At 62.9% G+C, this 203,124-nt stretch overlaps 21 protein-coding genes, 2 long non-coding RNA genes and 1 other non-coding gene across 54 annotated transcripts; 10 read left to right on the top strand and 14 right to left on the bottom strand.

Moving 5' to 3' along the window:
- The first annotated feature begins 31,845 nt into the window (after positions 1 to 31,845).
- On the top strand, positions 31,846 to 40,047 carry GNG13 (G protein subunit gamma 13). 5 transcript variants are annotated; one of them, XM_041750543.1, is made up of 4 exons: positions 31,846 to 32,327; positions 33,032 to 33,393; positions 39,586 to 39,717; positions 39,854 to 40,047. In XM_041750543.1, the coding sequence occupies exons 3-4, from the start codon at positions 39,620 to 39,622 to the stop codon at positions 39,957 to 39,959; spliced, it is 204 nt and encodes a 67-aa protein (XP_041606477.1). In that variant the 5' UTR covers positions 31,846 to 32,327; positions 33,032 to 33,393; positions 39,586 to 39,619; the 3' UTR covers positions 39,960 to 40,047. The 5 variants fall into 5 exon arrangements, with proteins under 5 accessions (XP_041606477.1, XP_041606479.1, XP_041606480.1 ...); XM_041750545.1 differs by having other exon boundaries at positions 33,032 to 33,363; XM_041750546.1 differs by lacking the exons at positions 31,846 to 32,327; positions 33,032 to 33,393 and adding an exon at positions 38,029 to 38,111.
- CHTF18 (chromosome transmission fidelity factor 18) lies at positions 40,033 to 48,147 on the bottom strand. Of its 3 annotated transcripts, XM_041750534.1 has the most exons (22): positions 47,980 to 48,147; positions 47,725 to 47,889; positions 47,455 to 47,614; positions 47,201 to 47,369; positions 46,805 to 46,897; positions 46,668 to 46,720; positions 46,430 to 46,574; positions 45,756 to 45,965; positions 45,167 to 45,264; positions 44,801 to 44,924; positions 44,566 to 44,717; positions 44,316 to 44,409; positions 43,932 to 44,030; positions 43,713 to 43,843; positions 43,388 to 43,559; positions 42,334 to 42,558; positions 42,101 to 42,250; positions 41,877 to 42,007; positions 41,101 to 41,245; positions 40,848 to 40,994; positions 40,455 to 40,512; positions 40,033 to 40,385 (listed from the first exon to the last, which is right to left on the bottom strand). In XM_041750534.1, the coding sequence occupies exons 1-22, from the start codon at positions 48,068 to 48,070 to the stop codon at positions 40,249 to 40,251; spliced, it is 2,949 nt and encodes a 982-aa protein (XP_041606468.1). In that variant the 5' UTR covers positions 48,071 to 48,147; the 3' UTR covers positions 40,033 to 40,248. The 3 variants fall into 3 exon arrangements, with proteins under 3 accessions (XP_041606468.1, XP_041606470.1, XP_041606469.1); XM_041750536.1 differs by lacking the exon at positions 42,334 to 42,558; XM_041750535.1 differs by lacking the exon at positions 40,455 to 40,512.
- Positions 48,148 to 48,314: 167 nt separating this feature from the next.
- On the top strand, positions 48,315 to 51,081 carry RPUSD1 (RNA pseudouridine synthase domain containing 1). Of its 4 annotated transcripts, XM_041746804.1 has the most exons (6): positions 48,315 to 48,439; positions 48,610 to 48,800; positions 48,873 to 48,996; positions 49,115 to 49,220; positions 49,349 to 49,450; positions 49,944 to 51,081. In XM_041746804.1, exons 2-6 carry the CDS (start codon positions 48,619 to 48,621, stop codon positions 50,339 to 50,341), a joined length of 912 nt encoding a protein of 303 aa, XP_041602738.1. In that variant the 5' UTR covers positions 48,315 to 48,439; positions 48,610 to 48,618; the 3' UTR covers positions 50,342 to 51,081. The 4 variants fall into 4 exon arrangements, with proteins under 4 accessions (XP_041602738.1, XP_041602740.1, XP_041602741.1 ...); XM_041746806.1 differs by having other exon boundaries at positions 48,326 to 48,800; positions 49,115 to 49,184; XM_041746807.1 differs by having other exon boundaries at positions 48,327 to 48,800; positions 49,118 to 49,184.
- Positions 51,082 to 51,194: 113 nt separating this feature from the next.
- Positions 51,195 to 60,432, top strand: LOC121487114 (mesothelin-like protein). The gene is made up of 16 exons (XM_041748557.1): positions 51,195 to 51,299; positions 53,749 to 53,833; positions 54,018 to 54,138; positions 54,950 to 55,073; positions 56,007 to 56,092; positions 56,219 to 56,345; positions 56,425 to 56,615; positions 56,795 to 56,885; positions 57,088 to 57,229; positions 57,536 to 57,723; positions 57,795 to 57,950; positions 58,036 to 58,163; positions 58,620 to 58,750; positions 59,140 to 59,234; positions 59,480 to 59,735; positions 60,116 to 60,432. The coding sequence occupies exons 1-16, from the start codon at positions 51,195 to 51,197 to the stop codon at positions 60,430 to 60,432; spliced, it is 2,343 nt and encodes a 780-aa protein (XP_041604491.1).
- Positions 60,433 to 60,883: 451 nt separating this feature from the next.
- Positions 60,884 to 65,051, bottom strand: LOC121487972 (mesothelin-like). Its single transcript, XM_041750120.1, has 11 exons — positions 64,898 to 65,051; positions 64,253 to 64,340; positions 63,462 to 63,505; positions 63,256 to 63,355; positions 62,819 to 62,997; positions 62,568 to 62,723; positions 62,324 to 62,466; positions 62,113 to 62,240; positions 61,692 to 61,786; positions 61,136 to 61,322; positions 60,884 to 61,062 (listed from the first exon to the last, which is right to left on the bottom strand). Exons 2-11 carry the CDS (start codon positions 64,335 to 64,337, stop codon positions 60,974 to 60,976), a joined length of 1,206 nt encoding a protein of 401 aa, XP_041606054.1. The 5' UTR covers positions 64,338 to 64,340; positions 64,898 to 65,051; the 3' UTR covers positions 60,884 to 60,973.
- Positions 65,052 to 79,977: 14,926 nt separating this feature from the next.
- Positions 79,978 to 86,983, top strand: CIAO3 (cytosolic iron-sulfur assembly component 3). Its single transcript, XM_041748248.1, has 11 exons — positions 79,978 to 80,121; positions 80,586 to 80,681; positions 82,041 to 82,184; positions 82,459 to 82,591; positions 83,040 to 83,174; positions 83,436 to 83,554; positions 83,758 to 83,887; positions 84,602 to 84,674; positions 85,128 to 85,265; positions 85,698 to 85,855; positions 86,079 to 86,983. The coding sequence occupies exons 1-11, from the start codon at positions 80,056 to 80,058 to the stop codon at positions 86,315 to 86,317; spliced, it is 1,431 nt and encodes a 476-aa protein (XP_041604182.1). The 5' UTR covers positions 79,978 to 80,055; the 3' UTR covers positions 86,318 to 86,983.
- Positions 81,895 to 85,121, bottom strand: LOC121486873. The gene is made up of 2 exons (XR_005986753.1): positions 84,375 to 85,121; positions 81,895 to 83,597 (listed from the first exon to the last, which is right to left on the bottom strand). It is a non-coding gene; the product is annotated as an uncharacterized LOC121486873 (long non-coding RNA).
- Positions 86,984 to 87,024: 41 nt separating the features above from the next.
- HAGHL (hydroxyacylglutathione hydrolase like) lies at positions 87,025 to 89,699 on the bottom strand. 2 transcript variants are annotated; one of them, XM_041748251.1, is made up of 8 exons: positions 89,293 to 89,699; positions 88,961 to 89,025; positions 88,755 to 88,872; positions 88,570 to 88,678; positions 88,392 to 88,495; positions 88,050 to 88,148; positions 87,679 to 87,758; positions 87,025 to 87,428 (listed from the first exon to the last, which is right to left on the bottom strand). In XM_041748251.1, the coding sequence occupies exons 1-8, from the start codon at positions 89,395 to 89,397 to the stop codon at positions 87,260 to 87,262; spliced, it is 849 nt and encodes a 282-aa protein (XP_041604185.1). In that variant the 5' UTR covers positions 89,398 to 89,699; the 3' UTR covers positions 87,025 to 87,259. The 2 variants fall into 2 exon arrangements, with proteins under 2 accessions (XP_041604185.1, XP_041604184.1); XM_041748250.1 differs by having other exon boundaries at positions 88,050 to 88,151.
- A 136-nt stretch (positions 89,700 to 89,835) lies between these two features.
- CCDC78 (coiled-coil domain containing 78) lies at positions 89,836 to 94,206 on the top strand. 4 transcript variants are annotated; one of them, XM_041748244.1, is made up of 12 exons: positions 89,836 to 90,642; positions 90,810 to 90,896; positions 90,971 to 91,057; positions 91,288 to 91,772; positions 91,905 to 91,983; positions 92,075 to 92,200; positions 92,369 to 92,556; positions 92,623 to 92,785; positions 92,905 to 92,948; positions 93,641 to 93,707; positions 93,783 to 93,883; positions 93,979 to 94,206. In XM_041748244.1, the coding sequence occupies exons 1-12, from the start codon at positions 90,589 to 90,591 to the stop codon at positions 94,031 to 94,033; spliced, it is 1,536 nt and encodes a 511-aa protein (XP_041604178.1). In that variant the 5' UTR covers positions 89,836 to 90,588; the 3' UTR covers positions 94,034 to 94,206. The 4 variants fall into 4 exon arrangements, with proteins under 4 accessions (XP_041604178.1, XP_041604180.1, XP_041604181.1 ...); XM_041748246.1 differs by having other exon boundaries at positions 93,787 to 93,883; XM_041748247.1 differs by lacking the exon at positions 92,905 to 92,948.
- ANTKMT (adenine nucleotide translocase lysine methyltransferase) lies at positions 94,205 to 95,525 on the bottom strand. Its single transcript, XM_041748252.1, has 5 exons — positions 95,298 to 95,525; positions 94,966 to 95,070; positions 94,746 to 94,886; positions 94,580 to 94,630; positions 94,205 to 94,458 (listed from the first exon to the last, which is right to left on the bottom strand). The coding sequence occupies exons 1-5, from the start codon at positions 95,457 to 95,459 to the stop codon at positions 94,237 to 94,239; spliced, it is 681 nt and encodes a 226-aa protein (XP_041604186.1). The 5' UTR covers positions 95,460 to 95,525; the 3' UTR covers positions 94,205 to 94,236.
- Positions 95,526 to 97,934: 2,409 nt separating this feature from the next.
- Positions 97,935 to 102,860, bottom strand: METRN (meteorin, glial cell differentiation regulator). Its single transcript, XM_041748558.1, is given in 9 exon segments — positions 97,935 to 98,392; positions 98,395 to 98,463; positions 99,122 to 99,141; positions 99,615 to 99,756; positions 99,759 to 99,779; positions 99,782 to 99,824; positions 100,000 to 100,221; positions 100,316 to 100,382; positions 102,823 to 102,860. Coding segments are annotated over 9 exon segments (834 nt in total). The 3' UTR covers positions 97,935 to 98,180.
- Positions 102,861 to 106,206: 3,346 nt separating this feature from the next.
- On the top strand, positions 106,207 to 117,251 carry FBXL16 (F-box and leucine rich repeat protein 16). The gene is made up of 6 exons (XM_041747041.1): positions 106,207 to 106,540; positions 112,742 to 113,400; positions 114,074 to 114,582; positions 114,882 to 114,966; positions 115,238 to 115,301; positions 115,419 to 117,251. The coding sequence occupies exons 2-6, from the start codon at positions 112,756 to 112,758 to the stop codon at positions 115,565 to 115,567; spliced, it is 1,452 nt and encodes a 483-aa protein (XP_041602975.1). The 5' UTR covers positions 106,207 to 106,540; positions 112,742 to 112,755; the 3' UTR covers positions 115,568 to 117,251.
- A 1,345-nt stretch (positions 117,252 to 118,596) lies between these two features.
- On the top strand, positions 118,597 to 123,252 carry WDR24 (WD repeat domain 24). Of its 3 annotated transcripts, none has more exons than XM_041749556.1 (9): positions 118,597 to 119,428; positions 120,283 to 120,460; positions 120,600 to 121,272; positions 121,523 to 121,729; positions 121,820 to 121,938; positions 122,016 to 122,137; positions 122,229 to 122,333; positions 122,670 to 122,752; positions 122,842 to 123,252. In XM_041749556.1, exons 1-9 carry the CDS (start codon positions 118,948 to 118,950, stop codon positions 123,193 to 123,195), a joined length of 2,322 nt encoding a protein of 773 aa, XP_041605490.1. In that variant the 5' UTR covers positions 118,597 to 118,947; the 3' UTR covers positions 123,196 to 123,252. The 3 variants fall into 3 exon arrangements, with proteins under 3 accessions (XP_041605490.1, XP_041605488.1, XP_041605489.1); XM_041749554.1 differs by having other exon boundaries at positions 118,610 to 119,428; positions 122,412 to 122,752; XM_041749555.1 differs by lacking the exon at positions 121,523 to 121,729 and having other exon boundaries at positions 118,616 to 119,428; positions 122,412 to 122,752.
- Positions 123,253 to 123,299: 47 nt separating this feature from the next.
- Positions 123,300 to 125,659, top strand: JMJD8 (jumonji domain containing 8). Of its 3 annotated transcripts, none has more exons than XM_041749557.1 (10): positions 123,300 to 123,551; positions 123,636 to 123,734; positions 123,855 to 123,872; positions 123,945 to 124,041; positions 124,127 to 124,195; positions 124,291 to 124,410; positions 124,496 to 124,563; positions 124,639 to 124,773; positions 124,848 to 124,928; positions 125,522 to 125,659. In XM_041749557.1, exons 1-9 carry the CDS (start codon positions 123,300 to 123,302, stop codon positions 124,926 to 124,928), a joined length of 939 nt encoding a protein of 312 aa, XP_041605491.1. In that variant the 3' UTR covers positions 125,522 to 125,659. The 3 variants fall into 3 exon arrangements, with proteins under 3 accessions (XP_041605491.1, XP_041605492.1, XP_041605493.1); XM_041749558.1 differs by having other exon boundaries at positions 124,848 to 124,944; positions 125,522 to 125,655; XM_041749559.1 differs by having other exon boundaries at positions 123,320 to 123,551; positions 123,824 to 123,872.
- On the bottom strand, positions 124,977 to 127,417 carry STUB1 (STIP1 homology and U-box containing protein 1). The gene is made up of 7 exons (XM_041749560.1): positions 127,128 to 127,417; positions 126,373 to 126,571; positions 126,116 to 126,281; positions 125,798 to 125,885; positions 125,623 to 125,679; positions 125,426 to 125,542; positions 124,977 to 125,348 (listed from the first exon to the last, which is right to left on the bottom strand). The coding sequence occupies exons 1-7, from the start codon at positions 127,284 to 127,286 to the stop codon at positions 125,223 to 125,225; spliced, it is 912 nt and encodes a 303-aa protein (XP_041605494.1). The 5' UTR covers positions 127,287 to 127,417; the 3' UTR covers positions 124,977 to 125,222.
- Positions 127,418 to 128,517: 1,100 nt separating this feature from the next.
- RHBDL1 (rhomboid like 1) lies at positions 128,518 to 132,188 on the bottom strand. Of its 2 annotated transcripts, none has more exons than XM_041747088.1 (8): positions 130,862 to 132,188; positions 130,381 to 130,539; positions 129,935 to 130,159; positions 129,711 to 129,859; positions 129,507 to 129,619; positions 129,332 to 129,432; positions 129,191 to 129,251; positions 128,518 to 129,104 (listed from the first exon to the last, which is right to left on the bottom strand). In XM_041747088.1, the coding sequence occupies exons 1-8, from the start codon at positions 130,898 to 130,900 to the stop codon at positions 128,833 to 128,835; spliced, it is 1,119 nt and encodes a 372-aa protein (XP_041603022.1). In that variant the 5' UTR covers positions 130,901 to 132,188; the 3' UTR covers positions 128,518 to 128,832. The 2 variants fall into 2 exon arrangements, with proteins under 2 accessions (XP_041603022.1, XP_041603021.1); XM_041747087.1 differs by having other exon boundaries at positions 128,519 to 129,104; positions 130,381 to 130,542.
- A 129-nt stretch (positions 132,189 to 132,317) lies between these two features.
- Positions 132,318 to 137,284, bottom strand: RHOT2 (ras homolog family member T2). 2 transcript variants are annotated; one of them, XM_041747083.1, is made up of 19 exons: positions 137,091 to 137,284; positions 136,687 to 136,745; positions 136,519 to 136,600; positions 136,406 to 136,449; positions 135,886 to 135,939; positions 135,538 to 135,590; positions 135,355 to 135,463; positions 135,132 to 135,233; positions 134,953 to 135,051; positions 134,746 to 134,854; positions 134,543 to 134,663; positions 134,314 to 134,398; positions 134,087 to 134,229; positions 133,910 to 134,010; positions 133,701 to 133,831; positions 133,543 to 133,623; positions 133,340 to 133,462; positions 133,049 to 133,251; positions 132,318 to 132,847 (listed from the first exon to the last, which is right to left on the bottom strand). In XM_041747083.1, exons 1-19 carry the CDS (start codon positions 137,125 to 137,127, stop codon positions 132,721 to 132,723), a joined length of 1,863 nt encoding a protein of 620 aa, XP_041603017.1. In that variant the 5' UTR covers positions 137,128 to 137,284; the 3' UTR covers positions 132,318 to 132,720. The 2 variants fall into 2 exon arrangements, with proteins under 2 accessions (XP_041603017.1, XP_041603020.1); XM_041747086.1 differs by lacking the exons at positions 135,355 to 135,463; positions 135,538 to 135,590; positions 135,886 to 135,939; ... (2 more) ...; positions 136,687 to 136,745; positions 137,091 to 137,284 and having other exon boundaries at positions 134,953 to 135,010; positions 135,132 to 135,207.
- Positions 137,285 to 137,627: 343 nt separating this feature from the next.
- WDR90 (WD repeat domain 90) lies at positions 137,628 to 153,178 on the bottom strand. Of its 8 annotated transcripts, none has more exons than XM_041747077.1 (42): positions 152,788 to 153,177; positions 152,361 to 152,452; positions 152,107 to 152,283; positions 151,912 to 152,029; positions 151,622 to 151,792; positions 151,345 to 151,459; positions 150,841 to 150,982; positions 150,565 to 150,762; positions 150,415 to 150,477; positions 150,121 to 150,189; positions 149,497 to 149,607; positions 149,273 to 149,418; positions 149,143 to 149,200; positions 148,621 to 148,739; positions 148,369 to 148,512; positions 148,155 to 148,285; positions 147,967 to 148,083; positions 147,504 to 147,739; positions 147,185 to 147,324; positions 146,848 to 146,978; positions 146,304 to 146,434; positions 145,813 to 145,974; positions 145,491 to 145,619; positions 145,121 to 145,251; positions 145,003 to 145,043; positions 144,729 to 144,860; positions 144,426 to 144,608; positions 143,992 to 144,089; positions 143,395 to 143,497; positions 143,111 to 143,232; positions 142,762 to 142,921; positions 142,482 to 142,666; positions 142,226 to 142,394; positions 142,000 to 142,111; positions 141,686 to 141,857; positions 139,500 to 139,622; positions 139,177 to 139,351; positions 138,955 to 139,085; positions 138,705 to 138,848; positions 138,512 to 138,631; positions 138,342 to 138,426; positions 137,628 to 138,002 (listed from the first exon to the last, which is right to left on the bottom strand). In XM_041747077.1, the coding sequence occupies exons 1-42, from the start codon at positions 152,795 to 152,797 to the stop codon at positions 137,803 to 137,805; spliced, it is 5,496 nt and encodes a 1,831-aa protein (XP_041603011.1). In that variant the 5' UTR covers positions 152,798 to 153,177; the 3' UTR covers positions 137,628 to 137,802. The 8 variants fall into 8 exon arrangements, with proteins under 8 accessions (XP_041603011.1, XP_041603014.1, XP_041603010.1 ...); XM_041747080.1 differs by lacking the exon at positions 150,841 to 150,982 and adding an exon at positions 151,198 to 151,261; XM_041747076.1 differs by having other exon boundaries at positions 150,565 to 150,982; positions 152,107 to 152,217; positions 152,788 to 153,178.
- Positions 153,179 to 153,312: 134 nt separating this feature from the next.
- Positions 153,313 to 158,256, bottom strand: MCRIP2 (MAPK regulated corepressor interacting protein 2). Of its 4 annotated transcripts, none has more exons than XM_041747091.1 (5): positions 158,096 to 158,256; positions 157,905 to 158,022; positions 154,255 to 154,382; positions 153,954 to 154,020; positions 153,313 to 153,690 (listed from the first exon to the last, which is right to left on the bottom strand). In XM_041747091.1, the coding sequence occupies exons 1-5, from the start codon at positions 158,145 to 158,147 to the stop codon at positions 153,675 to 153,677; spliced, it is 381 nt and encodes a 126-aa protein (XP_041603025.1). In that variant the 5' UTR covers positions 158,148 to 158,256; the 3' UTR covers positions 153,313 to 153,674. The 4 variants fall into 4 exon arrangements, with proteins under 4 accessions (XP_041603025.1, XP_041603024.1, XP_041603023.1 ...); XM_041747090.1 differs by having other exon boundaries at positions 153,919 to 154,020; XM_041747089.1 differs by having other exon boundaries at positions 153,313 to 153,783; positions 153,919 to 154,020.
- Positions 158,257 to 162,675: 4,419 nt separating this feature from the next.
- On the top strand, positions 162,676 to 162,746 carry TRNAG-CCC. Its single transcript has one exon. It is a non-coding gene; the product is annotated as a tRNA-Gly (tRNA).
- Positions 162,747 to 163,115: 369 nt separating this feature from the next.
- On the top strand, positions 163,116 to 164,743 carry METTL26 (methyltransferase like 26). The gene is made up of 6 exons (XM_041748201.1): positions 163,116 to 163,396; positions 163,474 to 163,636; positions 163,757 to 163,816; positions 164,192 to 164,259; positions 164,362 to 164,440; positions 164,519 to 164,743. Exons 1-6 carry the CDS (start codon positions 163,200 to 163,202, stop codon positions 164,564 to 164,566), a joined length of 615 nt encoding a protein of 204 aa, XP_041604135.1. The 5' UTR covers positions 163,116 to 163,199; the 3' UTR covers positions 164,567 to 164,743.
- WFIKKN1 (WAP, follistatin/kazal, immunoglobulin, kunitz and netrin domain containing 1) lies at positions 164,735 to 168,712 on the bottom strand. The gene is made up of 2 exons (XM_041748198.1): positions 167,297 to 168,712; positions 164,735 to 166,708 (listed from the first exon to the last, which is right to left on the bottom strand). The coding sequence occupies exons 1-2, from the start codon at positions 167,687 to 167,689 to the stop codon at positions 165,230 to 165,232; spliced, it is 1,872 nt and encodes a 623-aa protein (XP_041604132.1). The 5' UTR covers positions 167,690 to 168,712; the 3' UTR covers positions 164,735 to 165,229.
- A 140-nt stretch (positions 168,713 to 168,852) lies between these two features.
- Positions 168,853 to 196,696, bottom strand: RAB40C (RAB40C, member RAS oncogene family). Of its 2 annotated transcripts, none has more exons than XM_041748200.1 (7): positions 196,566 to 196,696; positions 195,609 to 195,832; positions 176,568 to 176,628; positions 176,066 to 176,126; positions 171,081 to 171,158; positions 170,623 to 170,845; positions 168,853 to 170,362 (listed from the first exon to the last, which is right to left on the bottom strand). In XM_041748200.1, exons 2-7 carry the CDS (start codon positions 195,748 to 195,750, stop codon positions 170,082 to 170,084), a joined length of 846 nt encoding a protein of 281 aa, XP_041604134.1. In that variant the 5' UTR covers positions 195,751 to 195,832; positions 196,566 to 196,696; the 3' UTR covers positions 168,853 to 170,081. The 2 variants fall into 2 exon arrangements, with proteins under 2 accessions (XP_041604134.1, XP_041604133.1); XM_041748199.1 differs by lacking the exon at positions 196,566 to 196,696 and adding an exon at positions 195,937 to 196,010.
- On the bottom strand, positions 182,195 to 192,989 carry LOC121486842. The gene is made up of 3 exons (XR_005986745.1): positions 188,681 to 192,989; positions 187,304 to 187,391; positions 182,195 to 186,595 (listed from the first exon to the last, which is right to left on the bottom strand). It is a non-coding gene; the product is annotated as an uncharacterized LOC121486842 (long non-coding RNA).
- Positions 196,697 to 203,124: the final 6,428 nt, after the last annotated feature.

Here is a 203,124-nt window from a genome sequence, read left to right on the forward strand (position 1 = left end):
GCTTCTCCCTCTGCCTGTGTCTCTACCTCTCTCTGTGTGTCTCTCATGGATAAATAAAATCTTAAAAATAATATAAATAAAAATAAAACAAAAACCAAGAAAAGCCTCTTAAGTGTCCCAAGACCTGGACCTCCCTGTCTCGAGGCCAGGAGACTTCACACTGCCAAGACCTACTGGGACTGCAGGGGAAGCCAAGCAGATAAAGCACTCATCCCTTTTGTGTGTTAAGTGCATAGGGCTAGATTCTCTTAAGGCCAATACATAAAGCGATGCTTAGCCAGTGGGATAGAAAGTATCCAGAGGCAGCATATGACCATACATGAACTCTCTTAACTGATGGTCTAGGAAAGACAGTTACAGATATGCAGCTACCAATTAGTCACAGAAAATCTGAGTAAATAAAGGCAGCCATGGTTACACAATACATAAAACTTTCGCCATCTAGGTGGCTTTCTGCCAAGGCTGTCTTCCCTGCCCTTACCTGGGATCAGCTCAATACCTAGCATAGATGGGGTGTATGGGCACCTTCCTCCACCGGGACTGACCTGGCTGGGTGGGTAGCAGGCTGCAGGAAAGCAGCACCTTGTCCTGATGACATGGGGACTCCCAACAAAGACCTTTGTATAAAACCAGAACCCTTTCAGAGCCAGAACATTTTAGAACAAAACCTGTGAAGCCCTACCTGGTTTTTTTAAAATACCAGTGAAATGGATAAACCTCTAGCTACAACAGTCAAGGAAAAAGAAGAGAAAACACAGATTATGAATATCAAGAATGAAAGCAGAGTCATCACTACGGATCCTACAGACTGTGAAAGGGAAATAATATTATCAACTGTATTCTAATGAATTTGGCATCATAGAGGAAATGAAAACAATTCTGTGGAACATATAAATTACTAAAACTGACTCACATAGAAAGAGAAAACCCAAGTAGCCCCATAACAACGAAAGAAATTGAATTCATGATTTAAAACCTCACAAAGAAAATTTCAGGCTGAAAAGACTTGACTGGTGTGTTCTAGCCAACATTTAATGGAGAAATATTATCCTACACAAACATTCATATGCTGCTGGTCAGAATATAAAAAAGTACAACTGCTCTGGATAAGTTTGGCAATTCTGAAAACACTAAACACATTCTACCCTACAACCCAGCCAAGGATCTACCCAAAAGAAATGAGAAAACAGACCTGTGAGCAATGCTTTTAGCAGATTCATTCAGACTAGCCAAAAATGAGGAAATAGCCCAGGGGCCCAGCAGCAGGAGGAATCCATGGTGTTGTACCCACACAACAAATAATCCTTGGCAATAGATGTTAATGATACACGTAACAACACACCTGAACCTCAAAAACATGCTAAGCTAATGAATCCAGACACAAAAGAATATACACCAAATGATGCCATTTGTACGGAACTCTAAAGAGCAAAAGAAGTCTCAACTGCAGTGACAGAAAACAGGTCAGTGGTTATGTTACCTGGGGCCGTGTTGGGGAGGGGTTGACTGAGACGTAGAACAAGGGAATATTTGGAGGGCCGGAAACACTCTATATCTCAATTGCATGGTAGGTACCCTGGTGTACACACTTGTCAAAAAACCATCAAGATATACACTTAAAGTAGCTGCATTTTATTTTTTATAAATTGCAACAGACTCTCCAAATAAAGCTCTGTTTTGTAGGTTGTTTTTTTTTTAACTTCCATGATCTAAATACTCCCACTGCATCTTATTTTAAAGCGGCCAACACATCATCACTCAGCAGAGTTGAAAAGGGAGGGATACACATGGTCAGCTCTTGCATGCTAGCATTAAGCCACCCCCCACATGCTACCACCTGTACCTCGATTGAGTTGATTTTGAAAACCAAAGATGACAAGGAAACCCTGAACTCTGCCTAGACTGGGCTAAAATAAAGAACGCGGGCAATGCCAGTGCTGAAGGCGTACAGCGACCAAAATGCTGGCACATCTGGGACCCAGCAGCCCCTCCCTCGGTGTGTACACAACAGACGCACGGACAGGCAGCCTCCAAGAGACCTACAGTTAAGGTGGGTCTGCTTGTAAGAGACAAAAATTGCCAAAACTCATCACCAAGAGTAGAACAGACAGGATACTTTACAGCAAAAAGAATTGACGATTTACAACCATGACAGATGGAGTGAATGTCACAGGTGTGCTGCTGAGCAAGAGGGGCACATGCGCTGGGGCACAGGCTGCGTGGCTAACTCTCACAGACGTGCGGGACAACACTGGGGGCTACGCTGGGCCAGGCTTATGATGCGGATGGACACCAGGAGCCACAAGGGTCTGGCAACGTTCCAGTTCTTGGCCTAATGGTCATTACACTGATAATCAGTTTGTGAAAAGTGTTTTGAGAGGACATATTTTGTGGACTTTTTTGTATAAGTTCCAATTCATGATTAAAATATTTCCAACAGAAAAACACATTTTCGTGGTCAAGCATGAGAGCCCACTTTGTTTCTGGTACGTTTATCATAAAGAGCACTGGGCTGCTTGTACTGCCACAGACCCAGAAGTGTAAGCAAAACGGACGGCATCCACCGTGCGTCCTGAGGTACTTATGTCCCCCCATCCTCATGTGTGTCTTAAAAAAAATTTTTTTAAGATTTTATTTATTCATGAGAGACACAGAGAGAGAGGGAGAGAGAGGCAGAGACACAGGCAGAGGGAGAAGTAGGTTCCCTGCGGGGAGCCCAACATGGGACTCGGGACTCTATCCCAGGACCCCGGGATCACAACCTGAGCTGAAGGCAGACACTCAACCACTGAGCCACCTAGGTGTCCCTTCTTGACTATGCTTTTCCTTTGCTTATCGCCATCTCTCTCCACCCTCCGTTTTCTACTCTTTCCAAGCGTTTTGTCTTTTTTTTTTTTTTTGTCTTCTTTTTAAGCTGTCATGGCACCTATCCCAGCCCAGGGAGGGACTGGGAAAGCCCCACAGGCCCCCTCTCTCCACACAGGGTACCCGGTTGGTGCCCTGGTTCTCCTGTGAGCGTGAACCTAAAGTCAGCCTGAAACCAGAGGGACACGTGCAAACTTGACAAAGCCTCACGCAACAGAGAAGACAGCAGGCAGCCCCATTCCCGCCCACGTCTACCTGTGAGGACACCCTGGTTTAGGGCTAAAAGCCAGGAAAGCTGTGATGGGCAAAGCCAATGAAACAAGATGATGCCTCCTGTCTAGGGGCAAACGATGCCTTTATCCTCAGGGAGGGTTGCTGGCTCTGGCAGGCGCTGCACCTGGGCCGTGGAGGGCACTCGGCGCCAGCCCTGCAGCTGCAGGCCTTTCTGTGGCGGGCACACATTTGCATCTCAATAACCCCTGATTAATATTTAAGGAGCCAGCTGTCTGTGCCACATGGAAAAGGGGGGGGGGGACCACCTTGTTCCTTTAAGGGGTGGGCTCAAGGCTCTTCATCAAGTGGCCTTCATCTCCCCACTGGGTCTTCACACTCGCACAATTCTTCTCCATGAAAAAATATGAAGCGCCATTAGCGAGTTATCAGGGGCCGACTGTGTCCCCATCAATGCCCCTCAGTCCATTGTGGCCGTCGTGCAGCTGCAGGGCTGGCGCAGAGCAAGCTGCCAGGCTGGGCTCTGTCCCTCTGTCTGTCCGTTGTCCCTGGGCACCACGTCCAGCGTGGCCTGTCACTACCCCATCAAACGGAAGTGGACAGCATGTTCAGAGCTCAGGCACTGACCGGGGGGTCGAGCCAGCCAACCCAGGGGCCCGCAGGCCCGACTGCTGTCCCCCGATGCCTGCGGTCACAGTGCAGAGTCCTCCTCTTGCTGGCTACTGCCCCAAGTAGGGTCTTGGCTCACAAGTCCGCCCCAGAGGCCTCTGCTGTGGGTCTCTGGGCAGGTGTCAGCTGTAGTGAGTTGATCAGGGTCCCCCAAAACACATGTCCACCCAGAACCTCAGAGTCTGCAGATGTAATTAGCTAAGAGGAGGTCATGCTGGAGGAGGGTGAGCCCTGAATCCAATGTCTGGTGTCCTTGTAGTAAGAGGAACTAGAGGCACACGGAGACCACGGGACTCCAGGCCCCCAGAAACCTACACACAGCAGTGGAGGCAGTGACTCGGTACAGGAGCCCCACATACCCAGAATGGCCCTCACAGCCGCCCTCCCAACCTATGGGGCAGGGGCCAGTTGCCTCCTGGGACAGCAGCCCCACCAAGGCCAGTGAGGCCAACAGTTGTCCGAAGACTGCCTCCCCAAGCCTCATCTGGCCCCTTGACCCCACCTGCCCCTGGGAGTCCTGGGTCCCCTCCAAGCCCTTAGCACCCAGCCAAGAACCACCTAAGACTCTTCACCCCCACCCTCAAAACACACAAATGCCAGGGGATCCCTGGGGGGCTCAGCGGTTTAGCACCGACCATGACCTGGGGGTCCTGGGATCGAGTCCCACATCGGTCTCCCTGCATGGAGCCTGCTTCTCCCTCTGCCTGCGTCTCTGCTTCTCTGTCTCTCTCATGAATAAATAAATAAAATCTAAAAAAAAAAAATGCCTGGATCACTGAGTTCCTGGGGGTCTCAGCTGGGCGTTCATAAGGCCTCCCCTGGGGAGGGCGAGGATCCCAGGCCCTCCACTCCCACTGCTTCCCCCACCTGGGAGCAGGTCTAGACAGAGTCACTCTTCCTCAGAGTTCTTCCACAGATTCCTCCCCAGACAGCATGGCTAGGTCCCCCAGACCCACACACAGCCCCAGGGGGGCTCACCTGGCACAAAGAGGAGGGGCCGTGGGCAGCACCCACATCCCTCATGGCAGGTCCAGGCTAAGGGGCACTGAGACTATCCGACTTGCTCTGCCCTGGCCAGAGGAAAGCATGCTCCAGGTCTGGCACTGCACACCCACCTGCCTGAGAGGGGACCTGCCCACCCCACCCCCAACACTGTTCCTGCCCCTTGATTCCTATAGGGTCCCTGACTTTCTGAAATTCCCCAGCTTCCACCTTTCACCTGCAAGGGGCAGAAGAGTTCACCTCATCTGGTCCCTTCCTTGCCACTGGGGTTCAGAGCAGGGCCTGGGCAGCCCTACTGTCACCAGCACTCAGGGTTTCCACAGGACAGGCTACACTGGCCGTGGATTCTTCCCAAACCTCCAAGAAAGCCTCTGGTTTCCAAGTGTGGGATTTGGCAGTGCTGATCAGAGTGGTGGGCTGACCTATTCATGGATTTTCCTGAGGACAGACACCCCACTCCCTAGGGACAGAAAGTGAGGAACAGGGGATCCCTGGGTAGCTCAGCAGTTTAGCAACTGCCTTTGGCCCAGGGCATGATCCTGGGGTCCCGGGGTCGAGTCCCACATCGAGCTCCCTGCATGGAGCCTGCTTCTCCCTCTGCCTGTGTCTCTGCCTCTCTCTCTCTCTCTCTCTCTGTGTCTCTTATGAGTGAATGAATGAATGAATAAATAAAGTCTCTTAAAAAAAAAAGAAAAAGTGAGGAACACTCAGAGAGGGCAAAGGCACTAACGAGTGCCCACATGCACACAGTGCACAGTCGTAGATGTGACACAACCACACACCCCCATGTGCACAGAAACACAAGTATGCAACAGCATGTACGACAGCACATGCCAGCATCACAGCTTTATAAATTACGTGAATGGCTAGATATTCCAGAACTAGGAGTGACCACCCAGACTGACCTTCCGCTCTGTGGGCCTGCCGGGGGTGGCCGTGCCCTGGCCTGCACAGAGCGCCCAGGCCCAAGGGCATTTGTCCCAACAGACAGCCTCTAAGCAGGAGCCGCGTGCCCAAGGCATCAGCTCCCCTTTCCTCCTACAGGAAGGAACATAAGCCCCCCACAAGCTTAGAACCTCAAGGGAGGAGCTCTCTCTGAGCTCAGATGCCCCTTCCAACATCCCAGGGGTGGGGTATCCACAGCCAGCCCACAGCCCCCACTGCACCCAGCCTACTGGCTCATTCCACATTCACTGGTGTCACAGGATCTTGGCTGGTGGGATACAAAGCAGGACACCCCGTATCGCCCCTGAGTGCTGGGGTGGGCAGCAGCTCTGGGGGCCTCCAGGCAGCTCTGCCCTCTGACCCCACAGAGCACCACATGGTAGGATTCCTTTCCTTTGCCGCTAGGCCCAGTGGAGGGTCCCTGGGGGGGCTCCATGCCTTCCTGGCACTGGCTCTTCCCCAACCCAGCCATCCCCTAAGGGCCAGGGCAAGAGCACTGCCAGAGAGGGTCAGCCCAGTGGAACACAGGAAGAGGGGGACGCCCGGGGGGCTCAGCGGTTTAGCACCGCCTTCGGCCCAGGGCATGACCCCAGGGTCGTGGGACTGAGTCCCACGTCGGGCTCCCTGCGTGGAGCCTGCTTCTCCCTCTGCCTGTGTCTCTGCCTCTCTCTCTCTCTCTCTCTCTCTCTGTCTCTTATGAATAAATAAATAAAACCTTTTAAAAAAATGACATAGGAAGATACCAGGTCCTTGGACTCAGGGGGACCCACCTTTCTGGGGAGAGAGTCAGTGGCTCGAGTTCCAAGAGCAGCTTCTCTCAGGAGTAAGACCTAATTGGGAGTGGTCTCCCAGGAACAAACTGGCAGGGAGGCAGGGCAGTGAGGAAACCCAGGACACAGCTGCCACTCCAGCTGTGAGGGGACAAGCCCAGGGGACAAGGGGAAAACCCCACGTAGAGGAGTGAGGCCCCAGAGCCTATCAGAGAGCAGGCACCCAGCTGGGCTGGCCACACGAGGCTGGACTCTGATCCCAGACAACAAAGTGCCCATGTCTGCTCTGTGGCTACTGGCAGGACGTGAGCCGGACCCCCAGGGCAGCATCTACCCCAGGCCCAGACCTGGACACCAGGGTGCTCAGGAGTCCCCACACAAGGTGGGAGCTCTGAGTTTGGGTCCCTCCCTGAGAGGCTCCCAGGGACCCCACCACCAAACCAGGCACAGCCCCCGCCACTCCCACAAGAATAAGAAAAGAGCCCTGAAGATGAGAGCTTGGCTGACACACATGCGCACACACGTGGTCCTCGCCTGCCTATGGGGCTGCGACACCCCTCCACACACGGTGAGGGTGGGAGCTGAGAAGACTACAGGAGTCTCCTGACTCGATGATCTGAAGGACGGGTGGGTCCAAGGATGGGTGATCCAAGGATGGGTGGGTCACTCTGTGGGCTTGGAGGCCTGTGTGCCCCACCTCCTCAGGGCCCATGGGTCCAGATCAGGGCCAGGGAGATGTACCCCTGCCCCGATGTCAGGGGCTATGCCAGGGAGCAGCCGGCGCTGCCAGTGACGCACCCTGGTAGGCTGAGTAGCGGACTCCAAAATGATGCATCCACACCTAAGCCCCAGAACCTAGGGATGTGACCTTACTTGGACAAAGGATCTTTGCTGTCACAATGAAATTAAACGTCTCAAGACTAGACTGACCTGGCTTACCAGGACAGGTGCTGAAACCAGTGACAAGCGTCCTTATAAGAGACACAGAGGAGAAGCCATGTGAAGATGGAGGCAGATTGGAGGGATGTGGCCACAACCCAAGGGACACCAGAGCCTCCAGCAGCAGGAAGGAGCCTGGAGCCTCTGGAGAGAGCACAGCTCTGATGACATCTTCATCTCAGACTTCCGGCCTCCAAAACTGTGAGAAAATAAGTTTCCATTGTTTTCAGCCACCAGTTTGTGGTAAATTGTTATGGAAGCCACAGGACAATGACACAGCCATGAGGTGGGTGTAACGGAGGCAGCCCCATCACCCCACACCTCCTGTGACTTCTCTGGTCAGCCCTGGGAGTATAGCTGTCCCTCAGCCTCATCAGGACTCACCCCTGACCTCAGGCTACACAAGACACACCCAAAGTAAGAAGCAGAAATGCCTCCCTTTGATTAATTTAGATGAAAGAGCCAATTCCTCAAATCCACAGAACACCAAACTCACTTAACGGATATTGGATGGTCCCATATCTATTAAAGACACTCAATTTGCAGTTAAAGTATGAAGGAGAAACGTCCAGGCCCAGATAGTTTAACTGGTGAAGTCTGCCTAACATTTAAAGAAGTAACACCAGGATCCCTGGGTGGCTCAGCAGTTGAGTGTCTGCCTTCAGCCCAGGGCATGATCATGGGGTCCCAGGATCGAATCCTGCATCGGGCCCCCCGCATGGAACCTGCTTCTCCCTCTGTGTCTCTCATGAACAAATAGATAAAATATTTTTTAAAAAATAAAATAGGGGATCCCTGGGTGGCTCAGCGGTTGAGCGTCTGCCTTCAGCCCAGGGTGTGATCCTAGAGTCCCGGGATCGAGTCCCACATCCAGCTCCCTGCAAGGAGCCTGCTTCTCCCTCTGCCTGTGTCTCTGCCTCTCTCTTTCTCTGTGCCTCTCGTGAAATAAATAAACAAATAAATAAATAAATAAATAAATAAAAAATAAAGAAATAACACCCATTCTAACTAACAGCTTCTAAAAAATACAAAAGGAGAGAACATTTCCCAATTCATTTTATCAAGTCAGCATTACTCTGAGATCCAAACCAGGAAAGACAACACAAGTAAACTACAGACTAACATCCCTCATGAACACAGAAACATCCTTAGCAACATTAGCACTAGCAAGTGCACCAGCCGCGTACACACGTACACAGAATCGGACACTGTGGGGCGCCTGGGTGGCACCATCCGTGTCTGACTTTTGGGTTTGGCTCAGGTCTGATCTCTGGGTCGTGATACTGTGCCCTATGTCAGACTCCACGCTCAGCTGGGCATCTGCCTGAGATCCTCTCTCCTTGCTGCCTCTCCCTATGCCCCTCCCCACCCCACACTCATCCACACTTTCTTTCTCTAAAATAAATAAACCAAAAAAAAAAAAAAAAAAGATCACACACTGTGACCAGTGACCAAGAGGGGTTCATCACTGAAACACATGGCTGGTTTGAAATTGGAAAATCAACTAAGAGACTAAGGAAGAAAAAATATATGATCCTATCAAGAGATGCAAAAAACACTAGACAAAATTCAGTACCTATTTACACTAAAAATTTTTTTCTCATCATATTAAGAGAAGTGAACCTGCAGCACACAGGAGGGAGAGATGGTGCTTCCCAGGGGTCTGGCCCAAGGCAAGGATGCCTGCCTGCCACTGCCCTCCAGGCGCAAGCGGGCAGGGAGGGGACAAAGGGGGCATTACAGTGAGTGAAATAAACCAGACCAATGAGGCCGTGTACTGACTGATGCCACTTGTGCAGTTTCAGGACAGGTGGGCCCCTCTGGATGGACAGACTGGCAAGAGCATGAGGGGCTTGCAGGGCGATGGGGTGGGGCACAGGTTACTGATAGGCCCTTCGTCAGAACCCACAAATTATAGTAAGATGTGTGCATCTTGTGATCACAATTTGATGGTTTCACCACCAGAAGAGTTGGGGACTTCAGCATGTCTGTGGCCTCAGTCTCCCCATCAGTACGTAAGCCACGGCCCAGGTACCTCTAAGCCCCTGAGGATCCGACACAGCCCAGCCCCTCACCCACGACTTTACATCTGCAAAAACCCCATTCCCAAACAAGATTGTGCTCAGAGGTTCTGGGGACACAACTCTGGCCCACAATGACCTGTGAACCCAGCCTGCCGCAGCCAGGCACCACCAGCCTCGGCACATTCACACAGCCTGATACGCACCTCCCAGGCCAGTCCCTGGCAACCCCGCTCCCACACCCCAGCATTCTTGACAGCCCACGCGGGGTGCTCACACAGGATTGGAGGGGAAGAGCCTCTGACCTCTGTTTCCGCACTCACAGATCCCCTGGTGGGCCTCCCCACCCCGAGTTTGCTAACACCCTGGTCCAGTGTCAGCCCGGCTGAGGCATGCCCACCTCTGCCCTCCTGGCAGCTCTCAGCCTGAGGGGCCCCAGGGGGACGACTCCACATCAGCAGGACTTGTAGGGACCATCAGTGACGGCTGGAGGGGCGGGAGGCTGCTGCTTGCCTTGCTGCTTTGTGGCTGAAAGGGTCTAGGCCAAGCTGCCTCCCCATGAGTCCACCAACACACACTGTGATGCCTCGTGGTAACTCTCGTCTCTGGGAAAAACGAGAATTTACCAGGCTTTGCCCCTCCCTCATAGGACTGACAGGCTCCGGGCGTGGCCTCACCAGGGACTGGCACCCAGGCCTGCAGGCAGCACAGAAGTCAGAGCTGGGGCCTGCGCTGGGTCCTCCTGCTGCTCCCAGCTCGGCTGACAGCCTTAAACACTCAGCAGGATCACAGTGGAGCCACCTGGGCCTGGGCTTTCCTCTGTGGGAAGTTGTTAAAGTATGAGTTTAGTCTCTGTGTTTCTTACAAATGTATTCAGAGTGTCTATTTCTTCTGGAAGCAGTTCTGGTGGTTTATGTCTTTCTAGGGATTAATTTATGCATCTCGCCAAGTAACATGTTGGTATATGGTTTTAACTTATTCCCTTGTGACCTTCTTCAGGTTGACAGTGACGCAGCCTCCAGGACTCACAGAGACTCACAGGAGCCGCTCCTTCGTAACCTTATAGCAGAAAGATCAGTATGTCCTCCCCGACACGTTACGTGGGCATTTCTGCTACATGCTCTCAAGTTAGACATGACGTGCCATTCCTGATTCCTGGATGCTTTTTATCATGAAGTGTTGAAAGTTAAATACTTTTTCAGCATTAACTCATAAATAAATTGAACGGATTTTCAGATATGAAATTACATTATTGAATCCCTGAAATAACAACCTAATAACGACATGCGTACTCATAAATACCTATTTCTAAATTATAAATATTCATAAATGCAAGTAAAATTCACTTTATTACCAACAATATTCTAATTTTCTGTAGCTTTGCTTACCTTTGCTCTACTTGTTCAGTGTCTTGGAAGAGCATATTCAAGTCCCCACAGACGTCCCCACCTCTGCCCCCAAAGTAACTTGTCACCTCCGGGGCCAGGTCGTACAACCAGAGCCAGCAGTGACAGCTGTTAGCATCTTGTCCAAGAGTCTCCAGACACTGCTTCAAATACCAGGGTGCTCGCCACTGGTGGCATCTCCCCTTGGGGCTGCCACTTCAAGAAAGCTGGCAACATGCTTTAAACCTACAAACTCGGATGAACTGGAGGGGATTATGCTGAGTGAAGTCAGTCAGTCGGAGAAGGACCATCATCACATGGTGTCACTCATACGGGGAATACAAGAAATAGCGAAAGGGATTATAAAGGAAAGAGGGGAACTGAGTGGGAAAAATTAGAGAGGAGGACAAACCACAGGAGACTGAGCTCTAGGAAACGAACAAGGAAGGGGTCGTGGAAGGGGAGGTGGGCGGGGGGTGGGGGCACCTGAGGGGATGAGCACCGACTGTTAGACTATATGTTGGCAAATCGAACTCCAATTTTAAAAAATGGAAAGAAAAAAAAACCACCCTACAAACTCTAAGTCATCTCCACAGGCTTTGCTTTGAACATATTTATTCATTTCCTTATTTGTAGTCGGCTTGTTTGGTTCAGGTTTTTGGTGTGGGGTCCTCCTTTGTTTTTAATCATCAAAATAGTCTGTGTTAGGGTGAGAATTTTGGGAAGCCGGGTAAAGGCAGAGGAATTACATCTGACTCTAAGCAAAAGCCACGGATATATTGTGTCCAGTTTGTGGGGCCAGAGCAGCCCCTGTCCTCAAACGCAACCGCAGCATTCTGGGCGGGGACAACCTGGCCCTGCGTCCCCACACAAGTGCATTTTCAAGGTGCCACTTAGCTTTTGACGCTGAGAAAAGACAAAGCGCAAAAACATGGAAAACCACACAGCTTGTCTTCCTGCTGCATCTCCTGGTGGGCTCAGCGGGCAGAGGAACCCGCCGGGTCGCGCCTCTGTTTTCCAACCATGACTCACACATCGTCCGCCCTGAAGCCAGGGCGCGCCCTCCCGAGGTGCGGGAAGCGGTGCACGCAGCCAGGACCCAGGGCCCACCCAGGGCCGTACCACTCACAGCAACAGGGACCTGGGTGCCCGGGGTCTGTGCCCGTCGAGCAGCTCCAAGACGGGAAGAGGACGAGGCCCAGCGCAACCACCGCCCTGCGGCCCCCATGGGGTCCCTGGGGACCACCGCGCCCACCTGGGCCGCCCGGCTCACCCCGCCCAGCTCCGCGCCCGCCCGGCCCCCAGCACACCCACCCGGCCGGCCAGCTCCCGTGCGCCGCCCCGCCCCCGCCCCCAGCCCTTGGGGCGGACCCAAACCTGCACGCAGGCAAGTCCCCCGCCCGTCCGGGTCCCGCCGCCCTCCCGCCGCCCCCCCCCTCACACTCGCCTTCTCCGGGGTCAGAGCCCGTGAATCCCCGCGGGCCCCGGCGTCTCCCGCTCCGGAGCCAGACGCCCCCCCTCCCCCAGGCCATCCCGCCGCGCCTGCGCACCGCCACCAGGAGCCGCGTGCACACGACGACGTGCGGCTGCGCGGGGCTGTCCCTCGGCGACGGCGACGACCCAGGGCGGCGGCCGCGCCTGCGCACCAACGCCTCCCCAAGCTCTGCCGTGGCCACCGCTCCCCCGGGCCGCACACGCGATGCCCAGCCGACAGCCAGCGAGCCCTGCGCTGGGCTCCCGCGGCCGCCAAGGCAGGACAGCCCTGCAGGCGGCGGTGGGCGCGGCCCTCCAGGAGCCGACGGGCAGGGAGACGGCAGGGCGACGGCAGGGCTCAGGTCGTCGTGCCGCCTTCCGAGGATGTTGTCAGTGTGAACGCCCAGGTGACGTGGCCGAACCGACGGCTCCACGGGAGAAGGAAGCCGCCCCACCAGGAGCCGCCCCCACAAGGGGCCGAGGCTCCGGAGAGCCGCAGAGCCTCCCGATGGGGACGCGCTGGACAGCGAGCGGGGCAGGGCCGCCCACCTCCGGCCACCCCCGGGAGGCCCGCAGATGGAGCCCATGCATGGAAGGAGGGTACCGGACCCCGCGGACCAGCTCCCAGGCACCCGGGCTGCTTCTCCACCGGGAAACCCAGGGATGCTACAGTGACCTTCCAGGAGAGATGGCGGCTTCTCCCCAGAGGTGCACATGGACCTCGGGCAGAATGATGCCCACTCCTGATGAACACGGAAACAGTGGGAGGCCTGGTGGCCCAGCGGTCGGTCGGCTGACTTCAGCCCAGGGCATGACCCCAGGGTCCCGGGATCGAGTCCCACATTGGGCTCCCTGCGTGGAGCCTGTGTCTCCCTCCTGTGTCTCTGCCTCACTCCCTGGGTGTCTCAGGAAACAATCGATAAATAAATCTTAAGAAATAATAATAAAACGGAAAGAGTAAAGACAGTAGGAATTGATTGCTGCTTTCTTGGCACAGTGACATGGATATGCCTTTTGGTACACCCACCGCCTAACTGAAGAAGCAGATGTGGGCGTCCCCGGGGGCAGGATGGCAGCCATGCCTGCTCCCCCCACTGCCCATGAACCTGGCACCAGAGGCCTCAACCACTGCGGTCCGACTGGGGAGCACACCGGGGCTACAAGAATGGAGCCCACAGGGGCTGACTCCATTTGCAGAGGTACACTTTTGTACCTGGAAACCCCATGGAGACTTTTCGTGATGATTGGACGTTCCAAATCCTCAGCATCTGCAACCAGCCCAGCACCTGTGGCCACTAAGCACTGGAAATGGGGTACACATGGCTGAGGAGTGAGCGTTTCATTTCATCTTCTCTACACTCAAACCCAGCCTCACGTCGTGCCTCCCAAATAGGCAGCACGCACAGCCCCAGACCATCGACAGGGAGATCACAGACTCAAATAATAACGGACCCCGGTAAGGCTAAATACAACGCACAGAAGCCAAGAGTCCTCATATCCGCACAAAATCCCCAGGGGGAGGATGGAATGGCCGAGAAACCGCATCAATGGACACCGAGATGGTAAAATGCCCAGCAGTGACCCGAGGGAGCAGTGTGCAGGGTCATTACCGGGCCAGGTAACAGATTGCAGAGTAGAGGCGGTACCTCACTGTGTCAGTGCTAACAGCCCCCCACAGGCGCAGCACAAGACCCTGGTTTTCGAGAACACGCCCTGAAATAGTCCGTTCTGCAGCTTTAGGTCTGAAGCAAACATGGTAAAATGTTCACGGTTGGGCAACCTGGCAGAAAAGGACACAGGGAATCGTATTGTTACTGCAACTTTTCTCTAAACATGAGATTATTTCAAAATAAAAAGAATTTAATTACAAATGCCCACCCTGGGACCAGGTGCTTCCCTGGCAGGAACTGACGTCATGCTTGGTCTGTGAGAGTGACTTCTGTGACAACAAGCTTTGCTCTTTCTGGCCTTGGTGATCACGTCCTGAAAGTCTCCCGACCGCTTCTCACACGCCCACGACGGAGAGCCAGGCAGCTCCAGACACCACGGATGCTGAGCGATCCCCAAGGGGTGAAAGAGGGGAGCAGATGGTGCATGTGGAGAGCACACCTGTGTGCACAGGCCTTTGCACGCACAGTGTCCTGGGGATGCCCAGCCTCGTGAGCCCTGAGGTTAGGAAAAGCCATGTTTCTGTGCATGTCTCTAAAAATTATTCTTAAAACTATAAATGGTTTTCAATACTGTCAAATACAAGAGGGTACAGCTGGGACCCTGCAGTAGGTTGAACTGTCCCACAAACTGATATGCCTCAGTCCTGAACCCCAGGATCAGAGAATGGGGCCTTATCTGGAAATAGGGCCATTGCAGGTGTGATTGATAAGAGGGGGGTCAGTTACCTGGAGTCAGTGAGTCTGACCCCAAGAAGAGTGTCCTTACCAGAAGAGAGATGCCATGTGACCCCGGAGTCAGAGATGGGGTGATGCATCCACCATCCAAGGGACGCCAAGGAATGCCAGCACCACCAGAGGCTAGGAGAGGCTGTGCCCAGAAGTGGCACGGCCCTGTGACACCTCAGTTTGAGCCCTGAGTTGGTGGCTTTGTTAGGGAAGCCCTAGGAAAGTAATAAGACCATGAAAACAAACAGAAGTGCCTGAGTCCAAGGTGGGCCCAGCATCCAGAATGTGCCACGGGCCGGGGACACCCCTCCTCCATCCTCTGTCCCCGTCCCTGTCACAGGATGCTGAATGGCTCCCACCTGCTGTATCTAGAAACCACCTCTGGCTCATTTGGTGCAAATGTGGATTCTTCCCCATGCTAATCAGAACACGCGGGAGGCCCTGGAAAGCTCAGAGACGCTACAGATGTGGATCTGCCACCTGCAGCAGCACCGGGGGCCGGGGGGAGGTCTGGTGACCTCCGGAGAGGACAGAGACAAGCACAGTGGCAGGCATTCCCATGGCCGCACTGGAGCTGGAGGAGCCATGTCAGCCTGAGGATCTCACAGGTGCCCAGCAGACCGCTGCTTCTGCTCCCTACACACGCACACATGCCACACCCATGAGCACACGCACACGCGCGCCCCAGCCGCAAGGCTCACCAGGCACCACTGCACCTTCACATGCATGACCTGACTCCAACAGGACAGTCAGTGTCCCCAGCATCCACCCTGAGGGGACATGGGGTGGATGCGCCCGTACCTAGAGGTAGTGGTGGAGCTGGGGTCCCTTCCGTCTCCCTGCCGGCCCTGAGCGGAAGCCAGGTGGCCTGGTTGTGCCCTGCCCAGAATGAGCAGCCCAGAGCCCTAGAGGGATGGGATGAGGCAGGCTCCTCCCTAGGGACTAGCAGCCCCACAGGCATGGCGTGTGGATTCGCGCGGGGGAGACAGGAACCACAGGCTCAGACAAAAAACCTGAAGGAGCCCATGAACATGGTGGAACTGGCGCGTCAGCAAACTCACAGCTCTGATGCGAGTGGTGGTACGGACATGCCCGCGTGCGGGTGTGCGCCCAGTCATTCTCAATCCTGCGTCCGCCAGAGACACCAGGACAGAGGGCAGGGGCAGAGGGTCTCAGCACCTGCGTCCCCGAGGGCAAGGAAGGACACCGAGCACCGGCCCCATACAGGCTCCCACCGGTCGCAGCCCCGGCAGCAGGAGCATGAAAACAAGAGGAAATCACATGAATCGAAGAGTTTGACAGGAAACAGGGCACTGACAGTTCCCGGGCTGCGAGGGAGACGGGTCTGGAGGACTGCCTGCTGACAGCCGCACATGGGAAGCAGGCCCTCCTCAGGGGACGCGCCCCTGCCACCTATAGCAAGGTGCTGTCGGACAGACTCAAGCTGGAGGACCCACCAGGCAGTCCAGCTCATGCACGTGTGTTGACCTGTTCCCTGAGAGCCCACCCCATGCTGTACCCCAGCTCGCACAGGCCCCCCGTGGTGGCTCGTGGGTGTTCCATAGCTAATCCCCTTCCCAACAGGCCTGGGCTGATGACCTGAGGTTCCAGGTGAGGGTCCTGACCCAGAGGAAAAGGCCCCCCAGTGACTTCCTTGCTCCGGGCAACAGCCTTGCCCTCGGAGAGATCTGCATGTGGCAGCAGGTGCGCCCGCCTGCGCGCGGCTCTGGCGGGTTACCCGCCCAGGGTGCACGGCTGCAGGGGGCTCCGGGCGGACACTGCCGCTCCCCCTCGCCCGCAGCACACCCTCCACTCCGCCAGCTAAGATGGGCACCGGGCACAGCGTGTGTCCGATGGCACCCGACAGGAGTCCCGAGTCTTGGCCCCTCCCTGCAGCCCGAGGGGTGGACAAGGAAGCTGGCCGCCATGAGGGGAGGCCTCCCCAAAGCCCGTCCTCCGGCACTGTGGCCCGAGCTGATGAGGGAACGTGACTCTGGGGCCCACATGTGCGGGCGCAGCCAGGCCGCCGCTCCGAGGGGACGCACCCCAGCCCCATCCTGCCCTCACCCCAGAGCCGCCTGGCGAGATCCACACTCGCTTCTTTTCTTTGTGTGTATTTTCTCTGGAGCCCGACCGGGGACTTTTCTGCATTCTCTTTGAGATAAAAATCAAAAGCAAATCTTTAAAGGCCGTCTCCAAAAACCACAGAATGGCTGGAATTAAATAAACATAAAGCTTGTGGTTTTCCTCTCAGGAATTTCCTGCTTATCTGAAACGCGGAGTCAGCAGCACTGGGAGCCCAGGTGGAGGCTCCTGGGGCTCCTCAGCCCGGGGGCCGGGGCCAGGCCTGCAGGTGACTGTCGCCCTGCCCTCGCGTGCACGGGGCGGGGGCACAGCCGGACCTGCGGGCCTAGCGCAGGTGCGTGCGTGTAGCTTCCCACTTGAGCCCAAGTTCGCCAAGGCGGGCCTGCCACCCACACGGTACGGGCTGCACAGTGTCCCCCACACGCTCCCGTCCACGGGTGAGAGGCCCTTACACCCGCGGGCGGAGACTGGGCCCCACGCACAGGGCACAGGAGGCAACAGGGCGGCCGGGCCACAGGCTTGGGCACGGGGACGTCCAGCACCGTCGGGCCCCTGGTGACACGGGGGTGAGAGGTGGATCAGGAGCGGTGAGGCCGTGCACTCGGGACCGGCCCATTGCACAAGAGGCCCCACACCTCCTCCTCCTCCCACCCAAGAACGCCCCCACGTCAGAAAGGCGGCCGCAACACTTCCCACGCGGCTTTTTCCTGACATTGACAGACTCTCCAGCTCTCTGGACGCCCCGCCTCGGGTCCTGCAAGTGAACTCAGTTCGGACACTTGCCGCTGGCTGCGGGGGCCCAGAGACATCCTCCACTTCAGGAGCCACAGTACTGGGTCTGCAGGTTACCCACACTGGGGCCCCAACTGGCTTCAAAGTTTGGGGGATGCTTGTAAAGGATACGACTCAGGAACAGCAGATGGGGGCAGCCCCGGTGGCACAGCGGTTTGGCGCCACCTGCAGCCTGGGGTGTGATCCTGGAGACCCAGGATCGAGTCCCACATCAGGCTCCCTGCATGGAGCCTGCTTCTCCCTCTGCTTGTGTCTCTGCTTCTCTCTATGAATAAATAAAATCTTAAAAAAAAAAAAAAAAAGGAACAGCAGATGGAAGAGACCCACAGGGCGAGGGGTGGGGAAGGGGCACGAGCTTCCAAGCCCTGCAGAGGAGCGCCCCCTCCCGCCCAGCAGCCTCCCAGGAGCGCACCCACCCCCCGCCCCGCCCCAGCACCTCTATGTGTTCACCTGCCCGGAGGCTCCCAAACCCAGGACTTCAGGGGCTTCTATGGCATATTGCTACAGAAGCAGATTGATTAAGTCGATGGCGGTTGGAGATTAATCCTCATCGCTTTGCTCCTCCACTGAAGTCAGGGGTTGGGACCAAAAGGTCCAGCCCTCTGATCAGTAGCGCCCATCTCAGCAGCACACAGAAGACACTCACCCTCCACGGTGCCAGCGCTGGGGGCATGAAGACCAGCAGTCTACTCTTTATTATCCCACGGACACCTTCTGACAAACCTCGTGCTGTTTTGAAAGCCGAGTACATGAACACCTCTTTTAATCTGTAAGTGGAGGGCTGCGCCCCCACGAGCCTGTGCACAGACATGCGTTCTGGCAGCTCGTGGACAGCAGGCACCGGCTCCCCCGCAGCCTCCTGGCCTCCTGGAGGGCAGACCACCCTTGTCCTACAGAGGGGCTCCCAGGACGAGACCCTGGGAACCACACACCCCCCACAGACCCTCACCCTCACTAAAGTGCCCCGTGGCCGGCAGTCCCACCCTTGGGCAGGCGCCCAGACACAGCATCCACTCCTGTCCACGTGACAACTTGTGCACAAATGTCTACCCACAGAGGACGGGTAAACAGGACATGGACCATCCACAGGGTGGAATACCACCCAGCCTCAAAAAGGAAGGAAATTCTGACATGAGCTCCAACATGGACGTCATGCTTGGGGCAAGAAGCCATCACGGGAAAATGCTGTGGCTCCTCTCAGGGAGGTCCCTGGATGAGTCAAATCCACAGACACAGGAGGTGGACAGTGCGCGCCATGGGCGTGGGACGCAGTGCCAAGCAATACGGAGTTCCATTTGGGGATGGCGATGTGTTGTGGGCCTACAGAGGTGGTGTGGGTGGTGAATGCCCCAAAAGCCACTAAGCTATTTCCCTTAGAGCCGTCATTTTGTGCCACGTGAATGTTAGCTGGATGAAGACGCCAGTGGCCCCTCTGCAAGGCTGAGCGGCCCTGTCCCCGGCGGCCAGGCAGCGCACTGTCCCTGCCCTCCTCCACCTGATTCCACGAAGCTCTCCCGCGCTTCCTCGGCTCAGACCGCACTGCACGGCTGGGTGGCCTCCGGCCTTCCCTCGGGCCCCCCATGGCACACTCATTCAACCCCCAACATGATCACCACCCACGTAAGGGGCCAAGAGGATGAGCCCAAGGTGGCCCAACACAGATGTGCCCACAGGCCCCCACTTACACCTGCCTCAGGTGAGCCCAGAGGATGGGGGGTGGGGGTTGGGAGTCACCAGCCACTTCAGGTGGAAACACAGGCCTCAGGGGTCCAAGTCCCGACAAGCCCCCCGGCCCCCACCCCCCCTGCAGGGGCCTGAGAAATGAGCTCTGGACCCATCTTACCATAAAAATCTTGGTGTTTAAATACACTTGTATACAAGCCTCTCTCAGCCGAGGCTCGAGCAAATGGTCAGCATCCGTTCCCTGATGCCTGTCGTGTGCATCTCAGCACAATGAACCAAACTGGCTGCTCCAGGGCCTGAAGCCTGGGGGCAGCCCCAAGAGGCTAGCTGGACATGGGGGCGAGCGGAGGACTGCGAGCACCGCAAGGACCTCAGGTGGGATGCAGCGCACTCGGGTCTGGAAACAACACAGGGATTTTTCCAAGCGACCGAAGGGGCTGTGCCAGAGGACTCAGAGTCCTTCCTGAAGGGTGGCCTCACCCCACCCTTGGCACAGACCCTGCAAAAGTAGAGGTGGATGCTCAGACTCAGCCCCACATCACAGCAGCATGACCGCAAAAGGCGGAGGCCAGCCACGCGTCCACCCACAGTGGAGTGAATACAGCACACCACCCGCACACGGGACTCCGCTCACGTGAGACACCCAGAGCACACAAGTCCACAGACACACAGAAACCACTGCTGGGTTCAGAGTCTCTTGTGGGGTGGGTGATGGGAAGGTTCTGGAACTAGATGGAGGTGGTGGTTGCACAACACTGCCAATGTGCTAAATGCCACTGAATTGCTGAATTTTAAGTGGTTAATTTTATGTACATTTCATCTCATTTAAAAAAAAAAAAGAAACTGTAAAGAAGCAATTCATCTTGAATCCTGGAAAAGTGGCAGCAGGGACAGTTGGGGGTGGAGAGGGGCTGGTATGTCTGACATCCATTCTGCAGGCACTGTCCGAAGCTCCCACAGAGATTTAACACCCTGCGGGGACAGCATTCTCAGGACTTGTGACTGATACAGACGTCAGGACAGGGAGCAACACCATTTCCCCCATTGTGACCGTGTCTGTCACTTCCCTGCCCCTCCAGCAGCCTACAGGGCCCCACTGCCCAGGGGTCAGCTGGAAACCAGCCTGTCCTGAGAGGATGTATGTGTGCGTGCATACACCGTGCACTGTTCCATTCCTGTCTGCATGCACATACAGATGTGTGTGTGCGTGTCTGCAGGTGTGTCTGTGTGATGGTGTGTGTGTATGTATGTACACCTGTCCCAAGAAGGTGGCCTGTGGCCTGGCTTCCTCCAAAAGAAGTATCATGTGAGCTACAGATTCAACTTTTTTTTTTTTTAAGATTTTATTTAAGTAATCTCTATGCCAGGGATGCCTAGGTGGCTCAGTGGTTAAGTCTGCCTTTGGCTCAGGTCATCATCTCAGGGTCCTGCGATCAAGTCCCGCATCTGGCTCCCTGTAGGGGAGCTTCTCCCTCTGCCTGTGTCTCTGCCTCTCTCTCTGTCTCTCATGAATAAATAAATAAAATCTTAAAAAAAAAAAAAGTAATCTCTATACCCAACAAGCAGTTGGCCCTCAGAACCCCTCAAGAGCCACATACTCCTCCAACTGAGCTAGACCAGTACCTTTCAATTTTAAGTTTCCTAGTAACTGCCCATATTTGAAAAGTAAAAGGAAACAAAATTAATGATAGATTTAACCAGACCTATCTAAACCATTGCCACTTCACCAGTAATGAGGATAGGAAGTTACTAATCCGCTGTCTTGTTATCTGTGCTAAGTCTTCCTGTTAGCGGTGTTTTACACTCAAAGGACCTCGCTCCAGGCCAGCCACACTCCCAGAGCACAGTGGCCATGGTGTCCAGCAGCACCACAGTGTGCAGCCCAGCTCCTTGTCACCCAGGAGCTTTGTCTGCCTCCTTCTTGAGTAGGCCAGAGATCCCATCTAAACAGCCATCCTACAGCAGCTCCCCACTCCAGGTGGCCCGACGGGAGTTCCAGACCAGTGTTGTCTCCCGGGACATTGACACAGCAGCCAAGGACTGCTGGAGCAGCCATTGACACAATGAACAAAACCACTGTGGCCACCCCCAGCCCAGTGGGCAGAAGAATGGCTGCTAGAATGGCCACTGTAACTGGACGTTGGTTCTTGGCTCTGGTCCAGAGCACAAGACGCAGTAGGAGGGCCATATCTCACCTGCCGAGTTCCCTGTTCCAGGCCCCTCTCCCCCTGGGTCTCCTCCAGGTCCTCTGAATCCACAGTCCCAAAAATGTTCCAAGGGATTTAGGTAATGTCGTCTTGAGATGGCATCAGGAAACCAATAAAACTGTCCATTGAACTGCTTTCAGCTGCCCAGGGAGACCATTGGGGCAGCAGTAAAATTCAGGGGAGGAGTAGAAGGAAATCCCTTCCAGGGAGTTGTAATGTGTGTCTGTAAGGCCGAGCTGGCACCACAGAAAGAAGAGGCCCAGAGAGACGGAGGAGGGTTTCATCCCTGGGAAAGCCACTTTGTGGATGACTGGCCCTCTGACCATGGCGTGACCTTGACCACAGGCTCCCGCCACACTCGTGGGGACCGACCGCGTCAGGCACCCTGGGGAAGGCGACTGTCACCAGCTGCATTCAAGGCGACTGTCACCAGCTGCATTCGGCGCCCAGGCTGTTCTGCCGCAGGCGGCTCCCCGCCCCCACACCCTGTAATGCCCTCTCCCACGTGCTCAGTTTAAGTCTGGGGACGTGTAGGCTGAGGCTGTCTGAAATGCACTCAAGGCTTCTGCTGAATTCCACAAAGAATTTAATAAGAAACCAACCCCCGGGGGCCAGCGCATCTGCAACCTGTGACCACCTCAGTGGTCTATCCCCGGATGTTTTCCGACCATGAGCTATCAGCTCCGCTGGACGGCGCAACATCCTCGTTTCCGTGCAGAATAATCTTTCCTTTCCTGCAGGCAAGAAACAATCGCTGTTCTTTTTTTTTTAATTTTTATTTGTTTATGATAGTCACAGAGAGAAAGAGGCAGAGACACAGGCGGAGGAAGAAGCAGGCTCCATGCACCGGGAGCCCGACGTGGGATTCGATCACGGGTCTCCAGGATCGCGCCCTGGGCCAAAGGCAGGCGCCAAACCACTGCGCCACCCAGGGATCCCACAATCGCTGTTCTTAAAATTCACTGTCCACGCATGGTAACAGATGATAGCGAACTATCAGAACCTGGTTTTGCTAAAAAGTGGCTGTTGGGAGACAAACCCAGTTCTATTTAGGTGGATGAGACAGCAGGTTAGCTTTGCCAAGAGCAAGGACTTGGAGAGAAGACACAAGACGTGAGGAACCAGATGAACTTCTTTGTGAGAAGAATACTCTCATCAGTTTGCAGCTATAAACTTCTAGCAAGCTTTACTGACGAGAAGAGAGAAACCACACACACGCACACCCAACGCAGAGCCCAAGGACCAAGCTGTTCCGGATCAGATGGAGCAGACGCAGAATCGCATTTAAACTAAAGCAGGGAGGCTCGATGGATGCCTGGGGGCTCAGGGCCTGACCCTGGACACCCGGGATCAAGTCCACATCGGGCTCCCTGTAGGGAGCCTGCTTTTCCCCCAGCCTGTGTCTCTGCCTCTCTCTCTCTCTCTCTCTCTCTCTCTCTCTCTCTCATGAATAAATAAAAAAAATATTTTTAATTTTTTTAAAATTTTTATTTTTATGATAGTCACAGAGAGAAAGAGGAGAAACGGGCGGGGGAAAAGCAGGCTCCAGCCCCGGGAGCCCGACGTGGGATTGATCCCGGTCTCCGGGACGCCCCTGGGCCAAAGGCACCCGCCAAACCTGCGCCCCCCAGGGACCCCAAAAATTTAAAAAAATACTGCTTCTCCCTCTCTCTCTGCCCTCCCTCTTTCTCCTCTCTCTCTCACTCATTCTCTCTCTCAAATAAATAAAATCTTAAAAAAATAAAAACATTTCACCCTCGTGCAAAGGGAAAAATGCTTTATGCTTCAGACAGTACGTAGCGATACCAGATGTCACCATTATGCTTAAAATAGCGACAAATACCAAACATCAAAGATGCCTTCTACCACTTGAAGGCTGTGCCACCAGCTCTACTCCCTGCACAGTGGGCTCTACGCTTTTTCAGTTCTCTGCCTATGATAAATACACAGTTTGGACTCATTTCCACAAAAGCAGGGTGCACATAACCCTCAACAGACATGCTCTCAGCACACGAGACTAGCAGAGCCACATTACAGCACTTTGCATTTTAAATTTCTGACATTCTAAAGTGTCTCTCCCTGAAACACCAGCATAACTTAAAAGGAGCTACCCAAAATAGAGAAACCACATTTTTCTGTATCTCCGTGAAAATATGGGCATGGCCATGCATACCTGTGAGTTCCAAATGATAAACATCCCAGCCATGTGAGCACACCTCTGCCCCGGCAGGTAAGAGAGCAGGGGTGAGGCCTCCCAAGGTACAAATGGCTGCTCCTACACAGCACTGCCCCACTTCCAGTCCTCCTGCTGCTGGAAGCTCGCTGGAGCTGGTGAGCCCCTGGAGTCTGTACTGGCCCAGGCAATGAGGGGCTCCCAATTTTCTCTGAGCACCAAGGAGTTGACAAGCGTGGGGTACAGTAGTGACATGTGTCAAATCTCCCTTTCATTTCTTACACAGGACATTTTGAATTTAAATTAAAACCGATTTAGGGATCCCTGGGTGGCGCAGTGGTTTGGCGCCTGCCTTTGGCCCAGGGCGCGATCCTGGAGACCCGGGATCAAATCCCACATCGGGCTCCCGGTGCATGGAGCCTGCTTCTCCCTCCGCCTGTGTCTCTGCCTCTCTCTCTCTCTGTGACTATCATAAATAAATAAAAAATTTAAAAAAAAAAATTAAAACCGATTTAAACCAAACACAAGGGCAGCCCTGGTGGTGCAGCGGTTTAGCGCCGCCTGCAGCCCGAGGTGTGATCCTGGAGACCCGGGATCGAGTCCCACGTCGGGTTCCCTGCATGGAGCCTGCTTCTCCCTCTGCCTGTGTCTCTGCCTCTCTGTGTGTGTGTGTGTCTCTGTGTCTCTATGAATAAATAAATAAAATCTTAAAAAAAAAAAAAAAAGGTAGTAAATCAAACACAAGAAAAAAACTAAAAAAAAATTTTTTTTTAATTTTCCAATAGCCAATAGCCACTCGAGGCCATGAAGAGCTGCCCACTCTGTGGAAGTGCACAACGTGGCCTGCTGCCCAGGCCCCCACCTGCCTTCAACTGGGGCCCCTTTTCTTATCTCCCCAACAGGGTGATGTCTGACTAGGAGATGATGAGCAGTCTTGATTTTTTTCACTCATTCTGCTGAGTTTTGTGAGCACAATGTCCCACATAAGGGGAAAACAGGCTGATGGAGGGTGGAGGGGTCCTTGGTCCCAGCACCCACCCCCACATCCCTTTCACCCCCATTCCCTCACCCCACCTGTATGTCTGGCCAAGTTAGGGAGCCTCTGTGAAGGCTACAAGAGTGCCTCTTATGTTCTGTGAGTGGGGCCTGTCAATTCACCTGACAAACAACAGATTAACAGAAGAAAAAAGTTTAGTTATGTGTACGTGGCTGCCAAGAAAAGTAGTTGGCCCAGCAGTTTCAATTAGATATTTATATACATAACTTAGTAGGGAAAAGGATGAGGAAAGAAAGATCTTTTTTTTAAGGTTTATTTATTTGAAAAAAAATTATTTATTTGAGATGGGGCAGAGGAAGAGGGAGAGGGACAAGAAGACCCCCTGCTAAGCATGGAGCCAGACACAGGGCCCAATCTTAGGACCCTGAGATCATGACCTGTGCCAAAATCAAGAGTCGCATGCTTAACCAACTGAGCCACTCAGGTGTCCTGAGAAAAATCCATTTTAAAAGAAAGACAAGGGATCCCTGGGTGGCGCAGCGGTTTGGCGCCTGCCTTTGGCCCAGGGCGCGATCCTGGAGACCCGGGATCGAATCCCACATCGGGCTCCCGGTGCATGGAGCCTGCTTCTCCCTCTGCCTGTGTCTCTGCCTCTCTCTCTCTCTCTCTGTGACTATCATAAATAAAAATTTAAAAAAATAAATAAATAAAATAAAATAAAAGAAAGACAAATCGCCTTCTTTAGGAAAGACAAATGTGTTACAGGAAAATAACTGAGATATAAGGAAGTATGTGATAATATTTGTCTACACAGGTAAAAGTGGCCTCTGTCTCTTTCAGGGCCATAAAGCCACCCCGGAGAAGGGATTTAGGATAGGTGTTATCTGTGCTACTCCCTTTGAGAGTAGACCCACCCTAAAGAAGGAATCTAAGGCAGCCTTACTTCCCAGAAGTTGCTTCCTGTATTCAGACAAGGAAACTCCACAAGAATTCCTTCTACATCTGCTGATTCTCAATTGTTTTCACCTCAGAATAATCATCATGCCAAACCGGTATATTCTGGAATGGCGCATCCTGCTCGCCTTCAAGTCCTTTAACCACGATGCAATCACCTCAGCACCCAGCTGTAACCAAGCCCTCCTGAGCCAATGGGAGTCACCATCGTGTGAGCTCCCTCTGTTCTTTCCTCTAAGACCAGGCCCAGCAGATCTTTTAAGAGCCACTTGATCTCCCAAGTGAGGGTGTTTAGAACACCCAGTGAAGGAGGAACCAGAAGAGTGTGGCCCCCAGGGCAGCAGACAAGAGGGACTATATTGGGTTCTTACCCGAGGAAGCCACTGACAGAGCTTGGGAAGGGCGTGGGCTGTATATGTCAAAGCCTCCCTGTTCCCCTGGCCAGGACACAGACTCACTGTCCAGGCTGTGTAAGGAAGTGAAGGTCAGAAGAACACCCTTGGGGGAGCCTGGGAGGCTCAGTCGTTTAAGCATCTGTCTTTGGCTCAGGTCTTGATATCGATACTCGGTTGGGCTCCCTGCTCAGTGAGGTATCTGCTTCTCCCTCTGCCTCTGCCCCTCCACCCTGCTCCTTCTCTCTCTCTCTCTCTCTCTCTCTCTCTCTCTCTCTCTCTCTCAAATAAATCACTAAAAATCTTTAAAAAGAAGCCGAATATCCTCTGATGGAAACCATTCAGCCAATTGCTTCCTGGAGCCCTGGTTACACAATGATCCCGAGCGGCTTACATAAGCAGCTGCTTATGCCTGCAGCCCTTCCCCTTCACCTGCAGCCCCCACCTCTCCACAGTTTATCCTTTCAGCAAAACCATGGTTGTGTTCAGGGCGCCTAATAAATTACTATGACAATAACAAAAGTCAAAGTGCCCATCCCAACACATCAGAGTTTCTTCCACTTGGAGTAAGAGGAATTCTTCTTCCCTTCCAAAAATAAAAACAAAAACAGGCACAAGTGTTCTTAACTGCCTTCAAGAGACATGTGCTTGGAAATATCTGCAACCTAAAGGTTTTGTCAATTCATAGAAAAATGCACTGGGGCACCAAAAAGGACCAAGTAGTGAGCCTTTTTATAATTTGCATCATCATTTAATTTACTTAAGTGTGCACACATCTTGTTGGTTTGTAAGTGAAGCCCATTACTGTATTCCTGATATGTGTTCCTTCTGTAATTTGAGAAAAATGACTCTAAGGAGATGAAATTCAAGGTTATTACACTACAGTCTGATGTGTGTTTCACAGCCAAAGTCAGGTGGTTGTAAAGAATGGAGCTAGAGGGCAGCCCTGGTTTAGCGCCGCCTGCAGCCCGGGGTGTGATCCTGGAGACCTGGGATCAAGTCCCATGTTGGGCTCCCTGCATGGAGCCTGCTTCTCCCTCTGCCTGTGTCTCTGCCCCCCGCCCCGCCTCTATGAATAAATAAAATTTTAAAATCTTAAAAAAAGGGGGGGAGGGGCAGCCCCAGTGGCATAGCAGTTTAGTGCCGCCTACAGCCCAGGGCGTGATCCTGGAGTCCCAGGATTGAGTCCTGCATCAGGCTCCCTGCATGGAGCCTACCTCTCCCTCTGCCTGTGTCTCTGCCTCTCTCTCTCTCTCTCCCTCTGTGTGTGTGTGTGTGTGTGTGTGTGTGCCTCTATGAATAAATAAATAAAATATTTTAAAAAAAAGAATGAAGCTAGAACTAGTTCTGAGAGATGGGCATCAGAATCCTCAGGCTGTGTCCTAGCAGCAGCAGCAGCTTCAGGACAAGGTACAGTCAAGGCTGTGAGGCTCACCACAACACCGTCACCACTATCCCCACCATCATGATCATCACTACCACCATTACTACCATCACCCCCACCAACACCATCCCCATCCCCACCACCATCAATCACCAGCCTCACTGTCATCATCACCATTGTCCCAGGCTCACAGTTACATGGTGCTAACCATCAGCCCTTCCCATCTATTAATTTATCTCATCCTTGCACCCTGTGGAGTAGAGACCATTAACCCCAGCTCACAAGTGAGGAAAGCAGGGCATAGAAAAATTAAAGCAATACAGCTAGGAAAGGACACCACCAGAGTGTGAACCCCAGCAGTCTTTCTCCACAATAAACACTAGACCGCTCCCTGAGACACCAGACCATGTGTGAGCCCATCTCCCAGAAGGCTCATGGGAGCAGGGCCAGCAGGGGCCATCCTGCCTTCCTTTCCCTTACTCCTCTCTTACACGGAGAGCTGTGGGCTCACAGGCAGTGAAATGGGGTGGCCTGGGTCATGCACGGCGGTTCTGTCAGCCCCCACTGGGGAGAAAGAAAGGAGACACGTGCATGTTAAAACGGGAAGCTCGGGCTATTCACCACAGCTGAAGCGGTCCACGTGAGCCCAACTCAACATTTGGTTTGTTTTTGTGAAGACAAGCCACAAACAACAACAACAAAAAAAGACAAACCACAAAAGTTCAATTTCTGGAGAGCAGGGTTGATTCAGTTTCTGCTTTAAACGTTAGAGGAAACCACACCTAGGAAGGCCACAGAGTGAGGGACATAGACGGGCAGAGGGTCTGGAAAAGGCTACGGGTAAATGGTCAAGAAAGGCTGTCCAGAGGCAGCTAGGACCACCGGCCACGTCCTGCTCGGTTGAGTCCTGCAGGCAGGTGTGTAAAGCTGTCCAGCAGCCCGTGTCTAGAGGCTCGCTGAGAACACTAGAAGCCAGGAGCCCCGATCATCGCTCAGTTAAAGTGTGCTAGTGCGGGGTGCGTGGGGGCCTCGCTGGTCGAGCATCTGTCTGCCTTCTGCTTAGGCCATGATCCTGGGTCCCAGGACGGCTCAGCAGGGAGTCTGCTTCGCCCTCTGCCTCTGCCCCCTGCCCCCAGCTCATGCTCTTTCTGTCAAGTGAATAGATAAAATCTTTATTTTTATTTATTTATTTTTTTTTATGATAGTCACAGAGAGAGAGAGAGGCAGAGACACAGGCAGAGGGAGAAGCAGGCTCCATGCACCGGGAGCCTGATATGGGATTCGATCCCGGGTCTCCAGGATCGCGCCCTGGGCCAAAGGCAAGCGCCAAACCGCTGTGCCACCCAGGGATCCCCTAGATAAGATCTTTAAAAAAAGACACGTCAGTAGAGAGTGAAACCAAATGCACGTTTTTAGAGCACAATGGGCTTTACGAAAAACCAGGTGTCACCAGGAGCAGCAAGGTGTGAGGCGGCCATGGGGCTTCAGGCTGCTCTCCCAACAATACGCTGGGAGGGTGAAGGTCATGTCCCAGAGTGGGGCCCCCAGGTTCCGGTCTTCCAGTGACTCCCCCACCCGGTCCAACGCAAGCCACTGGACCCAGAGTACCTGCCGAGCTGCTAAAGCACACCCCTCCGTCCGGTGTGCGCGTAAGCGTTCCCTTCCCACGGTCCCTGCGCAGCCCGATCCTCAGCAGAATAGGTCCCCCATGACCGGCGCTGGCCCGGGAGCAGAGCTGCCTTTCCCAGCCCAGCTGCTCCCACCTGTCCTCTGCACCAGCAGAAATGGGGTCCTCAAAGCCTCACCTGGGTCCTGAGGGATAAAGTAGGTAAAGGCGCACCTCAAGTGTCTGCACCTTGAGGCCCTAAGAGTCCCCCCACAGCCACGACGAAGCTTCCAGAAACGCCGAAGGGAGACTGCAGGGGACAGCGGCCTGAATGCATATTCCCGTTAGCTTCCCTGAAGAGCCAGCCCCATGGGGCGACAGCAGGCCGGCCAGGGTGCCCATGGGATCCCGGGACATGGGCTGAGGCAGGGAGATGCCCAGCCTCCAGCAACCGAAGAGCTGCCCCCCAAGAGGAGGCTGCAAGCGAGGAGGGCGGCAGTGCTCCCTGCCAGGTGCTCCCCACAGACGCTATCACCGGGTGCGCAAGGATATTGAGCCCCCGTCTCCCTCGGCCCTGCCTTGTGGGCCACTTCTGTGACACCAGTGCTCTGCCATCCAGGAGCTGCTGTGGGTCCTGCAGACACGTGTGTCACATGCTCATCCTCTGCCCTCTCCTTCCCTCTCCTCTGTTCCCCACCCCCCAGGTCCTCTCTGTCTCAGGGAGAGAAGGGGGACCTCCGGGAAGGTCACCGCACAAGAAGGGTCACCATCTCCCCACCTCAGCACAAGAGAAACTTCTCACAGACCCCAACTGAGAAGCATCCGGCCAGGTCCCTGAGCAGCACACCTCAGGCAGGCAAGGCCACCAAAACTAAGAAGAGCCTGAGACACTATCGCTAGTGTCCTAACCCAGAGGGGCCCCACAGGACAGGAGGATCACACACCACCGGGTCCCGAGACAGACAGAGGGCTCCAGGTGACAGCTCAGGACGTGCGCACAGCGCCAACTTCAGTGTGCAGCCCCGCACCCCAGCCAGCTCCCCAGCCGTGACAGGCGTGCTGCCCCGACGTGAGGCGTTAGCGGGGCGCCGTGCAGGGCACGGGAGCATGTGGGAGCTCGGTTTTCCCAGAAACCTAAAACTGCTCTAATTAAAACGGGAGACTGGGAGCGCCTGGCCAGCTCCACCCAGGACGCAGCCTACTCTTGATTTCTGCTCGGGTCATGACCTCGGGGCAGGGAGATAGAGCCGCAGCTTGCGTGTGGGGCAGGGAGCCCCCTTGAGGTTATCCTTCTCCTTCGAAGAGAAAGGAAAACACATTTAGGGGCACCTGGCTGGCTCACGGGTAGAGGGGGCAACTCCTGATCTTGGGTCGTGAGTTTGAGCCCCATGTTGGGTGTGGAGCCTTCTTTTTAAAAAAAGGAAGCCTACTATTTTCACAAAGTACCAAGACTCCAAGCTCAGTCTCTCCACAGACCCCAAAAGGCTCTTGCCTGCACGACTGACCTGCAAAGTCCCAGACACCGACATATGTGACATCCTGCAACTGAGTGTCTGCAGGATCTGGGGACCAGCCCCCACATTAGCCCCACTTAGCTGCAACTCCTCACAGGGTTTCTCCAGACGGTGTCTTCTGGGAACCCCAAATAACCTGGGGCCTCAGCTCCTTACCATCCAGTCACCTGGATTGCAAACTGAGTGTTGCAAGCTCATTCCTGCCCATGAAATCACAGTAAACGTTTGACGTCTAGCTCTCTTTGCTTTGACAAGAGTCAAAACAGCAAGTTAGTATAGATGGAATGCCAAAGGGCACAAGACCCCGTGCCTGCTTCTCAGGGTGGCTCACCAACATCTTGTTGGTTTGTAAGTGAAGCCCACTACTGTATTCCTGATATGTGTTCTTTCTGTAATTTGAGAAAAATGACTCTAAGGAGATGAAATTCAAGGTTATTACACTACAGTCTGACGTGTGTTTCACAGCCAAAGTCAGGTGGTTGTAAAGAATGGAGCTAGAGAGCAGCCCTGGTTTAGTGCCGCCTGCAGCCCGGGATGTGATCCTGGAGACCTGGATGTCGGGCTCCCTGCATGGAGCCTGCTTCTCCCTCTGCCTGTGTCTCTGCCCCCTGCCCGGCCTCTATGAATACATAAATTTTTAAAATCCTAAAAAAGGGGGGGGTGGGGCAGCCCCAGTGGCATGGCGGTTTAGCGCCACCTACAGCCCAGGGCTGGGCGTGGGGTCTGCAGGGCACACACGACTGTCACGGGACTGCTCACACCACTCTTCACACCCTTCTGCAGAACGGGCACAGGACGTGTCCCAGAGGCCACCCGATGCGAAGCAGAGACTAGGCGGCTCTCCCCTCAAGGGGTCGGTATGGGGGCCCCCCCACCCCCCGGGGGGGAGGAGGGCTCAGCGGGTGAGCCTCGGCCTCCGGCCTGGTGTGTGACAGCAGGGTTCCAGGATCGAGTCCCACCTCGGGCTCCCTGCAGGGAGCCTCCTTCTCCCTCCTCCTGTGTCTCTGCCTCTCTCTCTCTCTCTCTCTCGCTATCATAAATAAGTAACAAACAAATACATAAATAAATCTTTTAAAAAGTATATTAAAAAGGGGGGGACCGGGATCCCTGGGTGGCGCAGCGGTTTGGCGCCTGCCTTTGGCCCAGGGCGCGATCCTGGAGACCCGGAATCGAATCCCACGTCGGGCTCCCGGTGCATGGAGCCTGCTTCTCCCTCCGCCTGTGTCTCTGCCTCTCTCTCTCTCTGTGACTATCATAAATAAATAAAGATTTAAAAAAAAGGGGGGGGGGGACCATATAAGCGTAAGACGACGTATCGGGGTTGTTTGAACAGTGCCGCGTTTCCCTGAGAGGGTAAGAGGGACTGGTTAGGGCGCCGGGCCTGTCTTGTTGGGCTTAAGGGAAAACCTCCGGGGCACATACCTGTGTGTTTCCACTTCCGACACGGAAAATACCCTTCACCTCGGGCGCGACAGGAGGTCAAAGCCCGGGGAGCCGAGCCTGCGCCCGGGCGGCCTCACGTGCGCGTGGGGCTCCACCTAGCGGCGAGCAGGGCAAGGCACGCACGGGGGGGGGGGCGCCTCCGGGGCTCTGCGGGGCGTCTCCCCCTCAGCGTCTCCCCTCAGGTCCCCCATGTCTCCCCCTCAGGGCTCCGGGTCTCCTCAGTGCCTCTCCCGTCAGCCCCCCCGCCCCCCCCAGCGGTGTCCCCCCTGCGTGCCCTGGGCCTGAACGCTCGGGCCTCCCCACACCGCCGTGGAGACTGCGTCCCTACTAGAGGCCTGTTCCGCGTACCTCAGCAGGCCGCACGCCTGCTGGGGAGGAGTGTTTACGGTCTCGGCCCCGAGGTGAGCCAGCGTTCCAGGGGGGACCGAGGGGTAACAGGCGGCCGGCTTGTTTTCCAGCGTGACTCGGTGCAAGGACCCCAGGCGACGTCCCGGTGGCCGGGAGCTCTGGGCCGTGGTGGGGGAGCGCGTGGTGGCGGGAGCGCAGGTGAGGGGGCAGATGTGGCTTGAAGACCGAATGGGGCCTGGGGGGGGGGGGCAGGGAAGGAGCTGCGCTGTGCGCCCCCGACGCCTGGCGCCCCTGGTGAGCCCCGGGCGCCACCACCGTGTGGGGCACGTGTCGCCGCTGAGTCCACAGGCAGAGGCCATGGCGGCGCTGCCACCGTGCTAGCCCGCCGAGGCCCCACCTCTCGTGCCCTGACCCTGCTCTCGTGCATTCCTTCCTTGCGCGGCCCGGGAGGGCTGCGGGTGTGCAGGTGGCAGTCCGCGCGCCCTCGTGATCCTGGAGACCCGGGATCGAGTCCTGCATCGGGCTCCCTGCATGGAGCCTGCTTCTCCCTCTGCCTGTGTCTCTGCCTCTCTCTCTCTCTCTCTCTCTGTGTGTGTGTGTGTGTGTGTGTGTGTGCCTCTATGAATAAATAAATAAAATATTAAAAAAAAAAAAAAAAAAAGAATGGAGCTAGAACTAGTCCTGAGAGATGGGCATCAGAATCCTCAGGCTGTGTCCTAGCAGCAGCAGCAGCTTCAGGACAAGGAATTCCCGTTAGGGAGGCAGCGCCGGACGGCCACGCGACACCCCACTTCCCTCCGCCCGCGCCACCCGCGCACCCGCCGTGCGGACGCCACAGCCCGGCTCCGGGACCGCAAAGCCACCGCGACCTACCGCGAGACCCCGCCCAGTCGCTGCGGACACCCCGCCCCTTCCGGCGCTCATCCGGAAGTGGCCTCCTAAGACGGAAGTGTGCGAGCGGAGAGAGAGTCGGCTCCCCGGCGGGTTCCGTGCCCCGCGTCCCTCAGCGCCCTCGGGTGAGAGCCGGGGCCGCCGGGGCGTGTGCGGCCGCCGCGGCGACAGCCTCCAGCCTGCGGAACGTGCGCTCAGGTTCGTGGCCGGCGGTCCGAGCTGGGGCAGGTGAGGGTCGCGGGGAGCGACGCGGGGGGCGGGGGGAACGGACAGACAGACGCGGACGCGAGCCCGGCTCTCGGCCCCGCTGTAGCGAGCGTTTGCCTCCTGTGAAGGACCGCGCGGCGACTCGCGGGGACGGCGGCGTCCCGGGGGCTCCGCGCGGCCTCACCCGGGACGAGAAGCTGCGGAGCTGGACGGGCCGGAGGCTCCTGCTCCGGACACAGCGCCCCGGATGCTGGCGGCGCCCCCCGGCCCGGCCTGTGCTCCGAGACCAGGAGAGCGCCCGCACCACGTTCCCCAGCCCTGGGCCCGAGGGGGAGCAGCCTCCGCGGGGGCCTCGCTGGCCATGGTGGGTCTGCGGGCACCCTGGACGCGTCGCAGAGCACCAGGCGCCTGTGCCCCTTCCCCGCCATGGGGGCTGCGCACATGGCCAGCCCCTGCACGTCTGAGGGGCTTTGCCTGAGCTGCCCCCACGCGCCCCGGGACCCCCACGTGTGACCGCTCCTCTCAGCACACACACACCCCCGCACCAGCCTGTCTGGGCTCTAGCCCCATCGCCATCCCCAACACGTGGCGGCCTCGGCGCCTCAGGTGTGCTCAGCCCAACTTCCAGCGGGAGCACAAGGAAAGGCCTTGCTGCCCCCAGGCCCCCCTCCAGCGTGGACAGCTGCGTGGGGCGCTCCCCACCGCCCCCCCATGGACATCACTTCTGCCCCGTCTCTGTGTCCAGCCGCTCTCTACGTGCTGCTCACAGAGCTGCCCTGGCCCTCACACGTCCTCCTGGGGGAACACTCAGTGCCATCCCCCAGCAGAGGATGAGCTGTCCGCCGGGTCAGGGGCCACACACAACACAGGGGCCTTCCAACCACCCCAACCCAGTGTGCGTGTCCTGCATCCAAACGCCAGTGGTGCCGCCACCCCTGCCGATGGAACCGGGGTCAGCTCAGCAGGCACTGCAGGATGCCAAGCCCTCAGAGCAGCCTGTGCCCCTACGAGCCCGATGCCCAGACGGCCTCGTGGTCCAATGCTTACATCACCTCCCTTTGTGATGCGTGTGCCTTGGGGTGTGGTCCCGTAGACTCCCTACTGACGTGCTGGGACCCCCAAGTGGCATGAGGCTCATGAAGCAGCGACCCCACGCAGCCTGAGGGTGCAGCCAGACCAGAACTGGCTGTGTGCTGAAGTGTCCTGAGCTTGCACAGGTGGCAGACCTAGGCCCGACTATGTGTAGGCTGTGGTGCCCGTCCCCGCACTTGGGGACCACACGGACAGGCCACTGGCACCCTCCAGTCCTGTCTGGTAGCAGGAAGCCTAAGGCAATAAGTAGCACCTCCCACAGTTGTGCCTCACCAGAGATGAGACATTCAGCGCAGGATGACCCCTTCCAAGGACTTGTCCCCCTGGACTGGCCATGGCCACTGGTCTTGGGAGGGGGAAATGGGGGGGTGAGGGAGGCCAGCACTGAGTTATCCTTTCTTCACAGGTGACCAGGCAAAGTTGCTCTACCTTTTTTTTTTTTTTTTTTTTTTTTTAATATTTTATTTATTCCTGAGAAAGACAAAGTGGCAGAGACACAGGCAGAGGGAGAAGCAGGCTCCATGCAGGAGCCCGATGCGGGACTCGATCCCAGGTCTCCAGGATCACACCCTGGGCTGAGCCACCCAGGGATCCCTGCTCTACCTTTCTTGTCTCAAAGTAAGCATCTGCTTGAGGGAGGCAGCTCTGCCAGCCAGGGGGCTGCTGGGAAAGGGGACAGTAGGCAGCCTGCAAACAGGAGTCAGAGAGCCCATGACATGACTGGCCTCACCTGCACCTTCCATGCATCACAGGCTCCTTCCACAGACCTTCATGAGACGGGGCCCCTGTAACTTTGAAGGTTCATATGTTTTAGAAACCTCAAGTCCCTCTGGCTGGTGTTGGGAGCTGCTTTATGGGTCTCACTTTCCCTGAGACCTCAAGCCCCCAGGCCAGGTGCCCAGAGGGGCCTGGAATTGTTCACTGGCCACAGAGCTGCGACAAGGAGCGGAGTGGCCCAGTGCGGCCTCCCTGACATTGCCTCGAGAGGTCTTGCAGGCCGGAGCTGCCCTCCCGCCCAGGCTGCCCTAGAATCACGCCTTACGTTAATTGCACACGTCAGCCTAAGAGCGCTTGGGTTATTTTTGAGTCGTTTTCAACCTTCCAAAGATTATGTAAAAACACTCTCATTTTTTTATGAGCTCTGATTAACAAGAGAAATAAAAGATTTCTTTTCTGGTTTTCCAGGCCTGGTATTTGCCCGCCAGACCATGCAGGGGCAGGAAACGAATCAGTGTGTTCCCGTGGGGCTACCTGGCTGTGGTCACCATACCTGTTGAGAGCCCTCGGGATGTGTCTGTGGCCTGGGGGTGCAGTGGGTCTGACCCCCCAGCAGTCACGCAGAGCTGCAGTCTTGCCTCAGGCCTCCCTGGGCTGTGTCCTGCTCTCAGGTGGCCCTGGGTGGCCAGCATGCCATTCGGAAGCCTTTGCCAGCTCAGAGTGGTGGTGGAGGGCAGTGTGCTGGGGCCTTCCCCCCTCCTCCTGAGCCCTCTTCACGGCCCCACACACACACTGGGTGTTTATTCTCTTGAGCACTGAAATCAGCACTACTGGGGGAGGTCCTGCCACAGTCCCATTGTGCCCACCACGGCCCCCAGAGGCCTAGCCCGCACTGCCCGCCTGCCCACTTGGCAGGAGCCCAGCAGCGGGGCCCGGAGCGGCCATTTCTAGGCCACGACAAGCACGTTGGGTCCCACCAGCAGCCCAGTTAGTGGAGCTAATTTCAGCACAGCATCTAGTCTCTGTGGACTGGCTCTGGGCATTTGTAAGGTGGCATCCCCTGGAGGACACGCTGTCACTGCCCCCCACCCCATCCAGCGCCCAGGAAGGTGAGAAACCTGGGTCCTCAGGCCCTGGACAATAGTTGTGCACCAGCAGGGGTGCCACACAGCCTTGTGGCCTCCATCACGGGGGGATGTGATCAGCTCGGGGCCACTTCTGAGCCTGGAGAGGCCACGCAGTGGCAGGTGTGGCCGGCGCCCAGAGACCAGAGAGCACACAGCCACAGGAGACACGCAGGACCCCGCACCCCACGCAGCCACCACTGTCCTGACAGCGCACCCTGCCGCCCAGCTGCCTTTGTCGGTGCACGTCTACACTGGCCTCCCTGTGACAGCGGTGCAGCGTTCAAACCACTTGCAGGGCAGGGCCTGGGAGCAAACCCTAGTCACACCTGATGTGTAACCCAGGTCATGCCAGGGCCTCTTCTAGGGAGCCCTCCAGATGCTGTCAGACCAAAGCCTGGTCCCGGGGCCCAGTTCTGCCTGTGTGGTCTGAAGAGAGGGCCGCCGGGTCGGGCTGGCCCGGGTCTCAGCCCAAACCTTGGCCAGTCCCAAGGGCCAATGTGCGCCCTGCCCTAGGCTGCCGCCCTGTGTGCACAGCAGCCCCGGCAGCTAGAGTGACAGTGTTCCAGGCTGGAGTGAGGCCAGCACCGCTGGCCATCTGCCCCAGGGAGACGACGGCAGTGCCCTGGGCTCTAAGCCCCCCGCCCCCATAAATCCATAATAAAAATAATCCCTCACTTTCCTGATGTGCCCCAGTTCCAGAAGTGCCTCCTGATGCGTCATCGTGTCAACGCGTGAGATGGGCCAGGGAGGCACAGCTGACCCCATTTCACAGAATCGTATCAGGGAGGGCTCGGGGGCCCAAAGGGGCAGGGGGCACCCCGTCCTGCTTCCAAGATGAAGACAGATGACTGTTCGCAGGCCCCCAGCCCAGAGGAGGCGGCCAGAGCTCCTGCCAAAGGCCTGGTCCGGGCCTCTGCGGGGATCGAGGTTGAGTAGCTGGGCGCTGCTGCCCCCTGCGGCCGCCGTTGCTGCCCAGGGTCCCCCTGCCCAGGATGCAGCCTGGTGCCTGCGTCACCCGATGGCCCCAAGGGCACAGTTCCCCCGAGAGTCGGGCAGCGGGGCCTGCCACACACACCCAGGGCATCGTGTCTGAGGACAAGGGGATGTGGTCCCATCGCCGATGGCACCTACCCTAAGGGCTGCGAGGGCAGAGCGAGTGTCCCACGCTCGGTCCCATCACGGGCTGGCTGAGGAGCCAGGCAGAGATGTGACAGGCACGCACTGAGGGAGGACACCCCCCCACCCTAGAGCCCCCAGAGCTGCTCACCCTGGGCTTGGGCACCCCTGAGCCAGACACCCTGGGCCTGCACAGGTCAAGTCTGTTCCCTCGGGGTGAAGGGAACCGTGGATGTGCCCCCAGGGCAGCTGCCCGGTTGGCCTGCCGCTGGCCTGAGAGTGGGGGGCAGGCCCAGGTCACCTGGGGGTGACTCAGCTCCGGGGGAGGGCCGCCCGAGACCCGTCAGTGGGCACTGCCCATCCATGGGCACTGCCGAGGCCCGTGCCTGCCAGGGCCTGGAGGGCCAGGGTGCGATCCAAGGGCTGGAAGCCTTTGGTGCCCGGCCCGCGCAGCCCAGGGGCGCACCCGCCCGGCCACGGACTCTGCACTGTCCACCTGGCCCCCCAGCAGGCGCCGGCAGGTCCGGGGTAGGCCAGGCGGGGTGGGGCGGTGCCGGCGGCCCCAGGTGGCAGGAGTGGGCGGGGCCCCGCCGGGCTGTGCCGGGCACGGCCGCTCCTGCTCACTTGGCCCAGCCGCGCTCCCCATCACCGGTCCTCGTCCTTCGGCCCTCGGCGGCACCGTCCGAGGTAGGTCTGAGCGGGGCCCCTGCGCGGAGCGGGGCGGAGCAGGGCGCAGCAGGACGGCGGCGCCTCCCGGGGCGGGCCGGTGCCGCCGCGCTGAGCCGCTCGAGCGCCCCCGCCCGTCGGTCCTGCGGCCCCGAGCCCCGGCGGCCCCGAGCCCCGGCGGCCCCTCGCTCTGCGGGCGGGCGGAGGGAAGCCGCGTCCTGCCGTGCGCGCCGCCCGCAGTGCCGCCGAGCGCCGTGGCGTGGCCGGGGGCGTCGCGGGGCGCGCGGGACGGGCGGCCGGCTCGGCGGCGCGGCGCGCAGGTAGGGCGGGCGCCCCGGGAGAGACCAACCCGAGGCCGCCGGCTGGGAGGGGGGCGCCAGCCCGGGGGGGTGCGGGTGGGGACCACCGCCCGGCCCCTCCAGAGGCCGACTCTGCCCCCGCGGCTCCCCTGCCCCGACTCCGTGTGGCTGCTCCTCCCCAGCCGGCCAGGGCCGACCCCCATCGCCCCCAACACGGAGATCTTCCAGCCTGGAGGCTACTCCGCAGGCTGATGCAGGCAGGGCCACCGCCGTGACCCCCGCCCACCCTCCCAAGGGCCAGGAAGCCAATCCCCTGGCTCTCAGCTCCCAGAGATGGGAGCAGGGCCCCGGGGCCAGAGAGGGACCATCCCCCGGGCCCCTGGTCGACGGGGGGGGGGGGGGGGCGGGGCCGCACAGGAGGGAACCCGCTCTGCCGGGTTGGTACACGGTAGAAAGCGGAGCAGGCAGCGTGTGGACGGTGCCAGCGGTGCCAGCAGGCAGGATGCTGCAGCCAGAGTCCCAGACCCGCTGTGCAGCCTGTGACCCTCAGCACCCAAGACCCTCAGCACCAACCCCCCGCCCCCCAGCTCCTTGGCTCAAGATGCAAATCGCAGCCAAATCCTTCCAGCCCCAAAATGAACTTCCTTCGGGGAGGGGGGAGGCTTCCCCATGCAAAGCAGGGAAGGCAGGCGGAGACCTGCTCCACCCCTCACGTGAGGGTCTGGGTTGCTCCCTCTGCAACCAGGAGCGGGAAGTGGGCCTGGCAGTTGGAGGGTGGGCTCTGAGACCCCATCTGTGCTGGGTGCCTGGTCCCGCTATCGCCGAAACGCTGCCCCTTCTCTCCAAGAGACCAGGCGGAGGTAAGGGGGGCCGGGAGGTGAGGATGCTCGGCGAATAGAGGTGTGCTCAGAGTAGAAAGTTTTCTCTGCAGTTAATGAGCCCCATGGGGGTCCGGGAGCAGGCACATGGGGCCTCATTACCATGGCCTCAGCTTCAGGCCCTGCACCCTGTGGACAATGTGGGTGCCTACGTGGAGCCTGGGAAAGGGCTGGTACAGCCGTGGGGACCTCCCAAGCACTACACTGGGAGTCAGCATGCAAGGGTGGGCTCCTTCCCTTCCTGGTGGGGAGGGAGCACCGAGGGGATGACGGCAGGCTGGCAGCCCCCTGGCTGTTGCTCGCTCCTGTGTCCTGCAGCCCCAGGCTGGCCACTTCCGAAGCTCCCGACGCCATGGAGGAGTGGGACGTGCCCCAGATGAAAAAAGAGGTGGAGAGCCTCAAATACCAGCTGGCCTTCAAGAGGGAGATGTCGTCCAAGACCATCCCTGAGTAAGTCCCCAGGACCCCACCCGGCCCAGCACCCGCTGATCCTGATCTGCACTTCATTTCCCTGCCCCATACGTATTTGCATGCGTCAGCCCACACCCCTGCACCCACCTGCTCACCTCAGCCTCCCCAACCACAGGCTCCTCAAGTGGATAGAGGATGGGATCCCCAAGGACCCGTTCCTGAACCCCGACCTGATGAAGAACAACCCATGGGTGGAGAAGGGCAAGTGTGCCATCCTGTGAGGCCCCCACGCCTCGCCCCCAGATTCTCATTTCTGTAGGGAGGACAACTCTGTAAACGTGTGACTTTTATAAAGACTTTTTGAGAGTGTTCGTGATTTTGTACATCTTCTGATGGGAGAAAAAGTAACACAGCATCAGGTGTGGGCCCTGGGGCATCTCATGTGGATCTGCAGCCCCCTGCATGGGCTAAGGTGTCCAGCGTGGGCCCCCAGCTGTCCAGCAGGCGTCACGGAGCTAGGTGTAGACCCGGGCCATCCAGCAGGCCTTAAGGAGCTGGGTGCAGCCCCGGCTACAGCAGGTCCCTGATGGGCACTCTGCGCCGCACAGCATTGGAGACACCCTCCTTGAAGCGAAACCAGACGTCACTCCTGCCCACTGCTCTGCCTATGCGCCACTCAGCCACGTCTGTCTCGGGGGCCACAGCTCCTGCGGAAGCCACATCGTTGCTCCTCCACCTCGCCCTGGCCCCTCCAGCCCTTCCCGCACCCCACACACCTGCACTCAGGGGGGCCGCTCTCTTCGTGACCACACGACCGAAGAAATCCCTCTCGGGCTAAAGGAGGCAGGTGGGTCAGGCTCTCAGGGACAGACCCCTGGCGGACACTCCCGCTATGGCAGGAGGGCTGAGAGGCCACAACCCAGGGAGGAGCCAATGGCCCCAGGCCGTAGGAGCAGATGCCCACCTCCCCTTCCCGGGGGCCAGGATCCCTTTGATCCCCCACCACCCACAGCAGCAGCCTCCTACCATAGCCGGGCCCAGGGTGGAAGGTAGGAGCAGGCCCCCTTTTGACCAGATGAGAAATGGGCCCAGTGGGACCCCCACCCCTGGCTGAGCAGCAAGCACATGGCAGGCCCCCCAGGGCTGAGAACCAGCCCTGCCCCTCACACCTGTTCCTCCAGAGCCGCTTTCTTCAGGATGCGCTCCAGCCGCTGCTCCAGCCATTGCTCCTCTTGGCTGTGTGAAGTGGGTGGCTGTGCCTCTTTCTCCCCAGCACCACCCAGTGGAGCTGTGGCCCCTGGGGGGCCCCTGTCCACCTGAAGAAGCAAGGTGTGGTGAGGACATACCAGGCAGGGTCACTCCAGGGACAACAGCCCTGCCCTCCTAGGCCTGGCTCTGGCCCAGAGCCCAGGGTAGGCTTACCTGCGGGCCATCCCCAACCCGGGCCAAGGCCTCTGCCCGCCGCATTTTCTCCATTTCAATCTCGTGGGCAATGAGCTGCTTAGCCTGGTAGGTGAGGGGTTTGCGGGCGGGCAGCTCAGGAAAGCGACAAACCTCCTCCACGTTCCTAGTCTCAGAGTAAAGAGACATGTCCGATCAGCAGGCACAGGCAGGGGCTACCTCCCACACCACTCCCAGATGCCAAAAAGCAAGAGCTGCAGCGTGGGGCTCGTCCTGGCAATATGATGCCTCAGCCCCAGAACAGCAGGGTATCACCCACCCCAAGCCTCAGTTTCCCCAACTGCCTATAGACATTAGAAGGGAACCACCCCAGGGCTGCAAGATAAAGAAATGAGACAACATGGCAAGGTCTAGACTCAAGGCTGGAGTACCTGACACTGTCACCGTTACTGCCTCCTTGCAAATGGCCCAAGGGAGCTGAGTACTGGCCCTTGTTGGTTGGGCAGCATGGCCCCAGGGAACATCTCAGAATGGGCCAGCAGAGCCCTGAGGGCAGCTCCCGGGGGACATGGAAGCAGTGAAAGCCTGCTTGTGAGAGCCGTCCCACAATTGTATTGGGGCAAGAGTGGAGCTGAAACTGAGCAGAGCTGGAACCGCCCCCTACCACTGCCCCACAGATGGGAAAAGTGAGACTCACACCTCGCCGAGACTGCACCTTGAGATTCCTGCCCCAGTGACCGCCATAGCACCTGGCACCCAGACCCTGCTGGCACCCACCCCAGGTGCTACGGACTCACGGCTCGAGCCTGTAGATGTACTGCCCGTCGGGCAGGCGCTCCTGGCGGTAGGTTAGGCTGTAGGCAAGCATGGTGCCCACGAGGCTGGCCAGCTGCTGCTTCTCACGAGTGCTGTACAGCTGCGTGCTCACCTATGGGCAGGGGGCAGTGGGCAGGGACGCTGAGCGTGGTCAGGGCCCAGCCCCACCAGCAGCCACACCCCCCACTCTGGACGAAGCACTCACAGGGCGCAGCTTGGGCGCAAGGATGTCCAGAATCAGGCAAAGGGCATCCAGGACGAGAGCCTGAGGCGCGGCCCGGCTGCGGATGGCAGGTGCAATGCCCGCCACAAGTGTGTGGATGAGGTTCTGTGTCCGGCTCGTCCGGCTCTGGGCCTAGGATGCAGGGTGGATTGGGCCTCGGTAACCCAGGGTCCCTGGGCCAGACCCAAGGCCCCGGGCAGGGGGCAGGGGCACACCTCCTGCTGACTGCTGGGGTACGCAATCCTCGGCATGTGGCTAGAGGCAAAGAGCAGGTGGAAGGCTGCTGGCAGGAAGGGCAGGTAGCGCAGGAGCTGGAAGCTCTGGCCATGGTGGGCGGTGCAGGTCAGCAGGTCATCAAAGGCCAGCCAGTCGAGGGCCGTGCACACGGTCCCCAGGCTGGAATCCCGCAGCCGCAGGCGCAGGAAGTTGTCAAAAAGGCCCTGGGGATAAGCAGGTGGGTGGGCCTCTGACCCCCCGGCCTCAGTGCAGCCCACTGTATAAGCACCCCCCACGGGACCCTCCACCTCCCACCTGCCCTGCCAAGTCCAGGGTCTGGGGCAGCAGCGAACAGCAGCACGGGACCCTGAGGCCCCAAAAGAGGAGCCAGGAAGGCCCAGCCTGCCGCCCCCACTGTTGGCCACAACTCAGATGCAGGAAACACCCTCACGCCACCCCCACCACCTCAAGGAGCCCACAGGCTCCAGTACCCACCCCCTCCCCAAAGGAAGTCCTATGGGCTAGAGCTGAGGCCAGAGCCCCTGCTCCTGTGCCACGTGAGATTCCCTTGCCCTCGGGGCACAGCACACCCCTCCCCGTAGAGCTTTCCGGATTTATGCAGATCCCCAGCCACTAATCCAAAGCTGCTTAGTCAGAGACATGGCTTAGACCAGGCTTCCCGAGCGTGGGGGCATCTCTGCCACCTGCTCGGGCCAAAACCTCACCTTGCCAGCTCCACCCCACGTTCCCGTTCCCACAGCTCACGTCCAGAACGGGGACGCTCCCGGGCTCTGACTCGGGCCGTGCCGCCCACCCCCCATCGCTGCCAGCCCACCCCGGCCATCCCACCAGGCACCAGCTACTTCCTGTCCCCGGCCTCTCCTGGCTTGCCGTCACCTCTGACAGGTCTCAACGCACCGTGTCCGTCACCCTCACTCATCCCTCTCCTTGACATCACTGCAAGCGCCTCCTATTCTCTGGGACACACACACGGCCAGATGCTAGCCTACCAACACCCCCAAAAATGTCTCATTGGGCATGCAGCGAGATTACCTGCACCACCTTCTCGTGCTCGCCTGCGGATGCAGCCACGTGCAGGATGCGGTGGAGGCGCTGTGCAGCCGTGGTCAGAGGCGCCTCGGCAGCACGGGGCCCCGGGTCCAAGTGCCCATCGCCGAGCAGGAGCACGTGTGGGGTAGAAGAGGGGTCCTGGGCCCAGCGCTGCCTGCAGAGGGGTGCCAAGGCTGCAAGGGCGCCCCGCCTCTTCGTCGCCCTCGCTCCCCAGAGCGGCCCAGATGTTTGTACACCGATGAAGCTCTGTGGGTCCCCAGAAGGGGATGGAGGGGGAGGCCGAGCACCCCCAGGCCCATGTGATTACCTCTGGGCCCGGGGCAGCTGGAAGATCTCCTGCCACACGGAGAAAAGCCCCTTGCGCTGGTCCTTGAGCCCAACCCGCGTAGTCTGCACAGCCCGCACACTCAGCTCCCGCCGGCCCCGCCCATGAAGGAACTGGACACAGAGTGGTGGGAGCTGGTGAGAGGAGGCCTCCCCTGCCTCACCCGGTCGCGGCCCCCAGCCCACCTGCCCACTGGCCCACCTGCAGCGTGTTGATGCAGGCACGGATATCGTTATCAGTCTTCTCACACAGAGCTGCCAGCGCACCCGGGTCAGCCTGCATGCCCTGCCGTAGGGAGATCTGCAGGGAGGGGCAGGGGGTGAGCAGGTGCTCCCCGGGAAACCCACCCCGAGGCCCCCTCTTCCCTAGAACACGGGAGAACCGCAGCTACAGAACCCCGCGGACCAGCCTGGGTCCCTGCTGGAACCTCCTACTGCCAAAGAGCAAACCGGTGCAGTCATGTCCCGGGGCTGGCTGGAGGCTGCGGGAGGCAGAGGAGGCCAGGGCCAGGACAGGGGGCATGTCCCCCCAGCCTGTAGTCGGCCACGCAGCCCCTCGTCGTGTCCACCCCCAGCCCTCACCAACCTCCTGCAGCCGCTGCGTGAGTCTCGAGGACAGTATGGGTGGGAAGTGGAGCAGGAAGGCCTGCTGTCTCAGCTGTCTCAGGGACGGCATAAACCTGCAGATGTATGGGCGCGCACCAGGGTGGGTGCCACAGCCCAGCGGATGGAGGTGGCCAGGCAGAGCTGGCGGTACACCCTCCCAGGGCCCTCCATCCTCCTGGGAAGCCCCCCTGCACTCCGCCCTGTGCAAAGCCCTGCTCCACCCCACTCACTGGTCATTGCAGATGCAGATGATGGGCCTCATCAGGAGCCCCCTGTCGGCCCGGTGCCGCCGTCCCCCACTAGTGGGAACACCCGGACCCCCTGACTCTGCATCCTGTGGGCCCTTGCGGTCCAGGATGTTCAGAAGAACGTTGATGGCAGCCTAGGGAATGCCAGGAGGATGCAGTGAGCCCTAGCCCGTTGCCCACCCACCGGCCCACCCTCTGGGGCATCCAGGAGGCCCACCACGGGCGCTCCGTCAATCTCATCGATGACCAGACAGTTGGGCTTCCCGCCAGCACCCAGCACCGACTCCATCTGCGTGGCCGCCTCAATGCACGTGCGGAAGGCCTCAGGGCTGCGGTCATCACTGGAAGCAGTGAGGGGGTGGGGGGAGCCGTCAAGGCAGCGTGGCCTTGGCCACAGCTACAACCAGGGTCCCCGATGAGAGCCTCCCAGGGCAGAGTCGTTACGCCTACACCTAAAGGCTGCCCTGAGACACGGCGGCAGCCCCAGCCAACCCTGAGAAAACAACTCCGTTCCAACCACTGGGGTCTTACGGTGCAGTCAGGACAGATGGGGGCCCTGGAGACTGGCCTCCCCACCCCTCACCTTGCGTTCATCTCCACCACACTGTACCCAGCGTGCCGTGCAATCACGTGAGCCAGGGTGGTCTTGCCAAGCCCCGGGGGCCCACACAGCAGCGCCACCTGCAGCCACAACAAAGGAGACGCGGATGCGCTACCCCCTGTGCCCAGGGGAGCCCCCCCAGCCCAACCACCAGGCTGAGGCCTGCTACTCGGGGACGTACCCCCACCCACTGCAGTGACCGCACAAGAACAGACTCCAGCAGACTCGCACTCCACCGCCAATGCACCAGAGCGAAAGGAAGTCCCACGTGGGACAAGCAAATCGGCCATCACTGGGACGACGGAGCCCAAGAGACCACCGTCACCATGAGCATCCAAAGGAAAACTGGGGTCCTCCAGACAGCGCAGGCTTCACATAAGCCATTAAACAGACTCAGATTCCAACTTCCATCACCGACGGTCCACGCCAATGCCCTGATGCTACAACGCCCATGGGGGGCGCGGGGGATAAACGTGCCTCGTGGCCCCAGGAAGCTACAAAGGTGCCGGCGGCCGAGAAAGCATCGCCCCTGGGCTCACACATGTGTGGGGAGCAGCCAAGCAAGGCTCACCTTCTGTCGGGGCCGCCGGCTCGGGTCCAGGTCAGCCTCTAGCATGTCCTCCAGCACCTGCTCGTGGCTCTTCCATTTGCTGGAGATTGTGGCCTCCTTGCCACCTCGGGCCAGGTCCATGCTGGGCCTTGGCTTCCTAGCAGGCCTCTCTCGGCCAAACACCACTGGGTCCCACAGTTTTAGCCACTTGAGGAGGCAGCGGTTAGTGAACTGCAGAAAGGGAAGCACAGCCTGGAGGAACCACCAGCACCAGACACACCCTGCCCTTCACATCCACCCATCAGGAGCCCCGAAAACACATAAGGACGCTGAAGCCAAGTGACAGGTGACCAGTGCCTGGCCACCCAGCCCGTGACCGACAGAGTGAGGCTCACCCCTACAACTCTGACCCCCTTAGGAGCCCCCAGCACCCCCAGGAGCATCCCTGCACCAACTTCTATGACAGCAGGAAAGGAAAGAGAAGCTCCAGGCACGGGTGGGAGGATCCCCAGTCCAGGTCCCCGGCCACGCCATGCTGACCTCAGCTTCCCCATCCATGCCTCTAACAGGCTAATCAAAACCATCTCCCCTCACCCCAAAGCCCTGTGAGCTGACGACACAAGGATTAGCTGAATTCCACACTGTTCATCTTTGGAAACAAAAAACCCAGTCACGTTTGAACGACAAGGTCTCACATCGTCACTGAGCAGCTCCGTGTAGTACTGGGGTGCGAACTCATCCACCCAGAGGCAGTGCTGAGAGCCATCCGGGCTGTTGGCCAGCTCTTCCTTAGGCGGCCCCAGGAGCTGGACCTCTTCCTCCACCTCCTCCGACCTGAGGCTGGAGAACATCATGCCTGAGCCGCCGGGCCTCTGGAGGGACTGCACAGCCCCCTGATACAGGCCACAGGAGGGGAAGGGGTCACCGTGTCACCTGCGAAGTGTATCCGAGAGCTGATAGGCCTCCTGCAGCAGCTGCTGCCTCCGCTGTGCAAAACCAAAGGGTGGCGTCAGGAGGGCTCCAGCGTGCAGGCACCCTAGAGCCACCCTCCCACTCCCAGCAAACCCCACCTCGCTGTCGACCTGCTCCTTCAGGGATGCAAAGGATACACCCAACAGATCCAGCCGGCCCTGGCCTCGCCACCAGGTGTCACGGAAAGGTGTCTGCCGGGAAGGGAGAGCAGCAATCATCACCCGCCAGGATGTAACCCCCCACTGACCCCCTCCGGATGGCGCTGCAGGACCCAGAAGGGCATCCTCCAGCACAAACACACCAGCCGCAAAACTGGCCTGTCCCTAAGCAAGCATTCCAAGGAGAAAAGCCTTCTGGGTGGGAGCATCTAAAAGGAAGGAAGAAAAACAACAGAACGAAAGAGAAGAAGCCAGGGGGGAGGTGGGGGGGGGATGTGCTGGTGAGCGTCTGGAGGGTCCACAGGGTCCAGGCCTGCCCAGGCAGCACGCGCCCACCTGCACCCCCGTGCCCACAGGGTCCGCGCGCAGGACCAGAAAGGCCCGGGAGCCCGCCGTGGAGGTCACGCTGATGTAGTCCTCCAGGACAGGGGGCCGCCTCAGGACAGGATTTTGGGCCGCCCCGGGGGCCCATAGGAGGCTGCCGTCAGCAGCAGCATCCAAGGTCCTGGGAAGGGACATGAGAGGTCGTCTTGAGGGCCCAGACGCCTCCCAGCGCCCCGGCCCCCTCCGGAACCCGGCAAGCCACACACCCCTCGGGCCACAGCTCAGGGGGGACCTCGGGGCTCGGCGGGGGGGTGATGTCCCCGGCGGGGGAGTCAGGACCCTGCGGCTCCTCAGGCTCCTCTGGCTCCTCCAGCCTGAAGTTCAGCTCCCTGACGACCTGCAGCCGCGGCCGCTTGACCCTGGGGGCTGGGGAGGCAGACGTCAGGGGCCCAGGCCGAATGTCCCCACCCCGGTCGTGGTGGGTGGCCCTCCTCCGCAGCCGCGCCCCGCCCGCGCCCCAGGCCCCGCGCACGTACTGGGGGGCAGAGCCGCGTCCCCCGGCGAGGGCGCCGCCAGCCGCCTCCTCCCCGCGCCGCCGCGGCTCCCCGGGCGTCCACCTCCGGCCTCGGCGTCCTCCGGCGTCAGCCCGGCCCGGCCCGCCGCGGCCCAGCGCTCCCTGCGGGGTGACCCGGCCGCCGACCCTGCCAGGACAGACAGCCGCGGCTCAGCGCGGCCCGCGCACGGGGCCCCGCTCGCCCCCTCCTCCGGGTAGCCCCCCGGCCTGCGCCCACCTTCCAGCTCGGCCAGCACCTCCAGCTCGGCCGCGAACCGGTCGTGGAAGTCGTCCTCCGCCCCGCCCAGCCCCAGCTCGCGCTCTCCCATGGCGCCCGCTCCCGCCGCACCCGCAGCGCGCTCCGAACCTCCCGCGCCGCCGCCGCCGCCGCCGCGCCCGCCCCCGGCGTTCCGGCGCCGCCAACCCCCGGCCGGCGTCCCGGCGCCGCTCGCCATTGGCCCACGGGAGAGCGTGGCGGAGGCGGGGCTGCGCGCGCAGCTGGGGCGGGCCCGAGCCGTGGGCGCCGCGGACGCTCGCCATTGGTCCGTTCGGCCGGCCGGCCGGGGCGGGGGCGGGGCTGCGCGCTCAGGCCGGGCCCAGCGAGGCGCGGCTCCGGGGTCACGGGGGGCGCGGGGGCGGGTGCTGGAGCCAGGGCCGGGGGCTGCCTCGAGGGGCCCGGCGGCCCTGCCCAGCTGCAGGTCGGTCCCGGCGTGGGCCGGGCGCGGGGCCGCGTGTCCCGGATCCGGGGCGTGGGTGGGACGGCCGCTTGGGACGGGGGTGCAGCGGGGCGCGGGAGGTGCCCTGCGCCTGGCTGGCTTCCCACCCGCGCCCCGGAGACCCCCGTGCACACACGCGCTCCGCGTTGCAGGCCCCCACCATGGAGCCGGGCCGGATAGAGAACCTGTCCGTGGTGTACCAGAGCCGGGACTTCCTGGTGGTGAACAAGCACTGGGACTTGCGCATCGACAGCAGGATGTGGCGCGAGATTCCCACCCTCCAGAAGCAGCTGCGCCACCACTTCCCGGAGTTAGCGGATCCTGACACCTACTATGGCTTCAGGTACTGGGAGCTTCCGTGGGGGGCAGTGGACACCCCCAGGCGCGCCAGCCCTGATCGCCCACCCCGTGCCAGGTTCTGCCACCAGTTGGACTTCTCCACCAGCGGGGCACTCTGTGTGGCCTTGAACAAGGCGGCAGCGGGCAGCGCGTACAAGTGCTTCAAGGAGCGGCGTGTCACCAAGGCCTATCTGGCTCTGGTAAGGCCTGACCAGGCCCCGAGGCGGGGGATTCCAACTCTCAGCCACGCCGGCAGGCCGACTGTCCCCACCCCGGTCGTGGTGGGTGGCCCTGAGAGCAGCCTGTGACTCTGCCCAGCAGGTGCGGGGACACGTGCAGGAGAGCCGGATGACCATCAACTATGCCATCGGCAGGAACAGCACAGAGGGTCGGGCTCACACCATGTGCATTGAGGGCACAGAGGGTACGGAGGGCAGAAAGGTGGGATCGCCGGGCACACGGCACCCAGAGAGGACCCTGAGTGAGCTGGGCTGGGGTGGATTGGGCCCGGCGCTGGTCCAGCCACGCTCACGCTTTGTCTTTTGCTCGCAGGCTGTGAGAACCCCAAACCGAGCCTGACAGAGCTGGTAGTCCTGGAACACGGGCTGTATGCAGGCGATCCCGTCTCCAAAGTGCTGCTGCAGCCACTCACAGGTGCGCCAGGGGCAGGGCGGGAAGCTTTCCAGGCCCTCTTGTCGTCGGCTAATGGTGCCCCCCCACGTGGTGAACACCTTGTGCCGGCATCTCTTCACTCCGGGTACTGTGGCATCTTTGTCACACACGAGAGGAAGTGGTGGCACAGGGGCACAGCAGCCTGCTTGGGGCCACTCCACTGTTTGCACCCCATGTCCTGCAGCCTCTTGCTCCACACACGGCCTTGCTATCTTTGATGTGAGGGTAGCGGGACAGCTCGCAGGGCTTCTGCAGCATTCCCGGCTCTGCCTCTCCTGGCAGTGATCTTGGAGTTGACTCCTCTTTGTATCTCTGGCGTTCTTGTTTGTAACAGGGAACAGGAGGTCTGTTCTTTCTAAGGGTTTTGTGGAGCTTTGAGAGGGCAACAGAGAGTAGGGTTATGGGGTGATTTGAGTGGGTGAGGGTGGGCATGGGATGGCACTCCCACCCTACTGGTCCCCTATCCCCCCCACAGGCCGGACGCACCAGCTGCGTGTGCATTGCAGTGCTCTCAGCCATCCTGTCGTGGGGGACCTGACCTACGGGCAGGCGTTGGACCAAGAAGAGCAGCCCTTCCGCATGATGTTGCACGCCTTTTATCTGCGTATCCCCACCCGCAGCGAGTGTGTGGAGGCCTGCACACCAGATCCCTTCGTGCCGGCGCTCGATGCCTGCTGGAGCCCCCACACCCTAGTGCAGTCACTGGACCAGCTCGTCCAGGTCCTGAGGGCTGCTCCCGATCCTGATCCCACAGAAGGGTGCCCTGCGTCTTGCAGCACTCCCACACTCCCCAGCAAGTCCCCTGAGACAGAGGCGCAGCGGGCCTCCTGCCTGCAGTGGCTGTCAGAGTGGACACTGGAGCCTGACCACTGAGGGCAGCAGGCTGAGTGGGAGTGGCAGGCTGGGACCCCTATAGGGATGGGGGCTGCAGGGAAGAGCCCTAGGCCCATCCTGAGGCGGGGGTGGCCCTGTGTGTGTGACCTCCCGGTGGATGGGGCCTGAGGACCCGGCTACAGCAACCAGACTTGGAGAGAGGCGGACGAGGCCAGCAGGGGGAGCCAGGCCACCATGATGGTAGAGGATGGGACCTCCCCCTAAGCACACCTGCTCCCCCCTCTGGGGGAAACCGGGACCTGCCTTCCTGACTCCAAAGCTTCATCCCTAGGGGCTTGTTTTGTAGATTTGCCCAGGGTCACCCTGTAACAGACAGAGCCGACACTTGGGCCAGCATCAGGTTGGGGTCCTCCTGGCTCCTGGCTGGGCCTCAGAGCATCCTGCTCCTCATTGCTCTTCTTGGACCTTCTGTGTTGGTCAGCCTGCCCTGGCTGGGTCGTCTCCACCTGCAGACCCTGACCAATCCTGCCCAGCCGGTACTGCCTCGTGCCTTTGCTTTACCCGGCTCCGCTGTGGGCCTCCTCTCCATCCACACGCACCTGGGGAGGGTCTGAGCCACGCCCCTCAGTCCTCTCACAGTGCCTGGGCAGCCACGGTCCTCAGACTTCAGCTTGGGAGCTAGGCTGGCCAGCCCCCATTTCTTCCATCCCCAAACCACACCCACATCAGCCTAGGTGTAGCTGAGCTCTGAGGACCCCGAATAAATACTCAGTGACTGACATTTTGAGTGACTATGAATCCGTCTGACATGAAGCTTTGGGGGGCCCCAGAACCCTGCTCTCTTCCCTGCACAGGGGAGATCTCCACCCTAGGTCCCCCAGCAGGACCCAGGATGGACCCTGTGGTCCTGGCTGCTGACCTGTCCTTGCCTTGCCATGCAGCGAGCACCCTGCGGCCCTATGTGGATGTGGGGCTCTGTGTGAAGGATTGGCACTGGGTCAGCTCCTTCCTAGATCTCCAGTTCTCCTAGCCAGAGCCTTGCAGCACCCATCTGCTCTCAGCAGGGCTCTTCCCTAGGGCGGCTGACACCATATTCTCCTTAGGGCTCTCCAGCATGAGAACACCGGCTGCCCTGCAGAGTGGGCTCTCCTGGCTCGGGTGGGCACTGGGAGAGAGCAGAGGGCAGGCGTGGCCAGCCGTAGAACACTGGTCTGGACCCTTTGGCCTGGTGGGGCCCACGGGCTGGGCCAGCAGAGCACACAACGTAGGAGCTGGAGGGCTGGACAGACACACCGGTAGCCCTCAAGGCAGGGAGACAGGATGGGGAGGTGCACAAGGACGGGTCCCCCCCTGGGGAATGTGTGTTGCCCTTCCCCCAGCCCTGCTGCTTCCCCCTGGAAGGTCTCCTTGGCCCCTTGAGGCACCCAGGACCCAGAGAGTCACCCACAGGCCAGACCCAGACCTTGCTCCTACGGGTTGGCTGTCTCCCACGTGGTGGCCCCCAGGCTGAGGCTGCAGAGCCAGGATGCAACTATACAGACTGTCTGTCCGCCCCCAGCTGTGGGTGGGCCAGGTTTGGAGTGGGAATCAGGCAGGGCCTCCTGGACAGGGACAGCAAGGAGAGTTTCCTCAGGTGAGGGTGGCCAGACAGGTGCTGTGGGCAGGGGAAAGTGTGGGGCAGCCCCGCGACAGGCAAGCTCCTGGGGCCCATGTGCTGCTGGAAGGCCAGGAGAACGTGGAGCCCCACGCAGTGCAGCCGAACTTCTGTGGGGCTGTCCAGTCCCCAGCTGGTCCCTCCGGCTCAGCGCGTCTGCTTGGCCCTGAGGTGCAGCCCAAAGAGCCCGCCTGGCGGTGCTGGTGGCAGTCGTCCGGTAGCTAAGCCAGTATCATGGAGTTCCACGGCCCAGGCCCCCCAGCCCTGCAGAGCGGGAGTTGCATCCCCTCCAGGAGGGGATGAGTCCCGGGTCCCCCTCGGCACCCTGCCCCACCTACCCCAGATAGGGCACCTCCTACCAGGCCTCAGAGGCCCCACCTGGTGGAGCTGCCCCGCCCTGGGCCTCAGGGCATGTGTGGCAGTGCTCTTTGTCACTGAGGTCACCTGCTTGGGGCCAGCGAGTCCCCCCACACAGTACACACGTGTACAGACACACGTGCTCACAGGGCAGAAACTGCCACACGTGTCACTGCACCCAGGTCCCACGTCCCACACTGGATCCCCGTGCGCTGAACGTCCCTGCTGCAGGGAACGCATGCACCAGACATGCACATAGCCGTGGGTGCTCCTGGACACACACATGTGCACAAGAACACCAGCACGCATGCAAAGGCACATACAGTCCTCAGGGCGCAGACTCGCTCCCCGGTGGGAAGGGGTGTGCGCTGGGCAGCTGCCAAACGTGAGCTCAGCCTCCCACTCCCCCAGGGCTGGAGAGCAGGTGTGCTCTCTGCTGTGCTTGGGGCCCCCAGGGGTGCACATGGCAGCCTCACCTGACGCAGTGCTGGGCCCTCCCCTACACATCTGCCTGGCAGGCATCACTGCGGGAGCGGGTGCCCGGGCAGTCAGGGTGTTGGGTGAGGCATGGATGTGAGCAGGAAGCCAGGTGGCACCCCCCGGCACCACCACTGTGCCCCAGTGCTCAGCTGTAGGGGCTGACAGTCAGACTGGGGTCACTGGTGTCTGAAGCACCTGGCACCCAGCCTACACCCCCTGCATTCGACAGCCACCTTGGGGCACAGGGGCAGCCCTCCTACAGCAGATGGTCTCCACGCTCAGGTGAGAAGCGACGGCTGGGACAGGGCCACTGCCACCCGGACCCACAGGGCCTTGGCTCTGTGGCGGTCTCCCGGTGGCCCTGGGTGAGTAACTGAGCTTCTCCAAGCTTCCCCTTCATCCCCCACATAGGAGTGACGGTAACTGCCCGGGGCCAGGCAGCATCTAGAGGCCCCAGGACCCCACAGGATACCTTTCAGGTCACAGTTAAGGCCACCATCTGGAGACTGGCAGGGCTGCTTGCTACAGGGGAGAGGCTGTGGTGCAGCTTGTGGCTGAGAGCACCGTCTGGCTGGGTGTCCGAGGCCCCAGGAGGGAAAGAGAGCTTTGGGGACAGGTTTGAGAGCCCCCAAGCCTCTACCCGTACCCACCTGCAGAGACTTACTGAGACCCCCGCCCTCCCCTGTAGCTGTCGACAGATCTGTTTATTGGAGACACCTAAGCCTGCAGGTCCCAGGAGCCCGGCCTGGGATAAGACAGGCCCCTCCTCGTGCCACTCCCTCCAGTTCCAGAGACACACTCTTTGTGGGGTTTGCACCCCTCCCCAAAGACACAGACACGCGGTGGCAGGGCACCCATCCTATACGACCCTGGACTGCACCTCCCTGTCTATGCCCCATGCTAAAGAGGGCAGGGGAAGGTGAGGGGGTGGGTCTCATCACCTTCTCTTCTCCAGCTTGTCCTGGACCCACGGCCCGTGACCCCACACCTTCCTGCCAGGACAAGCAGTGCTCACCACACAGCCATGGGCCCCAGAGCAGGTGAGATGGCCCTCACGAGGGGGTACCTCGGACACTCCGGGGAGTGGTTCCCACGGCTAGACTCCCCTAGGGTGGCAAGACCATCTGTGGTCGTAGGCCTACCCTAGGACACAGGGGACCCCAGGCAGATCTTGAGGGATGGGCCTGGGGGGCCGGCAGCTGCTCACGGCCTGTTCCGTTGCAGGTGCCCAGGTGAGCCCAGGCCTCGCCGTCCTCGTGTGGCTCACCACGCACTGCTGTTGTCCCCAGGCCCAGGGCCTCTCCGAGCGAGGGCTGGATGCCAGCAGGGCCGACCCCTGGGCCATGTGAGTGCCAGCCCGTCCTGCCGCTCCAACAACCAGATCACGTTTCTGCAGCTGATCCTCTGGCAGGCAGGGGTGGGGGGTGCATCTCCAGGTTCTGCACTCCACGGCCCGGGCATAGTGGAGGCGGGGCTGCAGGCCCGAGATGGCCCAGGGCAACCAGTGTCCTGCATCAGAGTCACAGCCAGGGGGCCAGGAGCGGGTCCCCCAGGCCCTCGCAGCCCCTCACCACATGCACTGCTCCTGGCCTGGCAGGCGATTACTCCGCGTCCTGGGTCCTCTGGGCCTCCTTCCTCTGCCCAGGGCTTGGCTGTTCTTCCGGCCCCAACACTCAGGCATCTCCAAGCACCGTTCGGGTCCTGAATGTGGGCTCAGCCCCCCTTCCCTTCCCGGGGTTAGAGAGAGCTGACGAGCCGTCAATCTGTGGGTGATGGGTGTGGGCTGGGGAGGGCAGGGGCCCAGGCCGGCACGCACAGGACGCCCTCCCCGTGCACAGTGTGAGGAGCCCCAGGCTGGAAGCCAGCGCGGCTGTGGTGGCCCAGCATGTGCCCAGGCCATGTCGCCTACAAGCCCTCGGCCGTCGCTGGGACAGTGGAACCTGCCCAGCTCAGAGCCCGCCGGGACTAGGCCAGGGCCATGGTGAAGCGTGCCTGCAGCTTGGGACTGCGCCTGCCGCGTGAGGGCCCAGGCTGCCGTGGGCCGAGGTGCCGCTGGCCAGGCTTCCTGGGTCTCGCTCCCTCCGCGCTGGGGGTGCTGACGTCCCTACCGCATACCTTACTCTGCCGCCCCTCACCACCTGCCTCCTTCCTGCCAGCGCCAACACCTCCTCCCTCTTGCACAACTTCTGGTGCCAGCCGGCCAGCCAGCTGCCCCGGGACCAGCTTTCCGATCTCATCAGGGGGATGGCAACACAGCAGGCACTTCTCAGAGCCTGGCAGGTGTGTGGCTGTGGCTGGTGGGGGCAGGGGGGTGCTGAGGGCAGGGGCAGACAGGCAGGGGAGGAGACAGGTCGGAAGGAAGGGCGTCCCCAGCTACGGGCAGAGGGTCAGCCGGGGGCCCATGGGGCCAGGATGGGGAGCGAGCCCACCGGAGTGTCGGGGCCATGCCCGAGACCCTGGCAACCTCGCAAGCACCTGAGATGCGTCTCTTCGGGGGACCCCGACGTGCCAGGAGGTCTAGCCATCTTACATTGAGTTTTCCCTCCCATGGGTGACTCTCTGGTGCTGCCCACGTGGGGCCGTTTCCAGGACCTCTCAGCCAATTACCCACCTTCTGTCTGGTTCTAGTGAGGGCTTGTCCACCAGGCCTGAGCTGGGCACTTCCTGCCTCCCTGGGGCGGGCCCTCTGGGCCGTGTGTAGATCTTCCAGCCCACTGGCCTCTCCCTTGCCATCTGTGCCCACTTGACCCACAGCAGACCCAAGCACTGCCTGCCCCTGAGCTTAAAGCAGCAAAAACAAAAAAGCTACTATTTTGTCTCATCATAAAGTTAGTATGAAATTAGTAATAAATCTGGAACGACCCCAAAGTCAATCAAGTGAGACAAGAAGTCCAGGCGGGAGGTGGCATCAGGATAAAGGACTCTGGAAAAAAAAAAAAAAAAAAAAGGATAAAGGACTCTGAGCTGCTGTAGTGCAGTGGGGGCCGGGGTGGGGGCAGAAGGCCTGGAGACCTAGCGGGGGGTGTCAGGCTGCCCTTGACACTCCCCGAGACTGGTTCTGATGCGGAGGTTGACAGGGAGAGGAAACGTCGGGCGGGTGACAGAGCCCAGGCGGCGGGAAGGGCCCCACATGGGGTTCAAGGGGAATGGGGCAGAAAGGAGGGCCCGGAGCCCCAGGTGGGCAAGCGAGCGACACGCCTCTACCCTGCCCAGCTCAGCTGCCTGGCCAACCTGGTCACTCTGCGCGGCCTCCAGGACGACTTTGAGCTCCACCCCCCGGACCTGCTGCTCTTCTATGAGTGAGTGCCTGCCCCCTACCCCACCTCGAATTCAGGCAGCAGAGCCTGAGCTCCCCAGGGATACGTGGGCCATCCCAGAGGACCCTCAGGTGGCCTCCACCCTCCCACCCGCCAACCTGCCTGCAGCCTGACTCAGGTGAGGGAAGCCAGGTGCCGGGCCTTCATCCACCGCGCCACCCAGGGGGACACGGAGCTGCTAGCCAACCTGCCAGACCAGAGGGCCGCCCTGCGACACATGGCCTTGGCCTGCCTGGTAGGCACCGTGGGCACGCCGGGATAGGACAGGCGGACAGGTGGTGGGGCCAGGCCGGTGCTGACCCGCTGTCCGGCAGGGGGGGCCCCGGCTGCAGCTCAGCGCCTCTGACCTGCTGCTCCTCGGGGTCTTGGTGTGTGACATGGACGCGTCCAGCATCGAGGCCGCAGACCCCCGTGTGCTGGAGAACTTGCAGCGCTGCCGCGGGCTCACTACCACCCAGCAAGCCGCCCTCAACACGCTGCTAGCCAGTGGCACGACCGTGCTTGGGTAGGCCGGGCCCAGTACCCTCCGCTCAGACACCTGGGGTGGGAGGGCCTCGGCTGAGCAGGAGGTGTGTCCCCCACAGGGCAGGCTCTGGAAACCGGGTGCTCAGGGAGGGGCGGGCAGCCTCCAGAGGCTGGGCTCTGCTCTTGACCCCGTCGCGGTGCTCCCTTACCACACACCAGGCCTCCTGGTTCCTGGGACCTAGAGGGGCTGCAGGCTCTAGGACCCCTGGCCACCTACATCAGCCCCAGCCTGTGGATGCAGGTGCAGGAGGTAGGACAGTTTCCAGTGGGGGATGGTCGAGCTGGCTGTGGACAAGGGCAGGGGTATCCACCGACCCTCCACCAGCCTGTCCAGGCCTGGGGGTAGGACGTACCAGCGTCCCCGGGTTTCTGTCTGTGGGACAGGAGGAGGAACCAGGTGGCCCCTGGCAGCCCCTCCCCAGGGTATGGAGTCTCCATGCCTGCCTCGCCAGGCTGTGGGCCTGGACTTCTTCAGGGGCATGGTGGCCACGTACCGAGCTGGGCAGCTCAGCCAGTGCGATGCCAGGCGCTTCGTCACTGGCTTCCTCGAGGCCAAGGCTGAGTCGGTGTCCTCTCGGCCCAAGAGGGGCACAGGTGAGTGTGGCCACTGTGGCCTGGGGATGCTGTCCCTCCCCTTGATCTGGGCTCCCAACCCAACACACAGTCCCACTGCTGCTGGACCTCCTGGGTATAGCCCAGGGCTTCACATCCAGCCTGGGGTTGGGGGCGTGGTAGGAGGCCACTGAGCTGAACCACAGGTCAAGGTCAGGTTTGACTCTATATGGTCTAGGCCAAGTTCTTGGCTAGAGGTCAAGTTCAGAGAGAGTCAAAGGTAGATTAAGGTTGGAGGGGGGCAAAGTCAGCAAAGGTCAGCTGAAACCCCCAACCCCCCCACCACAGGGAGACCCTGCCTCCGTGGAGACATCACGGCGGCCACGCTGCATGACAACCTGTTTCTAGTGCGCTATGACTGCTTGCAGCTGGAGTCCTGCCTGGGCAGCCGCGTGCTCACAGCCAACCTGGACCCCCTGCTGCAGCACCCCCTGCCAGCCGAGTGCCAGCGCGTCGTCAAGGCCAAGCTGGCTCGGGTGCGCTGCTGACCAGCTGCGGGAGGAGGTGGGGGGCACGGGCAGCGTGGCCTGACCCTCACACCCCCCAGGTCTACCCACACGGTGTCCCCGAGGAGCAGCTGCGACTCATCACCTCGCTGGTCTACCTCTACTCCCGCTCGGAGATTGGCCAGTGGAACATCACGTCCAGGGACACGGTTGTGGCCCTGCTGGCCTCGGACGTGGCCCTGGAGAACCAGACTGAGGTGAGGGCCACGGCGGGGGGGGCGGGGCGCGGGGAGGGGAAGGGAGGCACCGCCCCAGCCCCACCAACCTGCGCCCTGCCTCCAGGCTGTCCTACAGAAGTACCTGGACCACAACGGCACCATCACCGGCGCCCTGCTCGTGGCCATCGGGGGCTGGCGCCTCTGCTGGATGAGTCCCCGGCAGATCCAGGCCATCAGGCCCTCGGAGTTCCGGTGAGCCGGCCGGGGAGGGGGTGCTCAGCCTCCGGTGGCTGCACAAGCGAGGATCACCAACCAGGTGGTTTACAATGAGAGAAACTTCCCTTGTGATATAGAGGTCCTAGGGCCAGCTCCGCCTGGAACCTGGGGCGGGTGTCCATCCTGCACGTGCCGCTGCTGAGCCCCTTGGCCTTCCTGGGCAGGTGGGCGCATCCCCTCAGCCTCTGCCTGCCTCTCGGCGCCTGCGTACTGGTTTCCTTGTCACATGGCCACTGGTTTGACTGGGATGGCTAATTCAGCGTGAGGCCGTTAGATCCTGTCCACAAGTAGTATGGCTCTGTTCTCCATCGAGGTCACGTTCTGAGGTCTTGGGGGACACTGTTCAGCACAGCAGACGGAGCCAGAGGAAAGCTGTGGTGGGGAAGGGGGGCACGGGGTCCCAGCCCGACCAGCAGCCTCTCTGTCCCACAGGCAGGCTGGGGCCTTGGACATCTCCTCCTGCCCTCAGAGCCGCAAAGACGTGCTCTACACCAAGGCCCGTGAGGCCTTTGGCGGCGCCAGGAGCACAGCGGCCTACTACCGCCTCATGCGTCCCTACCTGGGTGAGTCCCCAGCCTGGCCCAGCTCCTGCGAGGGTGCTGTGACCCTGGGAGCCCCCGGCCCCAAGTGAGAGTGCTGTGACCCTGGGAGCCCCCGGCCCCGAGTGAGGGTGCTGTGACCCCGGGAGCCCCCGGCCCCAAGTGAGAGTGCTGTGACCCCAGGAGCCCCCCAGCCCCGAGTGAGGGCGCTGTGACCCCGGGAGCCCTGGCCCAGCTCCTGCGAGGGTGCTGTGACCCCGAGAGCCCCGCCCCGAGTGAGGGCGCTATGACCCCGAGAGCCCCAGCTCAGCTCCTGCGAGGGCAGTGTGACCCCGAGAGCCCCCAGCCCTGAGTGAGGGTGCTGTGACCCCGGGAGCCCCCGCCCCTCTTGGCTCACCACGGCTGGCCCCCAGGCGGCGCCCCTGTGGAGGAGCTCCGGCACCTGGTCCAGGCGAACGTCTCCATGGACATCGACACCTTCACCACGCTGAACCCCCGAGTGCTGCAGGTGGGCCCTGCAGCTGCCCGGCCGGGGATGGGGCAGGGGAGGCCTCTGGCACAGTCTGCCTGCCCCGTGCACCCCCAGGGCGGAGGTGTGCAGACTGCAAGAACCCCAGGTCCCGTCTGCCAGGCTTCGCCCCTGCGCCCGCTCCTGAGTTAAGTACCACCCTACGGGGTCTGCCCTTGGTCCCAGAGCTGGCCTCTGCAGGCCCCTCTGGACCTGCCCCCATGGCCCCCTGCCTCCTCTCACAGAACCTGAGTGTGGGCAATGTGACGACACTGCTGGGCCAGAACGTGGGAGACCTGCGGAAGGCGCGCAGCCACCCGACCATCAGCTCCTGGCTCCGCAGCCTGAACACGTCGGCCCTAGGAGAGCTGGGCCTGGACACGGATCCCGCCAGCCCCCCCGGCCCCGCCCGCCCCACCACCGGGACCCCCAGCACCACACCTGGGGTGCCCTACCCAGCCCCCACCTCGGGCCAGCCTGGGAACGATGCCCCTGCCTCCGGTATGCCCCGCCCCACCCCTCCCTCCGCTCTGGTGGGCCTGCCCCATCTGTCCAGGGCCACGGAGGACCCCGGTTTCTCATCTCACAACCTCATACTTTTGCTTCCTTGGGTGACGTCTGGGGGACATTGGCCTCACTCTTCCCTGGTTGTTTAGTTACTGAAGGACAAAATCACCTCCCCCAATACCTGCTGAGCACCAGGGAGGGTGGAGAGCTGTGAGATCCGTGTCAGGGCCCAGAGGAGCAGCCTCCATGGCGGCCCCACTGGCCTTCCCTACCCAAGGGATGACGAGGGCGTGGAGCCCAGAGTGAGGGGCTGTGCAGGCCCCGGAGGCTGCCAGCTGGGACTGACCGGCACTCCATCCGTGTTCCACCTGCAGGCAGCCCACCAGCCCACCGGGGGTACCTGCTACTCGCCGTGGCCCTGCCCTTGGGCCTCCTGTGGCTGCTGCACTTGGGCTCCCCAGGCCCCAGCCAGGATTCCTTGTGGGGCTCCTGCACCAAGGCCTCCGAAGATGGCACTGCCCCAGCACCGCATGCAGGGAAACTGAGGCTGAGGCTGAGGGTGGAGCTGGACACCCGTCCAGTCCGAGCTGCAGGCTCCGGGCCCAGAGGACCTGGCCACAGCCCACATCCTAGGGATTTGTGGGGCTGGTCCCTACTCACACCCAGCTCCCAGGACACGGAGCTGGAATGAGGACCTGCCCATGAACTCACCAGCCCTGAACAGTTGACAGCGATGCTGCCCAGCCCCTGGCCTCCCTCAGGATAAAAAACTGGCATGGGGGGAGCCTTGCTGATTGATTTGAATAAAAGATGAGGTGATCTTCCAGCCTGGGTCCCTTTGCCCTGAGCCCAAGGAGGGGCAGAGACCCTCTTAGTGGGGAATAGGACTTCTGTCTGCCATCTCCTGGGCTCTGTCACCAGAAGCCACCCTGAGTGCTGGTTTGGCCTCGGAGGGAAGGCCCTGGGAATGGAAACAGTGGTAAGAGGGCCCCGAGGGCCACCCCCCTGCCCGGAGTCAGGCCCCTGGACCCTCATCTCCACATGCGGATAGGAGGGGCCACCGCTCAGGAAGCACATCCACCAGGTGACACAGTCGGGCCTTCCCACCCGCCCTCAGAACACCACAGGGTATCTCTGCGGGGAAGGATGGTGGCCTTTTATTGAACTCCAGTCCCCTTGGGGTGGCCAGGGAGCCTCGCAGCAGGAGAGGTCCAGCGTCCAGAGCAGTGGGCTCACTTTGGGGTCAAACCCAAGAGCAGAGCCAGGATGGCAGTGAACACTGGTCCCGGTCCGAGGAGGCGGGCGCCCCCTGAGAGGGCCTCTGTGCAGAGACAGTGACTCAGGCGCCATGCCTGGCTCTGCCCCAGCCCCACCCAGCCAGCCACCCAGCCAACCTCGGAAGCTGAGGTCCATGACCAGGTAGCCGTTGGGGATGCCACCGTGGAGCCCCAGGCCCAGACGGTCCAGGTCATCCTGTCGCTGCCGTAAGATCCAGTCTCGCACGGGGCTGTTCCCCTGCTCCGCCTTCAGGCCCGCCAGGTTTGCACCCAAAAGGTTTTGCACCTCGGCAACAGTCAGCGGCTGCCGGAGTCCCCACGTGGCCGTCAGGGCCGCCCATCCTCCCCCAGAAGGTCTGCCATGTCCACACCTCCCGGGGCTTCCCGGGCCCAAGCACCCTGCCTGAGCCCCCCCAGACTTTGTAGCTGACCCTGGCCGGGGCAACCCCGTGTGGCCCCGCCCCTTTACGACCGCACTGTCCTGCGGCCCCGCCCCCTGTGTGGCCCCGCCCCTGCGGCTCCGCCCTGTTTTTATGTGGCCCCGCCCCTTACGACCGCACTGCCTTGTGGCCCCGCCCCTTACGGTTGGGCGGTCCTGCGGCCCCCGCCTCTGGCCCCGCCCCTCTCTGTGTGGTCCCGCCCTGTTCTCTGTGGCCCCGCCCCGCAGCCGTACCAGCACCGCCTCCCTCCGCAGGATCTTGAATGTGGCTGTGTCCATGCTTACGTTCTGCCGACTGAGAGCCCGCAGGTCCTCGGTGCGGGCCCCACCTGCCCGCGGGGAGAGGGGCACCAAGCGTGACACCTCACAACAGGCCCCAGTCTAACCCTCTAAGCACAGGCTGCTGCAAAAAGCCCACTTTTTCGGAATTCCTGGGCCAGGGGAACCCAGGTGACCACCTGACCCTCTGGGTGGGTGGAGAGGTGTGGGTGGCGGAGGGAGTACCTGAGTGGGACTCAGAACTCATCGGGTGTCAACCTACACACACTTGTAAGGGCAGAGGCTGTGTGGAGCCCCTGTCATGGCGACAGCAGCTGCTGGGTGGGGTAAGAGCCAGGTCCCACCATCCTGCCCCCAGGTGTTCTCCCTGGCTCACCCAGGTAGGGCTTGATCCTCAAAAAGTATTCAGACCCGCTCAGGTTCTGGAAGGCAGTGCGGGCCTTGGGGTAGAGGACGTCCATCTGCGGTGGGCGGCATGCATCCAGGTCCTGGGCCCTGGCCACCCTGGAGGGCCAGCATGGGGCCAGGCAGTGAGCTTGGGCGGGCCACAGCACGCCCACCATGCCCAGCAGGCCCCTGGGACTCACCAAATAACACTGTGCTGCACAGAGCCCAGCTGCTCAGGACTGAGGACACACAGGTACATGGGACTGAAGGTGGCCAGTACGTCCAGGGTGGCCTTGTCCAGCTGGCCCCCTCCCGCCACGTAGCGGGCAATCAGGGCAGCCACCTGTGGAAGGAGGCCATGGAGGCGTCCTGGGCCAGGGAGAAACGCATCCCCTGGGGTCTGCACAACCCCACACCACCTGCTCCCTCCAGGTAGGTTGTCACCTGAGCATCCACTTTGTGCCCTTTGCTGACTTTAAGAAGAGATTTCACTGTTTCCAGGGATGTCACGTTCCACTTGTGGATGTCCTCAGGGGTGATCTCGAAGAAGAAGTACCCCAGGTGCTGGATCAGGGACTCAGGGTACCCCTGTGGGTAGAGCTGCCCCAGGAGGTGACTGTGAGGGCCGCAGCCACTCCCTGGGTACCTGGCGAAACTGTGGCCCAGCGGGCAGACATGAGCCCATCACCAACTACCTGGTCCAGTTTTCGCTTAAAAACATCAAGCTGCTGGTAGGTGAAGGGCACCATGTTCACCCGGTCCATCTGAGCCTCCAGCAGGGCCCCGTCCACACAAGCCTCCAGCTCCCACTCCTCATAGAAGACAAGGTTTTCATCCACCATGTGGGCCTTCTGCCCTGGGGGGCAGACCTTCTCTGCAGGAGCAGGCGGGGGGTTGTGGACTGGCCTTCTCTTGTCAACCTCCTCCTCCCAAACCTTGCCGAGACCCGGGATAATGCATGACTCCCTCCAGCCCTCAGTTCACATATCAGCAAAACGGGGTGATTCTGTGCACTCTCCGAGGTTGTCATGCAGCCAGAAAGGGCCAGAGATATACGAGCAGGTGGGACCCCATGCCACAATCCCCACGCCCAGGTGTCCTGACAGCCCAGGGGGCAGGGTGTCCTGCTTACTCTGTGTGTTCCGCCGGTCCCTCGAGAGGATGACAGTGAGCTCAGGCCGCTGCCAGGTCAGGTCTCGGGAGGTGCCTTGCAGCCATGGGGTCATGACACCCTGAGGGCAGAGTGGCGCTGTGGCTGAGCCATGCATGCATGAACCATGCATGCATGACCCCTCACCCAGGGTCAGACACCTTCCTCTGTCCCCAGAGGGACCTTACCAGTCTTGAGTCTGCAGCCTGGGCCCTGGAAGGTAACACCCACCCTGCAGGGGAAGGTGCACAGGCTTGAGGGGATGGCCAAGGACTCCTGGGTGTACCTGCCACAGGCCCCCATTCTGGGTAGGAAGGAGGCAAAGCTGCCCCCCCCACCCCGCCTCGACACCTCACAACCTACCCCAGGGAGCCCAAGCCACCTCCTAAGACCTCGCTGCTCAGGGCAATGGAAGCTCATTCCATGGACACTGTCCCTTGGGCCTGAGCCCCCATCACTGCCCTGGCTCAGCTTCCAGTACCACAGGGTATAGCGGCCCAGCAGGGACCGCTCTACCCACAGGGGTACCCTGAGTCCCTGATCCACCATGTGGGCCTTCTGCCCTGGGGGGCAGACCTTCTCTGCAGGAGCAGGCGGGGGGTTGTGGACTGGCCTTCTCTTGTCAACCTCCTCCTCCCAAACCTTGCCGAGACCCTGGATAATGCATGACTCCCTCCAGCCCTCAGTTCACATATCAGCAAAACGGGGTGATTCTGTGCACTCTCCGAGGTTGTCATGCAGCCAGGAAGGGCCAGAGATATACGAGCAGGTGGGACCCCATGCCACAATCCCCACGCCCAGGTGTCCTGGACAGGACACAGGCAGCTCTGGGGGCAGAGACACGGCTGACAGCCTACCGGGACTCAGGGCACCTACCGGGGGCGGGGGTATGAGGCAGGCAGTCTTTCTGAAGAACCTCAGCTGCCCTCTCATGCTCTCTGAACCCAAGCACTTTGCGGCAGCCCACCCCGTCACTCACCAAGGCTGAGGAGCAGGAGCAGGAGGCTGCCACGTGTGGAGGTCCAACGGGACCCCAGGGGAGGCTGAGCAGTCTGCAGGGCCATTGTCTGCGGGAAAGAGCCACTCTGATACCGCCACCGCTGGGGCAGGACCCCCACCCTAGCCCCCCACCCCCCTTGCCCTGGGCCAGTGCAGGGCCTTATGGGTCTGGAGGGGTCTCAGAGCCCCAGATCAAACCTCCTCAGGCCCCTGCGGGTGGCGTCTGTGCGGCCTCTGGCCCTGCTCCCAGGGCCAGGGCCAACCAGTCTGCCTGGCCGGCCTTCCCCCTCCAGGTCTGAGTCAGCCAGGCCCCCAGCTGTGAGAGGCCAACTGGTGGCTCATATCCCTCCCCTCTGGCTGCAGGGCAGGGCAGGGCAGGGTGAGGTGAGAGAGTTTAGGCCGAGAAGGCAGGGCCACCTCTGGCTCAGGCTGACCTCAGTTCCCCCATTTACACCAGGGCTGGGGACAGGGCCGGGTGACCCACCTGCCCCACTGCCTAGGGTGTGGCCGATCTCTCCTTCCCATCCTGCCCCACCCATGGCCCAGGTGGACTAGGCTGGCAGGACCCACCTGGCTCCCAGCCTCCTGGAACAGAGGCCTCAGCAGGTGCAACACCCCTTCCTACCTGCCAGGCCCTTGAGTGCAGCAGTGGGTGGGCAGCGTTCCGGGAAGACCCTCCCACCGTGCCTTTCTGGAGTGGAGCTGGGGAGGCCTTGCGGCCCCTGTAGGGTGGGAAAGTGGGTGGGGAGCCACTCGTGGGGAGCACTGATCGGGGCCTGCGGGAGACCAGGCCACCTCTCCACTCACCCCTCCCAGGGAGGCCCAGAAAGGGAGGCTGCCCCGGGCTGGGCAGAGCCCACGCACCCCTAAGCATCCACCCAAGCCTGCGTCAGCCCCACCCAGGCTCAGAAATGGGGGGGTGGGGCACGTTCATGCTTCAACAGCCCTTTTCAGCCTGGCCAAGAGCCTAGCCCCAGGGAGTGCCTGGGAAGCAGCCCTCCCCCTGCAGGCTCCAGAGCAGGTGGGAGAAAACCTGACCCCCAGACCAGGAAATGGGCAGCGGAGCGAGGCCACCAGCCCTTGGATGGATGAGGGTGGTGCCCCCACCACCGTTCACCTCAGGTGGGGGCGTCCTGGGAACCTCTGCAGGCCGCCACGGCCCCGGGATCTGCACCCTTCGCACCCTCACCCCCCAGGAAGGCCGGGTTGGGGCCACAGAGGTACGTCAGCCGTCAGGGCACAGCCCCCACAGTGACCTGCACTTGCCCTGCACCTTCAAGCCCGTTCCCGCCAGCCTGGAGCACGCATGTTTGCGTGTGAAATGCAAACAGTCCAAACCCGCGCTGTCTCCCAGGTCAAGCTGCGGTCATACTTCCTTTTCAGCTTCGTTTCTTAAGTGCCGGTTTAGTGGGTCCCAGCAGGGGCAGAGTAGGGGCGGTGTCCAGGACCCCACCCGCTCCCCGAGTCGTCCACGACCGGCATCCTCCTGGTCACCTGCTATTCAGGGACCGCCTGCACACGGGCTGAGCGTCTGCTGCGTGCTGGGCGCTCCTCAGATACCGGCACACGCTGGGCGGGGAAGATTCAGGCCCCGTCCAGGGCTCTGGGGGTGCGGCCTGGCCACAGAGACGCCGGCCTTGCCCTGCCCTTCAGTCCCTGTCCTGCTACCACCTGGGGTCTCGGCATGCAGTAGGAGGCAGAGGTGGCTGCGTCTACAACAGAGCAATGGCAGGTCCTTTCCACAGCCTGAGGGTCCTGAGCTCATCGCATCTGGCCAGCGGTGACCACGTGCTGCCCCATCCGTCCCTCCCCCCTGCAATTCTCCCACCCCAGCCCAACCTCCCAAGGTCTGGTCCTCAAGTGATGGAAAATGAAGTCAGACCACATTCACAAGCTCAGGCTCCTCCAAGAGAGTGGGCAGGGGAGCCGATTCCAGGCTTAGGGTCTTGGCTACACGGTCACTTAGCCTCAAGCACAGACGTGCTCTGCAGCCGGCCCAGAGCTGACCTCGAGGGCACTGCTGTCTGAGCAGAGCCGGGGTGACAGTGCGGGGCTGTCTCCACACTCCCCAGGTGCAATGAGGACCTGGATAGGGGGAATCTCAGGGGGTAGGGGAGGGGGTTTCTGGGGTGGCCAGGGTCCCTCCCAGGTGGCTCCCACTACCAGCCTTGGCTAATCCCTGCTCCCACTGAGACTCTGGCTAGGGGTGCTAGGAGTGCAGATGGACGTGACCCCACCCTCACCCCGCCCAGGCATGCCCACACAAGTGACGCAGACGCCAGCCGGGCCCTTGTCCCCAACCCACGCAGAGGTGGCAACCCGGGTGGCTCAGCGGTTTGGCGCTGCCTTCAACCCAGGGCATGATCCTGGAGACCGCGATCGAGTCCCACATCAGGCTCCCTGCATGGGGCCTGCTTATCCCTCTGCCTGTGTCTCTGCCTCTCTCTCTGTGTGTCTCTCATGAATAAATAAATAAAATTATTAAAAAAAAAAAACCCATGCAGAGGAGACCGTGGTCAGTCCCTTGTGACCTGGACACTGGACTGGGTCCCAGGAGATGCCTGGGAACTTCCCCTAGTGGCCCCAGCCTGGTGCCTGTTGATCCACCAAACCTGAGCCCGTGTGCTTGGTTTCCTCAGCTTAGCAGGGAGGTGGCCCCGAGGCCGGCAGCCCTCAGGTGGGCCAAGGGACACAAACGGGCCTCTGCAGTCTGCAGGAATGTGTGGGCGGCGGCTGTGCTCGGAGCCACCAAGAGGAGGGCCCCGGCGGTGGGCTGCCGCAGCCTGGCCTTCCCCGGGGCACAAGAGCAGGTGCGTCCGAGCTGGGGCCTGGCTCCTCAGGGTCTCCCTCCCCGTTTCCCAGGCCAGGGCTCGGTGAGGCGCGCAGCCAGTCGCAGAGTGGGGTGCGGTGTCCCAGCGAGGCGGGGCAGGCTCTCTGCAGGCCACCCAGCAGCCTGGGGTCAGGGGTCAGCGGGTGGGGGGCGCTCAGCCGGGGCTCCTGGAGCCCGGGCCAGGCTCAGGGCACCGTGGTCCCAGCCTCACGGCCCAGGGAAGGGTTTGCTGCGAGCCCGCGCTTGGCAGGAGGCAAATGCAGGCGAGAGCCAGCTCCGCGAGCTCAGGCACTGCCCGCCGATGTGGGGCCCGCGGGGACCTGGCCGCCCGCTGACAGGAGGCAGAGGCCACTCTGCCTGGGCTGTGGCCAGGGGCCCGGAGGTCAGATGATGCGCGCCTCTGGCCTGGCCGGCTGCCAGCGCCTGCACACCGACGCTGGCCTCGGCCCACAGCGCTCGTGGTCCAGCCAGAAGCCAGCATCCCCGGTGGCCCCCGTGTTCCCACCGACCAGCCCCTCCAATAATTTCGTGAACCCAAATTCCCTGTGGAGAGTCTGTGTTGGTGTCACATCCCTGCCAAGGCCCATTTGCTGATTTGTGGGTACACGGCTGCCTGTGTCTGATCCTCTTCTATGAGCTGGGCTTTCCGGTATATGCAACCAAACCCAATGCCGATTAAAACAGAACTCAGGGGGCCCCCAGGGGGCTCTATCGGTTAAGCACCTACCTTTGGCTCAGGTCATGATCCTGAGGTCCTAGGATTGAGTCTCACGTCGGGCTCCCTATTCCGCTGGGCGTCTGCTTCTCCCTCTCCCTCTGCTGATCCCTCTACTTGTGCTGTCTCTCTCTCTCTCTCTCTCTCTCTCTCTCTCTCTCTGTCAAACAAATAAATAATCTTTTAAAAATAAAACAATTCAGCAAGGCTGCCCAGTACAAGAAATCAACTTCCAGAAGTCAGTAGAGGAGTAAGTGCTTTAAAAAAAAGAAAGAAAGAAAGAAAGAAAGAAAGAAAGAAAGAAAGAAAGAAAGAAAGAAAGAAAAAGAAAGAAAGGCAGGCCAACCCACAGATAGCAACCAAAACAAAATGAAAAAATCCCCTGCAGGTTCTGAAGAACGAACGAAAGTACACAGATTTTCATGGGGAATTGACCCTCAGGGAGGAGGGCAGCAGGGAGATTTCCCTGTGTGTGTGGTACAGCTTTCCCCTGAAGACACGAGGCTGGCGAGGCTGCGGCGGTGCGTGTGCTGAGGCTCCAGCAGAGATCCCAGCTCCTCTCTGGCTGAAGGACGAAGGAGCCCAGGATAAGCAGACACCAGAGAATGAATAGACAATTCTGGAAGGGAGAGACCAGAGGAGGGGACCGCAAATTCTGTCTAAACTCTACCCAAGGCTCCTCAGACTCCTGAATCATGCATGTGTGGGGCATCCTGGAAACAGCTCGGCTGAAGAGGAAATATGGGCTGAGACTGGCGTCTGCCCACCTCAAGCTTTGCAGGGCCCCAGCTCCAGCCTGACCAGGTTCATTGGCACCAAAACGAAAGCACTCACAGTCTTCATAGGAATATAACATAATGTAGAGTCCCTACAACCTGATGGTCATGCGTTCACGATAAAATCCAAGATGGTGTCATCTATACTTCACTTAAGAAAAAAATCTAAACTACTTGTCAGAGAGAGAGCCAGGTAACGGTGACCCATCCTCACAGGAGAAGAATCCCCTGAAGCCAATGTCAAGATGAGTCAGTTATTAGAATTATCAGACAAGGTTTTTTCCTAAGATTTTAAGTACTGTCCACACCCAGTGTGGTGCTTGAACTCACAACCCCAAGATCAAGAGTCACACAACCTACCACCACCGACTGAAGCTACCTGGCGCCCCACAAGGGTTTTTAAGATTTATTTATTCACACACAGAGAGAGAGAGAGACAGAGAGAGAGAGAGAGAGATACAGGCAGAGGGAGAAGCAGGCTCCATGCAGGGAGCATGACGCGGGACTCGATCCCGGGTCCCCAGGATCATGCCCTGGGCTGAAGGCAGGCGCTAAACCACTGAGCAACCCAGGGATCCCCCCCCCCCAGACAAGGGTTTTTAAATGATGATTATAGCTGTACTCAACTGGGTAATGGAAAGTAGGCTCTCATGAATGGAGATGTAGGAAATACATGACCAAATTAGAAGTTTTAGAAATGAAAAGCACACAGTCTGGAATTTTTAAAGTCCACAGGATGGGCTTAATAACAAGATTCATGGGCAGCCCGGGTGGTGCAGCAGTTTAGTGCCGCCTGCAGCTCAGGGTATGATCCTGGAGACGGGCTCCCTACATGGAGCCTGCTTCTCCCTCTGCCTGTGTCTCTGCCTCTCTCTCTCTCTCTCTCTCTCTCTCTCTCTCTCTCTCTCTCTGTGTCTCTCATGAATAAATAAAATCTTTAAAAAAAATAACAGGATTCATTACTTCCAATTGAGAGTCAGGTGGGAGCTCCTCAACTGCATAGTTCAATGGATTCTGAGGTATGGAAATTTCTTTTGTGAGTGCATTGAGGAGCTGTGGTCTGAGCGCAAAGCATACACCCGTTGCAGATGTGCACGGGGAGCCCACGTCTTGCTTCGGCTCTGACAGCACAGGAGGGTATAAATCACGTCACTTGCAGGTCACGTAACAATTGCTGCTGAAATGATGGTGACACCTTATAGGTCTTAAATATAAGTGCTTCTCTCCCTTGTAATGTTTGGGTTGAAATCATTAGGAGACATCAAGTCTGAAGGAAAAGTAAAATCCTAGAGCAATTGGGTGTGTGAGCATCGAGGTGACAGGAGGAGCTTCACAGTGAGTATACCAGCAGATACGGGACCGTATGCCTCAGACAGGTACGCTGTGTGCTGTGGGCAGTACAGCTCAGGAAAGCTGGGTTTAAGACATACGCCCAAGGCAAGAATATGCAATGGGAAGAGGACGGGCTCTCCCGCCAACGGTGTCGGGAAAACTGGGCAGCCACATGCAGAAGAATGAAACTGGAGCACTTTCTTACACCATATGCAAAAATAAACTCAAAGTGGATGAAAGACCTAAATGTGAGACCTGAAACCATAAAAATCCTAGAGGCAGCAACTTACCTGGCATCAGCTGTAGCAGCATGTTTCTAGATATGTCTCCTAATGGAAAGAAAACAAAAGCAAAACTAAACTATTGGGACTACATCAGAATAAAAAGCTTCTGCACAGTGAAGGAAACAATCAACAAAACTAAAATGCAGCCCATGGGGATGAGAGAAGATATTTGCAAATTACATATTTGATAAAGGGTTACTATCCAAAATAGATAAATAACTTACCAAACTCAATACCCCCAAAATGAATAATCCAATTAAAAAGTAGGCACCTAGGCGGCTCAGTTGGCTAACCACCTGCCTTCAGCCCAGGTCATGATCCCGGGGTCCTGGTATCAAACTTTCAAACCCCATGTCGGGATTTCTGCTCAGCGGGGAGCCAGCTTCTCCCTCTCCTTTTCCTTATGCTCCCCTCTGCTTGTATTTTCTCTGTGTGTGTGTGTGTCAAATAAATAACAAATCTTGAAAAAACAAAACAGCAAACTAATTACCATTTTTAAAAAATTTTAAATAAAAAGTGGGATGAAGACTCCAACAGACAATATTCCAAAGACATACAAATGGCTAACAGACACCAGAAAAGATGCTCATCATGCCTCATCATCAGGGAAATACAAATCAAAACTACAATGAGATATCACCTCACACCTGTCAGAACTGCTAAAATCAACAATACAAGAAACAACAGGTTTGACGAGGAGGAGGAGGAAAAGGAACCCTCGCGCACTGTTGGTGGGGATGCAAACTGATGCGGCCACTCTGGGGGACGGTATGGAGGCTCCTCAAAAAGTTAAAAAAAATAACTGCCTTATGATTCAGCAAATTGCACTGCTGAGTATTCACCCAAAGAATACAAGAACACTAATTCAAAAGGATACATGCACGCCGATGTTTACTGCAGCATTATTTACAATAGTGAAACTAGGGAAGCAGCCCAAGTGTCCATCAGCAGAAGAGTGGGTAAGGAACAGGTGGGCTACGTCCATATTCAAGGGAATATTACTGAGCCATAATAACGAATGAGATCAGGGGATCCCTGGGTGGCTCAGCAGTTTAGTGCCTGCCTTTGGCCCAGGACGCGATCCTGGAGTCCCAGGATCAAGTCCCTCGTCGGGCTCCCGGCATGGAGCCTGCTTCTCCCTCCTCCTGCGTCTCTGCCTCTCTCTCTCTATCATCAATAAATAAATCTTAAAAAAAAAAAAAAAAAAAAAGAATGAGATCTTGCTGTTTGCTACAAACGGGTGGAGCTAGAGAGTATAATGTCAAGTGAAATATGTCAGAGAAAGACAAATACTACATGACTTCACTCCTACGTGGAATTTAAGAAACAAAGCAAATGAACAAAGGAAAAAAAGAGAGACAAGCCAAGAAACAGACTCTCGAGCAGAAGCAGATGGTCACCAGTGGGGAGGAGGGTGGGAGGAAGGGTTAGGTAGGTGATGGGGATTAAGGAGCGCACTTGTAATGAGCTCAGAGTGATGGATAGAATTGCTGACTCACTATATTGTGGGGCCCCCCCACGTGGCTCTGTCAGTTAAGCATCTGCCTTTGGCTCAGGTCATGATCCCAGGGTCCTGGGATTGAGCCCCACATTGGGCTCCCTGCTCAGCTCAGAGCCTGCCCCTCCCCCTGCTCATGCTCTCTTTCCCTCTGAAATAAAAAATAATTCTTTAAAAACTTATTTATTATTATATGCTTTATTATAAATAATAATTTAATTATTTATTTAACAAACCATAAGTAATTCCTTTAAGATTTTAAAGAAAGGGGGATCCCTGGGTGGCACAGCGGTTTGGCGCCTGCCTTTGGCCCAGGGCGCGATCCTGGAGACCCGGGATCGAATCCCACGTCGGGCTCCCGGTGCATGGAGCCTGCTTCTCCCTCTGCCTGTGTCTCTGCCTCTCTCTCTCTCTCTCTCTCTGTCTCTCTCTGTGACTATCAAAAATAAAAAAAAAAATTAAAGATTTTAAAGAAAGATAAAACAATGGGACTGACAACGTCAAGTGTTGGCAGAGACAACTGGAACTCTCGTACATCACTGGTACCTGTTAATACGGTCACTCTTGTTTGGCATTTTCTTAAGAAGTTAAACATACACCTGACTATGCAACTTAGTCATTTTTCCTCTTCCTCCTCCTTCCACTCTCCTCTCTCTCTTGAAAAAATAAATAAATAAATAAACAGCATAACCACTGTTGACAAGGATATGGAGAAATGGTTACCTGTGCATCGCCGGTGAGAACGTTCAATGGAGCAGCCACTGTGGAAACCGGCCTGGCAGCTCCTGAAAAACTTAAATACAGACTTACTACGTGACCCAGCAACTTAAGATACATCCATAAGATTTAAAAATGGACCTCAAGGGGATCCCTGGGTGGCTCAGCGGTTGAGCGTGTCTGCCTTTGACTTGGGGTGTGATCCTGGAGTCCCGGGATGGAGTCCCACATTGGGCTCCCTGCATGGAGCCTGCTTCTCCCTCTGCCTGTGTCTCTGCCTCTCTCTCTGTGTGTCTCTCATGAATAAATAAATAAAATCTTAAAAAAAAAATGGGACCTCAAGCAGATCCTTGTGCTCCCCACAGCACATTAGCCGCAGGAGCCAAACGGTGGACACAGCTCAAGGGCCCGCTGACAGAGGAATAGACCAACAAAAAAATGGGGTGTGTCCATGCCAGGAATGGGAGTCAGGCATGAGGGGAATGGGGCTACCGGCCACGATGTGGGCGAGCCTCAGGAACATGATGCTCAGCAAAAGCAGCCAGACGTGGGAGGATGCATTTTCCATGTTTTCCATGTCCAGTGACACCAGGTGACTTGGTCTGTTCAACATCTAACACCTGATTTGGGCTCAGGTCATGATCCGTGGGTCATGGGATCAAGCCCCACGTTGGGCCCTGCCCTGAGTGGGGAGTCTGTGTGTCTCTCTCCTCTGTCTCCCCACCCAGCTTGTGTACGTATTCATATCCATGCAGTGTCCAGGTTAGGGAAACCCACAGGCAGGAAGCATAATGGAGGCTACCGGGGGCTGCAGGTGGGAAGGGGAATTACTGTTTAAAGAGGGCAGAGTTGGGGCCCCCAGGGAGGCTCAGTGGCTGAGGTCTGCCCTTGGCTCAGGGTGTGATCCCGGGGTCCTGGGATCGAAGCTCACGTCGGGCTCCGTGCAGGGAACCTGCTTCTCCCTCTGCCTGTGTCTTTGCCTCTGTGTCTCAGGAATAAATAAAATCTTTGAAAAAAATTTCAAGAAAGGAAGAGAGAGAGAGAGAGAGAGAGAGAAAGAGAAAGGGTGTCTGGCTGGTTCAGTCAGAAGAACATGGGACTCTTGATTTTGGGATCCCGAGTCTGAGCCCCGTGTTGGGCATAGAGATTACTTAAATAAATAATAAAGAAAGAGAATAAATAAATCCATGACCTGAGAAGAGGAGGCAAGTGCCTGGACACTAAGAGCCGCAGCGCCTAAGTCAGGCAGAAAGACTGGGGCAAGTGCAGACTTCACAGGTGCACGGCGCTGGGGAACGAGGCGCATGCGTGAGGAAGAAAGTGGGAGGGGCCCCTGGGTGGCTCAGCCTCAGGCAGTTAAGCGTGTGCCTTACCAGGCTGATTTCTGGAGACTCTGGGGAGGCAGCCTTCCTTGCCTGGCCACAGCCCCCCCGCCCCTCACACCATCACTGAATGCTAGGCCACTAACCCCCCTCCTGGCCTCTGTGACTCCGGCCCCACCTCACTAACTGCCCCCAGCTGGAGCCCAAGTGCACCCCCCAAACACACAGCCCAACAGGGCCAGGGATGGGGCTGCTTCATTCAGGGGTGAGAAACACAGGCCAGTTCTGGGGGGGCCAGTGGCATGGGCCAGGTCAGGGGGTGTGGTGGGCCAGGTCCCGGGGTGGGGGTGGGGGGTGGGGCATGGTGGGTCAGGCCCCAAGGTGGGGGGGTAGTCAGGTCCCGGGGTCAGGATCAAGTTTGACCTGAGTGTACACCTGCCACTGCCACCCCAAGCCCTGGGCTCTGATGCCCAGTGGAGCCTGTGTGTCCCCCCATTGGCCTGCTCCTGCTGGGGTGGCCTGCTGGGCACCAGACCTTCCCCTTGACCATCATTGCTCCCCCAGCAGGACTATCCTGGGTGCTGCCTTCATGCCCTCTCAGAGGAGCAGAGGCAGCTCATGCACAGCTAGATGGGGGACCCAGCACACCCCCGACATGGCACAGATGCACCCTGGCTTATTTCCCCAGACACCTTGGTGTCTGTGAGCCGCTGTTCTGAGTTGGGGGCTGAAGGGGAGATGGCACTGCTGATTAGTGACCCCTGCTCCTCAAGCCTGGCTGCCAAGTGTTGCCCCAGCCATCTCCTGTGCCACCTGGGACCTGGCCTCCAGGGACAGCGCAGCCAGGACGTCACATTCTCATCCAGGCCCACCTGCCAGCCATGGCAGGTGCCATCCTAGCCCAGATTCCAGCGGGTGTCTCCTGCAACGCCTTCCAGCCACTACAGGAAGAGGTGGGGGTGGGCGGCCCTATGGCTGGACTGGGGAGGGGAGCCTGGCTGGTGACCCCACCCGTGTGGCCGACCCGGAGCAAGGGGCTGCAGCAGTGCCTCCCAGCTGCTCCTGGAGGCGGCACCCTACAGCCACCGCAGCATCTGCAGACCCCACACGATGTGCAAGGCATGCAGGAGGGAGAGCGAGCATGCGGGGCCGCCCTCACTGACTCCCCCCCAACATAGGCTGGGGTCCTGGGGCAGCAGCCAAGAGCTGCGGCTGGGCCGGCTTGCCTCCTCCACACGGATCTGAATCACCCCAGGCACCCTCTGCTCCTACGTGTCCCACGTGCCCCAGGACAAACTCCAGCTGTGGCTGGATGCGCACCTGGGAAATATCATTCCAACTCCACACCTGCTGTGTGAGGACTTGAGACAGTGGCATGAGCTTGAGGACAGTGCAGCACAGCCAGTCAGGGTGCTTTGGGGTGGGACAGGTAGCTCACTGAGGGCCAGGCTGACGGGCAGTGCCCAGGCCCGGGTCCGGGTCCTAGATAGGCTCTGGTCAGTGTGCCCAGCTAGCCGCCTTCTTCATGGCCTCAGGCACCACCACCCAGGAGTAGGACGTGGACTGGATCCTGGACCAGCTCTCCCGTGGAGCCCCCTTGGTGAGCTCAGGACTGGCCGGTGGCCCCCATGTGGCAGGTGTTCTGCGCATGGTCTGAAGCCTGCGCAGCCAGGGCCCCTGGGGTGACTTGCCCCTCCCACCCCCAGACTTGACCTGTGCCCTGCTTGGCACCACAACCCCTCACGGCTGGTCACTTCTCAAGAACCTGCCATACCTACAAGGACCTCACTGCACTTCAGGACAGCTTCCAGGGCTGGGTGACGAACCTTTGGTAGGGCTGGCCCACGTGGCCATCAGAGGGTGACACTGCTTCCTCACTGTTCCCTGGCTCTTAGCACATGCCCGCCTCCCAGCACCCCTGCAGTCAGGATGGCATCTGGGAGCAGTGGCCTAGATTGGGGTCCCAAAGGCCCCAGGGCGCGTGGGCAGTCAGGGCTGCCCAGGGTGGAGGTGGCCCCAGGTCAGAAGGGGAACCGACGCAGAGATGGAGAGACCAGCCTGGACCTCCGGGAATTGCGGCCTGCAGCTCTCCCGGGTCAGAGCCAGGGAGGCACGTCATCCCAGACGTGGGTGGAGTGAACCCCCGTGGGGTCTTCTGTTTTGCAGAGTGGCTCCCTGCTCCCCGTCTCTACCAAGGCAGCTGGCTCCTTCCTCCCAGGCCCCCAGCATGAGGAAGACCTCATGTCCTACAGAGCGTGGGGCACCCTGTCCCCTCACCTACTCCTGACTCTACAGCCCAAGGAAGGGGAGTTGGAGGCTGTCCTCCAAGGAGACTGTGGGGGCAGGAGGGAAGGGGGCCCGGTGGGAGGTGTCTTCTGAAGAGGGCCCATGACCTCACCAGCTGGAACCTCTCCAGGCTGGGCTCTGGGGCTCAGTGCTCAGGGTGACCCTCCCACAGGCGGCAGGCCAGGCTGGGTTCAGGGTCTTGTCTTGGGTGCTGCCCTGGGCGATCCCCGCCCCAGCTCCGTGGAGCACCTTGCAGGGTCCTTCCGGGGCCGCAGGGGCTGGCTGACAGGTGGCAGCATCAGAGGGGCCACACCCAGGGCCTCGGGGGTCCATGGAGCCCGGGAGGCGGGAGGCAGCTCAGACACGGCAGCAGGGCAGGGACGACACCGTGTCCCCGGAAAGGATTTGGGACATGGGCAGAGGATCACGTGCTGCTGGGCGTCAGTGGGCCAGACACGCACGTGGACACGTGGTGACCCTCAACCCCAGGGAGGTCTGGGGGAGCGACCCTTTCGGTGTCCTCGCAGGGCAGGGGTGGGGGGCAGCATCGGGGCCCCGCGAGCCCCCAGGGGCTCCTGGCCTGCCCCGCCTGCTGCGCGCCCTCCCTGCTGTGCCCTCCCCGGAACAACCCCCCCCCCCCGCCCCCCAGGAGCAGGTCGCAGGCCTCTCATTAGCGGCTAATTGCTGCCCGCCGCCTCCCGGGGCTGCCACAGGCTCACACCTGTTGACAAGCGGAGGGGCCACAGCGGGAGGCGCTAATGATGTGCTCATTGCCCGTGGTGGTTTTCTGCAGCAAATACAGGGCGGCCCGGCTCAGCCCAGGGAGCACTCGGCTTCCCGGGGAGTCAGGCTGCACCTGCACTGGCGGCGGGGCTCAGACGGGGCACCCGGATCCTGCACCGGAACCTGCTTGTTCTCCCTGGATGCTGAGAACAAGGGGCACGGGGGGCACCGCGCGTGGGCCCTTCCCCACCGTCCCTCCAGGGCCGCAGCCTCACAGAGTGGAAGGGGTGAGCGGCTGTGCCCACACTCCCCCAGACAGGGGAGGACCCCCATGACTCACAGGGACCTAGGCTGATTTACCCAGAAACTCCCGAGCGTGCAGACCCTCACCTGGCAGGGACACCCCCAGCTGGCCACCCACACTTTACAAAAAGACAGGAGCACATTCAGGAGGCTGGACATTCTTGTCGGGGCGTGAGGCCAGCCTTGACCTTCACGACTCACCCTGAATGGCCAACTACTGACCTCCCTCCCAGGCAGGGGCCCTGCTGCAGCCGGAAGCCCCTCCCGTGCCCGCCCATGGTCTGATACGTGGGCCCCTGGGCCTCTCCTGCACACATCCTTCCTCCTACACCCGGCGGGGCAGGGGGAGCAAGCCCCACTTCTACTTCCCAATGTTTTGCAGACGCCTTGGTATACAACACAGCAGCACTGGACGATGTAGTAAATGTTTTGAAATCACATGTTTAAGAATTTTTTTTTTTAATTTTTTATTGATTTAAGCAATTTCCACACCCAGCATGGGCTCAAACTCATGACTCCAAGATCAAGAATTGTAGGCTCTTCCACCGGAACCAGAACAGGAGCCCCCGAGCATTTTTTTGGAAGGACAAAACGCCTTTTACTTTTCCCGACCCTGGATCCTTGCTGCCTGCCTGCAAGACACCTCCTGGCCCAAGCCTGGCTGTCGGATAGCCTAGCCCGTGTGGTCCTTCCCAGCCCCGCACCTGGGCCAGCGCAGTCCACACAGTCCACAGACCTGGGGAGACGCATCCCATTACGCAGCAGATTCTGAGGATCCCACAAAAACTTGGACATGAGGGGGACGCCGGGGTGGCTCAGCAGCTGAGCGTCTGCCTTCGGCTCATGGCGTGATCCCAGGGTCCTGCGATCGAGTCCCCCAGCAGGCTCCCTGCAGGGAGCCTGCCTCTCCCTCTGTCTCCCATGAATAAAAAAATCTTAAAAAAAAAAAACCTTGCACATGAGGGCTGTGGTGGGTTGAATGGTGCTCTCCAAATAACGTGTCCCCCAAACCTGTAAATGAAACCTCATGTGGAAATAGGGTCCTTGCAGATGTCATCAAGGACGTCAGGACGAGATCATGCTGGTAGGAGTCTGGGCCCTGAATCCAGTGACAGGAGGGAGGAGGAGACACGCGGGAGCCCTGCGACGGAGCAGCGGAGGGCTGCCCGGGGCCACCAGCAGCCACACCAGGCAGGAAGGGGCCCCTGGAAGGGCCTGCGGACACCGTGGCCTCGGCCTCGTGGCCTCAGCAGCTCTGAGAGGATAAACCTCTGTGGTTGTAAACCTCAGCTGCTGTCCCCCGTTGCAGCAGCACTGGACACTGACACGGGGCCGGTCCCTCCCACGGCAACACTGACGGCCTCCTGCATGCGGGGGCAGCTGCGTGCACCTCGGTGGAACTGTGCCCGCGCCCACCTGGAGCTCCGGTGGCCAGCCTTGGGCAAAGGGGGTCCTGTGGGCACACCTGGAGCGGACGCCCAGGTCCGCGTCTGTCCCAGTGCAAGGAGCAGGGCGCCCACACCGCGTCGTGGCGTCCTGGCGGTGGCCCAGGTTGGCCAAGGGCCCCGTTTCCCCCAACGTGTAAACCCTGGCATTGCACACGGGAAACGTACGGTAAATACTCACTAATGATGATGATGAAACAACCTGCAGGTGTGAGAGCAGGTGCGTAGAGGAGGCAGGCACAGGGTTGTCTCCAGGGCCCTCGTGTGTGCGTGCGTGATGCCAGGACCTCCAGTCAGAGTTCCTGACCCAGACACTGTCTCCGGGGACGGGGGTCCTGAGGCTTCGAAACCGGGTGGACCTGGGCACACACACTGTCCCCACTCTTGGGGTCACCTTGGGGCAGTGGATTTATAGAGATTCAGACTCATGTACCATACCATCCACCCACTAAAATGTGCAATTCAGTAGTTTTTGATACACTATTAATTTATACGTTACATTATTATATACACAAAAGAATGTGCCATAGGACCTGTGTAAGCGCACGACTCGCAGGCATTCGTTGCGTTCAGTGTGGCGCAACCACTCCTGCTATTTCCAAAACTTTCTATCACAGCACAGCGAAGCCTCCTGCACGGCCCCTGGCAACCTTGAAGCTACTTAGCATCTCCGCGGAGTTCCAGGTTCTGCGCACCGCCTAGGAACGGAACCCTACAACATGTGGCTTCTCTCACTGAGCATCAGGTCCTCAGGGGTCAGCCCCATGGCAGCAGGTGTCAGTGCCTGGGCCTGCTCTGCAGCTGTGCGCTGATCGTTGTGTGCCTGGACCACAACTGGCCTACCCACCCGGCTGCTGACGACACTTGGGCCGTTCCCACCTGTCATCCACCTAGTTTGCTCCTACAGACTTGGGTTCCAGGGGAAGGAGAGTGAAGCCTGCCCTGCAGGGACGCGGCCCCGCACGGCCCCGCCAGCCTCCGCCAGAGCCCCTCCCGCCAGCCTCCGCCAGAGCCCCTCCCGGGGAAATCATCGCTGTCATTCCCATCCGAAAGGTCCTCATCCTGCCCCCATCTCCATGGCACCTGCTACTCTTCTCACTTTTATTTTGTAAACCTGCTCGGGGGCATTTCAGTGAAGCGGGTTGTTTCGTGCTCGCCTACTTCTAAGAACCGCTTGCGCCCGTTCAGACCTCGGGCATCCTGTCTGAGACCTCGGTCAGGCATCGTGAGGACGGGGATGGCTGGGGCCGGAAGGCCCCCACCCCAGGGCCGCTGCTGATCAGGCAAGGCCTGCGGGGCCGCACACCTGGCCGGCAGGTGAGCCCCGGGGCAGGACGCGTCACCGGTCCGCGCGGCGCGGGGAAGGCGGCCGACTTGTCCGCGGGGCTGCACCCGCCGGCAGGGGGCGCGCGCCCTGCTCCAGGAGCCCGGCCGAGGGGCCAGGTGCGCATGCGCCGCGTAGGGCGCTTTCCGGCAGCGTGGCGGAACAAGCCGGCCGTTTCGCGGCATTTGACGACCTCCGCGCTCCGCGCCCGGCGGCAGGCTTGGCGCCATGGCGTCGCCCTTCAGCGGGGCGCTGCAGCTGACGGATCTGGATGACTTCATCGGGCCGTCTCAGGTGCGCCTGGAGGGGGACCCAGGGAGCCCCGCCGCGTCCTCGGCGCTCCTGGGGGAGAGGGAGGCCGAGGCCGCCGGGGGGTCGGGCTCGTGACGCTGCCTGCGGGGCGCCCGCGCGGGGGACGTGCCGAGGCCGGGGGGCTGTGCGGGCGGGGGAGGGCGGAGGGGGTCGAGGAGGGGGGAGGGGGGAGGCGGGGGGGGAGGGAGGAGGGGGCACGGGGAGGGGGGTGGCAGCGGGGGCTCAGGTGCCGGCGCGGGCAGGCGCCGGCCTCCTGCCAGAGATGCGCACGCGGCCCCTGGGCGTCCTGAGAACGATGAGGTCCAGGTGAGGTCAGAGGTGAGGTCAGAGCCCGGGGCGCGCGGGGGGGGGCTGCTGTCCCCGCTGTCCCCGTCCCCGTCCCCGGGCGACTGAGCCGCGATGAGCGCTGCCCCCGGCGCCCCGACTGCCGTCTCCTCCCGGAGCAGGACTGCATCAAGCCCGTGAAGGTGGACAGGCGGCCCGGAAGCGGGGTGGCCAAGATCCACATCGAGGATGATGGGAGTTACTTCCAGGTCAGTCCGGTGAGTTCCAGCCCAGGTGACCAAAAGCGCAATTTTGCTGCTCTTTCCAGTGAGGAGCACGAGGATTGAGGATCGTGGGGCCTTCTGCAGTGGTCGGATTCCTTGTCATCAAGGCCAGGAGGATGTTGCTCATAGTGATGCTGCTCCTTAGGTGGTTACAGCGTAACTAGATCCCGGCCTAGTCGGCTAGGAGGACTCCCAAGAATGGCCATGCCATCCCAGGGACCACAGGCATGGGCGCACCTGGCACGGGAACTCCTCCAGGCAGGGGAGGAGCCTCCAGTGGCACATGGCAGGGCTGGGGGGGACAGGGATCAGGCATTCACAGGGAGCGAACAGGCCCCCTGCTCAGGCCAGGAGAGTGACCCTGAAGCACACCGCAGCCCCTGCCCAAGCCAGCCCAGCCCAGGGGAATGCCACCTTGGGGCATTGGGGTGCCCCAATGCCTTGGGGTGGGGTGGGGTCCACCTATGAAGGGGTCCAGGAGAGGTGCGGCCCTGCTGTCCCAAGCAGCAGTGGTTGATTTGGAAAGAAGTTGGGAAGCTTATTCTCTTGGCACGAGATCAAAGCCTGAGCCTTTATGCCCAACTAACTCGAAAGTTAGGGTACTTTCAGTCCTGAGCTCAAAATGGGGTTTTGGTGTGAAGCGTAGCCCTGATGAGCTGGGCTGGAAGGGAGACCCCGTCTCCTCAGCCCCCCAGGTCCCATTCTGGGCCCCTGGAGCTCGCCTGGCCCTGGCTCACACTCTTCTGAGCGTATAGGGAAGTACAGGGGCTCAGCTGGGTCGCTGGCACCTGGGGAAGTGGCAGGGGGTCAGCCAGGACACCGGCGCCCACACCAGGTTCTGCATCTGTTTGCCATCTGGCTGTTGCCGCCCGTGTGTCTGTCCCCTCCAGGGCTGCTGCTCTTCACTGAGCAGAGCGCCACCTCTCTCTGCCCTCTCTGCCTTCATCTCAGCCTTGCCTTTCTCATCCTGCTGTTGGCCTCCGGCCTTTGACGTTTTCCCGTCTTCACAGCTGCACGAGTGCAGACTAGGAACCTCTGTGCGTGAGTGCAGACAAGTCACCTGCTTCTCTGCAGCTTTAACACCCACATTCCACCCCTGACAGGCTACAGGCCTCATTAATACGATTCTGATGTGCCAGCTGATCCTGTACCAAAGATAGAATTTGATGGAGCTAATTAAGTCTAGAATACATATGGAACGTACATATTTCTGTAACAGATATTTAATCTTTAAAAATCCCGTGGCATTCAAAGCCAGCCAACTTCCGTGTTGGTTGTCAGAGTTGTGAGCCAGAGAATAAAGGTTTCCTGTAGGCTCTGTCATCGTGAGAGCTCATGTCCTTGTGGCTGCAGGACGGAGGGACCCAGAGGCTGGAGAAGGCAAAGATCTCGCTGGATGACTGCCTGGCGTGCAGTGGCTGTGTCACCTCGGCGGAGACCGTGCTCATCACTCAGCAAAGCCACGAGGAGCTGCGGAAGGTCTTAGATGCCAATAAGGTAAGTGGTGGGCGGTCTCGGAGACTTTAACTTGACATCAACCCCCGTATCCTTAGCTGTTGCCTTCAAGGGCAGCTAATCTCCATGTGACTCCCACATTTTTAAAGTGTCATCAGCGGGATCTCAATACTTCAGCGCTACGCTAAAGTGTTGGGCCCTCCACGTGCCTAAACATGACATGTCCTGACGGAGGTAGGGCACGCTGTCTCCAGCACCAGACCACGGGGACTCCGTGTGAAACACACCAAGTGAGCACGTGCCCCTTGCTTTGCAGATGGCAGCCCCGGGGCAGCAGAGGCTGGTTGTGGTTTCTGTCTCGCCCCAATCCAGAGCTTCGCTGGCTGCAAGATTTCAGCTGAGCCCTACGGACACTGCCAGAAAGCTGACCGCATTCTTCAAGAAGATCGGTAGGCACCAAACGTCGTGTGAGTGCTGTAGCTCAGTGTGGGGGGGGGGGTCCCGTGAGGGGGCTCCTCAGGCATCCGATTCCCTGAATCCAGACACTCCAGACTGTTCGGAGTTGACCTCAGCCTGAAGTTTCGGTTTGACAAACGGGAGCTGTGCCTTAGCGGGGAGCCCCCTGAGTCCTCTCTGTGCTCTCCCAACCTGGAACTCACCCACTCCTCTCATTGGTTTTACATGATCATCATCGAGGCCCGTTTCCCAGGTCCCCGTCAGGTTGTAGCTCAGATCCACTTTGGGTGACTTCTGTGTGTCAGGAGCTGGGCTGGGAGGTCGTGGACTGGGCACTGCAAAGGGTGTGGCTTGGTCCACAAAGGGTGTGGCTGTCACCGTGGGCGCAGCTGGGGCCATCCCACTGTCCTTCGTGGGGGTGAGGTGGTGCTTGCCTTGCAGGGGTGCACTATGTGTTTGATACCGCCTTCTCGAGGAGCTTCAGTCTCCTGGAGAGCCAGCGCGAGTTTGTGCAGCGGTTCCGAGAACAGGCCAACTCCACGCAGGCCTTGCCTGTGCTCACGTCCGCCTGCCCAGGTGTGTCCACGCTGCAGGTCGCGGGTAACAGGAATGCTCCGTGCGGCAGCGTAGGCTTCTGGTCTCCTCGGCAGGGGGAGCCACCTTGAGAGTCCCTTAGCTCCCCAGACTACGATCTCACAGATGCCAGTGGCCAGTGAGTGACAGCAGAGCAGGGGCAGTCTGGGACCATAGCCCCTTGTACGAGTAGCTCCACCCTAAGAGCATCATGTCACTCACTGGCTGGTGAGACGGCCCTTTTGTTCCCTGTGTCGACCGCAGGCTGGATCTGCTATGCTGAGAAGACGCATGGGAACTTCCTCATCCCTTACCTCAGCACTGCCCGGTCCCCACAGCAGGTCATGGGCTCCCTGGTCAAGGACTTCTTTGCCCAGCAGCAGGTAACAGGAATGTTCCATCTGTGAACCATTCACTGCCATTGTCCTGAAAGATGAGCCAAGATCTACAATGTCCACAGGCCCCTACAAAGAAGCTCGCTCACATCCTGGCCACTGGCCGGCTGTGTCACCCCCACCTCACCTGATGGGGCCCCCTTTTACTGCTGGGTCAGGCAGCGATTCCACATTTCCACATTTCTCGGCAGCATTTGACCCCCGACAGGATCTACCATGTGACGGTAATGCCGTGCTATGACAAAAAGCTGGAAGCTTCCAGACCAGACTTTTTCAACCAGGAGCACCAGACGCGTGACGTGGATTGTGTCGTCACCACAGGTGTGGGTCCTGCTGCCCTGAGTCCAGGGCATGGATGGCGTTGCCTGGGTTCTGCCCACAGGCCCCGGCTGAAGCTGCCATCCCCTGTGCACGAGGCACCCCCCGCCCTCTCCTCAGAGCCAGGTCCTACTTCACAGCTTCACAGCTTTACAGCTGTACCATGATCTTGGTGACCTGTGATCAATGGGCTCCCCTCACCCCCCCGCACTACCTGAGTGTTTGCCCTAAAACAGTCTGCGTGGGAGGTGTGCCAAGATTGTTGTCAACTGCTCTGACTCACGTGGGTCTCCCCATTTCTGAGTTGAGCAGCCTCAGAGAGTCTCCCAGGTGCTTAAAATACAGAGAAATAAACGCTCAGGAGCCCAGACAGCGGTGGGGAAAGGCTTCCTGCATGAATGTGGCCCTGTCCACCTGTGGGGAGCCGTGACCACACTGCCGTGGGCGCACCTCGGGGATGGGCCTGCCCACCCCCCGCCGTGCCACCCACCGTGAGGGTGGGCCACAGGTCTGGGGAGCAGGCTGGCTCTTCTGAGGGTCTTCAGAAGTAGAGTCCTTCCTCGCCTCTGTGGCCAGGCTCGTCCTCCACCCTCAGGCCAGGAGGTGGGCGTTTGGGTGTCCAGAGCCCAAGCACAGGTTGCAGACGATGTGAGTTTCCTCAGTGTTTTTTTGTGGAGATCTCAGCTGAAGAGCGTCTGTGCTGGGGTCTTGTTGTAGGAGAAGTGTTCAAGTTGCTGGAGGAAGAAGGGGTGTCACTCTCAGAACTGGAGCCAGCCCCCCTGGACAGCCTGTAAGTCAGCATCTCCTGCGGCAGAGGGGAGCGTGTAGTCTGGCGTCAAGGTGCTCGTGACGTTGGTTGGGGGTTGCAGGTGTCCTGGCAAGCAGCAGAAGTGAGAACATGGGGTAGGCCCCGTCCCCTTCCTCTCCCCCGCCATGGCTTCCTTCTGCATGATTCCATGTCTGCCCTGTGACTTGTTCACAGAGGTGGTAAAGTTCACGAGATGGCCAGTGGCCACCTAACTGATGGTCATCGGAGCTGACTCCAATTTGACACAGGTCTGAGCTCCCCAAACAGATTACTTGACAGCAGGACAGTCATCCTCCCACCTGAGCTACCTTCTGACACCCAGAAAAGGCCCCCAGGTCTTGGACTCTTTTCCCTCAAGTGTGAGAGACAAAGGTTACCCGAAACCTCCATGGACAGTAGCCCTGCTACCACCTGAGGCCATGCCTTGCTCCCCAGGTGCAGCAGCATGTCTGCCCAAGAACCCAGCAGCCATCGGGGTGGGGGCTCCGGGGGCTACCTGGAGCACGTGTTCCAGCATGCAGCCTGGGAGCTCTTTGGAATCCACGTGGATGAGGTCACCTACAGACCCCTGAGGTCAGTGGGAAGGGCTGGCGCTTGGGGACATGGCAGCCCATCAGGTTCCCTCGCTGAACTGGGCTTGGAGGACAGCAGGTTGGGTTTGATGAAGACCCAGGGCACCAGGTAGGAGCTGAGCCCTCCTGTCTGGCGAGAACTCTCCAGAGCTCTGCCTCCCCATTACAGAGGTCAGTGTCCCTTTGCACCCCCCAGTGGTCTATGGGCTGTGGTGGCAAGGTGGTGTGCCTGGCACAAGGGATGTCCTGACACAACGCCCCGCCCCGGGGCCATCCTCGGGAAGCAGGGGGCTCCCATCCTAAAGATGAGGAAACTTAGCAGAAGTGAGCTTTCCACCCTCTCCTTCCTCACTATCCACCGAAGAGCCAGGTACTCTACCAACATGCCTGCAGGGGTGGGAACGGGAGGGAGCCCAAGCTGTGCTTCCCTCAGGAACAAGGACTTCAAGGAGGTGACCCTGGAGAAGGAGGGCCGCGTTCTGCTGCACTTTGCCGCAGCTTACGGCTTCCGCAACATCCAGAACCTGGTGCAGAAGCTCAAGCGAGGGCGCTGCCCGTACCATTACGTGGAGGTCATGGCCTGCCCCGCAGGTAGCTGTGGCGTGGCCTGCTCCTCAGAGACCGCGCGGGGCCCTTACCAGTACCAGGGCTGGGGCAGCGTCCCGCCAGGGCAGGAGGGGTGGAGGAAGCCTGGTCTTCTCCCCCGCCTGGGTGGTCGGGGGGCGCAGGACAGCCGGCGTTGAGAAGCGGTGTGCCATGCCCCCGAGCACAGGTGTCCTCCTATAACTGCTCTCACCTGTCTTGTCTCCTCCAGGCTGCTTGAACGGCGGAGGCCAGCTCAAGGCCCCCGACGTGCCCAGCAAGGAGCTTCTCCAGCAGGTTGAGATGCTGTACGGCATGGTTAGGACAGAGGTGCCGGAGGACGTGCCTGGCGTCCAGGAACTGTATAGGAGCTGGCTGCAGGGTGAAGGCTCAGAGCAGGCTGGCCGTCTGCTGCACACAAGCTACCATGCGGTGGAGAAGGCCAGCTCCGGCCTCAGCATCAGGTGGTAGGAGGCCTCCTCACAGGTCTGCTGGGCCTACCACAGCCAGTCCTGGGACCCCAGGGATTGCCCCCAAAACACCGAGCGGCAGGGATGTGTTGGAACCCACACAGAAACAGGACTCGGACCCATAGCCAGTGAAGGTGATCTCAAGCCTACACTCACCCAGACTCCCCATGGCAGGAGGCCGGAGGTTCCCCAAGGTCCCAGAACCTCCCCGTGGGCCCAGGTCTGTGAGCAGTGTCCTTGTGAGGGCCTGTCTTGTGAGCAGTTTAAGGCAGAGCTGGGATCCCTCCCCATGTCTGGAGTCACCTCCCTGAAGCAGGGTCGGCCAAGCTAGTCAAGCTCCTTGCCCAGGGTGAGGAGCCCTCCTGCACTGGTCAGCAGTGGATGCTGGCAGGAGAGGAGCACCCAGCCCACAGCACCTGTGCTGGGGATGGAGTACCTGCCCCACCTGGAACTGGGTATTGAGGACGCCGTGGCTTCTGGGACCTGAGAACTTGCGTTTCTGGGCAGTGTTCCAGGTGGGAAGCAGGTTCTGTTGATTAGGCAGGAAGTCCTGTCCCACAGCTGGGCCCCCCCCCCCCGACTGGGTGGGGGAGAGGACAGATTGTGCTGAGCCCGCCAGGCCTGTCACCACAGAGCTCCAAATCTAATAAAGGGATCTCTCTGAAAACGGTTCCAAGTCCAAGAGCATCCGGCAGCATCGAGAAAGAGGCCTTTCACAGCTTTATTCATAGTGCACCCTAGCACACCGCTTCCCAAACACCCAGGCCTCAGGGGTCAAATGCACCCCAGAGAGGGCCTCACGTGTGCAGTGCCCACCCTCCAAGGCTGGGCAGCCTGCTGGGCAGGGCCATGGAAGCTTACAGAGGCAATCCTCAGCTCCGTCGGCTGAGGGTTGAAGGAGAAGAGCTGTGATGCTTGGCTCCACGGCGGGTCCTCCTGGGGCTCACTTCTGTTGGGGTGTGCCCAGGAGCCCCCACTGCAGTGCCAGGAGGGCCCGGGCCTGCGGCTGCAGCGGCTCAACCACCCGCTGGAAGCTTGCCCGCTCCTTGCAGAGTGCCTCCAGGACCTCGGCCGGGGCCGCCTTCCCCGTGAACTTGCGCACAGGCTCTTCTCTGTGGGGAGAGGGGGCGCCATGGGGACCCTATTGGGGACTGCTGGTGGGTGTTGGCAGGGGACGCTTGAAGACCCTGCTGCGAGCCAGCCCAGTAGCCAGTCCCCTGACACCTCCTGCAGAGCCCAGGTGACAGCCAAGGAGGACCCGAGGACAGCAAGCCAGCCACGAGGCAGCCTGCTCTCTAGCACAGCCCCTGGGGTGAGCACAGGGCCCCCACAAGAAGGCCTGGGATGCCGACCAGTACTCACGCCACCCTTAGGAAGGGATTGTAGAGGAGCTCCTCGCTCAGGGTGGACGGCACTGTGGGCATATCATCCTCGTCCCTCTTCTGGAATGACCACAGGCCCTTGTCACAGCTTTATCTTAAGAGCCCCCAGGCAACATGGCTCCACTCAGCCCCACCACTTCCCAGAGACGGGAGCAGAAGGGCTGCCTTGCCCGGTGTGGCCCTTGAGGGCGGCCACCCCTGGACCAGGGTTACCGGCTGCCCAGCCCCTGCCCAGGAGGATACCCCGAGCTAAGGCAGGAGTGGTCCTGACTCCCCCTGCCGTGCCCCTCCTCCCGCCTAACCGTCACCCACCCTCCAGACCTTGGGGAGGACAGGGAGGAGCGGCCGCACCTTGGCCCAGGACAGCTTAGCTCTCACGTGGTCGTTGCCCGGCTCCACTTTCTGTGCAAACTCCAGGTTGCCCAGCGTGTGCTCATGGCCGCAAAACACCTTCTGGAGAAAGGAGGCACTCAGGGGGGTGCACAGTGCTGCCACTGGCAGATGGGGGGTGCTCACCCGGGCGGCCTGGCCCCCCCGGCCCGGGACCCCAACACCACCGGGACCCGGTCGGCCTTGGCTCGGGCTGGTGAGTCTTGGTTCTGCACGCGGGGAACGGGCACAAGTCAGCCACAGCGTGTGCGGCCAACCAGAGCCCGGAGGGAAGAGGAGGGGCGGGGAGGGGGCGGCCCTCACCGTATCGGGGGGCAGCGTGCCCAGGATCTGCGTCAGGCTCTCGTACATCTGCTGGGCTGTGCTCTCCAGGCGCAGGCCACAGCCGGCCACCGACAGCGCATCCCCTGGGGGGCACGGCAGGTCAGAGGGGGAGGGGCTGGGCCGGAGGAGCGGGGCGGCGGGGCGGGGCAGCCGGTACCAGAGAACACCGCAGGCGGGTCCGGACACTCCTCTTCCCACAGGAAGTAGCTCATGTGGCCGGAGGTGTGGCCCGGCGTTAGGAGGCAGCGCGCGTGAATGGCCCCGAACTGCGGCAGAGGGGCGGACGGCGGTGAGGCGAGGGGGGGCCAGGCCCGCTCCCCGCCCTCCCGGGCGCGCGCTCACCCGCAGCTCCTCGCCGTGCACCAGCCTGCGGGTCAGCGCGCAGATGCGCTCGTCGGCGCCCAGCACCGCTAGCCCCGGCCGCAGCCGCGCCAGCTCCGCGTTGCCCCGCGCGTGGTCCCTGCGGACGGCCGGGCCGGGGTCACACCGGGGTCGCGGTGGGGCAGGGGCGATGCCCTCGCGCCTCGACCCGCCCCGACCGCGCTCACCAGTGGTGGTGGGTGGTTAGCACGGTCGTCAGTGATACCCCCTCCCGGCCCACGATCTCCAGCAGCTGAAAGGCACGGGAGTTAGGGAGATTCGGAAAGGCGAGGTGGCCGCCCCTGCCCGCCCCGCGCCGGGGCGCCAGCGGCGAAGCAGGGGGAGTGCGGTGGGGAGACCCAGGGGGCGAACGACCACGGGCACCGGGGAGGGGACACAAGTCAGAGGCGGCAGCCCCGAGATACGCGGCGAGCCGTGCGCGCCAAGTGCGCAGGGAGCAGGGAGCGGGGCGCGGAGGTGGGGGGCCCAGCGCTCCCCGCCGCCCGCAGGTTGCCCTCACCCTCTTGGGCACGGCCACGTCCACGGCCACAGCCTCCCGCGTGCGCTCCTCGATGACAAGGTACATGTAGTTATCCTCGAGCACGGGGATGACCTTGACCTTCATGGTCGCGGAGCTCAGGCACCCCGTGTCTTCCAGAGACGCTCCGCGCCCTTTCCTCCGGGCGGGGGCTTCCCTCTCCAGGCCCCGGCAGGGCTGCGCGAGGGAGGGGTCAGAAAGGGAGCCCGCTCGCCGCTCCGCCGACTTCCCGGAGCACCGGTGCGGGAGCGCACGCCCCAGGCTCCAGCCCGGCCGGCCGGTGCAGACGCCAGGCCCCCGCGCCGCCGCCGCTGCCGCCGCCTCTACGGCCACACCGCCGGCTCCGCGCTCCGGCCACGCCCCCGCGACGACGCAACCGCCCGGGGCCGCCCCTCCCGCTAACCACGCCTTCCCAGAGCCCCGCCCCCTGCCCCCCGCGCGTTCTGCCTAGGCCACGCCCCCGCGGCGACGCAACCGCCCCTCCCGCGCCGCTAGCCCCGCCCCTGCCCCTCCGCGCCTCCCCTTAGGCCACGCCCCTCCCGCCCCGCCCCGCTCCTGTCCCCGCTGCGCAGCCGGGGCCCCGAGCTGCAACCTTGCCCGCGGGGGCTGCGCCTGCCCACTGCGCGGACCGCCTCACCGACGGCCGGACGGAGGGGGGCCTCGGCGCTGGCCACGGGCCTGAACGGAGCGCGGCCCTCGGATGGCCGCCGCCAACGGCCCGGGCCCCGGCGCAGGGAGCTGGCGTGCGCGGCCTGGGGCGCGCGCATGCCTGGGGTGGGGCGGCACGCACGCCCGGTCCCCCAGCGCCTCCTCCGCGAAGCCCTCCCGTCGCCGGGGCTGAGCCGGGCCTCCTGAAGCTCCCAGCCCCTACCCTCCGGCTGGGGGCGGGGAATCTATAGGTCCGTCCGCCGGCCCAACCAGAAAGGTCGGCATACAGAAGGCGCCTACTGTGTGAAGCCCCGCGTAGCGCAGGGCCTCGCTGCTTCTGTGCTACCGCCTCGCCTGCGACTTCTCATGCGCTCCCGGGTCCAACCAGCGGTACCTGGGATAAGGGCGGAGGTGCCGGCGTGCACCTCCCGGATGAGAAAGCGAACCCGGACAGGATGGGGCCGCACAGGGAATGAGCTGAGAGGCCGCCTCCCCGGCCACCCAACTGCCCCGGCTGCCCTCGCGGGTGGGGGAGATCAACAGAGGCCTTGGCAACGCAAGCCAGTGTGGCGGCAACGGGCCCGGAGGTGAGGCAGCCCGCCCTTGGGGTGGCCACAGTTCCTTCTGCCCATGGAGCGTGCTGCAGCCACCAGGCCGGGGCCCTCACCCGGGGCCACTGAGAACGTGAGTCCCCCCCGGGGCACCTGTGCTGCTGCCATGGGGTCAGGCTGTGCCCTCAGAGGCCAGGAGACACAGCCCTACCTCCAGCGGCCTGTGTGGGGGGCGGGGGGGTGGGGCGGAGGCCACGCCTAAGCCTGACACCCACCTGGGGCATGGGGGTGCCTCCTCAGGTTCTGCCCCAAGCCGAGGACTGGACAGCCAGCCTCAAGACAGAGCTTCCCTCAGATCTAGAGCTGAGTGAGGAACAGCGACTGCAGGTGGGTGTGGGGGCCCTAGGGTGCTAGCAGGAGGGAGGGACCCACAGGCACCCCCTCACCATAGACACCCACAGATCTCCAAGGAGTTGGTCGATCTGCAGATCACAACTCTTCAGCTGCAGGAGCAGCATGAGGCCGAAGTCTTTGAGCTGAAGAGTGAGGTGGGTGCTGATACGTGCCCACACGTGCCAGCCGGAGCGCATGGGGGGCTGGCACATCCTGGGGACCAGTGCTGTGGGGGGTCCCGGTGCACCCATGTGACCGTCCACACTGGTGGTTCCTGCGAGTCCCATCTGCCACCTGTGCTGTGTCCCCGTACGTACCCAGATGACGTGGACCTACCTTGGGTGGCCTGGCAGGCAGGCGCAGCCACTCACCCGCTCACCTGCAGGTCCTATGGCTGGAGAGCCGGGTGCTGGAGCTGGAGCTGCAGCTGCATGGAGCTCGTACTGACCTGGGGCACTGCCAGGAGCTGGCACCGGGGCTGCAGCACAAGGCCCCGGAGCAGGGACACTCCACCCACCACAGGCCCCAGGTCGCCTTGAGTGCATGGAGGGGCCGGCTGGGCGGGAGCCCAGCAGGGGCCCAGCAGAGGCACAGCGAGGTCGGGACTGGCACTCTCATACAGGCACAGCCTGAGGACTTCCCGGCCCCCAAGCATCAACAGCAGAAGCTGGGGGATGGCGTGGGTGCGCAGCCTCGTGGCTTGGGGCTCTGTCCAGATCTCCCCCAGCCCATGGTGGTGTTGGGCAGTGCCAGGATCCCAGAGCCTGGGGTCTCCGCCAGCCAGCCCTGGTGCACCCCGCAGCTGCAGGGAGAATGGAAGCGAGTGCTGGAGCAGCACAAGGCCCAGAAGCAGGCACTGGAGGCCTGTGTGTGAGTGGCTGCCTCCCTCGGCGTGGGGAGGGTCCAGCCTGACCCCAGGCTCAGAGCGGCTCTTTCCAAGAGCAAAGGGAGTCCCGCCCGCCCCACCCCGGGCCCAGCTGAGCCTCACACCCGTGTTCTCAGGGTGGACCTGGGCCGGCGGCTGCAGGGGGCACAAGCAGAGGCCAGGACAGCTGGGCAACGACTAGCTGCACAAGCCATGGTGAGGCCCCGCCCTGCCCATTTTGACACCTAGTAGGGCGTCCTACAGTCTTGGAGTATGGGTTCAGGGCTACCCGCCCCCCCCCCCCCAGGTGTTGTCTGCCTGCCAAGGTCAGCTCCGCCAGGCCGAGGTAGAGAACGCCCAGCTGCAGCTGCAGCTCAAGAAGCTGAACGAGAAGTATGCCTTCCAGCTGCAACGATGTGCCCAAGCTGTGGCCGTGAGCACTGGGGGCGGCCCCGTGCTGGGGGGGTGGCCCCATGCTGAGCGAGCAGCCTCAGGTCCCGGGGAGCCAGCCTAGCCTGGCTGTGCGCACAGCCCAGTCCACTTCACGGAGGGGACTGTGAGCAGTGTCCGCGTGGCAAGCCCGCCCCGCCCGCCCCTCCAGGAGTACACCAACCAGGCGGGCCGGGTGCCCACGGCTGCAGCCCTTCGCACGTTCCTGGAGACCACTCTGGAGGACATCAGGGCAGCGCACCGCAGCCGTGAGCAGCAGTTGGCCCGGGCTGCTCGTGCCTACCGCAAGCGCCTGGCAGATCTAAGCCGTAGGCACCAGGAGCTGCTGGCTGCCCACAGGTAGGCCCCTCCCTGAGACGGGCACCTTGGTGGGGGTGACTCTATGTGACTTGGCATGTGGTTTAGTGTGCAGCAGGTGCTGGCAGGCCCCAGTGGGGCACCCGGGACCCCCAAAGCTACCTTTGAGGCAGTCACCTCCGACCTGGAGCCTCTGCATCTGGCTCCCGCACTTGGTCACCCAGGAGACCAGGCCAGGCTGCAGACCGAGCTCCAGAAGCTCCAGGCCCAGGTGAGCTCTCCCTGCTGCCCCCCACCGGCCCCACAGGCCCTAAGCAGCCTGCCCGTTCAGCCGACACAGGATCCCTACCACAGCCCACCAGGCTCACAACGCTGCTCTTGTTCCCACAGAAGGGGCTCAGGGAAGCCTCCCAGGGGGGCATGCTAGAGCCACAGTGAGTACCCAGGGGTGGGGCTGGGGACCTGCAGGAGCATCAGTCATCCGCGCCCTCAACTCTGACTGCTGGGTGGGGTTTGGTTGCTGTGGTGAACAAGCTGCCCATCTGTGCTGTGGGGTTTGGGTCTGTATGGGAGGCAGCCATAATCACAGAAGGCCGAGTGCCTGGGGTGAATGGGGTCCTGACAGGAGAGGTCTAATCTTGAATGGAAGGTCACGGAGATCCCCTGAGGAGGGGCCATCTCAGAGAGACCTGGGTGACCTACGGATGACGAGGCATGGTGGACGGCCAGCAGAGGCCCTGGCCTTGGGACAGGATGGGAGCAGGCAGCCCGGTGATTTCAGTCCTTGCCTCTGGGCCTCCATGTTTTTAACTGTGCAATAGGGAGGATTTTTATCAGCCCCTACTGCCAGAGTTCTGAGAAGTAAACCCCTAGGGATGGGGGGTAGGCCCCTTATCAACATCTATACGGCACCGGGGTCATTGTCTGGCTTCACGGTTTAGCCCTCCGTGAGTGGGCCTGGGCTGCCCTGCCCCCACATGCTGATAGCTCAGAGGCCTGAGCAGGCCCATAGTGGACAGGTGGGCGCATGCTGTCCTGAGTCTGGTACTCCAACTTGAACAAGACCATTGGTCAGCACCTGGCCTGATGCTGGCCCTCATACCTGCCCTTTCCTGTCTCCCCACAGGGCCCAAGAAGCTGCTTCCTGGGCCCAGATCCACCAGAAGCTCCAGGACTTCTCCCATGGTACCCAGGTAATCGGCAAAGCCTGGCTGGGAGCCCCTCCTCACACTGTCCCATCTCATAGCTGACGCCCTCCCCCACGCCAGGCAGAGCTGGAACGCGAGCGGGCACAGCTACTGGTACGGGCCACAATGGCTGAGGAGCAACTTTCTGAGCTACAGGAGTACGTGGACCAGCACCTAGGCAGGTGGGCTGGCTGTGACCTGAGGACTCCAATCCCAGGCACTGAGACAGGGCTTGTGGACAGCCTGGCAGGTGACTAATGCTGACCCCTCCATGCAGGTACAAACAGGAGATCCTGAGGCTGAGGAAGCTGACGGGTACGGAGGATGCCTAGAAAGTGGGGGCCACACCTTCAGTGAAGCCCCAGCACCTGAAGACCCGAAGCCGCTAACCAGTTGTCAAACCACAGCAGAACTCTTCACAGCCAGCGTGGAGGCCTCCCCACTACACCTCCTTGGGGTGGGGGTTATTCCTCTCAGCCCTCCACCTAACAAGAGTCAGGACGTAGTCTGCTGAGTCTTTATTGTGTCCAAATAGTCAGCCAGCTGGAGAAGTGGGGGCCCCAGGGACTGAGGCAGAACTGGGTCCTGGGGGGACCTGACCAGCTGGGCTACCACTATGGACGTCATAGGCCCAGACGCGGTCCAGACCCTCACCCAACACGGCCACAGGCTGCCAAGTGGGGAGGGGGAAGCGCCCCGACACCACTCGGGCCCCTTCAGGCAGCTCCGCCTGCAACTTGTCTTCCAGCAGTGGGAGCTGTGGGAAAGAGCAGAGGGTAGGGTGCACAGGACGGGAGGTGACCGCCCAGCACAGCAGGTGCTGCGAGGCTGGCCTGGGCCTCCCCTGGGGCGGGCTGCCGCCCCCGCCCCCAACCTACCACGCTAGGCGCCAGGAACACAGACACGTTGTGGCAGTCCCTCAGGTTCACCTGCAAGAAGACGTCACCCCAGGAGAGTCAGCTGCCCGGGCAGGTGGCCAACCCAGGACGGGAACCGTGGAAGTCAGACGTGGGGCATGAGGGGCTCCAGGACTCCCTGGGTTACCTTCCAGAGATCCTGGCAGCAGAAGCGGACGCTGCCCGCGCAGCCCTCCCTCCAGGCATGCAGCCGAGCCAGCCCCACTAGCCACGGGTTCAGCTCGTAGCCCAGCGCCGGGCGAAGGCCACACCTGTGGGCCGCCAGCACCTGCGGGCACAGGACACCGTGGGGACTGAGCCGTGGCGCGGTGCTCGGGCCATGGCCGCCCCCTGCGCCAGGTGCTTACAATCCTGCCGTCGCCGGAGCCCAGGTCCACCGTCTTCCCGGGACGGCCTCGCAGCAGCGTCAGCACGTGCTCCACCTGCCTGGCGCTTGCCCCCACATAGGGCACCTGGGCAAGGAGTAGGGGCGGGGTCCCCTGACCTGAGCCACGCGGCGGCGGGGCCAGCGCCCTGTCTGCGCCCCGGCCCCGCCCCTGCAGCCGCAGCGGCACGGCGCCGGCCCCCGGCCCCAGCCTCGCCCCCGCCCCGCAGCCGCTCGGCCCTACCCCCGGTCGGTCCCGCCCCCTAGCCGCTCGGGCCTCGCACCTGCAGCCCCCCAGGCGGCCCCGCCCCGCACCTGCAGCCGCAGCGGCACGGCCCGGAAGCCCGGCTGCAGCAGCAGCACCCACACGGCGTAGGCGGCCAGCCCCGAGCCCGCCGCCGCCTGCAGCAGCCCCAGCGCCCCCAGCCGCCGCTCGCGCAGCTCCGTCAGCGCCTCGCCCGGCTCGTCCGGCTCCATGGCCCCCCGCCCCAGCGTCCTCCCGGGCTCCGGGAGAGCGTCCCCGCCGCGGCGCCGGAAGGGGCGGGCGGAGGCCGCGGCTGGGCGCCGGAAGCGCCCCCCGCTCGCGTCCGACCGGGGGCACGGGCCCTTCCCGCGCGTTCCGCCCCGTGCAGGCCCGCAGGGGGCCTGGGCCCGGGAGCCGGTGGCTGCCCGTCCCCGCGCAGGGACGACACGGCCGCCGACCTGGGGGGGGGGGAGGAAGGAGAGGGCGGCGGCGGGGGGGTGGGGCGCTCGCGGCCCCCGGGGCCCCGCAGCGCCCGCCGAGCCCGCGGCAGGTGCCCCGCTGACGAAGGCAGGGCAGGGGGCGCCGCGGCGGGAGAGGCGGAGACCCAGAGGGCAGGGGCGCCCAAGGCCGGTGCGCTTCAACCTTCCGCTCCAAGGAACGCCCAGAACGCGGGGGTGCAGCGGGGCCTGGCGCGGCCGGGGCGTGGGGAGGCGAGCGGGCCGCGGGGCCCCGGGTCGGGCGCCCTCCTCGGCCCGGCGCCCTCCTCGGCCCGGCGCCTGCACCCACACGCGGCCCTGCGCGGGAGCCCAAGGCCGCCGCCCCCGGTCCTGAGAGCCAGGTGTGCAGGGTGGCAGGAGACCCCGCCCGGAGCCGGCCGCAGCAGCCCCTGTCCCTTGGGGCTGTCAGGCCCCCCCAGCCCCCCAGAAAAGTGGTGCCCCGGGCTCTAGAAGACAATAAAAGCTTATTGCGAGAATGCCCCCAAGCACACTCCTCGGGGTCGCCTCCGGGCACGGCGCAGGTGTGTGCCAGCGAGCGCATGTGCCCCAGGGCCCCAGGGCCCCGGGGCCAGCTCCCGCAGCCCGACGGCCATGCCCGCCCCCAGCCTCTCCCCTCGGCACTTCCCCCAGGGCAGGTGTGCAGCCTCTGGCCTGGCTTTGAGGCCCGCCCAGGAGCATGGGGGCTCCTGTGACCCGTTAGCCGCACCCACTGCCGCTGCCTCTGCACTTTATGGAACGAGCATTGGTTGCAAGTTAGCATGTTGTGGAGGCTGGGGCGGGAGGCTCAGGCACTTCCTGGGGCAGGTGCACAGGTACCGGGACCCAACCAAAAGCCCCCCCAGGGAGGCTGCCCCACATGTTTTTGGACACTGGTCCCAGACGCTGCGTACAGTGACCCCAGGTGTGGCCAGGCCTCCTTCCTAGGAAAGGCAGTGGAGAGACCAGAAAGTCAGGACAGATGCCAAGGCTGAGGATGCTGCTTAGCCCTAAAGAAGAAGCCGTCCTTGGGGCCGCCTGGACACTGCAAAGCCTCCCGACGGGAGGAGGAGGATCACCTCATCTCCTCCTCCTCCTCTGGGCTGTGCTAAGATACTCCTGGGGAAGGGGACGGGGCCGACAGGACAGCCACCTGCAGTGCAGGGAGGGGTCCAGGCCGCAGCTCACTCTGTATGCTTGTCAGCGTGTTGATGGTTTTCAAAGCCACGGGCTGGTCCTGCTCTCGGGTGAGGGGATATCAACGGAGAGGAGGAGAGGCCTCGGGCCCAAGCCCCCAGCTCTGAGCACGAGCTTGGAAGAAGAGCAGCAGTGAACCTCAGGAGGGCAGGTGGAGCGCACCTCCCCTCCCTGAGATTGTCAGCGGGACCCGGAGGAAGTGGCCCTGTGTCTGGGCCCTGCACGGACCAGTCCCTCTCCGAGACTCAGTTCCCGCTGGAAAAATGACACGGCCTCTGGCCTCCAAGCTCACTATCAGCCCCTTCCCAGGTGTAGACTGGCAGGTAAGGATGGGATGCTGCTTCCAGGGCTCAGGCCATCAGCCCACACATCCCCCCACCGCACCTGAGCTTTGGCTTTCTCAAGGATTGTGGGGCTGGGGTGAGCCGAGTCAGGTCGTCCCCAGCTTAGGGGCCTCTGCCTGCACCCCCACCCCGGGGGCACTCAGCCTAAGGGCCCCAGGCTTTGTCCCACACTGCACTGGCCTTTTGTGTGGCTAAGGCTGAGGAGGAATGCGGAGGCAGCAACAATGGGCCCAGTGGCGGGAAATGGTCCTCAGATACACCATTGTGTGCCCCTGCCCTCCAGAAACAGGCAGCATGCCCGACCCTACGGGAGACACTCCCACGAGGCTTCAAGCCATGTTAGGATGCTCTGCATGTCGCAAGACCCTCAGAACAGCAGGGCCCATTCTTCCCGAGAGTAGGATGGGGCCAGGACAGGTCTGCTGGGTCCCGGCAGGCTGCAGAGGGAAGTCCGGCACCCCACCCGATTACAGCCCCTCACTGTCAGGCGATGAGTGGTGTCTGCCTACCTGCCTCCCCAAAAGGACCCCACCCAGCCAGGACTTTGGGAGTTCCAGCCCTCCCCCACTCCCACCCTAAGCTACAGAGGCACCTGCCGTGCAAGGAAGGAGCCGCGGGGCTGAGGCGAACAGGGGGGTAGAGTCCCTGCTCCCCACCAACCTGCACAGCAGCTCCTCCCCGAGGGCCTGGGCCGCTGACAGTCCCCCTCACTGGCCGGGTGGCCTGGACGAGACACCGCTGCCCCAGCCTGTGTCTGAGGCAGAAATGCACAGTCCCCAGGGCGGAGCGACTCGGCCGAAGGAGCACCAGCGAGGCACGGGATGCTCGTCTCCACCGGCTAAGGGAGGCAGCGCTCTTATCCGTTACCATTACCGCCACCAGCTCAGAGGCGGCGGCCCGGTGGGAGCCCCCCGGCCCCCGTGCCCGGCTCCCAGGTCCCTCAGTCCAGGGCCACCTTGCAGGGGTGGGGGCGGCTGGTGTGGGCAGCTCCGTAGGCTCGGCTGAACTCCTGGAAGTGAGGTGCACAGCCCAGCCAGGCCTCCCCAAAGTGGCTCTAGCCCATGAAGAAGAAGGTGCCAGGGCCCTCCCCCCGGACGCCGCAATGAAGCGGGGTGTGGATGGAGGCCTGGTCCCCGACTCCCCCGCCAGAAGAGTGGCCTCTGTGAGAACAGACTCCTGCAGCTCCTTGTCGTGGGCAACCCTATGGATGGTTCCATTGATCACTGTGGGGAGACACGCTGGCCAGTGGCTGGCCAGTGGCGTGCAGGGGACGGCAGCCCCCAGGCTCTGTCACCGCGGAGACACCAAGTCGCTCGCTGATGCACGCAGCCAGCAGGAGCTCAGTGTGGCTGCAGGGCCTGCGGGCACCTGGCACGAGGGGAGATGGTGAGTGCAGGTCCTGCCCTCCCCTGCATGCCCCCCACCCCACCTGGAGGCAGGAGGGAAAGGGCAGGCCTCCAGACCCTCCCCTCAGGGCCTGATGACAACTGAGGCCCCAGGGCCCTGAGGGAGCCTGTGGGCACACGCCCCGAAGACACCCTCTCTTCATGGTGACCCTTGCTGTGCCCGGCATGCAGGCACGTGAAGCAGGGGTCTGGGGCACACGCTCACATCTGCCTTGCACGCACATACCAGTGTGTGGCCACCCAGGCCACCCCGCTGGCTCCCCGGAGCCGCTTCCCTGGCCCAAAGACCAGCCCAACCCGAGCGGGTGGCAGGACATGACCGTGAGCTTTGGGGTCTCCGGCCCGGGGCCAGGGGGCAGAGCAGAAGGATACCCTCTGCTGTGGGGTCAGGCTCCAAGCTCCAGGAAAGTAAAGAGCTGGGCCCGGTGCCCTGCAGGGAGGCAAGGCCGTATCTCCATGGTGACCAGGCACACACTGGACTTTTGCTGCACTGGACTGGGGGAAGGAGGACGGTCACGCTGGGCCAGGGAGCCCTGGACAGCTTTGCCAGGGGCCTTGATTGTGTCCCCCTGCAGGCCCTCCCCCAGCCCCTCAAGGACCGAGAGTTGGGCCAGCTGGTTCCCTAAGCCAAACCCTGAAGGATCTCCCAGCCCTTTCTGACCCTCCCACCCATCCTCACTAGCTGTGCGCTCCTTTTTTTTTTATTTTAATTTTTTTTTTTATTTATTTATGATAGTCACAGAGAGAGAAAGAGGCAGAGACACAGGCAGAGGGAGAAGCAGGCTCCACGCACCGGGAGCCCGACGTGGGACTCGATCCCGGGTCTCCAGGATCGCGCCCCGGGCCAAAGGCAGGCGCCAAACCGCTGCGCCACCCAGGGATCCCAGCTGTGCGCTCCTTAACAACCCACTTCACTCTCACACCTCAGTCTCTCCCTCCTATAGTGCGGAGGACAGGTGCATCCCCACCCAGCGCCCAGCCCCGGGGCCTGTGGCCGCAGCTCTGGATGCCTGTCCCTGCACATTTTGAAGCGGAAGGAGGCCACCCGGCAGCTGATGTCGGGGTGCGGGGTGGCCTGCAGGAAGAGGGCCTGGCGCTCACGGGGCCCCAGCCCTCGGCTAGTAGCAGCTCAGACCCCCAGCTGCCCGCTCTGCGAACACCTGCGCGCCGGCCAAGGGCTGCGCATGGGGGCTGGGGCGGGTACAGCCAGCGGACCCCGTCCCCACACACGCCAGGACAGCTGACACATGCCGCCCGGCTCCTGGGTCAGGCTGCTGCGGACAGGACCGCAGGGCAGGCGCTCAGGCGGGGCGCCCGCACCCCCTGTGCCCGCACCCGCCCGGCTGCTCATACCTGCCACTCCAGCTGCAGTGATGCTCCGAGCAGCCGGGCGGGTGGCGGGGGCAGGAGGCCAGAGCAGAGTGTGCAACAGCAGCGCGAGGGTCCTGTGGTCCCCGGGCGCCCTGCGCACCCCTGCACCCGCCGCACCTCTCCTCTGCGGGGCAGCCCGTGGGGGCCGGGCCCAGGAACTTTCCACCAATCGCGGCGGTGCGCGTGGGGCAGGAGGCCGAGCCTCTGTGGGGCCGAGTGGGGGAGGGGGTGGACACGGAGGCCCGAGTTCCGGCCTGGCGGGCTGGGTGTCACCCTGTCGCCCCCACGACCCCCGCACCTCCGCCTGCGCCCTGTCTGCCAGCCCTTGACTGGGGTCAGGGTGGGAGTACCCCTCACTGGAGCCCCTGGGGGGGAGGTGGCCCCTTCAGAGACTGGACGGGGGCTTCCAGTCCCCATCCTGCCCTAGAGGTGGCACGGTCCCCAGGGATGAGGGGCCCGATGCTGGCCCCCAGGGTCAGACCCCCAGGAGGTGCAGACCAGCTGAAATGAGGCCAACCCTGGGCAGGTGTGGAGGCTGAGGGAGAGATCTCCTGGTGGCAGGGACATCCCCTGAGGGTGGTGGGGGTGGGGCTGCAATTCGCGGCCCGGCACAGGAGCAGACTGCCCTGGCAGGGGCCCAGAACAGGGTCAAACCCCGGGTCAGATCACAGAGGCCTTAGGCACAAAGCCAGGAGTCCAACCATGTCCTCCAACCCTCGACGTCACGGAGAGCTTTAACCAGGGTCTGCAGGAAACAGCATAGATTGCCACCCGCGGTGTGAACCCTCCACCCCACTACCCCGTACCCCAGCCCTCCAGCTACACCCGGCCTGAAGGGCACAACGGACAGATGGGGACGTGGCCCCAAGGGGAAGGGGTACAGGACACCCCTTGCTCTGGGCAAGGAGCATGAGTAGCAGCCAAGACAACAGCCAGAGGCAGGTCAACTTCAGTGTCTATCGGCAGATGACTGGGTGAATGAAATGTGGCCCGTCCACCTGTGGACTATGATTCCATTGTTTCTTCGTTAAAATAATTTTTTTATGATTCCATCATAACAAGGAAGGAGATCCAGGAGCTCCTAGCTCCGCCAGTGGAACACACCACTCCTGGTCTCCAGGTTGTGGGCTCAAGCCCCACGGTGGGTACAGAGATTACTTAAAAATAAATCTTGGGGGGCAGCCCCGGTGGCACAGCGGTTTGGCGCCGCCTGCAGCCCGGGGCGTGATCCTAAGGACCCAGAATCGGGTCCCACGTCGGGCTCCCTGTATGGAGCCTGCTTCTCCCTCTGCCTGTGTCTCTGCCTCTCTCTCTGTGTGTCTCTCATGAATAAATAAATATAATTTTAAAAAATAAATAAATAAATAAATAAATAAATAAATAAATAAATAAATCTGGGGGGGGGGGGCAGCCCCGGTGGTGCAGCGGTTTGGTGCTGCCTGCAGCCCGGGGCGTGATCCTGGAGACCCTGGATCAGGTCCCGTGTCAGGCTCTCTGCATGGGGCCTGCTTCTTCCTCTACCTGTGTCTCTGCCTCTCTCTCTCTCTCTCTGGGTCTCTATGAATGAATGAATAAAATCTTTAAAAAATAATTTAAAAAAATAAATCTTGGGGGCAGCCCCAGTGGCGCAGTGGTTTAGTGCTGCCTGCAGCCCAGGGCGTGATCCTGGAGACCCCGGGTTGAATCCCACGTCAGGCTCCCTGCATGGAGCCTGCTTCTCCCTCTGCCTGTGTCTCTGCCTCTCTCTCTCTCTCTCTCTGTGTCTCTCATGAATAAATAAATAAAATCTTTAAAAAAAAATAAATAAGTCTTAAAAAAAAAAAAAGCAGGGGGTGGGGAGTGGAGATTTGGACACCTGCTCCAGCACGGATGACCCTTGAGGGCGTTATGCTTGGTGCAATCAGCCAGACACAAAAGGACAAACACCATCCGACTGCACAGCTGTGAGGGCCTGGAGTTGTCGAGTGCACAGAGGCAGAAGGTGGGTCGTGGGGGGCAGGGGCCGGGGCAGGGTGTGTAACGAGGACAGAGCTCCAGCTGGGAAGATGAAAGACGGACCAGCTGCACAGCGATGGGAATGTGCCAGACACTTGACTGTGCAATTGAACATGGTGAGGACGCAGATTTTACTCCACTAAAAGTGAAAGAGGCGGACAGGGCCATGCTGGGCACTAGAAGGCAAAAGAGGCACCGGCAGGAGGGGAGAGGGCGCTGGGTTTAGCAGCACCGCGCTGCCCAGGGGCGCCCATCCCCGCCTTCCAGCCAGTCCCTGCGGCGTTCGCCCTGCCGGGTCTCCGAGCCAGCCAGTGGGCTCCGGGCGCCCTCTGCTGGCGGTGTGGGGTCTCACCCCCGCCAGCCTAGGACCCCCGGCTGCCCAGGATGAGTAGGTGCCTGTGGGTGCCTTCGGGAAGGGTTCCTCACCAGTGCCTGGTCCAGAAAGGACACACACATGGCCTGAGCCATCTTCTCATCACCAAGCTTCCCCTGCCCAGGCCTCCTACCCAGAGCCAGGTAGTAACGCCAAATGTCACCCACAGAAAACCTGGACGGGGGGATGCCTGGGTGGCTCAGCGGTTGAGCGTCTGCCTTGGGCTCAGTTCCTGATTCTGTAGACCTGGGATCAAGTCCCACCTTGGGCTCCTTGCGGGGAGCCTGCTTCTCTCTCTGCCTGTGTCTCTGCCTCTCTGTGTCTCTCATAAATAAAATCTTAAAAAGAAAAAGAAAAAAAAAACCTGGACAGGGGCCACCTCTCTTCATACGTGCTGCTGCCCACCAGCAAAGCACCTGGGTGGTGTTAACCATCACCTATTGCTGCCCATGGGGCGGGGAGCCCAGAAGGCCATGCCTGCCCGGGATCATTACGAGAGCAGTGACCAGACACGCTGCAGGTGCTCAGTCAACACACAGGCAAGGAGTGTGTGCACCAATGAGTAAATGGGTGAGCGAATGACATCCCAAACCTCAGGCAGCTCCTCCAAGTCTATGCTCAGCATGGGGGCTCCTTCACATGCCCCCAGCTCCAGACCCTTCAGGGTCCTGACCCTCCCCAAGGGCCCTCTGTCCATTCCCACCCAAAACCCAGTTCTTGGCAGGAGCCACACCTGATGCTGGGGGAGGGTCCCAGCTGAGCCATACTACAGCAGGAGGGTGACCCCAGAGGGCAAAGGGCAGCCGACAGGAAGCCCAGAGTACTTGGGGCATAAGCAAGGAGCACTCATGACTAGGGGAGGTGCTGGGCTCCTGAAGGACCTGGCCAAGCAACAGGAAGGCAGGGCAGATCCCATGGGTGATGGGGGCAGGAAGAGGATCCGTCTGCTTGCCCCTAAGCAGCTAACCCAGGGTGCCCAGCGACCCCATTAGGCCGGGTCTGCTAGCTCCTCTGACCCCCCTTCAGCGGCACCTCGTTCCCCTGACCTTCACCCCCAGCAGAATCCGGCTCTGCCCACCTATGGATGCTGTATCTGGAGACACGTGGCAGCAAGGTTCCTGTCGGGATGTTTTCTTCCCTTTGACAAGAAATCCGCCCCCAATACACCTTGCATCTTCTGGAGGAGCCAAAAATGCAGCTGCAGATTGATTTGCAGCTGAGCTAAAAATAACTGCCAGGCTCCAGCCAGGGCCCAGGAAAATATCCCATTGCTAGGAGACAGCCGTTCCTGGGAGACAGCCATTGCTAGGCAACGGGGTTGCCGTGGTGACAGCTGGGCCCTGAGTCATGCTCAACCCGGGCTGCTCCGCCCCTCTGCCCCTGGCAGGTCGGGCCTGGGTCCCGGGAGGAGAGGCGGGGAGCAGGGGTTGCAAGGCAGTAAAGGGGCCCGCCCTCTGATGCCCACAGCCACCGTGGCCACCCGGGCTTCCAGGTTCCCACTCCTGTGGGTGCCCGCTCTAGCCGCTGAGTGGCCAGGACAGCTGACACGGCCCCCGCCCCCCACGTGCCTTGCAGGCCTCCCCACCAGGAGCTGGGCACTGGGGCAGAGGCAGGGAGGTTTGCAGTGTCCATCTGGCCCTGTGCCTGCACAGCAGAGGCTTCATACTGGGCCATTTACAATCAGGCATGGGGCTCTCGCCACCTGTTCTGTGCTAGGTGCCGGGCTGACCTTCCGGGCACCCCCTTGGACCCCACACCTATTTGGCAGGAGAGGAAGTACTTAGCTGAACCCCCTCCCCCGGGGAAGGGAGGATCCGAGCCAGGCAGGTGGCTGCAGGGCACATGTACCCATAGCCCCGCAAGGAGTGGCTGGAGGACCCTCCCGTGAGGAGCCTCAGGAAGCCCAGAGCTGCTGCCCCAGGCCTCAAGGGCCTCGAGGGTTAACGAGCCTCCGTGTGACAGTGGCTCCCTGTCTCAGAGAGGGGTTTCAGGGTGGGATTTGCCAGCAGCCTTTGCTCTTCACCCTCCCGTGACTAAAGAACTGGAAATCTCTAGCAGTCTGGAGTGGGGAGACCTCCGTATCCAGGTGTCAGGGCAAGGAGTGCTCCAGGTGAGGGAGTGTTCCAGGTGAGGGAGCACCCAGGTGACGTGATGCTCCGGGTGAGGGAGCACTCCAGGTGAGCGGTGCTCTGGTGATGGCCTGATGCCGAAGGTGAGGAATGTGGCCCCGAAGGGCAGCCATCCCCGGGAGGATGGAGGCGGCCCACCTTGTAAAGTGACGCCCGTGTGCCGTGGGGACGGCAGTAAATGCCTGGGAGCCGTGGAGGACAGAAGCCAGCTGGCCACCGCGTGCAGAGGGGAGCGGAGCCTGCAGGGATTTGGGGGGCAGGCCCGTGGCACTGGTGCACACTCCTCTGAAGACAGGTTTCTGTCGCTCAGATTCTTCCGGCCCCTGAGGGCACAACTGGCGGCCCCTGAGGGCACAACTGGCGCCTGCGGAGAACAGGAACGCTTGAGACGAAGCCTCCCCCTCGGGTCACGCATTGTCCATGCTGTGGCCACCAGAAGGCCAGCCTGCCAGCCCGCACACCGGAGGGGACTGGGCGAGGTGGACAACACTGCCCCCTTCACCCCAAAGTCTGCAGGCAGCCTGCTCCGCCAGCCCAGCCGAGCTCCCTGCTTTGACCAGAGTGGGCACAAGGACGAAACTGCGCTCCCCCGGCCTCCGGCCCCCAGAGCACCTTCACCCCAGCAGGAGCGGCCCTGCACCCCCCAGCGGTCGGCGTGGCTCCCCCTCAGCTGCCCCACCTCCCAGCAGCCCCACTGGGTCCTGTTTCCCATCAAAACACGGCGAACACCAGCTGTCCTCATTTTCCCAGACCCTCTCTCGGGGGCTTCCTTAAGGCTCTTTCTCTCATGTGAAGACCTGCCTCTGCTCTCCGACACCTGATCCCTCCCAGGAGACCCCAGGATGGGAACCATTAGCCCCCCGTTCCCCACTCTGAGCCCTTTAGCCAGGAGGGAGCCGCACCACTGTCCCCGCCACACCCCACCCGGGCCCGCCCCGGCCTGGTCTCTGCAAAGGGGCCCCTGCCACCTGCCTCCAGTGGCTTCAGACAGAACTCACCACCCTCAAGACCTCAAAACCCAAACACTGGTGCGCACTCCTTCCCGGATGGCCTGGCCGGTTGTCGGGTCCTCAGGGTCTCCCGGCAAGTGTCCTGTCCTCATGAGCCACACCACCACCACCCTCCCCAGGTCACCGTCGTGTGGCCCTCTTGAACTTTCATGGCACTGGCCACTCTCTGAAATGATCTGGTGGTCACTTGTTTCTCGACTCTGCCTGGTGTGGGGGTGTCCCCACTGAGGGGTGGGGTCAGGGCCCAGCACCCAGCAGGTGCGCTGGAGATGCGAGGGCCCCGAGGATGACGAGCAGGGGCCCGGAGGGGGACGGCTGGGCCGTCCTGTCCCCCGCAGGTGACACCCAAGGGTCGCGGGCGCTAAAGAGCTGGCGGCGGGGCCCTGCTGGGCGCGCTCCCGGCCCTCCCGTCCCCCTCCCGCCCCCCCTGCCCCCCTCCCGCCACCCCGGCCGCGCGCCCTCCGCCGCGGGGTGGTGGTTGCCCGGGCGCCCGCGGCGCAGGGGCGGGGGTGCTGCGGACGGGAGCGCGCCATGCGCGCGGCGGGGCACGGCGGGCGGGGCGGGGCTGGGCATCCTCGGCGCCCCCGCCCGGGCTGGCCACGCCGATTGGCTCCCGGCGCCGGGAGCGCGCGAGGGCGCGGCGCGTCGAGCCGGGCGGGGGGCGCGCGCGGCGCCGCCGGCGGCCGCGGAGGAGCGCGGGGAGGAGGGCGAGGGGAGGGAGGAGGTGCCTGCCCGGCTCCCTGCAAAGCGGCCTTATTTATCGGGGCACTGCCTCGGCCTCCCCAGTGGGGGGCTCGGGGCGGCCGATCCTCTCCCACCGGGGAGCTCCTCTCTGGGAGCGGCCGCGGGGGCCGGCCAGGCCGGGGCGCGGGGCGCGGGGCGCGGGGCGCGGGAGGGCCCTGCCGGCCCGGCCAGCACCCCACCGCCGCCCCGCTCCGCCAGCGCCCATGCCGGGCTCCCCATGACGAGAAGACGCCCGGCGGACGGCGTGGCATGAGCCAGGTGCCCGGGCCGAGGTAAGGCGTGCGCACCGGACCAGGCTGCGCGGGGACGGGGCCAGGCCACGCCATCGCGGCGGCCACAATGAAGACGGGGAGGGGGCGTGGGGAGGGCAGGTAGCAGCCCCGGGGGCTCCCGCCGGCTCAGCCCCTTCCCAGCCGAGGCCCCGGGCCCCTGGCCGAGACAGGCCCTCCCACGGACCCGGATCGCAGCGCTGCCCGGTTGCAGCGCGCTCCCCGCAGCAGCTGGACCAGGGCTGACCAGCTCACCAGGCCCGGGCGGGGGGGGGGGGGGGCGGGCTTCTTTGCAGCTCTGAGCTCCTCTCCGCAACGCCAGCAGGCCCTGGGCCTATGAGACAGGTGTTAGATGCGGTTCCCCCCGGGGAGGAGCCAGGTGGATGCGTGGCTGGGGGCTGCTCTGACCTGGACACCTGGGTCTGTGTGGAGCGGCCACAGCAGGACGAGGAGAGGAAAGGGGGAGGCTGGCCATGTGCCTGGCTCTGGAGGAGGGGCCGGCCCCGGCCAAGGTTAGAGGGCCTCAGAAGGGGAAATGGACACCCTGAGGCTTGCTGGGGAAGGGTCTGGCCTCCCGGGATTCCGGGGGAAGACAGCCCCAACCCGTCACCCCGAAAGGAAAGAAGGCCTAGCTGTTGCAGCCTCAGGGAGCCCATGGCCCAGTGGCCACTCCTCTAGCCCCTCCCGGCCTCTGCACAGGAAGCCTTCTCTCCAAAGAGAGAGCAGATGGCGGATGCCATTTCACCTGCCCACTCGGCCAGTCCCCTCCCGCTCCCTGCCACCTCCCAGGCCCCTTCCCTCAGCCAACCCCTTCGAGCAGAGGCCTGATGGACACTTGCTGGCCTGGTAGGAAGAGGCCACGGGGCTGGACCAGGAGCTGTGGAGAGCAGAGGGAGATCCAAACCCGAGTCGTAAACGTGGGCAGTGCAGGGTGGCCTGTTCGGGTCTCAGGGGACCCCGGGACTCAGCTGCCCTCCGTCTCCACAACTCGGCCCCCTGTTTCCTCGGCCACCTCTCACTTGGGCCAGGCAGGTCTCTAAGTGCCTGCAATGCCGGGCAGGCTCACTGGACAGGTGCTACCTTCCAGTGCACGCTCACCTCCAGGGCACTTCAGGGAGTCCTATCTCCTAAAGGAATGAGAAAACAAGTAGCCCTGGGGGAGGGGGGACCTGGGGCCATCAAGACTGCTGGCCACGGGCCCAGGAAGCCTGTGCTGCCGAGAGCCAGGGACACCTCTCACCCCAAGGTGGGACACAGCTCGGCTGCAGTCTTGTCACACGTGGGTGCTCGCTGCTGTGTCTCAGAGGGGAAGAGTGGAGGGAGAGTGGAGGTGGCAGTGAAGGAAGGCTCTGTGGGGTAAGTGGGTGGTTCAGCACCTTCCCCACCACAGATGAGCCTTAGCCAGGCCAGCTCAGAGGGTGGGCTTGGGCCACACCGCCTCACTTGGCAGGGAAGGAGGGCGGTTGAGGCAGCCACCCAAAGAAGCAGGCACTAGATGCACCCAGACTAGGCACTGGGGGGGAGGGCTTAGATCCTTCAAAGTAGAAGAGCCCAAGCCCATTCCCCAAACCACCCATCCCCGCATGGCTGAGCTGCCCCGTGCTTGACCTCAGGACTTGATCTGATGAAGCACCAATTCTGGGCTCTTCCAAGGCCACGTGCTCACTTCCTGGAGCCCCTGGTGCACGGGTGGGGCAGCCTGAACCCCAGAAGCATCTCTGAGCTGGGGGCGGGAAGGGATATGAATGTGCCTGAGTCACAGGGCTTGTCATGGAGTTTCTCAGCCCGCACTGTGTCCTCAATCCAGGCTACCCTGGTTGTCACCCCAGTCCCTGGGGCCGTCACTGCAGATCAACCTGGTGCAAATTTTTCTGACTACCCATGCCCTGCCCAGCTCCACGGCCCTCAGTGGGCAGGGAGACGCGGTCAGTGCAGGTTCTACTGGGGCCAGACCCGTCCAGCGTTCAGGGTGGGCTGTGCCAGACAGAGCATCAGAGATGAAGAGATGTCTGGCTTGGGAGCCGTGAGGAGTGGGGGTTTCCTAGGCATGAGCAGTCCAAAAAAAGAGTGTCCTGGTGGTAGACATGCAGCTTGCAGCCCTGGAGTAGAAGCAGGAGTCTGACAGGAACAAGGCTGGGACAGACCACCAACCCAAGGAGGACACAGGGCGCTGAAGAAGCAGAACAGGGCACGGAAGGGAGGCCACAGGAAGCGCACCTGGCCAGTGACAGGCTGGTTGGAGGCCCAGGGTGGCCCTCTGGACCTCAGTGCCTAGTCTGGTCTTTGGGAGTCAGACAGACTGGGCGTCCTGGGGTCAAATCCCAACTCTGTGCAACTTCTGAAAATTTAGTCTCTGACCCTCACTTTCCCCACCTGTGGTCAGGAAGTGTGGGAAGGGCTTGGCCCAGGAGTAGGGGAGTGGTTCTGGGAAGAGCAGGGCAGGACCAGCTCCCCCCTCCCTTCTGGTGGCTCCTGTCCCCTCCTTGGATGTGGCCAGATTAGCGGGGGGGGGGGGGGGGTGAATGGGCAGTCAGCCTCCTTAACCCTGCAACTCCTGAAGTGGGGACTCAGCTAACGAGGAGGTGTAAGCCATCCTCTTCCCAAGAGTCTGAATAATTGCAAGGCCTACCCCAAGCCCCAGGTTTTTGGGAGCCTTCTCAGGGATGGTGGCACCAACCCAACCCCAGAGGCCGTCTCCGCCTCCACTGTGGGCCGTGGCCTCTGTCACAACCAAAATCACCAAACTGAGCTATACTTCCCCTACCATCCACCTGCCCTCTTCTTAACCTGGCCTGTCCTCTGCCAAGCCTCCTGGGCATCTGGCAGCCACACTCCTTTCTGCATGACCCTGCTGACTGCCAGTCCTCATTCATTCATTCATTCATTCATTCAGCAAGCACACAGAGGCCACTCAGCCATGGTTCTGCGTGTCTTCCAGAACTCCCCAGCCAGCCAAGGGAGGAGATAGAGGGGTGGGCAGTAATGACTGCGACCCTGGAGATGCTTTTCTCAGGGCTGGGGAGCCCCACAGTGGGAGACAGGGCTGGTGCTGAAGGGCGGAGAAGGAGCTGGCAGGGGCAAGCAGCAGGAAGGCCTCTTGAGCCAGCAGGGGAGAGGGAAGAGGACTACAGAACGGGGGGCCTGGCTGGACTGTAGGCCCAAGGCTGGGGAGGAGCCAGAGGTGAGGCTGTAAGGCGGACGTGCCAGGTGTTAGGACTCGGTGACTTGACGGCCAAAGAGGCAGCTCCTTTCAAAGCCCCAGCATGGACATCTGCAGACTCAGCCTGGAAGCCACCAAGTTCTGGAGTCCTCCCAGGAGACTTGAGCCCCCGCAGCCTATCCCAGGAGGACCTCCTCCAGAATTCCGCTCCACACAGAGGCACAACACACCAGGGCTGAGGCTGAGAATAGTGCAAGTTTGACCATCTTTTTAAAACGCCTCTTTCCCTCGCATTAGCTCCTGGAGCTGATTCCTGAAGGAGGAGGCAGTCCACATCGGGTTGGCAGCTGCCCCTGCCCTGCCTTAGCGAGAAACTTCAGGCAGGTTTTTTGAGCCCTGCTGGGGGCAGTGGGGGCAGTAGCAAGCACAGGAGGGTTGGGGGCTCAGAGCCCTTCTGGTTGGGTGGGTGGGTCTAGGCGGAGGGGCACTTGCCCGGCACCCCCAAGAGACCTCTCGCCCAACTGACAGGAAGACCCATCCCTGAGCCAAGGGTGTGGCTGTTTTCGGGTTCTGAGTGGAGGGAGGGGCGGGGATTGCCAGGCTGGGGCTGGAGCGGGCCGCGGGAGCCCAGCAGGACCATGGACAAGGCCAGGGAGCAGCATAGCGTGGCTGCACAGCAGAAGGGCCGCGGGCCAGGGGTGTGGGTGCGGGATCAAGGGCAGCCAGGCCCCCCACACTCCCCAGGCCGAGGCCCTGGTCCGCCCGGCCCCTCCTCCCACGGGCTCTCGCCACCTGCTGGCTTGTTTCCACCAGCTCCACCCTGAGGCCCAAGAGTCGGGCTGGGACTGTGGGCGTGTGCAAATGTGAGCTCCACAGGGGTGGGGGTAGCGAGCCCTGCAGATGCCCGGGGCATCCACGTGCACCCCCCCCACCCCCAGCGCAGGCGCTCCACGTGCACACCCGTGGCTGGGAGTGTCTTTAACCTAAATCGGCACAGCTCTTGAGTTATTTCTCCCCTGCTGCCACCTCCGCAGCCTCCTCCGGATCTTGGCGGGGAGGGCGGCTTCTCGCCCCGCCCCGTCGCCTACAGGGCCTGTCCCCGCCGAGCCGGTTCGCGGGGCGCCCCACCCCAACCCCCCCGCCATGTCCCGGTGGGTGCAGCCGGGCTGCCCTGAGCTGGCGCACGGGGCCGAGGGGTGCTGTCCATGGTGCTGCGCTCCAGGCAGAGCCGGATTCGGGCTGGGGCTGCCTCTCCTCTGCTCCCGGGAGTCGGGGCCAGTCGTGGCTTCCTCCTGTCCCTCCAGGCGGCACTGCTGGTCCACGATGGTCTCCTCCTCACCTACTAGTTTTAAAAGATCTGGGGCAGCCCTCGTGTTAGGCTGCCCACCGCCCCCCATCCGCCACTGTGGGTGAACTCTAATTCCTTTGAGCCTCAGGCTGCTAATCTGAAAGTGGGGTTCACAGTGGTGCCCACGCCGCCAGCACACTCGGGGCTGACGTGAGCCCGGAGCACATGACTATCCCAGCGGGCATTCGGCAAATGTTACGAATGTCGTGCTTCAGCCAGCGTGAGGCTGCTACTATCCGGTCATGAGCTGCTTTAAAGGGACAGCCGAAGTGGGGGCAGTGTCCTCTGAGGGCCGCCCCACGTGGAGTGCCAGCGTGAGGCTCACGGCTGCCAGGGCAGGAAGGCCTCTGGACCCAAAGCTGGGTTGGCAGCCACCAGGGTCACGTGTTCCCGCAGACCCCCTCCCCCGGTGTGGAGTGCCAGCCTGGTCCAGGGCGAGGAAGTCGGTGGGGGGCACGGTGCTGGGTAGAGCAGGGCAGGGCAGCCCGCCCCCCTCCTCCCAGTGGCCCCGACCTTCACCTAAGGCCGGCCATGGGACTCAGAAGCAACCTCCATGCCACATTCCAAATGCTCATGTGAGCCAGGCACCGAGCTTAACCCCTTCCCAGGTTGTCCTGTGGGGGTGTGTCATCCCTTCTCAGGCTTCAGAGTCAGGAAAAATGAGGCTCGCAGAAAGGAGGTGGATCGCGGAGGCCACAGAGCCAGGGCGTGTGACCCTGGGGCCTGTGTGACTGAGCCACTGGGTGCACTGCCTTTCCGTTGGCTGTCTGGAGTGGGGGTGGACAGAAGATGTGAATGTGGAGCAGATGGTGGCACTGTGAGGGTCCCCCCCCCCTCCAGGGCTGTCTATACTCAAAGCCGTCTGCCATCCATTCACAGCCTCAGAGGCCCGACCAGGGGTGCGGGGGGTGGGCTCAGTCCCACCTTGTGAGGAACCCCCTACAAATAGGCCTCCATAGCTAGCTCTGGTCCCAGTCTCAGCTCCACCACTTCCTGTGCTCTTGGGCAAACAGTTCATGCTGCTTTGTCTTCCTCACCTGTACAATGGGCACAGTCATCACAGCCTCATCATCCACAGAGGGGTTGGACGGAGGATTAAAGAGACAGTACATGTCCAGGACTCACTGTGCCAGCATCATAGTAAACTCTGCCCTTTCTTCAGGTAGATTGTGAACCATGGAATGTCTAGTAGCCACTGGGATTCTCAGAGGCTGGTATGTGAGCTCAGACAGGGTACTGGAACCACTGCAGAGAGCCAGGATGGCATCCCGTAGTGGAGGGGCCAGAGACCACCCCAAACCATCTCCCTCGGCTTTCCAGTCCCTGCTTAGGAGGGGTAAGCCTGGCAGGCACTGATGGTGGACAGGGGGGTCGTAAAGGTGAGGGGAGCACTCACGAGCGAGTGTCTGTCTGTGCCATCCTCTCCTCTCTCATCTCTAAAATGGGAACCATAAGATCCAGGTGTCGAAACGATCTGTGGGGACAGGCTGAGCCCAGTGCACACAGCTCAGGCAGTGTCATGGGCATGAACAGCCCTGGTCTCCTGTTGCTCACTCAGGGAAGGAGTGGCGTGGACTTGTGTCCTTTCTGTTGGGTGGCTCTGGGAGTGCCACAGGAGGAAATGCCCTGGGGTGGGAAGGAGCCCAGCTCTGTCCCCGCAGCAGACTCATTACTCCCTCCTGGACCCTGTCTGCAGATCAAGCGAGGAAGATGTCGAGCCCGGGTGTGGACGGCGACCCCAAGCCTCCATGCTTACCTCGCAATGGCCTGGTAAAGCTGCCGGGCCAGCCCAACGGCCTGGGTGCAGCCAGTATCACCAAGGGCACACCAGCTGCCAAGAACCGCCCCTGCCAGCCACCTCCCCCGCCCACCCTCCCACCGCCCAGCCTGGCTGCCCCACTGCCACGGGCTGCCCTGGCTGGGGGCCTGTGCCCCCCAGCGGGGCTCCCCCTTGGTGGACCAGCCTCAGCCCCAGTTCCCGGGCCCCCGGTGGAGCGGCCACCACTGGCCACAGATGAAAAGATCCTCAATGGCCTCTTCTGGTACTTCTCAGCCTGTGAGAAGTGTGTGCTGGCCCAGGTGTGCAAGGCCTGGCGGCGTGTGCTGTACCAGCCCAAGTTCTGGGCGGGCCTCACACCTGTGCTGCATGCCAAGGAGCTCTACAATGTGCTGCCCGGTGGCGAGAAGGAGTTTGTGAACCTGCAGGGCTTCGCTGCGCGCGGCTTTGAGGGCTTCTGCCTGGTTGGCGTCTCCGACCTGGACATCTGTGAGTTCATCGACAACTACGCCCTCTCTAAGAAGGGGGTCAAGGCCATGAGCCTCAAGCGCTCCACCATCACTGATGCCGGCCTGGAGGTGCGCCCCACCGTTGGCCTGGAAGGGACGGGGGCGGGGGGGGGGCAGGGCCAAGCAGCTGCAACTGAGCTGGTGGGGGAGGGGGGCTCAGAGGGAACCTGGGCAGATGAGGCGCAAAGTAGCTGAGGGAAGTACTGGTGCCCTGAGGATCATGGCTCTGGGGTGAGGGGAAGTAGGGCCGCTCAGGTAATTTGGGGGACCCAGTCCAAAGTGAAAGTTCATGTCCCTTGTTCAAAGATGATTAAGAATTTCAAGACAGCAACATCAAAGCCAACAATCAAATGGGAGGCTCTTCCAACCTCCGGACCCTACCTGCCCATGAGTCCAGCCTCGGGTGGGGAGGGTGCCGCAGGGGCAGGTGCACAGGTCAGAGGAGCAGCGGTGCGGGCAGCCCCCTCCCCAAGGCGAGGACTCTAAGCATCAGTCATTACCGCCAACTGCTCCCAAGCACCTGCTGGTGGGGAGGCCCCAAGCTCCCAGGTCCTCTGTGGTCTCCTCTTAGAACATCGCTGCAATGTGACGAACCCGTTGTCAAGTGCACTTGTCACAGGGCAGCCTGATGCGTGTTTTACACACGTCTACATTCGAGGACACTGCTTCCTGTCCCTCAGTGGGCTCCTTCCACCCTCTATCCTGCCATCCTCACCACACCCTGCCGCCTGCCTGCCTGCAGGTGATGCTGGAGCAGATGCAGGGCGTCGTGCGCCTCGAGCTGTCGGGCTGCAACGACTTCACCGAGGCAGGGCTGTGGTCCAGCCTGAGCGCGCGCATCACTTCGCTGAGCGTCAGCGACTGCATCAACGTGGCCGATGATGCCATTGCGGCCATCTCGCAGCTGCTGCCCAACCTGGCCGAGCTGAGCTTGCAGGCATACCACGTGACGGACACGGCGCTGGCCTACTTCACAGCCCGCCAGGGCCACAGCACGCACACGCTGCGCCTGCTCTCCTGCTGGGAGATCACCAACCACGGCGTGGTCAACGTGGTGCACAGCCTGCCCAACCTCACCGCGCTCAGCCTCTCTGGCTGCTCCAAGGTCACGGACGACGGCGTCGAGCTCGTGGCCGAAAACCTGCGCAAGCTGCGCAGCCTCGACCTTTCGTGGTGCCCGCGCATCACTGACATGGCGCTGGAGTACGTGGCCTGCGACCTGCACCGCCTGGAGGAGCTGGTGCTGGACAGGTGCGCGCGCCCCCCACGCATAGGGCAGTGGAGGGCAGGACCCGGCGGACGAGGCAGGCGAGACCTTCTAGAGGAGTGTACAGACCTGCAGCCAGAGTGGTGTGGCGGCGCCGTGGTGGGAGGGTGGCCCCATCCACCCGGGATGGGCTGGGACAGGGGCGGTGGGGCTGTCGTGAGAGGGCAGGAGGGGGGTTTGGGCTGCGACGCCGGGGGAGGGGCAGCTGGGGGGTGAGGACGGGTGCGAGCTGGCGGGGCAGGCCTTCTGACAGCGGGCAGCGCCCCTCTGTTTTCCCTTGCAGGTGTGTGCGCATCACGGACACTGGCCTCAGCTATTTGTCCACCATGTCGTCCCTCCGCAGCCTCTACCTGCGATGGTGCTGCCAGGTACCGGCCCTGCCCACCTCCGAAGCCCGCGCGTAGGCCAGGGGAGGCGGGGACCTCGGGGAGGGGCCCCGGGCCGACCCAGCCACCTCAGGCCCAGTGAGGAAGCCCAGGATCCGTGCACACCCGGCGGGCGACTCCCCAGGTGCTCTCCGCCTCTCCCTCGCGGCCGGCCGGCTCCTGGGGAGGCCGAGAACCCCTGCCCCTCCGGCAGCTCCAGGCCGCCGGCCCCAGCAGCGGCTCCCCAGGGTCGTTAACCCCCGGCCCCCCGCAGGTGCAAGACTTTGGGCTGAAGCACCTCCTGGCCATGAGGAGTTTGCGCCTCTTGTCTCTGGCAGGTGAGACCCCCGCGCCCCCTCCGGTGCCGCCGCGCTGGAGCCGAGTCCGGGTCCCCCACGGCGCCCTTGGGGGGGGTGCCCACGCTCAGCCACCGCCCACCTGCCCCCCCACTGTAGGCTGCCCGCTGCTGACCACCACGGGGCTGTCGGGCCTGGTGCAGCTGCAGGAGCTGGAGGAGCTGGAGCTGACCAACTGCCCCGGGGCCACTCCCGAGCTCTTCAAGTACTTCTCACAGCACCTGCCCCGCTGCCTCGTCATCGAGTAGCGCGGCCCCCGCCCCCCCAGGAAGCCGTTGCCGCGGGCTCGCCTTCTCCCGGCCCTGCCCTCAGGGGGGCCCTCTGCCCACAGCCCCGCCAGGCCGGCGACCCAGCGTGAGCCCGCCCCATGCCCCTCCTGGCCCCGCCGCGTGGGGGACGGCGGGCGGGCCCAGCCCCACGCACGCCGCACACTCGGGGACTCCGTGCATGCCCCTCGCGCCCGCACTGCACGCCCGCCCTCCACCGCACCACAGCCGCCTCCATCTGTCGTCCACTCGCTGGGAGCTAGGCCCCCCCCCACCCCCGCTCGGCCCCTGGGGGTGCTCTGAGCTCTCCGGCGGCCGCCCCGCTGCCTTCTCCGCTGCACCGCGCTCTGTCTCCTCGCTGTCCCCCCATCTTGGGCAGGGCCCAGAGGGACCGAGGGGAGCCAGGCCCCCCAGGACACAGGGGCCTGAAGAGCCCCAAGGGCTTCCCGCATTTTCCACACCTGCCGCCCTCGGAGGCGTGCGAGGGGGAACAGGCCCCGCCAAAGCCATGGCCCGCCAAGGAGCCCAAGTCCCACCCACCCCTGCCCCACCTCATGCCAGCCTGACCCCATGGCCCTCCCCTTGTCCCAGCAGCTGTAGGAGGCGGTCCCCACTCGCCTCGCCCCCAGCTGCAGGCCCGCAGGCCCACAGGCCCTCGGCCAGGCCAGGGGACAACCGCGTTGGCGGGAGGGACACACTGGCTGACCGGTTTGGGTACATCCAACATGGCCCGAGCGGGCTGTGGCGTGGGGCCACCCTGGTGGGGAGGCTGGGGGTACCACTGCCTCCAGAGACCCCAAGCTGGATCGACCCAGGCCCTGTAGGCAGTCCCGAGGGGAGGGGACCCCGCAGCCAGCTGGGCCAGCCTGCCGGGTGCCACATGGTACCCGGGTAGGCCTGTCGGGGGCAGCCGGGTAGGTGGGCCCCGGCCGGGGCTCGGGACCTGCGCCTCCCCCAGCAACTCCAGCACCCCGAGGAGGGAGCGCCCACCCCCTCCCCAGCTCCCCAGCCCTCTGCCTGCCCACGTGGGCTCTGGCCGTGTTCCGTCCAATCCCAAGACATACGGAGGTCCTGGGGGATGCTGGCACAGCTTGGCAACTGCTGAGGAGGGGGCTGGGACCCCCTTCCATCCCCACCTTGAGCCCCAGGAAGTACAGTGCCCACACCCAATCTTGGGCCCCCCCCCATATGGTTGGAAGAAAGTAACCAGTTTCCAGAGAGCCAGAGAGTGAGAGAGCGAGTGAGAGAGCGAGAGCGCGAGAGCACGAGCGAGCGAGAGATGCTGTTGAAGCGGACGCGGTTCAGCAGCCCAAAGATTTCCCTGCCCCAGCGTGCCTGCGGGGGCTGCGGGGCTGAGGGTCGGAGCCAGTTTCTTCAGCGCCTCCTCTTCACACCTCCCTAGCGGGAGGAGGCAGCTGTCCATTTGTCCAAAGTATTAATGCAACTGAAGCTGTGATATTTCCAACGACTGTAGAAGGAAAAATTAAGGGGAGAGAGGAAAACAAACAAAACCAACCAACCCCTAAAATCATTTTCTTATTGTACATAACAACCTCATTCTCCTGTATATGCGGAAGATATAACCTTATATTTGGTAAGTGTTTCTTGTGCTATTTTATCACGTGACCTGTTTATAAAAATATATATTAAAAAAGTTGTAAAAACACGCGTCTGAGTTGGTTTTAGGTCATCACACCATGGGGGGGCGGTGATCCCTGCCCTGAGAGGCCTGTGCACCTCGGAGCTCAGCAGACCTACTGGTTCCTTCCCCCACAGAGGCGGGGGCTGCCTACCCGACTGGAACCAGCAGTGACCGACACGGAAGGTCCCTGACCCTCCACTGCTTATGGGGGACGCAGATGATGCTAAAGTCATCCATGTAACGTTACCCTCCGGGGCCTGGGGAACCCAGTCAGTGAAGCTTGTGCCTCTGGCTCAGGCCATGGTCCCGAGGTCCTGGGCTCCAGCTTCCCCCTGCCCCCCTGGCCCCCGGCGCCCCCGCTTGTGCGCACCTGCTCTCTCTCAAGTAAATCAAGTCTTTAAAAGAAAAGTCTTCGAGCAACGCTATCTAAGATCTAGCCGACCCTCCAGAAGGGTGAGGATGGGTGCTATCGGTGCAACGGGGACAGCCTGGGCGAGCAGCAGGGACGCCCTAACCTCCTAACGCACAGTGAGAACAGGCCAAGAACAGACAAGCAGAGGATGGACAGGCGGAGGACAGACAGGCGGAGGACAAAGTGAGGACAGGCAGAGGACAGACAGGCGAAGGACGGACAGGCGGAGGACGGACAGGCCGGGGACAGACAGGCAGAGGATGGACAGGCCGAGGACAGACAGAGTGAGGACAGGTGGAGGACAGACAGGCAGAAGACGGACAGGCGGAGGATGGACAGTCGGAGGACGGACAGGCCGGGCATGGACAGGCAGAGGACGCACAGGTGGAGAACGGACAGGCCGGAGATGGACAGGCGGAGGACGGACAGGCTAGGGACGGACAGGTGGGGGACGGACAGGCAGAGAACAGACAGAATGAGGACAGGTGGAGGACGGACAGGTGGAGGATGGATAGGCGGAGGACGGACAGGCCGAGGACGGACAGAGTGAGGACAGGCAGGTGCGGACGGACAGGCCGGAGACCGACAGGCGGACGGCGGACAGGCCGACTGAGGACAGGCTGCGACCCAGGCCGGGAGGCAGGCGCAGCCCTCCGGGGGCTGTGACCCGGCGGCTCCCCGTCAGCTCGGTGAGGACGGGCGCGCTTTGACAACCCGGCGGCGGGCCGGGGAGCTGGTTTGCCGAGCGGCGGGTACCGGGTACCGGGGGCCGGGGGCGGGGGCCTGCGGCGGCGACTGCAGGGGCGGGGCCTGCCGGGGGACACGCGGGCACCGGCGGTGGGACTGTGCGGTGGGAGGGGCCGCCTTGCCTCGCCTCGCCTCGCCTCGCCGGGACCGCCTCGCCGTTCCCCCAGCGCCGCTCCCGGCCCGGAACCTTCGTGCCGCGGGCCCCGCTTCTGCCGGGAGGCCGGCGGGGGGCCTCTTCCGGCTCGCGGAGCTGCTTCCGGCGCGGTGCTTCCGGTCGGGCGGCCCGGCACTTTTGGGAAATGGTTGTGGAGCCGGGGGCGGCAGGGGCTCGTCCGACTCGCTGGCCCGGCGCCCGCGGCCTCCGCTCCCTGCGTGCGGCCCCCTGCCCCTCCCCGCAGGCCCCAGCGCGCCCGCACAGGGCGCCACGTCGCGTCCTCGCGGGGCGTGAGCGGCCGGGGGACCCCTGAGCACCGGGCCGCGGGGCCCATGCCCCCCCCCGACTGAGCAGCCGGGGCCGGGCCGCCCGGGAGCCCGGGGCGCACAGGCCTCGGCCGAACAGCCATGGAGAAGATGTCCCGGGTGAGCACGGCCCTGGGCGGCGGCGCGCTGACCGGCCGCACCATGCACTGCCACCTGGACGCGCCGGCCAACGCCATCAGCGTGTGCAGAGACGCGGCCCAGGTGGTGGTGGCCGGCCGCAGCATCTTCAAGATCTACGCCATCGAGGACGAGCAGTTCGTGGAGAAGCTGAACCTGCGTGTGGGCCGCAAGCCCTCGCTCAACCTAAGCTGCGCGGACGTCGTTTGGCACCAGATGGACGAGAACCTGCTGGCGACGGCGGCCACCAACGGCGTGGTGGTCACCTGGAACCTGGGCCGGCCGTCGCGCAACAAGCAGGACCAGCTGTTCACAGAGCACAAGCGCACGGTGAACAAAGTCTGCTTCCACCCCACCGAGGCACACGTGCTGCTCAGCGGTTCCCAGGACGGTTTCATGAAGTGCTTCGACCTCCGCAGGAAGGACTCCGTGAGCACCTTCTCGGGTGAGCCCTGCAGGCAGCCTCGTGTGCCCCAGACGGCCTGGGACATGGCCGGGAGCGGCGCGGGGCGTGCGCCCGGGTCAGCAGGGCCGGGCGGGCACCAGCGACAGGACCACCCGGCCGCAGGAAGCGCACCAGGAAGGCTGGGGGGTATGTGGGGGGGTGCCTGTCCCCACACTTTTTTTCCCAGCAGCCCAAGCTCCACAGCTGGCCTCGAGCCCCTGATCCCTTGTCCACCTTGAAGAGACCAAAAGGAGCACGGCCTGGAAGCCTCAGACCTGGGGGCCTCCTGAGGCTGGCCCTGAGCTACCTGTGCTGTGGGAAAGCTGGAGGCCTCGAGGGCGCTCGGTGTGCTGGGCCTGGGGGTGGGGGACACGGACCTTTAAGGTGTGCGGTCCTGTGGGGCTGACCCAGCAGCACCAGTGCAAACTGGAGGGATGGAGCAGAAGCCGGGGCAGCCTCACCTGGGCCTCCCCGGGCCTCCCTCAGAGGAGTGCGTACAGCTAAGCCCAGCTAGCTTCCTGTGTGCTCAGTGCCCCAAAGCCCCGCCGCAGCTCTGCAAGGACCGACATCAGATGCGTGATCCAGGGGAAACCGAGGTCCACATTACGGGTTCACAAACCACGCGATGCCTGGCATCCTACCCCTGGCCTATCGACCACATCTTCTCTGTGAGGCCTCTCCCCATCACCCCGCCAGGCAGGCTCAGGGGTATCCACGCCACCTTGGAGGCCTCCCCGCCTGGACCACGGGCAAGCATGTGATATTAGTCCACAGTCACTGCAAGGCTCCACCCTTGGCTGCTCTCTCTGCTCTAGTCCCCTCACCCTCTCCCTCCATCGATGTCCTTTCCACAGGCCAGTCTGAGAGCGTGCGTGATGTCCAGTTCAGCATCCGGGACTACTTCACCTTCGCCTCCACCTTCGAGAACGGCAACGTGCAGCTCTGGGACATCCGCCGGCCTGACCGCTGTGAGAGGATGTTCACGGCCCACAACGGGCCTGTCTTCTGCTGTGACTGGCACCCTGAGGACAGGTGTGGCGTGGGGTGGGGGCACAGGCAGCAGGGTGGGATGGGTGGGTTCGCGGGGGGGCTGCCTCCAGACCTGTGAGGCAGAGTGGGGAGGCCTCCCACCCCTGGAGAGGATACTGAGGGTTTCATGGACTTATTGTAGGGGCTGGCTGGCCACAGGTGGGCGTGACAAGATGGTTAAGGTCTGGGACATGACCACGCACCGTGCCAAGGAGGTGCACTGTGTGCAAACCATCGCTTCAGTGGCCCGCGTCAAGTGGCGGCCTGAGTGCCGCCACCACCTGGCCACCTGCTCCATGATGGTGGACCATAACATCTACGTGTGGGACGTGCGCCGGCCTTTCGTCCCGGCTGCCATGTTTGAGGAGCACCGAGATGTCACAACAGGCATTGCTTGGCGTCACCCACACGACCCCTCCTTCCTGCTCTCTGGCTCTAAGGACAGCACGCTGTGCCAGCACCTGTTCCGTGACGCCAGCCAGCCTGTTGAGCGCGCCAACCCCGAGGGCCTCTGCTATGGTCTCTTTGGGGACCTGGCCTTTGCTGCCAAGGAGAGCCTAGTGGCCACCGAGTCTGGGCGCAAGCCCTATGCCGGTGATCGGCGCCACCCCATCTTCTTCAAGCGTAAACTGGACCCTGCCGAGCCTTTCGTGGGCCTCGCGTCCAGTGCCCTCAGTGTCTTTGAGATAGAGCCTGGCAGTGGGAGCATGAGCTGGTTCGTGGACACCGCCGAGCGTTATGCCCTGGCTGGCCGGCCTCTGGCTGAGCTCTGTGACCACAATGCGAAAGTGGCTCGGGAGCTTGGCCGCAACCAGGTAGGCGGCGTGGCCTGAGAGGGTCCCAGGGCCTGTGACCTTGGGGGGGCTCCCCCAACTGCTATACCCAGACCCTGCCCTGTGTTTACCGCTCAGCATGGCGGCTGCCACCACCAGCCACCACCCTGGTAACCGAGGGTACCCGCTGGCCTGTAGCGGACCCGATAGCAGTGCATCCTTAGGGTGCAGGTCTGGGGGGTTAGTGTTCCAGCCCCGCTTGTGGCTCATTTTTACTTTTGGATTTTTCAAGGTGTCTGATCCTGCAGAGGTCGACATGGCTTCTCTCATTGTTTTCCTGGGACCACAGGCGGATTTGCATGTGTTGACTGCCTCCAATTTCTGCTTCTGCTTATCCCCTCGCAGGATCGAGACTAGGATTTTTGTCTTTGGCACAGGCTTCAGTTCCCCAGCTGGAGTGGGCCAGGACTTTGGGTGCTTGGGGCAGCAGAACCTGACAGTTTGTGGTTCCATCCAGGTGGGAGTGGAGGGTGCTAGATGGGGTGCCAGGGACCCAGGCCCCTGGTAAGTGCCTGGCATCCTCCCCTAGGTAGCACAGACCTGGACCATGCTGCGGATCATCTACTGTAGCCCTGGCCTGGCGTCTGCCACCAACCTCAACCACAGCATGGGCAAGGGCAGCTCTTGCGGCTTGCCACTCATGAACAGGTAGCCATCTGGGGGTGGCTCCACCCAGAGGGTGGGCTGTTGGAGCTCATCTACCCACTGGCCTTCCCTGCCCCCAGTTTCAACCTGAAGGATATGGCGCCAGGGTTGGGCAGTGAGACCAGACTGGACCGTAGCAAGGGTGACACACGGAGCGACACAGTGCTGCTGGACTCCTCAGCCACACTCCTCACCAATGAGGGTAGGCTGGGGGGGTAGACAGGGCACTGGTGGGAGTAGGGCTGGGGCCTCCCAGAATCAGCTCCTCTGGAACACCCTCCCCCCATGGACAGATAACGAAGAGACAGAGGGCAGCGACGTGCCTGCGGATTATCTGCTGGGTGACGTGGAGGGTGAAGAAGACGAGCTGTACCTGTTGGAGCCAGAACACGCACATGGTGAGTGGGCGCTGGGGAAGTGGGGTTGGGAGGTGGGGCCGGAGGCTCAGACCCTGCCTTCCCTGACCCTGCCTTCAGCGGAGGAGCCCGAGTACGTGCTGCCGCAGGAGGCCTTCCCGCTACGCCATGAGATTGTGGACACTCCGTCGGGGCCTGAGCACCTGCAGGACAAGGCCGACTCGCCCCACGTCAGCGGCAGTGAGGCTGATGCAGCCTCCCTGGCGCCCGTGGACTCCTCCTTCTCGCTCATCTCCGTCTCGCACGCGCTCTACGACAGCCGCCTGCCGCCTGACTTCTTCAGTGCCCTGGTGTGTGACATGCTGCGCTTCTATGCAGAGCAGGGTGACGTGCAGATGGCCGTGTCCGTGCTCATCGTGCTGGGCGAACGAGTGCGCAAGGACATCGACGAGCAGACCCAGGTGGGTGAGTGGGTGTGGGGAAGGCGTCCCTGCCACCCCAGGGCCACTGGCCCGCTCACCTCCGGCCTCCTTTCCTCCCGCCGCCCCAGGAGCACTGGTACACGTCCTACATCGACCTGCTGCAGCGCTTCTGCCTCTGGAACGTGTCCAACCAGGTGGTGAAGCTCAGCACCAGCCGTGCCATCAGCTGCCTCAACCAGGCGTCCACCACCCTGCACGTCAACTGCAGCCACTGCAAGCGGCCCATGAGCAGCCGCGGCTGGGTCTGTGACCGCTGCCACCGCTGCGCCAGCATGTGCGCCGTGTGCCACCACGTGGTGAAGGGGCTGTTCGTGTGGTGCCAGGGCTGCAGTCACGGCGGCCACCTGCAGCACATCATGAAGTGGCTGGAGGGCAGCTCGCACTGCCCCGCGGGCTGTGGCCACCTGTGCGAGTACTCCTGACCGCCGCGGGCGGGAGGCGCTGGGCATGGAGACCAAATAAAGGAAGCAGGAGCCGCAGTGTGAGGCCGCCCGTCACCCGCGCTTGCGCTCGCGCCGCCAGCTCCATGCTGGGCGGCTCTTCTGGGTGGGCGGTGGCGTCGCCATGGGAACCCGCGGCGGCCGCTCCGCCTTCTTCCGCGGCCCTAGCACCGCCTTCCGGGGCGGGTCCGGCGCTGTTGCCACGACGACAGAGCTCCCGGCAGGCTTCGCGGCGGCGGGCTCATGGCGCCGGGGGCGCGGCCACTGCTGCTGCTGGCCGTCTGGACGCTGGCGGCGCCGGTGCTGCGCGGCGCCGGGGACACGGGCGACGGAGGGTGGTGAGCGGCGCGGGCGAGCGGCCGGGACTCGCGGGCGGGCGACCGGGGCGGGGGACGGCGGGGCACTGACGGCCGTGCCCGCAGGCAGAGGCGCGGGCCCGGGGCGCCGGCCGCCGTGGCGGAGGAGGAGCGCTGCGCCGTGGAGCGCCGGGCGGACCTCAGCTACGCCGAGTTCGTGCATCAGTACGTGCAGCCCCCACACCCGCCTCCCGCCCCGGTCCCCGCGCCCCTCCCCCGAGCCGGTGCGACCCGCTGCGGTCCCGCCCCTCCAGGTACGCATTCTCCAGGCCCGTCATTCTGCAGGGGCTCACGGACAACTCGGTGAGTGCAGCGCCCCGCCCGGCCTCTCCACCCGCGCCGACCCGCCCTTGAGTCTTCTCTCCACCCCCTCAGCGCTTCCGGGCCCTGTGCTCCCGAGAACGGCTGCTGGCCTCGTTCGGGGACAGCGTGGTCCGGCTGAGCACCGCCAATACCTACTCCTACCGGAAAGGTGAGCTGCCGCACGCCGCCGCTCCGCCTGCTTGCCGGCACTTGCAGGCGGCCTCGGCCAGTCCTGACCAGGCCCTTTCCTACAGTGGACCTGCCCTTCCAGGACTACGTGGAGCATCTACTGCACCCCCAGGACCCTAGATCCCTGGGCAACGGTGAGTCACACCTGGTTGGCCGTGGGCTGGGATGGGGGCATGTGGACAAGTACAGGTGTCAAGACCCGGGTGCCTCCTGTGTTCTGTGTTGGCAGACACCTTGTACTTCTTCGGGGACAACGATTTCAGCGAATGGGCCTCACTCTTCCAGCACTACTCCCCACCTCCGTTTAGTCTGCTAGGTACCACTGCTGCCTACAGCTTTGGAATCGCAGGTGGGTACCCTGCACGTGGCATGCCGGAGGAAGGGGACGCGCAAGGTGGGGTTGCGTCAGCAAGTGCTCCTATCTGACCCCACAGGAGCTGGTTCTGGGGTACCCTTCCACTGGCACGGGCCCGGGTTCTCAGAGGTGATCTACGGCCGCAAGGTCAGCACGGGCCAGGGCTGAGGCTTGGGGCTTACTGCCTGCCAACACGGAGTGACGGGCTGCTCTCACCCTCAGCGCTGGTTCCTGTATCCCCCTGAGAAGACACCTGAGTTCCACCCCAACAAAACCACACTGGCCTGGCTTCAGGACGTGTACCCAACCCTGGCACCATCTGAGAGGCCCCTGGAGTGCACCGTCCAGGCTGGTGAGGTCAGTAGGCGGCAGGAAGGGGTCAGGCTGGATCACACCCCACCAGCTAATCCTTATGCCCCACCCTCCACCAGGTGCTGTATTTCCCTGACCGGTGGTGGCATGCTACACTCAACCTGGACGCCAGTGTTTTTATCTCTACTTTCTTCGGCTAGGTAGAGTGGGCGGCTGGTGAGCCCAGCACACACCAGCACACAGCCCTATAGTGCTCACAGGTTTTATTACAGGACAGTGGTGGCAGCAGCCCACCCTCACCTGCTGTTTCTGGCCCAGAAGGGGGTGGAGGTGGGGCTCATGGTCCAGCAGCAGAACTGATGAGGGTGGGATAGGGGACACCAGGGCAGGGATCTAGGAACACAAACTATGTACAGCGACTGGGAGCTACTGCCCCAAGGCCCACCTGGGCCAGGGTACTAGGCAAGGCAGGCAGCTCTGGCACTCGCCTGGCCTCAGTAGTCCTCCACCCAGCCATTCTCGGAGATGAATGCATCAATGACCTCTTTCATGGCCAGGTTGGGGATGAGCTGTTCCTGGGTCAGGGGGCTCCGGGTGACAGGGTCAAAGTGGCCCACACGCTGCAGTGTGCAGTGACAGCAGGTCAGAAAGTGCTCAGTGGTTACGGGCCCTGCTCCCCACTCTTGTTGGCCCTCACCTGCAGGTGTTCCTCAATGTCCTTGCGGTCGTAGGTGATGCCGCTGGGCGTGATGCACGGCTCCCGCATGAGCTCAAAGCTGATCTTGCCACACAGGTAATCTGGGATGTCTCGCTTCTGTGGCACATGGAGTCAGGTCAGGCACCAGGATGGGGACCCGGCTCCAATTCCTGCTACCCAGAGGACAGACAGCTTACCTTTCTCTTCTCATCCACCTGGGAGAAAAGCTCATCCATGTCTGCTAAATACTTGTCCTGCGGAGAACCAAGCAGCTACGCGTGGGCCAGATGCCCCTTCCCCCTCCCCCGGGCACCCTCCTGTCACAGGCACGCAAACATGCACACATCCACACGTGGGCTGGGGCACCCTCACGTGCTTGGCCTCGATGCAGGCCTGCTGGGCCCGGACGTGGCCATCATCTTCATCACCCTCATGGTTCCGCTGGCATTCTTCTAGCTCCCTGGGGGTCGACCAGGAGCTAGTCAGGAATGGGTCTGGCCAGAAGAGGTCACACTCCACCCCAACCTCAGGCTTGTTCAGGTCTCTCTTCCCTCCAACTGCTCGCCAGTGCTGGCCTTCAATAAATACTTGTGTTCTTGACTCAGTTAACCCCAGAGTGTTGCCTTGGGGGTGGGTGGGGCCCTGGAGCCTGCCACTACCACAGCCACCTCTCCCGCTACCACAGCCCACCTCTCCCGCTCAGCCACAATAAGCCGAGTGAGGTAGGAGTGCAGCTCATTCTCCTGGTGGATGCGCCGCTCCTCGATGCTGTTCCAACGCTTCTTCTTGGCGATGCGCAGAGCACTAGGGATGTCATCCCCGAAGTTGAGCCGCTGCTCCTTGGCCAGGTTGTAGGCTGGGGGAACAGGGGCTTCAGGTCACCTTCTAGCCAGTCCATCCACCTGGTCCCAGGCGCCCCCGCTTCCCCTGACAACCTGTAGGCCCACCTCGCTGCAGGTTGGCGATGGCCTCATCATAGCTCTCCATCTCTAGCTGGCACTGCCCCAGGAAAAAGTGTGCCTTCACAGACTGCCCGTCCAGTTCCAGAGCCCGCCGGCAGTCGGCCAGGGCCTGCTCATGCTGCTGCATCTTCAGATAGCACAACGCCCGGTTGGTGTAGTACACGGCCACCAGAGGATTCCGGGTCTGGGGACCAAGGCCAGGCCAGCCAGCATGAGGGAAAGAGCTCCGTGCGCCCTGTCCTAGGCCCTGTCCCGGTCTGGGAGCCCGTGGCTAGAATCCAGGCGCTAGAAATTTCTCAGCTTGGAAGCCCCTGCTCAGCGAGGGCTGTAGAGTGAACTCCCGGTCCTGAGGCCTGCGCGAGCCCACCCCCTCGGGGCTCCCAGGAGGTTTTGTAAAGGTGAGGTTCCCGGACCTGCGGAGAGCCCCAGCTTCGGGCCTGGGCTTCTGAAGGGACAGGGACCCTGGTCCCGGCTTGGGGCCTCGAGCACCCCTCAAGCTCCCACCCGCCCCTCCAGCAACCAGCACTGGCTCGAGAACCGCGCGGCCTTGGCTCGACCGGAACATGATCAGCACCGAATTCTCGGGGCCCAAACGCCCCCGCGGGCGAACCAAGACCGCCCCGAGGGTCCGGCGGGAGCGGCGGGGCAGGGGCTCCGGGGAGGACGCGGGGCCGCCAGCCGGGCCCCGCCCACTCCCCCGCCCGGACGCCGGCCCCCTCCCCCGGCGCGGGCGCACTCACGATGGCGCGGCCGTAGCAGGCCGCCGCCTCCGGGTACTTGCGGCCCACGAAGAGCCGGTTGCCCTGCTCCTTGAGCTCCTGCGCGCTCGGGCTCTTTTCGGGGCTTCCGCCGCCGGCGCCCAGCCGCGCGCCGCCCTCCTTCTCCTCCTTGCCCTTCATAGCGCCGCGCGGCACAGCCCGGGCTTCGCTCCCAGGCTCCGCGTCTGGCCCGCCCTGCGCCCGCAGCCCGAGCCCGCAGCCCGAGCCCGCGATCCGCTCGGGCCCGGTCCAGCAATCCGCCACCGGAACTTCCGGCCGCGCGGGGCGGGGCCAGCGGCACGGGCGGGGCCGCGCCTGCGTCCGACGGGCCGCGTAGGCGAGGGGGGCGGGACCGACTGGGCGCATGCGCTCGAGGGAACGCGACCCGCGACGTCGGAAGTCCGGGACAGCGCCAAGCGCGGCCCCGCCCCGCCGAGGCCCCGCCCCGCCGAGGCCCCGCCCCGCGCAGACGTAGCGGCCGCCGGCTGGCTGCGCGGCCGTGGGGCCTCGAGGGCCGTGGGGCCTCGAGGGCCGCGGGGCTGCGGTCCTGGCGCCGCATGGGGAGGTGCCGCGGTCGCCAGGGATGGCTGGAAGCTCTGGAGCGGTGGCAGGACGGCCGAACCCCGCTGCCCGAGGCTCCGTCGTCGCCCTCCCCAGGCCCCAGGGGGTTCCCCGCGGCCACCGGGGGTGGAGCGGAGGAGCACGTGGCCGCCGGCGTGGAAGCGGGGGGGCGGGGCCTCCGGGGCGGGGCTCCGGGTGAGGTTCCTCCCCACACCTCGCCCAGCCCACCTCGGCCTGGCCGGTGAGTGTCGTCGCTTACGGGGGGGCCCGTGGCCGTGACCCCGGGGGTGCGCGGGAGCCGCCTGCCCAGACGCTGGCGAGGCTCGAGCCCTGGCTGCAGGAGCTCCGAGGCCGCCGCGCGCCCGCCGCCCGCGGCCCTGGGGAGGCGGGGTGCATACGGGCCGGCTGCCCGAGCGCGGCACGGCCTGAGCCCGGGCCCCCCGCCCCCCTCTGCCCCCGCCCGGGCGGGACCTCAGGCCCGGGACCCCTCCCCGCGTGGCGACAGCGCTGCTGCCGCGTGCGACCCGCCCCAGCCTGGCCACCCGGGAGGACACCGCGCCAGCCCAGAAGCGCAGAGAAGCCAGGCTGGCTGAACCCGGCTGGGCCCAGGCCACAGGGGTCTCGGAGGGCTGGCGGCCAGCTGGGCTGCAGTCTCCGCTGCCTGTGAGGACCCCAGCTCCTCGCACACCCGCCGTATGCTCACGCCTGGTTTGGGTGCAGGGAGCACCGGGAGAGCTCAGGCCACCGTTCGAGGGCTGGGCGGGCCCCTGGGGCCAGCCCCCAGAGCCTACTGCAGCCACCTTCTGCTGTGTAAAATATTTATTCATTCTCCAAAAAGGCTCAGACCGCAAGTCGTGGGGGAGAGGCCGGGGCAGGGTCTCCTCTAGGGCCACGCTTGGGGACCTCCACTGCCTGGCCAGGCAGTTCTGTGTCTCCAGGCCTGGGAGGGGGTGGCCAGGGCTGATGTAAGGCTTGGCCTGGACTCAGTAGGCTGCGAGGGCCACCTGCCCCCACGGAGGAGAAGCAGTCTCAAGGTGTACATTCACAGAGAGCAGACGTGTAGGCTCGCCTGGCGGGCAGCCCACACACACCAGTGCCCTGACTTGGTGGGGCCCTGGGGAGCCCATCAGGGTGGTGGAGGGATGTGGGCGCCTAGCAGATCATAGGCGAAGACGTTCCAGAAGATGGCAAAGAGCAGGAAGGTGCCATAGGCGAGCAGCACCACCCACCAGCCACACTGGTCCCGCAGGCGTTCCTCATAGCTGCGCAGGATTGTCAGGCCCATGCTGACTCCTACCACTGCACCTGCCAGGTGTGCCATGAAGCTGGGCTGGGGGCCGGAGGCAGGCAGTGGCGGGGAAAAACGGAGCCACACGGCCCGGCCCACTTCGGAACTCACTGCAGAGAAAGGTGGCAGGTAGGCAGGTGGGAGGCACCCTGGCCTGAGGCTGAGCACCCCCCCAGCCCCCTGACCCCCTACTTACTGCACACCAAGGCCAGCACCATCCTCAGCAGCTTGTAGGGACACCTCATCCCAGCCCAGTTCTGATGGGGCGTGAGACACAGGCTGTGAGGCAGGCCTTGTGGTCCCCTCCCCACACCCACCCCACAGTCTGCCCTATTACCATGACGACGTTGGCCAGGTGTGCGGAGCACAGGGCGTAGACCCCACCAGAGCCCCCCACCACAGGGGCCCGCATGTCGGTAATGGAGACAGTCAGGGAGCCTGTGTGAGCAAAGGGAGAGTGGTGAGCGGGAGGCTCACTGGTGTGGTGGCTGGGGGGCGTGTGCCTGCCTCACCTGCCAGCACCCCAGCCAGGTAGAGCAGGCTGATGCGGAGCAGGCCGTGCACCATCTCCAGGGGCACCCCGATCATCAGCTGCAGGAGCGCGTTGAAGCCCAGCTGCTCCAGGCTGGCCATGTGGGTATAAACAGATGTGAGGTCGGTGGTGGCGGGCCACCAGCCCTACCTGACGGGGACACCGGAGGTGGGCCCCCACTCACCCAACGTGCATGAACATGTAGGTGAGGAAGCGCCAGGCTCGAGCACGGTGGCCGGGGTGGTACACCAGGGGGCTCTTCATGTACTCGGGGTGGTAGGTCTGCAGCACCCACTTGTTGAGACGAGCCCCATAGCACAGGAACACGATGATCTGGGGGAGAGGGGCGTTAGGGCTGGGCCAGGCCGGGTGGGGGGCGGCTCCGGGTTGGCGGGCGGGTAGGCACACCTGGGCAAGGGTGACTGAGGCCATGAACACGGGGGGCGGGCAGCTGCGGTGCCGGTAGAAGTACCAGTGGCGGTCCACCTCTCGGGGCAGGATCTCGTAGGCAACATAGCGCACGAACCGCTTGTAGACACCCAGGCCTGGCTCGTCCAGCAGCCCGGCTCGGGGCAGCGCCCTCTGTCCGTTGGCGATGGCCCGCTTAAAGCTGCTCGAGCGTTTACTGCTGATCTGGGGGGGCGCTAAGCATGGGCCACCGTGCTCCCTGCGCGCCGAGCCACCCTGCCCCCTTGCCCCCCCCCCCCCCCCCCCCCCCCCCCCCCGCTCCTGGTGGAGGCTGAGTCCCTGCCACCTCCCACACCCCTCCCAGGTGGGAAGGGCAGGCGTGGGGACTGCCTGCCCACCCGCTCGGCCGGGCCCCTACCCTGCCGTCCACCCACTGTGGCACTGACCAGGTCCACAAGCTCCTGGTAGCAGACCTGGCCCCGCTCGTTGCTCTGGGCCAAGGCCACCAGCATGTCCAGCTTGGCCGGGTCCAGGGGCAGCTCATGGCTGTGCACCAGGCCGGTGAAGGTGTCCGCACCGATGAAACCTGTGTGCTCAGGGTCCAGCTGCTGGGGTCGGGGGGCGGCCATCGGCCAAGGCTTGAGGTGGGGTGGCCTCGGGGCCGGGCCAGCGGAGGGACGGGCTCCCAGCTCCCCCGGCCAGGCCTCCGTACCCGCGGGTCCTGGGCTCCCGCTCCACCGCTCCTCGGCCTCCCCACCTCCTTCCCGCCCTGCGCATCCTCCGGGCGGGCAGGCTCGCTCCCTCCCTCCTCTGCGTCCCCAGCCACGGCCGCCCTCTCCCGGGTCGTCAGGCAGGGGAGCAGGGGCCCGAGGTCCCTGGGGGGGCTGGAGCGCGGCCACCCGCTGGTGCCCCCCGCCCCCCACGCACCTGCTCCTGGATAAGCTGCAGCAGCGAGCTCCTGTCCATAGAGCCAGGCGGGGCCGGGCCGGGGTCGGCGGCGGCCGGAAGGGGCTGCTCTGCGGACGACTCCGCTCCGCCCCGGCCCGCCCGCTCCGCCGGCGCGCGTCACGGAGCCACAGCCGCACGCCCCCGCGAGCTCGCCCCCGCCGCTGGGGCCCCCCCACTTGCGGCCGGGACAAGCGCGCGCCCTGCCTGCGGACGCGCCCCGGAACAGCTCGGTCCTCGCCTACCGTTTGGAGCTGAGGCTGCTCGGTCGCGTGGCTGGGGAAACTGAGTCACGGGGCAGCCCCCCCCCCCCTGCATCCCTCCCCGCCCTTCACCCTGGGGCTTCAAAGCCGCCTCCCTGGGGTGACCTTCCGGCCACCGCGCCGCCTGCGACCCTGCTCTACCCAGCGTTCCCTGAAAGTGCCAGCTTGCCCGTGGGGCTCCTGTGTCTGGCCACGGCAGGAAAGCCCAGCGGTCCCACCACGGGGACAAGGCCAGCCAACAGGGCCAATCACAGGGGGCGGGGGGTGCCTTGGTGCAGCTGACTCTGTTCAGTCCACAGCACCCCCCACCCAGGCTGCAGACCCCCACTCCCAAGCCAGTGCTGGACGGCGGGACCTGCAGCTTTCGACGCCCCCGCGTGGGTGCAGACCCCAAGGCCCAGGCCTCGGCTGGGATGTGCCGTCCTAGCGGCCCCTCCAAATCCTGATGCCACGGGCAACCCTCCGTAGCCGCGACTGAGCAGACGGTCTCCCCAAAGCAGGTGAGAACCGCACCAGTGCGGCAAGGGCCAGCAGGGCTGGGAGGGACGGTGGAGGGAGACAGCAGAGTCCCCCAGGCCCTCTGCCTTGGCCTAGCATCCCCAGCCTCCTGCCAAGAGCATGTCGGGGCCTGGGAGAGACCTGGGGGACACTGGCTGACCCATGGCAGGGAGGGGGCACCCAGCCACACCGCAGGCTGTCTGCTCCAGCCCCCGGGACACCCACCAAGTAGACACCCACCCGAGCGCCAAGTGAAGGGACGCGGGGACAGGAAGGGCTGTGGCTCTAGTCAGGCTGTGAGGGAGAGCAGGGTACGTTTCTCAGGCCATGGCCAACCCTGCACAGCCCCACCTGAGTCCCAGATGCTCCAGTCCCAGACTCCCCCTCCCCCCCACCTCAGGCCAGCTACTGGGATGCTGAGGTCTGGGGTGGGGCGGGTGTGTGTGTGTGTGTGTGTGTGTGTGTGCAGGGGCAGGGCAGCCATTGGGAGGGTCTCCATCAGAGCCCCTCAGGCCAGCATGAGGCCTGATGGGTACAGAGGCTTCGAGACAGCTGCTGGCCCACGAGGGACATCTCAGAAGGGGACCCAGGCCTGCAGGACACACGTGGGGCTCTGGAGCGCGCGTCTCAGCCCGTGTCAGCGGACTCAAGAAAAGTCGTCTTCAGAAAACAGGATCCCAGGTGCAAAAGACAAGTTTAATGAGGAGACCCGACCTCAGGTCTTCATGACGGGAACCAATGTCCAAACCAGGGAGGATGGAGGCCACCCCCACCTTTGGCCCAGAGTCCTATCCTGAGACCCCAAGTCCCCCTGGCTGTTGGGACCAGAGAAGTGGAGCCCTGAGAATACCTGGGCCTGGGGTCACCGGCTTCCTCGCCGTGACCCCAGTCCCTCCAACACGTGATCCCCAAAGTGGGTAACGCCTGGCATGTACAGCTAGGTAGGACGCGCACCACGGGGACCTGGGGGACTGCCCTTGGGGCTCGGGCAGGGCAGCGGGCAGTGTCCCCAGAAGGAAGTTCCGATGGAAGGCCCCCTCGAGCAGGTACCCCAATACCAGCACCCGGGGGCCTGAGGCCTCATCGGGTCTTCACCAGGGCCCTGTAGAGCGAGATGCTGAGGACGGCAGTGACCGCAAGCCCAACGGCCCCCAGGGTCACCCGCAGCCAGAAGGAGGTGGCATGCAGCTCCCCATGGGCCAGGTGTCTGCAGGAGAGAGTGGCGGCTGGATGACCCGGGGATGCCACCACAGCGCCCGCCCACCATCTGCGAAGCCCCAGAGCCCGGGGTCACGGGAGACCAGGCCCCCCCGACACCTGCGGGACCCCGGCCCCAACACCACAGTTGTCCCGCCCTCCCTGTGACAAGGACTAGGGTTCCCTGGGAGGGGGCCGCGCCGGTACCCACGGGAAGGCAGCCATGGCGGTGAGCCGGGTGAAGACGGCAGCGCTGAGCCCGGCCGGGCCCACCCGGGAGAAGGCGGCAGGGGCGGGCAGCCGGTGTCTGCGGCAGAACTCAGTGGGCGCCAGGCCAGGGGGCGCGCTGCCCGTGGGCAGGTCTGCCTTGGAGGAGACGACGAGGCAGGGGGTCTGTCCGTCCATGTAGTGGCGCTGCAGCAGGGCAGGCGTGTGAGGGGGGGGGGGGCGGGGGGCGGCTGGGGGTGTGCACTGCCCCGGGGCCTGGGTGGGGCAGGCTTGCCTTGTAGACACGGGCACAGAGCGCGAAGGAGCCGGGGTTGCTGCCGTCGAACATCAAGCAGGCCACGTCACAGGCGGCATCGGATGTGGGCGCCAGCAGGCTGTCTGCACTCACCTCGCACAGCTAGACAGAGGCTGGCCTCAGGGCAGGCTCGGGGCTGCCCCCGCGCGACCAGGGCTGCCCCTGGGGACTCCAGCACTCACAATGAGGTACTTCTCCTGCCCGTTGACCTGCACCGTGTTGATGGCGTAGATGGGGCATTCCTCCACAAGCTCTCTGTCGTCCTGCGGCGGGGGATGCAGCTGCCTGACCCTTGCGCCCCGACGCTGCCCAGAGCCCCACGCCCTCCACAGATGCTCACCCCCAGGTCGCGGCTGAGGAAGGCCTGCAGGAAGGCGGACTTGCCCACTCCGCGGGCTCCCACCACCTTGCACAGGAGAACGTTCCTCTGCGTCTGCCCCTTCTCTTGGTCCAGCCTCTTCTCTCGAGTGACTGCGGACGACAGCCGGGGCAAGCGTGACCCAGGGCGCTGCAGGCAGGGGCGGGCTCAGGGCGAGGGCGGGCACGCACCTGTGATAGCGTGGGCCTGGGAGTCCTGCTCGCAGAGGGTGGGGTAGCCCAGGTAACCGAGGTGCTCGAGGCAGCGCCGGACGTCCAAGTAGGTCACCAAGCTGGGGGCAGGAGGGGCACGGGGGTCACCATGCGGCCGGCACAGGCAGCGTCCCCCCGGGCACACTCTGAACTCACGTCCACTGGCAGAGGTATCCGTGCAGAGACAGCCTGCCGGCCTCAGTGCAGACCTCCCGGGGCAGCCGGGGGCCCCAGGGGGCAGCGGGGAACACGCTGAACAGGCTCTCTAGCTCCGCAGGCGAGAGGCTGCCGTCACGGTCCTGCGGGCACAGGGGCTGCAGTGATGCGTGCCCGGGGACCGGCAGGACTGCAGCGGTGCCCAGTGGTGCTCACGACCCCCTTACCCGGTCGTGCTTCTCAAACACCCTCTGCACAAACTGGTAGCCAAAGTGGTTGAGCTCGGTGCTGCAGCCGGGGGGCACGTGGAGCCTGTGGGGACGCAGGGTGTCCCGGGCCCGCCAGGTGAACGCGCTGAGCCAGGGAGCCGTCTGCTCATCTGCCGCCCCACCCTGACCTCCTTACACAATGAGGCCCCAAGGGGAGAGGCTGAGCCCGGGGTGCCCCCCCACTCACGGTGGGACCAGGTAGTCAGGGGTAAGCTCCAGCGCATCTCCATAGCCGAAGCGCCGCAGGATGGTCCATGTGGTCTCGTGGCGGCCGCGCTGGATGAACAGCGTGTTCAAGAAAAGAAAGCCTGTGGCGAGAGAGGCGGGAGGGCGGGTAGCACTGGGCACGGCGCCCCCCTCCCAGGGCACCGGCAGGGCACCAGCACGCACCGTCCAGGGTCAGCCCGTCGTTGCGCACCCCTCCAGCCACGTTCTTGCGCACCACCATCTTCACATCCTCCAGGGCCTGCGGGGCCAGGGGGTGCCCGAAGCAGGATTTCTGCCCCCGAGGGAAAGTGGCCATCAGCCAGCCCCTCAGTGACCGCTCGGTGTCACCAGGGCACCCGAGACCGTGTCCCCGAGGGATGGGGGCCGCACCTGGAAGGCGTTGAGCTCCTCGTCACTGAGCGCCTGGTCTAGGTCCCGGTCCGAGAGCCTGAAGATGCGTGTGAGGGCTTGGGCACACGCGGGCCTCAACTGCAGGGACAGCCGGCTCAGCACTTCCCCGCTGCACCACCCCCACCAGCCCGGCCATCTCGCCGGCGCCTGCTGCCCACCTGCTTGGCCTCGGGGTCGTAGAGCGGGGCCGTGGGGTGCAGCACCGCCTTCTGTGCGTAGTAGAACAGCTCCGAGATGTTCCTCAGGTTCTTGGCGGAGCACTGGTGGCCGTGGAGACAGACCCACAGGTGTGCCCGGTACCACAGATGTCAAAGGGCCCTCCCCAGAAGATGCAGGCCCTCCAGGACGGCACCTGCCACGCAGCCCTGCCCACCCACTCACCTCCACACAGGTCTCAATCTCCGGGAACTGGCTCATGATGGGCAGCACAGCCTCCATTGAGCTCCCGGGCCGCAGGTCCGACTTGTTGCCCACCAAGATGATGGGGACTCTGTGGGGAGAGGCCCACGGTCACCATGGCTGGAGGGGCTGGCAGGGGGCACCCACCTGGGCCCGGCCCGTTACCTGGGGTCCCTGTCAGTCTCCCCATTCACCAGGGGGATCCATTTGGTTCGGATCTGAAAAGCAAGGGTCAGCCTGCTGTCCCCCAGGTCATCCTGGAACTCATGCCTGGACACAGGGAGGCCTGGGCCCCAAGCAACAAAATCACAGATACTGGGAACGGGGCCACATGGAACGAACAGTCAGTGGGGCACGGCACGTGACTGAGACCTGAGGGCTTCAGACTTCTAAGCGTCCATGTCCTGGGGGAGCGCCTGGGGCTGGCTCAGCCTGGGTCAGCGAGGGCCCGTCCGCAGTTCGCGGAGGACGACACGGAGCCGCGTGCCAGCACTGAGGACCCAGACGCCTCACCTTCTCGATGGTGGCCTCCTCAGACACGTCATACACCACGCAGACCACGTTTGCCTGTGGGAATGGGGAAAGCTTGACGTGACCACAGGTTCCTGCTCCACGGCGGCCTTGACGGGGCTGGGATCCTAACCCCCGAACCTGGCAGTGCTGCAGAGTCCCCCGGGGAGGCTGAGGACAGACCCCCCCACCGCGAGCCTGACACCCTGGCCCCAGCCCTGGGTCCCTGGGCTGCTTCAGGTACAGTGACGACTTGGGCAGCGAGGAGGACATCCCCACAAGGCAGGATGGTGCGCAGAAGGCCGCCCTGGGTAGTGGTGGCCTCAACCCGCCCGTTCCTCCAGGGAACAGGTGCAAAGGGGACCCGCAGGCCTGGTCAGGGCCGCGCGGGAGGACCAGGCGGCAGTGCAGGCGGCCAGGGCGCAGAGCCGATTAGCGGCCAACGTGATGCGCACCCAGACTGCTCCCCAAGGTGCAGAGAGGGGCAGCAGGCGCACGGGCCGAGGAGGGGGCGCGGCCTCACCTTGAGGATCTCGGCCCGGAGCTCCTCGGCAGTCTGCTCAGCTTCTGCAGAGGGAGGGACAGCTGACCGCGCCGCCACGCCTCGCCCTCCCTACCCGCGCGGCGCTGCTCTACCTGAGTAATCCACGATGTGCGTGGGCACCTTCTCCGGGGTGACGTCCGCAGGAATGGTGATTTCCTCCGCGCGGGGCGGGACCTGCGGGGACCCGCGTCAGGGCGGCCGCGCCGGCCCGGCACCGGCCCCGGCACCGACCCCAACGGCCGCCCGCGCTGCGCTCTCACCTCCGCGGGGAACTCCTCGCCTACCAGCGACAGGATCAGCGACGTCTTCCCCACCTGGGCTGCGCGGGGCGGCGCGGTCAGCAGCGGACACGGGCGCCCCCGCCCCCCCCCCCCCCCGCGCTCAGGCCCGCGACCCCGGATCCCCAGCCCGGACCCCCGACCCCAGACCTTGAACCCCCCCCACCGGACCCCGACCCCGGACCTCCACTCTGGACCCCGATCCCCCCACCGGACCCCGACCCTGGACCCCGAACCAGACGCCCCCCGCCCCCGGACCCCCGACTCCCGAACGGCACTCCGACCCCGTACCTTGACCCCCCCCACCGGACCCCGGATCCCGCCCCCGGACCCCGACCTCGACCCGGGATCCCGACGCCCCCGCCCCCCCCCGCCCCGGCGCCTACCCTCGCCCAGGAGCAAGATGCGAACGTCCCGCTTCATGGCGGCCGCACGGATCCCCGCCCCGACCCCGGTCCGGCCCCGACCCCGGTCCGGCCCCGACCCCCGTCCGACCCCGACCCCCGTCCGACCCCGGTCCGACCCCGACTCCGACCCAGCTCCGACAATCGCCCTCCCACTCGCCCGCGCTTCCGGCCTCCGCTCGCACTTCCGGCCCCGGTTGCGGAGCCACACTGACGAGCTGGGCGGGCCAGAGCGTCCCCGCTGTGCGGCGGCGCCCCCGGGCGGGCACTCTAGGCACTGCAGGCCTGCGCCGGGGAGGGCGCTCGGGCTCGGCGCTCCGGGCACGTGCTCTGGCCTGAGTGCTCTGGGCTGGGTGCTCCAGGCACACGCTCTGGCCTGGGTGCTCTGGGCACACGCTCTGGGCTGGGCGCTCCGGGCACACACTGTGGGCTTAGTGCTCTGCAGAGCTGGTACCAGGGGTCTGGTGGAGGCTGAGCTAGGCCCAGGCACAGGAGCCTGGAAGGACCAGCTGACAAGACCAGGATGCAAGGGTCACGTTTATTTGAACTTCACGAAGCCGACACAGAAGAGCCCTCAGGTAAAGAGCAAACAGCACCCCCCTAAGTTCAGGGTCTTGACCCGCACAGGCCCCTGCACCGTGCAGAGACCCAAGCCTTCCTGGCTCCGCAGGAGGCCCTTGGCTGTGCCAGCTCCTCAGCCAAGCCGGGGCCCTGAGCCTGAGGCCCCACCTGCGGCCCAGGGCCCTGTGACTTCCCACACCAGGATCTCACTGTGGGCGGCGGAGAAGAGCAGCCGGGCGGACGGAGCAAACCTGCAGAGCTGCACCAAGTCGTCATGGCCAGCAAAGTCCTGCATGGTCCCCGACTCACAGTCCACCAGCCTCAGCACACGCTCTGTGGGCAGATGGCACGGGGCTGGGCCCAGGCAGGCAGAGGGCCCAGGGCCGCCCACACCAGCACCCCCGCCTGTGACAGCAAAGGCAACGGGAGGCCCCTCAGAACCCAGGTGCCGTCAAGGCCCCAAGCTAGGCCACTGAGTCCCTCTGTTGAGGCCCTGGCACCCCACACCCCTCATTGCCTGACCCTGTGAGTCCCCTGGGGCGTGTCCTTACCCCACTTTCGGGATGAGGACCTTGGGGCACTGAGGGGAGAGGGAAGTCTCAGGTGGAGATACAAGGGAGCCCACTTGGCTCCACTCAAGACAGGCTGGAGTCCCGCTCCACCAAGACTCACCAGCAAAGCCAACGGCCACAAGGCGGGCTCCGGGGGACAGGCTCAGGGACACGGCAAAGAAAGGCAGCGGGATCCTCTCCACCACCTGTGGACGGTAAGCGTGAGCCTCGCCTCCCCAGCCCTGGTCCCTCGGGCTCCCAGCACCACCTGGGGTGGGGGGGTCCACATGCCTGCTTCTGGTGCAGGCTATAGAAAACCACCTCTGGACGCACGCCGAGGCCCGCACACGCCAACAGGGCCCCGTCCCAGGGGCAGAAGGCAACAAGAGGGGACGGTGGGTGGCTGGGACCCTGTGGAGGGACGCAGCACGCTGTGGTCCGGGGGACAGGCACCGCCTCCGCCCCTGCTGCCCCCAGAACCTACCTCCATGAGGGTGGGTGACGGGGAACTCAGCCAGTCCACGAGCTCACAGTGGCCCTGTGGCCAGTCGGCGGCCCAGATACTGATGCACTGGTCTGAACTGGCCGCCAGCCACAGGTCGGCCCACTGCGCCCCAAAGTCTCCATGCTGGAGGTGGGTAAGGCCGGTGGATGCCCCTGCCCTGCTCCACCCAATCTCCTCCCCTGCCCGCGTCCCCTAGGCCAGGCCCTGCCGGCTCATGAGGCCACCTCACCTCTTTGCTCCTGCTCTGGACAGTGGAGATCAGAGCACCACGGTGGTCACTCAGTACACAGAACGTCATCCCCGTGCGGGGGCAGCTCACGGCCACAAGCCCATCCTTGTCTCCGGAGAGGATGGTCTGACCTGCGCCAGGCAAGGCCACTTACCTCGTGAGCCCCCGGGCCCTGGCCCCAACGTGCGATTACTGTCGGCCTGTGGGCGCCCCGCTGCTCACCATCAGCGGAGTAGGCGATGGCCGTCAGTGCAGCCCAGTGGGGGTGCATCTTGAGTTCCATTGCAATTCGGGAGATGCTGAAGACTCGCAGCGTGCCATCACTATAGCCCGCTGCCACCTGCTGCTGCTCTGGGTGTGCACAGGAGGCAGGGCTCCAAGCCAGACAGAGACAGCCCTGGGGAGCCCCAGGAGGGAGACATGAGCACTCCCCCGGGGGTGGGGACCAGGGGCTGAGCCCCACGGCTGGGACAGGCACTCGGGGAGGGTGTGGCAGCCAGGCAGGGTCGGGACAGGGTCTGGCTCAGCCCTGGTGCCCCCAGTACCTGGTTCAGCACCTGAAACTGGATCAGAAGCTCCATGCTGGCCAGGGACCACACGCGCACACTCCCGTCATCGCTGCACGTGGCCCAGTGGGACGCGCTGGGGCTGAAGACCACCTCGTTCACCTGCAAGGAGCCAGCCCCCCAAGGCCACGCAGCCCTCAGGCACAGAGGAGACCTGGCGCAGCCAAAGCTGTCTGTTTTGTTTTTAAAGATTTCATTTTTTGAAGTGATCTCTTCCCGCAGCGCGGGGCTCAAACTCACAACCCCAAGATCAAGAGTCGCACGCTCTTCCCATTGAGCCACTTCTGCACAACCCTGTCGGGCCCCAGCCACCTCTGTGGGCCATAAAGAAACCATCCTGGCCTGCCTCCCACGTGTCCTCACGAAGACCTGGGTGGAATGAAGTCACAGGAAGCCCACCGGCCAGACCCGATGGCTCACTTGCTAAGACCGTAAGCAAGTGACGGTGGCAGCGTGACGCCATGGGATGCTGTGTCCCCAGAGGACTGCAGACTGAAGGTTAGGGAGATAGCCCGGGCAGGAGCACAGGCGAGAGGAGCCAGACGCCACATGCCCCATGGGAAAACAGAGTGGTCTAGTCTCAAACGTGAATTGTGAGGGGAAGCGTGAGCCCCTAGTGTATCTTATTTAAAAAATAACAATTCTGGGATCCCTGGGTGGCGCAGCGGTTTAGCGCCTGCCTTTGGCCCAGGGCGCGATCCTGGAGACCCGGGATTGAATCCCACGTCGGGCTCCCAGTGCATGGAGCCTGCTTCTCCCTCTGCCTGTGTCTCTGCCTCTCTCTCTCTCTCTGTGTGACTATCATAAATAAATACAAAAAAAAAATAATAATTCAGGTGTTTGGCTGAGCAGCGACTGGCCTCCTGGGACTCAGACCACGACCCCCGAGTCCGTTTCCCACAGGAGCCCCCGGGCTTGAGAAGCAGCAGCCACATGTAGTCCTGGGCGGAGGGGAGCCCAGACCCTTTTCCTTCCAGACGAGGCGGGCATCGCGGGCGACCAGCAGCTCCGGCCAAGGCCCTGGACCTGAGTGCGCGCCAGCCAGCTGACGAACCACCCAATGTGCTCTATCTGCGCCGGGACGGCACTTGGCCTTGACACACACTGCGCCGCACAGGAATGCGCGAAGCGTCGCGCGGGGGCAGATGGAGGAACGCGCGCGGCACAGGCAGCCAGCGAGCCCCCGGGCTGGGCCGGGCAACGGGCAGAGTGGTCACGGGGCTTCCTTGCGGGGACATGAAACGCCCTAAAACCTGCTATGGTGACAGCTGTCCGAGTCTGTAATGACCACGCCACCTCAGGCTCAAGCAGGCGGGGCGTGTGGCGCATCCTTGCTTCTTAACTCAGACCCGCCAAGCACAGGAAGCACCTGCTGCTCGCCCACCTCAAGTTCAAGTTTCTTTGATGACAACTGTTATATCTGAACAACTGAACACATTAAAGGAACAAAAGACTCGGGAGCCACCTCCAAGAACCCACCCCTGGGGACAGATAGGGCTGGAGAGACGTGACGGGGGACAGCGACCCAGAGGAGGATGGACATACGTGCCCACCGGCAGCTCACACAGATCCTCGCAAAGCCTGGGCCGTGCTGCTGGATGTCCATGGCCCACACCAGCGCTCAGGGGACCAGGCCCAGGAGGGAGAGGGGCCGCCCTGCAGCGCCTGCCCCGGTCTCCCCTGGAGAAGCCCAGCTCGTGAGGCCACCTCCCGCTCAGGATCAGCCGGCAGTGCCTGTGACTCCCGCCCAAGCACAGGGTCACTGTCCCAGGGCCAGCGGACAGGCCAGCAGCCCTACCCACTTCCCACTGGACAGACTGCCCCCGACCAGACGCTGCTCTGGCCTCCAGGGAACGCAGAACCGAGGGGCAGGTCTGACCCAGGTGGTGGGAGGTTCCAGCACAAGGAGCCTGGTTTTTTCCAACAAGCAAATTACAAGAAAAAAGTACCAAGAGAAAAAGGACAGACGGAAAGGCCACACCGAAACACCTGGGGGACACGTGCGGGTCCTGCGTGGACCAGGAGACCAGGGAGCACACAGCTCTCGGCAGCCCCCATCTCGGCCCTCCCAGACCACAGATGCCCACAGCCACCTGACGGCTGCGGGGCCCGGGCTGGAGCACACGTGGCCTCCTGCCCTCTGTCCAGGCTGGAAATGCCCTCACCTTGCTCCTGTGGCCACTGATGAGGCGCGTGCTGCTGCCCTCCGCCCAGCTGACGTACCAGAGCGTGCCCGCCGTGGTGCCCACCACGCCCATGTCCATGGTGTCATGGAAGACCGCGCTCACAACGGCCCCGTCCAAGGTCAGCTCGCACTCCATGAACACAGAGCTAGACCTGGGGCGGGGGTGGGGGCAGCAGGCTGAACGGGCAGCGGTGGCCCAGGGGACCCGGGGCCATGCCCCCACCCGCAGCCCCCAGGCCCCTGTCCAGGGCCCAGGGACCCCAGTACACAGGCATGCACACACGGCCCGCTCACCTGGCCCGGGAGCCCTTACACCTCAGCTCGGGCACGGCGCCCACGGCCCACAGGCGCAGCCGCCTCGTGTTGCTGCCGCTGACCAGCCGTGCGCCCGAGCACAGCAGCACTCCTGGAGGCGGGAGGCGGCATGAGCCGCTACCCCTGCGTCCCCAGCTCTAGCCGAGCCTCCCGGGAGAGGCCAAGCCTGGGCCGTCGGGCCACAAGGGCCCTGCCAGGCACCTACCGATCTCGCCATCGTCTGCCTCCCAGGCCAGGAAGCAGCGGCTGGCGCTGGTGTCCCACACGCAGACCTGGCCGGCATTGGAGCCGCAGTAGAGCAGAGGGGCAGCCCCGTAGCAGAGTGATGTCAGCTCGCCCGCCCCCAGCTCCTCAGGGAGGGGCTCTCGGCGGCCCTGGGGGACACAAGGGCGGCGCGGGTCAGCAGCGTCCAGGGCCCCGGCCAGACCCCACCCTCGAGGACACGCCCCGCATCCTGGCACCTGGAGGCTGGCGTTGGGGCCATGCAGGAGCCACAAGGTGACAGCACGTTGGCCCACGCAGGCCAGCTCGCCAGCGTCCCGTGGGTTAAACGCCACCCCATGCACTGGCTCCGGGAGGCAGGTGGCCGACAGCAGCTCACAGGTGGCCATGCTCCACAGGGCCAGAGTGCGGTCACCGTAGTCCCCTGGCGAAGACGCACGGGAGCTGTATCAGCGACCCCCGGGTCCCGGGACGGGCAGGGCCGTCCAGGGGCCCACCGTCCCTCCACAACCCACTGACCCAGTGTGACAAGCAGCTCGTCGTCTGGCGAAAAAGCCAGGGCTTGCACAGCAGTGCTGTGGTAAGACATGAGTTGCCGGCAGGAGCCCCCCGGCACGTTCCAGATGCGGATCTGGCAGCAGGAGGCGGTGCTGCCGCAGCCTGAGGCAGAGGCCAGGACCTGGCGGGCAGGAGGGTGGGCGGTCAGCAGGGGGCCAGGGCCCACAGGCCCATCGGGTGCTGGCGGGAGGGGAGACCGGGACGACGTCCCTGTCCTGCTGTGGAGCCGAGAGCCAGCCCCGGTTCTCAGGCATCTAGGCTGAGGCAAGCATGTCCACCCCGGGTGTGCCACGGGGGCGCCGGCCAGCACCTGGGCATCGTGGCTGAGGGCCAGCGTGGAGATCTCCTCGGGGTGGCCGAGCCAGTGCTGCTGCGCGCCAGAGTGCAGGTCCTCCACCACCACCAGGCAGCCGCTCGTGTAGGCAAAGAAGCCTGTGCAGAGTGGGCACCCGTGAGCCGCTGCACCGGGCTCCGAGGCCACAACACAGCATGCAACCAGGAGGGCATGGCTCACTCGGGGACTCCTCCCTGTGCCCAGCCCCCCCACACACGGCTCCCGTGCTCTCCCTGAGCTAACGCAGTGCGTGGCCCCACCTGTGTCTGGCTTCCACACCATGTTGGCCCGCCCATTCCCGTTGTAGCCCATGACCACCTTCAGGAGCAGACGCTCAGCACTGCCACGGGAGACGGAGGCACTCTGCAAGGACACGCACAGGACGCTGGGGTGCCGTGACAGTGCCTGCCCTCCCGTCAGCCTGGGCCCTGGGATAAAACCTCTGCAGGTTCAGACTCCCGAGAGGAGACAAGCGGTAGGAACACAGGACCCACGATCCGCACAAGAGGCCAGCGGAGCTGGGGGGCGGGAGGCAGCTGGAGCGCAGGGTGGCCAGGGGAGGGCACAGGGCCAAAGGGGAGGGCTCGACAGGACACCACCTGGGGCCGCTCTGGGGGCAGCAGGACCATGAGAGCCTTGGCCAGCCAAGCCAGAGTGCAGCACACGTGGACATGTGGCCTGCACGGGGACGGCCACCAAGATCTACGTCAAAGCCCTGTCACCGAAGCTGTGAGCTTTGGGAGCCACCCCTGGGACATCCCAGGAAACCGAGTTCCCTCAGGGAGAAAGAACACACCCAGAAACGACAGGGCCATGACCCCCGCTCTGGGCCTGCGAGGACCGCCCCCCCGACTGACCTTGGGCAGCGAGGAGGTCTTATAGCGTGCCACGAAGTGCCTGTAGCAGTCTGGGCGAGCAGAGGGACGCACCTGGGCTTTTCTGGTGCCCCAAGCACCTGATGGGAAAAGAAAGACGCCTCGAAACATCATAGCACCCGTGACCGCTCAGGGACCCCTCCCCACATGCGGTCACCGGGCACCATCGGGTGGGACACATGTCTTCCCCACAGCAGACACAGGGGCTCAGAGGGCCCAGGGGCCACGCCCCACCCCTGGCCTGGCCCCGCTGCAGCCTCAGGCTGGCCGCCTTGCCCTGCAGTGAACACAGCTCAGCTCAGGGCAAACCTCAGCCCACAGGGCAGCTGGGCCTCCCTTAGGCCCCTGGAGCCCACGAAACACCATGGTCGGTCATGAGTGTCCCTGCCACACCCTGCTGCCCCTCTTCTGCTTACTGGGCCAGCCATGGGGGTGGGGACGCATGCTGAAGCCCCGGGGGCCCCCTGGAGACCCCCAGACCCTGTCTCCAGCCCCGCTGGCCTCCTTCACCAGCACGGGCAGGCTCGAACCCTGACAGAGCCCCTCAGGGATGTGGCTCTCCTCCGAGAGTCCTTCTTCATCTGACCAGGAGAAAGCACCTGGGGAGACGGGCGGGGGGGGGGGGGGCAGTGAGAGGAAGGAGCAGAGCTCCACGGCCCCTGCCCCCCCCACAGGCCTGAGGGAAGCACGCGGACTCCGGGGCCAGGCCCCACCCTTACCGTCATCATCCCTGAGGGGTCCCGCACAGACGCCCAGCAGCAGTGGGGACGCCTGCGATGGCTTGGGCACCTGCTGCCGGGGGAGCCCGTGGGCCCCGGACACCATGTCCTCCAGCTGCCTTGCATCCAGGCCTGAAGACAGAAGCAGCCAGCCTGTGCCATGCACCCCAGGTGTGCACGAGGGCCCCCGGAAAGGAAAGGGTGTACGCCACCCGCAGACAGGGCCAGCACTGGAGACTGTCACAAATCCCGCCCACGAGGTGGGGACACTCACTAGCCTCGCAGGTTGGGGGTACCCCAGGTGAGTCTCCAGCACTGCAGAGGAAACGAGAGATCAGGTGGGAAGGGTGCAGCAGAAGGCCGACGGGCGCAGGCCAAGGGCAGGCACTTGCCTTCCTGGAGGCGACCTCTCCAGGGGGCCCAGAATGTCCCACAGGAAGATGGCATCCCCCACACTGAGGAGCCGCTGCTGGTCAGGGGCGAAGGCCACAGCTCGTACGGGCTCTGAATGGCCAATATACACCTGGGGGCAACGAGAGTGACGCACAGGGGCCGCTGAGGCGCAGCCGGAACCCTATGGTCCTTTCAGCACTGGCACGTGCTTCAACCTGGCGGACATAGCCCGCAGACCCGGCTGTGGGCCCCCCGACCCGCCAGACTGGGGCATGAGGAAGAGGCTCTCAGGGCTGTCAGGCCGCAGCAGGCACGGGGACGTCGGGGTGGTCCGTGCCCGCCTGCCGTGTCCCAGCCTGCGGCACCCACCTGGCAGCCGGGACAGGCCTGCGTCAGGTAGTCCCACACCTTGATGGCACGGTCCGTGGCCGTCAGCAGGAAGCGGGCATCCCTGCTGAGAGCCAGGGAGGGGCAGGCCCCAGAGTGGACATCTGGCAGCTGCAAGAAGCGTTCTCGTCAATGAAAGAAGATCAAAAACCACAGACTTGCAGACAGAGTCTCCCTTCTCGAGAAATGCCACCTCTCAGGAGCAGCAGGTGCTTAGGGCCTCCCCATCCTCGAGGCACCGCAGGCACTAACACTAGAGCCCAGAGGAAAGAATTTAAGCTGCAGACCGCGGCCATGGGCTCACCTCCCGAACCACGCGGCCCGACGTGCTATCCAGCACAACGACCGTGCTCGACGAGGTGGACACCAGCAGGTGGCCAGGGGGTCCAGGGCCAAAGTAGAGGGCCACCGCCGAGGCCAGACGAGCGCTGGACAGGTCCAGGGCACTGACATCCACTCGCAACAGCTGGGGGAGAGCCGTGAGTGGCTGCCGGGCATGACCTACAGGCCGAGCGGGGGCCCCAGAGCCAGAGCACAGGTGGGCAGCCTTGGGCGCCCCGTGGCACCCCTGCCTGCCTGTGGCTTACACGTTCTGTGTGAGTTGCGACCCCAAGGCTCAGATCCTCTCTGGGGTGAGCAAGGCCTCCCACCCGCCCCCAGCTCCCTCCCTCTCCACGCGGGGCCTTCCCTGACTCCCTCTGCCCTGCTAGGACCCAGGGCAGCGTGGGACGGCGCGGCAGGGCTGTCTAGATCTGCCGGCCAAGCCAGCGTGACAGAAGGCTCCGGCCAACTCACCTCCTCTAGCAAGGCCGCGTTCATGATAGTCACCACGTACTTGGAAGGGCCCACGAAGGCCAGCAGGCGGCTGTCCCCGCTAAGCACCAGGGCATTGGGGGTGGGGTGGGCGTCCCGGCACACCACGTTAGCTACCGGCAGCGCAGGGGCACACGGTCAGCTGGGTGGAGGGGGCGCCCACGGGAGACACAGGTCCGGCCTGAGCCCGCCCCCAGCTGTGGGGAACTCCACACCAGAACCGCACACAGCCCACAGAACCCGGGCACAGAGCGGCGCAACACCAGCGGGCACAGCTACTGCTGGGGCGGGCGGCTCCCCTGGATCAGGCTGGCCCAAGTTACAGCAGCCTCGAGGGGAAACAGATGCCCCGGGTGACCCGACCCCCACTGACTGCTCAGGCCGGTCACTGCCTCTGAGGGCACGGACCTTCCGTCCTGGGGGTGATAAGCCCTAAAACCACACTCTAGCTATAGGCGAGCCCCACCCCGCGGGGACCCGACAAGGACACGGTCAGGAGGCTGGATGGGCAGCACAGGGGTCTGACCTGCCACACGCAGGATGCGACACTGGGTGGTGGCGCAGTGGTACTGGGCCAGGGTGCCCGAAGAGCAAGAGCTGAAGAGGAGGCTGCCATCGGGGCTGGCGGCCAGGCCGGTGACGGGGCCTTGGTGACACCTGCACCACAGGAGGAGAGCGTTGCCCCAGGCCGTCAGCTGCACTGTCCCAGACCTCTCACGGCCCAGCCTGCCCTGGTGGAGTTGCCCCGGGCAGCAGAGGGCGGGAGCCCTGTGGACGGCCCTCCCTGCCCTGCCCAGCCGCCCATGCACCACCTCAGCTTCCAGCATGGGCGTCCATGGGGCTGCAGACAACCGGGCACCCACCTGTGCACCGCCAGGACCTCAGCAGACTCCAGGCTGAAGGAACAGACGGCCCCGCTGCTGAAGCCGCAGAATAAGGCTGGCCGCGTGGGGTGGAAGGCGACGGTGCACGGAGCCTCCTCGGGGGACCTCAAGTCATGAAGCTGGAGGACGGATCCGTGAGGGCGTGCAGGAATGGGCCAGCAGCTGGCCTCCAGAGCCTGGGAGCCGGTCGCTCCAGGGTGCCCCCACGGACCCTCCCGTGCTCCACATCTGCCTCCCCCCCCACACCACAGGAACTCATACCCTCTCCCTGCCACGGCGCCCTCTGGCCATGCCCCACCTGCTGCAGGGTCGCCAGGTCCCAGATGCGCACGGTGTGGTCCTGGGACACGGTGGCCAGCTGCCCATGGCTGCACTCGGTGGCCAGGGCCAGCACCGGAGCAGTGTGCGAGCGAACCAGCACGCGGTACTCCCGGGATGGCACATCCAGGAAGCCTAGGTGGCCCAGGGACGTGGCGGACAGCACACGCAGACCATCTGGGCTGACGCGCACCCAGGTGACTGGCCCCTCATGCTCTGCGGACAGGGCGGCTCCGTGACCTCCCGGGCCCCCCCCAAGACGCAGACGAGCCCGCAGCCTGCCGCTCCGTGTCTGTGCGCTAGGGGAGGCAGCTCCCTGCTGACCACCACTCCTGGCTTAGGGCTCCACCCCCTGGAGCCCAGGACTGACCCCTAGCCAGGGGATGGCCCAGGGACACGGCCCTCCCACAGCAACGCACGGCAGGACGGCCCAACAAGCCCACCTGCCTCCAGGAGCACAGAGGAAAAGTCCAGCGGCCAGAGGCGCAGATAGCCGTCCTCGGAGCCCACAGCGCACGTGGCCTGGGACATGCTAAGGCTGCTGATGGAAATGCCGGGGCCTAGGGAGTTGGGCAGGGTGAGCCCACCACACCTGGGCTACTGCCCGCCACGCAGCAGGGGACCCACCTACCGGAGCCGAAGGTCTGCTTCTGTGACACAGGACTGCCAGGCGTCCACACGGGCAGGAGACGGCGAGCTTGCCGCATGGCCATGTGCTGGTGGTCAATCTCCAAGATGTGGCCACTGCGGCCGCACACGTAGCTGGTCAGGGAGGCAACGAGTGAGGACCGAAGAAACGGGTGGGAGCAGGATGCAGGCGTTACGGGAGCAAGGGCAGGGCTCACAGCATATGGCCATCCTGGGCCGGCCCGAAGGCCAGGTCGGTCAACTCCAGAACACGGTGCTCCCCCAAGTCCACTGGGCAGGACCGCAGCTGCCCCCCTCGCAGCCGCCACAGACGCACGCTGCCCTGCCCGCACGACGCCATCCTACAAGGCACAAACGTGACACTGTAGGTGGTCCCCAAGCCAGGGAGGGGCAGGCTCGGCCCCCATCTGGGCCCACGAGCTGCCGAGGCCTCATCCCCACAGGATCACCTGGTTTCGTCAAAAAAGGCCACCTCGAATGCCTGGATGTCAACCCCGGTGTGCGTCTTCGCGAGAAGAACTGGCTCACCTCCTCGGCCCACCTGGGCCGTACCCCAGGCCACCACCACCTGCAACGAGCCTGTACTGGGTGCCCGCAGTCCCCCCAATCCACCTGGCCTCTGCCCGCCCAAGTGCCCAGTGGCTGAGGCTGTGGGGACGTCGGCCCTACGGCCCACCAAAACCCACAGGTGTACCCCTGGGCTTGAGGCTCCAAGGTGGACGCATCTGAGGAAAGACGAACAGATGCCCCAGGTACCCCTGACTTCAGAAAGGCTGACACGTCGCCGCGGTCAGCAAAGACGGCAAGTGGTAGCGTCAGCACCGACTCTACCCGCCAGGCCAGAGAATATGAGGTGCCACGTGCTGCACTCAGGGCAGGGGCTCCGGCAGGGGAGCGCCGCTTCCTAGGCCGTCTGGCCGCCACCCGCACCCTGGCACCAGCCGCCCCGCCTCCCTGAGCGGCCCCGTTACCGTCCTCCCCTGCCGGTCCTTGCCGACCCCACAGAGCAGCGCCCCACCACAGGAGAAGCTGCGGATGGACAGAAAGCGGTCAGTGTGGCTGTAGCCAGCCCCCTGGCCCCATCAGAGGCCCCACGCCCACCTGAGAGAGCAGAGCATATGGGCCGGACTCCGGAACAGGGACAGGCAAGCCCCGGTCCTGAAATCCCAGAGGCGCAGCATGCTTGAGGGCCGGGCCTGGGCCGAGGCCAGCAGCACGTTGTCTCCATCCAGTGCCAGGGCAGAAACCTGCAGGAGGCGGCAGCGTGACGGGACGGCCTGGGCCCATGGGCACGAGCCTCCCGCTGCAGGGCCGGTGGCACCCACCTTGTCAGTGTGGCCGAGCAGGCAGCGCTGCTCCCGGGTGTCGGTGCGCAGGACGACGACGACCGCGTGGCAGGGATACACCACAGCAGACCCGTCCTTGGTCCACAGGGCCTGCGTGCGGGGCCCAGAGGCTGACTTCACAGGCTCAGGCCTCCGGCCTCCCCCAGCCCAGCACACCCCACCCCGTGCCAGGGGCACACACACGAGGACCTCCTGTAAACCCCCTTCTGCACGACCACAGACGCTGGGGCTGAGGTGATGGACGGCAGGACCCACAGACACTGGTCTGCGTCCAGAAGGACCTGGCAAGCACAGAGCCACAGACCCGACATCAGTGCCATGCCAGCTCCACACGCCAGACAGGCATCAGAGGCTCACATGACATGGGACAGCTCCAGCTCCCGGGCCCCTGCCAACGCCGCCTGCACTCGCGACACAACAAACAGGCCCAGCCCCAAGTCGCACGCAGACCCGGGCAGGCGGCCATCCCTGGCTTGAGAGACTCGGGCCTGAGGAAGTCTAGATGTGCAGACGTGCAGAGCCACCTCGAGGAGACACGGGGCTCTCCCCGCCCCCTCCGTGGAACTGACACACACGAGCCACTGGCACCTCTGCACCCCTCACCCATTTGGTGCTGTGGCCCCCGAAGCCAACGACGCCCTTGAGCCTCAGGATTGGATCTGGGAGGAAGCTCTGAAACAGGCAAACCCGGGGAGACCGCAGGAGGTGAGGCCACCTGCCACAGGGACCGGCCAGCCCACACTAGCTGCTCCCCCCAACACAGCAGAGTAGCCCCAGGGGCTTCTGCCAACTGCACTGGGCGGGAAGAGGCGTGGCCACCATGCCAGCCCCCGGGTACCCTGGCTCCTGTCCCCGCCTGCAGCCCAAGGCCTCCAGGGGTCAGCGGCTCGTCCTTACTCTTTGTCGGAAAAGATGCTCGGCCAGGGCCACCTCCTGCTTGCTCTGCTTCCCGCCAAAAGGCTGGAGAACGACAGGTGATCAGAGGCCTAGCAGCCCTTGCACACCCTCGTCAAGGCCCCACCCGCCTCCCTAGGGGTAGGCACTGACCTCGTGCATGGCCACATCCCCCCGGACCGTGGGCACCACGGTCGGCTTAGGGGCAGACACGCCAACACCGTTGCCAGCTGCGTGCTTGTGCCTGGCGTGTGCGGGGGCCGAGGGCTCGCTCCCCGTGGGAACCTCTGAGCGCTCACAGAACAAGCTGACCTCCGGAAGGGACCTGGGCACCGAGGGGGCCTGGCAAGGCTGCAGGAGCACAGGGGCCGTCAGCACCCTGAGGCCACCACCCTCCAGGCCCGTGTGCAAGGGCGCAGGAGCACTCACAGCTATGGGGCCCGCAGAGGGCGCCCCGTCCTGGGTGGCACTGCTGGAAGCCCGGGGGTGAGGGAGAAGCTGCGGCACACGCCCCAGGAAATCCGGAAGGGAGCGAACGGCCACAGAAGCCACTGGGCACAGTACCCACGGCCTGCAGAGAGCATGGCCACAGGGCCTCACCCACCGCGCCCCCAGGTCCCAGCTGGCGCCACAGCTGCAAAGGCTGAGAACACCAGGCCCCCCGCGCAGCCTCCTGCGTGTCTGGCACCTCAGGACGGCCTGAGGCTAGCCAGCCGCAGCCTCACACGGCGTCACCACCCCCTCCGAGAGCCTCCGTGCCCCTCGTGACCCCCCAGGCCCACCTGCCTCAGGAGGAGAGCAGCTCTCCTGAACCGGCCTGGGATATGCTTCTGAGCTGTCGCTTGGAAACCTGGCCCGGCAGAGACGGTCCGTGTCCAGAGGCCACCCTGACCTCCCTCCGCTGGCCCCCTGGGGACGGGCAGAGCCGCTCACCGGAGGTGGACGTAGTGGTCGTACCAGCTCTCACCCTTGGGCACCGGGAAGGCCATCTCTCGAGGCACAGGTGTGACACGGAGCCTCGCCCGCTGGGCCTCAGCGACCGTGAGAGCTATGGAGAGCAGAGCTGTTGCGGGAGGGAAGGCCACCCAGCTCCCTCTTCCGGCCAAGGTGAGTCCCAAGGGCAGGGCCACCCGCCCGGCCACCAAGGCTCCAGCGCCCCCACAAGCCCTCGGGAAAATGGCAGACAGCGGGCAGGCAGGCTGCAGCTCACTGGGGTCAAAGCACAGGTCGCTGGTGTAGAGGCTCTTCACGAGCAGGCTGGCGCATAGCTTGACGCTCTTGAGGTGGCCGTAGCGCCGGTTTACATAGACCAACAGAATGTCCCGCAGGTCGAGCTGCAGGCACGTCCAGCGGGCATCAGAGGGGCCGACCCTGGTCCCCCCTGCAGAGCGCAGCTGCCATCAGGCCTTGGGTGTCCCTGCTCCACCCGGCCGGCCGCATGTCGCCTAGGCCCGCCCCTCCCCGACCTGGCGGCCTGTCCGTGCCCCGTCCGCACGTCACCTTTCTCATCTTTCGTGGCTGCCCCAGCCCCACATATGAGGGGAAACTGAAGCCACGTGGCCGTAGACTTGAACTCCTTGAACAGGTTGGAGAAGGACATGCGGACAACCTGGCCGTCCTGCAAGGCAGCGAGCGTGAGGACATGCAGGGACAGGGATGGGGAGGCCACGCCTGGTGCCCACTCCCGCTCAGCACCTCGGTGGCCACATCCAGCTGGATGACGAAGTGCTTGCCGGGCAGGGGCCTGAAGAGCACGTACAGGTAGCGGCCTGTGAGCCCCAGAGACTGCGTGCTGGTCCCGGGGAGCTGGATGTAGCCACCAGCGGACGGGGCGCCCAGGATGCGGTACACAGCGCACCGCAGGCTCTCGTCCTAAGAGACAGAGAGGGGGCGGGAGGGGGGGCCACGCGGCCTCGCCAAACCCAGGTCGCGGGCAGGGCCCCACTCACGGTCACAGCGGCCACATCGCCTTCCTTGCTGCACCGCCTCCACTCCCCCACCCTGCAGTGTCGGAAAACGTTCACGAACGGGCGCTGCCACGCTGCGGGGCAGGGACGGGAGGGTCAGGGCGGGTCAGGGCCTGGAGGGCCCCCTGGAGGGCAGAGCTGGGCCCGCGCCCCACCGCCTGGACACTGGACTCCGGTCCCCGCCCCCCCAGGTTCCCTCCAGCTCCCCGCCCCCCGGGTCCCCCCCCCCAGCTCCCCGCCGCCTTCCTCCGCCCCCCCCAAACTCCCCGGGTCCCCCCCAGCTCCCCGCCCCCCGGGGCCCCCCAGCTCCCCGCCCCCCGGGGCCCCTCAGCTCCCCGCCGCCTGCCCCCCTGCCCCCCTGCCCCCCTGCCCCCCAGCCCCCCGGGTCCCAGGCCCCGCGCGCCGCTACCCTTCGCCATGGCGCCGCCGCTCGCACTTCCCGCCTCGGCCGCGGCGCTCCCGCAGGGCACGCAGCGCCCTTGGCAACGGCGCCCCTGCCGCGAGCCCGCGGTGGCGTCACGTGACCCGGGGCGGGGCCACGGCCACGTGACGGCGCTGGTAGCCCTGCCAGGCCGCCGCGGGAGCCGGGAGCGCGCCCCGACAGCCCGGCTCGGCCCTCCTCCCCCCGTGCCCCCCCGGGGCCCCGGCAGCGCAGCCCGCGCTCTGCTCCGCGTCCCACCGGCCTGGGCGGCGGGGAGGCCCGAACCCCGATTTTGCGCCCCGGGCCCTCCCCGCGCTGGCGGATGCGGAGCCGGGGACCAGGCTGGGCGCACCGGACAGCCCGAGGAGAGCCCGCGGCCGGCGGGGGGGGGGGGGGGGCGGGGCGGGCCCCTGGAGGCCGGAGCTGGGCGGAGCAGCAGCCCCGAGGCGAGGAGGCGCGGCCTAGTTCACGCGGACCTTAACCCCCACGCTCCAAGGAAAGGCCACTCACAAGGGCAGTTTCTCAACTTTATTAGCCTACAGCTCCTCCCTGCCGGCCGCAGGGGCTGGTCCCTGGGCAGTGAGCAGGATTGAGGTCAGATTCGGCCCCTGGCCCCCGGAAGCGTGGCACAGCTCGTCCAGGGGCTCAGCAGGTGCAAAAGTCCAAATGCTGGCACTTCAGGTGTGGCCGGCTCCTGGCCAGACTCGGGGTGAAGCGCGGCCTGCCTTGGCGGCAAAACGGGGCACCACCGTCCTCTCCTGGCGAGGGGCCACCCCTTGGCAGGGCTGGGCCCTGCACGGCAGCATTCCTCCCAAGGCAGCTAGGAGCAGTTTGTGATCCTGGCCAGGAACTGCTGCGCCCACCACTCGTCCAGGTCAATGGGCACAAAGTCTGTGGGCAGAGTAGAGGGCTGGGCAGTGATGCTGCCTCCCGCATCACTCAGCATCTCCCCCTTGGAGCTGACCACAGGCCCCTCACCCAGACCTGGAGGTAGCAAGCAGTAGGAAAAAGCAGGTCAAGTTCAAGGGCCCTCCCCAACCCCCTAGGGCTAGAACCCAGCGGGTCCGGTCAGGGTTGGAGGGAGTGGAGGGTACTCCCTGAGAGCAGGGGAGGGCTCACTCTGCAGCCGGGGGTTGGGGGTCTTCTCCACGTACTGCACAGGCCTGGGCCCACTATGGCCAGTGGGGCCACTGCCCAGCTGCTGCTCCACTTGCTGCCAAGCTGTGGGGAGAGGGCAGTCAGGCTGAGCCAGGCCCCTGGCATCCTGTCTCCCGCCCAGGGCTGGGTGGCCACCCTGGACCCCAGCCAGGAAGTAGGAGTAGGAAGCCCACCGGACCGTCGTGGGACACACAGGGGGACGACTTAAGAAGAGCCAAGGCCTCCAATTACTTTGAATCAGGTCACAGTGGGGAAGAGGAACAGGCCCCAGGCCCCAGCCTCAGGCCTCGACACTACCTTCAGACACAAACCGGACGTTTTCCTCATGGGCCAATGTGTAGGTCTCTTGGGCTCCCTCAAGGGACGGAGACGTGGCAGGGGGCCGCCGGCCGTTCACCCGGTTAAACACAAGCCTTGGCCCCGAACTGCGGAGTGAGGACGAGCTGGTCAGCAACTGTCCTATGCCCTGGTGATGCCTGGCAAAGCTCCAAGAGAGCTTCAGCCCCCCCTCCCCCCCACCCGCCATGCCAGGCCCAGCCTGGGCACTTCCTTCAACTTCAGGGCAGCTGCTGCTGCAGTGGTGGCTGAGGCCTCTCTCCTGCAGGCCCAAGCTCCGGGCAGCTCGATTCACACCGGCCCTGTGTCCAGACCCCCAGCAGGGCTCCATGCTCAAGGCACACAGGCGCTCCTCCACGGGTCTCTCGGGCACGGGTCTCACGGGTCTCCCCTACTGCACCTGCACCCCACCTCCCCAGGACCAGCCAGGCCTCCAACAACCCGTGTTCTGGTATGAGCTACAACCGGACCACTCCGACCCAACCACAATTGGCCAAGCACAATTCGAGGCCATCTTCTCCCCCCACAGGAGCTTCTCCATCTCACCAACGTCCCCAGTGTGGAAGGACCCAAACAAGAAACAGGCCGTCTGTGCCCTTCCCGCTTCCTGGCTGCCCCAGGCTCCGTGGGGACGAACCCTAGGTGATGGTCTGACCAGACAGCACTTCGCCACTGAGTGGGGAAGCTGTGACTTCAACCCCAGCCCATCCCTGCAGGTCCCAGACGAGGCCACACTCTTGCCCAGGGGGTGGGAATGCCGAGTGAGGAGATGGGATGTCCAGGGAGCCGCTGGGCCTGTGTCAAGGATCAGAGGGCAGTGGGGGGGAGGGGGGGGTCCCAGGGCAGCAATGGGCTGCCCCTCCTGGCGGCAGCAGCCTAGCCCTGCACACACAAAGCCCAGGATGGGGCCGCGGAGGGAACGGGGCCCACACCTACAGCAGGAGGTGGGAGCCGGGAGTCCTGGGCTGCACGTGCCACTCCGCCAGGCACTCGCGGTCCCGCCGGCCTGCTCGCCTTCCTGGGCTCAGGTGCCCCACCGCCGCTCGGGGGTCCTCCTTGGCTGAGAGGGGCACTAAAATAAAGAGGAGTGTCTTGAGGGGCACCTCCCGCCAGCTCCAGGCCAGCGGAGAAAATGGGGAGGGCGGGGCTCCGCCCAGGCTGCACCCACCGGAGGGTGTGCAGCTTTGTTCTCATGCGCAGCTTTGTTCTCAGCTCGGACAGCCCTTGCCTGCCTCCCCCCTCCAGCCGGCAGACTCCACCAAAGTGCAGGCTGGACATCAAAAAGGGTGAACAAAATAGGGAATTGCAGCCATGGGCTGTGCATCACGGGGACCAAGGCGGCGGCCTGACCCGGCTGAGCAGGGGCCCCAGCAGGCAGGCAGCCCCTAACCCATAAAGGATCCTCCAGGGCCCTCTGGATTCAAGGGCACTGGCTCAAGTGTGCACCTGTGGCTGAAGGCCACACTGTGCCCACTCAGGGAGGCTGCCTGGAGGCAGGCTCGGTGTCCCTGCTCAGCACCCACGTGGGCATCCTCGAACTCGGCCTCCTCTCTGACCCCCAAGGTAAACCGCCCACCCATTCCCAGCCCAGGGCCCTGAGCTCCGCAGGGAAGTGACCCGCCCAAAGTCACATGCTGTAAATGGGCAGTAGTCCCAGAACTGAACTGCACACCTGCCCGACCTCAAGGCCCACGACTAGAACTCCCAGGCCACCTCCCTGACCTGCTCGCCTGACCATGGGAGGGAGGGGGTGTCACACGGCGCCATTTTATCTTCTTCCCAGCAATGGACATGACCTCCACTATCCTCTGCTGTCCCACGCTGGGAGCTAGAGCCCCTGAGCCACAACCCCAGCCTGCATAATTAGCAGGTCAGCTGCTTGGCCGGAGCACCTGCAAGTGCACCAGGCACCAGGTGTGGGGGATGCAGCGGGGGCCCAGACACCCCCTCTCATGAGCAAGTCAGGGTGAGGGGTGCTGGGTAGTAAAAAACCACTACCGAGGAAAAACTAGAGAAGGTGGATAGGAAGGCAGGTGGAGCCCTTTTGGGAGGGTGGCCCCCTGGAAAGGCTCAGGGGGGAGGGAGGACCCACTGGCCGCTTTAGCCTCCCAGCAGGGTCTTTTCAAGGCCACTGGGGCTGGGAGGGGGTCGCCCCAGAGGAGGGCGTGACCTCAGAGGGAAGGGGTGTCTGTTCACGCCTCCCTGGGGCGCAGAAGGCCCCCGGGGCGCACAGCACTGCAGCACGCCGTCCCAACCAGGCAGGCTGCAGTGTGCCCAACTGGCTAAGGGCCAGCGGAGGGGGCAGGCGAGGCCCCCCAGGGGCCTTAGGAGCTCTACACACGTGCTTCCCTGGCACTCCCCAACCCTGCCACGGATGCAACCTGATTTCATCAGCAACAGGACTCTGTAGAGGGAGGTGCTGTGCTTCTCCAGGTGAGAGGGTGGGGGGCACCCTGGACCACTCTGCTCCCGGTTATCTGCCCGGGTGAGCAGTGGTGGCTCTACACCTAAGTGTGCTTTGCTCTGCTGGGCGGTGGGGCAGCCGTGAGCACCAAAGCCGAAATCACAAGACAATAGTTTAGCACAGCCTGGGTCTCAGGAGCTGCCCCCGGAGGCCCTGCTCACCTGTCTCCCCAGGACACACCTGTGATTGGCCTAGAACGTTCCCATCACTAGGATGCAGCCTCAAAATGTTCACATGCCCCCAGCATTAGATCCCGGGGGAAGGGCCTCAGCCCAGAAAGATCCCCACAGGCTGCCCCCACCCACCCCCGCTGCCCCCACCCCCTGGCCCTCCTCAACGCTGAGTCAGGGGCTCTGAGCCCAGGGGCTCTGAGCCGGCAGCCCTATCTGCTCCCCCGCCCACAACCTAGCCCGGGAGGCTTAGGCCTTGTGGGCCTGGAAGAAAGCCCCGGGGCCAGGAGATGGGGAAAGTGAAACCAAAGGTCCAGAACTGAGACAAAAAAGGAACCGGCTCAGCTCCGGGGGATGAGGGGCGTTGACCTCCAGGTCAAGGTCACGTGGAGGCCAAATTGGCCAGGAATGAAACTCCTGGGGCGCTGGAAAGGCCGGAGGCTGCATGTTCCCGCGAGGCCCCAGCATCCGTGGGAGGCCTCCCGTGGCAGCCAGGGTGCTCTGGGTGAAGGGCACAGGAGGGCGGCGCCTGGGCGGGGGGGAGCCACGTGCACTTGCTCCCCCCGCCGGCTGGGCAAGGCCGGGGCTGGCAGCCTCCGGCGGGGCCGGAGCCAGGCGGCCTTCGGGCCTGCACCCTGGGACGTTTTGCTCCCGCCTTCCCGGGCAGCTCGCCTCCAGCCGTGGCCTCGCCGCCCAAGGTCGCCCGGGGCACGGGAGTCGGCCGCGTGGAGTCCTCCGGTCCGGGAGCCGCTCCGCCGCCTCCGCGCTTGGGCTCCGCCGTCCCAGGGGCCACCGTGGAGCGGGGCCTCGCGCTCCGCCGCCCGCCGGGGGGCCAGGTGCCAGGTGCGACGGGGCCCGCAGCCCCGAGCCGCCCGCGCAGGCGGGGTCACACGCCCCGCCCCGCGCATGTGGCCGGTCTCCGCGAACCTTCCCCAAGGTCAACCGCTTGGACCCCGGCGGCCGCCCGCGCGTCTCACCTCGACAGGGGCCAGGGTCCCGGCGGCTGCGCCCGCGGGGCCGGGAGGGTCGGCGGCGCGGGCTGCCGGCATTTCAGGAGCTCGCCGAGCCGGCTGTCCACCTGCTGCTGCGGGGGACCTGCGGGCACCGGGCGCGTCAGCCGCCGCAGCGCCCCCCGCGCCCCCCGCGCCCCCGCGCCCCGCCCGCGCACCTGTGCGGCGCTGCGCCACCAGCTTGCTGGGCCCTTTGCTGATGGTGTACATGGTGCGGAGGGGCCGCCGCCCGCGCTCGCCGCCGCGCGCCCTACCCTGCCCTCCGCCCGCGCTCCGCTCCGCGGGGCCCGGGGCGCGGCCCCTTTAACGGGCGGCCGGCGCGGCGGGAGGGGCGGGCCCGCTACACGCCCTCGGCCCTTAAAGGGCCCGCGGCTCGGGCGGCGCTGGGGCTGCGCTCCCAGCGCCCCACGCGCACGGCCCGCACCTGGGGCGGGGCCGGGGGCGGGGCCAGGGAGCCGGGAGCGGGCCCTGCGGGGGGCGGGGCCGGGCAGGGGGCGCCGCGCTCGCCGCAGGTCCGGGAGAAGCGCGCACACCCGGCGACCCGGGAGGCGGTGCCCTCCCGAGCGGCGCCCCCGGGGCCTGCGGGCCCGATGCCCCCCTGGGCTCCACGGAGGCCGCCCCTCGTCCAGCATCTGGTCGCGTCCGGTCCTTACCATGCCCACCGGCGCCCCAGGAAGCGGCCCGCCCACAGTGGGGCTCTGCGATCCGCCCCCGCGCCGCCGCGTCCACGGGGCCCGGCCCCGTCTGCGAGCTGTGCCCCAGGGCGCCGTGGGGTCCCGGGGCCCAAGCAGTCCGGCTCCCCCCAAGCCGCGAGCAGATTGCGCCGGGGGGCGGGGCGTGACGGCAGGAGGAACTCCCTCCCCACCGCTCGGGGCAGTGTCCCTCCCCAGCCCTCCCCAGGCACCGAGTGTGGGCGGTCCCCAGGCCTGCTCAGCTCCTCCTCCGCGGGCTTGCAGGGGGGGCTGGGCTGGGGCAGGCCTTCCAGCCTGAGGGGAGTGACCGCGGCCCCCCAGGCAAAAGCACGTCCGGGGAGTGCCGGCCTGAGCAGCACCCCACCCCCCCGCAGGGCGCAGCACTGCCTCGGCTCACCGGTGCTGGCCCTTGGCCTTGAGCGCTGCTGCCTCCAGCTCCCACGCCCCCAGGAGGAGAGGCGCAGACGGAAGGGCCCCCAAGGTGACACAAGCTCTGAGAGCACCTGCTCCCTCGACCACAGCCCCGGGCCTGTAGGGGCCTCCAGGACAAGACTAGGGCGCGGGATGGGCGAACAGGCCCTGCCTGCAGGTCAGGTGTAAGGTCAAAGGTTGGGTCCAAGGACGCCAGGGTGGGTCTACCTTCAGGTCAGGGTCTGGTCCCAGAGTCCTGGGTTCAAGTCCCATATCAGGCTCCCTGCAGGAAGCCTGCTTCCCCTGTGTCTGCCTCTCTCTGTGTCTCTCATGAGTAAAATCCTCATAAAAAAAAAAAAGGTAGGGTCCAGAGCCCTGAGCTCAGGGGAGAAGCAACTGAGCACCAGTGATGCTGGCAAATGGGAGGAAGGTGGGGGTGCGCACGTGCCCAGGGGTGCCCGGGATAGCTGATGGAGGAGGAAGGGGGGTGCAGACAGTGACGGCCCTCTCCCCCAGAAGGGCCTTTCCACAGCACGCCTCCTGGGTTACACCCTGGCCTGGGGGTCTGACCTTCCCCACACTACAGAGCCCTGGAAGGCAGGTTGGTCGTGAAGCCCCTGCAGGGACCAGTAACCTTCCCCACCGCTGGAGAGATTGGGAACCTAACCCGGAGCTGGAGCAGGGACCTGGGGGTGGGGCCTCCCCCTCCCCCACGGTGGGGCCTCCCCCTCCCCCACCCCAGGCAAGCAGGAAGAGAGGCGGGCAGGGTGAGAAAAGGCCTTTGTGTCCCAGACCCCAATCATCATAATAAAAATAGTGATTTTCTGTCTTTCTGAATACGACACTAAAACCCTATCTGAAAGAGAAGAAAGTGGTTTCATTCTAAGTTTCTCCTTCTGAAATCCATGCCCTCAGCAACCCAGACTGGAGGACCGACTAGCCTCTGCCAGTGGAGGGGGGGCCAGCAGACCCCCAGGAAAGGCGCGGCTTCGGGCTCCCGCGTGGGCTGGCTGCTGTCTTCAGGGATTGCTTGGCCATTCCCGAACCCAAGTGCACTAGATTGAGTGGTGGCTCCAAAAATACGTCTACTGGGGACCTCAGAATGTGACCTTATTCAGAATAAAGATCTTTGCAGATGTAACTCAGGCAAGGTTTCATGATAAGGCCATCCTGGACCAGCATGGGCCCTAACTCCAGTAATGTGTCTTTGAAGGAGAAATGAGGAGGATGTTTGGACACAGGTACAGAGAAGACTAGGTGACAGTGGACGCACAGGTGGCCACGGGCTGGGCAGTGCCTGCAGCCTCCAGCAGCTGCACACGGTGACAGAGCGTCTTCCTGGAGGACCTTGGGAGGGAGCAGACCACCTTATCTTGCACTTCTGGCCTCCAGAAGTATGGGGAAATAAACTTCTGTTGTTTCAAACCACTAGGTTTGGGGCGATTTGTCATGGCAGCTGTAGGAAGCCAGCGAATGAGGCACAGTGGCCGTGGGCGGCTGGGCAGGGGAGCTCCTGTGTGCTCACGGTGCAGGTGGACACTCGCTGGAGGTGGCCCGGCCGGTACCCTGCACACAGGGCCGGAGGCTCCAGAGGGCTGCGTGGGAGCTGGGCTTCCCCTCAGGAGAAAAACTCCAGGAGGCCATGCAGCACAGGCCGTGGGGGTGGGGGGTGGGGACAGACACTCCCAGGCGCCCACTGTCGCAAGTTCACTGCGAGTCCCCGGCCCTCCCAGAGTCCGACAGACGTCTGGAGAATGTGTGTACAAGTAGTCACACGCGTGTGCAAGTACTCACACACTGCAGACGCCAAGGGCCAGGCTTCTCTGGCTGAGCTTGGGGGGCGCGTCGTGCGTGGGTAGCTCATGCAGCGTCCAGCCCACAGTGACCAAAATGTGGCAAGTACTGTGGGGGGGGAGACCTGCTGAGTATGTAGGTCTCGCCCGAGGCAGGGCCGTAGGACCAGGAAGCAGGAGACGGGCCCATCGGGTTTGAGCCTGAGGTAAAGGAGAACAACACTGTGCACACAACACGGGCACCGACGCGTGGGGTGTCCCCAGCCAGCGATCCTCCTCCTCCGTGGGCACCCAGCGGGCATCCTACGATTTCACTCAGTCCTGACACTGTGTGCCCGGCTCAAGGGCAGGCCCCCGGGGCTGAGGGCCCCCTCCCACGAGCCCGCCCCCACCTCAGACGCCACCCACAGGTCCAGGCTGTCAGCCGTGCTGCTGGCCCCCCAGCTGTAAGTCGGGGTTCTCACACGACCCCCTTCTCGGGCCATAATTTGCTGGGACGGCTCACAGACGTCAGGGGAACACCTCACCTAGGTTTCCTGGTTCATCATCAAGGGGATCCACTTGGCAACAGCAAATGAAAGACATCCATGGGGGAGCTGGGGGGTGGGGAAGGGGCGTCGAGCTTCCAGGACCCGCCCCTCCCGGCACCTCCTCGTGTTCCCACCCGAGGCTCCCGAACTCCTGCACCTCGGGCTTCTGCAGAGGCCCCGTGGTTGACCAAGGCGCTGGTGCTGGGCGGGGTGTGCACCCTTCTGATCACCAGCCCACAAGCTCCGAGAGTCACGTGGTCGGTGTGAACCCAGGTAAGGGGGCAAGGGGCTTGTTCGGAATCACCGCACAGGCCGCTCACAGCCTCCGCAGGTCGAAGGGTACAGGGAACTCCCGGTCCCGCCGACACACCAGGTGGAGGGAAGCACAACATGATTCCTGCAAGGAAGCTCTGGGCTGGGAAACGGAAAGCCCACGGCAGGGTGGTCAGGTGCACAGTGCCGGGGGCCGCCTGGAGGGGGAGGTCCGTCCAGACCAGCCAAGCCTACACCACCTCCTCACCCTGCGCTGCAAGCCCGCCCCCCTCGCCCGCCCCAGCCCACACCCCGGCCCCTCCCCGGCGATCAGGGCTAAGCCTGCGGCGGGCCCATCCTCTGAGCTCCGGCCAGAGGGACGTCGGGTCGGGGGGGCTCCTTGAAGGACCGCACAGGGCGGGTAAGCTAGCCCCCAGCCTGCACGGCAGGGCCTCGGACACAGGGGCCCGAGGCTAACAACAGGAAGCACCCCTGGACATCAGATAGGGTCCCGGCTTGATCCGCGGGTCACCGACCCCCTCACGACGTCCCCGAAGCCTGGGCTAGCGCCGGTCAACTCGGCGTCACGGGGAAGCCCCGAGCCCCACGGGGTCCCCGCTGCAGGCCCGCCTCCGCCCCGCCCCCAGCAAAGCCCCGCCCCCAGCAAAGCCCCGCCCACCAGGAACCCGGTCGCGGCCCCGCCCCCAGCAAAAGCCTCGCCCACCAGGAACCGGGCCGTGGCCACGCCCCACCGCCTCCGACCGCCCGGGGTTGTCATGGTTTCCAACGCGCAGGCGCAAATCCAGCCTTCCCCCCCCACCTCCGCTCCGTGCTCTGTAGTGCTGGGGGCCCAACCGACACCACTAGTCTCCCCTCCCGAACGCCGACCCAGCGCGCCCGCCCCCGCCCCGCCTCCGTCCCCGCCCCCGTCCCCGCCGGCCGACTGCCAGGCGACCAGGCGGCCTCCCCGCGGAGCAGCGCGCATGCGCCGTGGTGCTTCTGCGCGCGGAGCGGTTGCATCACAATCCCTTCAGTCTCGCGGGCGCCACTATTGCTAACAGCGCCGCTGGTGTAGTGGTATCATGCAAGATTCCCATTCTTGCGACCCGGGTTCGATTCCCGGGCGGCGCAGTTTTACCTTCTTTTTTCATTCTCATTTCTTTTTTTTTTTTTTTTTCATTCTCCTTATTTCAACAAACTAATTTGAACTGACGACACTGATTTCAAAAGGAAAGAAAACCAGAAACGACGAAACACCCATTTCGGTGCTGAGTCAACGAAGTGGTTTCAGAGAAAGGGAGAATGACACGCGCCCTGAAGATACCGGGGCGTCCGTGGGCCCCTGGGTGCGGAGCCGACGGTCACCCGTAAGCCAGCCCCCCCAGCACACGGCCCGGCGCGCCCCCCCGGGGCTGCGGGCCCTTTAAGTTCCCAGCAGGCCTCGCGGCGCTGGACTACGACTCCCGGCGGGCCGCGCGGCGCCGGACTACGACTCCCGGCGGGCCGCGCGGAGTCGGCTCACGGCTCCCGGCGGGTCTCGGAGTGTCGGACTGCGGCTACCGGCGGGCCGGCGGAGCTGCTGCGATGCTGGTGGCGGCGGCAGCCGAGCGGAACAAGGAACCCATCCTGCGCGTGCTGCGGCAGTACATGGACCCGGCGCAGCGCGGCGTCCGCGTGCTCGAGGTGGCCTCGGGCTCCGGCCAGCACGCGGCCCACTTCGCGCGGGCCTTCCCCCACGCCGAGTGGCAGCCGTCCGACGTGGACCAGCGCTGCCTGGACAGGTGCGGCGGGGCGAGGGCGCGGGGGCGGGGGCGCGCGGGGGGCAGGGCCCGCCCCAACCGTGTGGCTCCTCCCGCAGCATCTCGGCCACCACCCGGGCCCAGGGGCTGTCCAACGTGAAGGCCCCGCTGTACCTGGACGTGACCTGGGACTGGGAGCACTGGGGCGGGATCCTGCCGCAGTCGCTGGACCTGCTGCTCTGCATCAACATGATCCACATCAGCCCCCTGAGCTGCACGGAGGTCTGCGGGGCGGGGGCGGGGGCGAGCCCCCCTGCTCGTGGGCACCCCCTCGGTGCAGGGGAGGGGGCGGCGGTCCCGCGGGGTCAGGTGCGAGACCGACGGCGGCTCCCTCACCCCCAGGGGCTCTTCAGAGCCGCGGGACATCTGCTCAAGCCCAAGGCGCTGCTGATCACCTATGGGGTGAGTGCTCCTGCCAGAGACTGGGGGCCTCCCTTGGCGGGTCTGCCCTGACCCGGTGCTGGCCCTCCCGGCCGTCCTCCTTCCTGGACTCCCTCCGTTGGGTCTCCGTGTTGTCTCGGTGGCCTTGTTCCCTGCCTGTCGTTAAACTGCACCCAAGGTCATGCTTCTTGAACATGGCCCTGGTCACCTGCCTGTCTCTCTGCACCCCCTTGGCTCACCAGCTGGTCCTCAGCTGTCCCCCATCTTGGGGGCAGGGAGGGGCGCGTCCTTTTCGTTCTCTGGGTGCCGGCGTGCAAGACTGCCTGTGTGTCGTCTGAGGAATGGCTGACCCCGTGTCTGTGGGTGGCCGGCAGAGCCATGTTCCCATCTCTGCAGCCCTATGCCGTCAACGGAAGGATCACTCCGCAGAGTAACGTGGATTTTGATCTAACTCTTAGATGCAGGTCAGAGCTGGGGGTGGCTGGCTGGTGTGGGGGGGAGGTGCTGGGCGACCGCCCCCGTCCCCAACTCCACGGTGGATCTCCTCCGCCTCCTCTCCACCGCAGGAACCCTGAGTGGGGGCTGCGGGACACGGCCCTCCTGGAGGACCTGGGCCAAGCCAGTGGCCTCCTGCTGGAGAGGATGGTAGGTGGGAAGGGCTGGGGGACACCGGTGACTCCTAGGGGACCAGGTCAGTTGCTCCAGCCAAAGCCTCTCCCCTAGGTGGACATGCCGGCCAACAACAAGTGCCTGATATTCCGGAAAGAGTAACTCCCTCCTTCTCTCGCATGTTTGTGTCTCCACGGGGCCCCCCTGGAACAAACCCAGATGCCAGCCCCTGCCTCCCAGGGCTGGGCCATGAGGGGTGGCCTGGACCAGTCTGGGGGCTCTTGGCCGGAGGCACAGGGCTGCTCAGAACCTGGGAATAAAGTGTTTTCTGCTGCTCGCTGCCAGTGTCAACCCCACATCCTTGTGGGACCAGTCCCCGTGGTGCTAGGCGGGCAGGCTGTCCCCGAGGGTTCTGTACCTGGGGCAGGAGAGGTGTGGCCTGTGGGGTGAGGGCTTGGGGACCTCCTGGACTGCGCTGCCCGGCTCAGGGGACAGAGGAGGGTAAAGGACTGAGGCGCAGCTGGGGCAGGGCTGAGCGGGCCGCCTGGCTCTCCTGCCACAAGAGGTGGTACCCGTGTCAGATCAGTCATGGCTTGGGTCATGGCTCGTGCTCCTGCGGGGAAACAGGAGGTCCCTGAGGAGGGGACGGCCGGTTTGTGTGGTGACCAGCTGGAGACCAGCTGAGGGAAGGCGAGTGGGGTAAGGGTCCCCGGGGAGGACAGGCACCTGTAGGCCGTGAGGTCTGGAGAACACAGGCTTTATTCAGGGGGTGGGGTGGGCAGGGCGGACATGGGCGAGGGGGTGGGGGTGTGGGAGTGCGGGGGACTAGTCCTGGAAGCGATTCAGCAGCTCGCAGGCCTTCTTCTCCAGCAACTCTGAGATCTTCTTGACGCGCTTCTCGCTTGCGGCGCGGACATAGCTGCCTGCATCCAGCACTGCCACGCCGTCTCGCACCTCCCCCATGATGACGAGCGGGCCGTCGCCAGCCGTCACGTTGGGGCAGGGGCAGGTCCAGTCCATGCCGCTGAGCGTCACCTCCAGGTACTTGGTGCCCAAGAACCTGAGACCCATCTTGTCGTCCTTGAGCACCTCGTCTAGGGCCACGCGGGCGATGCCGCCGCCCCCCACGTCGGGCTCCTCCAGCACCTCGGTGAGCCGCCCCACGATGGCAAAGTCGCTGCGGCACAGGCTCAGTGCCAGCTTGCTCCGCAGGCGGCAGGCCCGGCAGGGCGGTGTGCGCGGCACGGGGCAGGCGTCCTCGCAGCTTGCGCGGCTCTCGAAGTTGTTGCCGTTGCCCTCACAGCCGCCGTACACAAATGGGTGGCACTGCTGCAGCAGCGGGCTATAGGCCCAGCGCGCCTCCCGGCCCTGGCAGCGGCCCTGCACGGCGGGCAGCACACAGGCGTCGCCGGGGCCTCGGGCGCAGGCCTGCTGGCATGCCTCATACGTCTCGAAGCCCCGGCCACCGCCATCGCAGCCGTACACGGGGAAGGTCATGCAGCCCCCGCGCTGTGGGTCGAAGTGCCAGAGCACCAGGCCGGAGGGTGCACCAGCGCAGGCCCGCGGGTCGGGCAGGCACTCGGCTGGGGCAGAGGGCGCGGGCGCCGCGTCCCGGGCTGCGTTGCGCCGCACCACGGACAGTGGGAAGTCGGCACGCAGCAGGCCGGCGGCGTTGCGGGCGGTGCAGGTGTAGAGGCCAGCGTCCTCAGGCCGCGCGTTGTACAGCACCAGCTGCCCGATGCTCGTCACCACCACGTTGCCGTACATCTGGTCCGGCCGCATGATGAGAGTCTCCCGCTGGTCGCTCTGCTTTTCCCAGGTCACGGCGGGCGGCGGGCGGCCGCTGACGTCGCAGTGCAGGCTGGCCGTGCCACCCTCGAACACGGCCTGCGGGGCGGGGCTGCTGTAGAGCGCGGGCGGCACGGGCGCGGCCCCAGGGGGCGGGCGGGCCGTGGTCTCGGGTGGCCCTGGGCTGCTGGGCGGCCAGCTGAGCACGTGCTTGCAGGGCACGACACGCAGGCGGAGGCCACGCAGGCAGGCCTCGGCGTCCATGTAGCAGCGGTTGTAGTAGGTGAGGCCGTCCGAGGCACAGGTGAAGCTGGGCTCCTTTTCACAGCGGTCCCGGCAGCGGCACACGGGCTGCCCGTCCCAGATGTCGCAGTCGGAGCCCTGCTGGGGGCACGCGAAGCCCTCGCAGGAGGCGGGCGGCACGGGCGCAGTGGGGCCGCCGTCGGGGAAGCGCGCCGCCACACAGCTCTGCAGCCCGCACACGTTGGTGCAGCACTTCTCGGCAGCGGCGCAGTCCTGGGGGGGGGAGCAGCTCAGTGTGTGTCCCCAGGGGAGCGAGGCTGCGCCCCTACTGCGCCCCTACTGCGCCCCCCCTGCCTCCCCTACGGAAAGCTGGGCAGGTTTGCGGGAACTCCCCTCCCGTCCTCTACCGTCCACTACAGCTGCTTCGTGGACTGTCAGGTGTGCGCGTCACAGAAGCTCTGAAGCATCAGGTCGTCCCCCCACAGGGCAGCTCTCATCGCACAGATGGGGACACCAAGGCCGGGGGAGGGGCAGGGGGCCCACGGGCCGCAGGGCAGGGCTGCGGGCTCAGGTCCAGGGGCGGCCCCCACCTCTCCACCCCACTGGTCCTGAGAACAGCTGCTGGTCCGGGGTGGGGGTCAGCATGTTGGGGAGTGACGGGGGCTTTTCATCTTCAGACCCGTGAAGGCCAAGACTGGGGGTGCCCCGGGGCCCCCCCGCAGCAGAGTGTGAGGAGCCCCAGCGGGGAGCCGACTCCCAGGCCGGGGCCCAGTGCAGCTGCTGGGGTCCCCCTCTGGGTGGGGTCTTGGCTTCCCCTGGGCTGGTTTGACCCCCCAGGGCGGGGGGCGGGGCTGCACTTACCTGGTCACCCACGCACTCACGCTCACAGGTGCTCTGGGCGTCCACCCACAGGTTGGGGCTGAGCTGGTTGGGGCACACTCCCGGATGGCTCCTGGGTCCTGGCGGCAGGCTGGCCCCCGAGGTCGGCCCAAGCATGAGGAGCAGCAGCAGGAGTGGCCTCAGGGCCAGCATGGGGACCACCGGGCCGGGGGCTGGGGGACGTGACCACCAGGCCCTCCTCAGGCCCTGCCGAGCCTCCTCCCTGAAGGCATCTACCTTCCCGGGCCCCTGGCTGCTCCCTGGGGCTCTCCGCGGCCCCTGAGGGGGGAGCCCAGGGCAGATGCTTGGTCGGGACACCCCAGCGCCAGGGGCTGAGTAAGGTCGGGGCCTCTCCAGCGCGGAGCCTGTCTGCATGTGGCGCCGGCCCCTCCCCTGCCGGGCCCCTCTGTGGTCAGCGCAGGGCAGGGGCGAGCGGAGGGGGTGGGGAGGGGCCAAGGCCCAGAAGCATAGAAGACACTGGCCAGAGGGTCACGGGGGCGGGGCGGGGCAGGGCAGGGCCCACTCTGGCGGGAGAGCCGAGTTACGGAGCCCCTCCTCCCGCTCCCGCAGGCCCGCAGCCTGGATCAAAGCTGCCCAGGGCCTCCCCAGTCAGGCAGAGGAGGGGGCGGGGCTGGGCTGGCCGGCCGGGTCTCCCCAGGGCAGGTCCACCCCCACCCCCGGGTCAGCACGTCCAGGGGAGGCGGGGGCTCGAGCTCTGCGTCTGGCCCAGCAACCAGCAGGCATCCTGTTTCCTCAGGGAGAAAATCCCACAACTGTCCCCTCGATCCTCAGGGTCACAACCTGCCAGCGGGTCCTGGGGTCAGGACAACCCTTTCTGCTAGTGGGGAAGCCCCTGGTGACCCGCAGCTCACAGGGACTGACGGGGACCAGACCGCGCGCTCGCTGCCCAGTGCAGGTTCCCCCACGACTGGACGAGGGGGTTGGCAGGCAGGCGGCACAGCCCGGGCCGGGGGAGCCGGGGCCTGGGGGCTTGGGCTGACGGCTCCCGGCAGTGGTGCCCCCACCGGCCACCAGTCCCAGCAGGCCGAGGTCATCCAAGCTCCCCGGGGGCTGCTCAGGCCTCTGGGAGGAGGAGCCACCCTGGGCGGCAGGTGGGTTTGAGGCAGCCAGGACAAGGCCGTGCGCCCTGCCCTTGCAAACGCCCCAGGGCCCTGCGTCTGGCCTTGAGCCTGACCCTGAGCCGCTGAGGCAGGGAACACACGTGGACAGGGCTCCAGGCCCAGCACAGTCCCTTGGGGCTGCAGCCGGAGGCCCGGGTCCCACCCTCGTGCCCCCCACGGCCCCGGACGGAGCAGAGCCGCGCACCAGGCCATCAGCAGGCGGCCGCCCCGGGCCATGCGGGTTCTTGGCAGTGGTGACCTGGGTCGTGCGCCACCCTCTCTGGCAGCACAGCGAACCTGGCAGTTAGGCCCCGTCCACACGGTCCCCCAGGGGGCAGCGGGGACTAGGGCTCCGGCCCTCCCAGCCAGGACCTGCATTGCACCCAGCGCAGCACGTCACATCCACCTACCACGTGGCCAGTTACAACCAGAGGCTTTAATTTATAGAAAACGTGGCCTGGAAATCAGAGCTGAATCACGTTTACTGTACAAAGAAATGAAAACCGTCCAAAGTGAGCACAGGAATGGTGTGTCCGACAGCAGCGAAGGGTAGTGTTGACAGAGCGAACACAGGGACTCCTTGAGACGGCGTCCATGTGCTTGGGTTCAAAGTCCGAAGAGAGGGGCCCGCCGGCAGGACGGGACAGGTGTGGCCTTCCCTGCCTGCCCCATGGCCCGGGCCGCGGCCCCCCGCCCCGCTCCCAGCACCCAGCGCAAGGGGTCCTGGAGCCCGGGGCGTGGCCGTGAGTAGGAGGTAGAGCTGAGCACCAGTGGGACCGGTGGCCACGCCACCACGCAGGCGGCAGGAGGGGCCAGGCCTCCTGCTCAGGGCTGGCTGCCGGCCGCTCCAGGGGCTCGGCGTCCCTGCCAGGAACAGTCCAGGCAGCATCACGAAGACCCAGGTCAGGGTGGCCCTGGGGAGCTATGCCCCAGCGGGCTCAGTGCCCGGAGCAGAAGCCAGGTGCCCTGGAGGCCGGGGCGGGTCAGGGGCACCCACACAGCCCCACCCTGCGCCTCAGCTTCACGCGGCAATGGGAATGTAAGCGGAAGTGACAGCGCGGAGGCCGCTGTCCCCTTGGACGAGCACCAGCACTCTGGGGGGGGGGGGGGGGGGGGGGGGACACAGCGGCCACGCCAAGCAGACCGCAGGGGAGGAAGTGTCTATGAATTCCCAGGTTGGAGCCCTAAGGGGGGTGTGCTCCCCCGCCGATGCCTCAATCCCCTGCCCCTCCAAGTGTCCCACCGCTTGACCCCACAGCAGACGGGCCCCCCACGTGGCTGCGTCACAGGTCCCTGCCTGTCCTTTGAAAATGTACAAAAAGGTAAACAACTTCCATATAAATAAGAAAAAGGAGCCAGGCCTCCAGGTCCCCACTGACGGCCCCCGAGGCCGGGCCAGGCACGGCTGCCTCCTGGGCGCTTTCCGGCCTTGCGCCCTGCCCCGTGGGGGCCCAGGCTTGCCCCCTGAGGCTCCCGCGGCTCTCCGGTCCCACAGAACTGGTCTGACAGAGACCACTGCACTTCCCGGGAGGCGCTGTGGCCAAGCCTCCCCCGCACACCATGCCCGCCAGCGCCCAGCCAGAAGCGTTCCCGGAGCGTGACCCCTCCCAGAGTGCCCTGGACAGGGTGGCGCCCAGCCTGCCCTGCTAGGAGATCTTGCAGTTGCTCCTCGAGCAGTTCTGGGGCGGGCTCTGGGGGGGGCGGATGGACTTAGATCTCTTGAGGCTGTTGCCTTTGCTGCTGCTGCCGCCCGCCCCGCTGGCCAGTGAATAGGAGCGCCCGTGCATCATGACGGCGTTCATGCCGTTGGCCATGGAGAAGGACTTGAGATGGCTCTTGATGGTGACGGGCAGCGGGAGCTTGTCGATGAGGTGCACAGGGGTGCAGGAGACGATGGCCCGACAGCAGAGGTCCTGCAGGCTGAACACTACACACGGGGGAGGCAGGTCAGGGTGTCGCGAGAGGCCGGGTGTGCCAAGCCCTGGGGGCCCCTGCCCTGCACCCCGAGGCACCTCAGCCGGGACCTTCAGGCTCAGCTCAGGGAGGGAGGCCTGCAGGCCACGGTATCACCTCCCAGCACCGAGGTGCACACGGGGCATCGTGCACAGTGCCCCCCCATGACGCAGGACCCCACGCGGGGCAGACCCAGCCCCCCGACAAGCCGGGGTCCAGCGGGCAGCCCCTTACCCCGATTGGGCCTCCAGATCTTCTCCATGCCGTGCCGCATGAGCACGATACGGGACAGCTCGGTGAACGACTCGATGACGTTGAAGTTGCACAACGGGCTGACCTCGAAGAAGGTCATTCCGTTCTTCTCTGCGTACGCCCGCGCCTGCTCCGTGGGCACTTGCCGCTTGAAGGCCAGGTGCAGCCGGTTCCCAACCAGGATCCGGGGGACGCCGGGCGCATGCTTGGGAGGGCACAGGGCTCAGCAGAGGCATGACCACAGGGCGCCCCGTCTTGGTGCCATGCCCCAGGCCCCAGAGCAGGAAGGGCCTCGCGGTCCATGCTGAGGCCCCTCGGAGCCAGGGTGCTCAGAGCGGAGGACCCAGGGCCGGGGGGGGGCGGGGGGGGGGGCAGCAAACGGGCCCCAGGCTTCCTGCCGGGGATGGAGACCCGAAGGTGCATGTGCGGTGCACACCTACCTCATCGATCTCCTTGATCCACCGGTCGATGCCGTCAAAGGACCAGCGGTTGGTAATGTCATAGACCAGGAGGATCCCCTGCAAGGAGACGCGGGCGTCGAGAGGCTGGGCCACCTGGATGGAAGGGGTCTCGTTCCGGGCACAGTGCCCGGTGTGGCAGGGCACCACTCCCGCCCAGCACAGGTGGGCCGGGCACACGGGCTTTCAGGCAGGTCGCGTGGGTCACTAACACAGCCCCGCGGGAGACGGGCGGCTTCCAGACTCCGTCACGTCCAGAGGCACCTGTGCTCCCAGCTCTGCCTACAGTTGAGCCAGCCCCCCACTCCGTCCCCTCCCCGAGTCCCGGCCCACACATGCCTGGGTGCCCCATGTGGGCTGATGGCAGTGGGGGATCCTGTGGGCTCCATGCGGCCCCCTCCCTATCTTGGGGACGTGGCTAGGACAAGGGGCATGTTTTCAACGTCTTTCTTACAAACACACCATAAGCATGAAGCTGTGATCACTTCACAATCCCTCCCATAGGACAGGCGGCCTATGAGGGCCTCCGGGTGGGCCGGGCCCTGCGGACAAGCCTGGAAGGCTGACGGGCCACGTGTGTCCCGCAGTGTCTTCTGCCCGAGCACCGGGCGGAGCGGAGGCATCCTCAGCGTCCCAACCCAAACTTGCAGCGCAAGACGTCAGCCGCCCCCGCAGGCCCCCAGCAGCTGGGCGGGTCTGTCACATCCCTCAGAGACCAATTAGTGGGAGCTGGGCCCTGGGCTGGCTCCACCTGCTGGGTTCACCTGTCGTCCCTGCCTCAAATAGCTCAGGGACCTGTCACAAGCCTCAGACTCCAGCGAACCGCGGGCCCCTGCCTGTGTCTGCCCAGACGCTCCCCTGGCTCCCCAGCTCAGGACCAGCCCCAAACCGCTCACACACTGGGACCCTGCAGCCGAGGTCAGACCCAGGGCAGCCTCCAACTCAAAATGAATCTTTTCCCTCAGAGAAATCCTTCCAATCCTGGAAGATGCAGGGGAGCCCCCAGGTCTTCTGAGCACACTTTTCCTGCCCGGAAAGCCTCGAGCAGAGCGGAGCAGAGCCAACCGCCAACCAGGGAAGGGGACACTGGCCGGGGGAGAAGAGCCAGGCCCGGAGGTAAGTCCTTTGAGACAGATGGACACTGACCTACATGGCGTCAAGGGCAAAGACACCAGTTTGGGGGGCACTAGAGGGTGAGACTGGACGGGCCCCCCTGCCTGGGGCCCGGGGCCTCATGCCGCTGACGCTTCACGCCTAGGGCCCCCTTCCAGAGATACCCAAGGACCCGTCCAGTGAGCACGCTCGTGTCTGCACTGTTCACAGCAATACCTGGACGCGCGGTCCCAGAGCTGGGGGAAGACAAGCTGTAGCCACAGCGCACGGATGGCCAGCCCCAGAGAAGCACCCAAGTGCGCAGCCTGGGTGCGCGGCCCCGTGAGCCCTGGCACAAGGGTCACAAACACAAACACGAACATACGGCGACTCCCATAGGCGTTTGCAGCACAACCACACGGCGGGCGGCTGGCTGGGGCCTCCCGTCCTGCTCCTGCTCTCCGCCCGGGGCCCGGGCCCTGGGAAGCCCTGGCTGGGCCTGCGCTGGCGCCACCGCCGCCCTGCAGCTGCCGGGTGTAACGGAGGAGCCCCGCTCACAGCCATCAGGTCGAAGGCCGCGGGGCGGGCTGTAGGGATGTGGCGGGGAAGGGCACGGGGGTCAAGCAGGCCGGGACGGCTCAGACGCCCCAGCGTCCATGCCCTGAAGCCCCAGGGGTGCTAACGTCCACTGTGTGTTTCAAAGAGGCGCAAACACATTCTCGCTACATCCTATTTCCTCGATCAGTGACAGGTACTCAGGCTTTGTACGTGAGGGGCAACTCCGGGGTACGAAGAGCTCCCCACCCCTCCGGGAATGGCACTCACTCTCACTCCCGACACAGACGGGATCGAGGGGCTACGTGCCCGGCCCTCACCCCGGGCCTCACCCCCGGCAGCCCACCCCTCACACCAGGCTCAGGAGCTGCTGCTGCTGGCGCTTGGGTCATTTCACCTACCTTTATCACCGTCTGTTACCCCCAGGCCCCCCTGCCCGGGAAGATAAAATCCCAGAAGTGGAGCTGTGTGGCCTCATTCTATCAAGGTTATTTCCATTTGTCATGTAGGAGGGCACAGACGTGTGCAGGGGGCGGGTGGACAGAGAGGATCTCCAGCAGACTCTGCGCTGCGCGGGGAGCCCCACACGGAGCTTGACCTCAGGACCCCGAGATCATGACCTACGCCGAAACCAAGTATGATGCCTAAACGACGGAGCCCCCGGCCCCAAGATTAGTTCTCAGCTACAGCTTGCACCTCAGAAGAGGCAGAGATTTTCAGCGTGGACAGTTTGATGAGTCTGGACAAATGAACGTACCTGTGCCGCCAGCACCCCGACCAAGGGACAGGGGTGCATTTTTTATGAATTTAACTTTCGGGGTGTGTGATGCATTTTGTGCAGTAAAGCTCCCAAGGAATGAACAGCTGTGGTGAAGCCCTCTGCCCACACCCCCACTAGAAGCACCGAAAACGGGGCAGCTGCTAAACAGTCCCCAGCCCATACGCCCGCCCCCCTGGGTGGAGACAGGTGGCATGCTGGTGCCCGTCAGCACGCACTCGAGGTAGATGCCATTTCCCACAGGAAGCTCCCCTACATGGGAACTAAGCATTTCCCACAGGAAGCTCCCCTCCATGGGAACTAAGTAGATTGGTGCCCAGCCGGGGCCGCCCAGTGCTAATCCAGGTGACCCCAAAGCCCCCAGCTCCCTCTTTGCACAGGGCCTAGGGGACCCCAGGGAGCCCCAGCAGGAGGCACCAGCCCTCAGGGACAGGAGTGGCCACCTGAGACCCCAGCAACAGCAAACATGGGCCAAGGCCCAGGACACAAAAGTGCTGGTGGCAAGTGCCCCGAGATCGTATTGTGGTGGGTAGCGAGAGCCCAGGTCAGCACGGGCTTCTGGGACCTGGGTCCAAAGGCCCTGCAAGGTCCCTCCCTGGTCTGGACTCTCGGAGGGTAGGACAGTGACAGGGGATACAGAACTCTGGGTACCACCAGGCGGGTGCCAACCCCGCAGACCCCCCCGACACCGTTCGCTGCCCCCCGTGGGGTGGGAGCACAACGGGCGGCAACAGTGCAGTGAGGCCGCTTCGAGGCTCTGCCCAGGCCTCAGATCTGCCACGGGCTCCTCCAGCCCCAAAATGACAAGAGCCCCCAGAGCTAGCAAAGTAAAAGCAACAGCCAGCACACAGCGGACTGGGCTGGATGCTTGCAGAGGACGCGGTAACGCTACATGGTTTCCCAAAACTCACAAGTTGGCAAACCTGCAGGCCCGTTCCCTGCGTCCTTCGCGGCCTTGGCTGGCTGTCCAGAAAGGAGCGTCTGTGGCCTGGCCCATGTTTGCACCCAGAGCAGGCAGGGTGGCCGCGGTCAGGGGCCCAACCCCACACTTCCCGAGGCGGCTACCCCATGTCTTCATCACAGAAGCACTACGTGTTCATTGGAGAGAAATTAGGAAATTCTCAAACTCCAAGGATCACAAGAGAGCTCGGCAGGAACCCCAAGACACAGAGTGAACACTGCCCTCTGACAGCCTTCGCCCTTCGTGTGCTGAAAGCACACACGCAGTCTCTTCCTCAATAAAAGGGGGCCGTGGGCCGTGCTTCCATGCGCCCGAGCTTTCCCCACACTCCCCCGGAGGGCGCTGGGAACCGCAGGCAGCTCCTGCTCTTAACCTCACCTCTGGTGCTCATGACAGATGCCCCGAAGCTGCAACCCACACCCTGAGTCGGCTCTAGGCAGGACTGCCAGTTCCACGCCTCCTCCGCAGGGCGCCCCCAACATGGGGGGGGGGGGGGATGCAGATGAGGACCAGTGACATTGCCAAGCCAGCGGTGGCAGGAGCACTGCGCACACCTCTGTGCAAGCTCGTGGCACTGGCTCCCAAGCCCAGCCTGGGGGACCCCCACCCACCCCCAGCCAAGAGCAGACCAAGGCCGCGTCCAGGGTGCTCTCCTGTCGACAAGGCCCTGGATGAAGGGCTGGGATGGGTGTTCCTGCCAACACCTGCTGGGACTCAGTCGGACTCAGTCATAGACCAAGTTCCCCTGGCTTCCCAGGTCCCACGGAACAGAGAGAGCAGCACAGGGGTGGCCGGGCATTAATCATTGCTCACAAAGCAAAAAAGATGCCCGTGGGGTCCCCACGAGCCCAAGCCAGGCAGCCCCCCGGAGCCCGCACCCCACACAGCCAGAGGCCCAGCCACGTGCCCACGGGCCCAATCCCTGCATACGCTGCCTTCCACAGAGGCCCCTCCCCGCAGCGCAGGCAGGTTCGACCCCAAGTCTCTCAGCAATCCCAGAAGCCCGGGATTGCTGCCCTGTCCCCAGACCACACACTGACACAACGATGAACATTGAGGGCAGATCCGTTCACAGCTCCCTTCCCTTCTCCTTCTTGCCTCAAACCACAGCCAGATCCAGGCAGCGGGCAGGCATGCTGGGGGGAACCCAGAGGACGCGGACCTGCCCCTGCACACCCCGACTCCTGCTCCTTGCTGCCGCCCTGCCCCTCGGAGGACCTGCGGCAGCCCTTCCGCGGTGGCTCCAAGGTTGTCTCTGGCCTCAGCAGTGACCCAGGCCACCCCACCCGGAGCCCCCCATCCTGGGAGGGGCAGCCCACCCGGAGCCCCCTGACCCAGCACGTCCCGGTCCTGGGAGACGGGGAAGTCTCATCTTCTTCCCCGTGAGCTGGGTGGTTGAGTGGCACCTCCAAGGGTCTCTACACACCTCCCATGGCGCCTCCGACAGCAGGAGCGACGGGTGTGCGTGGGCCCAGGGGGCAGCCTGGCGTTCAAATGTCACGATGTGCTTAGAGAATCACGCAGGGGGTCTGACAGCACAGTGGCGGGAGGAGGTGGCATCCCAACGGTCGATGGGCTTACCTGCGCGCCTCTGGAGTAGGACCTGAAGATGGTGCAGAACCTGCCCTGGCCCGAAGTGTCCCTGAAACACAGGGGGTTGGGGGACACAGCCCATGGGACCCCAGTGGGGCTCCTAGCTGCCCCTCCCGGCCTCCGTGGGCCTCTGCGCCCTGGAAGCTTGCCCTGCCCTGACAGGCTGCAGAACCCTACCCTGCGGATGCCCGCCTCCACACTGAGGTTCCAGGAAATGCCCCTTAATATGCAGCCCAGTGAAAAGCAAGGAGAGAGGTCACTGTAGAAATGAGTCTTTATGGGCAAAAGGGAGCCAGGCTCCACCAGATGGAACAGCCCGGACTTGTGGTTTCTGCATCACAGAGCAAAGTCCAGTCCACACTGACAGCGTGTCGGTGCAAGTGGCGGGCCCCGTTGAACGTGCACGGGATGCCGTCCCGGCTCCTCATCACAATGACACTGCATGGCTCGTCCCTGTCCCAGGCACCTTGCCCCCCGTGGCCTGACTCACCAGAGCTCCAGCTTGACCCGCCGTCCATCCAGCAGGATGGTGGTCGTCTTATAGTCGATTCCTGTAAGGAAGCAGAGAGCGGCTGCAGTGACCCGTGGGGACAGGCCCACCAGGACTCACCCGCAGGGCCAAGGGGCGTGTGCCGCTCCCCCCTGCGGCCTTCTTGTGGCTCCACCCAGCAACCCGAGCTGGCCAGCCTGCATGGCCCCAAGAGCCCGGGCTGGGTGCTGATGGCACCGGCGGGGAGGGAGGGTGGCTCGTATCCCTGTTGACCGACTTCGCATGGGTCCCGGCGTCGACCCCCCGAGTTCTTGGGTTCACCGTAGCCCCCAGGTACTGACAACTAGAGTATGCTGCAAGCATTATTAAGGGTAAAGTAATTTCTAAAATGCCATTTCTCTGGAGAGCTCTCTGCAGAATCTATGCCTGCCATACCTTCAGTTTTATTTTTTTTAATTTTTATTTATTTATGATAGTCACATACACAGAGAGAGAGAGAGAGAGAGAGACAGAGAGAGAGAGGCAGAGACACAGGCAGAGGGAGAAGCAGGCTCCATGCACCGGGAGCCCGATGTGGGATTAGATCCCGGGTCTCCAGGATCACGCCCTGGGCCAAAGGCAGGCGCCAAACCTCTGCACCACCCAGGGATCCCAGTTTTTATTTTTCTTCTCTTTTATGAGAAATAGTCCAAGACAAGTTGGTAGGAGCAGGGACACTTAGCTTACACGCAACATCTTCACGTGGTTTGTGGGCCATCCAGAAACTCCCCACAAGCTGTCTTCCCTCTTCTTTCCTAAGCCTTACAAATCTCATCAGTCTCTTGGCTTTTCATAGGCTTTTTTTTAAAGGTTTATTTTTATGTTTTAAGGTTTTATTTATGTACGTATTTACTTGAGAGCGCGCATCCACGGGGGGAGGAGCACGATCTCCCGGCCCTGAGAGCATAACTGAGCTGAAATCAAGAGTCAGTCAAATGCCGAACCAACTGAGCCATCTGGGCGCCCCGTTTTTGTTTTTATAAGTAACCTCCATACCCAACGTGGGGCTTGAACCCACAGCCCTGAGATCGGTGGTCACACAGTGCACCAGCAGAACCAGCCAGGCACCCCACAAATGGGCACTTTTTTTTTAAAGAGTTTGTGTATTTATTCATGAGAGACAGAGAGAGAGAGAGAGGCAGAGACACAGGCAGAGGGAAAAGCAGGCTCCATGCAGGGAGCCCCGGGTCTCCTGGATCACACCCTGGGCTGAAGGCAGACACCAAACCGCTGAGCCACCCAGGGATCCCCCTCAAACGGGCATTCTTAATGCAGGTGCTCTCCTCACTGTGCACACGGCACACCCCCTCGGGCACCGTGCCTCTACCCTCGCAGTCCTTCGGCCTGGCCAACTCCCAGCTGGCTCCCATGCATCTAAGAACATTTAACAGAATGAAATTGGAACAACAAAATAGAAGAAAATATTTGCAAATCATATTATCTGATAAGGAACCAATTCACAGAATATAGAAAGAAATGCTGCAACTCAGTAACAAAAAGCAACCTAGGGGTGCCTGGGGGGCTCAGGGGTTGACCTGCCTTCAGCTCAGGGCATGGTCCCGGGGTCCTGGGATCCAGTCCCGCATGGGGCTCCCTGCAGGGACCTGTTCCTCCCTCTGCCTCTGCGTGTCTCATGAATAAATAAAATTGTTAAAAAACAAAAAACCTAATTTAAAAATAAGTAAAAGCCTTGAACAGACGTTTCTCCAAAGACGACGCACCAATGGCCAATCCGCACACAGAAAGGTGCTCAAGCCCACTCGTCATTAGGAAATGCAAATCAAACCACAAGTGTTTAGACGGTTATTACAGAAAAAAACAGACAAAGTCACCAGTGCTGGCGAGGGTGTGGAGAAGCTGGAGCCCCGTGCTCTGCGGCCCGGGTGTGGGGTGTGCAGCCACACGGCACACGGTCTGGTGGCTCCTCGTGAACTCAAACAGAATTACTATATGCTGCAGAAATGCCACTGCTGGGTTTACAGCCAGAGAAGCGAGGCCTGGGGACCCAGGATGGGCGCGCCGCCCCCGCACTCCCAGCAGCGCTGCTCCAGGAGCTGGAGCAGCCCCCGTGTCCCCCCCGCAGGGGAGGACAAAGCGCGGTGACTCGTGCGCAGCCTGACCGGGAGCCGTCAGGTCCCTGGAAACAGGAGGGCCGCAGAGGGGCCGGGGGGCAGAGCTCCAGGTCGGGACCGTGGGGGAGCCCCGTGGACCACGGCGGTCCTGCTCCCACCCCAGTGGGATGGTGCTGATGCCCCTGAGCCGCGCACCCACACACGGGCAGGGGCAGACATCCCCCCACACGCCTTTCAGCACAACCAAAAGAAAAGGGAGAAAAGACTCTCTTACGTGTATTGTCTTTATTTTTTTTTTAAGATCTATTTATTCATTTGAGAGAGGGGGAGAGAGGGGGAGAGAGAGAGCACACAAGGAGAGGAGGGGCAGACACAGGAGAAGCAGAGTCCCCACTGAGCAGGGAGCCTGACACGGGGCTGGATCCCAGGACCCCAGGACGACGCCCGCCTGGCTGAGCCCCCAGGCACCCCTTGCAGATACTCTCAAGCAAACACTCCCAGGGAAGAAGCAAACTCAGGTCGGTCCCCCCACCTGTGGCCTGCACCCGCTCGCGCCGCGACTCCCGCGACTCCCGTAATGCCGTGGCACAGGAAGCAGAGCTCTGAGCGAGGCCTCGCCCCCTGGGTCCTGGCTCTGTGGCCCCTGGGAGGGTAATGCTGGCAACGGCGGGGGCCAGGGAGGCCGTGGTGTGGACTCCATGCTCGGGCAGCACCACCTCCAGCCCAGCAGGTTAGGGCCTAGTCTGAGGCTCCCCACGATGAGGCAGCCCTGCGGCAAGCGCACCTCAAGGTGACTCCCCAAGGCGCAGCCGGGAGCGGCAGGGAGGAGGGGATGCCCGGGGCCGAGGCGCAGCGGGGTGAATGCCTGCCCGCGTTCCAGCAGACGAGGCACGACAGCACTTGCACGTTGGGCTGCGGCTGCGCCCTCCAGCAGCTGCACCAGGCGCCCTGCCAGCCACACAGTGGGGCGCACGCAGGTGAGCCCCGAGTACTGGGAGCTGCACCCAGGACCGTGGGCCCTGCCAGCCTGGCCTGCTGCGTGGCTCACTGGCTGGCTCCGAGGCTCCCAGAGCACGGGGCTCTCAGGGAAGGCCTAGAGGACGCCCAGGGCCAGCGTGTGGCCGCGCCCCACACCCGCTCTCCTGGGAGCCCTCGAGCCCCCATGGAAGGCTGAGGGGCCCTGGGAGGGGCTGAGGATGGCGGACAGCAGGGCGCCGCTGCAGATGGCCCGGCCGCAGGGGACAGCCCCAGCCCCAGCCCCAGGCTGACAGGTTCATGCGGGCGCCAAAATTTCAAATACATCCTCACACCTACCCCGCCCCTCCTCTCCACCTCCCAGACCTGCCGAGACGTGCAGTGTGACGTGTGAAGTATCAGAGAACAGAGCCCAGGAGAGACGCCAGCTGCAGACAAGCCGAATCTTGACAAACAAGGGGGCGCCCAGTGAACCACCGCTCCATCGGCTCAGGTCTCACCCTCTTGGAGAATTTCAGTCACCCCCCCTCCCCGCCTCACCCCTACAGGCCACAGGTAGGGAGCATCTGTCGGAGAAAATGATACCCAGGGATTTACTCAAAACACGGAAGGTCTCGTACAGTGGGTGTGACCACTCAGCAGAACCCGCCAGTGGGAGCTGGGCTAAGTGCCCGGGTGCACCCAGGGGTGACCAGGCCTCCAGAGGGCCAGGCCCCAGCACCCCACCCCTGCGCTCAGCGCACAGGAGACAGGAGCAGCGCGCACACAGGGAGGGGTCACACTGGGTGACCAGGTCGCAGAGCCCAGGGCGGTGGGTGGAGGCAGGGCCGAGGGGCCAGCGGGGGCCAGCAGCAGCTGACCAGAGGCGCCCCAGGGGACACGTGCTGTCCTCGTTCCTGATCCTTCTCATGTGACCTTTTTTTCCTTTTTTCCTCTCAAAGCTTTTGAAGCATGTTGTTTGGCCAATGTTCTGGGGGGATCTTTTTCCCTTTTGGTGACTCCAGGTCACCCCTGCGCTCGTCCAGCTATTCTGTCCCGCATCCCGGTTAACAGCTTCATCATCCCATCCTCTCTATGCTCCTGTTCCACTTCCTGGGAGCTGTCCTCAACTGTACCGTTCCTCTCTGTTCTTTTTTTTTTTTTTAAAGATCTCACTTATTTATTCATGAGACACACACACACACACAGAGGCAGAGACACAGGCCGAGGGAGAAGCAGGCTCCATGCAGGGAGCCTGATGCGGGATCGAGTCTCAGGTCTACAGGATCTTGCCCTGGGCCGAAGGCGACACTAAACCGCTGAGCCACCCAGGGATCCCCTCTTTTTTTTCCAACATTTTTTATTTACTTGAGAGAGCACTGGCAGGCACAGGGCAGGAGTGGAGGGAGCAGGAGGTGCAGACTCCCCAGCAGGGAGCCCCACGGGGACCCTATCCCAGGACTGCGATACCCCGACCCGAGCCGATGGCAGATGCTTCACCCACTGAGCCACCCAGGCGGCCCTGCTGCTCTAACTTAATCTCTAAACGGTCTTTCTGGCCCTCTGAGCGCTCTTTTCAAATAACATCCTATTCCTGGTTCCTGGCCGTGGTAACTCTATCTCAGGCCACACTGATTATCACGCTGCTAGGATTCTCGGTGTCCTTCCTCCCACCAGGCAGCGCGGGTTGGTCCAGCACCCCTCAGAGGCCCCAAGAAGCTGCAGGAGGTTCAGGCAACGGCCAGGGGGGCTGAGGATGGAGCCGCCAGGCCCCTCAGGGCAGATGACGGGCGGCTCCTGGGGCAGCCCAACAACCCTACCCGTGCACCCGTTGTGCCCGGGGCCCACCTCCTGTGCCCCTGCTTGCCCCCCGCCCTCCTTTCCACCCTTCCTCCAACCCTGAGCTCTGAGGGGCCGGGGGCACAGGTTCCTGCCGGCACCCCATGCCAGGCGCCAGCCTCTGTGCTCCATCGGGCGGCAGTACCTGCATCCCCAACAGCTTTGCTCACCTGATGGAGTCCCCAGTCTCTAAGAACTTTACTGACACGGCTCAAGGGGGTGGTGACTCACTTGACACAATTACTGTTTACGCTTTCACCAGACACCAGGCCCCCTGCCAGCTGTCCTGCACTGCACTCCGGGAGCCGCAGAGGGTCCGCAGAGGAGACACCTGCTGTCACCACCTACGGAGGCACAGGCCAGGGCCACGCACATGACCACCACCGGGCACAGTTCTGGGCCCTGCAAGCAGCTCCGCATCGGGCCAGGTCTGCGTACAGGCAAGCACCTGTGCCTGTCCCACACAGCGTGCACGCCCCGTCGGCACACCACATCTGTCGGGGGTGCCACCACCTGGTGAATTGTGGAAGTTTTATTTGTTTAGAATGTTTTTTCTAAGACTTTATTTATTCATGAGACACACAGTGAGAGGCAGAGACACAGGCAGAGGGAGAAGCGGGCTCCCTACTGGGAGCCCGATGTGGGACTCGATCCTGGGACCCCAGGATCACACCCTGAGCTGAAGGTGTGACGCTCAACCGCTGAGCCACCTGGGTGCCCTATTTTGTTCAGAATTTTACCACAAGTTCTTCATCATTTTAGAAAAACAAAAACAAAATCAAAAACCACCCCCACTCCCTTGGTAACAGCAGCACCAGCTCCATTCCCACTGTCCTGGGGCCGGCGTCTCATACAACTGTGTCCCGGCACAAATGACCAGGATGCACCACGCCGCTTCCCGCCACAGGGACCCCGCCGTGCACATGTGAGTGCTCAGGACACGCGGTCTGGGAACCACCCTCGGGCCTTCTCAGGACAGGGAAGGGAAGGCTGCAGGTCCCCGCTCCCTGGGCTCGGCTCCGGCAGGCAGAAGTGAGCAGCCCCCAGGAAACACGGCGGAGGTGAGGGGCCAGCACACTGGGGACAGCCGGGGACGGCGCGGAGGACGAAGGGTGGCGCAGGAAAGCCCAGTCAAGTCCCAACCTTCCCCGAATGCCTGTTTCTGACAGCCCGCCCCTGCTGGTGGTTTGGGCGGCTCACCAAGGCACCCCTCCTGCCTCACCAGGACCTGCGAGCAGAGCCGCGGGCACGCACAGGAGGAAGGCCTCCCGGCCAGCCCATCGAGGACAACCTGGTGCAGGAGCCACTCCAATGGCAGAAGTGCAAGCACGGTGTCCCAGACGGAACAGGCTACATGTCACACTCTCCTCCTCCGCTGCCCCCTCCACAGCCTCACTGACACACCCGTCTGCACGGACGCGGGACCGCAGACCTCCAAGGAAACCCACTGTCAGACTGAGGAGAACACGAACAGAACCAGGTACCTTCAGCTGTCAGCCCTGCCGGCTTGATTCTGTGTGTAAACAGAGATTGTTGATCAAGGTTCCAATGTTCAGATTGAAGGCCACCAGTCAGACCCATGGAAGGGGGCGGGAAGGAAGGACGGCACCTGCCCAGGCAGCACGCCATTGCCACCTGCTTTCTGTCTGAGGTTCCAGCCTTTATGGAGAAACGGCAATACCCAACGTGTAATTACGCAGCTACTTTACAGCATGATGAAAAGCCACAGGAAGACTTTTTTTTTTTTTTTAAGTAAGTTTCATGCCCAGTGTGGGGCTTGAACTCACAACCCTGAGATCAAGAGCTGTGAGCTCCATCCCTGAGCCAGCCAGGCGACCCCACAGGAGGACGTGCCTGGGTGGCTCAGTCAGCTGGGCAGCGAGCTCTCCACTGCAGCTGGGGTCACAATCTCAGGGTCCTGGGATGGAGCCCCATGCACGTCAGGCTCCGCACTCACTGGGGAGGCTGCTTCTCCCTCCCCCTTGGCCCCTCCCTCACTCATGCGCTAATATAAATACATAAATAAAAATCTTAAAAAAAAAAAAAAAAGAATGAAACGTGCTGATCATGTCTGCCTTTGGAACTGGAATGCCAGCCGGGGTCCGCGGGGCAGTTCCCCGCAGGATCTCCCCACTGCAGCAGCTCCCGACAGCGCAGCCCACCGCACCCCCACAGCGAGCCGGGTCACCCACACACGTCACCGCAGGCTCCAAGAGCAGCGCAGCACGCGGGGCTCCCGGATCTCGCCTCCCAGAAGGCCGGCTGAGTTTGGCGGTCTGACCCAGGCATGCTCCCCTGTGTTTCCACGGGACGTCTAAACCCAAGGGAGGCAGCTCCTGTTTCTTAAATGTTACTCCCTAAGGAGGGAAAATAAGCTCTCAAGGCCCCAAAGACAGACAAGAAGCAGAAGAGGAACGCCAGGGTCTTCAAGGAATCAGAGACACTCCCCCCAACACAGGAGGACACAGGGCCCTGGGCCTCCCCGCCCACCAACAACAGTTCCTGACAGCCCGGGCCGGCAGGCTTCCCCCCGCACATGACACCAAGGACCACCAGCGTCTTGAGGACCCAGCAGGTGGGGGGCAGCCGCAGGCAAAGCGGCAGGCACTCCTGTGTGGGCACGGGGTCGCTCCTCCTGGCTCTCAGGCCCCTGGTACCGGGAGCGAGGCCGAGACAGCCCCTGTGATCAGGCTACGTGGGACAGTCCATGGCAGATTCACCTTGCCACTCCACGGAGCAGGCCGCCCTCTGCAGCTCCCCACCCCCGGCCTCCCACCCCGGGGGGGCTGGGAAGTAAGTGGCAGGTACCGCCAACAACCACAGCAACTTGAAACGGCTTCTTCGGGGCACCTGGGTGGCTCCGCTGGCTGAGCATCCGACTCTCGACTCTGGCTCAGGTCCTGACCTGGGGTCTTGGGATTGAGGGCCGCCTCGGGCTCCCTGATGAGCAGGGAGTCTGCTTCTCCCTCTGCCCCTCCCCTTCGCCCTGCTCTTTCCCGCTCCCTCTCTCTCCAATAAATAAAATCTTAAAGAAAACAAAGGATTCTGTGTGTGCCAGCCCGCAGGCGCCCGCAGGCACCCGCAGCCCGGGAGAGCGGGCGGCTCCGTGGGGACCCTGCTGGGCTGCGACGGGGTTTCTGAGCCACAGACACAGCAGGTAAGTGGGTCCTGCCTTAAGCCCCTCTGTGTGGTGGTATCTTAGCTGGCTCGGGCTGCTGTGCCCGATTCCTATCAACTGGGTGGTTTATGATCAACGGAGGTTTATTCTCACAGCTCTGGGGGCACCAGCCAAGTCCGCGTCTGCTTCTCGCACAGCTGAGCTCTGATCCCGCTCCCGGGGTCCACCCTCCTCCACCCTGGAGAGGTCAGCCCCAGAGGCCCTGCCCCTACCACCTGGGGGTCAGCTGCCAAGACACAAACGTTGGGGCCAAACCACTAACTAAATGCAAACACGCACTCCTCTGACCAGCACTGTACCCACAAAATCTATCCAAACCAAAACAAGGAAAAGAACTTTTCAGGATGGGGCGGTGGGCCTGGAGGTGTCTTCCCACAAGGCAAAGGGACCCTGCAGTTGTGACTGCGGTGACGGGCCCAGAGAGGCAGAGGGTCCTGCGTTATCTGGGTGTGCCTTACAGGTGGGGACTCCTTCCTGGCTGAGTCAGAGATGAGACGGAAGGACGGGACACTCAAGGCCTGGCCGGGACGTGACGGGGCTTTGAGACAGAGAAGGGGGAAGGTGGCAAGGCCCATGGGTGGTCTCAAGAAGCCGACCTCCTAACTGTGCGGCACTGTGTTACAGCAGGACGCGAAAGGAGTCCTCGTTAACCCACTGGGCGTGGAAGTAAAGCCCGCCCACGGGGGGTGGCCAAGCAACAGAAGCGGACCCCTGGGAGGGATGGCTGCGTGGCTGCTGTAAAGAAACAGGATGGAAGGGGAGGAATGGAATTCTCAGCCCCCACCGCGCTGCGTGGGACACTTCGGAAAACTGTCTGCAGGTGCCCACGGAGGCTGGACACGCCCTACAAGCTGGCAACACCACTCCTCGGTGTGTCCCGGACACAAACGTACACATACAGTCACCAAAATCAGGTATGAGAGTTTCGTAGGAACGCCATTCACAAAAACCCAATCACGGAACTCAGCAACCAGCCACCCGCTGGGAACACACAAAGCGCGGCCAGAGCGCTACCCACAGGGCCGAGCTGCGGCCACACTGCCACGTGCTCCGTGGCGCCCAGGAGGACGGGGCGGCAGAGAGTCCCCCCGGCAGGCATGCCTGTGGGCACCCCGGAGCCGCACCTCCGACACCCCCAGGCTCTGGGTGCAAAGTACCTGGAGAGAGCTGATGACGGGCAGAGCCGGCACCCGGGGGCTCAGTGGCTCGGCCCCTGGCCCAGCTTCGCTCAGGTGCAGCTCGGGGCCCTGGGATGCGCCCCCCCCCCCCCGGCTCCCTGCGGGGAGCCTCCCTCTCCCCCTGCCCCGCCCCCCACTCCTGAGCGCTCAAATAAATACGCAAACCTTAAAAAAAAAAGGGGGCTGACATCAAACACTGGCTAACACGTAGAGCAGCTGGGACTCACTACACAGCTAGCAGGGATTCAGGACAATAGACGACATCACAACACAGTCTGGCAAATTCTTATGAATTACACGCACAGACACACGTGAACCACTAACCCCACTCCCAGACACATCCATACAAGGACTTGTGGGTTACAAATATGTGTCATGCCACTTAATCATACATGTACCAGTGGTCAACAAAATATGCACATTTACCACAAAACTAAATTTTTAAGAAGTTTTATTTATTTATTTACGTGACCTCTACAACCAACATGGGGCTTGAACTCGTGACCCAGAGATCAAGAGTCACACGTTCCTCTGACTGAGCCGGGCAGGGGCCCCCCACAAAAATAAAATTTTTAAAGAACTTTAAGGATTTGTACAAGAACGTTCGTAACACCATTCTCCACAACAGGCAAAATCAGGAAATGACCAGTGGCCAGAAGCATCCTGACAGGTGAACGGATGAACAAATGGGTGTATGTGTGCGAAGGAATGCTCCCCAGGATGGGATGAGGGCTGTGGCCTGTGCCCCACGTGAGTCTCACACACATCCTGCCACGTGAAACAAAACAACAACATGAAAGACCATCTTGCGTGACTCAATTTACAGGACGTTCTAGAGAGGCAAAGTCCCCTTAGAGGGATGGGAAGCAGGCCAGCGTGGGCTGGGGGCTGGACTTGCAGAGCCATGAGAGAACTTTTAGGGGGCAGTGGAAATAATCCATGTCCTGACCAAGGCGGTGCTTGTCAAATCTCACTGGACCCAACACCCAAAATGGGAACACTTAGGGAGATCCCCGGGTGGCTCAGCGATTAAGTGTTGGCCTTCAGCCCAGGGCATGATCCAGGGGTCCCGGGGTCGAGTTCCACGTCAGGCTCCCTGCACGGAGCCTGCTTCTCCCTCCGCCTGTGTCTCTGCCTCTGTCTCTGTGTCTCATGAATAAACAAACAAAAAAAAAACTCTTAAAAAAGAATACGTAAATTACAACTCAACATAACGTGCTCTAGACGAGTGATCCCGCAGGATACTGCCAATCACGGAGTTCAGACTAACAGGCCTTTCAACGGCCGGGCGCTGATCACCCTGCAGGCTGCGCCTGAGCGCAGAGGACAGCTGGGTGCGCACACCTGTCCCGAGCACGCAGCGCGCACAGACGCCGTGGGCACAAGGACACCTTCCACGGGCACACGTGGGCTACTGGTGGGCCAAGAAGGAACGGCGGTCGCCTGATGAGGGATGGGAAAGGAAGCAGAAGTTACCTAATACATTGCAAAACGCCTTTCTGCCTTTCTGCACTAGCACGCCACGCTTCAGGAGAGGCTCTAGGGCAGCTCGGGGACTGGTTTCCTGTAAAAGAAGAACTTTTCCTTAATAAACCACACCAGAGGGGCAGCCCCGGTGGCTCAGCGGTTTAGCGCCGCCTGCAGCCCAGGACGTGATCCTGGAGTCCCGGGATCGAGTCCCACATCGGGCTCCCTGCATGGAACCTGCTTCTCCCTCTGCCTGTGTCTCTGCCTCTCTCTCTCTCTCTCTCATTGCATCTCTATGAATAAATAAATTTAAAAAAATAAAAATAAAAAAAATAAACCACACCAGAGGGCAGCCCAGGTGGCTCAGCAGTTTAGCGTCGCCTGCAGCCCAGGGCGTGATCCTGGAGACCGGGGATTGAGTCCCGCATCGGGCTCCCTGCATGGAGCCTGCTCCTCCCTCTGCCCGTGTCTCTGCCCCTCTCCCTCTCTCTCTCTGTGTCTCTCACGAACAAATGAATAAAATCTTAAAAAAATAAAATAAACCACACCAGAGCCAATTCAAGGCAAAAGCTTTCATAAAGAGTGAAGCACACTTTGTGTACAGAACTTAGCAAAGCATTGAGCACTTAACACAAAAATTACTCATGACCCCAAAATCTGGAGAAACCCACCGTGCGCGCTCTCCTGTGCGCCACTGTCCAGCTCTCTCACTTCGTACACTCAGAGGCTATGTAATTACACAGGCGGCGTCTACTCAACACGATGCAGACCCTTCCTCACCTTACTGAATACTCGCTATTCCCCCGAACTCCCATCTTTAAAGGCTGTACAAGGGATCCCTGGGTGGCGCAGCGGTTTGGCGCCTGCCTTTGGCCCAGGGCGCGATCCTGGAGACCCGGGATCGAGTCCCACGTCGGGCTCCCGGTGCGTGGAGCCTGCTTCTCCCTCTGCCTGTGTCTCTGCCTCTCTCTCTTTCTCTCTCTCTCTCTCTGTGACTGTCATAAATAAATAAATAAAAATTTAAAAAAAAAAAAAAAGGCTGTACAATACCTCACCCTGCTACTAAACCATATTTCCCCTGTTGGACCCTTGGAGGTTTCAGGCTTTTCATTTTTTATTATTTTTTTAATGATTTTATTTATTTATCCGTGAGAGATACAGAGAGAGAGAGAGAGATGCATAGACACAGGCAGAGGGAGAAGCAGGCTCCATGCAGGGAGCCCGATGCGGGACTTGATCCAAGGTCTCCAGGATCACACCCCAGACCACAGGTGGCGCCAAACCGCTGCGCCACCGAGGCTGCCCATTTTTTATTATTTAAAAAAAAAAAAAAAAAAAAAAGGCGGAGGGGGGGGCCTGGGTGGCTCAGCGTGTTGGCAGACTGACCTGGTTTTGGATCGGGTGATCTCGGGCTTGCGGATCGAGCCCCACCTCAGGCGCCGCGCCCAGCACAGCCGGCTGCCCCTCTCCCTCTGCCCCTCCCTGCCATGTGCACACGCACGTGCTCACTTTCTCACTGTAAAATGAATAAAGCTTCAAAATAAAAATTTAAATTAAAAAAAAAAAGGAAGAGAAAACTACGCCATAAGTGTCTTCAGTTGTGTCCCCTATCATTCCCAGCTAAGATTCCTAATTCCTTGGAAAAAAGGGACTACTTTTTAAGGCTCTGGACACTACGTGCTGCGGACTCCCTCGCTGCTGACACTGTTCCCCGCCAGGTACTTACAAGTGAACATTCCAGCCCACTGCCTGGGACTTTTCATTAGAAGCCCCTCTCTGAGGACTGCGTGTGTGGCCCTGGCCAAGTGACTTAAAATGAGGGAAATCCTCCCAGTGATCGACCACCAAGCTCATCTCACTGACCCGGGGCTCTGGTCACTGCCAGCCTGTGACCAAGAGAGCTGCATGTGTGAACGTGCAGCAGGACCTCTGTGCCCCACAGGAGCCCTGTGTCAGCCCAGGACAGCAGCTGCTCACTCCACCTGAAATCTGTGTTCAGGGACACCCCTCCCTGTGTAGACTGCCTCCGCAAGCAAGCCAGACTCCTGCCTGACATCTTCCTGCACTGTGGGCACTGCTGGCTGGCATCAGGGCCAGGAAGGCCCAGGCCACCCTGCTGGAGGCCACCACGCTCCTGCACCCTCTCAAGGCCGTGCAGTCCGGGTCATGCCACCTAACCCACGAACCGTCCTCTCAGCCAGGCGTCCCACAGACCTGATTACTAGGCACCCCCCCCACCTCGGCCCAGGTGATGGACACTGGTGCACAGGAAGGTCCAGGCTGGCCGTGACCCCGCTCACGACCCGAGGCCACTAGATGGAGCGCGGGCCTGCCTCGGCCACAGCACTGCCACCGATCTGGGAACCGCAGCAGTTTGTTCCGACCCGCCCAGGTGCCTCCTTAGCTCACGGACGTGGGTTTATCACCTGGCCAAGATCTCTGTCCAGGGCGGATGTTAACTCACTCGCCCAGAGATCTGGCACCTGCACGTCTGGACTCTGGCACTTTCTAAAATCCATAGAGTTCCTGCCTGTTTCCAGACTTGTCTGTTCTTGCTCAGAGATGCCAGCCTCTTGACACCAGGCCCTCTGCACCCCTCCCTGGGTAGACCACTCTTGACCTTCCCTCCCTCCTCGCAACCCTGAAGCCCTATCTTTCAGAGCACTACCCACCCACCTGAGCCGATCGCTTCCCCCTGACGCATTCCAGCCAAGGGCCGCACCCCTCTACCAAACAAACGCCTAGCACCCCAAGGGCCAAAGCTCGTCTGGTCATGTCCTTGGGTCCCTGCCACATCTGCTCCCCAGGCCTCCTCTACCCTCTGAAGGACACATGTCCACGGTCAAGGAGGCACCCAACACTCCACGGACATCAGACTCAGCCGGTCACTACTGGGCCTGCGTGGGCACAGTCGTAATGAGCAAAGCTCCAATACGCCTAAGACTCAAAGTTCAAGTTCACTTTGTTCCCATGTATTTACTCGCATTCCCAAAGGACGAAAGGCGCCCATGTTCCCACCCTAAGGGTAACCCTACACACCCAGTCTTGGCTCAGTCGACCTCCTTCCCGGCACATCTGCACTCACACTCCCAGCCTCCTTCCCCTGCATGTCCCGGGCACCAAACCCAGCCCCGTGGGCCACTATGCCCCAAGCCAGGGCGCCAGACACGGACCTTACCCGACTTTCTCCAAGTGGCAGGTGGCAACACCCTGACCCATGTGGCCCCAGACCCCACAAATCCCACACTAGCTGCAGCCCACTCCCCAGGCTGAGCTGTACTAACTGCAGCCTGTCCCTCCCCCTCCTTGCCCTCCTCCCTGGCCACGAGCCGCACACCAGGTACAATTCAGCTACAATGGAGGTGAAGTGCCTGAAAGACCCTTCCCACCTACTTCCTTGGTTTCCTGCTGAGGGTTCCTTCCTGAAACAGACCTGTTTACTTCATCAGCCATGCCACACTCCTGCTGACAGGAACAATGTGTACCCGGCGTGACACAGCAATGTCACCGTGACAGCACGGCCCCGCCAGGGTCCAGCTCTGCGTGGCCACGTGCCCAAGCTCGTGGAAGCCGCTAAAGGTTGGGGGTAAAACTTGACATTTAACATACTCTACCTACTAACCAGGAAAACTCAGGCAAGGCCGTGCCAGCTCAAACGACAAACCAGCCTCATTAGCTGAACCCGAAGCAGACCGGCCGCTCCCAGCCTGCCCGTCAGCTGGGGGTACGCTCATCTCGACACTGCACACACCGCTGAGTGCCTCTGGCCAAGGAGGAGCCAGGAATCACAGCCCCGTAAGGATAGGTGTATGCGCGGCACTCTGCGGCCTTCTGGAAACTTCTCTAGAAACTGGTGGTTAGCAGCTGACCCTGGGAGCTGCAGGGATCTGCTCCACTGGTCACAGCTAGGAGGGAGGCAGGCAGGGCAGGAGCAGCCCAGTGAAGGAAGAACAAATGGGCCTCAGTGACTGTGCAGGCCCCAGAGCAGGGGGAGGCAGCCCCGGGACTGCGGAGCGTCCGTGGGGAGCACAGGGTCACCCCTGCCAATCACACCGACAGACTGACCGACAAGCCTGGAGAGAAGCGCCAACCAGGAACTCAGCAACCAGCTGCCCAGGCCCAGGCCCAGGGAGGCCGTGGGGGCCGGGCCCCGCAACTGCACGCTCGTCACAGGCCACGCAGGATGATGACGGTGCTTCCGACACAGAGTGGCAGAGGGGCGGCCCTGCGCTGGCACGCGCTAGGCACGCACCACACGCTGCACCAACTCCTCTTTGGAGCCTGGCAGCCAACAAAAGGAAGGCAGACCCAGTAAACGGCCCAGGAAGATGGGCAGAGACCAGCCACGAGCACCAGCCACATGCAGAGGGAGAGGACGACAAGCGGCCACCAACAGCACGGTCCTGTCAACACAGGGTGCTGCCCACGGGCTGCTCGCCCAGGCAAGACGCACGCCGGGCCGTGCCCTGGGGGCCCACCTCACGCCGATGCTGGGGACGAAGCAGAGGCTCAGACACCACAGGCAGAGACACAGTCTCTCCCTGGGTTTGCACCGAGGATAGAGACCATCTCTCAGCCGGGTGACAAGTCAAGTCCAGAACCGTCCAGTGCAAGACCACGAGCTGGGGGACACGATGAGCTCGAGCCTTGCCCGGGGCCGCGGACGTGGGCTGCAGCCTACACTCCAGGGCGCTTCCCTGTGGGCACAGCATGCACTGTTTGGTCCCACACACATCAGCAACCAGCAGAACCCAGACACGCATGGCAGTCCTCGTGCTTGCCTGGCTTTGTGCACACCCATCACAATGCCTCGCTCCTACCTTCCCTGCCCCCGTGCCCTGGGCTCCAAGGACACCCCGTGGCTCCCACCCACGCCGACCCCCAGAGGTACAGACAGGGAGACATGGGCTCACATGCGCTCTGGAGTCCCCCAGGATGTGGGATCACCCGGTGCGTTTTCCTGCCTGCCTCCCACCCTCAATGTGAAGACTCGTGGGAGCCGAGCACAGAGCAGGTAACTGCCCTAAATGTTCGCTGCCCTCAAAAGAGTGGGCCCAGGCCCGCGCTCCTGCGTGTACCCGGCATGCTGCCGCAGGGCAGGCACAGACCACTGCCCACCCCCCCAGTGCACAGTTGGAGCTGGGGGTACGCTCGGGAGTAGAAGCTGCTCACAAAACACCTGCACCTCCTTCCTGCCAGCTTTCACGACTGACACTCCCCAACACTTTTGCCCTGCAGCGTCATTTCCCCTGCAGACGGCCCAGGTACAACCTGTACACAGTGTTGTGCTGCCTCCCCAGGAGAGCAGATGCCTCCTCTAAAACCACTGCTGTGGGGACGCCAGGGGAGCTCAGCAGTTGAGCGTCTGCCTTCAGCTCAGGACAGGGTCCCAGGACCCGGGATCGAGTCCCACGTCGGGCTCCCCACAGGGAGCCTGCTTCCCTGTCTGCGTGTCTCTGCCTCTCTCTGTGTCTCATGAATAAATAAAGTCTTCAAAAAATTAAAAAATAAATAAATAGAACACTGCTGTGTGCTCAGAGAGAAGTCAAACCTCCTGAGAGGAAGGTTTCCAGATCTACTGAGATCTACACACAGGGCACGTGAGCACCACCAGATGCTGAGGGCCTGCTGCAAGCTCCCCCAGGTGTGGGCACACTGACACATGCGGCTGTGACTGCTTCAGATGCCAGCACCAGAAAAGACCATTTTGATGACTCACGTGTTTGCAAAGCTCTCACGGACTTGCCTGAGGAACAAGCTAGACAAGACTTCAATGCAGGTAAGTAATCAGGTTGACCCAAGGAAAGGAGTCCGATTACACGTCCTGCACCAAGCGGGGATTTCCCTGGCGTGGGTCATCCACTCCTCATCAGAGGAACCAAGCGAGTTTAGTCAGAAAACAAGGCTGGAAACGTGCTGGGGGCTTTCAACAACAAAAAAGAAAAAGAAATAAATACATATATGTGCTTTGTCAGAGAATCAGAAATTTAAAAATTCCTGAATGTCAGTAGCTCTCGCAAAGAACGAAGTCACGTGATGTGGAATCCTGAGAACCAGCTGTCCAGAGCTTCCAATACCCTCAAGCGTCTTCCTTAGGAAGCCTCTAGAGAAGAAGAAAGAAGTGCTCTTGGGCCTACCGACTCCACCCCGATGAAGAGCGCTGGCTGCTGGGGTCAGCGCCCTGAAGCCCTGACCACAAACACCCAGTCCTTGTGTCGTGCATCTCTTAACCTCAAGGACCCTCGACACAGGCTGGCACTTTGCCTCTTCCGCCGACGTGGTCAGGACAGCCCCTGAACGCTTTCTAAGAGTGGGCTTTCCTCAGCACGGTGGCAGATGGCTGTCCCACTGGACCAGCTCACTGGGAGTCTCTAACTCCTCCGCGGTCTCAGGCAGCTCACTGCCAGCCCTATTCCAGTCAACGTGTCACAGGAACCGTGGCAACCACCACGACCAACAAGGGGCATACGGTGGCCCTGTGTTCCCCGAGTGCCGGCGGCCCCCACGTGGAGCACCTGAGGGTGAGGCTGAACTGAAGCACGTTATCAACGTTCCAGGAAAACACCGCTGCCCCGGACAAAGCCCGGCCTTCTCACGCTCTTGTAAACACGCCCCAGCAGCCGCCCAGGAGTGGGGCTCTGGAAAGCGATGCCCCTACTGGAAAAGCACCTCAACCACTCACTGTCTACAGTGGGAAGGACACCTCTGACAGTCATTGCCAAGTGTCTGCTGGCAAGGGCCTGCTCAGGCCCCAGCGGAGGCCCTCCTCCACCTAAAAACAAACCCGGGGCCCCTCCTCTCCTCCCCTTCCAGTTGTCTCCTCTAAGGCGGAGCCGAGGGCCCGAGCTGCAGGAGGGGCCATAGTGCAAATCCAGCAGAGCTGCCCCCTGCTGAAGCGGCTCCAGCGGGAAAGGCAGTCAACCGGTCCAGCTCATCCAACAACCCCGACAGGTCCTAAAATGAAAAGGTCGGAGTAGCAGCGTCCACACCGTCAGCTGCCTCCAGGCGATTGAGCAAACAGCAAACGCTCAGAGCAGTGCCATGGTGGGGACAGGGGTGTCACTGCGGGTGGGGATGGTGGGGACAGGGGTGTCACTGCGGGTGGGGATGGTGGGGACAGGGGTGTCACTGCGGGTGGGGATGGTGGGGACAGGGGTGTCACTGCGGGCGGAGATGGCCAGTCAGCGGTGTCACTGCAGGTGGGGATGGCGGAGGCAGGGTGTCACTGCGGGCGGAGATGGCCAGTCAGCGGTGTCACTGCAGGTGGGGATGGCGGAGGCAGGGTGTCACTGCGGGTGGGGATGGTGGGGACAGGGTATCACTGCAGGTGGGGATGGCGGAGGCAGGGTGTCACTGCGGGTGGGGATGGTGGGGACAGGGGTGTCACTGCGGGCGGAGATGGCCAGTCAGCGGTGTCACTGCAGGTGGGGATGGCGGAGGCAGGGTGTCACTGCGGGTGGGGATGGTGGGGACAGGGGTGTCACTGCGGGTGGGGATGGTGGGGACAGGGGTGTCACTGCGGGTGGGGATGGTGGGGACAGGGCTGCCACCATCTCAGGGTGCGGCCTGCCTGCACACCTGGGCCGTGGGGTCACGGCAGACCTGGCACACCTGGCACAGTGGCCCCCACAGAGCACAGGGCAGGGGGTGTAACTGCAGGCGGGGATAGCCAGGGTGGTGGTGTCACTGCCAGTGGGGATGGCTGGGGCAGGAGTGTCACTGCGGGTGGGGATGGCCAGGGCAGGGGTGTCACTGCGGATGGGGATGGTGGGGACAGGGGTATCACTGCAGGTGGGGATGGCGGAGGCAGGGGTGTCACTGCGGGCGGAGATGGCCAGGTCAGCGGTGTCACTGCAGGTGGGGATGGCCGGGGCAGGGGTGTCACCGTGGGCAGGGATGGTGGGGACAGGGGTGTCACTGCGGGTGGGGATGGTGGGGACAGGGGTGTCACTGTGGGCGGGGATGGTGGGGACAGGGGTGTCACTGGGGGGGGAGGGGGGGAATGGCTGCGCAGGTGTCAGTTGGGGGGGACGGGTCCCCACGCAGGGGTGTCACTGCGGGGGTGGGGCCGCGCAGGGGTGTCACTGTGGGGGGGATGGAGGGGGAGCCCCACGCAGGGGTGTCACTGGGGGGGGGATGGCGGGGGCAGGGGTGTCCCTTTGGGTAGGGATGGCCGGGTAGGGGTGTCACTCCGGGGGGGGCGGGGGAATGGCCGGGCAGGGGTGTCCCTGCGGGCCGGGATGGCGGGGAGGGGCGCCGCGGGGATCGGGGCCTGCGCGGGGCGGCGGGGCGGCGGGGCGGGGCGCGGCCTTACCGTTGCTGTAGGCGTACGGGGACTCGGCCGCGCCGTCCTGCAGGCTCTCCAGGATCTCGCCCTTGCCCACGTCGCTGTCGCCCACCAGCAGGAACTTGAGCAGGTAGTCGTAGCTCTTGACCGGGCTGCCCTGCGTCCCCATCCTCAGGCGCGCGCGGGCCCCGCCCGCATGTCCCCCGCGCCGGCCGCGGGCGCACCGAGGCACCAGGAGGCCTCGGACCGACCTGCGGACCCGGGCGCGGGTGAGTGGGCGCCGTCGAAGACAGGACGGGCCCGCCGCCCCGCCGCCCCGCCGCCCGCGCCGCCGCCTCGCCTCGCCGCGCCTCACCTCAGCGCCACCGCCCCGCCGCCCGCCGCTTCCCGCACGGCGCCGCACAGCCCCGCGCCCCGCCCCCGGCCCGAGCGCCGCCATTGGCCGCCCCGCGCCCGCCGGCCCCATTGGCCCGTGCGCACGTCCGTCATGCCGGCCCGCCCCCCCCCGCCGTTTCCCACACCCCGCCGTTAAACCTCCGGCCGCCCCGCCTCCGCGCCGTCGCCATTGGCCGCCCGCCGCCTCCTCCGCGTGCCCATTGGTCGGCACGCACGTCCGTCACGACGTGCTCCCCCTCTCCGCTCCCCCCCCTCCGCTCTCGGGGCAAGATTCCAGCAGCCAGGCCTGGCCTAGCCGCCGCTGCCCTTGGCCCTTCGCCTCCGGGTTCCCCGGCGCCCCTGGCTCGCCCGCACGTCCACCAGCACCTTCGCCGCCCCCGCCGCGCCCCGCAGAGCGGCCGGAGTCGCCAACCACCCTGCCCCACCCCCAGCCCCGGGAACGCCGCGGCCCTCGCCCGCCCCCTCCCCGCCGCCATTGGCCACCGCTGCCGAGTCTCCCGCAGCCACTGGCCCGCCCGCACGTCGATCACGGCCCGCTAAGCCCGCCCCCTCGTCCCTCACTTCCCGCCCCTTTCTCTACACGCTCACCAATCAGGAGCTCGGGGCTTCGGTTGTTTGCATACGCCCCCTGCCCGCGGGCGGTGGCGGTCCCGGGCCGAGGCGGCGCGCTCGGGTCCCGGGGGACGAACGCCCCTCGCCAGCCGCGGCGCTGCTCCCGCGGAGACCCCAGCCAGGGCGGGGAGCCCCCTGCGACTGCGCCCTGGGAGCCGGCCTCCCCGCGGTGGGGCGGGGCCCGGGCGTGGCGGGACGGGGTTGGCCAATCAGCGCTCGGAGGGCCGGGGGCGGGACTTCCGCTCTCGGCGGGGCGGGGCGGGTCCGCTGCGGGGGGAGGGGGGCCGGAGCGGCCCAGAGGGCGGGGGCGGCGGCGGCCAGGGTCGCAGCCCACGGTGTTGGAGGCTCCGCGGCGCCTGCCGCCCCCAGTGCACAGTTGGGGCTGGGGGTACGCTCGGGAATAGAAGCTGCCCGGGCCCTGGGTTCGTGGCGGGAGCCTCCCACTCCGGGTCAGGGCGGGTCAGGCGGGGCGGGGGTCCGGGAGGAAGTGCCTCGGCGGTTGTTTACAGGCTGCACCCGCTGCTTTACTTAACGGGCAGAGAAGCGTGAGGACCCCGCGAACACGCGCGACGACGCAGCTCCTCTGCAAAATGGAAAATAAAGTAGAATAATACCCTCCCCACGCCTCGGCTTGTGGGCCCGGACATGGGGGCAGCCGGTGGGGGGTGGCGAGGGGGGGGTAGGGAGGAGGACCTGGAGGGGAGGGGTGGGGAGGGGGGGCTGCTGAGGGGGTGAGGGGGACCTGGAGGGGAGGGGTGAGGGGGACCTGGAGGGGCAGGGGTGGGGGGAGGGAGGGGGACCTGGAGGGGCAGGGGTGGGGGGAGCCAAGTGGGGGGGTGAGGGGGACCTGGAGGGGCAGGGGTGGGGGGAGCCAGGTGGGGGGGTGCTGGAGGGGGTGAGGGGGACCTGGAGAGTCGGGGGCGGGGCGGGACCCGGGTGGGGGATGCTGTGGGGATGAGGGGGACCTGGAGGGGCAGGGGTGGGGGGAGCTGGGGGGTGCTCAGGGAGGGCTGAGGGGGACCTGGAAGGGGGGGGAGCCGGTCGGGGTGGGGGTGCTCCAGGGGAGCGAGGAGATACCGAGAGCCTGCGCCAACAGTGAAGAACTCTAGTGACAGCAGAGCATCGCCAGGATCATTTGAACATTTATGCTCTTAAAAAGGGATCCCTGGGTGGCGCAGTGGTTTGGCGCCTGCCTTTGGCCCTGGGCGCGATCCTGGAGACCCGGGATTGAATCCCACATCGGGCTCCCGGTGCACGGAGCCTGCTTCTCCCTCTGCCTGTGTCTCTGCCTCTCTATCTCTCTCTCTCTCTGTGACTATCATAAATAGATAAAAATTTAAAAAAAATTTTTTTTTAATTACCGACTCCTTTGATCCCAGGCTTTACGCCTAGAGAAGCTCTGTGTGCCCGGGAAGAGGCCTGAGACTATGCCCTACGGGAGGACAGGATCACTCCATCAGGGACCCAGAGTGATGACGTTTGTTTTAATGGGACGTATTTACATATGACCCCTAATAATGAGTGACTCAGAAAGTTAACTATAAAATACCATAGAGGGGGCCGACTGTGGGGCTCAGTGGTTTAGCGCCGCCTGCAGCCCAGGGTGTGATCCTGGAGTCCCAGGATTGAGTCCCGGATTGGGCTCCCTGCGTGGAGCCTGCTTCTCCCTCTGCCTGTGTCTCTGCCTCTCTCTCTCTGTGTCTCTCATGAATAAATAAATAAATAAAATCTTTAAAAAATAAATAAAATACCATACAAAGCAGTAGTTCAGGGGCACCTGGGGGGATCCATCGGTGAAGCGTCTGCCTTCAGCTCAGGTCATGACCTCAGGGTCCTGGAATCAAGTCCTGCATCAGGCTCCCTGCTCAGTGGGGAGCCTGCTTCTCCCTCTCCCTCTGCTGCTCAAGCTCTGTCTCTCTCTCAAATAAATAATAAAATCTTTAAAAAACAAAAAGCAGGGATCCCTGGGTGGCGCAGCGGTTTGGCGCCTGCCTTTGGCCCAGGGCGTGATCCTGGAGACCCAGGATCGAATCCCACATCGGGCTCCCGGTGCATGGAGCCTGCTTCTCTCTGCCTATGTCTCTGCCTCTCTCTCTCCCTCTCTATGTGACTATCATAAATAAATTTAAAAAAAGAAAGATTTAAAAAACAAAAAAAAAACAAAAAGCAGTAGTTCAGCTTCTAGAGAAATGAAAATTTACCTCCACACAGAAACTTGTAGGGAATCTTCACAGCAGCCAAAAGGTGGAAACAACCCATACCTCTATCAACAGATCAATGGATGAACAGAACATAGCCTCGCAGGCAGCCCAGGTAGCCCAGCAGTTTAGTGCCACCTTCAGCTCAGGGTGTGGTCCTGGGGTCCTGGGATCGAGTCCCACGTCGGGCTCCCTGCATGGAGCCTGCTTATCCCTCTGCCTGTGTCTCTGCCCCCCTCTCTCTCTCTCTCTCTCTGTGTCTGTCTGTCATGTATAAATAATTTTTTTAATTAAAAAAAAAACGTAGCCTCGCCACAAAATGGGTATATTCATCTATAAAAAGGAATAAAGTAGTGATATGTGATATATTCCACTTCTACGAAATCCTCAGAATGGGCAAATCCAGAAATAAAACAGATTCATGGTCTCCAGGACTCCAGGGAAAGGGGAGATGGTGGTGACTGTCTACAGAATAGCGGTTTCTTTTTGGGGTGATGGTTGTACTATTTGGTAAAGTCACTAAAAATCATTGACTCGGCAGCGCTTTCTGCCCTCGGGTTCCTCTCCTCATGCTGTAATAGGAGCACCCTTTTATCACCATAAAACAATAAAAGTCACTGAATCGTGCACATGAAACAGATGAACTTTATATGTCCAATATGCCTCAATAAAGCTATTAATAAATAAAGCAGAAGAATTGGTTGTGAAAGCGGAGCCGAGCGCAGGCCTTCACCTGAGCATGCGGAGGACCACATGCGGGCATCGCCAGAGGTCATGCCCTAACAGGCAGCTCTGCGCAGGGGGTGCCGGCGGGTGCCGGGCCGTTGCCCCAGAGTGGCACGTCTGCCGGCAGGCAAGGACCAGCTTGCAAGAACTTTCTTCCATGGGAAGGAGTCAGTGGACCTGGGCCATGCCTGCAGGAGCGGGTGGGCTTCCGACGTCGGCCCCAGCCTAAGTGACCTTCCCGGGTGCCCCCTGCCCCCCTCGCTCCCCCCCCCCCCCCGCCCCGCCGCAGGCAGCCTTCGCTGGGAAGGGTGCGCACGCACACTGCAGGTGTTTGGGGCCCGCGGCACCTGCCTGCCCTCCCTGCCTTCAGAGAGAGGCCCTTGGCCTGGGTCTGCCAGGAAGCGTGGGGGGCCGGGGATCTGCAGGCTTGGGCCATGTCCTCCTTCTGGGGTTGGCCGCTTCTCGGGCTCGGCTGACGACGAACACGACCTGCAACCCTCACGGGGAGGGCACGGGCGCGCCGGGACCAGCAGTGGGCAGGGGCTGCCTGGGACGCAGGGGCCAGGGACAGAGTGCTGCCCGGCGCAGCACGGGGGTAGCCGGCAGGGCCGGGTGGGGGAGGGGGCTGCAGGGTCACTGCCCCTGTCCTGGGGCTGCCGACCGCCATCGTTTCCCTCTTGGTCCCGAGGCGGTCTGCGAGGGGTGACGGGTGGGAAACAACTGTCGCCACCTTTCCAGACAACGTAAGTCAGGACTCGGCTGCCGGGACTCCCGTGGGCCCAGCCCTGCTGCCCGCTCCCCCATGGCCCAGGACACCGAGGAATCGGGCTCCACACGCACATTTTCTGATCGCCTTGCCCGACGCAGCTCTGTAGGCTGGGGCCCAGTGCCGGGCTATGACCCTGGGGCAGCCGTGGCCTCTCAGCGGCTGGGCTCCTGCACGGCTCCCCTCTGGCCTCTTGCCCCCTGACTCAGGCCACAAAGGCCCCCAGGAGGCCACGGGCTGTGGGGCAGCAGGGCCCAGCCCCGGGAGGGATGGCTGGAGGATGCCACCCCCTGGTCTCCGGGAGGCCTCGTGCGTGGAGGGGCTGGCCTCCCACAGACGCGCGCCCTTCTGCAAAGTCGTCCTGGTGACCGAGGACGGGGTCGCAGGCTACGGTTAAAGCAGCCCAGAGCAGCCCTCCCCTGAAAGCCCTGGGTCAGCCCTGATGAGGTGCCCCGTGTCAGGTGGTCAGCGGCAACCCGGGTACCCCCTGTCCAGGAGACGCAGGAAAGTAAAGAACCGCCTGCCCGTGCGCCCTGCAGCTGCCCCACCTGCGGGCTCTGGGCAAGCGTGGGGGCAGGCCTGCAGACCCAGCCCCCGGCCAGGCAGGGAGTGGGGAACAAGGGAGTGGTCTGGGATGTCCAGGATGTGCACCGCCCTCTCTGCTGGACCCCAAGCCCCGCTGTCCCAGGAGACAAGCAGGCCTGGGCCCCCAAAGCTCTGTGCCCCAGCTCTCTGGGAGCACCCACGAAAGCTTCAGATACTTCAGATACTCTGGAACTCCTCAGCTCACGAGTGGACCACGGAGAGGCCCCACAGCGCAGAGACCCCAAACCTCCGTGCATCCTGCAAGGACGGTGGGCCCGAAGGTGGGGAGGGGCAGCACTCACGCGGAGGGCCAAGCGCCTCCGCGTGAGTTACTCACTGAAGGGTTAGTGGCCTTGCAGAGAACCTGGTGAGCCAATGGGACGTCCCCGTGTGTCTCCCAAGGTGACACCCCAGGAAGGACACGGTGGCATTTACGTCCTCATTATGCCAAGAGGACCCGAGCAGAATCTCCTGGTGAGATTATCCGATGAGCCCCACAGAGGGACATCCTACCGCGTGGCCGTGACTTCCACGTCCATGTCATGGAAGGCAGGCGGGCAGGGGGGCGGGCGGCAGGCGGTGGCCACCACGGGTCACGGGCACCTGGCAAGGGGCCCACCCATGCCAGCCCGGTTCCCCTCACCGAGCCCGGGGCTGCTCAGTCACTTCTCTGGCCTTGGGTCACACACAATGGTGAGGGACACACACTGAACATGTTGGGGTAGAACTGGGGGCAACTGATGATCAAACGATTCAGATAAAAAATAGAGCACAAATGTGAAAAAGCAAATGTGGCGAAATGTGAACAACAGGGAATGTGGGTCAGGGCGCTGAATGGTCTGTGCGCGGCTTCTACGTCTGAGACAAGGGAAAGCAGGAAGCTTCCGAGCGCAGGTGGGGGCTGGGGTGCGCCTGGGGTGTGCCTGGGGCTGACCCGCCTGCTGGGTGGCCTTGGCCTGGTCACTGGCCCTCTCTGAGTGCCTGTCTTATCGTGTGCGTGAGTCACCCTCTTCCCACAGCCCTGAGAACCTGAGTGGGATGTGGCTGCACCAGCTGAACGGGACACGGCCACTTGTCTCAGCTCTGCCCAGGGCAGAGGGAGAGGCGGAGGGAGACCTGGGCTGGGCACGAGCGGCCCACCCACGAAGGCCGGTGGGTGTGCTGACGCCGGCCTCAGGAGTTGGGGAGGCCACCCTCATCAGGCTCTGGGGGCCTCGGGCAGCCGTGGGCTCACCCGGGGGCTCTGGTCCTCGGCTGGGCTCCTGCCCTGCTCCCCACTGACCTCGCAGCTCCCCATCCAGCTCTGCTGATCCTTGAGTGGAGGCGCAGGCGGGGAGGCGCTGGCTGACCCCCCCTGGATTCCAGCCCTGCCCCACAAGGCCTGGATGCCAGGCACAGAGGGGCCACGGGGGTCCCCAGAGGCTGCAGGCTGGGTCAGCAATGGGGCAGGACCGCTGCCCTGCATGGAGTCCACAGGTTCTGGGTGAATTCATCAGATCCAGGCCCTCAGCCCTGTCCCCCACACCAGGGGGACACCCAAACCAGGGAGCACGTGGCCCTGGATGCGGGCACCCATGCCAGGACACCGTCAAGGGGCCAGACCCACAGGGAGGCCTGCTTCAGAGGACAGGGCGCCCGTGCCCCTCAGCTCAGCGTCAAACATGAAACAGGTGTCACAGACACCTTACGACAAACAGTGGGGCCGGCTGCCGGGCCAGCCCAGGAGAAGGGGAACCTCACCCCATCCCCTCCCAAGGTCAGGATGAGGGTGGGGGCCTCCTGAGACCCGCTGTCCACGTGGCGATGACTGGAAGACAGGGGCGCACTCCAAACAGGTGGGAGGTTTTATTGTCACAGCAGAAAAAGGCAGAGCGAGGAGCTGTCCCCGAGATGGGGCTGTGAGCTGCCCCGGGGCTGCCCACCGCGGCCAAGGAGCGCAGGCCACCGTGCAGGCGCTTCCGACTCCAACGTGACAGGACACGTGGGCCTCCAGCAGCAGGCGGGCCTCCCCCCGGGATGCTGGGTTCGCCCCCAGTCAGATTCCATGCCGGCTGCTGCCTCGGGGAAGCCCGTGAGGGACAAAGACAGGCCGGGGGGCCGGTCCCCGCAGGGGTGCGGATGCTCAGTGGAAGCCAGCCAGTTCCAGGCAGCCTGGGCGGCCGAGGTCCCATGGGGTCCCAAGGGCCCAGGGCAGCGATCTCTGCAGCGGCACGAAGCCAACCCCGTGTGACCCCGGCTGAGGGCCCTGCTCCACTGGGGC

Source organism: Vulpes lagopus, chromosome 3, assembly GCF_018345385.1.
Source record: "Vulpes lagopus strain Blue_001 chromosome 3, ASM1834538v1, whole genome shotgun sequence".
Lineage (NCBI taxonomy): Eukaryota > Metazoa > Chordata > Mammalia > Carnivora > Canidae > Vulpes > Vulpes lagopus.

What these genes read in the sequence shown, in the direction of transcription:
- GNG13 (XM_041750544.1), top strand. Translation starts at nt 39,371, where the DNA reads ATGGCCTCAGCTTCAGGCCCTGCACCCTGTGGACAATGTGGGTGCCTA. An exon ending in TCGTCCAAGACCATCCCTGA is followed by an intron (nt 39,718 to 39,853) that starts GTAAGTCCCCAG and finishes CCCCAACCACAG; the next exon opens with GCTCCTCAAGTGGATAGAGG.
- CHTF18 (XM_041750534.1), bottom strand. Translation starts at nt 48,070, where the DNA reads ATGGGAGAGCGCGAGCTGGGGCTGGGCGGGGCGGAGGACGACTTCCAC. An exon ending in GTGGTGGAGATGAACGCAAG is followed by an intron (nt 44,925 to 45,166) that starts GTGAGGGGTGGG and finishes CACTGCTTCCAG; the next exon opens with TGATGACCGCAGCCCTGAGG. An exon ending in TACATCTACAGGCTCGAGCC is followed by an intron (nt 41,246 to 41,876) that starts GTGAGTCCGTAG and finishes CTCTGAGACTAG; the next exon opens with GAACGTGGAGGAGGTTTGTC.
- RPUSD1 (XM_041746804.1), top strand. Translation starts at nt 48,619, where the DNA reads ATGGAGCCGGGCCGGATAGAGAACCTGTCCGTGGTGTACCAGAGCCGG. An exon ending in GACACCTACTATGGCTTCAG is followed by an intron (nt 48,801 to 48,872) that starts GTACTGGGAGCT and finishes ACCCCGTGCCAG; the next exon opens with GTTCTGCCACCAGTTGGACT. An exon ending in GTGCATTGAGGGCACAGAGG is followed by an intron (nt 49,221 to 49,348) that starts GTACGGAGGGCA and finishes TTTTGCTCGCAG; the next exon opens with GCTGTGAGAACCCCAAACCG.
- LOC121487114 (XM_041748557.1), top strand. Translation starts at nt 51,195, where the DNA reads ATGGACCCTGTGGTCCTGGCTGCTGACCTGTCCTTGCCTTGCCATGCA. An exon ending in TCAAGGCCAAGCTGGCTCGG is followed by an intron (nt 57,724 to 57,794) that starts GTGCGCTGCTGA and finishes CACACCCCCCAG; the next exon opens with GTCTACCCACACGGTGTCCC. An exon ending in CCCTGGAGAACCAGACTGAG is followed by an intron (nt 57,951 to 58,035) that starts GTGAGGGCCACG and finishes CCCTGCCTCCAG; the next exon opens with GCTGTCCTACAGAAGTACCT.
- LOC121487972 (XM_041750120.1), bottom strand. Translation starts at nt 64,337, where the DNA reads ATGGCCCTGCAGACTGCTCAGCCTCCCCTGGGGTCCCGTTGGACCTCC. An exon ending in TTAAGCGAAAACTGGACCAG is followed by an intron (nt 62,724 to 62,818) that starts GTAGTTGGTGAT and finishes CTCCTGGGGCAG; the next exon opens with CTCTACCCACAGGGGTACCC. An exon ending in GAGGATCAAGCCCTACCTGG is followed by an intron (nt 61,787 to 62,112) that starts GTGAGCCAGGGA and finishes CCCCGCGGGCAG; the next exon opens with GTGGGGCCCGCACCGAGGAC.
- CIAO3 (XM_041748248.1), top strand. Translation starts at nt 80,056, where the DNA reads ATGGCGTCGCCCTTCAGCGGGGCGCTGCAGCTGACGGATCTGGATGAC. An exon ending in GTTACTTCCAGGTCAGTCCG is followed by an intron (nt 80,682 to 82,040) that starts GTGAGTTCCAGC and finishes TTGTGGCTGCAG; the next exon opens with GACGGAGGGACCCAGAGGCT. An exon ending in CCAGCCCCCCTGGACAGCCT is followed by an intron (nt 84,675 to 85,127) that starts GTAAGTCAGCAT and finishes CTTGCTCCCCAG; the next exon opens with GTGCAGCAGCATGTCTGCCC.
- HAGHL (XM_041748250.1), bottom strand. Translation starts at nt 89,397, where the DNA reads ATGAAGGTCAAGGTCATCCCCGTGCTCGAGGATAACTACATGTACCTT. An exon ending in TGCACGGCGAGGAGCTGCGG is followed by an intron (nt 88,679 to 88,754) that starts GTGAGCGCGCGC and finishes CCTCTGCCGCAG; the next exon opens with TTCGGGGCCATTCACGCGCG. An exon ending in AATCCCTTCCTAAGGGTGGC is followed by an intron (nt 87,429 to 87,678) that starts GTGAGTACTGGT and finishes CTCTCCCCACAG; the next exon opens with AGAAGAGCCTGTGCGCAAGT.
- CCDC78 (XM_041748244.1), top strand. Translation starts at nt 90,589, where the DNA reads ATGGAGCGTGCTGCAGCCACCAGGCCGGGGCCCTCACCCGGGGCCACT. An exon ending in GACTAGCTGCACAAGCCATG is followed by an intron (nt 91,984 to 92,074) that starts GTGAGGCCCCGC and finishes CCCCCCCCCCAG; the next exon opens with GTGTTGTCTGCCTGCCAAGG. An exon ending in GTGGACCAGCACCTAGGCAG is followed by an intron (nt 93,884 to 93,978) that starts GTGGGCTGGCTG and finishes CCCTCCATGCAG; the next exon opens with GTACAAACAGGAGATCCTGA.
- ANTKMT (XM_041748252.1), bottom strand. Translation starts at nt 95,459, where the DNA reads ATGGAGCCGGACGAGCCGGGCGAGGCGCTGACGGAGCTGCGCGAGCGG. An exon ending in CCGTGCCGCTGCGGCTGCAG is followed by an intron (nt 95,071 to 95,297) that starts GTGCGGGGCGGG and finishes CTCCTTGCCCAG; the next exon opens with GTGCCCTATGTGGGGGCAAG. An exon ending in TGTTCCTGGCGCCTAGCGTG is followed by an intron (nt 94,459 to 94,579) that starts GTAGGTTGGGGG and finishes TCTTTCCCACAG; the next exon opens with CTCCCACTGCTGGAAGACAA.
- FBXL16 (XM_041747041.1), top strand. Translation starts at nt 112,756, where the DNA reads ATGTCGAGCCCGGGTGTGGACGGCGACCCCAAGCCTCCATGCTTACCT. An exon ending in ACCTGCGATGGTGCTGCCAG is followed by an intron (nt 114,967 to 115,237) that starts GTACCGGCCCTG and finishes GGCCCCCCGCAG; the next exon opens with GTGCAAGACTTTGGGCTGAA. An exon ending in GCGCCTCTTGTCTCTGGCAG is followed by an intron (nt 115,302 to 115,418) that starts GTGAGACCCCCG and finishes CCCCCACTGTAG; the next exon opens with GCTGCCCGCTGCTGACCACC.
- WDR24 (XM_041749554.1), top strand. Translation starts at nt 118,948, where the DNA reads ATGGAGAAGATGTCCCGGGTGAGCACGGCCCTGGGCGGCGGCGCGCTG. An exon ending in GGCTTGCCACTCATGAACAG is followed by an intron (nt 121,939 to 122,015) that starts GTAGCCATCTGG and finishes CCCTGCCCCCAG; the next exon opens with TTTCAACCTGAAGGATATGG. An exon ending in CACACTCCTCACCAATGAGG is followed by an intron (nt 122,138 to 122,228) that starts GTAGGCTGGGGG and finishes CCCCATGGACAG; the next exon opens with ATAACGAAGAGACAGAGGGC.
- JMJD8 (XM_041749557.1), top strand. Translation starts at nt 123,300, where the DNA reads ATGCTGGGCGGCTCTTCTGGGTGGGCGGTGGCGTCGCCATGGGAACCC. An exon ending in GACACGGGCGACGGAGGGTG is followed by an intron (nt 123,552 to 123,635) that starts GTGAGCGGCGCG and finishes CCGTGCCCGCAG; the next exon opens with GCAGAGGCGCGGGCCCGGGG. An exon ending in TACCTACTCCTACCGGAAAG is followed by an intron (nt 124,042 to 124,126) that starts GTGAGCTGCCGC and finishes CCTTTCCTACAG; the next exon opens with TGGACCTGCCCTTCCAGGAC.
- STUB1 (XM_041749560.1), bottom strand. Translation starts at nt 127,286, where the DNA reads ATGAAGGGCAAGGAGGAGAAGGAGGGCGGCGCGCGGCTGGGCGCCGGC. An exon ending in ATTGTGGCTGAGCGGGAGAG is followed by an intron (nt 125,886 to 126,115) that starts GTGGGCTGTGGT and finishes GTCGACCCCCAG; the next exon opens with GGAGCTAGAAGAATGCCAGC. An exon ending in CCTGCATCGAGGCCAAGCAC is followed by an intron (nt 125,680 to 125,797) that starts GTGAGGGTGCCC and finishes GGTTCTCCGCAG; the next exon opens with GACAAGTATTTAGCAGACAT.
- RHBDL1 (XM_041747087.1), bottom strand. Translation starts at nt 130,900, where the DNA reads ATGGACAGGAGCTCGCTGCTGCAGCTTATCCAGGAGCAG. An exon ending in CCTCAGTCACCCTTGCCCAG is followed by an intron (nt 129,860 to 129,934) that starts GTGTGCCTACCC and finishes CCTCTCCCCCAG; the next exon opens with ATCATCGTGTTCCTGTGCTA. An exon ending in CCTGGCTGGGGTGCTGGCAG is followed by an intron (nt 129,433 to 129,506) that starts GTGAGGCAGGCA and finishes TTGCTCACACAG; the next exon opens with GCTCCCTGACTGTCTCCATT.
- RHOT2 (XM_041747083.1), bottom strand. Translation starts at nt 137,127, where the DNA reads ATGAAGCGGGACGTTCGCATCTTGCTCCTGGGCGAGG. An exon ending in GCACATCGTGGATTACTCAG is followed by an intron (nt 136,450 to 136,518) that starts GTAGAGCAGCGC and finishes CTCCCTCTGCAG; the next exon opens with AAGCTGAGCAGACTGCCGAG. An exon ending in TCCTCAGCCGCGACCTGGGG is followed by an intron (nt 133,624 to 133,700) that starts GTGAGCATCTGT and finishes CCCCCGCCGCAG; the next exon opens with GACGACAGAGAGCTTGTGGA.
- WDR90 (XM_041747075.1), bottom strand. An exon ending in AGCTGGATGTGGCCACCGAG is followed by an intron (nt 152,030 to 152,106) that starts GTGCTGAGCGGG and finishes GCTGCCTTGCAG; the next exon opens with GACGGCCAGGTTGTCCGCAT. An exon ending in GACCACTACGTCCACCTCCG is followed by an intron (nt 150,983 to 151,344) that starts GTGAGCGGCTCT and finishes TGCTCTCTGCAG; the next exon opens with GCCGTGGGTACTGTGCCCAG.
- MCRIP2 (XM_041747089.1), bottom strand. Translation starts at nt 158,147, where the DNA reads ATGTACACCATCAGCAAAGGGCCCAGCAAGCTGGTGGCGCAGCGCCGC. An exon ending in GGTGGCGCAGCGCCGCACAG is followed by an intron (nt 158,023 to 158,095) that starts GTGCGCGGGCGG and finishes CGGTGCCCGCAG; the next exon opens with GTCCCCCGCAGCAGCAGGTG. An exon ending in CGTCCGGTTTGTGTCTGAAG is followed by an intron (nt 154,021 to 154,254) that starts GTAGTGTCGAGG and finishes CTCTCCCCACAG; the next exon opens with CTTGGCAGCAAGTGGAGCAG.
- METTL26 (XM_041748201.1), top strand. Translation starts at nt 163,200, where the DNA reads ATGCTGGTGGCGGCGGCAGCCGAGCGGAACAAGGAACCCATCCTGCGC. An exon ending in GACCAGCGCTGCCTGGACAG is followed by an intron (nt 163,397 to 163,473) that starts GTGCGGCGGGGC and finishes CTCCTCCCGCAG; the next exon opens with CATCTCGGCCACCACCCGGG. An exon ending in GCCCCCTGAGCTGCACGGAG is followed by an intron (nt 163,637 to 163,756) that starts GTCTGCGGGGCG and finishes CCTCACCCCCAG; the next exon opens with GGGCTCTTCAGAGCCGCGGG.
- WFIKKN1 (XM_041748198.1), bottom strand. Translation starts at nt 167,689, where the DNA reads ATGCAGACAGGCTCCGCGCTGGAGAGGCCCCGACCTTACTCAGCCCCT. An exon ending in GTGAGTGCGTGGGTGACCAG is followed by an intron (nt 166,709 to 167,296) that starts GTAAGTGCAGCC and finishes TCCCCCCCCCAG; the next exon opens with GACTGCGCCGCTGCCGAGAA.
- RAB40C (XM_041748200.1), bottom strand. Translation starts at nt 195,750, where the DNA reads ATGGGGACGCAGGGCAGCCCGGTCAAGAGCTACGACTACCTGCTCAAG. An exon ending in CGGGTCAAGCTGGAGCTCTG is followed by an intron (nt 176,127 to 176,567) that starts GTGAGTCAGGCC and finishes CCTGTGTTTCAG; the next exon opens with GGACACTTCGGGCCAGGGCA. An exon ending in GGATCAAGGAGATCGATGAG is followed by an intron (nt 170,846 to 171,080) that starts GTAGGTGTGCAC and finishes TGCCCTCCCAAG; the next exon opens with CATGCGCCCGGCGTCCCCCG.